The sequence below is a fragment of the Vulpes lagopus genome, chromosome 1 (genome assembly GCF_018345385.1).
Source record: "Vulpes lagopus strain Blue_001 chromosome 1, ASM1834538v1, whole genome shotgun sequence".
Lineage (NCBI taxonomy): Eukaryota > Metazoa > Chordata > Mammalia > Carnivora > Canidae > Vulpes > Vulpes lagopus.
In genome coordinates, this window is record NC_054824.1 from 81,346,524 (window position 1) to 81,586,463 (window position 239,940).

The following is a 239,940-nucleotide window of genomic DNA, read 5'->3' on the forward strand; positions in this document are numbered from 1 at the left end:
ACATGTAAGATGAATGACTTATACACCTCAAAGCAATAGTCACGTTGGAGAGGGACAGGTTGCTTTAGAGAGTCACATCCTACTGGTTCATATTGGACTGATAATCTCCTTAATGGCTTTATGCTAAACTCATTTATAAAATATGAGAAAGTTCTCATTTAAAATGAGATAAGTTTTAATTGTGTATTACTAAACAGTAGCTGTCCTTAGAATTTGATTGAGGTAATGAAAATAGCATTCCATAGGGTTTCCCTAGATTCCTCAAGTTGCTCTTCCTCCTTCGTATTTCTGATCCTTCTGACATCAGCAGAGAATTAAAAATAAAGAAGTGGCCAACTGCTGTTCCTATGTTACTTACTCATGATTCCTCTTTTTCTGAAGTTGTCTTCCATAACTCAGTGGACCTGGAGGTTGACCTGACTGGAGGAATCAGACTTTCAAATGAAAAATTCTGATTTCTGGAGGAAATCAGAATTTCAAATTCTCATTTGAAAATTTGACGTTGGACAGCAAGTTGGCCAAGTTTCTCACATGTAGCTGGGTTTACAATGTTTGATTTTGGCAGCTATCAAGGGACCAGATTATGCTTTATAGTCTAAGGAGCAGAAGTACAGTTTTAAATGGTTGCCCTCAGAACAAAATCACTGAAAGAAATAAAAGTTGGAGACTGACCTGAACTCAAAGCAAAGAAACAAAAAAAATGGGAACTGCTGCATTTAATTAAAATTAATAATCCTTAGACATGCTCAAAAGGAGACCTCAAGAAGTAATCACAAAATAGGACATATCTAGGAGACAGCTTATTTATACTTAAAATAAATTATATTACATTACTTATTACATTTGATAAATGTGTTGGTACTATTTTCCAAAGAATTATACTTTTATTGATATTTTTATGATATGAATAAAATTATTTTTAAAACCAATCATCTAGTTTTATAATTTCTAGTTGGAGAATTTAACCTATATGTGGATGTGAATAAAACAGTAACTAATTGCCGGTTGTCTGCAATTTATGAATGGGATAATTAAGAAAAACATGTTTTATGGAGTGTGGTGATAACGTGTAAATCATGGTAAAAATAGACTTGTGCAGAGATTCTTCTATCCTTATAATTACTGATATTTGTTGTTCTATCATCCCCTGTGCACCAGGGTATTGTGCTATGCTTTTCATTTCATATCCATCCTGAGGTAGATACCATCTCATTGGACAGAAGGGAAAACTGAGACTTAAAAGTAAAATGGCTTTGTTATATAGGTCACATGGCTGCAAAGCTACATGACTGGGATTTCAAGACAGTGATATCTTCAGAGCCCTTGGTTTCACAGCCACTATATCCCACAGCTACACAAACCTGGTTTCTGAAAATAGTTATTTTTAGAGCAGGAACTAAAAACAAAGAGGTCTAACACTGAAACAAAGTACTAGCAGTCTTTCCCCCTTAGTACACTAAAGCAGTACATCCCCACCCCCCTCACTTTATTTTACTTTTTAAAGATTTTATTTATTTATTTTATTTTTTTAAAGATTTATTCAGTCATTTATGATAGACACAGAGAGAGAGAGGCAGAGACACAGGCAGACGGAGAAGCAGGCTCACGCTGGGAGCCCAATGCGGGACCCATCCTGGGCTCCCAGGACCACGCCCCGGGACAAAGGCAGGCGCTAAACCGCTGAGCCACCCAGGGATCCCCAGATTTTATTTATTTATTCATGAGAGACAATAGAGAGAAGGGCAGAGACACAGGCAGAGGGAGAAGCAGGCTCCATGCAGTCTCCAGGATCATGCCCCAGGCTGAAGGCGGTGCTAACCGCTGAGCCACCTGGGCTGCCCCACCCCTCACTTCAGTAAAAGTTAAAATCTGCAGGACAGCTTCCTTCTTAAGGAGCAAGCTCCTAGAGTATAAAGACTGTGTAGCTATTCTAACTTTTGCATAGATACTTTGTCAGCAACACTAAGAGATGAAACAAAGTCTGGCTCTTTTTAAAAAATAGTGCTTATCTACTTCATGTTTGTTAAATTTATATTGTATTTCAAGTGGCATAGGAATTATCTTTTTATTTTATTTTTAAAAATTTTATTTATTTGAGAGAGTGCATGCTCTTGGGGGAAGGGGCGGAGGGGTAGGGAGGAAAGACAAGTAGACTCCATGCTGAGCATGGTGCCCCACACAGGGCTCAATCCCATGACTCTGAGATCACGGCCTGAGCCAAAATCAAGAGTCGGACACTCAATGGGGAGCCACCCAGGAGCCCCTACACACTTAGGCCCATGATGTTTCAAGGACCCAAAGGCACAAAGATTTCATCACAGACCATTTGCCTCACCTGGTTCTTTCCTCTCCTCTTCCTAGTGATGCCTAGAGTATCCTTTTAAAGGGCTGCAAGAGGGACGCCTGGGTAGCTCAGTGGTTGAGTGTCAGCCTTTGGCTCTGGTCATGATCCTGGGGTCCTGGGATTGAGTCCTGCATTGAGCTTCCCGAGAGGAGCCTGATTCTCCCTCTGTGTCTCTGCCTCTCTCCCTGTGCCTTCATGAATAAATAAATAGAATCTTTAAAAAAATAAAAAAATAAAGGGCCGCAAGAATAAACATACAACCCTCAGAAGTCAACTCCAATCTTGGGAAATTTTAAATTTTCTGTAGTAAAATCCAGGGAAAAGAATTATGTATTGTATTGTATTGATTGATCAGTACAGATATAATTTCAAATATATAGATCAATCAGGAAAGACTTAAGTGTGTATTTAAACTTAAGGATAAGTAAAGTGACCATACAATAGCCCAATTCTTGGTTAAAAAAAGGTAAGTGGCCATTGCCACTAGAGGTGCCTGCACTTACATTTGTCACCAGGCTGACCAAGGAGAAGCCTACTATTGGCATTCAATGACATAGATCACTTTGATTCACCAATGAATTTTAAGTTCAGAATATTTTTAATCTTTGTCTTGTTTATTTGTTGATGAAGGGTTTCTAGGAAGATTTAGCAGTGCTTCGATTTTCTTAACATCATCTTTGGATTGATTTTTCTGTAAGCTACTTTCAATTTCTTCAGGGAGGAGCTGAGTAAATTGTAGTCTGGCTTTACTGTAAAGAAAGAAAAGAATATATCATGTACTGCTCTGTTTCTTAGTTCTCAGATTTTTTTTTAAACAAAGTGTTTATCTATTCTCCCCGTGCCTTAAAAGCAAACACTGCTCCTTACACTTCAAGAACAATGACTTTCTTCATTCTCCTACTCTAGTTCCATTCATGTGCCAACTACACTTCTCATATCACCAAAATGGTGTGTGCTATGGCAGCAGCTCTGATCCTTAAGATATTCCAGAGTTCCTGTAGGGTGTCATGTTCAAGTGTGAGCCTTGCAAACTGGTTGTCCTCTTGCCCTCAGGGCTGGGGGTGAATATGAGCCCCCTGCCACTCCATTAACTCTCTGTTGCCAGACCTTGTAAGAACTGCACAAAGGCTAGAACTATGGTAAACTCAATATGGAAAAGTCAGATGGGACAACATTATAAATGTATTATTTACAAGGAGTTAAAATCCAATTTCCAAATAACAGATCAGTTTTTTTTCTAAATCTAGTATTAGTGTCCTCCCTTCTTTAAGTGATTAGCAAGGTCATCCATAACTTTTTTCTCGACTCTTCACACCAGGTTTGACCATTTCTTCTTCCATATCTCTATAGTTTTCCACATTTTTGGCTCACTAAGGCAATTATTTATACCCTCACTTTGTTTGACTTCTCTATATTTTCAAGCAGAGAAGGAGGCATAGAATAAGCTCTTAACTGTGATTTAAATTAGCTCCTCAGGAATATCACATATAGATCACAGACATTTAAGTGCCCCATAAATTTTTGGCCTTATTTCCTTCTAAAGTATCCTTCAGTACTCTAATTCAATTCAAGTTATTGTTTTTAGCCATCTTGGGTTTTCCATCTCTAAATAACCGATCGACCTCTCTAATTACTTTTCTGTTTTCCTTTTTTTATTGGGATACAATTATTATGTTCATATTTTTCCAAATGTAAATTCTCCTGTAACTTTCTGTATCAAATATACTTTCCTTACCTTTCCAATTTCTTTCTCAAAGCTTCCTTTTCTTAAGAAAAAAAAAAAAAGTTTCTTATGACACCTAAAGAACTAAAAGTAAGCTAATGCTTTCATGCTTTTAACTTTCTACATTACATTTTATCCTAGCATTTAGAATCTTAAGTGCTTTATCCTAGAACTTAGACAACTACATATCCCATCTACCCTCTTACTAAAGGAGTGAATGAAACAAACACATATTGAGCATTGTGGTGTGATTCTGCCCTCAGATTGGCTGAGAAAACAGAGGGCTTGAAGTAAAATATCTAAGTCACAAAATTAATTAATAGCCTAGTTGGGATTTAGGATTCATTTTCAAGATTTCACTGGCTACAAAATCAATGCTTTTTCTCCTATCGAACCTAAGTCCCTGAATAACTGATCTATGGATATTAAGAGTTTCCATGTGTGTATGTGTGCTTAGCATAAATGGAAGCTTCAAGTAAAAACATGAGGGAAAAAAAGACTATCCACTACTAAAACAGCAGAAGCTTTAGTTGTACACAGGAAGCTGAGCCATGAGAATCATTTGTACCAGGAGCGCTAACAGCAGCCTATTCTGGTGATCTTACAAAGAATCAGCACAAAATCCACTCTCAGTCTGATAACTGCACCCTAGGGAATGACTAGGTGGAACAGGTGAAAGTTTTTATCCTCCTCAGTGGCATCCAGTCTATGAGTAGCCACTATAACTACCTAATTCATGGGCATCCACAGCAAGAAGTAGAATCTTTGAATGTAGAGACCTAACATGCTCTGTATTGTTCACAGATGCATGTGTAACCGGGGATATCATCTTTTAAATAAAGCCAAGTTAAAACTCATTCATTACTGTCCATTTCCTTTAGGTAATTTCCTATGCAGTCAAGAACATAGAAAAAGAAAAAAAAATGCAATCAAATGAGTACAACATCTTAACTTTTAAATAAATGTATCTAAAGAATGAGCCTCATCAGATTAAAAATAAAATTAGTATTTTTCATTTTCTCATTCCTTCATTAAAAAGATTAAAAGACCAGGTAGGGTACAAGTTGAAGAAAAGGAAACTCTCCTTTGAGATTTTCTTTCTTTATTTAAGTAATCTCTACATGAGACCTAAACTCACAACCCCAAGATCAAGAGTGCTCCACCAACTGAGCCAGCCAGGTAACCTAGAAACTCATCTCTGAATTGAGGGGTGGTTTAGAAGACCTGGGTTAAGAGACCACCACAATGTTTAGGAAAATCAGTTACCCTCATCTTCACATGCTCCTTACCTCTCTTCCAGTTTTAGCTCATGGAGTGCTTTGCGATCCTTCTGTGTTCTCTCTTGGACAGTCTCCCCATAGAACTTCTGAAATGCCATCAAAAGACTTCCTACAGGAGCGCTGAGGTGAAAGCAAAAAGAGAGCTGAGGAAAATAGGAGCTATTAGAACACACACCATGTGAGTATCTGCTAAGGCATGAGCAACACCGACCGAGCCTCCTATTCCCTGACAGGTATAGGAATTCTGACAAAGTGTCCTTGTCGAATGAAGAAAAAATTATGGCAATTTCCTTCCTGGTCTTCTAAACCATAGAAAAAAAGCTATCACTGCAACTTCCTAAAATTAACTGGTATAAAAACAACAGGTCTATACCTTGGCTCTGGGTTTTATAAATGAGTGATAAACTGGGAAAATATATACTCATGACAAGTTCTGGCAAGTAGCTTTATACTGAAGATTTCTCAGAAACGAAATTAATACCAGAAATGATACCAAACCCTGCAGAAGGGAAGGAACTATGGAGGGCATTTTTGGTTGGAGGGAAGGATATTACTAGCCTCTGGAGGTGGAACCACCAAAACATCCTCAAATTCAAAAGTCTGGCACAACAGTCTCACTTACAATGTCAATAGTTACCCTTTGAGAAACTGATTTAGATGAACAATTATTACAGTAATGACGAGGGTATGGTTCCTGTGTTCTCAAAGAGAAAGAGTTTTTGACTCTGATATAACTTAAATTTCCCCTGACTACAAACTAAGTAGCTCATTCAAAAAATTATTTTTGCTAAGTGGAAATGTCCACTGACAACTGGTTAAAGAAAATGTGGTATATACAATGGAGCATTATGTTGCCTTTAAAAAGAGTCACATGCTACAACATGGATCAACCTTGAGGATGTTATGCTAAGTGAATAAGCCAGTGACAAAAGGACAAACATTATATGATTCCATTAATATGAAGTATCTAAAGTAGTCAAAATCCTAGAAACAAAGTAGGAAGGTGGGTACCAAAGGCTGGGGGGTAGGGGGAGGGGAGAATTAATGTTCAATGGGTATAGAGTTTTCAGTTTTGCAAGATAAAGTTCTAGAGATCTTTTGTGCAACAATGTGAATATACCTACCACCACTAAACTATACATTTAAAAATGGTTAAGATTATAAATTTTATGTTGTATTTTTAATGACAAAGAAAAGTAAATTATTTTTGCTAATTTCAACAATTTTTCCCTTCAGACTAAGCTGGTATATTAATATATATATAACAAGGGGCGCCTGGCTGGCTCAGTCAGTAGAGCGTGTCTCTTGATCTCGGGGTCCTGAGTTAAAGTCCCACAGTGGAGGTAGAGTTTGCTAAGAAACAAACAAAAAACCACAATATAATAAAAATAATGTCAGCAATGAATTATGACATGCGGAATTTTCAAGAATTTTTAAAAAGAATGCATAAATCTTCCCCCTAAAAAGGGGATAGAAAAATGGAGGGCATAGGTAGAGGGAAAGGGAGAACTCTTCTTATTCAGGTGAGTGCCAACTAATAAAAACAGAAAAAGAGACAGAACTAACAAATCATTTTGCAATCATTTTTGTAGTAAGTGATTATAGCAATAATTATAATAGATCATTAAAACCACCAGGAAAAAAGACAGGTGAACAGGCTGTTCAGTCTTATCCCACAGATTATTTATTCACAATGTGAAAAAGATACCTTTACAGTGGAGAAACTTAGTAGATGCTAAATGTGGTAGGCAGAGTTCTAAAATGGCCCCCCAAATTGTCCTGCCCTAATTTTTCAACTATGAATATATTATACCCATGATTATGCTACATGGCAAAATTTTACAGATGTATTGAAGGTCAGTAAGAAGTTGAATTTGAGTGAATCAAAAAATGATCTGGGTAAACTCTTTAAAAGCACAGAGTTTTCTCTGGCGGCAGTGTAGAAATCAGAGGGATTCAAAGTACAGGAAGGATTCAACATGCTGGTTGTGCTTTGAACATGGAGGGGGCACTAGGATAAGGAATCGGGACGTCTCTATGAACAGTGGTGCCTGGCTGACAACCAGCCAGGGAACAGTGACTTCAGCCCTGATAGCCGCAATGATCCTGTTCACAACCAGAATGGTTTGGGAACAGATTCTTCCCCAGAGCCTCCAATAAGAGCCTGCCTGACCAATACTTTTGATGTTGGCCTTATAAAACCCTGAACAGAGAGAGCCCATCTGAGCCTATTCAGACTTCTGATCTACAGAATTGTGATAAAATAAATGGGTAGTGTTTCAAGCAGAAGTTTGTGGTAATTTGTCACACAGCAATAGAAAGTACTGCACCAAGTAATTAAAATTAACATCTCTTACAATAGACGATACAATATATCTCTTGATGTGAAAAATGGACAAGGAAACAACTTCATCTATATTGTATTTACACCGAAAACATTTAACCTAAATCTAATCGTGAGGGAATAGTCAAAAGAAATTGAGAAATTTTCTGGGGGAAAAAAGGCAGTGGAACTGTTCTAGTTTAAAGGAATCAAGGAGCATCTAGGTGGCACAGTTGGTTAAGCACTGAACTCTGGGGTTTCAGCTCAGATCATGATTTCAAGGTCATGAGATCAGGCCCCCTATCAGGTCCAAGCTCAGGGCAGAGTCTGCTTCAGATTTGCTCTCCCTCTCAAATAAAGAAATAAATCTTTTTTTTAAAAAAATAAAAGAATCAAAACCATAAAAATGATATACAATCAGATCCTGGGTTTAAAAATATATGTATGTGTGTTACTATGTGTATATATATATGGTATTATAATAATCAAAAAATTTTGAATATGGACCCTACCTAAGACAGCTACATTGAATCAATGCTAAACTATTTGTTGTGATGATTACACTGTAATATCATTGGCGAATATTCTTCATTTCATCCTGGGAGATCCATGCTGATATATTCAGAGGTGAGGAATTATGAGGTCTCAAAAGGTTCAACCAAAAAGAAAAAAAAAAGAGAAAGAGAAAGAAAAATAACTGTACACACATACAGAGATATAAAATGAATTTGGCAAAATGTTAACAACTGGTGAATATAAGTGAAGGATATATGGGTGTTCAATGTACTAAGTCATTCAACTTTTCTGTAGGTTCAAAATGTTTCAAAGTAAAAAGCTGGAGAAGAAAAAATTTCAAACTTCTTAATAAACAAAACCCAAACTAAAAAAAGTTTTTAATGCAATGTACTTGTTAGTTGTTTTACTTTTCTTCCTGTTCCTTGTAAAAACCATTGTTCAAACTGCCAATATTGGGCAGCTTGGGTGGCTCAGCGGTTTAGCGCCACCTTCGGCTCGGGTTGTGATCCTGGAGTCCGAGGATCAAGTCCCATGTCGGGCTCCCTGCAAGGGAGGGACTTCTCCCTTCTCCCTCTGTCTCTGCCTCTCTCTCTCTCTGTCTTTCATGAATAAATAAATTAAATAAAAATCTTTAAAAAAGACAGCCCCGGTGGCGCAGCGGTTTAGCGCCACCTGCAGCCCAGGGTGTGATCCTGGAGACCCGGGATCGAGTCCCACATCGGGCTCCCTGCAAGGAGCCTGCTTCTCCTTCTGCCTGTGTCTCTGCCTCTCTCTCTCTGTGTCTCTCATGAATAAATAAATAAATATATTTTAAAAAATCTTTTAAAAAAAACTGCAAATATTTTCAGGTGTTAGAGATATTTAAACAGTTTTTACTCAGTGACAATTGGAAGTAAAGTCAACCATTGGGGTAGAATTAGAATTTGACAGTCAAAGCCACTGCCAATACAAGACTAAAGACCTTTTACAGGCTTTTAGATTTGAATTTGTTCTTTGGAAATGAATGAGATTTTTGACAGGTACGGCATTAATTAAAGTTGTGTTAACTTAGAATGAAACCATGTGAACACTTACCCTAGCAAGGCTCCAATTATGCCACCAGCCACCAGACCGTGCAGGCCTAAGTTTATTCTAAAAAGACCTCCTGTGACAGCTATTTTAAAACAAACAAAAAGCCAATATGAAATTATCTTTAAACACTAGAATCCATTTTAAAATTTCCCTTCTATAAAAAGGACATAAACAACTAAGTAAGTTTTCTGAACCCAACGTTAATATACCACCACAACCTAGATATCCTGAATCTAAAAGGCCACATGGCTAGCTTCTCTCTTCCACATGGGAGGTTCAAGGGAAGAAACATTCCTTTTATATAAACCTAATTTCTCCATCTGTTCTATTGGTCTAATCTCTTCTTATTCTGCTTCATTTTTCCCACGTCCTCTTAAAAATCTGTAATTTCTTCACTTCCACCTCTTCGTTTTCTTCTTTCTTCAAGAAAAGCTTTCCCCAAAACCCCCTGCAGTTTATACCTTTGCCCCCCAGCCTCACTCTTTCTGTAGGGCCACCCACACCTCAGGCAGACCCACAAGTGGACATTTGACCTACACTGCCACCTGGTGGCCAGTGCACAGGTCCTATTTCCTTCACACTGGGATGGTTTATTTATGAGGTCATTCATTTTCCTCCCTTACTAGGTATAACAATACTAATGCCATCTCAGAAATACTTTTTAAATAAATGAGATTTTTTTGTCTTATTTAAGTATTACTTATTCATTCTTTAATTTTCTAAGTTTTAAAATTAACAAGAACAAAAATCATCTTTAGTTCTATTACTCTTATTAAAAAATAAGATATTTTTTAAAAAAACCTATCAGAATAGGGACGCCTGGGTGGCTCAGTGGTTGAGCCTCTGCCTTTGGCTCAGGGCGTGATCCCAAAGTCCCGGGATCAAGTCCCGCATTAGGCTCCCTGCATAGAGCCTGCTTCTCCTACCTATGTCTCTGCCTCTTTCTCTGTGTCTCTCATGAATAAATAAAATCTTAAAAAAAAAAAAAAACAAACTATCAGAATAGCCAAAAATCTAGAAACTGATAACACTATATGCTGGCAAGGATGTGGAACAAGAGAAACTCTTGTTCATTGCTGGTTGGAATGCAAAATGGTATAGCTCCTTTTGAAGATAGTCTGATAGTTTCTTACAAAACCAAACATGTTCTTACCATATGATCCAGCAATCATGCTCCTTGGTATTTATCCAAAAGAGCTGAAAACTTATGTCCACACCAAAACCTGCACACAGACATTTATAGCAGCTTTGTTCATAATTGTCAATACTTGGAAACAACCAAGATGTCCTTCAGTAGATAATATAATAAACTGGTACATTCAGACAATGAAATATTACTTAGCACTAAAAAGAAATGAGCTATCAACTAATGAAAAGGCATTGGAGGAAACTTAAATGCATATTATTTAGTGAAAGTCAATCTGAAAAAGCTATGTAATATTATGTAACATCCTGGAAAAAGCAAAACTATGAAAACAGTAAAAAAAAAAAAAAAAGAAAGATCAGTGGTTATCAGGGGTTGGTGGGCAGGATGCATACGTAGAGCAGATTTTTTGGGCAATGATAATGCTCTTTATGGTACCACAATATCATACACATATGTTTGGATACAAACCACCGATGTACCAATCACAGAATGTGTACCAAGAGTGAACTGAACCCTAAAGGGACCATGGACTTGGGTGATAATGATGCATCAATGTAGGTTCTTCCATTGCAACTAATATCCCACTGTGATATGAAATGTTGATAGCTACGTGTAAGTGGGGGACAGAGTATATGGAAAATCTCTGTGTCTTCTGCCCAAATTTACTGCAAACCTAAAACTATATTAAAGATGGGGAGAGGGAGTAGTGAGGCTTATAAGCTGTCAACAGCCAAACACCAAAAACGGAGTTAGACTGTTTATTACATATAACCTTGTTTTCTATGAATAAAGACAATATACTTTTGGTTTTTTTTTTTCAATCTTGGTACTTTTTATTTCTTTTTCTTGCCTGAATGCTGTGGTTAAAGTCTCCAGTATAATATATATAACTGTATTCATCTCAAGTACTTGAATTACAAATATATACATCTTTGCCATGTTCTCAGTCTTAGGGAAAAATCATTCAGTCTTTCACCATTAAATATGACATCTGCTGCAGGTTTTGTCATAGATGACCTTCACTGGGTTAGAGGAGTTCCCTTTTATTCCTACTTCGTTGAGAGTTTTTATCATGAATGTTGGATTTTTATCAAATGCTTTTTCTAAGCTAACCTTAAATTCCTTGGATAAATTCCACTTGGTCATGATATAATAATCTTTGTTGCTGGTTTTCATTTACTAGTATTTTCTTATGTATTTTTGTGCAAATACTTTTTTTAAAAAAGTAATCTCTCCACCTTTCATGGGGCTTGAACCTACAACCTTGAGATCAAGAGTCAGATGCTCTGCCAAGAGAACCAGCCAGCCACCCCCGAGTATATACTCCAGTGATAGTGATCTGTAGTTCTCTTTGTTGTCTTTATCTGGCTTCGATATCAAGGTAATACTAGTCTAACGAAGTTTGAAAGTGTTCCCTCTTCCTCTATTTTCTGGAAAAGTTTGTGAAAGAAACTTTCCAGGGATCCCTGGGTGGCGCAGTGGTTTGGTGCCTGCCTTTGGCCCAGGGCGCGATTCTGGAGACCCGGGATCAAATCCCACGTCGGGCTCCCGGTGCATGAAGCCTGCTTCTCCCTCTGCCTATGTCTCTGCCTCTCTCTCTCTCTGTGTGTGACTATCATAAATAAATAAAAATTAAAAAAAAAAAAAAAAAGAAACTTTCCAAAAGCCATTGGAGCCATCTGGTCCTGTGCTTTTGTGGAAAAAAAATTAATAATTTAGTTTTTTAACATCTTATATGGCTATCCAGATTTTCTATTTGTTCTTGAGTAAATCTTGGTAATTTGTGTATTTTTTTCTTCTTGGTCAGTCTTGCTAAAGGTTTTCTATTTTGTTATCTTTTCAATTAGACTGTTCATTTGGGATGTTTCTTCTTTTATAATGTAGATGTTTGTAACTATAAATTTCCCACTAAATACTAATTTGGATACATCTTAGAAATTTTGGCATGTGCTTTCATTTTCATTCAACTCAAAATATTTCTAATTTACCTTGTGATTCCTGTGGTTTATTTATTCCTGTGGTTACTTATAAATATGTTGTTTAATTTCCAAATATTTATTGATCTGGGCTGCCCTGGCATTTTTATATTAAAGTCTATCTTGTCTGATACTAGAAGAGCCACCTGAGCTCTTTTCCTTACTGTTTGCATAGTTTATCTTTTTCCACCATTTTTACTTTCAACTTACTTGTTTCTTTGAACTAAAATTGTCTCCTGTAGACAGCATATAATTGGATCTTTCTTTTAAATAGTTGGACAATCTCTGCCTATTGATTGCAGTGTTTAATCCACTCATATTTAATGTTATTACTGATATAGCTGGATTTAGCTCTGCCATCTTACTGTTCTCTATGTATCTTATTTAATTCCTTGTTACTACTTTAAATTCCTTGTTACTACTTTAAAAAGTTACTTTCTTATTACTTAAGGGATTACCCAATGCATCTTAATTTATCATAATTTACTTCAGATCAGTACTAATTTTATTGCAGTAAGATGTACAGAATCTTCCAATACAGCTCCAATCCTCTTGTATCTTGGTGCTATTGTCACTTATGTTATATATGTATGTTAAAACATAGCAAGAGAATATTATTATTTTACACAATCATATGTATTTTAAAGAAGGGAAAAACAACAGTTAAGAAAATAAAGGAAAAACTATAGGTTTATGCAGTCTTTTATATTAACCTACATATTTACCATTTCTAGTACTTTTCATTTCTTCCTGCCAAGTTACTATTTGGTATCATCTCCTTGCTCCAACATACTTCCATTCCTTTCCTCTCATTTGCTATATTAATGCCATCGATAGCTTTAAACATGCTATATGTCTAATACTTCAATTTTATTATTTTGTGTATTGTCTTTTATTATTTGTGTTGTCTTTTAGTTCACTTGAGAAAATGTATATTTATATGGTCTTTAATAATTACTCATATAATTATCTTTACTATACTAATTATATAATTATCTTTATCAATGTTCTTTAATGCTTCATGTAGATTCAGGTATCTGAATCTACATCTGGTGTCTGGTATCACTTCCTTTTAGCCTGAAGAACCTCCTATATAGTATTTTCTAGATCTGGTAGCAACAAATTTTCTTTATCTGCCAATGTCTTTATTTTTGTCTTCAATTTTGGAGAATGGTTTACTAGATATAGAATTCTTGGTTGACAGCTTATTCTTTTCAGGTCTTTGAATGCCATTCTACTGCCTTCTGGCTTCCATCATTCTGATGAGTAATCAGCTATTACTTTCATTGGAATGGTTCCTTGTATGAGTTGTTTTTTTTCTTGCTGGTTTTAAGATTTTTCTTTCTCAATAGTGTAATTATTATACACCTAGGTGTGAATCTCTTCATGTTTATTCTTGAAGTTTGTTAAGCTTCTTCGATGTATGGATTAATGTTTTTCATCAAATTTGGGAAGTCTGTAGCCATTATTTCTTAAAATACTTTTTTATGCCCTTTTCTCTCTTTACTCTCCATTAAGCATTCTCATCACACATTTGTTGGTATTTCTGATGGTGTCCTATAGACTGCTGAGGGTCAGGTCACTTCTCTTCATTTAAAAAATTCTGTCCTGGGGCACCTGGGTGGCTCAGTGGTTGAGCGTATGCTTTTGGCTTGGGTCGTGGTCCCAGGGTCCTAGGATCAAGCACCGCATCAGGCTCACCATGGGGAGCCTGCTGCTCCCTCTGCCTATGTCTCTGCCTCTCTCTGTGTGTGTCTCTCATGAATAAATAAATAAAATCTTAAAAAAAAAAAAGAATAAAATCTTAAAAATAATAAGTAAATAAATAAGAATAAAAATTCTGTCCTTCATGGGCACCTGGGTGGCTAGTCAGTTAAGATCTGTCTTCAGTTGAGGTCATGTTCTTGGGATTGAGCCCCATGTTGGGCTCCCTGCTCAGTGGGGAGTCTGTCTCTCTCTCTCCCTCTGCTCCCTGCTCATGTGCTTGCTCTTTCTCTCAAAGTCTTTACAAAAAAAATTATTTCACAAGAGACAATCTATATTGATCCATCTTCAAGTTCACCAATTCTCTTCTATTTCAAATATGGTGTTGAGCTCCTCCTCTCCAGTGAACTTTTAATTTCTATTTTTGTATTTATCAACTCCAGAATTTTCATTTGATTTTTTTAATAATTTGTCTTTATTGACATTCTCTATTTGATAAGTCACTGTCATCATACTTTTATTTCTTTGAAAAAGGTATAAAGCGGGCAGCCCAGGTGGCTCAGCGGTTTAGCGCTGCCTTCAGCCCAGGGCGGGATCCTGGAAACCCGGGATCGAGTCCTGAGTTGGGCTCCCTGCATGGAGCCTGCTTCTCCCTTTGCCTGTGTCTCTGTCCCTCTCTTTCTCTCTCTCTCATGAATAAATAAATAAAATCTTAAAAAAAAAAAAAAAAAGGTATGAAGCCGTTTTGTCTGCTAGGTTCAACAGATGGGTTCTTTCAGAGACATTCCTAATGACGGTTTTTTTTAATCCCGTTTTGCACGTCTTGTGATTTTGTTGTTGTTGTTATTGAAAACTATACTTTTTAGATAATAAATTACACATCTCTGGAGTTATTAGTACATCCCAGGGGCATGGCTGTAATTCTCTGTTTATGTAGCAACATGACTGGACAAATTTTATGGAGTCTTTGTCTGCAGACTATAGCCACTAAAGTCTTTGCTCAATTTTTATCTTTATGCCTGGTTTCCTAGACATAACACTGGCTTAAGTAGTCAGCCAATGATTCATTAGAGGTTATGCTTAAACATCTCAAGCCAGTAAGGCTTCCATCCTCTGCCAATGTATCTGTGTTGAAGAATGCATTCAAAGTTTAGATAGTTTATAAGTCTTTTATAGCATTTTCTTTTGGTGTTCACAGTTAACCCTCACAACTAACCAAAGATAAGTAGCTTACAAGGGCCCTTACCAGTTTCTCTTGAATGTGCATGAATATTTACACACGTGTGCAACTTTCCAGGGTTCTAGGGATAAGCAGGATCTTATTAAAGCCCTCTCTGGCTGTCTTGTCCCCTAGATATCCCTGTTAAGATTCTGTCTCCTCTGCCAGTCTATTCCTTACCCCAAACAGTATCAAAACCTCAGGTTAGCTGTGTGACATTACCCTTCTCTGTCACAATTATTTTCAGCAACTCCCTTTGGCTTGGAATTTTTTATTCTCTGTTCCAAATAAAGCCAGCCACCTCAAGCAACAGAAAGTTGGTCCTCCAGCCTGTCTTTGTGAAACTTCTGCATCATGGAACTGTGGGTTAGGGGGCAGGAGCAACCCTAGGCTGAAACACCACAGACTCTCAATGTTCTTACTAAGACTCAGTAGAAACTCTTGGATAAATGCTTACTGATTTGTTGGGTGCTTGTGGTCAACTTCCAGCATCTTTAAATGGTTGCTGTTGATAATTTTGTCCAATTCTATTGTTGCTTTTTGTGGAAAGGATTTGCCAAGCTCCTCACTCAGCCATTCCAGATGCTAAACTTACATTTATAAATGTCCAGATGAATGCCAAATAATAATAATGAGAGGCCAATATCCTTGGCCTGATTCTGACTTCAGGGGAAATTACTTTTGTGTTACATCATTAAGTTCAATGTTGGTTGCTGATTTGAGGTAAAGAATTATATTGTATCAGATATATTTTTCTATTCTTATTATTTTTCCTTATTTTTACATTTAATTTACATTCAAGAAACATTTATTCTACTCTACTATGCATCAAAGAATAGTGATATAAAAGGCAAAGACTGTTCTGATACCAAGTAAGTCATCTAGTAGAGAAGCAAAACAAATTAACAGCTACAACATAGTGTTTTAAGTGCTATGTTTAAAGTATTTAGACTGAACTATAGGGGAAAAACACCTAAAAAGACCCAAAGATGAAACAAACAAGGGGTAATGGAAGGAGAGGGGGAGATGGGGTGACTGGGTGACAGGCACTTGAGGGGGGCACTTGATGGGATGGGCACTGGCTGTTATGCTGAATGTTGGCAAATCAAACTCTAATAAAAAATACACACAAAAAATAAAAAATAAATAAACTAAGAATGGCACAGTACACACACAGGTGTTTATAAATTGTCCATCAATAATTTGTAATTAGAATAGCCAAAGATTCCATTAAAATAACTGAAATAATGAAATATATTTTTTAATTAAAAGAAAAAAAGACGGGATCCCTGGGTGGCGCAGCGGTTTGGCGCCTGCCTTTGGCCCAGGGCGCGATCCTGGAGACCCGGGATCGAATCCCACGTTGGGCTCCCGGTGCATGGAGCCTGCTTCTCCCTCTGCCTGTGTCTCTGCCTCTCTCTCTCTCTCTCTGTGACTATCATAAATAAATAAAAATTTAAAAAACAATAAAATAAAAGAAAAGAAAAAAAGACCTGAAGATAAGAAAATAGGAGCTAGGAAGGATCTCTAGGAAAACTGAAGCTGACAGACGAGCTGAACCTTGAAAGACAGGTTTAGTAAGAGCTAAACAAAATTGTCCATGGTAGTGGGAAGGCAGGTTCAAGAAGAGGAACCCATATATGTGAAGCAAGATTATACTGGGTTTGGGAAATTAGAGCAGAGTCAGAAGGGTGGAGCAAGAGCAGATTATGGGGGCCAGATCAAGAATCAACATTAGAATGATGGGAAACCATGGAAGAACCTCAAGCAAAAAAGTGTTAAATCATATTTCTAGTTCAAAAAAGTACGAAGGCAACACTGGAAGTAGAGCAAACCAAGACTAGAACTGGAAAGACTGGATAGCAGCAGTGAGAGGAAAAAGGAGATGGGGGTCCATATATATTAAAAAAATATATTGGTAAGACTAGAACTTTGGAAAGGAGGAGATGAAGAGCAGGACCATATCCTTTCTTGGCTTTGTTGGTTTTTTAAATTTAAAAGGATAGATGACAGAGATCATAAGAGCAGGAACAAGCATGGAAGCTAGGGGAGGAAAACAGAATTTGGTTTGGATACAGTCATTGGAGTCTACAGAACACCAATGGAAAAATGGCTGCAAGTTTAAAAAAGAGCACGTTCCAACCGTTCCAATGCTATTAATACCTATTTCTAGTTTTATGTTAAAATGTTTTAAAATTTCTATATTTATTTTTAAATGTTTCCATTAAATTAAGTTCAAACTATATGTATATACTTTTACATGTGTGTATATGTACATAGAGAGCATGCGCCCAAAAAAGAGCACAAGTGATAAAGCAAATGGACTAAAATGTTTAACCACAGTTGAGTCTCAGGATATGAAGGCTATTCCTTGTACTACTTTTATTTTTAAAACTCTTTGTAAGCTTGAAATTATTTCCAAATTAAATATTTTTTAAATGTTATGTGCATTATATATATATGTTTTGTATGCAAGAGAATGTACAAGAGGTAGTGAATGCTTAAGTATATGCGGCACTTTATTTATAGTTCTGGAAATAATACTTCAATACTTTTTCTTAACATTCATTTTAAAGAGGTCACATTTACCAGAGGCATAGAGCTTTAAAATAAAATTCAAATTCTTACCATAAAAAATCTGGTCCCTTTCTACTTCATTTCGCCAATCTTATCTCAAGGCACTCTTACCTCTCGCTTGCTATGTTCCAGTCATATTACCCTATTTTTGAGGAACTTTTCTTGCCTTAGAGCCTTCACCCTCAAGGCTTACTTCTTCCCATTTTTCAGGCATCAGCTTCAATGTCATCTCTCCAGAAAAAACCTTCTCTGATCACCTTGACCATCCCACTGTCTCACTTATTTGTTACTTTCTATCACCGCAATCTTTTTTTCCCAATTACATTAGACAGTAAAACTCCATGAAAACAGATTTTTTTTCTGTTTTGTTCACCAAGTATACCAAGGGCCAAGCACAATGCTCTTTATACATGTTACGTGAATGTTGAATGAGATGTGATGAGAAGTCAACCAAAGAATTCGGTAGCTCTGATTTAGAAGTCCTTAAATATTTCCCAAATCATATTTGAGAAGACTGAAAAACATAAATAAGAACAAAAATGTCTTACCTCCTGCAATGACAAAATGGCTTAGAGCATTTTTATTTCGGTACACATTTAGACCAGTGTTGACTGTGCTAGGAAGAAGGGGGAAGGAAGAAAACAAAATTTAAAGCATATCTCACTTTCTTGACCATAATTTTCACTAAAGTAGTATTAGTTTAGAAGTGCCAACTATGTCAATTCCTAGTCTTACTCTAGGCCTCATCAATGTGTTCCAGACTACTAATATGCCTACGGGTTTTCTAGGTAGGCCTTCCTCTGCTGAAGAATGAACCAAAGAACAGTCAAATTTCTGGAAAAAATATTCACTTAGAAAAAGATATGTAAAGAAGAGTTCTGCAGAATTTCACTTACTTAGAAACCTTGCACTTATTTGGGTAATAGTTAATAGACTTCCATCCATGGATGCAAAACTCACACAGATAGATAAAAGTTCTTGAGGAAAAAGGTGTTATGAGTCACTTTCATGTGGGTATTTAGTTTTTAAAAATATCACTTGCTCAAAAGATATGCTCCTGAAATACCAAGACCCTTTGTCACAATTTAGAGAGAACTTACTTGAATATAGTCACAAACACTGTAGTTCTCCAACTCCAGCGCCAGCCGTACCGGATGAAGCCTCGTGTGGCAGCACGATGTGCAGATTGCTAAAGTTAATGAAAAGGCTGTGAGGTTCCAAGATACTTTGATACCTTCTTTATTCTGAGACTGGCAGAAGGATGTTGGCTATGGATTAGGTAGAGACATCTAAACAGAAACACCATACAACCTCTAGCAATATCATTGTTTAAGTAGTGATGATAAAGCCAAAGTCCTACAAACATCCTAATCTATCAGAGGATGGAAAAAGAGCGGCGCTCAACGGCCGTGATCCTGGGATCTTGGGACTGAATTCTGCATAATGCTTCCCAAAGGGAGCCTGCTTCTCCTTCTGCCTATATCTCTGCCTCTGTGTCTCTCATGAATAAATAAAAATTTTTTTAAAAAAAGAAGAAGATGGAAAAAGAACTAAGAATTGCCAGTGTCAACCAAGTAATCTATCAATGAGGCATAAACTGAGAATCTATAGAGCAAATGCCATGGCAAATATATAGTCAGTGTTAGGTATGCTTTTTATATTCAAGAAATCTTGGGAAAAAGAAACCATAAAATAAAAAGGAACAACCAACTAAACAGTAAATAAAAGGGAAAGGATGATAGTAACACAGACATGCAGGAAAGGAACAGAGAAAGAAAAGAGAACTGATATTTAGCGTCCACTTTCGATGTAAAAGTTGTGTTAACGTACTACCTCATTTAACCTATAATTTTTTTGAGACAGGTGCTTCAGTTTTTACTAGAGCTAGTTTACTAAAGGAAGTTTCTAACCAAGATCACTCAGCCAGTAAGGAATAAAGTCAGAATTGGAAAATAGGTTGTCTGTCTCCATAGCACATTTTCATATCACCACAGGGCAAGTCTGGTATAATATCCTAAGGATATAGTCTAGATTTTGAGAGAATTCCTATGTAGATCCTTAACTACTATATGATATTGGGCAAGTCGAAACCTCTAGAGTATCAGTATTGAGTGATGGCTTTTTGTTTGGTTTTGTTTTTTAAATGTTATTTTTTTAATTTTTATTTATTTTTTTAAAAGATTTTATTTATTTATTCATAAGAGACACACACACACACAGAGAGAGGTAAAGACACAGGCAGATGGAGAAGCAGGCTCCATGCAGGAAGCCCAATGTGGGACTCGATCCCGGGACTCTAGGATCACGCCCTGGGCTGAAGGCAGGCACTAAAGCGCTGAGCCACCCAGGAGTCCCAAATGTTATCTTTTTAAAATACAGAGCATGTGAGCAGGGAGAGGGGCACAGGAAGAGGGAGAGAGAATCTCCAAGCAGACTCCCTGCATAGCAGGAACCCCAACACAGGCCCCAATCCCATGACCCCAAGATCATGGCCTAAGCAAAAACCAAGAGCCAGATGCTCAACCAACTGAGCCACTCAGGCACCCCTGGACTCATGGCTTTTAATAAATAAGTCAGAATTTAGGTTAAAGGTATAAAAGAATTCTTTGTACTACTTTTGCAACTTGTTAAGTCTGACGTAATTTCAAAATACTCTAAAACAACTCTACGAGCTTTAACTTCCTCACTTTTACAACAAAACTTGTTGGGAAATGTTGGACCCTGGCTCAAGGGTGCCAACGAACTGATATACAGATCTAACAAATGTGTTAGCACTCTGTAAACTGTCAAGTTCTAAATGCTAATGATTGTTAGGTATGAACTATTGTCTTCCATGGAGGCTCTGCAAATGGGGTTAATATGCTTGATGATTTGGCTAGGGATTAGAAATATTATTTCAGAAAGTACAGCCTTGGTGATAATCCTTCTGAAGAAACCTGGTCTGACAAGCCATGTGTATGCATTTAGCATCAGTACTTCCACTGTTACTATTTCTTTAACCTAACATCCTAAACCCTCCCAGCCCTCCTACCTGAGTAAGTGTAAAGTGAATTGCTAAACTGGTGTGCCTTATACTTTTAGAATATCAGTACTCACCACAGCATCAAATCGGTTATGATAAACTTCTGCTTGGCTCTGTTCAACATAGCGCTGTTTAGCATGAATAAAAGCTGGTATGCCGCCATATGCCCAGCCGATGATGCCTGCTGAAACTGCTGCCTTATAAATATTCTCAAGTTCCTTTGAAGTTCTCTGTTGTTCACTAAGACATCAAAAAGACAATGTTTGGGATTAGACTGCTCCCTGACAGTATGTTCAAAATTATCCCAATACTAGTATCACCACATTTTTCATTATGGGCAGAATCTTCTGATACATTAAATAATGCAGTTATATTACAAGTACCTCAAAACTTGGCCAAAATTAATCTACACTGTTAGAAATTAGGCTATTTGTTGGAAAGGCAGTGACTAGGAGTGGCACAAGGAGAGCTTCTGAAATGCTGCTAACAGTCTCTTGGTGTTGGTTACACAGCTATGTTTGGTTTGTGAAAATATTTTTCTAGATGCAAATTATGTTCCAATAAAGTTTTTTTTTCCTCAGGTACTTTTATTTGAGGACTATTACAACTCAACCACATCTCTGGAAACAGGAATTTGTAAGCTGGATGCAAAGATCAGTTATTTCCCTTTTTGAACTTTTTTAACAAAGATTTTATTTATTTATTTACTTACTTACTTACTTAGAGAGAGTGTGTGTAAGTATGAGTAGAGGGAGAAGAGAAGAAAGGGGGGGGGGGAAACAACCTCAAGCAGATGCCCTGCTAGGTACAGACCCTGTGAGCATGGGGCTTGCTCCCACAACCCTGAGATCATGGCTTGAGCCAAAATCAGAGTTGGATACTTAACTGACTGAGCCACCTAAGTGCTCCGTCAAAAACCCCATTTCTGAAATCAGAATCAAGGAGTCTTTAACAGTTCCTGCATCTACAAGAGAAATCTAATTTCTTAGAAAACTGTAATTCTTATATTTATGTCAATAGGAAAAACTGCTATAATTTGAACCCTGTAGGGATCCCTGGGTGGCCCAGTGGTTGAGCGCCTGCCTTTGGCCCAGGGCGTGATCCCGGGGTTCTGGGATCGAGTCTCGCATAGGGCTCCCTGCAGGGAGCGTGCTTCTCCCTCTGCCTGTGTCTCTGCCTCTCTCTGGGTGTCTCTCATGAATAAATAAAACCAAATAAAATATTTTTAAAAAAAATTTGAACCCTGTATTTATTATTTACACTGAATAAGATAAAAAATATTTACCTAAAAACTGGTATGTGGCAGAACTCAGAAAAGAGAAAATGTAAAAAGCTTAACATTTAATAAGCCAGATGTATATGCTTTGCCTCTTTTTTTCTACAAAAAATTCCATGACATGGGGGATATATATATATATCCATTTTATTGATATGGAAATAGTGGTTCTCAGAAGTTCTGCAGTTGGCTCAAATACCCAATGAAAAGTGAGGAAATGGCACAGTGGTAGAAAGGACCTAAACTACAAATGGCAATAGGGCTGTGGTTCTGGTTCTGTCACCCACTGTTAAGTGACCTGCAGCCAGATCACAATCTCTAGAAGTCTTAGTTTCTTCATCTACAATGGAGGGGAGCACAGAAATTACACCAGATGACCTTCAAATTTCTTTCAGCTCCAACCTTCTGTGGTTTATAAAGCTGGTCAACATTAAACCTCTTCTGCTGGGATGCCTGGCTGGCTCAGCGGTTGAGCGCCTGCCTTGGGCCCAGGGTGTGATCCTGAAGTCCCGGGATCGAGTCCCACATCGCCGTCCCTGCATGGAGCCTCCTTCTCCCTCTGCCTGTGTCTCTGCCTGTCTCATGAGTAAGTAAATCATTTAAAAAAAAAAAAAAAGGACCTCTTCTGTTATATCCTAGTAGGCTCTTTCACAAGCATTTCAAGTAACTACTGGAAGGACCAATGAGAAGGGTGCCTCATTGACTTTAAAAAAAAGGCGAAGAGCACCTGGGTGGCTCAGTGGGTTAAGCGTCTTCCTTCAGCTCAGGTCATGGTCCTGGAATCAAGACCCCCGACAGGTTCCCTGCTCAGCAGAGTCTGTTTATCCTTCTCCTTCTGCCCCTGCCCCCCGCCCCCCACTTATGCCCACACTCTCTCTCTCCCTTGCTCTCAAGTAAATAAAATCTGGGAATCCCTGAGTGGATCAGCGGTTTAACGCCTGCCTTCAGCCCAGGGCCCGATCCTGGAGACATGGGATCGAGTCCCACATCAGGCTCCCTGCATGGTGCCTGCTTCTTCCTCTGCCTATGTCTCTGCCTCTCTCTCTCCTCTGTGTCTTTCATGAATAAATAAATAAAATCTTCAAAACAAACAAACAAAATCTTTCAAAAAAATCAATAAAATCTTAAAAAAATAAAATAAAAAAATATTTTTAAAAATCTTTAAAAAAATTTTAAAATTAGGGATCCCTGGGTGGCGCAGTGGTTTGGCGCTTGCCTTTGGCCCAGGGCGCGATCCTGGAGACCTGGGATCGAATCCCACATCAGGCTCCCGGTGCATGGAGCCTGCTTCTCCCTCTGCCTATGTCTCTGCCTCTCTCTCTCTCTCTCTCTGTGACTATCATAAATAAATAAAAATTAAAAAAAAAATTAAAAAAAATTTTAAAATTAAAAAAAAAAAAGATGAAATCTCAAAGCAATTAAAACACGATTCTGAAGCTCTCTTGCCCCAACAATCTCAGTGACATCACAAAGCTTCAGCTCATTTAACCACTTGACAACTGTAAGGGAACCTACTCCATGAAAGCGCAAATTTTTCACCAGTGATTGATAAACGAAAAAATGATGGAATGCCTGGACGAATGAAATATCCTGAGTCTTGGGGATCCCTGGGTGGCGCAGTGGTTTAGCGCCTGCCTTTGGCCCAGGGCGCGATCCTGGAGACCCGGGATCGAATCCCATGTCGGGCTCCCGGTGCATGGAGACTGCTTCTCCCTCTGCCTATGTCTCTGCCTCTCTCTCTCTTTTTCTCTCAATGTGTGACTATCATAAATAAGAAATATCCCGAGTCTTTCATTCAAGTCAATTCCATTTGAAGGGTTATCCTTTACTCTGAAATAATCTTATCCGCTAATCCAGCTAACATCTTGTTCCATGAATGGATGAAACAATTATTTGCTACTTTATATATGTGTATATATATATATATATATATATATATATATATATATATGTTTTTTTTTCCTTATTTGACAGAACGAATATTCCACGGGTCTCTCTGCCAATCTCTTCGACCTTCATGTTTGGAGAGGAGCAGGGGTCATGATCACAAAATACCAATTTTTTTTTTTACAAAATACCAATTTGTGATAAAGTGAGAAGAACACTGGAGCGGAGCCCTGCAGATGCGGGTTGCGGGGTGAGTTCTGACACGGACTGGCTCGGCCCAGTTCTTCCAACTTGCACAGCCGGGGGCTTACCCTGAAGGCTCTACTCCCTCAACAGCCCTCAGAGCTCCCACATGTAGTGCGTTTCTCCCTTCCCACTGGAAATCTTGTCCTGTCAACCAACACGACTACCAGATGGCGATGTCAGGGGATGCAAGCTGGGGATACAAATATTAAAATGCCAAATCTTATTTAAAAAAAAAAGAAAAAAGAAAAAAAAAAAGCTCTTCCCTGAGGGGCCCGGCAGCCCTTCACGGCCCCCCCCTCCCCCACAGACCCGAGGCGCGTTTACTCTTTGACAAACAGGTCCCGGAGGCGGTCCCATCCGGATTCCGCGTACTCGGGCAGCTCCTGGTCCCCCGCGAGGGCCCCCGCCTCGGCGGCCACAGCTCCAGCAGCGAAGACGCGGGGGAGAGGACCCAGCCGCCCGCAGAGGAAGCACTGAGGCGCCCGCGGCCGCACCGCCATGGCCCGCTCGGAACCTGAGGACAGACACACGCCTGGGTTCTCAGGGCTCCCAGGCCTCCCGGAGACGCCGGGGGAGGACACAGGAGAACTGCGGCAAGGAGGGGCTCAGCTCCCGCGCGCTACGGCCCCAGCCTGCCGGATGCCCGACCAGCCGCCTCAGCTCCTCACATCCCCGTCCTCCCAACGGGCCTTCACTTTGGGGGGACCTTGGATACACGAGACCGGAAGTCCCGTCCCCGCCGGGGGCAAAGGTCAATGGGCGGGGCGACGGCAGAGCCCTTGGAAAACACTTCCGGTTGCAGGCGGGCGACCCTCAGCGGTGCCAACGCCCGCCCCGCCCCCGGAAGTATGTGAGCGGCGGCGAGTGCGCCCCGCCTCCCGCCCGGCGTCCCCCGGTGTCTCCCGGCTTTCCGGGCCCCCGTTCGCCGGTTCCGGGTGGCCAGGTGTCGCAGGCTGACGTACTTTAGGTCCTTAAGACTCTGGGGATTCCGCACAGATGAAAAAGAAAGTGCAACAGTCGATACAAGTGGAGCGGGAAGACCATCTGCGCAAGCACCAGCCCGACCTACCTGTCGCCGACCTCCCGGGCTGCGGCATCGAGCATGGATGGGGCTTGGTGCCAGATGCACGGGGGTTCCCAGAACAATTTTTTGAAGAATCAGCTGCGGGTGCGTGGTTTGGGGGGGGTGTCCTTCACAGGATGGATTTTACCCCCCGTTAGTTCACAAGCCTGCTGTTTTCTCAAAAGGCAGGACAAGTGCTGGAACTGCTATCAGGTGTTTTTCTTGCATATTCTATCCATGATTTACCTTCAGTACAGACTCTGCTAACATAGCAGTCGAGGTATTAGTTTTTGTTAAAATGCACGCGTTAAATAAAAAAAATAAAATAAAAACGCTCGCGTTTAAGATATTCCCGAACTGGTTTGTGGGATTTCGTTTCGCTGGCCACCAGACCCAGTCCGATCCCCACCCCTCCTTTATTCCTTTCTAGAGGTAATCGAGAACTGCTACACTCTTTAGAAGGATACGGTAAAGGGAACTCTGGACTTTGATAAGGCCGGGAGGGGTGACTGACTACAGGGGCTACCTGAATTAGTGACCGCTATCTGGGAAACCGGGTTCCATCAGCTCCCATCGTTACCGCTTACTACATTGCATCACAACTGCCTAATTGCTGATGTGTCCCAGTAGACTAATTCTGAGCTCAGAGGCCGGGTATCTTCATCTCCGTATGTCCAGGACCTAGCATTGGGTCCGGCATATAGGTTGTTCCATAAAGAATTCAGATGCCCTGACTCCTGGCTTTCACTCCAGGTTGCTGCCTACCCCATATAGATAGAGGTGGGCACCAGGATGAAGCCCCACGGCTTGGAAGTCCAAGAAAATGGTGGTGAAGTCTGCAAGTCTACATGTATAAAAAATAAATGCTTGTGACGATTCCAGAGTCATTCTGGGATGAGGGAGGACTTGCAATTTGGAGCAGGGATGTTGGGCAGTTACTACTTCAGCCATTTGTATACAACTGAAATGTCCCCAGGGACACGCGTACCCTGCAGATACAAATGTCTTATTAACAGGCAAATTTCATGAATTCTATAGCTGCCTTCTTTGCTTCTTGGTTAACTTTGGGAGCCTCACTGTAAGGTTCCCTTTACCATCTCGTAGTACCTCGACAAGTCCCCAGAGCATTGGTGACTGCTCACACTGTTGCTGCGATTCCGTCTCAGCAACTCAGACTCTACCTTCTGTCATGTCACACTCCCACTTTTTCAGATCCCCAGGTCTTACTTTTTTCTAATCACTAGGGAAATACTCTCCTGTGTGATCTGGGGTCTTCTTGAGGGGACTTAGAACGATGCTAACCCAAAAGGTGTTTTGAGGTTGCTTGGACTGTTTAAATAGAGCTCTCTCCTTCCCAGAATGTGCCTTTGCTACTAGAGTAAAGGCATCAAGGAAGGATTTCGATATAGTCAAGTCACCACACTATCTGGAACCACCATTCTTCTATCCTCAGCCCTTGTTGCTGAGTTCCGCGCACAGAACTCAAACACTTCTTCCCCAAACATGAATTTTCTCTCAGGAGTCACAAGTTTCCCTTTCCCTGCTAGGTTCATCAGATACTGCCTTTGCTACATATATTACAGTTCGTTGTATTATATATGATCATAAACTGTTTTCATAGGTAGAAAAAAACGAATTTTGAGAACTCCTCAGGGCCACTTCGTTTACTCATCCTTCAAAGCACAACTCAGATTTTACCACCATGAAGATTCCCATCTGCACTAGATGGAAATTTCTTTCTTCTCTCAACTCCAAATTCACATTGTATGAATAACTGGCCTCCTGATTAAAGCCTCATGTCACCTTAATCGCCTTCTGCCTATGATGCCTCTCATACTGTTGTTTTTTTCAACTACAGAGCCCCTTGAGGTTAGGGAGCCTGTTGTAAATATTTTCTTATCTCCCACTCTGTGTACAGTAGATGCTCAAGAAGTATTTGAAAAATGTTAAATTTTGTAGTTGTAGCCCTCTGCCTCACCCACAGCACATTACCTCTGGATGCAGTAGGATTATCTTAAGTGATGGCATATTTAGATGCATGGGAAGATGGATTTTTATGTACTTCTGTGTGTTCTTGTTTGTAGTCAGTGTAGGGAACTATCCTCTTTGGAGCTGAACCAAAGGAGCCCATTAAATTTTTTTCTCTTGGGAATCTCAGGCTGAGAGAGCCTGACAGTCTCTGGAACTGTACACAGCAGCACTCTAGAGCATTCCAAAATTCTTGTCGAGGTTCCTGGAGTTGCCCTTATTTCTATCCCTCTAACTGCTAGGAAATGTGTCAAGGTTCTTTGAGATGCCCTCATATGCTTCTAATAAGTTCTTTTGAGTAAACTAGTTAGAAGTTTCTGTTCTTGGCAATTAGGAGAACCTGACTACCACAGTAGAATAAGGTTGGATACTGGTGACATCACACAGAGGATACTCTCCAGATAAAGAAAAGAAAGGCATTACTTGTCTTACCCATGTATCCTACTTCATTCAAATAAACTATTCTTTTTTTTTTCTAAGAAAAGTATGACCTTTAGTGCTCTAAGGAGGAAAGGTAAGTGTGGGACCTAGCTAATGTTTTTTTGTTTTTAAAGATTTTATTTATTTACTTACTTACTTACTTGGGGGGGAAGGGGTAGAGGGAGAGGGACAGGCAGAGAATCTCAAGCAGACTCGACACTGAGTGCAGAGCTCAATGATCATGACCCTGAGGTGGTGACCTGAGCTGAAACCAAGAATCAGATGCTCAGATGACTGAGTCACTCAGGCACCGCAGGACCTAGCCAGTGTTAACAACAAACAAAAACCTTCAAAAGTTACAGGGATAAAAATTATTTTCAAAAACATACATTTTTCATAGCTACACACCATCCTCATACCACCTACACTGAGGTAAACACATAAGTAGAAAATCCGAATAACATTTCCTGAATTTAAATACAAAGGTAGCCTTATTGACTATTCAAAGAGCAGGTAAGAATCTGCATTGATCCAACTCTTAGAGTCTTGTCCAGTCCCCCTTAGGAGCCAACGGCTAGGCTAGTCTATCTGTAAATAGGATCTAGTTAAGTCAACTGCCTCCATCCATCCATCCATCCATCCACCCATCCAACCACCCATCCACCCATCCATCTACCCACCCATTCTCCCAATAATTCTTTGTATCTACTCTGTGCGAGGCACTGTACTGGATAATAGAGACATCAAGATGAGTAAAACATGATTCCCACACGTCAAGAAGCCCACAGAACAGTACCAGAAATAGTCAAATACTTGCAGTGCAATGAGATGTTATGTAACTCAGGCATGAGCAAAGTTATTTATGATAGCTCCTACCTGCATAGAGGAATGAAAGAAAAGGTTCAGAGATGGGATACCTGAGCTGGAACTTGAAGCAAAATGGGAAATTCCCAGGGAAATGCAGCTTCAGCTCCTAATCCAAAGGACAGAAAATTCTGTTTCTAGTCTAGTGACAGGAAAATTAAAACACGGAGAGAAAGATAACATTGCTGGGGCCTCATACTGACAAGGCAAAACTACAGTACAACTCAGAAATCCAGATTGCTTATCGCTAGACTTCTAGCACCTGAAGACATGGTCCCCATGAATTTTTAATACATAGACACATCTAACTTTCAATGTCTGCCTTATTCTATGCAATGATCTTACCAAGGATATCCAACTCCTCTATGACTGTCCTTAAAATTTTGTGGAAGGAAGTTTAAAAAACCAAATACATTTCTCACTAATGGAATAAAATCCCTGATCTTATATGACTGAACCTCACTCACATTTACTAATTGTGAAACCAACTAATACTGAATGGTTCTTTAAGAAGCAAAGTAGAAGAGTTGATTTCAGTGTGGGAAAGTTGGGACTAAGGAATGAAGTTGGTTCTGAGTCCTCTGACTCTATGGGTTTTCATTTAATATTTTTTCTTTATTTTTGACTGTGTTAGGGGAGCATCCTGAGCAATTAAGCTACTATCCAAATGTTTTTTTCAAAAAATGGAAAGTGGAAAGAAGGTACTCCAACATGGATTTGCACTGAAGTATCTTCTCCATCCTCAAGCTGGATGTCTAAGCTCCCAATGTAACATTTCAGAGGTGAAGACTCCTTGAGGTCACCACACACTCTGGAAGCTATGGACTACTGCTAATTTAAAGAGGAAAAATATTAAGGGTATGCAAGGAGTAAGGAAGAACTGGTTGGTGTTTTATGCACAGTTCCTTTGAAGAGTGAAGACTACTTCCTAAATTTATTAAGAGGTTTTGTTTTTGTTTTTAAATAGAGACCATAAAAACAAGTGTGTGAAGGCACAAAAGGGGAACTTGAAATCCAGTTGCAATAATTATTCATGCAACTGGCCCCTTTCTATGTGGCATTATAGAAACCTCCTGAGTACCAAAAAGCTTATGCTTTTACAAAAGAGAACTGCCATATCACTGCATGGCACAACTACTGCTTCCTTAGACCTTTCAGGAAATGATCCCCAAGAATTTTTCACAAACCCTATAGGGCTTCCTACATTAAAATACAGTGACAGAGATAAAACCTAGAATAACTGCAGAATTGTGGTGATGAAAAAAAAAAAAAGAATTGTGGTGATGAGTTGTACTAGTTCCAAATGATCAATTTTCTGCTCCAAATAATGGGACAAAGTACCATCCCATAGACACAGTTAATTTCACAGTGATAGACATACATGTATGGATGGTCTGAGGCACAAGCTGTGATTGGTCTTAAGAAAATAAAAAGTAGAACTGGGTTCAAAACCCATATCTTATGATTTCTGGTCCTTATTCAGCCAAAGCTTTGAGCTGCCTCAGGTCTGTATTATACACATTTTGGATCGTACTAGAGAGTTGCTCTGGGTGCAGCATGATAAGGAAAACCAGGTATTTGGCTTGATAAAAGTATTCAAGGTATCGAAACCAGGTATTTGGCTTGATAAAAGTATTCAAGGTATCGTGCCACATTCATGGTAAGCTTCTCACCACAGGCTGAGAGCTGCTGCCAGAGAGCACTGTGGTCTGATGATGATTACTAGAGTTCAGTTTTCAAAATTTTCAGAATAATCTGATCATAGCCTTTCCTTCTTGTTACATTATAGGACAGGAATTTAGAATATTCTGTCAACAGGCTCTCCCAGTAACAGGTGACGTCTTCCATCTGCAAGTGGTTCCTAATAAACTGGCTTCCCCTAGAGACAAAATTAACAAGAACATTTAAAGCACAGCATTTTATAATACTAATAGCTTACATGGGATTGTAATAGCTTACTTTGTGCTAAGCACTGTACAGAATTCTTATGCTTTATATGAATTCTTTTGATTCTCAGAGCCAAGCTTATAGCCAGCCTATCCACATACATGCACTTAGCAATAAAACTTATAAACTTAATATCTTTTTTCTTAAAAACAAACGTATAAGGAGTGAATGCTCAGAAATTCTGTACTTGTTTAATTACCTCAAAAATTTCAGTCTATTTCTATAAAGGATGGGCTTGGGACATATGCGAATGTGTGTATGCGAATGTGTGTTTTCCTCCAGAACAGCTTTAATTCTGATTATTTCTGTATAGTGAGGATGTACTCTACCTATCACCATGATAACAATATTCATATACCTTCAGCTAGAGCGCAAATTGGGGATGCTAAAGTAAAATAAAAAAAGGAAAAATGAACAGAACTTACCTTTCAGCAATTTCTTGAGCCACATCATCATTTGCTTTTACAAAATGCAACAACTCCCTAAAATTGAAATAATTATTAGACTTTAAAATATAGACCAAGCTAAGAAAAAAAGACTGTGTGTGTGTGTGTGTGTGTGTGTGTGTGTGTGTATATATATACATATATATATATATATATATATATATATATATATATATATATATATATATATATATACTGGCACAAAAACAGACAAGTAGATCAATGGAGCAGAATAGAGAACCCAGAAATGAACCCACAACTATATGGTCAATTAATCCTCAACAAAGCAGGAAAGAATATCCAATGGAAAAAAGACAGTCTCTTTAACAAATGGTATTGGGAAAACTGGACAGCCACATCAGAAGAATGAAATTGGACCACTTCCTACACCACACACAAAAATAAATTCAAAATGGAGGAAAGACCTAAATGTGAGACAGAAAATCCTAGAGGAGAACACAGGCAATAACCTCTTTGACCTTGGTATTGACCTTGGTATTTTGACCTTGAAAACCAGGTATTTGGCTTGATAAAAGTATTCAAGGTATCGTGCCACATTCACGGTAAGCTTACTTATTAGACACATTGCTGGATACAAGGGAAACAAAAGCAAAAATGAACTACTGGGACGTTGTCATCAAGATAAAAAGCTTCTGCACAGCAAAGGAAACCATCAACAAACTAAAAGACAGTTTACAGAATGGGAAAAGATATTTGCAAATGATCTGATAAAGGGTTAGTATCCAAAAGAACTCCAAACTCAACATCCCCCCCTCAAATAATCCAATTAAGAAATGGGCAGAAGACATGAGCAGACACTTTTCCAAAGAATTCCAATGGCTAACAGAGACATGCAAAGATGTTTAACATCATTCATCATCAAGGAAATTCTATCAAAACCATGATGAGATACCATCTCACACTTGTAAGAATGGATAAATAACAACACAAGAAAAAACAGGTGTTGGTGAGGATGTGGAGACGGGAAACTTCTTGCACTATTGGTAGGAATGCAAACTGGTACAGCCACTCTAGAAAACACTATGGGGGTTCCTCAAAAAGCTAAAAATAGGGGACACCTGAGTGGCTCAGCAGTTGAGTGTCTGCCTTCAGCTTGGGGCATGATCCTGGGGTCTGGGATCGAGTGCCACATTGGGCTTCCTGTGGGAAGCCTGCTTCTCCCTCTGCCTATGTCTCTGCCTCTCTCTGTGTCTCTCATGAAGAAATAAATAAAATCTTAAAAAAAAAAAAAAAAAGCTAAAAATAGAACTACCCTATAATCCAACAATTGCACTACTAGATATTTACCCAAAGGATACAAAAATACAGATTTGAAGGGGTACATGCAACCTAATGTTAATAGCAGCATTATCAACAATAGCCAAACTATGGAGAGGGCCCAAATGTCCATCAAGTGACAAATGGATAAAGAAGATGTGCTGTGTATATACAATGAAATATTATTCAGCCATCAAAAAGAATTAAATCTTGCCATCTGTAACTATGTGGATGGAACTAGAGTGTATTATGCTAAAGTGAAATAAGTCAGAGAAAGACAAAAACCATACGATCTCACTCATTTGTGGAATTTAAGAAAGAAAACAGATGAACATATCAGAAGGGGGAAAAGTAAAAAAGGAGTGTGGGAAACAAGCCATAGGTGACTCTTAATGACAGAGAACAAACTGAGAGCTGATGGAGGGAAGTGGGTAGGAGATGGGCTAGATGGGTGATGGGTATTGAAGAGGGCCTTGTGATAAGCACTGGGTGTTATATGTAACTGCTGAATCACTGAATTCTACTCCAGAAACCAATATTGCACTGTATGGTAACTAACAAAATTTAAATAATTAAAAATAAAAATAGAAACAGTTCCCTAAATTTGGAAAGAAAAAAAGAAAGACTATAGACCAAGATCTATGGTTAATCTCTAGATAGGTAGATAATGGATTCCTTCTTTTTTATATTTTTTAAGATTTTATTTATTCATTCATGAAAGACACAGAGGGAGGCAGAGACACAGGCAGAGAGAGAAGCAGGCTTCCTTCAGGGAGCCTGATGCAGGACTTGATTTCAGGACCCAGGGATCATGACCTGAGTTGAAGGCAGACGCTCAACCACTGAGCCATGCAGGTGCCTCGGATTATTTCTTTTTTAAAGCAAAGATATTAAAGTCCTCACAGGGCCAAAACAACAACAATATCAATAACAAAAGCTCATACATAGTCTAAAGGCAATCTGTTTATAGATTTGGGACATACTTGAGAGAATAGAGAAATGTTCAATGATACACATAAAAAATCAATAGTGATGAAGTTTCCCTTCTGTCTCTTGCTCTTGCCCCCAGAAGAGGGCATGGGGCTCGCATTCCTGGCCCCTTGCCCTATTCCTGGCCCCTTACCCTATCTCTTCTTAGCTCCTCCCATTACGTGAGAAAATTAGTCTCAGCTTCAGTGGTGTCAGTTCTCACATTGTATCTGAAAGTCTCTTTGACAATATAACAGCATCTAACATCCCTATCTTTAGTCTTTGAGAGATAAGAGCTTTTCCACTGCGTACTGTCTGAATGTTACATTTCAAAGTAGCATTACAGCACTTTTTCAAATTAAATCTCGCGTATAGCCTAGTTGAATAGCGGCACTATATATGCAAACCAAGTAAGAAAAAAAAATCTTTCAAGAGAAAAAGTCACCAGTTGTAAATGTCCTACATGGTCGGGGCCTGGGAGGCAGATTGTGGGCATCATTAGGCACTCTGCTTGGGGGAGAGCCACTCACTGGACATTGGAGAGATCTGTTTTGACTGGGATATAGTGAACCCATGGCTTCAGTTGTGGATAGAAGAATTCCAACCACTCATCACCAACATGGAAAACAAGTGAACCACACAGGAAGAGGTGTTTGAACCGGAAGCTTGCAGCTACACCTCGAAAATTAAATAGATACCTGGGAAAGAAAGAGCAAAATACACTTGATACTATACGTCTGCCACAAATATGATCTTTTTTTCTTTTTATTCCCCCCTCCTCTTCTCTCTTTTTATTATTCCTCTCCCTCCCTTTCTATTTTCAGCTTTCTAGGACACATCCATATGTCCCTGCAAGTTTCCAGGGCCTATTGCCTGTTTTAGGTAATGTCAGGGTGAGGGGAGCAAGGAGGATTCTTTCTCCAGACAGACCCAGATAGGGCCATGAGCTGGGTGCTAGACAGACATGTTAAGACTCAGATGGAGACAGTATCTTAGGGCTTTTGTACAAGATTTCCTGGGCCTAATCTCTTTAATTAGAGTCATGGCTCCCCAAAACCTTGTTTTTCCCATAAGGTACCCCACTGAAAGCCTCCGCTGTTCCCTGTTCCCTCTTTTTCTCAAGTTGGAAGAAGAGAACCAGGTATACACATCATCAACCTTCAAAGAAATACTCTCTGGAAAAAAGCTATCTTAGAACATTTTCTTTTCAGCATTTCTCATGTACCCCCATCTCCAGCTAGAGTTGTTTCTACCCTATACTTCCCACTGTGCAGTGTAATCAGCATTCACCTGAATTCCCCCACTTCCTCCTGCTAACCTGGTTTTACCTGCTCACCTAATCCTTAGTCCTGACATTGAATTATAATATTTCAGTTACATATGCCTTATTCGTTTTGAAATGTAAACCCTTATTAACTTGATACATCATCTAACTTCACCTCTTGGCTGGATGGGGTGTTGGAGAGAGGGAGTCCCACCACTCTGCTTACTAGCAGCAAGGTGGGTCCTAGTATTGAAGTTCTCCCCCAAAGTGAAGCTACTCCAGATGCAACAGGGAGACCAAGAGTCAGGAGTCCTGGAAGTCTTACTTGTATTTGCAGTGATCCACAAGATGGACATCCTTAGCAGCTGGCTTCCCCAAGGTATCCTTCAAGCAAAAAGAATGTTATTAGTATTGAGAGTGGTCGTATTGATAGAAGACCACTCACTGCAGCAAGCATTGTTAAGCATTCCATCAACATGACCTCATCTCAGTGCCCTGAATAAACACATTCAGAGACATTATTATCTCATTTTATAGATGAAGGAGTCATGGCCTTAAAAAGCTGGAGGGCCCTTGCTCAAGGTCATGTGTGCCTAAGTAAAGGAGCAAGGGTTTTAACTCAGGGCCTGTCTGATTTTAGAGGTTAAAGCTCTCAGAGCCACATGGATCCTTCTCTGTACTTAGAGGTCCTAACTTACAGCATGTTTCACTCTGTGTAAGTTATACATACAAGACGTTATGTGGTGGCTGGTGGGCTTAGAGGTGTAACCCACACACGATTTTGTTGGGGGTGCAAAGTACTTAGAAATAAAAATTCAAACCTTTGCCAACACTCATAGGTGGTAAGATATTTCTTACAAAAATCCAGATTTCCAACTTTTCTCATAAAAAGAAAAAAGAAGATCTGGTAAACTGGACTCCCAGTCCCTTGGCAGCAATCACTGGACCTCTAGCATTCTCTCTTGCTCACTCCTGTGGCCCTCAGGGGCATTTGAGTTTGAGACACCACCCCGCCCCCCGGCCTCCATCTGTATTCCAGCTACCCTGGCAGATGGTAAACGTCTTAGTGAGGGAAACAAGTCTTACTTGCTTTCCCAGCTTCCCACAGTAGAGGCTGTGCTGAATGGATACATTTTTTTCATATTATTTTTTAACAAAATTTCTTAAAATTTCATTTGCTCCTGTTCGATTAAAAGTATCAAATAATACATCTCAGATATGCTTAGTTTTCCCACAAGTTTAAAATTTTTTTCCTTATTATCCCCATATAGTATATGGAAATTTCAAATGAGGACTTTTAAGGCTTAAAGTTCTTTGAATAAAGCAGGAAGTCACAGAGGTTAAGAGAACAGAGATGAACTCCAACCTGAAGGAGCCAGTCATTGCTGGCTTCACCTTACAATTCACCTCTCTGAATCCCAATTCCTCCTTCTGACCTGGTTCTACCTGTTCATCTAAACCTTAGTCCTGGCATTGAGTTATAATATTTCAGTTTCATGTGCCTTATTAGTTTTGAAATGTAAACCCCTATTTTTAAACAAATGAAGATGCCTGGACATCCCCAGAGACTCTGATTCATTTGATTGATGTTTTTAAGCTCTCGGATTAGATTGTATAGTCAGGGTTGAGAACTAATAGTTTAAACCAGGGGCTGGCAAATTACAGCCCAGAGGCCAAATGCTGTGGCCCACTACTTGCTTCTGTATACAACCTATAAGCTAAGAGTATTTTATGTTTCTAGTCCTTGAAAATACCTAAGGAAGAATATTTATGACATGTGAAAATTACATGAAATTCAAATTTCCGTGCCGTAGATAAAGATTTACTAGAATATATCCAGGTTCATTCATTTATATATATTCTGCAGCTGCTTTCACCCTGTGACAGCAGAGATAAATAACTACAATAAGACCATACAATCCACAAAGCCTAAAATATTTACCATCTGGCCCTTTCCATAAAAAGTTGGTTCCTCTGGCTTAAACCTTCAAAGTGGTTAAAAACTACTACTCATAATATGGCCCAGAAGAGCAACGTGAATTTGAAAAATAATAATTTACATATATGCTAATACTAGTTTGTGGAACTTTCTCTACATTCCTCTACTGCTGAGAGAGAACCTAATCTGGAATTCTACCCAGGTGGCAATTTCTTTGAGTAGGAATGTTCCCTGCTATGATTCTATTCAGACAATTGGTGATTACTTTCATAGATTTCCAGGCTTGGTTTTTGGTGTATTCTGCGTCAACAAGTTTTGGATTTTTCCGAGATAGAAGAATGAGAGGATCTCGTTCTGGACTTGTCCTATAAAAGAAACATGTGATATAAAACAAGGTATCCTACACCATAATACTGTTCCCAATCTCTGAAAGGTAAGCAGTAATCGGATCAATGCAATGACCATACACATAGACAGATAATTTATTGGTTATTTTAACAGCAGAGAAAGGGTGTACTGGGCTCTGCAGCATATAGGTGTTCCTGGCTGTTCCCTACTTTACCTTTCAGGGACGGAGAGTATTGGGCCCTTTTTTGCTTGCATCTAATCTTTAAGATTATGTTGTTCTGGGGGCACTACAGGCATATTCCAGGGAATGAGTTCCCTTTTAGCAGGGTTCATGTAGCCTCTATAATCACTAGTACTCATAGCTGTGTGACTAGGTAAGCACCATGCCTCACCAAAATAGCTACACGACCTTTGTTGTTTGTGTACCATACAGTCTAGTATAATATTTAAATTAAAAAAAAAAAAACTAGAAGGCTTAAAAACCTGAAGATTATATGTAGAAAAAGTCCTAGTTATGGTCCAAGTAGCAGATGGTCTTAACATTTGAGGGGCCCTGGACCCCCTGTGGACCACCCTCTAGAAAAGTGTCCATATCCCCACATATTTTACAGGAAATCCTAGAACTCTTCAAGTCCACACATGGGTCCCAGGTTAAGAAGCTGTGATCCCAAGATCTGAGAATCAGAGACATTGATAAGGACCAGTAAGCAGTGGCTGCTGGGCCCATCTGCATTCTCAAGTTCACTGCCCAAGTAGAGGGTGTGCAAGGACTGACTAGGAAAATGATAAAACCCTTCTCCCTGTTTTGTTCATCTGTACAGCAGATATTAGTCATGTATCTGCATGCTAAGTACTGTTCTTGGCACATGGGATGTGGGTCTAAGCAACATGGAGAGGGTTCTTGCCCAACATTTCCCTCTCCCTCTTCCTCCCTTTCTCCCCTTTCTGTTTCCAGCAGTCTCAGTCTCTGCTCTCCACCACTATTTGGCAGCCAAATGGCCTCATGAAAAAGGCAGTCAGAGGTGCCAGGTAAGGGTCTGCCTTCAGCTCAGGTTATGATCTTGGGGCTACCTGATCAGTGGAGAATCTGCTTCTCCTTCTCCCTCTGCCCTCCCCACCTCCCTCCACTTGTTTTCTCTCTCTCTCTCTCTCTCTCTCAAATAAATGAATAAAATCTTTAAGAAAGAGAGAGAAAGGAAGAAAGGAAGAAAGGAAGAAAGGAAGAGAAGGAAGAGAAGGAAGAGAAGGAAGGAAGGAAGGAAGGAAGGAAGGGCAATCAGGATATCTGGTGATGGTTCCTGCTCTGCCGTTAACTAGCGGAGTGACTAGCATAAGGCCAGGTCTGAAGCTCCCTGCAGAAAACTGCATCTTTAAGGCAAGAGGACAACTCAGCTGTTCTCTTCAACATATACTCAATGCCTAATACACTCATGGCACTCTGTAAATACCTGTTGAAGGACTAGATGAATGAACTTTACTTCTTTCAGTTCCAGCTCAATTAAGAGTGATTTGGGTAAAGGGCGCCTGGGTGGCTCAAACAGTTAAGTGTCCCACTCTCGATTTCAGCTCAGGTCATGATCTCAGGGTTTTAAGATCAAGCCCTGAGTCAGGCTCTGTGCTGGGTGTGGAGCCTTCTTAAGATTCGCTCTCTCTCTCCATCTGCACCCCCTCCCCTGCTCACATGCACATGCTCTCGCTCTCTTAAAAAAAAAAAAAAGAAAAAGAAAAAAGTGATTTGGGCAAATAATCTGAGTTCTTCTCTAGTTTAAAATTCTATGATTCCACATTTGCTTTACTTCTTCTAGCTTTCTCCTTGAACTACAGTTTGTCACACACTCAAAATTACTTATATCTTACAAATATCTTGTAAAATATCAGAAAATACAGTCACCTTGATCCTCGGAAATATGCTGTAGAATTTTTCTTTTTCCATGGCCACTGTGCTGCTGACCTAAAAACAGATTTCAATTAGTTTCTATATTTTTCTCTTAACTATATGAGGATGTGTTTTAACCATTTCTTTTTTTTTTTTTAAGACTTTGTTTATTCATGAGAGACACACAGAGAGAGAGGCAGAGACACGAGCAGAGGGAGAAGCAGGCTCCATGCAGGGAGCCCGACGTGGGACTCGATCCTGAGTCTCCAGGATTACACCCTGAGCCAAAGGCAGATGCTCAACCACTGAGCCACCCAGGCGTCCCGTGTTTTAACCATTTCTGAAGATTAGTTCGGAGCTTTACATTTTTAAATAAGTCTGCCCCAGGCTCTCAAAGAAAAAGCCCTCAAAGACATTATATTCCCTTTTGTTGTTACTTCACTCCGGAGATGCTAGCCAATAATCTACAATCCATAGCTCCATTAATAAGTTAATAATACTGAAAGAAAAGTTCCCAGGGCACTTATGTAGCTCAGTCAGTTGAGCATCTGACTCCTGATTTCAGCTCAGGTCATGATCTCAGGATCCTGAGACTCAGCCCCACATCAGGCTCCTTGCTCAGCAGGGAGTCTGCTTGAGATTCTCTCCCTCTCCCCCTGCTCAGGCACAAGCATGCACATGTGCACTCTCTAAATAAATAAATAAAATCTCTTAAAAAATTTCCCAAGCTCTAAATGACATGTTTAGAGCTGTTAAATGCAATACAATGAAGATTTCTTCTCTACTTTAAGTAGAGTGCTGCTACTGATAAATTTAACAGGCAAAGAGAACTGCAAAAAAAAAAAAAAAATCAGAAATTGATTTAAGGGGAAGAAAACAAATCACTCCTTGACTTCGTGTTTTGGATACACAGGCAGTATCACCAGAAATTTGTCTGATATTGCAAAGCACCCTGATATTCTTGAGACTGTACTAAGTGCTCCACCAAGTCCCTGAAACTGAGATCTCAGTACACATTTCCATGACCAGCTTTCCTTGCTGAAACTGCTAGCTGACAGATGCATCATTTTTAACTTCCTTTGTAGGAACCCTGCACAGAAGTTGCACAGTCTCTTCCTTTGAAAAAGGAGGGGAAGGGCTGAACTGGAGTTAATGAGAGATTGGTAGGCTATTTACCATAATGGAGTGACTTAGGATATAATAAAGTTTTTAGGTACAGATGACCATCACTCATTTTCTCTCAGCTGAGAGCACTGTTCATTTTCCTGGCCTGTCTTAGAACTCTTTTTTTTCATGGATCATCTTTATCAGACTCCCCAGTCCAAGACCAGAACTCTTTGTCATTGTGTCCTACACTCCCTTTGACCAAAATAGAAACACACCATAACCCCAGTTTATTTTTGTTTTATGGGGTTGTAATTTTTTTTAATATAAAGAATGATATATCCTCATTATAAAAAATTCTAAGGGAGAAGCATAAAGTAAAACTAGAAAAAAAAATCATCTGGAACTTTCCCAATCTGTAGATAACCACTTTTAGCAATTTAACGTTTCCATGAAGAATTTCCTTCCAATCATCTCTCCACATCTGTGGTTCTCAACTGGTGTTGATTTTGCCCCTTTCTCCTAGAAGACATTTGGCCATGACTGTAGACATTTTTCACTGTCACTGCTGGTGGATGGCTACTGGCATTTAGTGACATTAAGACCAAGGACAAGCCCTGTACAACAAAGAATGTCCCAGCCCAAAATGTCAAACCTTGCTCTATATAACAGGGATCATATACATATGATACAACCTCTTTAAGTGGGTTTTATTAACCCTACTTTACTGTTGAGTTTACAGAGAGGCTAAGCAGTTTGCCCAGAATACCTGTTTTTAAGCCTTATACTACCTGAACTTCACATTCATGTACAATATTGCATTTTGTAGCCATGTCATAATTTACTTCATTACTTATTCATTGGCTTTTAAAAAGTTTCCAACTTCCTGCTTTAAGAAACAACACAGTCATGAACATCTTCACGTACACATCTTAACATACTTGTCTAATTAACTGTTCAGGATAAATTCTAGAAGTGAAATGGCTAAGTCAAAGATATACACATTTTATATTTTGATATATATTGCCAAACTACCTAATAAAAAAAGTATAAATTTACAATTTTGAGTATCAATGTCCTTGGTCCCTGGGAAAGCTGTATTTAATATTCACAGACTTGTACCATCTCTGTTTTCCCTCTCCCTCATTCTTTCTATTTACTTGCCCCTCAAAAGACCTATGTTAGGACTTTTTTCCCTACGCAAGTGCTAAAAGTAACATGCTGGTGCTGACTCAGACCTCTTTTATCACCACCCTGTGACAGTAAAGACCAAAATCTTTAAATCAACAGAAACACTGAATTCTTCTACAGAGTAAAAAATAAGTCAGTGGGGACAAACTCCAAAAAGATTAGAAAAATAGAAGGCAGGTTTCAATGCAGATAAACAAGCAGATTATTAAAGTTTCAAATTATTTATTTTTTAAATTTTTATTTATTTATGATAGTCACAGAGAGAGAAAGAGAGAGAGGCAGAGACACAGGCAGAGGGAGAAATAGGCTCCATGCACCAGGAGCCCGATGTGGGATTCGATCCCGGGTCTCCAGGATCGCGCCCTGGGCCAAAGGCAGGCGCCAAACTGCTGCGCCACCCAGGGATCCCTAAAGTTTCAAATTAAATGAAATTACATGGCTAGAGCTTCTGAATGGAGGGCTCTAAACAATAAAATTGTAATTCTGTTATCATACTTTTTCTTTTTAAGATTTTATTTATTTGAGAAACAGAAAGAGACCACAAGCAGAGGAGGGGGCAGAGGGAGACGGAGAAACAGACTCTCCACTGAGCAAGGAGCTCGATTCCAGGACCCTGAGATCATGATCTGAGCTGAAGGTATATACTTAACCTACTGAGCTGCCCAGGCACCCCATTAAATAAATTCAACTGAAGAATAAGATGGGATGGTATCAAAAGAAAGATATGTTCTTATAAACTTAGATTTTAAAACATATCTATCTCCCTAAAAATTGCTTAGTAGTTTAGAAGGCAGAATGGGGGTGGTGGTGCAGAGAACAGTAACTACACAGTGGAGGAATGGTAACACTATGACCAGGTGATCAAAATTAACATCTCTAAGGAGGCATGGATGGACGCAAATCACTTAAGTATTCAGACCAAGGGTACATAAGCTGAATTTAATCATGAGGAAACAGACAAAACCAAACTGAAGAACATTCTATAAAATGAGCAGCCTATATTCTTCAAAATGTCAATGTTATAAAAGAGAAAGAGACTGAAGAGCTGTTCCAGATCACAGGAGATTAAACAGACATGACCACTAAATGCCACATATGACTGTATCCTGTACTGGAGGTAGAATGTGCCATATATGATATTATCAATATAATTAAATGTTGTACAAATATTGTTTCCTGAATTTGATCATTGTAGCATGGTTATAAAAGAGAATATCCTTGCTTTTAGGAAATACACACTAATATTTTAAGATGTACAGGGTCATAAGGTGTGTAACATACTTTCAAATAGTCCAGAAAACAAGAAATGGTTCATATATCACATATGCAGCCTAAAAGTCTGTCACAGAAAATAATGAGGTAAATTATTATCCACACAAAGTAATATCATGCAACTGATAAAAATAATCTTCCATATGCAAAGATTTCTAAGACACATTAGTAAGTTGGTGGGAAAGTTGCCAATGTTAAACATATATTTTTATGAGCATGTATAGGTGTCATAATCAGAAAAAAAAAAAAGCTTGTTTTTAAAGATTTAAGAGACAGAGTAGGGGGCACCTAGGTGGCTCAGTCAGTTGATGTCTAACTCTTGACTTCAGCTCAGGCCATGATTTCAGGATCATGAGGTTAAGATCCTTATTGGGCTCAGCGCTCAGCACAAAACTTGCTTAAGATTCTCTCCCTGACCTTCTGCCCCTCCCGCTGACCTACCCCATGCTCCTTCTAAAACAACAACAGGGATCCCTGGGTGGCTCAACGGTTTAGCGCTGCCTTTGGCCCAGGGCGTGATCCTGGGGTCCCGGGATTGAGTCCCGCGTCGGGCTCCCTGCATGGAGCCTGCTTCTCCCTCTGCCTGTGTCTCTGCCTCTCTCTGTGTGTCTCTCATGAATAAAATCTTAAAAAAAAAGACAAAACAACAACAACAAAGTAGATGGATAGCGGGTCAAAAAAGAGCTATAAAAAGGAAGAGTGTGAAAAGGGTATTTGCAAGGAAAAAAAGGATTAGATAATTAAGGCCAAGAATAACTTGAAGAAAGGCAGTTTAAAGACCTTTTGATTTTTCCCTTTCAAATGTTTAAAACCAAAAGCTACATAGAAAATGATGGTATCAATGACTAGAGAGCATGGGTGAGGTTAACTGGTAGTGTGGAGAGAGTAATGCACTTGGACACCTGGACTTTAGGCCTAGATTGGTTCCTGACCTTAACCAAGTCACTCAATTTCTCTGGGCCTTCATTTCCAGAGTTGAAAAGGACAATTTCCGGTTCTAGTTCTATGAAGTATGAAACAAAGTATCTTAAAAAATAATAATTTTGGGGGCTCCTGGGTGGCTCAGTTGGTTAAGCATCTGATTTTGGCTGAGGTCATGATCTTAGGGTCCTAGGACCAAGACCCCACACTGAGCTCCATGCTGAGTGGGAAGTCTGCTTCTGCCTCTCCCTCTGCTCCTTCCCTCAGCTCATGCTTGCACTCTCTCTCTTCTTCTCTCTTAAATTAGTAAAATATTTTAAAAAATAAATTTCAAAATACATCTACTGGATAATAGCCTCATTTTTTAACCCAGTAGCTCTAAATGCCATTGAGGACTGCACCCCTACATGTTTCTTCAGGAAAGGGATATTCTTTTTGTCCCCTTTGAATCTCCAGCCACATGTGGTACAGGTGATAGATATTTGTGGAAATAAAGCTGAATTAAATTTTTGCTTTCCCAATACCTGAGAGAAGACCTATAAAGGCTGTATTTTTTAGAAGTATGCTAATTAGGTACCAATGTTGATTGAATCATTAATGTAAAATGTAGCTACGTAAGAAATACCTCAGCTTGGATGTCCTGGACAATCTAAATTCTGAAATGATAACAGATAGAGTCAACAGGCCCAGGCAGGTCTCCGTTGTGAATCAGCTCGTACTAGAGATACCTGTAAGGATGTTTATGCCCTCCCCATCCCCACACCTCAAGGACTTAGCTCTAAATTTTAAAGTACATTTATGTTCCTCCAAGTAATTCTCTATTCTCCCTCACAACATGTTTTTTTTTTTCTAATTATGAAAGGAATTCATAAAAATACAGGAATCTTAAAATTACAGAAAAATTTAAAGAAGAAAAGAAAGGGTTCTCATAATCCTTTCAACAAAGGCATTGCTGATACTTTAGGGTAGGTTCTTCTGTTCTTTTCCCATGGATATGTAAATATGTAAATACACATTCAAAATTGCTTATGCTGTAAGTAGTTTTTCTTTTGTTTTTAACTTAAAAGTTAATCATTTTAAAGTAAGTAATTATGTGTGTCCTACTGTTTATTTGAAGAAGACTAACAAAGAAGGACAAATAAAACCTCTCTAAAGGACCTACCTTACCAGATCTTCTCTGAAGAGATCCCACCGTCCAAGTCCTGTAGGATAAATTGGCCAAACAGCGGGTCCCCCTTCCCAAAATGTCCAAGCAGGATACATGATATCATGGTACTCTGATGTCTTCAACAGAAACAGAAAGGTTATTCTAAATCAGTCTCAGGACAGAGAGGAGAGACAAACTACAGTCATACCATAAGATCTGGACAAAAGTGTTACATCTTCTTTGTGTTACATCTCCACAGACATATTTTCCTTAGTCTACAAAGTCTAGACTCCAGACATTAAAAGGCAAGTTAGACCATGGGTTAAAATTCACAGGCTCAGTGAATCCAGTTACTCAAAGTTCTTTTTTTCTAGAGGACAGTACACTGTTAGGGTACTTACTTTAAGGAAATAAAATATCTAACTCCGAATGATCACAGAGCTCTCTCATCTTTCAACTGCTGTTATACTTGGAGTGTATGCTGTCTTACCAGTTCCTGATTATTTCCTAGATGGGTCTTTTGAGAGCAAGAATCACAGTGCAATGGTTAAAAGCATGGCCTTTTTTTTTCTTTTTTAAGATTTTATTTATTTATTCATAAGAGACACACACACACACAGAGAGAAAGAGAGGCAGAGACACAGGCTGAGGGAGAAGCAGGCTCCATGCAGAGAGCCTGACATGGGACTCGATCCCGGGACTCCAGGATCATGCCCTGGGCTGAAGGCAGGCGCTAAACCACTGAGCTACCCAGGGATCCCCAAAAAGCGTGGCCTCTGAAACAGATCATCTGAGTTTGAATGATGATTCTACCTCCTTCTAACTCCAGGGAAGTTAATTTTTTCTATGCCTCAGTTTCCTTATCTTTATGATGGGAAAAATAACATCAATAATATTACTTACCTGATAGGCTTGTTTTGAGCATTAAATGAGTTAGTACATGTGAAAAGCTTAGATCAGTGTTTGGTACATAGTATTTAATAAGTATTAATTACGATAATGTAACATTGTAGTACTGTGGAGCTCACACTGGTTGCTCAATTGATTTTGGGTTATTTGTTGATTGAGGCCAGAAGTGCTGGTGGGCAGAACTGGAGAAAGGGATATTATCCCACATCTTTAAAAAAAAGTTTAAAACCATTTGTTCCCTTTTTATGGTTTCTTCTGCTAAAATTCTGGCCACTGGGGCAGCCCGCGTGGCTCAGTGGTTTAGTGCAGCCTGCAGCCCAGGGCCTGATCCTGGAGTCCCGGGATCAAGTCCCACATCCGGCTCCCTGCATGGAGCCTGCTTCTCCCTCTGCCTATGTCTCTGCCTCTCTGTCTCTCTCTGTATCTCTCATAAATAGATAAATAAAATCTTTAAAAAAAAATTCTGGCCACTGATAAACCTCTAACTCTTTGGTTTCTTCACTGGAATTACACATACAATATGCTGTTTGCCTTTTCTCAAATACTTTTAAAAAACGGTATGTGATTCATCAAGCAGCTCAGACATAACAGCTGCTCAACAGAAGCTGAACAATTCCTATAAAGTTGAAAGACTAAAATCCCTCTCTAGGGCCTGGGAGTCACTGATCAAAAAAAAAAAAGGAGAGAAGTAAAGATGAAAGGAAAGTTAGAATACTGAATAGTGATGGTCATACTTTGCCATCCACCAAAACAACAAATAAATAACAAACATAAAGTCCTTACTGACTTACATGGGAGCCTCTATCTGTTCTTCTGGGAGGGTTTTATGATAAACGAGACCAAGCACTTTTGAGAAATGAGGCTTAAACCATGGGAAATGCAACACCAATGTGGTCTCAGCCCACTTGCAACACAGGAAATAACCAAGTCTAGAGAGAAAGTAAACTGTGATAAAGAAAAAGTGCAGATAAAAGTTTCCTCTTTGGAGAAACCAAATCAGATGGTGTTCCTTTTCTCAAAGTCCATAGGGTTTTCCTAAACCCACACTTCCCCCATAGAATCTTCCATTCATTCTCTTTGAGCTCCCCCCGCCCCCAAATCCCGTCTAGTCTCTGGGGAACCAAGGCCCATCCCTGCCAATACCTGAACACTGAGAAGATATTAACTGTCCCAAGTTTTCCAAGTCCAGAAGTATGAGCTAGTACTCCTATTCCTCCACAACTAGACCCTCTCACATATCCTTCTTGGATATCCCAGACCTATCTCCTCAGTGCACTGCTCAGGCACAAACTGTACAGAGTTATCTACCACCTTCAGTTTTACAATTAGCCATGTGAAGCCCCTGGGATAGACTGACAGGACAGATAGGACTATGTATGTATGTGTGTGTGTGTGTGAACTCAACAAATATTTTTTGAACAAAGGTGTTCCCTAACTAAAAGCCCATGAGCTACTCTCCCACACTCCACAGGATCTCTGAACCTTGCCTTCAATGTCCTATAGGTTCTTCGGGCCTCCATCATTCTCTACCCTTCATCCCAAGCCCTATAGACACTTAAGCTATCTTACATTATCCATTTCCTCAGTCATTGCTCAGCCACTGTGAAACTAAGAGGGACACAGAACAATTCCTGGAACCCAGGTCTCATCCTTACCATTACCCATCAAACTCTGACACAGAACAGTTATCTCCTACTCATACTCTAGAGGATCACCCTCCATCTCCCCATACAATTCTCCCTATACTTACCTTACTGAAGGAGAAGACTGGAATGGCAGGCTCCATCCATTTAGGAATCTGAGGATAATCTCGTACATTGATCACCATCTCCATGTCAGGGAGGCGCCCAATAACTTCCAAAATAAAGTGTTCAACACCACTACACCTGTCAGCCAGAAATACCACAAAATTCACCAGACCAGTGCCTCCTATAGAACAAAATAGGGTCTCATTCCTATTTTGAAAGCTAGTGTTCAGATAGGTCGTCAGCCTACTGCAAAATTTCCTGAAAGCAACACTTCTAAAAGGACCTTTTTTACTCTTTTATAATGTACGAGTTATTTTCCTAGCTAACTGCTCCCTCTTACAATACTTAACGAAATTTTCCAATTAGATTGTAAGTTTGAAGGATGTATTAATACTACTCCTACCACCTCTTCTCTATCCATTCCTAGTTTTTTTTTAAGTTTCCCTTTTTGTTTAATTAGTAAGCAAGATACAAATTTTGACAGGAACTGGAAAAAGCTAATTCTCTAATTGTATCCCTTAGGCTTTGCTTCTAACAATGATATTCTTTTATTTCTACCATAATTAAGTCTCATAATTTAGGAAGAAAGATAAGAAAACTTTTATTGCCTTCAACTTAAGTACAGAACAGTATCAAAATCAGTTATGCAAGCCAGAAAAAGAGTGTACGTATACAATCATGGAAACCATAATACAGGCATGCTTCAGAGGTACTGCAGGTTTGGTTCCAGACCACCACAATCAAGTAACTATTGCAATAAAACAAGTCAAGTGAATTTTTTGGTTTCCAAGTTCATATATAAGTTATGCTTATACTATACTGGGGTCTATTAAATGTTCAGTAATAGCATTACATCTAAAAAAAAATGTGTACCTTATTTAAAGATACCTTATTGCTAAAAAATGCTAACAATCATCTGGACCTTCAATGAATTGTAATCACTAATCACACATCACCATAACAAATATAATAATAATAATAAAATTTGAAATACTGAAAGAATCAGTAAAATGTGACACAGAGACATGAAGTAAACAAATGCTGTTAGAAAAATGCCACCGATAGACTCGTCTGACACAGAGTTGCCACAAAACTTCAATTTGTCAAAAAAAAAAAAATGCAGTGTCTGCAAAACGTAATAAAGCAAAGCAACAATAGAACAAGGTATGCCCATATAGCTTTCTGGCTCAGAGCGTGATCCCAGGGTCCCAGGATCAAGTCCCACATTGGGCTCCCTGTGGGGAGTCTGCTTCGCCCTCTGCCTATGTCTCTGCCCTCCTCTCTCTCTCTCTGTGTCTTTCATGAATAAATAAATAAAATATTTTAAAAAATAATTTCATTTATATAAAACTCTAAAAAATAACCCATAATGACAGAAAATGCCCAACACTGGTTACGGGAGCAACAAGAAAAGGCTGGGGTAAAAGGATAGTACGGCAGGGAGGGGTAGGGAAGAGGGATTGCAAAAGAGGCCCAAGGAAACTTTTGGGAGTGACAGATATGTTCATTATCTTTGTGTATATATACATCAAACCTTATCAAATTGTAATTGCATCATAAGGAATAAAATACTCAGTAATAAATTTAACCAATAAGGTAGAAGACCTGTACTCTGAAAACTTTAAGATACTGATCGAAGAAATTTAAGATGATACAAATTAGTGGAAAGATATACCATGTTCATAGATTGGCATAATTAATATTGATAAAGTGTCCATGCTACCCAAAGTAATCTACATATTCAATGCCTCTATCAAAATACCAATAGCATTTTTCATAGAACTAGCACAAATAATCCTATAATTTTTATAGAACCACAAAAGACTGTGGATGCCAAAGCAATCTTGAGAAGGAAGAACAAAACTGGAGGTACCATAATCCCAGGTTGTTTTTTTTTAAAGATTTTATTTATTTATTCATGAAAGACACACAGAGCCAAGTTTTGAACTATACTACAAAGCAATGATAATCAAGAGAGTATGGCACTGGCACAAAAATAAATACAGAGAATACCAGAACAGAATAAGAAATAAACCCACACTTGCAAGGTCAATCAATTTATGACAGGAGGCAAGAATATACAATGGAGAAAAAATAGCCTCTTCAATAATTGGTGTTGGGAAAACTTGACCACTACATGCAAAAGAATGAAAATGAACCACTTTCTTACACCATATACCAAAAAAAAAAAAAAAAAACACCCAAAAATGGATTAAAGATCTAAGTGCAAGACCTGAAACTGTAAAACTCCTAAAAGAAAACAGGCAGTAAACTCTTGGACATTGGTCTTAACACTATTTTTTTTAGATGTGTCTCCTCAGGGGAGGGCATCAAGAGCAAAAATAAACTACTGGGACTATATTAAATGAAAAGCTTTTGTACAGTGAAGGAAACAACAAAACAAAAAGGCAACATACTAAATGGGAGAAGATACTTCCAAATGATATATCTGGTAAAGGGTAAATATCAAAAACAATAAAGAACTCATATAACTCAACACCAATAAAACAAATAATTCAGTAAAACAAATAATTCAGTAAAAAAAAATGGGCAGAGGACATGAATAAACATATTCCAAAGAAGATGTACAGATGGCCAACAAACACATGAAAAGATAGTCAACATCACTAAATCAAAACCACAATGAGATAGCATCATCTTACACCAATCACAATGCTTATTATGAAAAAGATAGGAAATAATAAATTTGGCAAGGATGTGAGGAGAAGAGAACCCTCGTGCACTGTTGGGGCAAATGAAAATTGGTGCAGCCACTGTAGAAAACAGTATGGGGGTTCCTCAAAAAAATTAAAAATAGAAATACCTTATGATTTGGTAATTCTGTTTTTAAGAGGTACTTATCCAAAGAAAAAAATACTAATTTGCAAAGATATATACACCCCTATGTTTACTGTAGCATTATTTACAATTGTGTATGTATGGAAGCAACCTAAGTGTCCATCAATAGATGAGTAAAGATGTGAAATACATACACACACACACACATACACACACACACACACACACACACACACACACGAATATTAGCCATAAAAAAGAACAGGATCTTGACATTTGTGACAACATGGATGGGCCCAGAGAGTATTATGTTAAGTAAGATAAGTCAGAGAAAAACAAATACCATACATAAAAAAATGTAATAAATAGATAAATCCATATGATTTCACTTACATGTGGAATCTAGAAAACAAATGAATAAAACAAAAAGCAAAATCAGACCCATAAGAACAGAGATACTTGCCAAAGCAAAAGGAGGTAAGAGGATAGACAAAAGATATGGGCTTTCAATTATGGAATGTATAGGTCATGAGGATAAAAACTACAGAACAGAGAATAGAGTCAATGGTATTGTAATAGTGTTGTATGGTTACAGACAATAACTACACTTGTAGTTAGCATAGCATAGCATATAATAGTAGTCCAGAATCACTAAGGTAACCTTGTGTGTCATCTATGCTTCAATAAAAAAAAAGTCAGTGTGATGAAAAGTATAACATAAGGAATATACTCAATAATACTGTAATCACTTTGTATGGTGACAGATGGTAACTACATGCATCATGGTAAACATTTTGTAATGCATATACATGTTGAATCACTATGTTGTATGCTTGAAACTAATATTATATGTCAACTATACTTCCATTAAAAATAAATTTTCAAAAAGATAATGAACATAAACTTATCAAGTTGTATACTTTAAGTATGTGCAGTTTATGTCAGCCATATTTCACTAAAGTCATTATTTTAAAAATATCATTTTCCATCTTTGAAATGACATGTTTCCAGTCATTTAATTAAATGGAGCTCTAGTTCCTAAGCAAAATTTCTCAGCTCATCCCTGAAATACTTAATTTATACTTTAGCTTGTTTAGAATAAAAATTTTTAAATGCCATGTAGTTTTCTCCAACTGGGTGAATTAAAAGGATCTAGACCTAGAAAGATACTAGGGGACCCCTGGGTGGCTCAGCAGTTGAGTGTCTGCCTTTGGTTCAGGGCGTGATCCTGGGGTCCCGGGATCAATTCCCACAATGGGCTCCCTGTATGGAGCCTGCTTCTCCTTCTGCCTGTGTCTCTGCCTCAATCTGTGTGTATCTCATGAATAAATAAATAAAATCTTTAAAAAAAGAAAGATACTATTTTTGGCTAGATGGGAATCTGAGATATTATTCAACTATATCCATTTCATTAGGGACACTGGTTCCGAATATTTCACTTTGTTTCTTTTTTGCTCAACTCTGTTTCCTTGGTTGTGCATGCAGTTCGGACAGGGAACTTTCCATGCATTTCATATATATATATACACACACTATTTTATTGTCAATAAAAGGTCTGTACTTCCTTACAAACATTTCTAAGAGCTCATGATTCTGACCAAAATGCTATAAGGTCTGGAACGAGAGGTATGTGCCCTTCAGAAACTTTGAATGTATTTAACTTCATCTGAAAATTGCTCAGCTAACTATTAAACATAAAGTAAGCTTTCAAAGTCTAACAATGTCTATACTTATATTTTCTTTCTCATTTGTAGAAATCAAAAATTCCTCTACACTCATAATTTGTAAAGCCTCTCTTACTGTCCCAAATAATGTAACAAATATTTGTTTAAGGGCAGCCTGGGTGGCTCAGTGGTTCAGTGCTGCCTTCAGCTCAGGGCGTGATCCTGGAGTCCCGGGATCGAGTCCCACATTGGGCTCCCTGCATGGAGCCTGCTTCTCCCTCTGCCTGTGTCTCTGCCTCTGTGTGTTTGTGTGTGTGTCTCTCTCTCATGAATAAATAAAATCTTTTAAAAAAAATATCTGTTTAAAATACCTATAAGAATGCCTGGGTGGCTCAATGGGTTGAGTGTCTGCCTTTGGCCCAGATCATGATCTCTGGGTCCTGGGATGGAGCCCCGAATTCAGCTTCCTGCTCAGCAGTGAGTCTGCCTCTCTCACTCTCTCCCTCTACCCCTCCCCACTGCTTGTTCTCTCTCTCTCTCTCTCAAGTAAATAAATAAAATCTTTAAAAAAAATAAGATAAAATACCTCAATAATCTTCCCCACGTACCACCTTATTTGCCCCTGACACTTGATAATAAAAGTATAATTGTGATTACTTCACAGTAGGACACTGTGATTTTTAATTTTTTTGTTGTTGTTTTTATATACTTTTGATAATGAAAATGTAGTAATTTGTAATAAAGTTATTAAGAATCATTCTTATGTTCATATGGATGGATGCTATTTGCAATACTGCTCATTTACTTTTTAAAAAAACATTTTATTTATTTAAGAGAGAGAGCGCATGCGTATGCAAGTGCACATGAGCAGAGGGGAGGGGCAGAGGAAGAAGAAGCAGACTCCCTGATGAGGGGGGAGCCTGACATGGGACTTGATCCCAGGGTTCTGGGATCATGACCTAAGCTGAAGGCAGATGCTTACCTGACTGAGCCACCCAGGTGCCCTTCATTCACTTTACTTTTAATGACAGAATAGAGATTAGAAAGAAGATCTTAGGCAGGAGAATAACTATGGCCTCCGAATTTTTGTACTTTGTAATTTTATAAAGATTTGAGTTAAAAAAAAAAAAAAGTCTTCTAAAAGGGATGTTTCTCATCTGTTGTATAAACATATAATGCTACCTAAATCCAATTTCCAGGCTCAGTCCATGACCTTTCCCCAATGGGCTCCAGCCCTCAGCCCACTAATGTTACCTCAGCTCCCACACCTTACTGGCTAGTGTAGCTTGCATAATCTTCAGCTTCAGTTACTCTTGACTTTCCGCCACCTCTCTTCAAATACCAAGAGCTAGAACGATACTTGGCCTGTGATGAACACTCAGTACCGCTCCTCGAGCCTAGCTCACTCCCTTCAGGTCTTATCAGCCTGTACCCTGCAGCTTCTATATCTGGGGAAAGATGAGTAGTGCAGAGCTACAGCCAGTACAACCAGCGATGTGCCCAAGCCTTAAGAAGGAGGACGAGATAGACGTTAATATGGGAGAAAGGGAGTTGGCAAAAAAAATCCCCAAGAAGAGCTTGTCACTATTTTGTATTCTCTTTGAAACGTGAAGAGAGACTCATTGATGGATCCCTTTAATTAATTTCTCTACAAGAACAGTATCAAGTAAGCCCATATATAAGAAGATAAGAAGAGGGCAGCCCGAGTGGCTCAGTGGTTTAGCGCCTGCCTTCAGCCCAGGGCATGATCCTAGAGTCCCAGGATCGAGTTCCACATCAGGCTCCCTGCATGGAGCCTGCCTCTCCCTCTGCCTGTACTTCTGCTTCTCTCTGTCTCTCGTGAATAAATAAATAAAATCTTTTTTTAAAAAGATTAAAAACAAAGATCAGAAGATATATCTATCTCATAACTCTTACCTTGAAGGGAACATGCAGTCATTTTCTCGGTATAGTCTGTTCTTAATGATCTGATAGTGGGTCCCTAGTTTCCGTCTGACTACCTCTGCCATCATCTTCCTGGAGATACCTCCTCGGAAAGGAGTCAGATCCTCTTCTATGACCCTGGGAAAGAAAGTGAATCATCAAGGAAAGCAGGTCAAGAAAGCGGTACCATTCCACCTACTACCTATCTATGGGTTTAGATTTAGTATTAGAAAACACCGTACCCCAGGGAAAGAATAGAGGGCAGGAATGAGCAACATTTCCCCCAGAAGCACATAGGTAATCTAAACTAAAACAATAAAGCCACAAAGAGGAAAAAGCAAGTCAATTTCTCTTCTTCCTCTCTCCATTTGGATTGTCTGCCCTCTGATTGATGCAATTTCTCCTTTGATACTCCCACAACACACCAATGTGCTCCTAGTCACCGCAGTCCCACTGATCTCCTCTTCTCTCAATTCCACAGAAGGTATGATTTATGACTTAGAGTCTGACACTGTCTGATGCCCTTGGTCTCAGACTGACACCCCTATTCTGGTCTGTCTGGCCCCCACTCACCTCACACAGAACCTGACAGTAGTCACCAGCAATTATACTATTTTGTATCCCTTTTAAAGTTCAGTGCGCAGTTAGTTTTCAATAAGTGTCATAAGCATTAGGTGAATTTTTTGAGGAATCCTAGAATGACACACGAGGAACTCAAGGGCCCAGCTATTTAGCTGATGAGGAATCTAGGACCCAGAGAACTTAAGTGACTTGCCACATGGATAATCAGTGGGAGATCTGCAACTAGACCCCAAGACTTTTTTTTTTTTTAAGATTTTATTTATTTATTCTTGAGAGGCAGAGAGAGAGAAGCAGAGACACAGGCAGAGGGAGGAGCAGGCTCCATGCAGGGAGCCTGATGCAGGACTCGATCCCAGGACCCCAGGATCATGCCCTAAGTTGAAGGTGGTGCTAAACCGCTGAGCCACTGGGGCTGCCCCCAAGGCTGCTTTCTTTTTTTATATATATATATTTTTTAATTTTTTATTTATTTATGATAGTCACGGGGGGGGGGGGCAGAGACATAGGCAGAAGGAGAAGCAGGCTCCATGCACCGGGAGCCCCACATGGGATTTGATCCCAGGTCTCCAGGATCGTGCCCTGGGCCAAAGGCAGGCGCCAAACCGCTGCGCCACCCAGGGATCCCCCAAGACTGCTTTCAAAGTCATGTCTCTACCACACTACCTTCTCAGCCATAACTCGCATACTTAAAAAATAACCAATAGGAAATTTATGATTGGGTCCATCTATAAATAGGCTCCTCCCTCTGACAATATTTACTGAGTACTTACTGAGGGCCAGCACCACCGATGCAACACTGATTAAAAGACCTAGGCCTTGGGATCCCTGGGTGGCGCAGCGGTTTGGCGCCTGCCTTTGGCCCAGGGCCCGATCCTGGAGACCCGGGATTGAATCCCGCGTCGGGCTCCCGGTGCATGGAGCCTGCTTCTCCCTCTGCCTGTGTCTCTGCCTCTCTCTCTCTCTCTGTGACTATCATAAATAAATAAAAATTAAAAAAAAAAAAAAAAAAAACCTAGGCCTTGACCTCAAGAAGCTTTCAGTCCAGTGTGGAACACCGACAAGGATGCACAGCTTCATTCCAAGCAGTGAGCAGCCTTGCTAAGACTACCTGGGCCTCTCCTATCCTACGGAAACCCACCACAGGAACTGTGCCTTTTATCAAGGCATGCTTGGTTCTCCCATCACTGTGACCCAGGTCTCCTGGGGTAATTTTAAGGGAATTCTTATGACAAGCACTAAACTCTCGAAAGACACTCATCGGAGACCAGAACTCACCCACGGTAGCAGCTGCAGTTTTGACTTGAACATGGTTCGTAATTCTCCAAAGACCTGTTAATTTGCTCAATGATCACTTTCCACCTTGAACCTTCAAGAAGCAAACGAGGGTTAACAGAATATCCTGAGCATTCTCCCTTGCTAGCAGCAGGAGGCATGCAGAGAGCCAAGAGAAGGCCAAAACCTGCAGACACCGAATCTTCCTATTCCACGGATGGGAAGGAAACGCCAGGAAGGATGCTTCCTGTAACTCGCCAGCTCTTGGGCCAAGTCGGCTTCTCTACTGAGCTAGTGGGTGTCCAACAAGTGGGGAAATGTCCCGGCCTGGCGTTCAGAGGACTGGGAATAAACCGGTGACATGCATTCTCCCCTTCTCCTAATCCAAGCGACCCCTATAAAGGGATCAATGAAAAGCCAGAGACGTGAGCTCTCCCTTCCCTCTCCGGTAATTCGCCGAGAACCCCGCACGCACGCGATTCAGGGGGGAGCGGTGTAGCCAGGCGCCGGCGACGCCCGCTGGGGTCCTCCCCTCCACCCAGATCCCTCAGGACGGGTGGGTCCCCGGGGTCCCTGCAGTACAAGCAGCGCCGCGCGGACGCGGTCGCTCAACGCTCCGAGGCGCCCGGTGCGCTCGGCCCAGCCCTGCGCCCAGCGGCCGCAGCATCAGCCGGCCGCACCGGGGACCCGGGGGGCGGGCCGGCGCCTCCAGACCGGACCGGACCCGGAGCCCACCTGACTCCTTCTGGCGGCCCGGCACTGGGGGCAGGAACAGCAGCAGCAGCCACAGCCCGAGCCGCGGGCGCGCCCACCGCTCCATCGCCCGCACGCCCCTGCGAGGCCCCGCGGCCGCGCGGGCGGAAAGGCAGCCCCGCACAAAGATGGCCCGGGCGGGGGGGCGGGGAGGCACGTCACGTGGGCGGGGGCCGCCCCGCACAAAGATGGATGGCCGTGGGCGCCGCATCACGTGGGCGGGGGCCGCCCCGCACAAAGATGGCGGCGGGCGCCGCAGCAGGTGGGTGGAGGACCGCCCGCACACGGATGACCAGGTGGGCGGAGGGCCGCCCCGCACGGAGATGACCAGGTGGGCGGAGGGCCGCCCTGCACACGGATGACCAGGTGGGTGGAGGACCGCCCGCACACGGATGACCAGGTGGGTGGAGGACCGCCCGCACACGGATGACCAGGTGGGTGGAGGACCGCCCGCACACGGATGACCAGGTGGGCGGAGGGCCGCCCCGCACGGAGATGACCAGGTGGGCGGAGGGCCGCCCTGCACACGGATGACCAGGTGGGCGGAGGGCCGTCCCGAATGCGGATGACCAGGTGGGCGGAGGGCCGTCCCGAATGCAGATGACCAGGTGGGCGGAGGGCCGCCCCGCACACGGATGACCAGGTGGGCGGAGGGCCGCCCCGCACGGAGATGACCAGGTGGGCGGAGGGCCGCCCTGCACACGGATGACCAGGTGGGCGGAGGGCCGTCCCGAATGCGGATGACCAGGTGGGCGGAGGGCCGCCCGCACTCGGATGGCGGTGCACCTCTCCGCCTCCCTGACCCCAGCCCGGCCGACGGCCCGATTTCTCCGCGAGGGCGGCCCCGGGATGTCCCCCGAGTGCTCGGCGGGCGACGCGCTGCTAGTCCCGCTTGTTTGGAGCCGAACTGTAGTGAGCAGCCTCGCGTCACCAGGTGTAATGAAATGTTCAAACTCCATCTCTCTCTCATACAATCGAAGACCAGGAGAGAATGAATAAAAGGCATCCCCTGGGATCCCTGGGTGGCGCAGCGGTTTGGCGCCTGCCTTTGGCCCAGGGCGCGATCCTGGCGACCCGGGATCGAATCCCACGTCGGGTTCCCGGTGCATGGAGCCTGCTTCTTCCTCCGCCTGTCTCTGCCTCTCTCTCTGTGACTATCATAAATAAATAAAAAAAAGTTAAAAAAAAAAAGAAAGGCATCCCCTGGGAAAATATGTCTAATAATGATAATTCCTTACATTCTGTGGCATATTTAAAGCACCTTATTTTCTGCAGCCTGAAAACTGACGATCAGAACGGATGTTTATTGCCCACAACTTCACAGTTAGTGGTACAACTAGGCTAGCAAGTTCTTTGCATGACATTAAACTGCTTCTTATAGTATAGATTTGTTGAATACCTGAATGATTACAACACTGTTAGAACCCACGGGTTGAAAAATAGCCTAGCACAAATCTCTTTGTAATAGGAATTTATAACAATTGGGGTGACTTAGACATGGGAAAAATCGGTAACATTATACTGGACAGTACAGGTTTATAGCTATATATGGGCATATATAGTAATCATACAAGTATTCAATATAAATTTACTCAATTTACTAAAATGTGCAAGGTAACATCCTAGGCTCTGTAGAAATACACGAAAGTACAAGATGAGATCTGTGCCGGGTTTAAAACTAGTGGAAAGACAAATATACTTCCCCAGAAATTATTTACAACATAAGGCAATATGTAATTGCTATTGGTTTCAGTGGAAAGATCAATATGAGATGGAAATTTGGAAAAGGGGTGTGAGGAGTATATTTAAATGAAAATAAAATATTGCAGTTAAGGAATATTATGTTGGAGACACTAAAAACAGGGAAGCCATAATTTGCAGAAGGTGGGGGTAGAACAGATTGATGGTCGTGGAGGTTTAGGATGTACACTGAGGAATGATGAAAGATACAGTAATGTTGATTAGTTAGGAATGGGTTATATCACTTACTTTGGGTGAGTAAGCAAGAAGAGAGCATGGATCTCCAACACTATATTATACAAGACTTCTTCAGGAATCCAAATGAAAACTTGAAATTCATTTCTTGTACTTCCAGGAGGTATGCAGTACTTCAAAATGAATGGTTCATCGAAGGCACATAACTAAAACAGTGTGTTACATAGCTGAACACGGAGTAAACTTTGCTTCAGAGTTAGTCTAAAATGAATATAGTGGAGAATAATTTTTAGAACTTCAATAAAAGAGTCTTTATTTTCTGTTATTTCAATTTTCTGTAATCAGGAGAAAAAGGAAATCACTTTGTGTTATGTCTTTGAAATAAGAATAAATCAGTATTTTCTACAACTTTACATTGTTTATCCATGTGGAAGAAGACATAGAAGAGATTGGGAGATAAGTGGGCCCCGTACAAAGGAGGAATGAGCTGCATGGAACAATAATTGTTTCATTTCCTTAACAGATGAGGTGGTTTATTCCAGTGGTTCCCATATGTAAGTTAAGTGCCAGAATCCTGGAGCTATTAACATCACAGATTTCTGGGTCCTACGTCATTCCCTAATTTAAAATGCAAAATTCTCCACATATAAGCTCTTCCTTCGTCTTCAGATTCATTTCATGCCACATTCTCCTTTGCTCACCACAACCTAGCTATACAGCTTTGTGTTCTCAAACATGCCAAGCTCTTGCCCACCTTACAATCTCTGCATTAAGTTTTGTTTTCTATCTCAACTGCTTTTCCCTCCCATCTTTGCCTCTCTGGTTCCTCCCCAACATTCAGGTTTCTGCTGAGATGCCATTCCCTCCCTCAAAATAGAACCTTCCTTATTTTCTACCTTAGCCTGTTTGTCTCCATAATTCTTATAATGTGTAATTATTTCATTAAATGCTTCCTGTTAGAATATAAGCTCCAGGAGGTCAGGGACGTATCTGTCTTGTTCACTAAGTACCTGGTACACAGTCGGCGCTAAATAAATAACTGCTGAATGAACGAAGGATGCTGGTGAGCCAACAGAAAAATGGCAAAGGTGTTTCAATGTAGCAAGCTAGGAAGCAGTTAGAGCAAATAGGAAAATAAATGTACAAAATTACAGAAATATGTAATGATCTGGGCTTTCTGTATTTGGGTTTGTATTCATTAATAAAAATTCTCTAGCACATAAGGACACTAAGAATATTTGGAATATGACTAAGCTTGGTAGTTTTGATATTGGTCCTTCTGGCTCTAAATACTGCTCTGCCACTTATTAGCTGGGTTATTTTCAACGAGTTATTTAACCTCTCTTAAAACTTGTTTCCTCTATAAAATAGGAAAAATGGGCAGTCCAGGTGGCTCAGTGGTTTAGCGTCGCCTTCAGCCCAGGGTGTGATCCTGGGGACCCTGGATCGAATCCCACATCGGGCTCCCTGCATGGAGCCTGCTTCTCCCTCTGCCTGTGTCTCTGCCTCTCTCTCTCTCTGTCTCTCTCATGAATTAAAAAAAAAAAAAAAATCTTAAAAAAAAAAAAAAACCAAAAGGAACAATGATAGTTTCAAAGCAACGTGAGATGTAGGTGAAATATGTAAAAATAATAATGTGCCAGGCACAGCAAAAACTCACAATAAAAGTCAACTAATCATATACCATATACACAAAGAGCTTTCTCTTGAAAAAGAGCTTAAAATCTCTGGAGCTGGAGATCTCAAACACACGCTCTTCTAGACACTTTTATTCTTCTAATACTAAACTATTGGCAGTTTTCTGAATTCCTCCCTTTTCCCACGGGTGGCTCAGCGGTGTAGCGCCGCCTTCAGCCCAGGGCCTGATCCTGGAGACCCGGGATCGAGTCCCACGTCGGGCTCCCTGCATGGAGCCTGCTTCTCTGCCTCTCTCTCTCTCTCCTGTGTATTCTCATGAATAAATAAATAAAATAAAAATCTTTAAAAAAAAAAAAAAAAAAGAAAAGAAAGCCATTCCTCCACGAGCAACCTCTTCATTCTTGAAGTCTCAGCTTCAACCCCCACGCTCACTGTGAAGTCTTCCTCGGTATCGCCACCACTACCATCCCGCAGAATTTATTACTGTGAATAAATCACGATGAATTGCACGCTACCATCTGGACCTGGGGGATACTTTTGTTGCATCTGCTCTGTTGCAATCACTGTGTTCTCCTGGTGCCCCGTGTCCGGTAGCCTGAGCAAGCTGTGGCATCCCCCTAACTCCGCACCCATCCAGTCCTTCACCTACAATAGGCGCACGACTGGATGCTGAAGCAAGACCTCACGACTTGGGGGTCCTTTGACCTGGCAGGAACGCGACCTCCGGTGACATCTCCCAACCTCCCCCATCTGTAAAACTGAGGTGACATTTTGTACTTGGTTGTTAAGGGGCGTCCAGGGGACAGCCCAGGTGCCCCAAAGCGGAGCCAGCGCATCGAAGGGGCCCAGGGAGGAAACGCGCCGGCCAGCGCCGCCGGGGCAGGCGAGGCCCACTGCGCAGGCGCACGCAGGAGGGGGTGGGGTGCTCGCTCCCGGGACCCAGTGCGGAGTTCCGGACGCCGGCTGGGCACCCGGCCGCCGCCAGTCGCGGAGCTGACGTCATCTCCGTGCGCTGCCACGTCTGCTGAGCTCCGCGGTAATGGAGGCCGGGGATGAGTGCTGACCCGGCCGGGTTCTGCCTCTAACTTTAGCTCTGGCTCTGACTCTGGTAGTGACCTGGGGCCGGGGCGCGGGCTGGCAGCCCGAAGCCTGGGCACCTCCTGTCGCCTTCCCGGGCGGGGACGGCCTGCGGACGAGCAGCTGGTTTGGAGCGCGTCAACGCGGGGAGGGAGTGCTCTCGCCTGGGGTCCAGCCTGTGCCGCCGCCCCGGGATCCCGCCCCGCCGGCCGGTCCTCCTCCATGCGTGAGTATGAGCGAGCCTCGGCGCCGCGGGGTCGTCTCGGCCTGCTGCGGCTCCCGGTTTGCGCAGGAAGAAGCGCTTTGTCGTGGTTCCCCGTGGAGGGGCCAGCCTGTGGAAGTGTGTGGTCCCTTGTCAGCCGCCCCCCTCCCCCCCCGCCTCTTCTATCCCAGTTTCACACTTCTCTTTCCCTCGTTAATGGAGCGCGGACCAGCAGTCCTGACGCCCAGCGGTTTGGCTGTTTCGTCTCCTCTGGCGTTTCTTAGTCCACAGCCAGAAGCTGTTAGGAATACGGAACACCGGATCGGTCTGCAGGAACATTTGAAAACCAGGGCTTTTCCATTTTTCAGTTTTTTTTTTCCCCCAGTATTATTTAGGAAGCAGATTTGGGGGCGTATACATAAACAGACCCTCTTTTTTCGGTGAGGGTCTTTGTTCCTTGTCTTTTAATCCCTACCGTGTAAGTGCTTTCTGAATGATTTTATACCAGTTTTTTCTGCAGTGGGCATCCTCCATAGCCCCTTCTGATATTTTCACTCTGACATATGGAGTTGCCATTTGAACAGTTTCCTTTTTTTTTTTCTTTTAAGATTTTATTTATTTATTAGGGATACACAGAGAGAGAGACAGAGACACAGGCAGAGGGAGAAGCAGGCTCCTTGCAGGGAGCCAGATGTGGGACTCGATCCCGGGTCTCCCTGGGCTGAAGGCGGCGCTAAACCGCTGAGCCATCCGGGCTGCCCTAAGATTTTATTTATTTATTCATGAGAGACACAGAGAGAGAGAGAGAGGCAGAGACAGGCAGAGGGAGAAGCAGGCTCTGTGCAGGGAGTCTGATGTGGGACTCGACCCCGGGTCTCCAGGATCATGCTCTGGGCCGAGCTGGCACTAAACCGCTGAGCCACCCGGGCTGCCCCTAAACAGTTTACTTTTAAAGAACTAGCAGGCCAACTGCTGTACTTTCTTCCATCTTGTCAGTCCTTGCGGCAATCCCTGTAGGACAAGGAACACTTTTGACTAAACAAACTCAGAGGTTAAATGCTTGAGCTACAGTCTCATAATATGTAGCAGATCCAATCCCCTGAAACCAGATCCCTTGATCACGAAACCCGACATTTTGGACAGTGCTGATTTTCTTGTATTTCCAGTGGTTTACTGTAAAGTATTACATATGAATTGAAAATGTGTATATGTTAGGCATTTCTTGTTAACTTTTACCTGAGTGTCGTATCATTCATACGACACAGGTCAACTCAGGAAAGACACAAACTGTGACTTACCTAAGGCTGAACAAAGCTTAGATCAGAACTTAGGCTTCTGACCCATTAAAGTCTGAATAGTCCTTTCTTTATTTTTATTCACTTTTTAAAAAAGATTTTATTTATCTATTCATGAGACACACACACACACAGAGGCAGAGACACAGGCAGAGGGAGAAGCAGGCTCCATGCAGGGAGCCTGACATGGGACTCGATCCCCGGTCTCCAGGATCAGGCCCTGGGCTGATGGCAGCACTAAACCACTGAGCCCCCCGGGCAGCCCTAGTCCTTTCCTTAGGATAAAGTAGGTAATAGACACTGGGGGAGCATTTATTTGAATATCTGGTTTTACAAGGCATGCTCACTCAGTTTTTCTGTTGTTTTGTTACATTGCTTAGTTTAAAAATAGTAAACTGATATTTAAATGTCTTTTCTTTTGTTCAGTTGAAACAGGTTGACAGCCATTAACCTAGGTTGCAACTACAGGTGGCGCTGGAAGCAGACTGGTTCCCGGACATGCCCGGTGGAAGGAGGGGCCCTAGTCGGCAGCAGCTAAGCCGTTCAGCTTTACCTTCTTTACAGACTTTGGTTGGTGGGGGCTGCGGCAATGGAACAGGCCTGAGAAACAGGTAAAGGAGAAATAAGACTATACATAATTTGTAATATACTATGATCAGTACGACTAACATAGCAGTCATGCTATTCAGATACTTGCTTATCAGGGTTATTTCTTGGCAGTGAAGTGGGAATCCTGCCCTGAAGATTGAAAGCTCAGTATTTCAGCATATTTTGGAGTGGAAAGCTGTGATATAGAGCCCACAAAGTGAAAGCAGTCCAGTTCTCACCTGTGGCTGATAATCGAAATTCTAATCATCTAATCATCATTAATAGCTTTTTAGCTATTAAAAGAAGGGAGAAGTGAATTAAAGTACAAGAGGAGGGGATCCCTGGGTGGCTCAGCGGTTTAGCGCTTGCCTTTGTCCCAGGGTGTGATCCAGGAGTTCTGGGATCGAGTCCCACATCAGGCTCCCTGCATGGAACCTGCTTCTCCCTCTGCCTGTGTCTCTGCCTCTCTCTCTCTTTCTCTTTCTCTCTGTGTGTGTGTGTGTGTGTGTGTCTCATGAATAAATAAATAAAATCTTTAAAAAAGAATAAATAAAGTACAAGAGGAGTGTTGTGGTTTAACTCTTTACTAGCGTTCTTTTGTTTTTTGTTTTTTTTTTTAGCAGAGGAGGACGAATTAAAAGTGATAGTTAACATGAAATTCTAAAATTATAAGTCATATTCTATTAAGAGTCTTAAAAATTATTTTGTTCAAAAAAATTGTTTGAAATGAATAAACTCAATTGTAACCCAAACATTGTAAGACTTGTGTATAAGAATAAAGAATTTGGTCTTTTTAATGGAAATTTATCTTTGTTCCTAATTTTTTTTTTTTATAATTTTTTTTAATTTATTTATTTATTTATGATAGTCACAGAGAGATAGAGAGAGAGGCAGAGACACAGGCAGAGGGAGAAGCAGGCTCCATGCACCGGGAGCCCGATGTGGGATTCGATCCCGGGTCTCCAGGATCGCGCCCTGGGCCAAAGGCAGGCGCCAAACCGCTGCGCCACCCAGGGATCCCTTAAAGTTAGGAGGAATTATTTCTAATCTTATCTAGGATAACTCATTTCATGAGGAGTTTCAGTCATGTAGCAGTGGAAAGAGGTGATTTTTACTTTATATCAAGTGTTTGAACAAGATAATTTTTGTCACTTATTTTCTGCTTCCTCTCTGAATAGTTTTCTCTTGCTTGGATTCTAGTTTTCAGTACTAGTAGTAATCAGTACTGTTGCCTTTTCAGGCTCTCCTGATGTTACTTGTCCACTTCTCTCTTCCTGGCCTGCCCTCTCTCTTTCTTTCTGACTTTCCAACCAAAGTTCTACTGAGTCCTCAAAATCAGTTCTGATCTTGTTTTAGTGGGGCTCTCCCTGAAATTCCAGTTTGAAGGGATTTTTCTAGTCTCTGATTCTTCTTATACTAATTTTCAATCCAAATTTTATATTTGTATATGTATACAGAGCACTTGTAATTTATTCTAGAGTATTATTTTTTATTGTTTTTTGGATTTCTTGATGTTAAAAACAGTGATACACTGCTCTGTAGTAAGATGTTGAAAATAAATGAAATAGTAAACTGCAGTACTTTTTGAAAGTTTAAATTTTCCAAAATTTCTACAATAACTTGTATTAGTTTACATTTTAAAAATAAGAAAAAAGAGTAAGTGAAAATGCTTTTGAAGAAAGGTACTATAAAACATAGATTTTGAGGTAAAGGATGTTTTGTATTTAAGTGCATGCCTTAATTTTACCGATATATACTATCAATTTAGTGATTTAGTTGTTTACAATTGCAATGGAAAATTGTAGTTGTGCCTAGCTTGGATTGTAGCTAGCTAAAAAATTCTAATTCTCTGTATTAACTCTGGCAGTTGTTTGTTCATTTTCTTCTACTTTGGTTTTGTGGATTCCCCTAAGTAATTCGTTCTCAGACTGCCCTGATGGAATCCCTCCTCACAGTTTTGGGGACTGTTTGAGGAGGAAGAGTTAGGCAGGCCTAGTAGTCCAGGCTTCAGGTTTCCCAGTCCTCTCTTAATCAGACTAACTCCTTCTCCTGTGTGTTTCAATATCAAGATACTGGAGCAGCCCGGTGGTTCAGCGGTTCAGCGCTACCTTTAGCCTAGGGCACAAGCCTGGAGACCTGGGATCGAGTCCCACGTCGGGCTCCCTGCATGGAGCCTGCTTCTCCCTCTGCCTGTGACTCTGCCTCTCTCTCTCTCTCTCTGTCTCTCATGAATAAATAAATAAAAATCTCTAAAAATAAATAAATAAATAAATATCAAGATACCATGTAAAATGCCCTTTGGAGGAGGGAAAATGAAGTGTTCTGCTAGTTAAAAAAAGCATTGAAAATCACATTTCTAGATGGTTCTTCCTTGGTTTAGTGAATATAGGAATCAAATGTGGACTAAAATCCTCCTTCAGGTTTGCAGATAGAATACTCGAAAGACCTAGGAACATTTGAAAAATACCTGTGCTCTGGAAAGGATGTAGCTATGATCATATGTTCTTTTTTCTGCCTTTTTTTAAAAAAAATATTTATTTATTCATGAGAGACGCAGAGAGAGAGGCAGAGAGAGAAGCAGGCTCCATGCAGGGAACCTGATGTGGGACTTGATCCTGGGTCTCCAGGATCACATCCTCAGCCGAAGGCGGCGCTAAACCGCTGAGCCACCCGGGTTGCCCTTTTTTCTGCCTTCTTTGTAGCTCTTCTGTCCTGACTCTCAGGGTTCCAGTCATGGTCACCTTGATCTACTTCTCCACTCCACAGTATTCAAACATATTTGAATGAAATGAAAGATCATAGTTGTTCATGGCTTTAAAAATCACTAAAACTATTATTGAGTGGTTATTTTGTGACACTTTTATCTAAAGAGGTTATTTTGGAAGAAGATGGTTCTATATTTGTTTTTTGATGGGAAAGAAAAAGCCTAAAATAGGTTATTATATAACACCTAGGAAGAGTTATAAGAAATATGGATAAAACCAGTGGTAAATGGCCTAGAAAATAATTTTAGGAAGGACGTATACAAAGAAAGATGAGGAAAACTCACTTTTGGAGTGTTTGTAGAGTACTAAGGAGAGAAATTGATAATTTCTTAAGCGTGATATAATTTAGATGATATGTTTGATTCTGTAAGACATAGGTCAGCTGGAGGAGAGAGCATTTGCCAATGGTTGTAGCATGATTGGTGAAGGTCAGCTTGGGAATGTCAGAGCTAGTTTGATGACACAATCAAGATTGAAATCCATAGTTTCATGTCCTCTTTTTTTTTTTCCCCTCTGGGGAGCAGGGATTTATTCATAGGGTAAAGTATTTACTTGATTGCCTTCTAAAGAAGGAGGATATGCTGTGAGTTTCTGAGTTTCCCAGAGATCGTTTAGTTGAGGGAGAATTTTATTTGAGAAGGACTAAGAGTGATTTTTTTTCTTTGTTTTGGCCTTGCATATACTTTGTTAATAATATGACCTGAGCATGTCAAAATGATCACTGCTTTCTCCATCCCTCCTAATTCTTTTTTATTCTTTTGGATCTTTCTTGCTTTATCCCTATGCTTAGACAAAACCTTGGTAAAAACGTTGGGTGCTGAACCTCTAATGAACCTTCCTGGTAGACAGCATTTTACATGTGTTTTCACAGGTAGTTGCTGAAGGATTTAAGTGAGTCCTATGTGACTCCACTGATAAGGACTCTTGGAATTTTGTACCTGATTTCCTCTGGACTTTGCCCCATGTACCTATTCCCTCTGCTAATTTTGATTTGTATCCTTTTGCTGTAATGAACACAACTATATGCCAAGTTCTTTGAATCTTCCTAATGAACCCTCAAGCCTGGGCATGATCTTGGGGACCTGTAGCACAGTTTGAAAGAATATTCTATGTTAACATTGGAAAGAATTCTTTTTTAAAAAATTTATTCATGAGAGACACGGAGAGAGAGGCAGAGACATAGGCAGAGAGAGAAGCAGGCTCCTCGCAGGGATCCCGATGCAGGACTCCATTCTGGGACCTGGGATCCCGCCCTGGGCTGAAGGCAGACCTCAAGTACTGAGCCACCCAGGTGTCCCTGAAAAGAATTCTTTAAAGAGAATATATTCCAACTCCTGTATTTTAAGTGAAGAAACTGAGGCTCAAGGATATAAAGTTACTTTCTCAAAGACTACAGCTGGTCTATCTAGACTAGGACTATCCCACATTGTGTCTCAAATATATTTCTGCCATTTTGCCTTTTTTGCATCTATTTTTATATCCTGTGAGAGAAATAATGTTTTCATTTTTCCTAAATAATATGTCTAACTAATTTTCTGAGATACACAGACCAAGACTGTTTATTTTAACTTTTTTTTTTTTTTTTGGTTTTAAGAACTTTGATCTTATCTCCTATTAAGCCTTCAAATTAGAAGAAAGCTTTCCTTTTTCCCTCAGATACTCTGCATCACTTTGACCTTTGTTCCCTTTTTTTTTTGGCTTGAAGTATAATAGCCAAAATCTTGTGTAAAATTTCACAAATATAGATCTTCTGCACTTTGTTTTTTATTTATTTATTTATTTTATTTATTTTTTTTTTTGCACTTTGTTTTGAATATTTCTTGAACCTCAGCATTTATTTGTTAACAGCAGAAGCATGTTAGTCTGCTTTACTTGGGAAAAATTCTGTAAGAATCTTTTTAACCTTTAAATAGTAACAAATAATTTAGCATGCTTTCTCCCTTCATTATTTTTGATGGAAAAGGAATAAGAATTTTCAATTTGTTCTAGAGTAAAGGCTCCTAACCCTATAACTTTTCATCAGAATTTTGTATTTCCTTATCTCATGATTAACTGGGGAGAGGCAATAGATTGACTCTTGGCATTAATCGCCTACATTCAGGTCCACCAACTTGTACAACTCCACAGAGCACCTTTCACATTGTATTCTATATGAATGAAAGCTGGAGTTGTGCAGTGGCCAATGTGTTAATAATAATGTGTTAATGATTGGTTTATAATTGAACAAGTGAGGTTGTGAGACCTGCTGGTACTTCACAACCTACTCTGTGGTAAGCTTGTTGTATTCGATTAGTATTTGGAAATGAGGGGAAGTAGTTTTTACAGTTTTTCCCACCCTCTCCCAGCCTATTCCTGTTCTTCCCTTCTAGCTCTTTTCAGATTCTACCATGGTATTCTTTTTTTTTTTTTTTTTTTTTTTATTAAAGTAGGCTCCATGGGGCTTGAACTCAACCTCTGAGATCAAACGTAAGCTGAGATCGAGAGTCGGATGCTCAACTGACTGAGCCACCCAGGTGCCCCTCTGCCATGATATTCTTAACTGGTCAGAATGAGCAGAGTTCATATTCCCATGAGTCACTTGAAGTACTAAAAATGTCACATATTAATGTTATTCTATATTTGGAAATCTTAGAGGGGAAGGTAACAGTATCATTGTTCCTCCTCTGGAATCTTCTTTGGAAATATCCGAAACAAGCTTCTTTTCCTTGTTCTGAAATAATAGTAGACCCTTAGATATCTGTAACTATTACCAGCTATGTAAACAATGGGAGAGCTTATTCCCTACCCACCTCCATCTTAGCGTTTTCGATAGCCCATCTATTTATGATTTATAAAAAAGCCTGGAAATTTAAAAATAAATAAAAATGCCTGGAAGAAAGAAAGAACAGCCAGAAGAGGGGGAGTAAAATCTCTATATTTTAATTTGTATATTAAGAGATCTCTCTTTTGTGACCACATTAGTCTGCTGCCTTCTCAACATGAAGGTATATATGTGACTTGAACTAGGAAAAGTACGGTCTCTGTCCTTAAGATTATGATCTGATAGACAAAACATAAAAGTATATAGGAAATTATGTAATAGTAATGAAAAGTACAATAGTAAAGGCATAATTTAGGTATAATGGTGGTACAGGAGTGAGATGAATTGGTTTAGATTGACTGAGTCATTAAGCTTCATGGAGGATATGCTCAATAATTTAAAAAGTCTTGAAGGATTTTGTCAGTAAATGTGTAGGTGAGGGGTTAAGGAAGGTGGTTTTGAGTGGTATTGCTGGTGAAAAGAATATACAAAAGAATAGCAAATAGCATATTTGCTATTTTGAATTTTTTTTGCTGTAGAATAGCAAGTCTATAGGTTGCATGTGGAGGAGTGACAAGAGATTGGGCTAATCTGTTAAGTAGAGAGCTGCATAGGACATACTAAAAATTTCTGGATGTTATCCTGTTGGCAGCAGAGCGCCATTAAAGGGTTTTAGGCAAGACGGGAGCATTGTCAGTTTCACTTAGATCTCTGAAGGTAGGTTGGAGAATTTGATGAAGTTAATTTTAGGGAGATTACTTCAATAGTTTAAATGAAAAATGGTAATTACTTGAACTAAGGCAATGGGTTTAAAGAGGAGGGTGCAGTGGGAAAAGTTTTACAAAGTGAAATATTTAAGATTTAGAGAGTGACTGAATATGGGGAGTCAGGAAAGTTCTTTTTTTTTTTTTTTAATTTTATTTATTTTTTCATGATAGTCACACAGAGAGAGAGAGAGGCAGAGACATAGGCAGAGGGAGAAGCAGGCTCCATATAGGGAGCCCGATGTGGGATTCGATCCCGGGTCTCCAGGATCGCGCCCTGGGCCAAAGGCAGGCGCCAAACCGCTGCGCCACCCAGGGATCCCAGGAAAGTTCTAATATAACTCCCAGGTTTCTAATTTAAGCAGTTACTGAGTGGGCCACAAACCAGGGTCAGGATTTTAGGAGGAAGAACACAGCAAAGTCCAGTACACAACTTGATAACATAGATCTGAAATTCAGCAGTGAACTCTACGGAGAGAAATTTTAGTTTTCAACATGTTAAAGAGAATGGAACCTGAGGCCACATTTTTGGGCACTAAGAGAATGTGTGTAGAGGGAGAAGACAAGAACAGGAGATTCTAGGGTAGAGTCCTGAGGGAAGGCCAACAGTTAAGCAGTAAGTGGAGAAGGAAGGAAGCAGGGGCCCTTATGCTGTTTAAGATTGAAAGGTACCACGATTTGAATTAATTGTGGTTTTCTCTTTCAGAAATGGTAGTGCTATTGGCCTTCCGGTCCCACCTATCACAGCCTTAATCACCCCAGGTCCTGTTCGTCATTGCCAAATTCCTGATTTGCCTGTAGATGGAAGCCTGCTCTTTGAATTTCTCTTTTTCATCTACCTGCTGGTTGCTCTCTTTATTCAATACATCAATATCTATAAAACAGTGTGGTGGTATCCTTATAATCATCCTGCGTCTTGTACTTCACTGGTAAGTCTTAATAGACTTTTAATTTCGTTATGTTACTTTTAATTTCATTATGTTACTTAACCAAGAAACTAGCTGGAAAGCCTCTGTGTACAAATTATACTTTTCTTAGTAACTTTTCTTCTAAAAAAATGTTTTCTGTTAAACCACAGATTACTTTCAGAACTGTAATCTCATAAGATTATTAAAATATAAGTATCTGGAAAGTTAAAATACAAATGAAAATGCAGAAAACATTTAAATAACTTATTATAATAATATCAAGAGTCTTGATGTTTAGCTTTCTTTGCACTATTTGTTGGACTTAAGGTGCCAATATGACTAAATTCCAGGAAATTTACCCTTTTTGTTTTTTAAAATTTTATTTGTTTGATAGAGAACGAGTGAGCATGAGAGAGAACAGATGGGGGGAGGCTCTCTGCTGAGCAGAGAGCCTGATGTGGGACTCAGTCCCAGGATCCTGGGATCATGACCTGAGCTTAAGGCAGATGCTTAACTGTCTGAGCCACCCAGGCACCCCGGAAGTTTACCCTTTTAATGACTACCGTAGGATGATGGTTGCTTCTGTAACAAACCCCAAATTGTGTAATACTTCACACACATAATGGTCTGAGGCAGTTGTTTGATTTGCAGGAGTAGCACTTCCATGTGGTCAGTCAGTGGACTCAGACTGATGCAGACTCTGCTGTCTTCCCGTATGTAGTCTCCAAGTTGACTGTGGGTCACTTCTTTCAGCTGGAAAGGGGAAAGGCATAGAGAATAATAAAGGAGAGGTTCTTAGTGGCCAGGCTCACATCATATTCCCGTATGTCCACTCCTAACTGCAAGGAGACTGGAAAGTATGATCCTTTCATAGGATTTGTTACCGTGAATAAAACTGGGCTGTTAAAAAATAAAATCGAGACAAGAACTAGCTGTCTTTGCTGAAGTTCCTCAAAATATATTGTAGGTCTCTTCTACCCTCTTTCCATTTATTTAGGAGAGGTTAGATAATCTTGACGCAGAGAATGTTCCCTATAGATGGGTATGTAAAATAACGAGTAAGGCTACCCCGGTTACTTGATAGGTAAATGGTTGGCAGTGGCAGATTCGGATGGAGATGACACTATAGGATAAAGAAGACTGTTGTGCTAGATAGTTTATGTATGTGTTTGGGGGCTTATCAATGGTTAGAAAACTTCTTGGCCTGGTGAACATAGGAATCAAATGTGGAGGGAGTTGGGCGGGGGGACGGGGTGACTGGGTGATGAGCACTAAGGGGGGCACTTGACAGGATGAGCACTGGGTGTTATACTAGATGTTGGCAAATCGAACTCCAATAAAAAAAAATATACAAAAAAAAGGAATCAAATGTGGACCAAAATGTTCAAAATAATATGGGAACGGAATAAACAGTTTTTTAAAAATGATCTTATCACTTGGTTGTTCCTGGAATTAAGTATTAAGAATTTTCTTTCCATATTAATGATATACCTACTTAATACCAAGTAAAGAGAATTTCAGTTTCTTTAAGAATTACAATGATTTGGCGCAGCTCTTTTTCTTGAGCTTACCTATTCTATCAAGAGTGTACTTTTTGGTTTAATAAACTTTCTCACTTGAAAAATAAGTAATAAACTTTCTCACTTGAGTTCCTTTAAAAAAAAAAAAAAGAAGAAGAAGAAGAACTGAGGTGATTCGGTGCCATATTGTGTGCTTTTTTTTTTTTTATAATCTTTTTTCCTGGATTATGAATTTATGAGTTTAGGACCTGTATTTCATCCTTCTTTGGTCATGGTATTGTAAAATGAAGAAGTTGGATTAGATGACTTTTAAGGCTTCTTCCAGCTGTGTGGCTCTATATGTAAATTTCTCATTATCTTAACAACGGCATTGGCAAACATTCATTAAAGGATTTACTATTCTTTGCAAGTATTATCTCATTTACTCCTAAAAACAGGTAGATACTACTGTTTGGTTCCAATATTATAAATGAGAAATAGGAGACCTAGAAATTCCAAAACTGGCTCAAAATCGCATAGTGATGAAGTGAGTACTCTCACTGCTATTTCTACTTCCTATATTTAGTCTATATTTACTCTATAAATACTTGTTGGGGAGTTCATTATTCAGTTTTCACTTTGAGATTCCATGGAAACTTCTCAGTTGTTGAATTTTCAGGCTAATCAAAGAGCTCTTCTCTCAGTCAACTATTTCTGACAGTTCTTTTAAAAGTCCCCTACAAATGCTGCGTTGCAACAAAGGGAGCCAGTGCTCCTGTTATAATCAGAAAGCTGCTGCTAGAGCTGCTGAGTCCAGAATTATGCTTCCTTTGCTCTGACTCATACCATCAAAAATGGGTGCCTTTTACCCTACCTTGCTCCCTACTTCACTCAGTTCTGAATTCAGGTTTTATGTAATGCTTACGGTTGGCAGAAACTAAGTCAAATCTAGAACTTCAGTTGCAAGAAAGTCTGGAAATGTAGTTTTTAGTTTTCCGGTCTGTGCAATAGAGGAAGTCACACTTGAAGCAGGTTATCCTGTGGACTGGGTCACTTATCTGCCACATGTGGTCTTAGCTCACACAAACCTTAGTGTTTAATTGTGGAACTAAGAGTAACATCTGTGGAATAGCAAATAAGATTTTAGCCCATCAGTCTGAAAGGGGCCTGAATCAGTGAGCTTTTCAAAGGTGAATGGGCTGCCAGATACCTAGTTCCTGTCATTGAAGGTGACATAGGAGATGGCTACCTGCTTGCGATGTCGTAGAAGGGACTTAAATCTCAACTAGTGGTCTGTCTTTTTTAAGTCTTCTACTATGTGTGTCTGTCTCAGAAATTTTTCAGATTTATATATTAGGTTTTTCTTTTCCCATTTCAAGATCTTAATAATTATCAAAAAGAAAATATGGACCCCTGAATATGTAAAGTATCATTGTAGCCATCAAGCAGTTAGCTGAATGAGTTTTTTTTTTTTTTTTTAATTTTTATTTATTTTTGATAGTCACACACACAGAGAGAAGGAGAGAGAGAGGCAGAGACACAGGCAGAGGGAGAAGCAGGCTCCATGCACCGGGAGCCTGAAGTGGGATTCAATCCCGGATCTCCAGGATCGCGCCCTGGGCCAAAGGCAGGCGCCAAACCGCTGCGCCACTCAGAGTCTTAATCCTCAGAAACATAAAAGCTGAAAGTAGGGTAGCAAATTATTCAGAATAGTCAGGAGTGTAGGGTGATTAATTAAATATTCTGGTTTATAGAGTAAATCATAAGCAGATTACCAGTTTTTAGTGATTTAGAATGTAACAAAATGTACTTAACCATAAGATACATGAGGCACTGAAATCTTTTGATACAAAAATGTCTTGGATAGACATTTGATACATAACTTAGTGATACATAACTAAGGCCCTCAAAGGTTACGTAGGGGATTTAGTGAATTCGCTTGGGTTATTTTGGAGGAGTGGGGTGAACAAAGAGTCTCAAAGCTGAGTGGGGATAAATATTGTTCAAAAGGAAATGATCTGAGGTAAGCCACTCTAACATTCTGGCTACTTGGCCTTTAAAATGTATCCCAAATCTGGCCACTCCATTGCCCTTGCTACTGACCCTGTTCAATCCATTCAGTCCGTCATCATCTCTTATCTGCATTAAAAGCAGTAATTCCTAACTGATCTTGCCCTGCTACAGTATATTTTCCACCCAGCAGTCATTGTGATTGTTTTAAAATGGAACCTGGCATCCTTTGCATGAAACACTTCCATGACTTTGCATTAGTAAAAAATATATACATAAACTAAATCTTTTATTGCTCATTACCTCATCCCAGCCCTCTTGGTGATGTTCAGACACACCAGGCATATATTTTCCTGCCCTGGGCCTTTGTGATTCATTTTGCCTCTACCTGGGGCTCTCTGCTCTCAGATCTTGTCATAAGTGGTACTTTGTTGTCATTCAGTTCTCAGCCCAAATGTCACAGTCTCAGAGGTGTCCTCCATAACCAGCAGTTTAAATTGGCTCTGCAACTCCCTTCCCAGTTATTATTTATCACTATTTTATTTCTTGACAGTGGTTGTAACAAGCTAAATGTTTTTTCTTGTTAGCTTGTCATTGGCCTTACACTCACATTTATTAAAGTATGGCTTTAGCTGCTGTAATAGGGTGACTAAAACAGAGTAGAACCTTATTTCCTTATTAAATAAGAATCAGGCAAGTGATACGCCAGCATGGAAACTCTGTGTTTCCATTGCTCTACTACTCCTAACATGATTCTTCCAAACCATGGTCTAAGATATAGCTGCCCCAACTACTTACTGTCAGCACATCTGGCCAGCAGGAAGGAGGAAAGGAGAAAGATAGCTCCTTCCTTTAAGGGCATGGCTTGAACGTTGTATATATCATCTCCCCTCACATGTCTTAGCTACAAGTAGTTTTTGCAAGGGAGGCAAGGAAATGAACCTTTGTTAAGGAGTTGGTGTCCAGTTAAATTCAACAATGATGGCAGAAGAAACAACCAGTAATCCTTGCTATCCCCTTTCCCTCTCACACCACAGTAAAAAATAAGATCCAGGAGAGCAGGAAGCTTGTCTGTCATTCTTCATCACTGTATCCTCAGTATCAAGAAGAAGATTGTGGCACACATTGTGGGTGTCCAGTACATATTTATTGATGAATTGAGAAATTCAGCTTTTGATTCTGAAAGAATGACACTGGAAAGTTAACAGACCTTTTGACCATCAAAATGAAAATAATCCCAATTATGTTTGTTGCTAATGACTTTTCATTGTACTTGTTATTTATATAGGCTTAGAACTAGAAGGAACCATACAGCATCTAGGTAATACTATCATTTCTTAGGAAGAAAAGGTCAAATATAAGACATGTTTTTTTTTTTTTTTTTAAGACATGTTTTTAAATCAAGTTAAGAAAGCAATTGACATGTCAGCCAGTTAGGTTAATAGATGTCCAATTAGATTAACGTAGCTTGCATAGAGAGACCAAAAATAAGAACTCCAGAACAGTGGGAGTTCCATCTGATCCACTGAATTTGACACTCATTATAAATGTTGCATTTAAATAAATTATTCTTTTTTAAATGTAATTTTATTTACTAGAGAGAGAGAGAGAGAGCGCATGAGCAGGGAGGGGGCAGAGGGAGAAACAGACTCCTCACTGAGCAGGGAGCCTGGTGCAGATTCCATCCTAGGACTTCAGGATCATGACCTGAGCTGAAGGCAGATGCTTAACTGACTGAGCCACCTAGGAACCCCTTAAATAAATTATTCTTGCCATAATTGTGCAGGTTATCACTTTTTACCCCAAAGCTATAGTCTTTTCCTTTCAATACAGTAAACTTTCAAGAAAAGGAGAGGAGTACATTCCAGATAGTTTAAAATTGTGTTTGAAAAGTTAAAGCAATTTTTCATGAAAGGGGAAGTAGAATTAGGTAGAAGTAGAAAGTAATCTCTCTACGACCTCAAATTATTGTGGTCTGTACATGTAAGGTGATGTAAGGAAGATCTTTTGAGGGCCAGACCTCTTGATGTAGTAGTTCTAGCTGAATACACATATTTCTTTCTGATGCAGTGATTTGTTTCTCTTACAGAATTTTCATCTCATTGATTACCACCTGGCAGCATTCATCACAGTGATGCTTGCAAGGAGGCTGGTATGGGCCCTCATCTCAGAGGTAACAGCTCATTCACTATTTTTTATCACTTGGAGCTGGAGTGAGTTACTAGTAGAATGGATTCAAGCTGAATATGTGAAGTGCGCAAATATAATTTGAAAACAATTACAAATTAAATTTTTTCTACTTCCGTGTGAGTTGTGCTGGTTCTTTTCTTTCTTTCTTTCTTTCTTTCTTTCTTTCTTTCTTTCTTTCTTTCTTTCTTTCTTTCTTTCTTTCTTTCTTTTTTTAAAGATTTTATTTATTTATTTGAAAGAGCACGAGCAGGGGGCAGGAGCACAGGGAGACTCCACCTTGAGTGGGGAGCTCTACTCTGGCAATCCCAGGACCCTGAGACCATGACCTGAGCCCACGGCAGCTGCTTAATCAACTGAGTCACCCATGTGCCCCATGTGTTAGATTTTTTAAAAAAGATTTTCCCACAAGGTACTTAAAATTCATTGTGCTAGAATTCAAGAGAACTGTTAGAAATTTCATTTAATAGGAGCTTATTTCTAGCTTCCAAGTTCTGTATAATTTTTCTAATTTTAGGGGATCCCTGGGTGGTGCAGCGGTTTGGCGCCTGCCTTTGGCCCAGGGCGCGATACTGGAGACCCGGGATCGAGTCCCACGTCAGGCTCCTGGTGCATGGAGCCTGCTTCTCTCTCTGCCTATGTCTCTGCCTCTCTCTCTCTCTCTCTCTCTCTCTCTCTCTCTCTGTGTGACTATCATAAATAAATAAAAATGAAAAAAAAATTTTTTTTCTAATTTTAATAAAGTAAAAATAGAATGAATTTTAAGTAACTATTGATATGAAGAGTTATATATAAATGAACAGTTGTATCTAAAGCTGTTTCAGGTAATATTTACTTGAAATTTATACCATTTGTGGGGTTGCTAGTGAGAGTCATTTGTTTGAGTTTATTAAAAGTTGGAATTTTAAAACGACAACATCAAATTTGCATAAGACTAATCTCGAAGATTAGAATCTTAGTGGGCAGTAAGGGAAGACTTGAGATGTTAATATGATCTTTTTAAAATTTAATGTTGTTGATAGAATTGTCCATTGGTAAGATTCTTTATTTGTAAACTCCATTGGAGGAGGTAAATGTGTTCTTTGACAATTTTATTATCTTACGCCCTATAAATGATAAAAACAAAAAAAAATCTTAACTTAGCTGAAGTGGCTAATAATTTTAATCTTGGATCTTATAATTCAGTGTATAATTTTAAATTAATAATTACTGTAATCACAGATAACTGAGAGTCAGCTTTTTTCCTTCTAAAACCTATATTGAAAGTTTTCGTGTCTGTAAGCCCTGATTTTCAGGAACCTTATTTCTTGTGAGCACAGAGTAATTGCAAACATTAAGTCATTACTTAAAAGCCATTTGAAGTTAACTGAAAAACACTGGTGGTAGGATTACCTGTTTTTCACAAAGGGAAAGCCTATCTAAAATCTTTTCTCCCAGGTTCGTTATTTAGGTCTGAAAATAGATGCTCAGAGGAACTCAGTGAGGAATTTTATGTTTTTATCTGTGAAAACAGGCAGGATTTTGTTTCATCTCTTCAATTACTTAGAAATAATACTTGTGTATATATATATATATATGTCAAATTAGTATATCCAGCTAATGTGTAAATCCTTCACAACTGAGGTTTCTACCTTGGAGCTCCAAGTGCTATAACTTGCTGTATTCCATTGTTTTCTTCTGTTTATGGCTTAATAGTAGCTTAACAAGTTTTGTATGACCTTACGTAGTATATTAGCTGTTTTCTAAAGAAACCTGTAATTCTTACCAAGAACAAAATACTTAAGCTAAGTTTAAATAGATTTTTGGGGATCCCTGGGTGGCGCAGTGGTTTGGCGCTTGCCTTTGGCCCAGGGCGCGATCCTGGAGACCCGGGATTGAATCCCACATCAGGCTCCCGCTGCATGGAGCCTGTTTCTCCCTGTGTCTCTGCCTCTCTCTCTGTCTCTCTGTGACTATCATAAATAAATAAAAATTAAAAAAAAAAATAAATAGATTTTTGGTCAAAGACTTATATCTGTGCCTTGAAGTCCATGAGAAAGAATTAAAGAATGTTTAAATAATTATGGGATCTCTACATAAGGGAATAACATGCAGCCATTAAAAAAATTAAATGTACTGACCAGTAAGATATTAAGTAAAAAAAAAGTATATAATGGCTTAAAAGAAGGTGGGTAGAAGGAACAAAATACATTTGCTTTTAGATGAATAAATTTATCTCTAGGTATATTCACAGTATTTTGGTGAATATATTACCCACTCAGAAATTAAAAATAGGAGCCGTATAGTGATTCTCTTCCTAAAAAAGCTAAATAGGTGGTAAGACCTATCATAAGTCATCTTTCGTTCCCTCCATTAAAATGTTTTGCTTTGGGGGGCAGGGGAGAGCTTATATATCACAGAAAGGATTCCTATGTGAGAATGGCCAATCATTTTTAAGGAGAGGCTGGAGGTAATTAATTCAGAAAGCTAAATAGTATTCTGTGCGGAATGCCTCCAACTAGGTAAGACTGTTCACCTCCAGGCCAATTCTACCTCTTGACTTGCTCCACAAGACCAAAAAATTATTCAGCTAGTCTTCTTCTACCCACCTGAGGCAGCTCCCTTTTTAAAAAACTTTTAGGGCAGCGGTTGGCTCAGCGGTTTAGCGCCGCCTTCAGCCCAGGACCTGATCCTGGAGACCCGGGATCGAGTCCCACATCAGGCTCCTGCATGGAGCCTGCTTCTCCCTCTGCCTGTATCTCTGCCTCTCTCTCTCCATCTCTGTGTCTCGAATGAATAAATAAATAAAAATCTTTTAAAAAAATAAAAATTAAAAAAATAAAAACCTTTTAAATAGGAAGGTAGTACATTTTATTGGAAAAAAATTGGAATGCACTAAAATAAAAAGCAGAAAAAATTTTTAATTACAATCTCATTATTGAAAGGACCGTATGCTGGTATATAAATTTTTATTTGCATATATACTGTACTTCTCAGTTAACATATTAGGAATATTTTTCTACTCCTTACCTACCTCATTTTTCCTTCTTTTTTAATCTCAGCTAAGATATCGCTTCCTCAGAAAGGCTTCCCTAGGTTGGGTTCTTGTTATTTGCTTTCCCTAACAGCCTTTTCCTGTAGCACTTACCACAATTGTAAAAATAATTATTTGTGTAAGTATAAGTTTAGTATTTATCTTTCTTGGGCAGCCTCATAAAGACAGAGTTCTAACTTGTCTTGATTATTACTGTATCCCTAGGACCTGATACAGTATCTGTCATACATAGCATAGTAATTAGGAGCTTGGGCTCTGGAATAAGACAGAAATGATAAATACATTCAGGTTCTGCTATCTGGTGACATTGGGCAGAAGCCCAGCCTTCTTAATTTTGAAAATGGAGGCAATAGAGTAATCCTAGCAGTTTAAATGCCTTCCTTAGGCTTTGACATGTAAGGTACATAGTCGTGAGACCATGTATCAGGGAGTGATACGCATTTTTGCCCTGCTGTTACTGAGAACAGTTAGTTTGAACCTTCTCTATGGTTTGAGGCTTAGGGTATTAATTCAACTGCTTTTTGCATTTCTAAGGAACCATAGCGCATATATGTTACAGATGCTGCGTTGTATATTGGGAAAACTAAGAAATGGATAGATGAAGATGAAGGACCTGAAAAGCTCCTTACCCCCTCCTGTTACTCTCGACCCCACATAATTTTTTCCCCTTTGTATTTGGACACTGCTGCTTTGAGGTTGTAGCATTCTGCCGTTTTCCCCTGCATTTTGCTCCTTCTCTTCCTAGTTCATTCTGAAAGAGAATAACATTGCAGAGCTTCACGTTTAGACAAGTATGCTTTCTTACTACATTTAATCTGTTTTTAAAATGTGTGGTTAAGGGAAAATATTTGAATAGCTGTGATATATAAAGAAGCGGAAGTGATTGTCCATTATTTCCATGTTTGCAAAAGTCAGAAAAGGAGCTTTTATTTATATAAGGATTTGTAAGAGAAGATCTGATTATTTTTTGAAGCTTCAGTAATTCATTAAACATTAATAGGGCAAATAGATTGGGGGGAGGATTCCAAGGAAAATGGAAACAGTGTTGCTACTATTGAAGCTATTACTGTTTAGTCTGAAGTCAGATAAATTAATGGTTCACTATCTTTACCACCTGGTGCATTATTAAAATATAGGTTCCCTGACTTACAGTTTTGTTCCCTATATCTGATAAGGACAGGCAGTAGGAATTTGCAAGTTCAGTAAGCAGCCCAAGTAATTCTGATGAATGTGGTTCATGGACCATACTTTGAGAAGCCCCAATGTAAAAAAATTAGACAATGTCCTAAGAACTTAAGTGAGGTCTCTATGAGACACTGTGGGAATGCAAGAAGGAACCGATGAATTGCCTGGAGAAGTCTGAATCTTTAAAAATGAGTAAGATAAGATGAAATGGGGCAGTTTTTCTTCTTTCCTCCCCCGTTGGGGCAGATTTCTACTAAATCTACTGATTCCTTGAGTCACATTGCTTTTGAATACAGCAGTTTCTAAAGTGTGTTCCTTTTGGTGCTTCCAAACTTTCAGGCCACTAAGGCGGGTGCAGCATCTATGATTCACTACATGGTTCTGATATCAGCTCGCTTGGTGCTACTCACTTTATGTGGATGGGTACTTTGTTGGACCCTCGTCAATCTCTTCCGAAGCCATTCAGTCCTCAATCTACTTTTCCTTGGCTACCCGTGAGTACTCAAGTTTTACCATTTTATTAGTAAGTTTTTAAGGAAATTATTTGGGTCAAGCAAACAATAGTATAAAAATGAGGAAGATGAAATTCTTCAAATATGAACCAAAAGCTCAGAAAATATGAAAAACCCATGGGTAGGGTAACCATATAATTATTTTTTATACTACGATACAATTGGGACAGTAGGCATGAACCAGGACTGTCCCAAGAAACTTGAGAGGTATGGCCATTCTACCAATGGAGAGCATTTAATTGGTGCTCTTTATCAAATAAAGCCTGCAAATACTGCCTATGTTGGCACAAATGGTGGGTAATTAGTTCAATGAACTGGCTCACCAGTCTTAGCTCTTGGTCAGATTACTTTGATCTTTGGGTTCATGTAACAGGAATAAGCCCTGTGCGCTTAAGTCCTTTTTTTTTCTTTTTTGACGAGCATTTTATGATGGAAATTATTTTATTTTATTTTATTTTACTTTATTTTATTTTATTTTATTTTTTTTATGATGGAAATTTTAAACATGAGATTGAAAGAATTTTTCAGCACACACCTGTGTTACCCCACCTAGATTCCATCCATTAATATTTTACTATAATTGCACAGCACATAACTGTCCAACTAGTCCTCTGTCCATCCATCAGTCCATCTTATTATTGGTACATTTCAAAGTTAAATTGCAGACCTCAACTTCCTCCAAAATAGGTCAGCATATGCATATCAATTACTAGAATTTGATACTTGTTTACAGTTTTTCTTTTGAGGTAAGATTCATACATACAATCAAATTCATAAATCTGGTGTATATTTGCTGAGTCTCGATAAATGCATATACCTGTAAGTCAAACCTCTATTCCAGTGTACAACATGACTATTATCCCAGAGGTCTATTATCCCAGAGGTTCCTTCATGCCTCTTTCCAATCAAACCCATCCTCCACTTCCCAGAGATAATTACTATCCTGATTTTTCCCACCATAGATTAGTTTGCCTGTTCTAGCATTTCATATAAATAGAACCCTACAGTATATACACTTTAGTTGTAAGGCTTCTCTCACACAGTGTGAGAATTCAGAATAGTCAGGAGTGTAGGGATCAAATATTCCAGTTTATAGAATAAATCATAAGCAGATAACCAGTTTTCAGTGATTCAGAATGTAACAAAATTTACTTAATAAGATATATGAGGCACTGAAGTCTTCTGATACAAAAATGTCTTAGATAGACTAATGATACATAAATAAGACCCTCAAAGGTCAGGTGATCTAGTGAATTCGCTTGGCTTATTTTGAAGGAGTGGGGTGAACAAGGAGTCTCAAAGCTAAGTGGGGATAAATATTGTTGCTTTTGAGAATCTTCCATGTGTCAGTAATGTTTCATTGTATGAATATATTAAAACTTATTTATTCTGTTGAATACCTGGGTTTCTAGTTTTGGGCTATTACTAAAAATAAAACTGTTAGGCACATTCTTATATGTCTTTTTTGTAAGAAATCTTTTCATTCTCTTGAAAGAAATACTTAGGAAAGGCCTTACTAAGCCATAAGGTAGAAGGATATATGTTCAGTTTTATAAAAATCTACCAGACTTTTTCCCGAAGAAGTTGTATCATTTTATCCTCTCATCAATTCTGTAAGCATTCTGGTTGCTCTACATTTTTATCAGCATTTGATCTTTTCTGTTTTTTAAATTTTAGCCGTGCTGATAAGCGAATAGTTGTATCTTGTTACTGGCTTTTAAACTATTCTGCATAGTTTAGTTTGTATACCTTGGGCTAATACTTTCTTCATTGGATATTAGTGGATAGCTACCATTTATTAAGCAACAAGTTCTGTGCCAGGTGCTGGGCTAGGTGTTTATAAGCATCACCTCATGAAATTATCACCATAACCCAGGAGGCTGTGTATTTAGTCTGACATAACAGATCCAAAGTACTAGTGGTTTAACTGAGAAGTTTATTCCTCTCTTCTGTACAGTATGTGTATAAATTGTCTTGGATAGCTGTGGCAGCTAGATCCGTGGTGTTGGGACCCAGGCTCCTGCTGTCTTTCTTGCTCCACCCTCTCTAGCAGGATAGATTATAAGGGAGGTTGGAAATTTGTGTCTAGTAGAACAGCTGTATCTCAACTAAAAATTCTTTTGCAGTGGAAGAACAGGAGAATGGTGGCTATTGGCAGACAATTAGTAGGCTTTGCCACAGGTAAAGACAGATAAAGAGATTAAAAAACTTTCTTATGGTTAGTTAGTGAGAAAGACTCAGGTCTTTTTGATTCCAGAGCTCTTATCAGCACCATTACTCTAATTAGTAGTTCTCAAAATGTGGTTCCCAGAACAGTGGCATCAGCATCACCTGGAAATTTTTTAGAAATAGAAATTCTCAGAATCTACCTCAAATCTACCGAAACAAAAACTCCAGAAGGTAGGACCCAGCAATTTGTCTTTTAACAGGCCCTCCATATGATTCTTGCTAGCTCAAGTTTGAGATTCATTGCTTTAGATAACCATTTATTTTTTTATTTTTTAAAATTTTTATTTATTTATGATAGAGAGAGAGAGAGGCAGAGACACAGGCAGAGGGAGAAGCAGGCTCCATGCACCGGGAGCACGATGTGGGATTCGATCCCGGGTCTCCAGGATCGCGCCCTGGGCCAAAGGCAGGCGCTAAACCTCTGCGCCACCCAGGGATCCCCTAGATAACCATTTAGAGTGCTGAAATGTAAGCACGGATTTAAATGGGTAGTTACATAGCATAAAATCAAGGTCTAATCAGAGATTATATGGGCAGAGATGGCAGGAAGAGTCTATTGGTTGTGCTACAATAGTTCTAATTATACTACTATTTGTTTTTCCAATTATACTGTTTAAGGCAGTCATCAACCTAGTTCATTAGTATTATCCTTTTTCCTACAAGATTAGCTCTATATTATAAGCATCATTTTTCATGATTCATATTTCTTATAAGGTGTATATATTTTACATCAGTTTCTATATTTCTAGATTAATGTTTTAACTGCTTTGATTTCAAATGATGTCATTATTCTGTTTCTCAACAACAGCTGGTTGAATCAGTTAGGTTTAACTGTATTTGATTTGAAGGGCTAATTATGGATACATCGAGGAATATTTTGGCCAGGTTTAAAAGGATTACCATATCAAAATGGCTAGTAAACTTTTCCATTTCGATTTAGGAATATAAAGAAACTTATTTTTGAAGGCTCTCCACACTCTTGTAAAACAATGAAATAAACATATAATTTAAACAGATTTAATGTTTAAATATATTTGCCTTCACTTTTTAAAAGTCTAATAACTTAAATTTTAAAAAGTGTGAGAAATTTAACATATTAGGCAATGGCAACTACATTTTTATTTTCTTGTTTGTTCATAGGTTAAAAAAGGGATTCTTTTCTGCCCCCCTTTTTTTTTTTTTTGGATTCTCAGCTAGCTTCTCAGTTTGGGGTAGTTTAGTCCAATGACTAATGGTTGTTGCTCTTAGGTTTATCTTGAATCTATCTACTGCTCTCTGTAACCTCTGCTATTATGTTCTAAACCTCTGTCTGGTTTTCTGGTGATCCATTCTTGCCCTCCTTTCCATTTTCCATTGTAACTGTAATGATTTTCAAAATGGAAGTTGGATCATGTTACTAACCCTTTTTAAAATTCTTTAATGAATCGTTTCCTTTACCCTCTTCATCTTACAGAGCCCTCCAAAGTCTAAGCCTTCGATACTATACTGCCTTTCTAGTTTCTCTCATTGTACCCTATATCAGTTGTCCATTGCCATATAATGCTGTAATAAACAACTGCAAAACCATGGTAGCATACCACAGTATGTACTTACTGGCATGCATTGGATTCAGTTGGAAGTCAGGAAGCTCTCCTGGTCTTAGCTGGGTTCAGTCATACTTGTGGGATTGACTGACTATCAGTTTAAGTAACTAGGACAAGTCAGCTCTGCTCTAGCAGGCTAGGCATGGACACATGAAATTGATCGAATGGCATGAAAGCAAGCCCCAGTGTGCAAGCCCATTTCAAGCTTCTGATCACATCATGTTTCATGGTGGGCCAAGAGGTCCATGGGCCAGAACAGGTCACACTGTTGAGCCCATTGTGGGGATAAGGCAAGGTCACTTCATACACAGAGTGAGGGCTGTGCAGTAAGACTACAGGAAGAGTTAAGAAATGGGACCATTATTGCAACCTGCCACACACCCTAGCACCCTAGCCTCTTGTCTCACCTCTACATGTGTAGTTTGTGTTTCAGCAACATTGACAGGTTTCTCTGGCCTTCACAGTTTTGCACATGTGTGAACTCTGCCTGTTGCCTCTGTATTTACTCCCTCCCACACTACTACTCCAGGGTACATTCACAGTGGGTCCCAGAGCTGCTCTCTTACTTTATAACAAGCTCATTCTTTCTCCCTCTATAGAAAACTGTGAACAGGTGAATTTGTTAATATTTTTATAAAATATATTACTAAATAGGATGGATATCTTTGTATTTGCTATTTTTCTTTAAAATTTTTTTAAAAGATTATTTATTTATTTATTCATAGAGACACAGAGAGAGAGAGGCAGAGACACAGGCAGAGGGAGAAGCAGGCACCATGCAGAGAGCCTGCCGTGGGACTTGATCCAGGGTCTCCAGGATCACACCCTAGGCTGCAGGCGGCGCTAAACCGCTGTGCCACCGGGGCTGCCCTGTATTTGCTATTTTTCATACCTGAATTCATGCCTGCAAAATGACTGTTTTATTTACAATATGTAAGTCACAATGTGGACATTACTTATGAGGACTGGGGAAAAGTATTTTAAAAGCTTTAAGGAACCGAGGTTGAAATAACTATCAGAAATTATGAAAAGTCTCAAAAATATTCAGTCCTTTAACCAAGTTATTCTACTTATAGAAATTTATTTAAGGTACTTCTAGAATTGTTTTCATTAATATATCAAATATTTACTTAGTACCGACTAGGTTTCAGCCACTATTCTAGACATCAAGGATATAGCAGTGAATTAAGCGGACCCAAATCTCTGGTACACTGAACCTACAATGTAGTAAGGGGAAGATAGACCAAAAAACAACCAAAAAAAAAACCCACCCAAATAAAAAACCTGATAGACATGTAAAATATATGAAGTGGTAAGATCTGTGAAGAAAAATAACTAGGCAGGGGGAAGGGAACTAGGAATGCCTGTAGAATTGAGGTGGGTGATGTAGTGGGGAGGCAGAGGAGCCCCTCATTAAGAAGGGGAAATTTGGGGATCCCTGGGTGGCGCAGTGGTTTGGCGCTTGCCTTTGGCCCAGGGCGTGATCCTGGAGACCCGGGATCGAATCCCACATCAGGCTCCCGGTGCATGGAGCCTGCTTCTCCCTCTGCCTATGTCTCTGCCTCTCTCTCTCTCTCTCTCTCTCTGTGACTATCATAAATAAATAAAAAAAAAAATTAAAAAAAAAATTTTTTAAAAAAATTAAAAAAAAAAAAAAAGAAGGGGAAATTTGAGGTGAAGGGCATGCCATTTGAAAATTACCAGATGACACAGAGATCATGTAGGAAAGTGCTTATCCATGCATTCATATGGTAATGCAAAGTAAGAAACTGCTGGTTTCCAACAAGAGAGAAACAGGTAAATTATGGTACATCTGTATGAGACTACTAGTATTTTTTAAAAATTGTTATAGAAAAAATGTTTAGTGACGTGAAAAAATGCTCAAAATAGGTACCCATACATAAAAACACACTCAAAGATACAAAACAGTTTATACTCTATGAGGCTAAATGTATACAAGCATGAAGTCTGTGCACCCAGTTGTAAAAATTCTAAAAGTGATCGTTTTTACATGTTTTCTGTTTTGTCATTGTGATTTTGTATAGTCTTCTGTTATTCTACAGTGAACGTGTATTGCCTTTGTGAGAAGAAATTAAAGAACTTCCCCAATAATGAATTTACCGTCAGCAGAGTCCCTGTTTATATTATGTTCATTCTGGTAAATGACTGTTTTACTAACATAGTTACCAGATTTGATCTATGGTGACGTCTGTGGTCTCATTATCATATTTACTGTTTTCTGCAGGTTTGGCGTTTATGTTCCTCTCTGCTGTTTTCACCAAGATAGTAGAGCTCATCTTCTTCTCACAGACTATAACTATATGGTTCAGCAGCAGGCTGTAGAAGAAAGTGCCTCAACTGTGGGTGGCTTGGCCAAATCCAAAGACTTTCTCTCCCTATTGCTGGAGTCTCTAAAAGAACAGTTTAATAATGCCACGCCCATCCCCACCCACAGCTGCCCCCTATCTCCAGACCTTATCCGCAATGAAGTTGAATGTCTGAAAGCAGATTTCAACCACAGAATCAAGGAAGTTCTCTTCAACTCCCTCTTCAGTGCCTACTATGTTGCATTTCTCCCCCTGTGTTTTGTGAAGGTAAGTGGTTACTTTTATGTGCTTCCTGGATTTGTGTGTGAATGACATAAACTGGGTATTTCTTATTTAATCCCCCTTTTTTCTGTCTCCCCTTTGGCAGCCTGGATGGTGGAGTTCGGCTGCATCCGGAGTGCACTAATACCGCTCCTGGTTGGCGGATAGGTATTTCCATATATGTGATGCACCCGTGGTGGTCCCCTCTTTTTTTCTTTTTTAAAGTTTTTTTTTTTTTTAATTTTTTTTCCAGTTTCCGGGGAAAATAAAATTTGTGTTTATGATAGAATCAGTATGTAGTAGCTTAAGAGGATTGAGATTTTAATAAAATTCAGCCTACCGTGGTTGGTCTTAACATGGTTAATCAGGAGTTTCCTTGAATTTAATCTAACCTTTATCTAAATTTCAATTTACTTCAGTAGAAGAGAGAAATGGTCTGGATGTCACTTGGGCCCAAAATCTTTTGGGACATTTTAGTGCCCTTTCTTCACCTATTGAGAAGCACATCTGCAGCCGGAGTGGTCATTTACAGAGGGCACTCACTTCTTCTAGAAAGGAAGCACTTAAAATACAATTGCCTCTCCCTCCCAACCTAATTCATACAGCCAGAAAGTCAGGTTGAAGGATTTTGGAGGACTCTGCTCTTGAACTTTCTGCACGGACAGCAGGACAACCCATGCATGTGTGACTCAGTGTGGCATTTGTCTGCAGGGCGTATGTACACGCACCCACCCCTACCTTCTTGCTTAACAGTGCATGGATCATTTCTCTCTCTTCTGATCTCTTCCAGAGTACCCAGTACTATGACATGCGCTGGTCATGTGAGCACCTCATTATGGTGTGGATCAATGCTTTTGTCATGCTCACCACACAACTGCTGCCGTCCAAATACTGTGATTTGCTACATAAATCAGCTGCTCACCTGGGCAAGTGGCAGAAGCTCGAACATGGGTCCTACAGCAATGCTCCACAGCACATGTGAGTAGCCTAAAGGGTAAAACCATATAACACCTTTCTACATGCTGCTGATCATGTTTATTTGCTTTGTATGTCATTCTTGTTCTTGGCTTTGAACATTAATTTTTTGTTTTTTGTCTACATGGATGCTTGTCATCACTCTAAACTGAACACAGGGGACATTAACTCATTCCCACCACCATCCCCAGTCCCTCCTTAAATGCCTCCTACCTTTCAGCTGCCCGGTTACCCTGGAGTGTATAATTTGTTTCCCAGGCTGTAATAATGGAGTTTTCTTTCAGTCTTAACCCTTTGCCCAGATTGACAGAGTCATGATATATTTTTAATTCTCTTTGGAAGATTGTAAAATTCATCTTTTCTTCATTGCCACAGCTTAATAGTTGCTAGCTAATCATCTCACACTCAGGCAGCTAAAATTTGCTTCTCTCATCTTTCCTTTCTAATACATGTAAATTTGTTCTAGTAATTTTCTTTGCTTGCATTTTTTATTATTTTTCCTAAACTTGCTAATGAATATTTCCCTGCTTTGCCCATATTTAATGAAAACTGTCCCTAATTGAGTTCTCTGTGAGTATTCCTCTCATTGTGTCCCCTTATCAGTCATTTCTGTGCATGGTCCCTATGATCCAAAGTGGTTAACTTTAGAACCCTTTTGTTCTCTCACTTCTGAGCCCTTTGCCATACCTTCCTCTCAGACCTGGACCATCTTCATCTTCCTCCCTTTTATAATTGGAACATTTCACAAATTTCATCACCTAGAAATTCTTTCCTAATGAAGTGGGACAGATTGAGGGGACTTTCCCCTTCCCCTCTCCCCCTCAGAGTCATCCCTTCAATTATCTGCCTTGATGTCTGATACAGATTAGCACAGGCCTTCAAGCCCAGGAACTGAAAGAGATTGGGCCAGGCTGAAAAGAAACCTGACTGTGGGCAAAGGACAAATTTCAATAAAAATTGAAAATACAATCCACAGTACTAGTACTGTACATCTTCAGGCTCCTGATGGCACATGGCCATGAGGTGTATCATCACTTTAATGCTGGTAAGTGTGAGCAAGGCCGACGGAACATTTTCTGAACTGGGAAAGCTTTAGGGTGCTAGACCTTTTTTTTTTGTTTTAATATATCTAAAATGTTATCCCAGTTCTTACCCTAGGAAACTAACCTTTCCAAAATCAGGAAGAGATGAATTAACTTAGATTTTTTTTTAAAAAGCTTAACCTGAAGATCCCCATCCCCACCCCAACTCCATCACATTGGTGCTGGAAACAATGAAGCTTCTTCCATAACTTCTTTTTGCTAAAGAAACTTCTATAAAACTAAACCAAGAAAGCGGTAAAAAGAAAAGTATGTGTGTCAGTACCTTGTGTGTCTCTGTGTTCTGTATAGCTTCACGTATGTATGAGGCATTTGAAGTATGTGACAAATAGACTGATTTTCTATACCTTTGGGTGATGTAATTCTGCGGTAAACGTCATGCGAATTTGACAGCGTGTTCATTTCTCCACTATTCTTACTACTATGCATTTTCTCTTGTTTGTTCTCTCTAGCATTTCCATCAATATTTTTGCTCATTTGGGATTGAGGTGGCAGTCCACTTGCTTGCACTCGATTTTCTAGCTCATAGGTGCTTTACACATTAATTTCCTAAGCCTCAGGTCCTGTGACACTGAGTTAACTATCACTTTGCAACCTCTCTACTATAGCAATGAAGTTATAAGAACAGATCCTTCCTAACTTTCCAGTTTGACTATGCAATTACTATATTCTCAGAATTCAGGCAGATGAAGCTTTGAATACTTAATTCCTTCCATAGAAATGTAATTGGCCTTGCCAGACACTGTCTTATCTGTAATTGCCAATATGCTAACGTTGCATTTTTTTCTCCCTTAGTTGGTCAGAAAATACAATATGGCCTCAAGGGGTGCTGGTGCGACACAGCAGATGCTTATATAGAGCCATGGGGCCTTACAACGTGGCAGTGCCTTCAGACGTATCCCATGCCCGCTTTTATGCAAGTACCACTTATTTCTTTTCAAACATAAACTTAGTGGTAAGTGTTAGGAGGCCACTATGTGTGTAAGCACCTCGCACAGTGTGTAGCTCATACTAGGAAATTAATACATGGAATTATTACTACTACTATAATGCCCCTTGTCTTTTGGAAATGTATTCTTCCCTTTTTAATCTTACAATTTTTATTTTTAATAGTTTAGTGGGATCCTTGTTATATTGTGTCTGTGTATTCTTAAGTCTTATTTAATATAATAATAATGGTTTTGTTTTGTTGGGTTTGAGTTTTTGTTTTATTTTGGGGGCTGTTTTGTTTTTGTTTTTGTTTTGAGTTTTTGTGGGGGGTGGTATTTGTCATAGCACCTCTTTAAACAACCTTGACTTCCCTTCTGAAAGTAATACAAATGCCATGATGTCTGGCCATTTACCTTTTCCTGGATTAAGAGAAAAAAGGCTTAAAAAATTTAAAGGAAGAAGCAATAGATGTCCACTAAACTCAGTTTCTGTTCCATTTGAATTTATGCCTTGGATTGTGTCCTATTTGATCTTTCAGTTTCTGGAAATTCTGACTCTAGGAGGCAGAAGTATTTATTTCTAGCTAGAAAGGCTAGCTGATCAGTGTCAGTGGGGGAAAGAAGGTGCATTCAGGGGACTGTTCATAGTATTGCCTTTGTCTAAAAAAGAATTGTAGATCTTTTTTGAGATACTTTTTTTTTTTTAAGATTTTTTATTTATTTATTCATGACAGAGAGAGAGAGAGAGAGAGAGAGAGGCAGAGAGACAGGAAGAGGAAGAAGCAGGCTCCACGCAGGGAGCCCAAAACGGGACTCGATCCCAGGTCTCCAGGATCACACCCCGGGCTGAAGGCGGCACTAAACTGCTGTGCCACCAGGGCTGCCCTTTTTTGAGATACTTAAATCTCATTCTCACTCATTCCCAGTTCCTTGTGAGGGTATATGGACTTTCTGTTCTGCAGATGTTTGCTGCTAAGGGCCTTTCAGTTAAATACCGGGAACTTCACAACGCTGGATACTTGTAAATACTATGGGGGGAGGGTGTGAGGCAGGGGCAGAGTGGGGGCTGGGAGGACCATGGGCCAGGTACAAAGTTGAATGAGGAAACTACCAGCAACTCCTTCTAGACTCCTTTGGAATTGCCTTAAGGCAGAGGAGTAGACTTAAGTCACAACTTGTAAGCATTTGGTTTCTAAGTGGTATATTTAACTCAATCAGCTGTATTCCATAGGCCATTAATGGCTTCTGTTGACCTTTGCAGTCCCCTTGAAACTTGTAATAAGCAGATATTCTACTGGAGTTTTCTGTTTGAAAAATAAGTATTTTTCTTGCTGGTGTATTGGACAGCTGGAGAATCAGGTGAAATCCAAAGAATAAGGATTAGGGAAGTTAGCTTATTACTGATTTTGTATGACCAAACAGGTAAATCAGTGCTTCTCAAAGTGTTCTTTGGGCCACTTGCATGTAAATCACCTGGCTCACTCTTTAAAGTGATTCAGAGACCCTACGCCAGACTTCTAAATCAGAACATCCAAAGGATTCCAGGAATTTGCAGCATTTACATATTTGGAAATGATTCTTAGGCACATTGAAATTTGAGAACACTCATTTAAAATGTGCCAGTTGGGACACCTGGGTGGCTCAGGGGTTGAGCGTGTGACTTTGGCTCAGGGTGTAATCCCAGGGTCCTGGGATTGAGTCCTTTATCGGGATCATGGCAGGGAGCCTGCTTCTCCTCCCTCTGCCTATGTCTCTGTGTGTGTCTCATGAATAAACAAATAAAAATCTTTAAAAAAATTTTTTTAATTGGCTTATAAAAAAATAAATGTGCCGACTACCTATAGCTGTTACAAGTTAAAACTCATCCTAGCCTTTCTACTCATTCAGTTTATAGCTTACTGGCACATTTAATTTTAATTGTTGTTATATTTGCCACAGAAACTCCCATTGCTTGAGTCCTTTTGGAATATTAATTCTGAGCCTTTCTTTCTTTTTTTTTTTTTTTAAGTCCATAGAACTTTATTCATTAGTAGCTAGAAAGAATGCCACTCAAGGCAGCTCACTATCCATTTATGGTGTAAGAAGTTTCAAGTAAAAGAAAACACACTCAGAGTGGCTTAAAATAATTAATTGTATTATCTCACAAACAGGGAAATCAGAGGAAGGGCAGTTGATTTAGAGTTTGAGGATATCACCAAGGACCCAGGGTCATCCCATTTCTCTGATTTTATATATATATATATATATATATATATATATATATATATATATATCAGACTCTGTGCAATGCATTCTCTAAAAGGAAGCAATTGACTTTAGCAGTTCTAAGCTGTGTATCCAGATATAACAACATCCAGGGGAGAAAGAGAGAACAGGTCTTAATAGTCCTGCATCTCTTTCTTAGAAAAGAGGGAACTTTTCTCCCAAAAAATCTCTGGTACTGGATATTTTCCACTTGCACCTCCAGACCCACTTGCCATCTTCTAGAGCTTGCCTTATGTGCAAGGAGGGTAATCTCTCTGATGGCATCAATGGGCTCCTTTGCCCATTTGTTGCCAGGTGATGTGACCAACAGGAATCATTGGCAAGAAACAGAAGGATGGAGGAGAGTGAAGTCAAGGTATTAAAATTCCTAGCTTCATTTCTTCTGGGTGAATTCTGTGCCAGTTTTATACATGATATTACTGGATATCATATGCTATAACCCAGGTTAAACATTTTCTTCCTCCCAAAGAAGGACCCAAAGAACCTGGCTGACTAGAAGAACCTGGCTGACTACCTTTCAGAGGTGTTAGGATGATGTGACTTTATTCTCAGATTTGAAGTTCAGGTCTAAATTAGTTTATTTAGATCTGATATACTACCATTGCCACAGTTTGCAACCAATGACCTCTATCTTTCTATTCATAATATGTTTTTATTAGTAAACCAGAATTTAGCCATTTAAAGTGAAGAGTGAAAACAGTGAGCAGCCATGTTTTTAGCCAAACTCTAATTCTGACTGATTTATCCTTCCTTCCTAATTGTCCTGTGTACTCTACTTCTCAATATCCAGGGGAAAAAAAACAAAAAAAAACAAAAAAAAAAAAAACCAGCAGAAATACATGGTGTAGAGGATTTGAGTCAGTGATGATGATGGATAAACAGTTTAAGGGAACATTAAGAAATTATTGTTTTGATATTTCAGTTTGTAATGCTTCCCGCGCCCCCACCTCCAGCCTTGTCTAGTGTGTTTATGTCTCAGACCAGCCTGTAAACTAACAATGATTTTTGCTTTTTTTAAATGGTTCATTTTACATACTGTAAGTATCTACTTATATAATGTCTTCACTTTTTTGCCTCTTGACTTGCAAAGTCTAAGATATTTTCCATTCAATTTTTTGTCCAGCTCCTGTCTTAGATTAGTGTACTTTTTGATCATCTCAAATAAGATATATACCCAAGATATAACTTAAGAAAATGTGTAGAGGCAGTTCTTTTGGGTATAATGCTCTTTCGTGTCTCAGGGCATTAAAATAAAATTTATTTCATTATTCCTTGAACAGAGAGGAAACAGTTTGGGTCTCTACAGCAAGAAATAGCCTGATTGATGTTCAGTAAGCAGATCCATGTGTTACTGATATAGGAACCTATAAATATGAAATTATTTTAGGAGAAAAATGTGAGAATAACTACTTCGCTTTTCTGTGAAATAATGTTTTGCTTTTTAACTTCCTTACAGTTTCTATTTCATCGCCCGTTAAGGCTGTTAAATCTGCTTATCCTTATTGAAGGCAGCGTCGTCTTCTACCAGCTTTATTCCTTGCTGCGGTCGGAGAAGTGGAACCACACGCTTTCCATGGCTCTCATCCTCTTCTGCAACTACTATGTTTTATTTAAACTTCTTCGGGACAGAATAGTATTAGGCAGGGCATACTCCTACCCACTCAACAGTTACGAACTCAAGGCAAACTAAGCTGCCTCTCAACAATGAGGGAGAACTCAGATAAAAATATTTTCATACGTTCTATTTTTTTCTTGCGATTTTTATAAATATTTAAGATATTTTATATTTTGTATACTATTATGTTTTGAATGGTGGGAAGGGTAAGGGATATTAAATGTATCCACAAACAAGGTGATGTGATCTTTCATGTGTTAGTACATTTGAATAATACACAGGACGAGAGGTGTTCCTCTCCAGTAAAGAGATTGATCTGTTTGTATGGCTGTGGAACAACTCATTCATTTATGAACACCTCTCATATATCACTTGATACCGTACCTTTAGTGTGTCTGCTTTCCTTCCAGTCCCTTGATTATCTTTAGTCCTCATTGGCCTTCCTGCTACAAAAAGGGAGATCAGTGGAGTTGCCTGACAGTTGCCATTCTCTTTCTTTTTGGCTGCCTAATAGTATTGGAATACATGGGGCACAGAGTGGGTTATAGTTCTGGGTGGGAGTCTTTGTTGCGTATCGGTAGCAAGCATTTCTGTGTAATGGGAATGCAGCATTTTGTTCTGCCCAATGACATTTAAAAATACTTAAGAATCAGCTGCTATCCTGAAACTCAGAGGATATAGCTGTCATTTTCCCCATTCTTTCACTTCTTTTGCCTCTTAAGATTTTTCTTTAGTTATTAGGTGTTTGAAATAATACTTTGTAAGACAAAGTCTTTAGAGTGCTTGCACTCACGAAGGAGGAGGTGTATGGCTGGACCAGTGGGAGAAGATGAGTGCAAATGCCATGTGGGCTGGAGTATGGGCAGGTTGAAGATCCTGATTGATTAAAAGAATGGGCAAGTCTTGGATGCAGTTTGGGCAGCAGTCCACCTACAGCGGCATGTTCGGAGTTACAAGCAGAAGTGAAATAGAAGAAGTTACCTCTTTGTCCTCTGATACTTTGTGCCTAAAATGTGTGTGTTTTTAATTTCAAATTCCAGAACCTCTATGTTTGTGAGCATTACTAACCATTTTAGTCCATGTCTGTGTTTTTGAGAGGTGATCTTAGTCCATTGATGTGACTGGTCATCTAAATTTCTGAGGCCTTGAGAGCCTGAAATATATTCTCATCTGTTTTCTGTGCTTGGTTTGGCTTTTTTACACTGTGAACTTTTTGATGAAACACAATATGACTTATGAAGTAAAAAGACCAATCGTAATTCATAAACTGGCTCTGAAAACAGTTCTTGCAGAAGAGTTCCCAATAGGTTTTCAACAAGGGCAGCATGATGAGGGGTAGGTGTGTGTGTGTGTATATATATATATATATATATATATATATATACCCAGGGTAACTGCTATGTTTAAATTAACCATGGTTTCCTTAAGTATTTTGATGTGTATACTTTTTTTTTAAGTTCTATTATTCAGCAATCAAGCTAAGTCTGTTCAGCTATTCAGCAAATATATGTTGACCACCAGGCACTATGTTAGGCACTGGGGATATAGATAGCAGTGAATAAGAGATACAAAGGCCCTACCCTCTACAGAACTTGCAATTTGGGGGTTGCAATATGTGCTGTAAATAAATTTACATCTAATGTCTCCTGGTAGTAATAATAAATGTAAAGAGAAAATTGGGGCAAGAGATAGAAAGTACTAAGAGTGGCATTGCTAGGAGGCATCTTTGAGAAGATAATTTCTGAGCAAAGAGCAGAGCAATGAAGCAGTACTGAGCCATATAAATAGTTCTGGGGAGCATTCAGTAGTAGCAAGGGCAGTGGCCTACAGTGGGAAAAATTTAGGTATATTGGAAAACTAGCAAGGTAACCACAGTGTATTTTGTTGTTTTTATAAATGGTTCAGCCTAAATATGGTGGTTCTTGGAGTGAAGGGGCGGCAGGAAAGTTGTCATTTCAGTATTCTTTCCTGAGGATCTTAAAGATAGGCTTTCTTTTGTCCTAACATCTTGATGATGGGATTGACAGTTAAAAGCAAAATGGGTGGTCTTAGCGCAAACGTGTCTCATCAAAATGGCTCCGAGTTGGTTCTGCCTCTGAAACACAGCCCTGATAACTGATTAGATAACAGACTACTTTTGTAAGCTAATGCCCCCACCCCATCTGGCTTGACCTGTCTTTGCCATATCCTAAACTAGCACAGGAGGACCAGATGCCAGGCTGGCTAAAAAAAAGGAAGTATACAAAATAAAAATTAGTTTTGGCTATAAGAATTGCAAAGTGCCTTCCTCTCTTTCCAGATATGACAGCTGGATGACAGATATTTCTCTCAGGGAGATAGCTTTCAGTTCAACATGCTCCTATACACTTCACCTGCCCTTTTTTGGTGCCACATTCAGATGGGGAAGAGAAAAATTACTAGTTACCTATGTATCCTATTATGCATCATGTGAGAGAAATGACATCTTTGCTTAGTGATAGGAGATGCATACTCAGTAAAGGGTGGCCTTTTGGTGATTGTTTATTTACTGGGATATTAAGTGGTGTGTGGAAAATGGTTTGGCAAAGATCATTTGGGTGAACTTTGGATACAAAGAAAGGAAGGTGCTTGGTCAGTTTGGGTGGCTTAAGGTAGGTAAGTAGAGGAAAGTAGTTGACAGGGATGGGCATGATGGGAATGTTCCCCAATATCCTGTGTACTCTGGTTCTATGTTCTATTCCATAAGCTGCTTTCCGTAACCTATCAATCGCCACCACCACCACCCCTCCCCCATTTCTCTTTACTGAGCAATTATTATGTACTGGACACTGCTGGGTGCCAGAAATAGTGATGTTTAGAGTTGATTAATAGAAGGCTGGTAAGTAAATCAATAATTGTAACACAAAGGTGTTCAGAAAGGAAGTATATATACAAGATACAGAGGTGATACAGGAAAGAGTTATCAATTTTGGAAGCTGCAGCAGTGTCAGAGGACTTCACTGCAGCAGTAACACATAAGCATTTTAAAGGAGGACTGGAAGTTTACCACATAAATGAGGGAGATGGTTCATGCAGTGCAAAAACCCAAGGCATGGACTTGCACTAGTTCTTAACTACTTCAATGATGCTAGAGAAGTAGGCAAAGAATAGGTTATAGGAGGACTTGGATTCCACATTAAAGGGGTTTAAACTTTTATTATAGGTCACAGGTTCTTAAAGGTGTGATCCCCAGACACGACATCAGATCTACTAAGTCAGAATCTTGAGAGTAAAACCCAAAACTCTGCCCCTTTCACAAGTACTTCAGGTAATTCTTAAGCGGACAGAAGTCTAGGAACTGAAGACCGCTAGTGAAAGATTTTAAATTTAGGACTTATGACCCAGAGAATTCTCAAATCAAGAGTTCTCAAAATATGATCTCTGATTCTGCAGCAGCAGCATCACCTAAATGGGAACTTGTTAGAAATGGAAAGTTTTAAGCTCCCCCCCCCCGCCCCCCAACCAAGTCACAAACTCTGGATAGAGCCCAGATGTCTGTTTTAACACACTCAAGGTGATTTTGATGAGATCCACTGTCCTATCCTAGACAACTTTGGCAGCAATATGTGCAATTGGTTTGGAGAACAGACAGATGTCAATGAGACAGTAGGGAAATTAGTTAGCCAACCATTTAAAAGGTCCATGTAAGAGAAGGTGAGATGGTGTGGGGTGGGGTGTCACCACTCTGGGTGATGGGAAAAGTGGAATGAAAAGAGAAGTAAGGACAATTCTGGTGAATAACATTTAAGAGCAGAGGAAGAGGAAGCTTTCAAATGAATAAGACTAAGGAAATGGACTTCTCAGAGATGAGGTGAACTAGTGTTTCAAGGAAGAAATGATCAGCAGTATCAAAGAAGGAAGTCAAGACAGAACTATTAAATTTTGTTACTAGATCATTGGTGATTGTATAAGAGAAATTTTAATGGAGCAATGGGGGCAGGGGGCAGCAGCTGGTCCAGAGTAGCGAATGAAGAAGCAGTGAATTAGAAAGTGTTCTTGGGAGCCCCTGGGAAGGAGGAATAGCAAGTTCTGTGAGCTAGAAGGGAGGCTTGATACATACATACATGGCTTAGGAGAAGTGCTGGTGGGGGAGTGGGGGTGGAAGAAACATCTGCCAGCAGAAGCTTGTGAAGTAAGAGGCAGTTTGGTGGCATTGATTTTAGGAAGAGGCTTAGAATAGTGGAATAGCTTTTGTGAGTTTTGGGAATGAAGGTATGGCTGAGGTGATAAACCATACATTTCCAAAGGTGCTCCTGCCACGGTTTTACAATTTTTCTCTGGTCTAACTCAGCAGGTAAGTAAAAGGGTGGAGACAGGTGGTATGAGACCTGGTCCTAGTTTGGAGGTTCACCAAGCAGGTTTAGCTGAAGTGGTCCAGGGAGTTAGTGGTGCCGGTGGGAATAGTTGAGATGCTGTACTTTGATGTCTGGAAAGGCTAGGGAAGGAAGAATGAAGTCCGGTGGGGGTACTGTCGGAAAGGTAGAGGTAGGCCAGGCATTAATAATCCTGAACAGGCAGAAGGAATAAAGGAGCAAGGATAGAAGTTCTCAGAATGGAATATAGGAGTTTAGGATCACAGAGTTCTGGGTTGTGAAACAGCATAATGTGTAATCCTGAAGGCAAATGGCCAAACTGAAGAGAGGTTAAAGCTGTAAGCAACTATGCCAAGAGTGTGGAGGGGGTTTTCCTTAGCATCACTGAACTCGTCCAGAACAATGGTGGAAACCATTGTGCCAAAGCTCAGTGCCAAAGACCGGGAGACAGTGAGACACTGACTACATCATGGCGACAAAGAATGGAAACAGTTAAAGTAGCTGGATTCCGTGAGTTTGGGTAATGAGAGATTTTTGTAGGAGTTGGGAAGAAGCAGTGGTGCGGACATAGAAGCTGGAAACCAGAACATCATCTCAGCAATTTGTAGTCTGTGTAACAAGGGAGAAATGTAGGAACAGGAGTGCCCTCAGGGGAGCGTCACCTTTTAAGGAAGCCCAGGAAGTGGAAGCAGCATTCAGGGAAGACCCCAGGGCTGTGAGGAGAGAAGACTCCAGAGGAACTGTAGGAGTGAGGGCAGCTGTGTGCTGCCAGCTGGGGGCAGTGGGCACAGATACAGGAAAGAGAAACAGCTGAGCGGGAGATCTGGGAGTACCGAGGAGGATAAGGCATTTGGGGCAGTAACTATGGATGACGGGAGCAGGCCGGGGTGGCATAAAGTTCTAAATAGAATGTTGTCGCCAAAATGCTAGTACTTTTATCCCCTTGGCAATGGTGTTTCTCACTGCAACTATCACTGTTTTTCCTGAGGACCTGTGATTTAGACCCATTGAGTGCCCCTCTCCCCCGTTTTTTGTGATAATATATGCCAGGATTCTGCTTCTTTTTCCCCAGAACATCATTAACATAATCATTCAAATGCAAGAGTAGTCCCCTTCGATTGATTCAAATAAGAGAAAAACTGAGTTCACATCGGTTCAGATGGATCCACATAACTCCAAAAGCTGTGGACTTTTGGGGAGCAGTAGCTTTTTTTCTTAGTTTTCATGACAATATCCATTGATTTATAGTGGGTATCTTAGGTAACATGTATGATTGTAACAGAGAAGTTGCAAATATTTGACAATTATTAAGAGGTAAAATAACAAAAACAAGAAAAATTTACTGAAGCAAATCATCAGGACTTTGGCTGTGAGACCCAACCACGAAGTAAAAACTAACATCGAACTAGAACAACGAGACTGATGCATATAATCTACTTTTCCTACTACTGACTCTGGTGACCCCAGGTCCTCCTCTAGTTCATAGTGCCATCATAAGCATTATCCTTTATATCATTTATTAGAATAAATTTTTAAAGCGTAACAATGTTTTAATTACACTTAAATGTCTCTATGGATAGGTTTAATATTTATACTTCTTTAATCAATAGAAAAAATTTGATTATATCTTTGGAAACATATTTGTCGAGCTCAACAAACAAGCTGAAACCATGTGGATTTCCAACAGACTCCTTTGAAAAAGTGCTTTACCTTGCAGAATTATAAGCCAGGAATTACTATGGCATTAAGTTATTGCAAAGCGTCGTGATGCATCCAGTAGACCACATGGCTGCATAGTTCGCGGATTTCTTAGACTTAGCTACATCCTCCTTCATCCTCACAGAGACGTGATTTTGCACTGCTCATGACCCTCAAGGCTGCTGAATGACTTACGGTGCGCCAGCCCATCCGTGGTGGCCCCCAGTTTTACACTCTCTGGACCAACACTGATCTCAGGCAGTCGTCCTTCTTCCATCTCCTATGCCTCTCCCTGCTTGGAAAGGTGCCCGCTCCTTCTTCTGGCCTGACTGCTAAAGAAGGTATTGACAAAGGAGGACACATTCTTTGTCATTCTACATTTTTAGCTGACCTTCTGCTGGAAGTGCCTAAAAAAATTATACTCCTGAAAACATTTAGCCCCAAGATTCATTTTTGTCATCAGATAGGACAAGCCATTGTAGAATGTGGTCCTACTCAATCCTGGTGGGAACTGGACCTGTCCTGAACCTCTCTCGCTCCATTCTAGACCAGTGAGTCTTATGTTCCCCACTACCTCTTCAGGCAGCAACACGAGACCTGTGTAGACAAATGACTGTACCACCCAATTTTGGTCAAATGTGATTAGCATGCGGTGAACATGTGACATGAAAGTAACATCTTATCTTGGACCTATGACTTCATCATCAACAGGAGTTAACCTATTTTGTGATGATGGACATCTCTAAAGCCCCCTCTCTAGGAGCCTGGAATGCTGACATGAAGTGGCTCATTAGCAGAGATCCAGCAGGACTTCACAACCAAACCAATTAAGACCACACATAACTTTAGAACTATTTGTTCTTAATTACCACTCTCACATTTTTTAAACAACCAAAGCAAAATTCTCAATGCCCGAGTGTCTCCCTAGTACCTTCTATTGGATTTGCCATTGTGTTTAATTAAAGCCAATAGGTAACTTAAACACTATTAACAATCCTATTAAAAGATGGTAGTTGCTACAGTTTTCCCTTTCAACTTTCATTTGGTAATGGTTCTAAGTCTTGCTCCCATTTGTTTATGGACCGTTTCACTTGTTACCACTTTTTTCACTTGCTCCCTTTTTTCATTAGACTCTTCAGGGATTTAAGAGTTCTAAGGTACCCAGTGCAATACTACTAAGCTCTTGATAAATATTGTTGAAGATGATGATGCTTACATTTTTAATTTCCCCAGAATCCAGAATTTTGGCCAATATTTTGAATTTTAGGGCTTTAGATTAGGCTGTCTTAGTGGGGTTCTTGGTGAAGTCTGTCCACATTCCATCTGAAGCAAAGAATAAAAACCAGATTCCCTCTATCTGGTCCATTTTGCCCCTCTCCCCCCAAAAAGGAAAAAAAATAGTTGGCCTGAGAGGGCCATTTTGCCAATAAATATAGCTTATTATCATTAGCAACCACTAAAACTGAAAGAAAACAGTAGGAGATGCATACATTTCATTTCCAATTCACCATTTAAAATCAACCACCCATTTTGAGGAATGGTAACTGATTCGAAGAAGCACTTTGAGAATCTGATTTTGCAGCCCTTTGTAGGGCACCATGCAGATCCTCCTAAAACCACCAGCCCTTGTTCTGTCCCTCCTCTGGATGGAAGCAGGCAATTTGATTTCCATCCAGCCATTCTCAGAGGGGTCACTTTTCAGTCCTAAATGAATGACCAAATAGGTAATCTCGGGGCATTTGAGGGAACAATTTCAGGGGGAAAAAAAAATGTGAGTTCTCTCTGCCATGAAATGGAATTTCCTCAGCGTCAGGTTAGCCCAGCCCACAGGAAGTTTATGAATGTGTTTGTGACAGTTGACAGGCTGGGCTATAGTGAAGAAGTCCACATTTAGGCCGCAGGGCACTAATCAAGAAGGTGAGTCAGCTTCCACAGCCTTCCAGATTGACTGGCTAGGAGAGCTCAGAGTAGAGAGTATCTCCAGACAGTTGTCATTGTGTCTCTTGATGGCATCCGCATACCCAAACTCCTGAAGATGACGCTATGAACAAGAGATGACAGAGTCGAAGGAGCAGGGCAGCCTTTGAAGAATCTGCCTGGGCGCCTCGAGCGGAACTCCCTATATGAACTTCATGGCTTCTCAGTCTATCCCCATATAAAATATATCCTCTAAGTGTTACAAACAAAAATTCAAAATCATCATAAAATAGTTTAAATATTTCGTTACTCGGTTCAGAGCTCTGATGGTGAAGCAAAGTCCAGTTCCTTTCTTCCTTTACATTCTAACTAGAACGTGGTCTTTATCAAAGTGTAGACACCATAGTGCACTGCGATGGGAGAAAGCCTATCTGCCCACATTTTCTGATAAGGCAGGAATGTACTTTCCAAATCTCTTGAACATGGCCTTTCTCATCTGTCACCACTATATTTCTTCACCTTGTTTGCCAAGGAGGAAAAATGCCATGCCCTAGGACGTCTTTTTATGGGTTGACTTCTCATTGGCTGCTGGTCCAGGGTCTCACTCACCTAATGAGAATGGAAGACACTGAACTGCCTCTTCACTGTTCCTCTTGCTCACACACCTCAGTGCCCCCTGAAAGTAGAGCTCATTAGCTGGCCTACCAGTTACCCTTGACACAGATACTGGCTTAAAAGGCATAGCACTAGATTTCAAAACTAAGGCTTATCAGGGAAAAAGGGAGAGAGGAATATATATCTGTTGTGGGATATCGGCTTTTAATTTCTTCCCAGATGAGGTAAAACTTCAGTTCGGCCTTGGTTGTGAGGTCTGCTGAGAGGTACTGCTAGTCCCTAGAGAAATTTCTGCAGTGACAGCTTGTGAACAGAGTTGAGCCGGACTTGAGCCTGAGAAGATGTGAATAGGGCTAGAAACAGGTCTCTCTTAATTTGTTCCTAAATAATAAGATTGTTGTCTTAGAAGGTTTGAAACTATTGATACCCTAATGGGTTTTGCTTTGAGAAGGGCTCTTGGGAAGCCCTTTTGAGGGGAGCACCAAAAATCTGCCAGCAGGTTATATTAGTTTTCCTTCCTCTCACCAGCTGAAAAAAAGAAAGAGTCATTGGAAGTTCTAAATAATTGATATAAAATCAGATTGGTTTATTGCTTCTGCTTGCATATAGACAGGAGAAAGGCAAGTAGGAGGGCCTGGGGTGGTTGGTGGATGAGGGGTATCAGGGGGGAGAAAGGTGCCTCAAATCTGCTCTGAGTAATGGAAGGAGAGGGAGAAAGGGAGGCACCCACAGGCTAAAATGAAATACATTTTCTGCAGGCAGCTCTCACCGAGTGGTAGTGATGGCCACCCTGCTAGGGCTCCCTCCTTATCCTCTCCCGTACTCCCAGCCTAGTGTGGGAGGACTGGGAAGCTGAGCCAGAAGTGTTTTCTACTACTGCCCCATCGATTGGAACACATTAGTGCAGTTCTTTAAACACATCGTGTGGTCCTACCTATGCATGGGGTTTTCCTCTATGATGATATCCTGCTCACGGACTGATTTGGAAAGCACACAGATCACTACTCCATACCTAAGTGAAAAGTCAGCACATTGCACTGAGGTAACCCTCAACTCAGCCCTCACCCTGCCCAGCTACTGGATTTATAAACCAGAAGTGAGGATAATGGTAGAGTCCCAAATTAACAAAAGCCACAGCCAGTACGAATTTGCCCTCGTGTATCGATTCTGATTTTCTACGCTGATTTATGGAACCATCTCCAACAGGTCTGCAGAGATTCCAGGGAAAGAGCATGGGTAACCTCACCCACTTGGATCTCCAAGTGTACATTAGCTTGCACCTCCAAACCTGCTTCTGTTTTGGAGTGTACACTTCTACAAAGTTTATCAGAAAACTGATCTAAAAGAAAACATGCTTTAAGGAGCATTAAAAAGCGCGAAGTAAAGAGGAGGCCTTCAAACCTCAACAGCAACATTTTCCAACACGGGCAAAGGATTTTTCTTTCTTTCAAAAGACGCGTTATTTTAGCCAACTCTCAACGATAATAGATAATGACAATGTGGGAGAAATGCAACTCAGAATCCCAAACTCAGTGGAAGCAAGCACTCCATCTTCTTCCCCTACCTGACCTTTTCCCACCTGCTGTTATGGATTTACGTAAATTTCATCCCTGGGTCCTTCCCTTGACCTCTCTTCTGGCAAATGGACTAATTAATAAATGGTCAGAAAGCTGAAGAAAGAAAAGAGGCCAAAATAAGCCCAAACTTGGATAACCTATTCCTGGAATAATGGCCACGCTGGCCCTGAAATAACTTCCAGAGGATGAATCATGCCACTTTTTTCCAGACACCAGCAGGTGAACTGATGTCATTCTATTTGCCTCCCACTTCTTCCATCCAGAATCACTGATCTCCGCTGGGGCTGGTAAAAACAGCTGGTTGAGGTCTCTAGTCTTTGGCCATTCTTAGGGATGGTCATTTTATTCCTAAGTGTAACCCCTTCTGGTGTGACCCATGCGTTTTCCGCCAAATCCCCACAAAGAAGGCCAGGGGAAACTGTCTGGGTGGGACTTCTGATAGGGGACAGGAGAACCTTGGAATCTGTCACTGTGGATGAAGGGGGAGGGTGGTCCATAATGGGGAAAGGAGGACTGAATAAGATTAGGCTCTGAGGTCTTCCTGGCCTTGACCTGTGGAAAGGTTTAGAACCCCCGGACGGTCGCTCTATTTTTGAAGAAAGAAGGTTGTCTCCGGATGGCTCTGTCTCTGATGTGCGCTTTCTGCATTGCACTGTTGCATCCTGGGTGGAGAGCAGGTTAGCCAAGACTGGTTCTGGAGGAAGGGTGGGTCCCTCACACATGTGGGATGTAGTGGTATCCATTGGCAAGGACTCAATGGCTCCTGTATCTTGCTTTGGCTTCTCTTCTTTTGGGCTTTCCAAGGAGACAGAATCCTCTCTGGCAGATCTCTGAGAGGTCCCACCAGTTGAGCTGGGTTCCTCTTGGCTCCTCTCCAGAGGCTGCCCTCCACTGTCCCCTGAGCTCTGAGAGGGCAGGGGCTGTGGGATCTGTGTGTATTGAATCTTGGGTGGGATGACTGGGACTGCCCTAGCCTGGCACATTTTGACCATGAAGGAGGTTCTCACAGCTGACACGCTCACAGGAGCTGAGTTACGGCGGCCTGTCAGGGCATGAACAACAATGTCCAGGTCCTGAGGGTCCTGGGAGCAAACACTCCACGGGTCTACTTTACAGTGAGATGAGGTCATCCATGTGACTTTTGTGTCTCCTGGCTCAGAGAGCTGCGTTCCAGGTGAACCGAATGAGGCCACATTGTCAAACCGGAAGAGGTCAGTGATGGGAACAGCGGAGTCCAAGTTGAGAGAAGAAGGCCTGTTTTTCCCTTTTGGAGGCCCACACTCAGTGCTCTGCGGCTGTAACTTTGGAGGACGCTCTCCAGGTGAGGAGCTGTCTTGCACATGAGGTGAACTCTCCTTGCTGCCGTCTGGCCCAGGAACCCCACCTCGCTCAAGCTGAGGGCTGCTCTGCTCATGGTGTGTCCCCGGGTCCTCTCCTGCTAGGCCGACAGGGATGATTTCGGCTGTTTGGGGCTGCAAACCACCCGGTCCCTTCTGGCTGGGAACAGCCTCTGTCCCTTTTGGGCCAGAGAACTCTCTGAAGGACCTCAGGGTTTTCTCGTCCCATCCAGTAATCTCTCTCCTGGGTGCCAGAGGCTGCAGAGGGTCGCAATTCCTCTCTGCTTCGAGGTTGGCACAGCTGCTGGAGGACGGAGCCTCAAGAGTCCACTGGCTCCTACCCGTGGTGGTTTTGCCATCTAGAGAGTGGCTCTGACGGAGGCCGGGCCTGTGGGGCAGCCTCTTCTCCAGTCGGCGGCCCTGGGCACCCTGCACCTGGGCCTCTTGCACATCCTTCAGGGTGGGAGAGTGAAGGGGACTCGTTACCCACTGGGGCTCCTCCCACGGCTCCACCATCTCCAGGCCATGCTGGCCCATGTCGGTCACAGCTTCGTCTTCGTCACAGTCTGAGGGCTCCTGCGCGGAATGGGCCACCTCCCCGACTGCTGGTGGGGAGCTCTCCGCCTCTCCTGTTGGGCTCCCCAAACCAGAGCCTTTTCCCTCAGGATCCGGAGCAGCATTCTTTGAATTTCGCTTTTCCCTTTGTCCTCGAGGGGCCTCCTGCCCCGGGCACCGGCGAGGGGCCCCCGGGCTGCCCCCGGGCTTCGGCAGGTCTGTGCAAGCCTGTGTCCTCGAGCTCCTGGACGGGTCTGCTTCCTCGGGGCTGCCCCTTGGTGGCTGGATTCGAGGCGCCTCCTCCAGAGGAGTTGGAGGGGGGGCAGCAGGCGGGAGAAGAGGAGACAGCTCCCCCGGGCCTTCCCGGTCCACCTGCGCTGGTGGAGAGGCTGCCCCAAGAGGAAGTATTTCCAGAGGAGCCAGGCCGGTGGGGTCCGGCCGCCGGCCCTTCTCGGGCTCGGGCCTCGGGAGGATGCTCGCACTCGGGCCCGGGCTCGGGCTCGGGCTCGGGCTTGGGCTCGGGCTCGGGCTTGGGCTCGGGCTCGGGCTTGGGCTCGGGCTCTCCGGCTTTTCCCTATTGGCTGCCGAGGAGGCCCCCTGTGCGCTCTGATTGGTCGGCTCCCTAGTCCCCGCCTCCGCGGGGGTGGGGCCTGCGGGGGGACCGCAGGCTAAGCTCACAGGGGGCTCCGGGGAAGCCAAAGGCCCCGGGCAGGACCCCACGGTGGGCTGGGCGGGGCCGATCTTCAGAGCAGGTGGTGGCAGTGACGGGAGCTCCTCCTCGGATTCAATGATCTTCAGCTCCTGTTGAATCTCGGGCCAGATCAGGGCATTGGCCAGGTCATCTTCATCCTGAAAGACATCAAGAAACGGATTATTTTAGAGCCCAGGGCTCGGGGCACGATTTCCCAGTGACAGTGAAGGGACTGGCGCGGTGGCAGGTGCACTGTCCCAGCAAATAAAGGACACGGCATTATTAGCAACCGTGGATGTTTATTTACTATTCATTCATTTTTTAAAAATATTTTATTTAGTGGATCCCTGGGTGGCACAGTGGTTTAGCTCCTGCCTTTGGCCCAGGGCGCGATCCTGGAGACCCGGGATCGAGTCCCATGTCGGGCTCCCGGTGCATGGAGCCTGATTCTCCCTCTGCCTGTGTCTCTGCCTCTCTCTCTCTCTCTCTCTCTCTCTCTCTGTGTGTGTGTGTGTGTGTGTGTGACTATCATAAATAAATAAATAAAAGTATTTTATTTATTTATTCATAGAGACACACAGAGAGAGGCAGAGGGAGAAGCAGGCTCCATGCAGGGAGCCCGAAGGGGGACTCGATCCTGGGTCCTCAGGATCACGCCCTGGGCTGAAGGCAGGCGCTCAACCGCTGAGCCACCCGGGCTGCCCTTAGTGCTTACCACGTGCCGTAACACATTTTAACTGCATTTTCTTGTTTAATTGTCCCAACAACTCTAAGGCATAAGGACTCCTGTCACGACTCCCATTTTAGAGGTGAGACCTATGTTCAAACAGGTTAAACAATTTGCCTAGGTCTCCCACAGCAGCAGCCTGGGACTGCGATCCAGGTATGTCTACACCAGAAAAGAAACGCTTAATCCCCGTGCACTGTTGATTTATAACACAAACCGACCCCTGGTCTCATTTAACCTCAGGTTTACCAGATGGCACACAAGAACGAGCTTCTCCCAGTGGAATTTAATGCTAACTCATACCCCGACATCTGCTTTCCAAATAAACAAATCCAGCTTCTCTTATTACCAAAGAAATACATATATTTCATGTGGAAAAAACACCCGAACATGTGTTAAAGGAGAATATAAAAACAGCAAATTCTTATAATCGTAGTACCCGCAGATAACGGCTGTTGGCCTAGAAGGGTGTCTCCTCCTCTATCCTGTTTGCTGCCCCTTATCTCTCCTCAAGCGTAGTTTCTCTTTGTCTGACTCCTCCCTTCCCCTACACAAAGCCCCAAAGTGCAGACAGGAAAGGGATTGGAGGGAGGCCCGGTCAAGGCCAGGGAAACACATTTCAGTGGCCTTCATTTCTTGTCTCAAGGCCTATCTGTCCCAAGGAGCAGTTCCAGGAGGCAGATCCATCCTGTGGGGGGTTCAGGCCTTTATGCGAAATCTGACCTGCTGCCAACTTGACATCACTTCCCACTTGGCTCTCATCACATGTTTCATATTACAATTAATTTGACGCTTTTCCCAATGGTCTACGAGCTCCTTAAGGTCAGGAGTTATGTCCATTCCTCTTTGATTCCTCAAGGCCAATGGTGCCAAGTACACTGTGAGTAGTTGCTCATTAAGAGTTTTTATTTTGTGTTATTTCTATTTGAGATATTTCCTTCAGAGAATTCTCTAGGAGTAGAACTCCTTGGTCAAAAGGCAGGGATGTTTTTGAGATCTGATTCCACTGTTTCACACTTACTTGTATCTATCTCTATTGCACCTTTAGGGCAGAGGGAGCCTTTTACCCATCTCTTTACTCTCCTCAGCAGCTACACTAATTGACCTCTTACTAAGAAATCAATAAATTTGAATAAATAAATAATCACATAAACTTCCCTTCCTCTCCCCCACCATCTAAGTGGACCATAGTGCATCTTTCTGCTTAGATCAGAAATCCATGAGGTGTCTTGTCTCTTCCTTCTTCCTTACTCACATCACTTCACCAAGTGCTGTTCATTCTAGCTTCTTATTTATGTGACAAATATTATTTTATTATTATTTATTATTTTAGACACTGCTATTTCATTTCATTTCATTTCATTTCATTTCATTTCATTTCATTTCATTTCAGTAGGCTCCATGCCCAATGTGGGGCTTGAACTCATGATGCTAAGATTGAGAGTCACATACCCTACCGACTGAGCCAGCCAGGAATTCCACCCCCCCCCCCAAATATGGAACACTCACAAATTTGTGTGTCATCCTTGCACAGGGGCCATGCTAATCTTCTCTGTATCATTCCAATTTTAGTATATGTGCTGCCAAAGCAAGCACCATTCTAGCTTCCAAATAGCTCTTGAAGCCTTCCATTTCTATCCTTGTGGCCCCCACTCTCATCCAAGACACTATTTTTTCTCACCTGGCCTGTCACATACTAGCCTTCTAACTGGCCTCCCTGACACCTCTCCTGCCTTTTCCAAGCCATTCTCACAAAATAGTGATCTTTAAAGTATAAAATTCTAGGAGCGCCCAAGTGGCACTATTTATACTTGATCCCCCCAGAATTCAATCCCTGTAGCAACCTCTGTCTCCTTCACCTTCTACAATTGCAAACACATCTCTCAAGAACCTTTTCCCAGCCTTCGTGAGGCCTCTACAACACTCCCACACTGCCCTAACTCCCAGAACCTGGTCCTTCTGGAAACCAAATCTGTAGAAACAAGCTAAAAGGCAAAGAGCTTCCTTTCCCCCTTTGGCACACACCTCCAGATCACAGAGCTGCCTTCCAAATGCAGGACTCCTCCCTGGACGTCCCTGACAACCTCCTCGCACCTTCATTATATTCAAGGACATCTCATAAAACTTTGGAAAAACTTCACCTCTAAAAAGTATAAGATGTGAGGCACCTGAGTGGCTCAGTCGTTTAAGCATCTAACTTCTGCTCAGGTCACGATCTCAGGGTCCTGGGATCAAGCCCCGCAGTGGGCCCTGCGCTCATTAGGGAGTCTGCTTGATTCTCTCTTTCCTTCTCTTTCTACCTCTCCCCCCACTTGTGCATGCTCTTGCTCTTGCTCTCTCTCTCTCTCTCCCAAATAAATAAAAAAATCTTTAAAAAAAAAAGTACAAGAGGTGTGGTAAGTTCTGGCATCATGTTTTAACTTCTCCAGAAGCCATAGGAAAAAGGCATGAATCCTGGAAATCTTTGAGAAGATTTCACAAACATACACAGACAACTGTCCATCCAGGATGTCTGGAAGGAAAGCTGGACCCCATAATGGTCATCAGAGTTGGGACTGGGATATGACAAACAGCTTTTGTGCTACTTCTGGGATTGAATGTCATTATATTTCAAGGACATGTCACTCATTTATGGTGACTTCAGATCAGAAATATTTAGAGTTGAGTCTGTCTTAGGGAATCTGAGCTGGAAGATGCCTTCCCATCACCACAGGCCCTCTGAAAAGTCTGCTGAAAAAAAAAAAAAATCCCAGACCTGGTTAGAATGTTGTCTCCTAAAGTTCCTTGGGCAGAAACTGGATCTTAAAATAAACAAACAACTCCCCCCCGCCCAATCCTTGTTTTCAACTATACCATGAACCCTTGGGACAAAGAGGATTCTACTGGCTGGGCCAGGCAATGGGTCCATCTTACCATCTCATGGAGAAACACCACTTCGGCTCTGGCCCTGGGGCTCTCCTGCAGAGTGCTGGACTCCACCTGGCCAGCCTCTCCACCCTCCTCCTGCTCCTCCTCCTCCTCCTCTTCCGCCTTCTCCAGGTCAAGCCTCTTCTCTAATTCACTTGAATGTTGAGAGCCCAGGGAAGTTTCTGAGGTCTTCTTTTCCTCCAGTTGGGAGCCTGGCTCCAGGGAGGGGCCCTTGTTGCATTCCACTGTCCTCACTGCTTCTGGTCCTTGCTTGGCATCCTCGAGAGCCACCTTCTTAGGTAGAGAAGCTGCAATGAGGATGAGAGGTACTTGTTGAAGACTTCGTTTGCAGAGAGGCCATTCCCGGCACAGTCTCTGTCCTGGACCAGCCCCACTTCACACGTATGGATGGAGCTCTCACAGCCTCATCCTTTCCTCCTAGCTGTGCCCTGCCTTTATACCCCAACTGTCAGAGATGGGAGAGGTCTTGAAGATCATCTAGTCCAAGTGCTTGCGACCAGACACCATTTGCTCTTCTCCTCCCCAGGAGACATTTGTGTGCAGAGGAGGTGGCTACTGGCATTTAATGGGAAGAGGCCAAGGATGCTGCTAAATATTCTACGAAGCATAAAATAGCACCCCCCTCCTAACAAAACTGCCCAGCCCACAATGTCAATAGTGCCAAGCTGAGAAAACCTGTTCTAATCCAATCTTTCACTTGACATATAAGTAAATTCAGATCCTGAGAAGTCAAGCTGTTGCCTAGGGCATAGAAATCTGTTATTTATGCCAAGTTACAAAGATGTATTACATTATGATTGACAGCTTCCTGTGTGACTCTCCCCAGAGGTTATCTACACATCAGTTTGGATGTACCTGAAGTGATTACGCCCTGGTCTTACGTCTACCAAGGCAGCGGAGAGGGCGGCAGACCCCAAGGTCAACCTCTACTACCTCCATGAAGAAGGTCCTATCTTGTTGTACAACACTGTTGTCACAGGGAAGAATAAGGACCAAACCCCTAGGACACTAACTGATCACATAGTTTCCTCAAAGGCCTCACTTGCTCCTCTAGCCCTCACTCTGCTCCACCTGGCCCAGCCCAGCACAGAGCATTCTTCAGACAGGGCTTGTTTTGACACCACTGAGTTTTTACTTGTCTTCTGCTCTCGTCCTGAAGAGAATGGGAGGAGAAAAGGACAATGACTTATTGCACATTGTCTGCGAGCCAGACTGTGAACGGGCATTTTATAGACCTTCTCCCATTCAGACTTTACCTCAGCCTTGGAGAGAGCGACCACCCCTGGCTCAGAGAGATATCAACCATGCTCCACTGTCACGCGGCCCCAAAGTGCTGAAGCTAGGGTTCAGATGGGCCCAGGTGCGGTCCAAAACCTACACACCTCCTGCAACATTCAGCTGCCTCTCAGCCCAGCATGCCTTCCCCCTTTTCTTTTTTTCTTTTTTTTAAAAAATATTTTATTTATTTATTCATGAGCGACAGAGAAAGAGAGAGAGAGAGGCAGAGACACAGGCAGAGGAAGAAGCAGGCTCCACACAGGGAGCCCGATGTGGGACTTGATCCTGGGTCTCCAGGCTCATGCCCTGGGCTGAAGGCGGCACTAAACCACTGAGCCACCCAGGCTGCCCAACTTCCCCATCTTTTCTGCATGGAGAAAGCCCAGCCATTCATGAAGGCCCAGCCAAATGTCACCTCCTCTGGGAAGCCATCCTGGAATCCTCCTGCAAGGACTGCCTCTCCTTGATGCCCTTGCAATCCTTTCTAAATACCTCTTTCATTATGTTTCAGGGACCGAAGCCCTCCCTCATTCAAAAAACCCAAGGAGCGGGGCACCTGGGAGGCATAGTCAGTTAAATGATCAGCTCATGTGATCTCAGGATCATGAGATCGAGTTCCACATTGGGCTTCGTGCTGAATGCAGAGTCTGCTTGACATTCTCTCTCCTTCTCCTTCTGCCCCTCCCCCTTATGCTCTTTCTCAAAAAAAAAAAAAAAAAAAAAAAAAAAAAAAAGCCCAAGTAGGGTCTTATGCTACTTCTACAGTCTGACCTTGTGCTACCGTTCAGTACGGTTTTAGTTTCTCTTCCTAGTTCATGAGCTTGCTGGGTGAAGAGATTGTGTTTTAACAATATCTGTAGCTCTACAGCTGATTGCAAACATGGGAAGGAGTATGCTAGAGTGTTTTAAAGCATGGGTTTTTAAATCTGTATTAAAATCCTGGTTCTTCCACTTCCTTGCTATGAGTCATTCGGCATTAGTTAGTGCATTTCCTCTCTAAGTTAGTGCATTTCCTCTCTAAGTTAGTGCATTTCCTCTCTAAGCAAATGGGGCTAATAGTAACTACCTATCCCTCACAGTGTTGTTGTGTGGAGAATGGAGATAACACATGTAGAACAGTTATGACAGTGCCTGATACCATAACGGTTGTTTCAAAAGAGTTAGCTAATATATAATGACAAAAATATTCTTAAAAAAAAAAAAAGATTGTATTTATTTATTTGCCAGAGAGAGAGCACAAGCAAGGGGAGCAGCAGGCAGAGGGAGAGGGAGAAGGAGGCTCCCTGCTCAGCAGGGATGGGGGCTCAATTCCAGGACCCTGGGATCATGACCTGAACTGAAGGCAAACATTTACCCAACTGAGCCACCAGGTGCCCCTAACGAAAATATTCTTAAACCACAATGAGCATTTGTTGGTTTGTCTGTCTGTTTTCCTTTCCTTTGAGGTTCTCCTTACTTCCATTTTATGTGGGTCACAGTTGGCTGTTGACCACAGAACCCCTTCCAACTCCAGAGATGGTTCAGAGACTCAGGCTTAGCCAGTCTTAGAACCCTCAGTGTCAGGCAACCACGATTGGTCCAAGGCTGGTCATGAGCCCCAAGCAGGCCAATCAGAGTCTTCCCTGCATTTGATATATAATCACTGGGAGCAAGATACCCTTTCTCTCTTTTTTTTTTTTAATTTTTATTTATTTATGATAGTCACAGAGAGAGAGAGAGAGAGAGGCAGAGACATAGGCAGAGGGAGAAGCAGGCTCCATGCACCGGGAGCCCGACGTGGGATTCGATCCGGGGTCTCCAGGATCACGCCCTGGGCCAAAGGCAGGCGCTAAACCGCTGCGCCACCCAGGGATCCCAAGATACCCTTTCTCATTGCTAGGGTTGCTAGCCACATTCTCTGCAGATATGAGGGATGGATGGATGGAGAGGGGTTGAGTCAAGACGAGTTGAATTCTTTGAGCTTTGCCTCCTGCCTTCTCACTATATGAGTGACTAAAATAATAGGCAACCTTACTGAGTACCTACTATGTATTACTCACTGTTCTGAGAGCTTCACTAATTTAGTATTCACAACAAACTTTTGAAGACGATATAAGTAGGAACATCGTTCCCATTTTATGGCTTAAGAAGTTGAGGCACACAGCTGCTAAAGATGGGACAGCAGGGGATCCCTGGGTGGCTCAGCGGTTTGGCACCTGCCTTCGGCCCAGGGCGTGATCCTGGGGTCCTGGGATCGGGTCCCACATCAGGCTTCCTGCATGGAGCCTGCTTCTCCCTCTGCCTGGGTCTCTGCCTCTCTCTCTCTCTCTCTCTCTCTATCGGTCTCTCATGAATAAATAAATAAAGTCTTTTTAAAAAATAAATAATAAAATAAATAAATAGAGATGGGACAGTGGAATGGCTGAGACTGGACTCAGACTCAGGCGATCTGGCTCCAGAGCCCACAGTCTTCACCACTTCACTACAATGTCTTGCAAACTCTGTTTAAACAAGTTTAAGTCTGTTTTTTTAATCCCTTGCAATGAAAAGAAACCCTCCCGGGGTGTCTGGGTGTCTCAGTCCGTGAATTATCTGCTTTTGGCTCAGGTCACGATCCTAGAGCCCTGGGATCAAGCCCTGTATCGGGCTCCCTGATCAGTGGGGAGTCTGCTGCTCTCTTGCCCCTCACCCCACTAGTGCTTTCTCTCTTTCTCTCACTCTCTCTCTCAAATAAATAGAATAAGAAAGAAAGAAAGAAAGAAAAAAGAAAGAAAGAAAGAAAGAAAGAAAGAAAGAAAGAGGAAGGAAGCAAGGAAGGAAGCAAGGAAGGAAGGAAGAGAAAGAAGCCTTCCCTCCCGGGCTTCACCTGCAGAAGTCTCGGCTCCCAGTGGCTTGTCGTCTTCAGGCCAACCTCCACTCTCTGACCCCTGGAATGAAAACTCTTCCAGGCTGGAGAGCGACTGGAGCTCCTTCGGGGGTGTTCTGCACGGGGTGCTGTTGGTGCTGATGACAGCTGACACTCGCAGCGGCACGGACACAGCAAAGGGCTCAGAGATGTTCAGGGCTTTGCGCTGGTGCCGAGGAGAGGGCTCCATCTGGAAGAGGCTGCTGCTGAAGACAGATTTGCTGGGGCTGTCGCTGGACGTGTAGAACATACCCAGCATCTTGGGGGCTGTCTGCTCGCTCTCGGGGTCCTCGATGGGCCGGAACACCTTGAGCTGCTCGGGCGGGGGCCGGGCCTGAGCGCCCTGCAGCTGGCTTCGGTCACCGCCCATGTCGAAGCCCCCCTCTGCCCCCGCTGGCATCCCCTCCTGGCCCCACTCGCTCTCCTGCTTGCTGAGATCGCATGAGCTGCCGGGGTTGGTCGAATGCAATTTTGCCGCTGGAATGAAGAATCCACCGGTGGTGACCGTTCGATTAAAATTTCCTTTGTTTTCTTTCCCTAGTGAAAGAGCAAACAAACACGGGGTCAGCAGCCGGGGCGTGCACACACGCACTCACACGCACCCCCACACCCCACTACACAGCCTCCGGGAAGGGAGGTGCACAGCACTGCAGAGGCAGAGCATTCTGATGAGAGCGGGGCCCCTCTTGGAAAGACAACAGACAGCACGTGGTTGACGCGAGCGCAAGCACAGAATGCGGGCACGAGGCCCTGGGAGGACCACCTGAGGCTGCGTCGCATGCACCTGTTCTAAACTCTGCAGGTACAGCGGTTTCCTGAAGGCGGCCACTGCTAAGGTCGCCAGAGCAGTCCTCCACCACCCAGTGACCGTAGATCATGAAAAAATAAAACAGACAGCTGGGAAATGGCGGCACGACGTTTGCTCAAAATGAAGGAGAAGACAAAAAAGGGCAAAATAACAGAATTTTGTTTTACTTTAAAACTTTAAAAATGTATTGTTTTAAGCCTCCTCTGGCAGATGGACTCCAACAGGGGTTTGATTTCCCAGCAAGGAAACAAATGCTGTTCTCAGGGAGACCTTCTTCCTCCCTTTTCCCAGGCTTCTTCCTGCTGCTTCAGGGGATGAGAAACTAGAAATGTAAATTAACTAAAAGTTAGAAAGCCCAATTGTGAGGAGCAATTTCCCAACTGGCTTAAAAGTGAAAGCAAAGAAGAGAAAAATCTGTACGGGAAATAAAGAGGCTGCGAGATAACACATGAGTCGCCTGGGATCGGGACAGTAACTCCCCACGAGGTCCTAAGGGCCCCGCTGCACGGTCTATGCAGCATGGGGTTTACGGTTCTCACGACCGCTTACGTAGGACAAGTGTCATGACCTTTAACACGCGAGGAAACCAAGTCCCTGGGAGGCCGACAAGCTGCCCGGTGCCCATCGAAGTGAGGACCTCGATCTCAAAATCCTAAATTCTGTAGAACTGCCTCAAGAGGCTCTGGAACCAAAGCAAATGGCTGAATACGAAGGTGAGGAAAATGCTAGAAGCATCCAGCCAGCTCAAAAAGAGTTCCCTGAGTATTTTACAGTTATTTTTAAAAGGTTGTTCTACAGGTTTTCAGCATTGTTTCAGGATGCCTCACGTATCAGAGAGCAAAATATTTTGTATTAAAGGAGCTGGAGGGGATCCTTCGGTGGCTCAGCGGTTTAACGCCTGGCTGTGGCCCAAGGTGTGATCCTGGAGACCCAGGATCGAGTCCCACGTCAGGCTCCCTGCATGGAGCCTGCTTCTCCCTCTGCCTGTGTCTCTGCCTCTGTTTCTCTCTGCGTGTGTCTCTCATGAATAAATAAATAAAATTTAAAAAATAATAAAGGAGCTGGAATGTCATGGGATAAACGTGGGGAGTTTAAACAGTCTGCTGCCAGGGCAGCCCTGTGCCTCACGACTCGAAGCAGTGCCCGTTGGCTGCTTAACAAAAACAGAGGCGAGAGGGACAGGCAAGTCAGCCCTTAAGACCAACATGGTGTCGCTTTGTCGACGTGTCACCTCGTGGGCAGCACTACACACAGCCACCCCGCCACAGGATGACCAGCTGCATGCCAGGCTGGTGCCCATCGCCGTCCACTGGTAAATGAATGAATCACTCAACAACTCGAAATCATGAGCCAACAGGTACGAGGGAGCTAGAGCCTATGGGAGCGTGTAAATTCAAGACTTCTCTATCGAGGCACTGAACTGTGAGGTAAAAACCGATGTTGGGCTCTTCTTTACACCCAAGGGGAAAGCCTCGCCTGCCCTGGTTCATAGGAATTGCCCTTTCACCTGGTTCGGGCTTGCCATCTCCGGCTGCGGCTAGAGGAAGGCGGGAGGAGGAGCATGGCCCTTTAGGCCAAGGCCTGTGGTGTGACGTGGGGAAGCGGCAGAGGGGGAGCTGTGTGAAGCCACTGGGCTCGGGCAGGGTCAGGGGGGATTTGGGACCAGGCCACGTGCTTGACTGTGTCGACACCAGCAGGCAGGTAGCTTGTGAAGGCAGGTCTGGTACGGGAGCTCCTGTCTCCCAGTGACAATCCCCAGTTCTGGAAGCAGCTGTGAGAGCTCACCTTCCACAGGCACTGAGCACAGCGAGTCCATGCTTTTAGCTGGGCGGATGGTAGCCTTTTCCACTAAAGACAAAAAGAGAAAAATAGCCCTGATGAGTGCATGTTGAGAGGAAGTGATCAGGACAGAAGCCAGGCTGCAAGGACACAAGAGAACTTTCTTCAGGAAAGTTTTTCAAGTATTTATCATTTTCCCTTTTGGAAGACGTTCCCCCATTCCACCCTGGATGCTCTTATTTTCATCATGGGACTGAGCTTATAAAAACAGGGCATTTGCAGATCAAGGTTTTTGGGGACACTTGACAGGTAAAGGTAAACTACAATTTTGTCCGATGGCTGTTGGCCAATGAGAGGCGCTGAACCAAATCGTCCTGGGGGAACCAAATCCTCCACGAGGCTCCAAGCAACACCTCCTGCCGTCTGGCAGGCTGGAGGGCAGGATTCGTGACTACAGCACGCAGGAATTTGGTGCAGCAGGTGAGGGGGACCCAAGGGACCGTGCAGCTCTGCCCCTGAGAGCTGCAGGCTGGTTGCTCCTCCAAATGATCTCACCGTGGAGCAGATCCAAACCAAGCCTTTCCTGAGCACCCACTATGTGCCTGGTGTCCTCTGTGCATCTCGGTAAGCCACCCAGGCAGATCTGGGGACAGGTGTGACTTCACCAATAAACACAGATTCCAGGCACTGGACTCAGCCCTTCTTTTTTTTTTTTTTTAAATTTATTTATGATACACACACACACACACACAGAGAGAGAGAGAGAGAGAGGCAGAGACACAGGCAGAGGGAGAAGCAGGCTCCATGCACCGGGAGCCCAACATGGGATTCGATCCTGGATCTCCAGGATCGCGCCCTGGGCCAAAGGCAGGCGCCAAACCGCTGTGCCACCCAGGGATCCCTGGACTTAGCCCTTCGAAATGCGGTTTCTTCGCATGTTGCTGAGCTGGCTGGAAGGTAACTCCTCCCAGGCAGCTTGCCAGGAGGGGCAAGAGGACAGCCTGGGAGCCGAGTGGGAGCCCCACGGCTGGTGGTTGTCAGGTCACTCTGGCTTCGAATCCCAACCCTGCCACTCTGGGCAGCGTGACCTCAGACACACAGCTGACCTTCCCGAAACTTCAGTTTCCTCATGCGGGAAATGAGGAAAAATAGAGTTGTTGTGTCAATCAGGTGGCACTAACCCAGGGCAGAGGAAATGCTCAGCAAGGAGGAACCCTTGCTGGTCTTGCTCTTCAGGATGGCCCAGGGCTCAGCAGCCGGGGGGACTCAGGAGATGGCCTGCAGGGAGCCCTCGGAGTTGGCCCTACCCCAAACTGAGCTGGGCATCCCTCTTGTAAATCTCCCCCGTTTTCTTCCTCGCCCCAAGCCCTGCTGCTCTGGGAGCTCTGAATTAGCCCTTTGGTCCCCCTGGCTCGGGGCTTCTCTCTGCCTGCACCCAACCCTGCAGAGCCAGCTGCCTCCGACCTCTGTGCTTCTACTTGTACTCGAGAACTCCTGTCCTTTGAGATCTGCTACTTCCACAAGCTTCCAAACTGACTTTTTATCCTACAGCTGCCTGGCTAGTGCCCCTTCATTTGGAGACAAGCTTCCGCCTTGGTTTTCCAGAGGCTGCACTTCTGGACTTCCTCTCAATTTCACATGTCACCCTTGAGCGGCGCCAGTGACCTGATGACACAAAGTGTCACAGCGGATGGGCAGCAGTTCTCTCTGCACGGCCACCAGTGTTCACCTTCCATGTTGGACCCCCCCCCCTTTTTTTTTTTAAGATTTTATTTATTTATTCATGAGAGACACACAGAGAGAGGCAGAGACACAGGCAGAGGGAGAAGCAGGCTCCATGCAGGGAGCCCGATGTGGGACTCGATCCCAGGACCCTGGGATCAGGTCCTGAGCTGAAAGCAGATGCACAACCACTGAGCCACCCAGGCGTCCTAGACCCCCCTTCTGATGGCCTCTTGTGGCCTCAGTGGCTGCAGCAGCTGCTTTAGGGAATAGTCCCAAGGATTCCCTGGCTCCGTTTCTGGATGGTGACTAAGCGCTCAGGGCTCCTTGGCCCATGACTATATTCAGATTATAATTTTCTGTCTGAGACCTTGTCCTGACCTCATGGAGGCTCATCTACCAGTTTCCTGGCAGCTTTGGGTCCTCAAGCCCCCTCTTTTGGATTATCTCTATGGCTTTGGGTCTTCCCTGCTTAAAGGTGTTCACTTGGAGACCTCCCTGGACTCTTCTTCTTGGATAATACATAAATTCCAGTACGTTAGTGTCCAGGACACCGCAAAGTTTATGCATCTCCATTTGGTCAATACCCCAGGTTTTCAGGGCACCTGGGTGGCTCAGTGGTTAAGAATCTGCCTTTGGCTCAGGTTGTGATCCCTGGGTCATGGGATCGAGTCCCGCATCGGGCTCCACTGAGGAGCCTGCTTCTCTCTCCATCTATCCCTCTGCCCCTCTCTCTGTGTCTCTTATGAGTGAATAAATAAAACCTTAAAAAGAAATACCCCAGTTTTTCTTCTTTATTTCTTATTTCTGTTCAGCTTTCTAAATATGGGTAAAGACCCTTTCATCTGCCCCCCTCCAAAAAAGTCCCCAGTGCTCTACATGGTGAATCAATTTTGAAAATTCCCTTAGTTACGGAGTTTAGAAAAGATTGTTAAAATTATTTACATATGTTAATCTACCGACTTTTTTCACATGCATATTTCAACAAATAGTGAGTTCATGCATCACTTACAGAGACCACGTGGGTGGATGCGACCAGAAGCTGCCCGCACCCCTGGTCTTCAGTTTTGAGGGTCTGAGCAACATTCATTCCTCTGGTGAAGAGTGGGCACTTCGGCAGTAGGTAGGGTCAGAGAGCCACCTGTACTGGCACTCATGGGTCCTGCATTTCAGCCCTGCATCCCCTCAGAGTTCAGCCATTCCAGGATCTGTCTCTGATTAGTTTGTTCACGGGGTCTTAGACCCGTGGCTTCTTCCAATCCTGGCTGTGTTTCAGAATCACCTGGGCAATTTTCTAAAAATGGCCAATACTCTGGTTCCCCCACAGACCTCCTAGGGCAGATCTGCTATGGGAGTGAACCCCTGGGGTGCAGTTGGGCTGGGACCCCCTGGCCAGGGACATCCTGTGCATTCTGTGAGTTGGCTACCATTTGAGCCGGCACCTTGGACTTCTTCCTTTTGAAAACCACATGGAGGGAGGGGGTGTCGGGAGGGGGTGGAAATCTTCCTAAGGCAAGATCAAAGCGAATCACTGATTTCATTTTTTGCTGTTTGTTTTGCTCTATTGTTTTTGACTTTTTGTTACTTGGTAAACTTCTTGCATTGTATCACCAATTCTGTACCCGGAATTCTCTTTGATGTACTTAAGCAAATCTCTTTATTATTAGATCAGGCGTTTCTTGCCAAGAACTCCTCCCCTCAAATTCTCCTTTGCGAATCCTAATTTCTGATGTGTATCTATCTGATCTACGATAATTGTGGCCACCTGCCCTCTTCGCCTGAGATATCTTTCCATTTGGAAAGGCATATTCCTCATATGGCGAATGTTGTAGATGCCTACCCAGAGTCAGTTTCTCTTCCTCCGTCTCACAAAGCCCTTGTACTTCTTGGGTGCATCTCACTGTAATCCCATTCCTCCTGCCAGTGATTGGTTTAGGAAGCCTAAGCCAGTCAGCACAGGGCACTCCCTTGGCCCTAGGGGTTGATCCATATGACTCAGTGAAGGCAACGGAGATGGTGGTGAGGTGGGGGGTGTTTCTAATGGGGGCTGCTGGGAAAGAAGAGTCCCTGCTCTTAGGAGCACGCTACCAAAAATGATGTTCTTTCTCCTTCTGGACATAGTGACAGAGGGAAAGCCTAAAGTACTATAGCCATTTCGTCACAGCAAAGAAACCAGTCTGGGGATGAAGCTGACCCACAGGGGAGGCCTTAGCTGAGGAAAAGAGGGGAATGGAGACAGAGCCACTGTGTTAAACCCTGAAACCTTCCCCACATCTGGTGTCCAGTTATAGAGCCCAGTGAGTTCCCTCACTGCATAAGCCAATTGAGTTGGATGTTCTATTATTTCCAGCCTGAATCATTGTAACCACTATACCCGGTGACATCCCTCATTACCCTAGTAGGCAAATTGTGAAGCCTTCTAACGTCTGTACTTGGCGTACAGTTATCACTGGGCTCAAGGAAAGTCCTTAAAAATATTTTCTCTTATTTTTCCTATAAGCATTTATTTTCCTCCAAAAAATCTTTATCGTTAAAAACTTCAGGGGCGCCTGGGTGGCACAGTGGGTTAAGTGTCCGACTCTTAGTTTCGGTTTAGGTCATGATCTCTGAGTCCTGGGATCAAGCTCCACATCAGGCTCTGCACTCACTGTGGAGTCTGCTAAAGTTTCTCTCTCCCTCTGTCCCTCATCACCTTCCCTGCCCCGCCCCTGTGTGCTCTTTCTCTAAAATAAATAAATAAATCCTAAAAAAAAAAAAAGGCACTTTGGGGGCACCTGGGTGGCTCAATTGTTTGAACCTCTGACTCTTGGTTTCCACTCAGGTCATGGTCTTGAGGTGATCGTGCCCCACACTGGGCTCCCCGCTCAGCATGAGTCTGCTTGAGATCCTCTTCCTCCTCCTCTCCTTCTCCCTCTCCCCTGATCTCTCTCTCAAATAAATAAAATCTTCAAAAAAAACCACAGCACCTTCAAACATTCACAAAATTTGAAGATCTCTAAACCTACCACTCAGGTTTGCCTTCACCATTTATTTGCTTTCTCTACTTTTGCATCTGTATGCACCTATTCACTTAAATTTTGCTGAATCATATGAAAGTCAGTTTCAGTATTTTGACACTTCATCTTTAAATACTTCAACTTTAGCATATGCCTCCTAAGAACCATCAGCACTCTATGAAAATTCACGATTCCTTAATATCATCTAGTAACTACCAACTAATAACTTATCTGTCCCCCAAATTATCATTTGTAGCCCCCTCTTCCCCCCAAAGGTTCCAATCAAGTTTTGCTCATTGCATTTGTACATTTACCTTTTACAACTTGTTTCCATAAGTATTGCTCCCCATCATTTTTTTAAAAATCAGACTTTCAAAGGTCACTGTGGCTAATTTCTTTGTACTTCCCTTTATGACAGTATTCAGCTGGATTGGTTATATTCCCCATTGTACTGTGATCCCCTCAGTTCCTTCCTGCACCAATTCCCATTGATTATTCAGTTATCATTCTCACAAGGCAGCACTCCTATTTAAAAATGAAATATAACCCGGGCATGAGTCATGGGACACGAGAAGGGACAGATCCTACTTATAATGCAGTTCAATTGATCAATGTAAAAGGAATGATGGAAACAGAAAATGACCATTTGGTAAACACCACAGTAATAACTGTTGTAATTACAGTAATAACTTTTGGGGCACCCGGGTGGCTCAGCCGGTTAAGCATCTGTCTTTGGCTTCGGCCGTAATCCCACAACCACTCCCTGCCCCACGTGTCTGTCTCCCTGCTCAGCGAGGAGTTTGCGTCTCCCACTCTCTCTGCTGCTCTCCCTGCTTGTGCTCTCTAAATAAATAAATAAATAAATAAATAAATAAATAAATAAAATCTTTTTAAAAAATGACAGTAATAACGTTTGCAGAAAAGAACAATTGATAGGGTGGCTCAGAGGGTTGAGCATCTGCCTTCAGCTCAGGTCATGAGGTCCAGGTCCTGGGATGGAGCCCCAGGTCCTGGGATGGAGCCCCATGTCAGGCTCCCAGCTTAGCGGGGAGCCTGCTTCTCCCTCTCCCTCTCCCCCTGCTTGTGCTCTCTCTGTCTCTGTCTCTCTTTCTCTCAAATGAATAAATTAAAAATCTTTAAAAAAATGCCACTGATGGATGCTAAAATTCAGGGATAAAAGTATAATTAGAAACAGGATATTTTCATAGTCTCAACATATTTCCCACAATATACTCGTTAATCAGAAAGGGAAAAAAATGTAACTTTACATGGACAAAAGCTTGTAGACAGCACATTAACCAAGTGATCAAAGTTAACATCACCAGCAATAAAATATCGACACCATGTGCCTCCTGATAGGACACGCTAAGATGGCACAACACTCATAACCTCAATCGAATCATGAAAAACCTTAGACAAACCCAGGCTGAAGTATAGTCTACAAAATAAATGGCCGTACTCTTCCAGAGTGTCATGGTCAGAAACACTGAGAAAATGTCCTAGACTGGAGGAGATTCAGGAGGCAGGAAAACTGAACGCAATATGCATTCCTGGACCAGAAAAAGGATATCAGTTGGACAATTGGTCAATTATGAATAAGGTCTGTAAATTATTTAATAGTATTGTATTGATGTTAATTTTTTGGCTTGGCTCACTGTATTACGGTTAACGTCAAAAGCAGCCGCGTGAAGGTACAGGGTTCTCTGTATACTAGTTCTGCAACTTTTTCTGTAAATCTAAAATTATTAAAAAAAAAAAAAAAGACTCCTTAGTTAATCTTTAAGTTTATGTTTCAGGTCTAGTGAGTTTGACATGATCAAACCAAAGACCTAAGAAACAGAGCTAGGAAAAAAACACAGATATAGATATAGATATAGATATAGATATAGATATAGATATAGATATAGATATAGATTAGATATAGATATAGATATAGATTAGATATAGATATAGATTAGATATAGATATAGATTAGATATAGATATAGATCTCCTTTTATATATATGATAAATAAATACGTATAAAATAGAACATCTATATTGGCTCTGTCCCTGGTTTAGGAGTACAGGGTGATAAGAACGTCTTTAGTTCTAACGAGGCCACTGTGGGTGGGTTCCTGGATGGGGGCTGCTCCCCAGAAAGACCAAGCCATGATTGGAAGCTTGGAATTTTCAGCCCCGTGCCCTATACTCTTGAGAGGAGAGAAGGGCTGAAAATGGAGTTAGTGAGTGATTATGCCTGTGGGATAACCTTCCATAAATTCCTAATAGTATGGGGTTCAGAGAGTCTCCAGATAGGCGAACACGTCTACACCTGGAGGGTGGGTTCTTCCCTACACGGGAGGTAGATTGAACTGAGTTTTTCTAATACAATATATATCTCGTAAAACATAACTGCTAGTGATTCTTACCTGAGAGCCTCTGTCCTCTCACAAATACACTCCCATTTCTACTCAGCTTTGATTTGGAGTCTGATCCAGAACGTCCCAGGTTAAATATTGATTTCCACTTCTTCGATTTACTGGAGAGCTTTCTTCTAAAAGAGCCAAGCCATAATAAAGGGTTAGTTTGGTAACTGGTCATTTCCCTGGGATCTTTATTTTTTTTTTTTAATATTTTTTTTAAATTTTTTTATTTATTTATGATAGTCACAGAGAGAGAGAGAGAGGCAGAGACATAGAGAGAGAAGCAGGCTCCATGCACCGGGATCCCGACTTGGGATTCGATTCCGAGTCTCCAGGATGGCACCCTGGGCCAAAGGCAGGCGCCAAACCGCTGCGCCACCCAGGGATCCCTCCCTGGGATCTTTAAATTGAGAATGTATGCCCTAATCATGCTCTTGGTTACAAATGGCTCTGACATTTCAGGAAATTCCTCTCTAAAATTCAGGGCAGCCCAGGTGGCTCAGGGGTTTAGCGCCACCTTCAGCCCAGGGTGTGATCCTGGAGACCCAGGATCGAGGCCCACGTCGGGCTCCCTGCATGGAGCCTGCTTCTCCCTCTGCCTCTCTCTCTCTCTCTCTCTCCTCTCTGTATCTCTCATGAATAAACAAATAAAATCTTTAAAAATTAATAAAATAAAGCACCTCTTTAAAAATAAAATAAAATAAAATTCAGTTTGAGCCTGAGTCTGGCCCTGTCTGGGGATGTCCTGGATGACAGGGCAGGCTTTCATATTCCCCAGGGGAAGGAGCAAAGGTGTGCTAATGAAGGCAGGTGTGAGGGCAGACAGAAGCAGGGATGGCTGGGAGACTTGGAGGTCACAAGTGAGCACACACAGTTCTGGGAATTCTGGTAGGAATTCTGGTAAGCACCGCAGTCCTAGGTTTTCAAAGACACTTATTTTTGGCAGAAGTAAATACTAAAGACCAAAGAGCTCAGTGCTGTTATGCCCTGTGCACTTTGGCCATACTGCTAGGTCACCCACAGGTGAGGACAGGGCTAGCAGAGATTTCCATGGGCTGAATAGGGGGCAGATGAGAAAGTGACCTGGAAAGGAGTCCAGCCTGGGAGAGCCGGAAGCCACTGGGTGTGGTCAAAGATCACTGCAGAGAAAGCAGAGGGCTGACCAGTGCGTCTGTGGTTTCCTTCTCATTTCCCTGATGTCTCCCACCAGGCTGCCTCAGTAGGAGGCAAGAAAAGGAGAGTGCTAGACTAGGTGCGGGGAGCCTGGTGCCACCAGAGGTCACCATAGAGGCCTTGCCCTGCTCTGGCCCCTGCAGCTATCAGACTTCATAAAGTACTCAATGAAACCCTACAACCTGTGGCTTCCACAAAGGACCTTTTCTCCACAGGGTTCTAACAGAACATCCAGATCGCAAGCCCGACATGTTTTTATAATCAATCAGAGCTAGATCTGCAGTGCTTAGTGGTTTCTTTTGAATTGGGCTTGTTTTTTTTTTTTTTTTTTTTTTTCAAGCACTTGGCCTGGGAGGTTACTTTATAGGGTAGCATGCCTTGGGGTATGGTGTGCCCCATCTGTGGTTAAGGCACAGAGAAAATGCACTGATCCCTGGGTGGAAGTCTCATTCTCCAGGGATTTAGGGAGCAAAGTAATGGGGCTCAGTCTAATAAAAGCATGATCCACATACTCCAGGTAATGGAGGGGTTTCTCGCCAGGTGAGTTCTAGGCATGCCATCCCCATGATGCACATGCACTGTGACAGGCACCCCTACTGTTGTGTAATGTGGAGCCCCTTTTTCCTTCCCTCCCTGGATGGAAACAGCCCCACCATCTTGGGGGTCATGCTGACAAGAAGTCCAAGGTGTCTATTTTCAAACCTCTTTGAGGTTGACAGTCTCCAATGAAAATTTTGCCTTTCAGCCCCTCCACCTTCTGTCTGCCTAGAGTTTAGGGGTCCTGCTTCAATCACTGCCTACTTTTTACAGGGGTGTGAAGGTGAGAAGGGAAGAAGGATGTGTGGAGACCAGGGTTACAAGAGAGGAAGCAATGAAGAAAGTATCCTATGAATAAAATTGATGTTCAGGTTGGTTTTGGAGGGGAAGGAGGGCTCTGACAGGTATGGAAGGAAGAACGGAAGCCAGGCATACATGTCCCCAAGTGCTGCATGCCCAGAGCTCTCTAGCGTGGCACTACCTGTCAGCTTATCCTCCATTCATCTCTATGGATTTTATAATGTCACTTAGAGGTGGAAGATGGTGGGAGGGGGTCAAGTTTTTTTATCTTAGCAGATGTCCTTCTGAGAATGTCAAGACTGTTTTGTCTAAACTAAGGAGTAAGGGATTTTAGTCATGACTCTTGACCCCTATGAGCCCCACCCCCATCATTAGGGATCTCTGGGGGGAGAGTTGGTCTTCATGACTTGAGAGCAGTGAGGGAAGACATCAATCCCGGTGATAGAGAGTTGTGAGGCAGCTCCCTTCTCTTCTGGAATGTTCCCTCACATCTTGATCCAGCCTGTCCCCCCAACCCGTGCTGCCATTGTTGGTTCTGAGACTATATAACTATGTACTCTGTCTGCCTCCACCCAAACGTTCCCCAGAATTTAAGAGAATGCTGCTTACTTGTTGTCTGGTAACTCAAGAACAGTGTGGAAGAGGGTGCCCATGGGAGGGACAATTTCAGGCAAGCTATTCTCCCTCCTTTCCTTCCGAGCAGGATGGTTAGTAGCCAGACTCCGGGCCTGAGCTTCCTCCAGGCTCACCAGCTTCATGGGCAAGGAGAGGGCTGGCAAGGTCAGGCTCTTCATGATGGGCGGGTTTTCTATACAAAAAAGAAAAGAGCTCAGTGGTGGAAGGAGGCCTGTGCATCCAGTGTAGCCAGATTCCCCACCCACAGCGCCTCCATTCCAGACCCCCTGGCTTCTGGGGTTTGGGGGCCGAGGCTGCACCTAAGGAACTGACAACTCCATGGCCAGACAGCCAGCAGGCACACAGGGCTTCAGGAGAGGTAGCCTGTACTTCTTGTACTTTTCAGAGAGGGATCATTCATTCATTCATTCATTCGTTCATAGGACAAACATTTACTGAGCATTTACTGCCTAGTACTTTGGCCAGGGAGGAATGTATGTCCAGCCATAGACATGGCCTCGCTCAGCTAGAACAAGGCAGGAGACTGTTCCTGCTCTCTGCAGCCGCAGCACACACACTCCAAGGCAATTTAATGTGGGAGCCTATACTTTCCCTTGATCACTAATGTTTATATCTCTGCACTGAAAAGACATTTTATAACCTGTACTATTCCTTAAAACACAGATGGCTTTTTACTCATGACTCAGTGGCATTAAGTGTATGCAAGCTAATCTTTTCTTCCTATGGTTTTATTTTTGCTTGTTTTTAGTTTTTGTTTTTATTTTTTTATTTTAAGAAATGGAAGTGATGATGAGAGACCAATGGTGTCCAGGGTCATCTCCTTTCTTAAGTTATTGGTTCTCAACTTGAGGCAATTTTGCAGCCCCATGCTGCTTCCCCAGGGACATCTGACGATGTCTGGAGCACTTCTGGTTGTCATAAGCATGTGTGGGAGCACTCCTGGCATCTAGTGGGTAGAGGCCAAGGATGCTGCTAACCATCCTACAGTGCACAGCACAGCCCCCCAACAAGAACTACCCAGCACTAGCACATGGGGTGCACTGATGGTGGGCCCTTCTCTGGGACCCTCATGGTATACCTGTGCCAGAGGAGCAAGAAGCCCCACGCCATTTCCCAACCTCCTTACCAGTGGGCTGTGAGCACTGAAGGGGGCTATCTAGTGTGGAAAAATAAGAAAGGAAAAAAAAAAAAACCAATGACACATACAAACAAAAAACCAAACCCCCCCCCTCAAAACAAAAAAAGAACTATGCAGCACAAAATGTCAGCAGTGCCAAGATTGAGAAAACTTGATCTAAGTAAACGAAGAAGAGGTCTAAGTTGGCCTCTGCGTGGTCTTTGGCAACCTTGCCAGCTTCCTGTAATACCTTCAGAAGGTGTAAAGAGACTCAAAGATAACTTGGACCAACCGAGACTCAGCAACCATTTTGGGTATTGGACTCACCTAATTTTCAGAGAGCACCCTGATGGCACTATTTTGCTTTGCAGAGCGTGTGACCCTCTCTGGGAGGAGGAAAATAAAACCACTGAAAAAGGGCCTTGAAGAAAACAGAGACGGTGCGGAACACTGGGTTCTTCCAGGCAGGACAGCATGACGGTCATTCCTCAGGACTGCAATGAACTAAATGAACTAAATCCGCAATCCTAAAAACTTCTCAGTAGTTTCTAACTTGAACCTAGTTTTTCAACTTAATCCCAAGGAGGTTAAAATATTTAAATTTTCTATACTCTTACTATTTGCATTTTGATTATTTGTGATTTGTTAACTATTTATTTACTTAAACAATTCAATCACTCTGGGAACAACTGGATCGATGCAAGAACCTACACTTCAGGGTCAAGAGACCTCTCAGCTGGTTTAGCACCCACCTCTCCCCCTACTTTCAGGCTGCAGGGTCCTAAGGTCTGCTCATTGTCTCTGCTTAGATGTTTAACAAGCATCCCTAACTTCACATTTCATAACAGAGCCTGGGGTTGTTGCTCCTCCCTCTAAACTGGTACCCTTCTCATTTTCGTCAAGTTAGTAAATGGCACCATGCACCACCCAGCTGTAAGTGGAAACCTGGAGTACTTTTTTTCATTCATTCCTTTCTTTGGCATGCCACCCATTCCCACATCTAGCCTAATAAGCAAGTCATATAACTTTTTTTTTTTTAAGATTTTATTTATTTATTCATGAGAGAGTCAGAGACATAGGCAGAGGGAGAGGCAGGCTCCCTGCGGGGAGCCCAATGCTGTTCTTGATCTCAGGATCCCGGGATCCACCCCAAACCAAAGGCAGACGCTCAACCTCTGAGCCACCCAGGGGTCCCAAGTCCTACAACCCTTACCTCCAAAATGCATCCTGAATCCAGCCACCTTCCTCATGTCCACTGCTAACATGCTAGTCCAGCCCACCAGGACGGCCCACCTGACTTCTGCCATAGCTCCTTAACTGGTCTTCCTGCTTCTAGACTTGCTGCCTTTCCATCTCTCCTTCACACAGCAGTCAGAATGCCCAGGCCCTACACTCCCTGCTCAAAATCCTCAAATACTTTCCCATGGCACAGAGAACAAACCAAACTCCTAGCTTGACCTAAAAGGACTCTCCATCTGTTTTCCCTCTCCTCTTTGCCCACTGACCCAGTGCTCTACAAAAATATATGGTAAAAATTTTTGACTGTATATTCCCATTATAAATTATACACATATACCACTGTGTTAGTGTCATATATAACAGAAAACATACAAAATCATAGAAATGACAAAATATACAATAGAAAGAAATGAAGAAGAAATCCTAATAGTGTCTTCCAACACCCATAGTTCGGTATTCTGGTTTTTGGTGCCCGTAGGGAAGGGCACCCCACCTTGGGCACCCCATTGGCTCTAGCCACACTGGCCTACTTTCTGTACCACTCTGAGCCCCTTGCCACTTCAGAGCTTTAATAATCTCTGTTCTTACTGTTTCGAACATTCTTCCCCCAGATCCTCATGTGGTTGCTTCCTTTTGTCATAAGGTCTCAGTTCAAAGATCACTTCCTCAGAGACCATGGCCACTCTGTACCAAAATAACACCCCCAAATCATTGACCATTACATCAACCTGCTGTGTTTTATTCATGGTATTTACTGTCTTTGAAGTGATCATGTATTTATTTGTAACCTTGTATATTGTCTGTCTTCTCAACTAGACTAGAGTTTTCTGCAGGGCAGCATCTTTGCCATTTTGGGCACTGATGTGTCCATAGTGTGCAGAGTAGTGCCTGGCACCTAGAAGGTGCTCAATGCATATTTATGTTTTAATGAATCTTGGGTACATCACAATCTCTTGGACCTCATTGCTCTCATTTATTAAACAAAGGTATTGGATTCTGTGACTTCTAAAATCTTTCCAATTTGAAATAGAACCTGGGCAGCCCTGGTGGCGCAGTGGTTTAGCGCTGCCTGCAGCCTGGGGTGTGATCCTGGGGACCCAGGATCGAGTCCCACATCGGGCTTCCTGCATGGAGCCTACTTCTCCCTCTGCCTGTGTCTCTGCCTCTCTCTTCGCTCTCTCTGAATGAATAAATAAATAAATCTTTAAAAAAAATGAAATAGAACCCTATTTCCAGTGGACCTAGGTGGCTCAGTAGACTGAGCATCTGCCTTCGGCTCAGGTCACTATCCCAGGGTCCTGGGATGGAGCTTTGCATCAGGCTCCCTGCTCAGCAGGGAACATGCTTCCTCCTCTCCCGCTCCTTCTACACGTGCTTGCTCTCTCTCCCTCTCTCCCTCTCTCCCTCTCTGTCAAATAATAAAATCTTAAAAAAAAAAAAAAACCCACCCTATTTACAAATCTAAAATTCCAGAGGGTATGGCTTCTTCCATCTTGTGTAAACACTAGCTATGTTATCTTACCAGAGTCAAAATGAATTCATAACAAGAACATTTAAATGAAATGCATTGAATAATAAGTATTAGAGGCTCAAGAATAAACTGGATTTCAATATACAGTACAAAAGATGATTATGGCAATGGTCGCAAGGAGAACAGGCATTTCCAGGTTGGAATTAGGAACAGCTTTAACACTAACAGTAACAGATAGGATTTGCTATCTAGAACATTTCCCAGAAGCCACTAATTCTCCACAATTCCTATTTTTTCTCTTCAGAGAGGCAGCATAGAGTTAAGGAAAGAGCAATGGGCTGAAAAATTAGGTTCAACATTCAGTCTCAAAGTCACCTGTTGTATGGCTTTGGGCAGGTACTAAGCTTTTCCCATGCTCTGCCTCTTCATATATAACATAAGGTCAATAACACTTTCTGTTTGTTGTGATAAGTCAATGAGATGATGTACAGAGACCACCTGCAATCGTTCCTGGCATAGAGTAAGTCCCCAATAATTTACTAGTTGATTCAAAAGGATGAATGAATGCATATTCTCTCCTACCTTCAAAAAGGCTTTTTATAGCTTATGATAAAAGATACATCTAGGGATCCTTGGGTGGCGCAGCGGTTTGGTGCCTGCCTTTGGCCCAGGGCGCGATCCTGGAGAACCGGGATCGAATCCCACGTCAGGCTCCCGGTGCATGGAGCCTGCTTCTCCCTCTGCCTGTGTCTCTGCCTCTCTCTCTCTCTCTGTGTGTGACTATCATAAATAAATAAAAAAAAAAATTAAAAAAAAAAAAAAAAAGATACATCTATAGGGAAGCCTGGGTGGCTCAGTTGGTTAAGCATCTGCCTTCAGGTCAGGTCATGATCCCAGGAACTGGGATCAAGCCTCCATATCGGGCTCCCTGCTCAGCCAGAGGTCTGCTTCTCCCTCTGCCCCTTCTCCCATTTGTGTTTTTTCTCTCTGTCTCAAAGAAATAAATAAAATCTTCATAAAAATATATCTATACTGGGAGAATTAAAACAAAAATAAAAGAAACATTAGCCACTCCTAAGTATACAACCAAGAGAATCAAAAACATGTGTTCACACAAGAACTTGGATTCACAGCAGATTATTCATAATAACCAAAAAGTGGAAACAACCCAAATGGCCATCAACTGAAGAATGGATAAACAGAGTGTAGTATATGCATACAACAGAATATGTATATTATTCATGCATAAAAAGGGAGGAAACACTGAGACATGTAACAATATGGGTGAGCCTCAGAGAACATGTGCTAAGTGAAAGAAGTCAGTCACAAAAGACCACATGTTGTATGATTCCATTTATGTAAAATGTCCAGAAGAGGCAAATCCCTAGAAATAGAAAGTAGCTTCGTGGTTGCCAGGGTCTCGGGGGAGGGCAAAATGTGCAGAGACTGCTTCATGTGTATGGGGTTTCTTTCTGGAGTGATGCAATGTTCTGAAATTAGATGGTGATGGTTGCACAATTCTGTGAATACACTAAAAGCCACTGAATTGTATACTTTAAAATGATTAAAATGGTTAATTTTATGCTATGTGAATTTTATTTCAATAAAAATTTTTTTTCAAAGAAAGGTTACAAGCCGCATAGAGGATAGGAATTATGCCAGGAATCAAAATTTGATGTTAACTACAATTGATTATTCTGATGTTTATACTTGTTTTTTCCAAACACATTAGCTAAACTTGAAAAAAATGCTTTAATCAGCTAACACAAATATTTTGCAGATAGGATTCTCATATACCACTGGTTCTCCAAGCGTGGACCCCAACCAGCAGCAGCAACATTGCCTGAAAATTCATTAGAAATACAAATTCTCTCGTCTTACAGCCATACCACCCTAAGCGCGCCCAATCTCTTCTGATCTCGGAAGCTAAGCAGGGTCGGGCCTGGTTAGTACTTAAATGGGAGAAATACAGATTCTTAGCAGCATTCCAGACCCCCGAATCAGAAGTTCTGGGGATTAGGTCCAGTAATCTGTATTTGAACAGCCCTCTGGGTGATTGTGATGTATGCTAATGATGGAAAATTCACACAAGTGGTAGTTACAAGGCTTCTTGATCAACTAGATTTTTGATTTTTACAAATTAAGCTCACAGGAATTCAAGCAACATAAACCAATTCATGCCTAGGGTTCATTGTATCATTATGAGAGCTATAGGAAATCGTATTCTCACATCTCATCACATCCAGCCTACAATCGCTAGATCTTTCTCAAGAACATGGCTATAGAGGGTTTCAGTGCTAACTAGTCTTTGCAAGGGCATGCCCACAAACCCACACTCATTTTTGTATGCCTAGTGCCTGCTGGGCGGTAGAACAAAGTAAGCACTCAAGAAATGCTTGTGAAGAGAATGCATTCCAAGCATACATGTGCATATGACCATGCTGCGTCTTAACTCATTCATGTAAAACTCCCAGACGTAGGCAAAAGGGTCTTCCAAAATACCATAATGAAAGGAAAGGTGAAATCTAATAGTTAAAAGGAAGGAATGTTACCTGTAGATAATAACCCGGAGAGTTTGATGGCTCACTACAACCAATAGATTATTCCAGCACAGAACTCTGTGTTCAAGGGACAGGCCATGTATGAAACTGATCAGAAACATGCTACAGCCACCCACGAACACGTCTTGCTGCACACAGATCGATGTACATATATGCACGATCCCCAGACGCTGACGTACAAAGGAGTCAGCACACAAGCACAGCCAACACTCAGAACTAGAACCAAGCCCGCCTTAACTTATTCTTGAGCCCCATGACTAAGGCAAGGAAGAAGGATGGCCTAGTAGGGAGTATGCCAGAAGAAGCCATTACCATTGTTCTCCAAAGACCCAGGTGTGCCATTGTTAAAGATTTGATCCACATGATTCAATATGAACTCAATCACCACCTGCTGGACCCGAACTGCAAGGAAAGCTGCGTCTCCATTGCAACCAGTGGCTTCGATTTCTTTGGACCTAAATCATGGATGAAACGCACTTAGTGAGTGAGTCTGGCCCACAACAGAAAGCAGTAAGGGGAAGCCAATGTGCCTTCTGCACAAGCCCCATTTCCTAAATGTATACATTTTGTTAATCTCTAGAATATTTTTTAACTAAGACCTATTAAAAGGACTCTCTGAAGGCTGTGAAGCCCAACACACTGAACAAATTTAAAAACAATTACCAGGTATCATACTTTGCTAGACTAGAAACATTGTATTTGTAAATATCCAGGAACTGATTTTTTCCCCCCACAGGATCTCTTCCCCACCCCCCCTGCCATTGTTCTGTGGGTCAGGTCATCATTTATGAAGTCAAATGAAGCAGTGATCCCACCAAGACCAACAAAAGCCAGTAAGTCCTACAGACAAGAAAGGCCTTTTCAAAAAATTATGACCTACAGACCCAAAACTTTAGCCATATGCTAGTTGTAGCCAGAAAACGCCTGTGGAACACAGTTTCCAGGTTAACAAAGAGCTCATGCTAAACCCCCCCAAAACAAACAAACAAACAAACAAACAAACAAACAAAAAACCACAAAGAGCTCATGCTATTAAAATTATCTTAATTTATGTGTGACAAATGACCACTTAGCTATAGGTTTGTCTTCAAGAGGCTTCCGTTTTGAAGAATCCAATCTTTGTTTCAGTTGGGGGGCTGCTCTGAGCCCATGGGGATGGTGAGACGGTGAGCACGTGGTGGTTACCTGAGCAGGTTTGGCGCCCACACCAGGGCCAGGTTCCTGGCATGCATGTTGGTCTTGCTGCTGAAGGAGGCGATGTGGGCCAGGTGTCGAATCAGGTATTCCAAGGTCCTGTAATGGTTCATTTTTTTTTTTTTTTAACAAAGAAACTTCAGTGCCTGTGTAAAGCCTGACATCTGGAGATAATTTCTGAGTTTGGATTTAAGAGATTCTAAATATTTCTATCTCATGAATTTTGGAGGGATATCAGGAAGGTATCAAGATTGATGGAGATAATCTTCTTGGCCCTAGGCATGCTGGCCCAGGCTGGAGAAGGGGTATGGTTTTGTCAGAAGTCAGCTGAGGCCCTTGGAGAGCCAGAGACAGCTCCCCAGGCCTCCCTTGACCCAGGCCACCATTGCCGGCCCACAATCTTGAAACTGGCTCTTATCTCTCTGCTCTTTCAGTAATTCTTCCAGCTAGGGGTAACTTGGTCCCTTGTTAGTTAGAGAGCTCATCTCATGGATGAATGGCATCTGTTACTGTAGCCAGTTCTTTTTCATACCGTATCAAAATCTGCCCCCTTGTAAAAGAGGCTTAGAGAACTGGGAAAGGTGGAAAGATAAGGGGCTAACCTGTAAGAACAAAATGGAAGGATGGGATGATGTGAGAGATGGCATTGATGAGCAAACAGAGAGATCAGTCAACCACAAGCTCAAGGGCTACAGCCAAACCCTCCTTAAAAATCAACCTGGATTCCAGAGATATGTTTATGCTATGAATCTGGGTAAGAACCTAGGATATCATAGCCAGTGATGCTGGCTTGTGTGACCAGAATGACTTCCTGTGAGACTCTGAGGGGTGCCCCACAAGGAAATAGGACATGGGCTGTCCCTTCCTGCCAATGTCTCTGGGCAGGCACCAACTCACTCTGAGGAAAGTTGACCAGTTCACCCACCTCAAAATGCCACAGGAAAGTCACTATCCACTGAACTTGTTCCCTTTTACGATACTAGCCTGCATCTTTGGTGTTCAACCACCTTGAGAGGCTGTGGACTTCTTTTACCAAGGGTTCTTACCTATAATGGGATGGGGGAAGCTCCTGGATAACATTTTGGATTCGGGCCAGTTGGCCTTCTTCCGGGCAATGTGACACTGCTTCCTGTGGAGAAGAACATGAAGCAGCCCAGTGAGTGCTTCAGAAGGTGGACACCCACCTGTGTCTCCTGGTTTTATTTAGGTTTCGGGTACCCCAGCCTTCCAACCAGGCCTAGAGGTCATCCTGCCAAGAGGCATGCTTTCCTAGTAAACACAAACAACCAAATCTGAGTGTTCATGTTGTTCAAGCGTCTAACGGCTGAGTGCACACGGGGACATGTGGATTGCTTGGGTCTCTGTGTGTCCTCAGAAGGTTATTGGGTATCTGGTAAAGGTGGAGAATCTTGGGTGTATGGTGTGGCAGGGAGAGTGACAGAGATTCCCACTGGGACATAAACAGACAGAGATGGAGATGACAGCGTGGCTCCGTGTTTACTTAGCCAGCTGTCTTCTTGGGTGCAAATAGCTTCTCCCCACCTGGCCTGACACTGTTCCATGACCTCAGTACTCAGTAGCTCATCTACTGTCGTAGGTGCTGATATGAGGAAGCCAGGAAGATGAGCCTTCTCAGCAGGGTAAGAACTTTGTCCCTGAGACCTAATGGTCTCACCTGGACTTGTTCTCTGGTTATTTCCTACATGGGTATTTGTTCTCCCGAGATGGAAACTGAAGGGACCCCAAGAGAAAAGCTGGGCTTTTTTTCTCTGCTCCTTTTCCTGCTTCTGTTCTTGCTAGGACCTATACCTCTCACCTTACGCAGGCCTTACAGAACAGATAACATATGTCCTCCTTGCAAAGGAAGAAAAGTTAATGATCTCTTTGGAGTCTTCCAGCACAACAGATGACACCTAAGGTTGTCATCCTGACGGTGGGGTTGTCAGGATCTGTTTCCAACACCACTGACTCATCAAAATCCCCCGGCTCCAGGGCATAAGTGACTTACGGAGAACACCTAAACACTCGTCTATGTTCCTGGGTTACTGACACAACACATGCACACCACCGTCCTCAATAAAGACCCCAGGCTCCAAGTAAAGATGAGACTCATTCTTCTTTCCTTTCTGAGTCTTCCGGAAAATTCTCTGTCCATATCTACTCTCTCTCTGTCTTTGATACATTCTACTCTCACTTCTTCTCAGCTTGTATTTGATTTCCATCCTGCGAGAAGCCAAGGACCCTGGTGGCTGGGCCTGTGGGACTCTGCTCTGGGTCCTTGGACTCAGCCAGCCTGTATCACTCCCCTCTGCCCAGCACCTTCAAGGGCAGGCAAGGGCATCAGCAAAGGCAGTGTGATCACAGGCTTGCCCAGAGCTTCTGCACAATGCAGATATCCCGGGCAGGTGCCCCTGTGCCCTGTCCTGAGAAGCTGTCCTGCCCGGGCCCCGGGCTCCAGGGCCCCTTCCAGTGCAGGGCCTGGGTGCTCAAGAACTTAGCCGTACCTAAGCGTTCGGTCAATGATCATCACCTTTCTTTTTTCACTGAGGTATACTTTACATACATTAAAAATCTACCAATCTTGGGCAGCCCGAGTGGCTCAGCGGTTTAGTGCTGCCTTCGGCCTGGGGCATGATCCTGGAGACCTGGGATCGAGTCCCATGTCAGGCTCCCTGCATGGCGCCTGCTTCTCCTTCTGCCTGTGTCTCTGCCTCTCTCTCTCCCTCTCTGTGTCTCTCATGAATAAATAAATAAAAATCTTAAAAAAAAAAAAAAAAACAACTACCAATCTTAAGCTAGAGCCCCATGAATTCTTTCACATGCACATACCTGGGTAACCCCACCGAGGTCAAGATGTGCTTTAAAGACAGCGCTTGAGCTCATGTCAATCCTTACGGCCCTGAATTCACAGGCATATGTGACTTACACAGCCTTGTATTTCCTGCCAGTGCTAGAAACTTGCTCCACATTTGTATATAAGGAAAAGTAAAATCAGGAAATACAGTCCTTAATTTGATAAATACCTCCCCCTGCAATACAACCAGAAACAGGATCCTAAGTGTCGTATAGTTTTCTTATATCTCTTACTTCTGCTCAGGCTTCAGCTGCCATTTTTCACTTGTGTGTGAAGGCTGAAGCTCATACTCTCAGTGATGAGTATTTTCAAGCATGGAAAAGTAGAAGGAAATTTATTGGGCACTTTCTGTTATGCAAGGCCCTATTCTAGGGCCTATTCTAGGCCACACCTGCTGTGTCTGCTCTGTTCTAACTTAGAGAAGCCCTAAGCGCTGCCCGAGCCTGGACTTCTCAGCCCCCTTACCTGTCTCCACTGTTTCCCACAGCCCTCCCACCATCACTGCTGCTGCATCACATACTCATTTATTCCATCCATTGCTTATTGCCGGTCTCCCACGCTAGACGTAAGCTCTGCAAGAGCAGGATGTGATGAGTCCTAGTGCCTAGCGCAGGGCCTGGCACCCAGGAGGCACTCCGTCCGTGTTTGTTGAGTTTGTTATACTCCGTCTAAGGGGGACATCATGCCAGGGCTTTGTCCATCAATTTTCAATTTTCTTTTTCCTTTCCTTTTCTCCCTTCTCATCTCCCCTTTCAATTTAATTGCAGCAAGACATACACAGACATCAGCTGTTTTAAAAGGCTGTCAAAACTCTCTACATGGGAGCACTTGAGATTTTGCTTCCTAAGCACTGGTGGGAGAAAGGAGGAACCAGGGGGGTGACAGTCACAGGTGTTCCAATCCTCCCGCGGGGGTGCAAGCCTGAGAATTGAGCCAGCATAAGCATGATCTCTGTCGAAATCCTCAATTTTCGAGATATGGAGGAGGTGGTGGAGGGTGGGAACAAGAATGGGACCTGGAGTAGGAACCCTGACACCTGTGGTCTTCCTGAGGGCCTCAGGAGGGGAGCCAGGGAGGGGAAAGAAGCTCTGAGGAAAGAGAGGCTGTGGAATGCGGTGTAGACCCTCCCACATTCTATCCTGCAAAGAGGGAAGGGTGGGAAGCCTCTCTTCCTCTCAGCAAACTTTTTCTAAAAATGTATCTGGGGAATAAAGGTGCAGGTCAATTTAATAGTCCTCATGGAAAGTTTCTTTGATATTTTAGGAAGCTGTTAGTCATCTTTGTTCTGCGAGGCTGGGCGGGCCCTCCCCCTAATGCCTGCGGGTCCCATTTGGGATTCTTGTTTATTTCATTGTTCACAGCCTCTCCCCATCCTCTTCAGAAGCCCTCTGGATCCTGTAGTTTCTCCTAGAGGGGTCCAGTCCTACAAACCTATTCTTCATTTCGTGTTCTCCCATTAGGTTGGCTGAACCCAGCACCAGGGAATTGGGGAAGGGGAGTTGAAACTTTGCCTACCCCCATTTTTTGCCAGAGAGAGAATTTCACTCAATTTTTGCCAAGCTCATCTGGCTAACAGTTAAATTTTAAAAGACCAAGGATGAATCTGTGACTACTTGCTCTCTTCCAATCAATATCAGTAACACTGGCTTCCTTGCCCTTTGTGGACTTGGTCCAAGATTGGACTCTTGCTCCTTCTGGTGGGCCCCTTGCTCTTGCTTTATCTGTTTGCCTGAATTCTACTGTTGCCCTTATAGTTCAGGTCCTGCTGCCTGGGCAGCTCTGTCACCAGGGTGGATAACCAACCCATGCCTCTCCTTTCCAACTGCACCCCAGCTACAACTACAGTAAATTATTTTAAGTTATTAGACTAAAAAGTAATTCATGCACACAATTTAAAGAATGAAAGCAACCAAAGGAACACCCAGAAGAAAGTCTTCCTGCCTACTGCAGACCTTCAGAGGTGGTCTCCAGAGGTAACTACCTCTGTGTGTCCTTCCAGACAATCCTTATACCTTTATGTCTTTGTCCCACAAGCTTGATTATGAAAGAGAATTTTTGCTATCTCCATTTGACCTCAAACTTTCAACTGATTAAGTTCTTCTTTCCAGCTTATCTGTTCCCCCAGGCAAAAGACCCTGTGGGCAAAGCATCCCTGAGGGAATCAAAGCTATCCCTCAAGCCCGAAGGACTGCTCTTGAGCCAGCAAGACCCCGTGACTGACCCCAAGACAAAGACCTGTTTGACCTTCACCACCCACCTGCACGTACCCACCCACCTTTTCCCTACATTTTCCTTATATAAACCTGCAAAGTATTTTTGGGTCTTTGGAGACAGTCTTGGAGATGCTAGACCGCGGTTCCCCTGGTGTTGGCCTCCCTGAAATGAATTGCTTCCTTGTTTTGCCACCACTCGCTTCTCTGCCTTTGGATTTTGACAGTGGTAGGCACCCCTGTGCCCCAGCTAGAATTAACGTGATCTTGTCCACCTGCAGTTTCCCGTTATCCTGGTTTGCCTGAGATTAAGGTTTCCCTGGGACATAGGACTTTCAGTGTTAAAACTGGGAAAGTCCTAGGCAAACCAGAGGCAGCTGGTCACTGCCCACTTCCACCCCCTACCCCCACCCCCTCGCCCAGGGGCAGCTCTCTTGAGCTCCCAGCCAGTCCGCTTTTGCCTCCTGCCACACACTCATCACCCACCCCAAGTGACAGTTTAAATGATGTGTGTGGGTTCACAAACCTGTCAGCAAAGGCTTACTAGGTAAACAGTCCCAACATTTTCCAGTAGCTGGAGAGCAGAGAAAGGAAAAACAAGAATGAGCAAAATGAACACTGTTTCTGCCCTCAGGAAGCTGGCAGTTGAATGAGGGAGACTGATCCACTAAGAAGTTAGTTCAACATAAATGTAACACAAAATTAAACACCCCTCTAGACTGCCTTCTCTAAAAATCCCAAATCAGCAACTTTTCTTTTGGGTATAATGATTCCAGCTGAATCAATCTGACCAAAGTTGAATTATTCCTAAAATGAACTTTCTTTTTTTTACTTGATAAAAATAAAAGGTAATATAGTAGGTTGAACAACTGCTCCCAAAGGTATCAGGTCCTAATCTCTGGAACCTGTAGGTGTTACTTTATTTGGGAAAGGAGTCTTTGCAGATGGAATTCAATTAAAGATTTTGAGTTGAGATGATCCTGATTAATCCGATGGGCCCTAAATGCAATCACAACTATCCTTGTAAGAGGGAGGCAGAGGGAAATCTGACACAGGATAGAAGAGGAGAGGACAATGCCATCACGGAAGCAGAGGTGGGAGTGATGTGGCCACAAGCCATGAGTGCTGGCAGCCACCAGAAGCTGGAAGAGGTGAGGAACAACCCCCCTCCCGAGAGTCTCTGGAAGGAGCACTGCCCTGCTCACACCTTGATTTCAGCCCAGGGAAACTGATTTCAGACTTCTGGGCTCTTGAACTGAGAAAGAACAAATTTCTGTTGTTTAAGCCACTAAGTTCGTGCTGACTTGTTACAGCAGCTACAGGAAACTAATACGTGTACTTAAAATTAAAATATGAAGTATGAAGGAATTAAAAATCACTTGTTAGCCTACCATCCAGACATTATTATTAACCTATTCATGTGTGAAGCATAAAAGAAGCAATCTGCCCGACTTCCCAGCACCAAATATGAACGCTGGCATCACTTCCTATTCAGTTGCACATATTGCTTTCTTCCATTTAATTTTACATTGTGGCCAATAAATATCCTTCAGAAATGTGACTTTTCATGGCTATCCAGGATCAAAAATAATATATTTATCATAATTTATTTAACCTATTCCTTTCCTTATTGTTAGACATACAATCCCCAAATTTTGGTATTATACTACTGCAATAAAGTATTTAGGAGTCAGTTATGTGTGTATACATCTTCTTATTATCTTAGAATGTAGTCCTAAAAATAGAGGTACTGTATTTAAAACATAGGAGCACTTTAGGATACTCAATAGTATTCCTAATGACTTTCTGAGGTGTCCAGTCAATTCACATTTATTTATTTAATTAATAAATTCATTATTATTATTCCATTAATATTTCTCTAATTCGATTTTTCCATTGAGATAGTATTCTACTTTAGCTGTGCCAGTGTGTTTAAATAAATCATTTTAAGAATGTGTGACAATGTTAACAGTTATTTCCACATTCCTGAAGAAGTTTTGCTTATATTATCTTAATTTGTTATTGTGATCAAAGAAATCAATTAAATTTTATCATTGATGTCACTAGATTCTACCTATGTAGAAGTCAGTTGCACAGCAAAAAATTTTTATTTTATTTTATTTTATTTTATTTTATTTTATTTTATTTTATTTTTTTAGTGTCAATACCTTGTTAGGTTCCTGGAAATCTGATGACAAATGGAAAATAATGTTGCTTTGGTATTACCATGTTGCTGTGGGAGAACAGAAAGATTAGCAATATAGGGAACAAAAGTGGGAAGTGATAAATATGGGTTTTGTTCTGAGCCTATAAGCACGATTTAAGAAAAAACTGTATTTTTGAAGTTTCCAGACAAGAATTCTTATCTACTTCCAACTATCATAAAGTGAAATATAGTTAATATAAATTAGACTCATTCTGTTCTTTAACATGATGATATTCTATCATCATATGATCATATGATCATCATATGATATTCTATCATATTCTAAGATGTACTATTATACTGATCAGATGATTAAAACTATGTAGAAAAAGACAAAGTCTTATGCACAAATTAAAACAAAAATAAGATATATTTTTAGTTAACTCAGATTGGCAGATAATTTAACAAATACCCAGTATTAGTGAGGTTGCAGAAAAAATACTATTCTTATCTCTCTGGAGAACAGTTTGGTAATACATAACAAAATTTTATTTTTTTTAAAATTTTATTTATTTATTTATTTATGATAGTCACAGAGATAGAGAGAGAGAGAGAGAGGCAGAGACATAGGCAGAGGGAGAAGCAGGCTCCATGCACCGGGAGCCCGACGTGGGATTCGATCCCGGGTCTCCAGGATCGCGCCCTGGGCCAAAGGCAGGCGCCAAACCGCTGTGCCACCCAGGGATCCCCATAACAAAATTTTAAATAAGAGCTTTTCACTCAATGAATCTAAATCTATTTTTTTTCTAAAGATATAAACAGAGAAATGGACAAAGATATGTGTACAAAAAATATTTATTATCATATTATTATTTTTTTAAAGATTTATTTATTTATTCAGAGAGAGAGAAAGGAAGCAGAGACACAGGCAGAGGGAGAAGCAGGTTCCATGCAGGAAGCCTGACGTGGGACTCGATCCCGGGTCTCCAGGATCAAGTCCTGGGCTGAAGGCAGCGCTAAACCGCTGTGCCACTGGGGCTGCCCTCATACTATTTTTTTAAAAGCAAAGTGTTGAGAAACAAAAAGTCTAAATGCCCATCAGTAGGAAACTGGCTTCAGAAATTCATTACACATATGAGAAACTTCTCTGTAAAAATAGGGTTTCTCTATTGGTGAGCACAAAAAGATGGTTGCACTGTTGAGTTAATGTATCAAAGCAGTGATAGACAGTATTGAAAAGGGCAAGTGGGAAGAAAGAGACAGATTGAGAGAGATTGAGAGACAGGGAGAGATCTGTAATGATGTCTCCTGAAATGTCATCAGCAGATATGCCTGGGGTGTTGGATTTCCAGGGATTAATACTTTCTCCCTTACGCTTTTTTGTATTGCTTTCATTTTTACAATAAAATTCTATTTCAATTTGGGAAAACAAAACACAACAAAAACACTATGCAAGCAATAAGAGTGAAAGAAGTACCCAAACATTAACTATAGTTATCTTTGGTGTTTAAGAGAGGAGACAAAAGTTTCCTTTCTACTTTCCTCTATTTTCCAAACTATCTTTTACCAAATATGATTACTTCTAAAATGAGGAAATAATCACATATGGTGATGGTGATTATAATCTGGCAGATTCACATGAGACCCATGACTTTTCCTCCTGGTTCCTGGGAAAGACTCCTCTGTGGTTTCAATGGTTAGAAGCTGCCAATATTTTTGACTTCCACTCAGAGCATGGGGCTCATTTGTCTTCAGCCTTAGATCTTGAGGTCCCCTTAGATCTCTTAAGGTCCACAAACCCTGACACTTCACATCACCTGGTATATATTGGCTTCTCCAGTAGCCAACCTCTAGGCCCAAGTTTTTTGTGTTTGGGCCTAAATTTTTTTCATTAAAAAAATTAACGTACTTTTAGTAGATGAGATTTTGAAAGTTAAAGTCTAAAGAAGCAGGGAAAACAACAATCTCATCATTGAAATAAATGGCTATTAATTCTTGGAACATCTTTCCCTTTAATTACGTTTTAATATACAATTAGGCATCTGTTCTTTTCCAGTTATGATTATGAGTGTTTCCCTCTATTATTGGAAACTCTTAAATATATTTTAATGGTCCAAATATATATTTGAAATATATATTAAAAAATGTATCCATTTATTCCTATATTATTTGGAATTGAGGAACTTTTTATATGCTCAAAATAAGTTTATTACAGGAGTTATGAGAAAGATTGCTTTCCATGTTAGAGTCTAGATCTGGTCCTTACCAATAATTGCAACTCCTCCATAATCTTAATTTCAAATATCCCCTTTGACCATCCCACTGTAACAGTCTATTGACCTCTTTGGAATGAATAATCAATGGCGATAGTACTTTTTAACTGTTACTCACTGCCTTACAGTCTCACTTCCCTTCTTATTCAGACAAAATTCCATGGTCAACTCTTAATCACTCTCTTGCATACACCCTCATGTTTCTCACCCCCCCTTTTTTAGCTGAGCCTCAATCTTGGTTAAACCCATTTCTCCTCCTACTCTACACCTTCACCCCAGCAGCCAAATGTTCGAGTCTGATATTTAATGCTATCTCTACAGACATTCTGTAAGAATTTATTCTTTCTACTTTTTCTACAGATGCCCCTATTTGGTAACCACAGAGCTGCTAGTAAGGTGTCCTGCCCATCCACCCTTCACCAACCCAACTCATGGGCCCAGCCTACACTTTCTCTTGGATGCATTTCCTGGATTCTTTTCTCTTTTCAGCTTTTTTAAATTTATTTTTTATTATTTTTATTTTTTTTTCTTTTCAGCTTTCTGATCTCTCCCTTGACTTGGGTTTGTCCTCTCTCCCACCTCTACTTGCCCACCTCATTCCCCAACCTCCAAAAGAAATACAGAAGGAGAAGCTTGATAAAAATAAACTAGCAGTAGATGTATATCTGGAGTCTCACATTCCTGTCCTGCTGTGTGACATCAGTCCAGTCATTTCACATCTCTCGTTCTTAGTTTCCCCTCTACAGTGAGGCACATTTGGTTAAGTAAACACAGGGATCATTCTAATTCACCTCTTGAAACAAATAAACATGATTCTGAAACTCTAAAAAAGTTAAAATGTAGCCAATGGACCCACTACCTTACCTTCCTCACTATGGCATCTTACTTCCATTACCTGGCTAAGATAATGTCAACCATCTGGTGAGTTTTATTATTGTTATTTTAGTGCTGAAACTCTCCTTGGCCAGTCCATGAGTCCCACCCAGTAACCATAATGGAAATCCAAACACTCACCGTGAATTTCTCATAGAGCTCATAAGTCAGGAGAGGGTTGGGCAGCTCCCTAAAGTAGAGCTTGCAGAGTGAGCCCACACAGTGAATGTCCTGGAGGTACACTTCCCTTGTCAGATCTGGACATTGATCTGAGCCAAACTCTTGCCTGAAACAACACAGACAGAGACATAACAATCCCAGGAGCATGTGTTCCATGTCAGCAGCTGCTTGGCTGCTAAGGGGTAAAAAGACCCTAAACTGCTGATCTGACTCTATTTTTGACCTTGATCAAAATGACCTTCTATTCTTGGCATAGGGAAAGCACGGGAAGACTTCCACTTCAGGTCTGGATCTTCCCTGTAAAAGCTGCCTTCATTAGAAAAACATAATGCCCATGTACAAATGGATTTCTCAGGCCATTATGTCTCAGTTTCAGTTATGAACAGTAGGGGAAATATGAAAACGATTTGCCAGAAAAGCCTGTTGAGATTTCAGTTCTCCAAAATATTGTTCTAAATGAACTTCTCTGTCTTGGAGGAGAGACCAAAATCAGGGTGAGTCAGATTGTTATCATTCATCTCCATATACTCACGTCAACAAACTTGTTTTATCTGGAGACTCAAACCCTTCTAAGCTGCCTGATACTGACTCTCACGGGATAGATGAGAGTATAAGTATCTTGTGAACAATGTACAGGGGGGTGTTTGGGAACAACATTGGGAACAGCCTTGTTTCTAATTAAAAAAGGATTTCTTTACTAAGGTGATGTGAACAGACTGCCTCAAATAATATATGCTTCCAAGTTAAAAATCTGTTCAAAAAATGACAAATTTGAGCTTTCATACAGAGGAGAAGTTAGGTTTCTCGAGAGGATTCATTTGGTGGCCAATTGGTGGCAAACTCAATGGGGACTCTCAGAGCCAGCACTTCAAAACAGCTCGCTGCCCCTTTTCCTGTCACCTGGTTCGGATGTCTAACAAAGGGTGGGGAAATCCCAGATGCTGTTGGAACCTGAAAGGAGAGGGGTGGGGCTCCGAAAAGAAAACCCTGTAGCAGCCTTATAAATTCATGGGTGTGTGTTTGTTTTGTTTTTTAAAAGAGAGCAGAGGAGCAGAACAAGAATAATTCGGAGTTTATTCATTGATTTAGCCAGAATGTCCCTGTTGAGGCTAAGGTCGGTCCTTTAATGAAAAAGAATTGGCTATTGCCCAAGTGTTCTCCCACCATACCAGCTATGGTGCGGCAAATTTCAGAGCTAAGAGTAAAACATTAAAAAGTATTTGTTGTTGAAACTCTAAAAAATATCACGCGAGTAAATTCGTGAAATTATGTAAGCACATAGATCTGTTAAAATCTACGATTGCAACAAACCAATTAGTTTTTAACAGCCACCAGTTCTCCAGGAGTAAAAAGGATGTCTTATTCCTTTGGTATAATGTCATTACAATTGTGAAATGAGGGGGAGGGGCAGAAAATCAAATCAGAGGAAGAAGAAGATGAATTAACTGTACCAACTATTAAATTTAATGGATTAATCTGGTAACACGAATGTTTTTATTGTTTTATTTATGTATTTTTATTTATCATTTATTATTTTTAAATTTTTAATTGATTATTTCTTTGTTTTTATTGTTTTAAAAGTCTACACTTATAACTAAGTGTATAATAAATACACAAAAATAACACCTGATAAAACACTCTATATATACTATATATCTACTTCTTTTATTGTATATATATATATATATATGTAATACATATAAAACATGCACATACATATCTGTGTTTTGTGTGAAGGCTATTGTACTCTTAATTCAATGTGATAGAAATTTCTTCCAAAAAGCTCTAGGATATATTTTAGAATTGTTTAGGATAAACCTATAGAATTGGAAATAGTTCAACTATCCCTAATTTTTCAGATCTCGGCCTCAACGAGAGAAATGCACAATCATGCAGATTTTTGATTTCCCGACCAACTGAAAAACCAAATGTTGAGTGTGTGCCAACAGAAAAACTAATATCGTCTTCAAGTTCTGAACACCGTGTAACCAGAATCTAACTGAGCTCTGGGTAGGCAAGTGAATGATAACAAATGATGTTATCCTAACTTGCGATTTAAATCATTTGAGTTCAACCGAATCCACCTAAGAAGGATAAACCTGGCACAAGACAAAAAAGCAGATTAAAAACCCTCTCAGGAGCTTTTGTTGGAAAGAATTACATCAGACTAGAGGATTTCCTGATTAGATTAAGAACAGCTCGACATCTGAAAACATCACACTTGATCTTCTGCTCTGCTACCCTTCCCACAACCGATTCGGGTTTTTGGTACTCCCAACCTTGGCAGACAGAGGTATGCACAGAAGAAGGATCATGGGAGAATTCTTTGGGGAGCTATTATCTTCTAGCTTACCTTAGCCTTTGTATATTTGAGGTGACTCCCGAAAGCCGATAAATTCCATCCACGATGCCGTGAGTCTCTATAAATTCAGCACAGCTCTTCAATACGTATGGAACTATGTAAAGAAAAAAAATAAAGTATTAGATAGAAGTCTAATTGTCCTTTAAAGATATCCTTTTAAAAATCCAGGTAACTTCAAGGAGAAGCAAGTATGGAATGCGTACGAGTTGCAAGTGGAAGCAATTACTTTTAAAAGGTAGACGATCTTCTTTTGTATTTAAAAAAAATCATGAGGTTTTGTTAGAGTTTAGAAAAGTCATGTGTTTTAAGAGTTGGTTGAGTTTTCTTAAAGAATTTGAAAAATATGCAAACACTTAGATTTTGAAACCAGCAGTGACCTTGGAAATCCCACAACTCAATCTCCTCATTTCACTGGTTCTGCAAGTGTGGTCTTCTGACTGGCAGCATCAGCATCTGCAGCGAACTTGTTGGGTGTGCAAATTCCCAGGCCCCACTCCAGACCCACTGAAGCAGAAATTCTGGAGGTGGTGCCCAGCAATCTGTGTTTTAAAAAACTTCCAGGTGGCTGTTGCACCATACAATTGCCTATTGTACACATGAAGAAACCAAGTGTGCAGATAAATTTACTTACCTCACTCAAGATTATTTGTTGCTTATGAAAAGTAATTAAAACATGGGAAAATGCTTATAAGTAAGTACAAGAAAAACAAGGCACAAATTCAAATATACATTGTGAAGGAAAAGAGACTGAAAATGTCTACCAGGATGTTAAAGGTGATTAAAAGGTCAAAGAGTTTTTAAATTTTTTTAATTTTTATTTTATTTTATTTTTTAAGATTTTGTTTATTTATTCATGAGAGACACACAGAGAGAGGCAGAGACATAGGCAGAGGGAGAAGCAGGCTCCCTACAAGGAGCCCAACGCGGGGGACCCAGGGATCACACCCTGAGCCAAAGGTAGATGCTCAACAGCTGAGCCATCCAGGCGTCCCTAAAGGGTTTTTTTTTTAAACGTGAGAACCATCCTCCACCAAGATCACTAAAGGGGTCCAACCAGTCATTGATTGACCAGACCACATAAAAGGGACCAATATGGCCTTTTGAATTCCTGCTACTCCAGAAGCTCAATGCCCAAGTAGAAAAGTCTGGATATGCTAGCCTCTCCTCAAGACTGACCCTGATTGGCCCAGCCAGCTGAGTGACACAGAATGGCAGCTACAGGCCTTTTGGGATGGTATGGAGAAAGCAGCAAGTCACTTGCCACTTTGGTCCCTGGAGAGATCCACCTGAGGTCCCTTCATGAGAGTGCTGTGGATGGTGGTTTTTTGATGGAGTTGCCCAAGCCTCGGGCACTGAAGTCTTCAGTTGTGGAGGGGGTGGGGTGTAGGAACTCCGTGAACTAGTGCTTGGGTTAGCACTGTGCTCCCTCCCCCCAAAATATATCCAATCCATTAAGGACTTGGGTTTAGAGTAACACCAATCCATTAACACTTAATGTATACAATCATGCCTGCACACAATTGCAAGTTGGGCTGGATTTTTACATAAGTAGACACCAGGTACTCAGACTCAACACTCTTCCTGGAGTCCCTATTACAATATTTTCTAAACATTTCCCACCATTTCTTTCAACCACTAACTATAATTTTGAATGCTCAGTAAAATTTGTCCTACTTAAAGTATTCCATCCATCTTTCAAAGGCCGTGCACCCCCAGGACCATTCCTCTCCAGGACACATCCATATTTTGCCCTGATCTTTCATGACTGGAAATGGGGAAGGACTTCTTAGTTATCCCAGGTGGGAAGAGGGCCGGGAATGGACTCGGGACTGGAAATATTGAGACCAGCGACTAACAAGGTGGAACCACTCACTATGAGTGAATACAGGGTGGGAGCAGAGTGTGGTGGAGAAGGGGCTGTAAGGGTGGGATGGGGTCCAGGGCCCCTGCCTGGCTTTCACCAGAAGAGCTATCCTTTGATCAGTCTTATGAAATAGTGTTCTTCGTGAGATTTTTGTCTCTCACCCCATGCCTCTAAGTAATAAATGAATAAATAAATAAATAAGGAGGAAAGGAGAGTTCCAGTGCTTTTTTTTTTTAATTTTTATTTATTTATGATAGTTACACACACACACAGAGGAGAGAGAGAGAGAGAGAGAGAGAGAGAGAGTCAGAGACACAGGCAGAGGGAGAAGCAGGCTCCATGCACCGGGAGCCCGACGTGGGATTCAATCCTGGGTCTCCAGGATTGTGCCCCGGGCCAAAGACAGGCGCCAAACCGCTGTGCCACCCAGGGATCCCGAGAGTTCCAGTGCTTAAAAAAATTCTTTTGTTTTTTTTTTTTGTCTTTGTTTTCTTTAACCCCTATCATGCACAATAATGGCTCAACTCTTTCCCTACCGCACCGAGCTGTTGTTCTGTTGTTTTTGTAACCTGCCTGCCACATTTGGTCTATGATTGAGAAACACAGGTTTAGATATCAAACTGCCTTCATAACTTCAGGCAAAATACAGATGTAATAATTCTGTTTTTCAGTTTCTACATCTATAAAATGAGGATAATAGTGATATTAACCTCATATTTTGGATTGAATTAATACCTGTAAACATTTAGCACAGATCCTGATATATAATAAGCATTCTAAAATGACAGTTATTATTTCTATTTGAAACCTATTTGTGATATAAGTTCATAATTTGTGAGATGTAATCTTAGTTAAAATAACCTGCCTCCTCTCACCCAATGGGTGATTAGGGTAGAGCGAATCAATCTTTTACAAGTTGACACTCATCTCTACTATTTGGGATGGCTTTTGTGTCCTTCTTTGGTTAAATTTTATTTTATTTTATTTTATTTTATTTATTTTATTTTATTAGATTTTATTTATTTGACACACACACACACACACAGAGAGAGAGAGAGAGAGAGAGAGAAATAGCAAGAGCGAGCACGAATGGGGAAGAGAGGGAGAAGCAGGCTCCCATAGAGCAGGGAGCCCAACATGGGGCTCAATCCCAGGACCCTGGGATCATGACTTGAGCTGAAGGCAGACGCTTAACTGACTGAGCCACCCAGGTGCCCCTAGTTAAGTATTTCTGTTTGAAGATAATTTTGCTTGTCTAAAGTCCCTTTTCTATGCATTTAGGTATGTCTTCATAACACAAAGGCAGCAGGATTCAACAGTGTACAGATTTTGAGTTAGAGTCCCGGGGCTATGGTTGGCCTTGGTGTGTTCCACAGCGTGCACTCGTACAGAGGTGTATGGCTATCGTGCCAGGCAGGGCGCAAGTGGACTCAAGAGCTCTGAGCATTCCCAAGAAGGATTCACAACAAAAGCCCTAGACTTGAAAGGCTTTTATAAAACACTCTACATAAGGGGTGGTGCAGGGTCACCCACCCATCCTATCCCATTCTCAGGTAGGGCCCTCCCAGCACCATAGCTCTTAGCTGTAACTCCTCAGGTCTGTTTGGTTTAAAGGTGGAGAAAACACATTCCTGGATGGGGCCTCTGCCGTAAATTTATTCTGGCTTTGATACAGAGGCCCTAGAACCTTTTGTCCACGACTCTGTTTAAACAAGAGGCAATATTTAAACAACTCAGGGGAGGAGGCCATGGTCCTAGTCCCTGAGGAATGTTAGCTTTCCTGGATTCTGGTCGTAGGCTGAGTTGGAAGATGTAGGGATTCTCCATCAAACTCAGCAAATGGGAAAGGATCCACTTAATCTCTGTAATCATCCAGTTCTAGAGCCAGAGCAGTGGTTTTCCGACTGTGGCCCTCAGGTCAGGTATTCAAGCAGCAGCTGCCTCCAGGAAATTCTGAGGCGTGCTGAGGTTGAAGAACCATTAGACTAGACACGGGCTTCTCCTACTTTAATGTGACACAAATTGCTGGGATCTTGTTAACATGTGCGTTCTAACGGGGGAGGAGTGTCAAGAATTTGCATTTTTAAGAAATTCCCAAATGATAGGAACATTGCCCTCCTGCTTCCCACACTCAGGGTAGCAAGGGTCTAATGGTAATACTGGTGCATGAGTGATGCTGCTCGGGCTACTAGGAGTTTAGTCTCAAAGTCTCACATTTCTTTAGACTGTTGTACCTGAGGTCCAATCAAACTGGGGACAACCTAGGATTCTGGGCAGGGTAGAAGTTTGACACAAAACAGCTAAACAGTGATAGATGGAAAGAAAGCTTTCACTGTCAACTCGGGCATGGGTGATGTTAGAGGTCAGTCACAGAGCTGGTTCTGCAGATTTATCATGGACTCAAAGCACCTGAAGTCCCCTCCTACAGAGGTACACACCGTTGCTGATTGTGATATAATGTTCTAAGTTCTTTGAACTGTTGCGCTGAAGGTTCTCAATGACCCTTTTTTGTTTTATTTTTCCCGGATCGACAATCTTGAATGTTAAATTTTAATCTTGAGCACAAAATAAATCTTGAAGTATTCTGATGGAAAAGAAATACTCTGCCTTGGATTTATGCTTTCCAGTTGACACATTTTAAAGTCCTGTGGCTCGTTTGATCCAAACTGGTGCAACTAAAAGACATTTTATTACTTATAAAATAATGTGGGGGCACTTCTTCCCTCAATTCCTCACCTCTCCAAGGGTTTAGTGTGATCATTTCTCTGTTGATTCATTTCTCTGAGTGCCCCCAGAAGGAATGTCTGCTAAACTGCCCCACTTCCCTTTGTAGCCAGGACCTGATCAGATATGGACATAGAGATTGGAACAAGCACAGTTTTACTTGGTTACTTATGTGGTTGTGGCAGCCATGTGATTTCATAGTGCAAATTGTATTTGGGTTTTAGGAAAACATGATCCTCTTTCCTCCCTGTTCTGGATTTTTGTTAAGGTCTTCTACTAATCAGATATCATCCCTCTCTGAGTCCTGCATTCCTAATCTTTAAAGTGAAGTCTAGAGGCACCTTGGTGGCTCAGTAGGTTAAGCGTCTGCCTTTGGCTCAGGTCATGATCTTGGGGTCCTGGGATGGAGCCTCAGGTCATTGGGCTCCCTGCTCAGTGGGGAGTCTGCTGCTTCTCCCTCTGCCCCTCCCCTTGCTCTGCTTTCTCTCTCTCTCTCTCTCTCAAATAAATTAAAATATATATTTTTTTAAAAAAATAGGGGCCCCTGGGTAGCTCAGTGGTTAAGCATCTGCCTTCCGCTCAGGTCATGATCCTGGCATCCTGGGATCAAGTCCCATACTGGACTCCTTGCAGGGACCTGCTTCTCCCTCTGCCTGTGTCTCTGCCCCTCTCTGTGTGTCTCTCACGAATGAATAAATAAAATCTTAAAAATAAATAAAAAAATAAAGTCTAATGTTGTATACACACAATGAAATCCTACTCAGCCATAATAAAGAATAATATAGCTAGCATATGGGCGAGACGTCAGACTATAAAAGAGTACATGCTGTACACTCCCGTTTATGTTAGAAAATGCCACTAATTTATAGTAGGAGAAAGCAGGGGAGAGGCAGGAGGTAGGAATTGGGAAGTGGTCAGGGAAATTTTCTGGAATGAAGGATATATTCATCATCTTGACTGAGGTGCCAGAAAGGACTAAGGACCATGGGTGAGTGAAGAAGAATTGATGCTTGCAGGAGGAAGGTCAGAGAGTAAGGGAGATAAGCCCCTGCACAGAGAAGAAAGTCTCTGAGAATGTGCCACTGTGCATAGGGCAGAGAGTGAGGTCTTTTTTTTATTATTATTATTCATGGGAGACACAGAGAGAGAGAGGCAGAGACACAGGCAGAGGGAGAAGCAGGCTCCCTGCAGGGAGCCCAACGTGGGACTCGATCCTAGGACCCCAGGATCATGACCTGAGCCAAAGGCAGCCGCTCAACCACTGAGCCACCCAGGTGCCCCGAGAGTGAGGTCTTTAAGCAGCATTGCTATCTATGCTCTGACTGAGGTGGCCCTATGGCACTTTTTTCTTGAGATGGAATAAAGATTCAATTACTTTTCCATTACTCCTGGCTGTCAGCTGAGAACTTCCCAGCTCCCCTCCAACCCCGGTGAATCTAAGAGCTGTCACAGTGGCTCCTGGAAACTTCTCTCTCTGCTAGCTCCTGCTCTTTATTTCTGTTCCACCCTTTCTGTCCTGCATCTCCGGCTTTTTTGTCCCAGGTCCCCTCTACCCTCTTTGAGTCTCAGCTTGCCTAGAGGTCACTGTCCTCCGCGATTTCCCCTCTGGTTCTTCTTCCTCCTCTTATTGTAACTTCTTTCTACTCTCTTCCTTCTGGCCTAGTGTGCAGTTAAAGAAAAGTTTGAAAATGTGTGGTATTGATTTTTTTTTAATTTTTAAAAAATACTTTATTTATTTATTTGAGAGAGAGAGAGAGAGAGAAAGAGAGCACAGGGGCAGGAGGGACAGAGGGACAGAACCTCAAGCAGACTCTGTCCTGACTATGGAGCTGACCAGGGATTGATCTCATGACCCTGAGACCACAACCTGAGCCAAAACAAAGAGTAGGATGTTCAATGAAGTCACTCAGGCACACCTGCATGGTATTGATTTAAAAAAGTATAATGTTCCCTGTTCTTTAAAAAGGCAAATTAACTGCTTTTTAATTTTCTAAGGAAAAATAGTTAAATATATTTTCTAAGGAAAAATAGTTAAATATATTCAGGCTTTGGCATGTTTCCCTAGGAAGAAAGTTTTTTTTTTTTAATTTGAATCCTTAAAAAATTCAGATATAATTCAAATGCTGTGAAATTCACCCTTTCAAAGCATATAGTTAAGTGGTTTTGAGTATATTACAGAGTTAAGCAACCATCATATTTCAGAACATTTTCATTACCTCAATTCCAGGATATTTCCATATATGTAAGCTTACTTCATTGCAACAATTTTTGTAATAGCACAAGATTGTCCATCAATAGAAGGCCGCTTTATAAATATAGAACATCCATATAATGAAATACTATATAATTATTAAAAGGAATGAGAAAACTTTCACGTACAGATACAGAGTGGTCTCCAAGGTATATTGTCAAGCAAAAAGAACAAGATGGAGACAAGCATGACAGTATGCTAGCAACTGTTTTTTAAAAGGAGAGAATAGAAGAATAGACATGCAATTCATTTGTATATGCATTAAATATTTATGCAAGGACACATAAGGAAGTCATTAGTTTAGCTGCCTACAGGACAAGGAATGAGGGGATGGGCTAGGGCTGTAAGAGGGAGACTTTGCATCATATATTTGCATCATATTGTTTTATACTTTCGAATTTTGCCTACAGGACAAGGAATGAGGGGGTGGGCTAGGGCTGTAAGAGGGAGACTTTGCATCATATATTTGCATCATATTGTTTTATACTTTTGAATTTTGCACTATAAGAAAAGATTTTCATGAAAAATGAAATTTAACAACAACAAAAAATGAAATTTAACAAATACTGACTGCAAGCCTGATCTTATCCAGCACTGAGTTGTGAGCTCCTTGGGGCACTGAAGACAATATTGTGTCTCATTCATCCAGAAAGCATTGAAAACAAGGTACCTAGGGCACCTTGGTGGCTCAGTGGTTGAGCATCTGCCTTCAGCTCAGGTCATGATCCCAGGATCCTGGGATTGAGTCCCACATCAGGCTCCCCACAGGGAGCCCGCTTCTCCCTCTGCCTATGTCTCTGCCACTCTCTCTCTTTCTTTGTCTTTCATGAATAAATAAATAAAATATCTTAAAAAAAATACACACAAAAAAACCCCCCACAGGCACTCAAGATGTTTTGCTGAATAGGTGATTGGTCATTTTTCTCCAGATGGGGTTTTCCATGCTCCATGGATATCTAGATCCCATACTCATTGTGTATCAGGCATTGCATTAGAAGTTTAAAAAAAAACCCAGCATTCTCCATTCTATAATCATAGCCAATTGACGAAATAGGTGGAATTCTCACTTTTAACAATGTGACACTTGATTCTGATTGGTTAGGTAAGCTGCCCAACATCACACAGCTAGTAAATATCAGAGTTGAGCTCCAAAGCCAGGTGTGACTGACTCCAAAGTCCATGTTTTTTTTCATAGTATTACAGTGTGTGTGTGTGGGGGGGGGGGCGGGTTGCTGGAAAAGCCTTGCCACCATGAGTTGGTGGCCAAGTATGGAGATAGCATTTGAGAAGAGCTGATCAGTTATTGCCCTTTATCACCCAAATGCCTGAAAATCTACCACTGCAGGGCTTAGGCATTTAGTACCTAGTGGTTAATATCTATTTCAAAATTCTTCTTGAAAAAGTTCCAAAGGCAATATATGTTGATTTTTAAAAAATGAAAAACACGTCCTGATTTTAAGCTATACTATAAAGCTATAGTAACCAAAACTGGCATAGAAACAGATGAATAGATCATGGAACAAAATCAAGAGCCTAGAATAAACCCAAGTATATACAATCAACTAATATTTGACAAGGGAGCCAAGGACACTTAATAGAGAAAAGACAGTTTCTTCAATAAATGGTGCTGGTAAAATCATATATTTACCTGTGAAAGGATGAAACCAGACTCGTATCTTATACTGCTTACAAAAATTAACTTGAAATGAATAAAGTTTAAATATAAGATCTGAAACTCTTAGAAGAAAACATAAGGAAAAAGCTCCTTGACATGGGTCTTGGCAATGAGCTTTTGGAGAGGATACATGAAGCACAAACAACATAAATAAAAAATAAACAAGTAGAACTACATAAAGCTAAAAAGCTTCTGCACCTGGGAGGCTCAGTGGATTAAATATCTGCCTTTAGCTCAGATCACGATCCCAGGATCCTGGGATCAAGCCCCGTATTGGGCTGAGGAACTGAGCGCTGAGCAGGGAGCCTCCTTCTCCCTCTTCCTCTGCCACTCCACCACCCCACATGTGTGCTCTCTCTAATAAACAAAATATTTTAAAAAAAATTTTTTTTAAAAAGCTTCTGCACAGCAAAAGAAATAATCAACAAGTGAAAAGACAACTTAGAGAATGGGAAAAAATATGTGCAAAGCATATATCTGATTGGGGTTAATATCCAAAGTATGCAAAGAACTCAATAACTCAAAAGACAAAATAAAACAAAAACAAAAATAAACTAAAAAACAAAACACCAAAAAATTCATTTAAAAAATGGAAAAAAGACCTGAAAAGACATTTCTCCAAAGAAACTATATGAAAGGCCAACAGCCATATGAAAATATATGCAATATCACTAATCATTAGGGAACTGTAAATCAAAACCACGATGAGGTATCACCTCATGCCTGTTAGAATGGCCATCGTGAAAAAGAGAAGAGATAAATTCTAGTGTGAATGCAGAGAAAAAAGAAACTTGTGAACTGTTGATGGGATTGTAAATTGGAATAGCCTCTATGGAAAACAGTATGGAGGGTGAAAAAAAATAGAACTACCATATGATCCAGCCAGTCCACTTCTGGGAATATTTCCAAGGGAAAGGAAAATACTAACTCAAAAAGATATCTGCACCTGCCTGTTCAGAGCAGCATTATTTACAATAGCCAAGACATGAAGACAATCCAAGTGTCCATCAATGACTTGTACACACACACACACACACACACACACACGGGAATATTACTCAGCCATAAGAAAGAAGGAAATCCTGCCATTTGCAACAACACAGGTAGACCTAGAGAGCATGATGCTAAGTGAAATAAGTTAGAGGACGGTATTTACTGTATGATCCACTTACCCGTGGAACCTTAAAAACAAAACAAAACTCATAGAGAAAGAGATCAGAATTGAAGTTAACAGAGGTAGGAGGTAGGGGGAGAAGAACTATAAGAAAGGTAGTCAAAAGACTTCCAGTTGCAAGACAAATAACTACTAGGCATATAACCTTCAGCATGATGACCCTCATTAACACAGCTATAGGACATTGTAGGAAAGTTGGTAAGAGAGGAAATTCTGAGAGTTCTCATCACAGAGAAAAAAATCTTTCTTTCTTTGCTTTCTGTTTTTATCCTAGCTACAGGAGATGATGGATGCTAACTAAACGCTGTTACCATTTCACAATACATGTAAGCCAAACCGTTATTCTGCACACTTTAAACTCACACAGTGATGCCAATTATATCTCAATAAAACTAGAAAAAATGTGTAAAGAATAAAAAAAAAATCCTGGTAGTATAAACAATCAAGAAACAAATATGAAGACTACACAGTGATGGTCTCTGTTTCATACGACCCTTCCCTAAATCTTATATGATAAAAACAAATAATACACACTAAAATGTTAATAGTAGTTACCTTTGGTTGCTAGAAACCTATTTTTTCTTTGCTATATTTTAAATTTTGCTTTTCTGAATTTTCTGTAATGAAGATCTGGTACAAATAAATTTTTTTTAAAGAAAGACACAGGTTTTTGGAAAACAAGTTTCATTAAAGAAGCCAGAGGGCCTTCTGAAGTCAGTGAGGCAATTTCTAGATGTTGAAATGACCCCACTGAGATAATCACTCCTTGTTAAATAGAAGTATTTGCCTAACCTGCTGGCCTGGCGTGGCCAAGGACCAGGTCTGTTCTACAGTTGGGCCCATGATGGCGGACTGCATCCTGGAGTCCCCTCCCCTTCGCACGTTCACCATCTCAGATACCAAGTCAAGTCAGCTGTTTCTTGTGGAAATGGGATCCTCCCTCTGGTGCCATACACTGACTTGCCCCAGCTGCCATCAATGCACCCCCTCCTTCCCAGTGGCAAGGATTCTCCTTAGTATAGAGAAGCCGTCTAGCCCAAAGGACACAAAGGTTGAGTAAGACTCTTGTCCTCAGGAAGACAAGAAAGGAATGGAAATGACTGTGCACCTACTTTGTGCGGATCCCTGAGCTCTACACTTCCAACCATTATTTGTACCCGACGCACAAGCACCGTATGAGGAAGGTATTTATTATCCCTGCTTTATAAATGAGGAAGCTAAAGCTCAGAGGTATTAGGGAACTTGGCCAGTACAAAAATATCAAGCCGGCTATGTCAAGGGCTCTAGAGAAGCCCAAAAAATGTGACCAAAGTCCTCCTAAAGAGACTACGCGTGGTGCAGGAGGTCAGGCAGGGCTTTGAGGTGTTGAACAAAAAGAGGTTGTGGGCATTTATAGGTGCTGACGGTACAGAGGGATCACACTAGAGGATGCTGGGACAGGACCCTCACCCCGAAGGGCTCACATGTTGTGACGTAAGTGGATAAAGAAGGACCAATCTAGGCTATGCGGTACAAACTCTCCACACTGGTTTGAGGGGTGATGGGAGATGCTATGACGTGACCTGACGCAACATGATGTTATGTATCTAATATATACCACTACACACACAGGACGCTTCCTTAAATGCCTGGCATATAACAAGCACTTAATAAATGCCTCCCACCTTCCCACCTGGTATAAACAAGGTGGGAAAGCAAGAAACAATGTGGTGAATTCCAGGAATGCTGACTAGACCAGTCTGGCGAAGAAGCGTTCAGGTTAACTGGGGGAGTTTTTAATGACAGCCCAGGAAGATTTTGTTCTGTCTTGATCTTCACTGCCAGACAAATCTTTCTAAAACACTAACTTGATGATAAAGCTAGCCTACTCTGGAACATTCGGTGGCTCCCTGTTGCCAGTAGGATGATGTCCAAGCCTGGCAGCCCTGGGACCAGACTCTCAGCTGCCTCATCAGGGCTTACCCTCAAATTCTTCCTGGCAAGGGAACAGTCCTTTGAGAAAGTTGGGCGGGGAGAGGAGATACTGTGAGGGAAAAGACCTACCCCAAGCCTGCTGCTCCAAAAAGAAAAAAAATGAAGGTTAAATGTAGAGGACCTCTGATACTTTGCTGAGAATGAAAGAGAAGGGGAGAAGGCTCACTGTTTTCTAGCTCATTCCTGAAATTTCTCTAAGAAAGGAAAGTGCCTTTCTGACTCACAGGTAATAGGCTGGGGGGCCCCTGAGTGGCTCAGCGGTTGAGCATCTGCCTTCATGACCCCAGGTCATGATCCCAGAGTCCTAGGATCGAGTCCCACGTCTGGCTCCCTGCATGGAGCCTGCCTCTCCCTCTGCCTGTGTCTCTGCCTCTCTCTGTGTGTCTCATGAATACATTTAAAAAAAAAAAAAAGAAAAGAAAGGCTGGTTGAGGACAGTTAAATATCTGGGGCCACACATCCTCAGCGAGTTAGTGGGCAAGTGGAAACAGCCTCGGAGGGGCTGGCCAGCGGGGTAGAGGACGGAGGCTTCTGTGGCCCCGAGGAAGGATGGTGCTGAGGAGAGAACAGGGGGGGACGGGATGGGGTCGCTCACAGGGACAGCAAACCTCCCAGGAGCTCCTCGGCGGCTGGGGCTTAGCAGGCCCGGTTCACCCTGTACACGGAAACAGCACAGAAGGACCTGGTCCTGTGGCTGGCAATGGAGGCCTCTGGGCTCTGTGTCATTTGTAGACCTTTTTCTTTTCTTTTTTTTTAAAGATTTTATTTATTCATGAGAGACCCAGAGAGAGAGGCAGAGACAGAAGCAGGCTCCCTGCGGGGAGGCCGACATGGGACTCGATCCCAGGGCCCCAGGGTCACAACCTGAGCAGAAGGCAGACGCTCAACCACTGAGCCACCAGGTGTCCCAGACTTTTTATATGCTCATCCTTCTTACTGTCTGACTTTGTTCTCAGGGTACCCGTGGGGCAGGCATCACTCACTCCACAGGGCTGACCTTCCAGTCACGCCCCAGCATACACCCAGGCCCAGCTTGTGAGCATCCATTTCCTTTTCATTGCCAATAAATCACTTAAATCCTCAATTTAACTGCATGAAGACCACAGCCAGCTTTGGTCACCTGTTCAAGGTTTTATTTCCTGGACCAGCAGCCCCACCCTTTCTTGCCTTTCTTGCCTCTCAGGATGCTGTGGATAGAGGCTCGGCCTTGATAACACGGACTGACCGCATCTGCCTCCAGGAAGAGTCCCAGGAGGGGAGTTGAGCAGGGATGGGAGCTGAGCAGGTTAACTAGAGATAAACAGGGAAAATAAACCTGCTTCTTGAATAGTATGCTTCACTAACACCAATCATCTTAAGAATGAGGACAATGTCACTTTTTTTCTCAGCTGAGTGTGTCTGGGCCACATTTTTTTTTTTTTTTGCATGCCTAGTGGATGGTCATGGGAGGCACTGATCAAATGCTCTGTGGGGTGTCATGCTTAATGATCATTATTCATTTAACTCTCACAACTCTGAGGTGTCGGCATTCCTATTCCTATTTCATAGTTGGGCAGCAAAGGTGCAGTGGAGTTGGATGATTAGTCCACGGTCCCACAGTTAGTGGCAAAGCTGGGACACAATTACAAGCCTCTTCGAGTCCAAAGTCCATGCACTTTCCAGGACACTTTACAAGCATAACCTCCAAGCTAGGGAAACTGAGGCACAGCCCAGGCATGGGGAAGACTAGAGAGCAGCAGGAAGCAGAGATGTTTTCCTGTCCAAGAGCAACTGATGATGGACAAGGATGTAAAACAATGAGGTAAAGAAAGCTGAGTTTTCGCCCTGACCCCAAGTACCAGATTGCAGAATTCCGAGGAGAGCAACTGTTCCCCTTTTGAATTTTCCCACGGGTACTAGGTGCTGCGTACTTAGCAGTTAAAGCCACACGAATCAGCTGTATGGCTTCCAGGAAAAAGAAAAAAAGCCATTCCCAGCCTCAGACTTTCATCTGTCCCAGGAGCAAGTTTTGGATCTAGATGACTGCTAATGTTCCCCCCAGGTTGGACATCCCGCGACACATGAACTTCCTGGTGGAAGCTGGGCTAGAGACCTAGAAGGTGGACTTGACTCCTACTGGAGGCTTGTATCTAGGTCTTCAGGGCAGACCGTTAGTTTGTGTAAGTTTTGTGTTGGCTTCTTACTTGTGTGAATGACTCCTGACCTTGCCCTTCCCGTATGAATGGAAATTTGTGTTAAATAAATATAAACTTTAATCTCCAAAGGTTTACATGTATCTCCTTTGGTATAACTGGACTCCCATGAGCTCAATGATATTTTTGTTATTAGATGCCAGAGTCCCCCAAGGACTCAACTTTAAATGGTGGGTGGGAGTCCATCTGAAGATCCCTACCCCCACCCCACCCCCAGCCCCACCTGAGGTGACCCTGCCCTGAGGGTGAGAAATACCTTCTCTTGCTTATTGTACCTTCTGGTTTCCCCGGGAGGCTCAGCTTCCTAATGGTTTCCAGACCTATGGCACCATGGGTTCTTTTCATTTCTGTGTTTTTCTAAAATCAAATTTGCTGATGAAAGATGAGGAGCATTTAGAAAAAAACAACTTCATCGCCGGCCCTCTAGGTCCATGCGAAGAACAGCCAGGTAGTGCTTATCAGCTCCTCGCTGTACCCCCTGTCCCAGCATCCTTTCATTTCCTGCCCAATATTCCCGAACTGCAGGCAGCCATTGTTTCCAGAACAGCTCTGCTTGGAAGCCTGGGTTCCTCGGCCTCCCAGCGCTTCCTGTTGTTACAAGGCCTCTCTTTCCTGCTGAAAACAAGGGCACTTCCCTGCAGTATGTAACCCTTTTGGGGCAACTCATTTCTTACATGAGCTTGTTCTGTGCTTGCAAATACTAGGTGCTCAGTAAACTTATTTCATTTAACTGTTAAAAAATTATTATTATACCAATACTGCACATATAAAGATATAGATGAGCAAAAGAAAAAAAAATCACCAAATCTCACCCATTCTGTTAGCACTTAAAATCTCTATGGCGTTCATAATCTAAGTCTCTGCATCAGGCATCTACATACACAGAACTTACCATAGGACCTGGGCTTGAAGACATGCTCATTCCCAATGGGTGAGACAGGCAGGGAGGCCTGCCTGGAAACCAGCCTCTGGAGGGTCTCAGATCCTAGCCTGCAAAAGCCCTTGGCAGCTTAAGGAAAGTATAAGAGATTCCCCTGCAAAGTCTCAAGACTACTCTTACAGAAAGAGAGAGCTCTTTAAGAATTTTGTTAAAAGAATTCGGGAGGAGCTCCCAGGGCAATTGAACATGAAGGGATTGGGGAGGTGGCAGAGGGATGACATTGTTGGGGTTTTTAGGAATCAGAGTCTACTCAAGCCATCCCACCACCAGCTGCCAGAAAGAGATTTTGAAAATGCAGATCTGATTGTGTTTCTCCTTTGCAAAGACCAAGGTCCATAGCAGGGCTAGCTGGGTCTCTCTGGTCCCTCCCCCAGCACTTTCTCTAGTCCCATCAAAGTTCCACAAAGACCACTGCTCACACCTTTGCCTTCTCCTTCCTCCTACTGAAATGCATCATCCCACAACTCTCCTGTAATCTCAAATGGAATAAATTGCCTCAAAGAAGACACAAATCTCTGCTGTATTGCCTAGAACCCTGGACATGACCCTATGATGCAAATCAAGGTATCCTGATTTCTGGAGTTTCTGTTTTGTGGTCCCAAGGAACACAGTTGAGGCATAGGATGTAGAATATTTCAGAGACTAACACGTTCCCCTTCTCCAACTTTTTCTATGAATCAGGAGGATCCCAACAAAAGATATGCTCCTGCAGAGAGACTTCACCTTCACTTTGTAGGTAATGTATTACCCTTCACATAAAATCAGGCAAAAATTAGGAGCTACCTGTGGTTTATTAAAACAGCAAGGCATGCTGATATTCAAGCTTTTGATCTTAAGTCTCTGCTGCTCAAAAATGACCTCCTATTCTCTGAACGTCTTCTATAAGGAACCAGCATTCCTTCAGAGAGGATACTGCAACGACCAGAACGTGCTCACTCCTCTCCCCACTCACAACGGTTATACCTCTGTCTTTACAAGTGATCTTCAGCGGGTATACCTAAGATTAAGGCTCTGTAACGAAGATGGCACAAATGACTACTGTCAGATTTCTAGATACCTTTTGAGAGGAGGAGGCCGTCATAATATATAAAGGATGCAGACAACTAGTGAAGAAAATGCTAGTTTACCGCTTAGATACCTTCATTTCTTGAGTTCGAGGAGCTAGATATCAAACAGATCTCTTTTGCTTTAAATTTCTAACTTTTGTTCTGCTTTTTCCTTAACAGCTTCAGAACTGGAATTTTCTGCAGTTTGCTATTTGCAATAGAAAATGTAAGTGCTGGATCTGATCCAAGGGGAGCCCAGGGACGGGCAGCTTTTCAATGCTAAGGGTTTCTCGGGTACTTGGAGTCAAGGAGGCCTCTGGGGCACTCTGGGCACCAGCAGGCGGCAGCTCAGCCCGGGTGTAACAGCCTAGAAGAGGCTCCAAAGGGAGACTAAGTCTCTACTCACATTTGCATACAAGGAAGCCACTGTAAAGCTTCCGTCAAGGAAACAATGGCAAGAAATTGCTATTTTAAAAGACGAATCAGGATCAATCATAGGGAGGAAGAGAATCAAGAGGTGGAGAGAGCTTCTGGGAAAAATCCAGGCACTGAGAGACTCACCTCCAGGTCACTTCCTCTGGGAAGCCACCTCTGATCCCAAAAGGAGGGAGTACTTATTACACAGTTTTAGAGTAGCTGATGTCCACTTGATACTTAATTGAGTGGTTCTGTTTTTGTGTTTTTAAACAACTGCTTTTTATCTATTCTGTAAACTCCATGAGGAGCCATTCCATCTTACTCAACTTACATGACCCTGCTCATGACCTCATCTGACAGTCCAGGAATTGACCCATTCCCGAGGAGCACCTGGAAGAGGGCAGTGAGCGCTCCTGGATGAACGAGTGGAAGGAAAGGTTGGCCCACGGGTGCAGGCGTCAACTGGACGTCATGGGGAACACGGCACGATGCTAAAGACCAAAGTAGAGGCAGAGTGCACCTCTGTCTCAGGTGCTTTTTTTCTTCCGAGCTCCGTATTTATTTTCTCCTTTCTGGCCACCCCATCCCCACCCCCGAGCATTTACTCCATACTTTACTTCCACTCTCCACCTCTCAGGCACCCAGCATCCTGGAATTTGGGAATGTCAGAGTCGCAAGGGACCGTACGATCTTCTTGTTGAACCAGCTTGACTTGGTGCCAGGTAAACAAGGCTCAAGAAAGTCTGGAGACCTATTCACTCAGCTCTAGAGTGGTAGAGAGATCTAGAATTGAAGAGAGCCTGAGGAAAGGGGGCAGGAGTACGGAAAAGTGAGTAGGATTTCCTCTTTTCAGTTTTGAGGATTAGGGTTTAAATACCTGGTAGGCCTCTCTCTGGCCTGGACTAACTAACACTTTACTGCCAGAAGCAATTTATGATATTTAAGCTTAGGCACACCCTTCGCAGTCAAACCAAATTAAGTGTCTCTGGAATCCCCACACGTAAAATGCTGTGCCAAGCTCTGGGGATTCAAAGAAGTATCTTATACTTATGAGACCCTGCCCATGACCTCAGCTTAGAGTCTAGTTAGTTCAATTACATGCAGTTAAATTGTGGGTGGAACAAAAATGTCAGGAAGAGCCCTTTCAGCTGTCAGGCAGGAGTCGGTCGGGTGTAATGATATCTTTCTGGAGAGAGAGGAAAGGGAGTCAGCTGCCAGAGGCTGTCTCTCCTCTTCTTCAAATGTGCTCAATCTTCTTAAAAAGTGAGTAGCTGATCCTCAGCAAGGAGGAGGGGTTTATTTATTGTTTTAAAGACCTCCGATTCCCGGTTAAAGAGGATGTAGGCTTGCATTGAATTGTCTCTAAGTTCCCTGAAGAGAGATGGGAGTAGGAGGCTGTCAAGGCCCTCTCAGAGCAGCCTGTGGCCGGAGTGTGGGTGTGGGAGGGTAGCCTCAGGGCAGGGGCTCTGGTGGGAACACAGAGGAAGGCAGGCCTGAGCTCGTCGGGGAGACTCTGGGGACTCACTGAGAAGATCAGCTCTACATGGAGGACAGAGCAGCCCTGGTGCCACAGGACCCAGGCGATGGGACCAGCTCTCAATCCATGGGATCCAAGAGAGGCAGTGTGCACCTGGGTGACCACGTGAAAGGGGTGGGTAAAGCCTGACGGAGCCCTTCGTGACTTAGTCTCAAGCACAGGCTTCAACTTGGTCATGTCCAAACATCTTGGGTTGGAATCATTCACTTAGCTTATGTAATAGCCATCTCTCATTTATCTGGGAAGAGGGACAGATCAAGGAAGAGAAAGGAGTCCCTGCCCTAATCTTCTCCATTATTCAAGCTATGCCCATGTCCCACCCTCTCCATGAAGGTTTCCCAGATTCATCTGTCAATTAAGTATTTTTTTGGCACCCACTCCATGCTTGGGTGGTAGGTGCTAGTGTCAAGGACAGGACGGGAGGCAACACAAGAGGCCCCATCTACAGGGATTTGAGTCTAGTGGGAAAGAATTCATTGAAATGAATCTCCTTTACTGTTCCTGGTTAAGGGGATAAGTTCTGAAGCCACTCTACTGGGGTTCAAGTCCTCCCACTGCACCTTACTACCAGTGAGACGTGGGCATGTCTCCAATAAGTCGATGCCATAATCCTGGTGTCCTTGTCTGGTTCCAGTTTATGCTTATTGTTCTGTATGATTACAAATAGTAATCCCTTTCACTTAAAAATGTTTCCCAACTTGGGTAAAAAAATTATATGGTTACCTCACTTTTTTTTTTTAAGGGGGGAAAGGGCAGAAGGAGAGAGAGAGAATCTTAAGTAGGCGCCACACCCAGCACATAGCCCCATGTGGGGCTCGATATCACAATCCTGAGATCATGACCTGAGCCGGAATCCAGAGTTGGATGCCTAACCGACCAAGCCATCCAGACATCCTTGGTCAGTTATAAACTGGAATCAATAATAAAATCTACCTCCTAGGGTAGTTGTGAGGTTTAAATAAAATAATCTGCAAAGTGCTTGAATGGCATCTCAGTAAGCTCCCAATAAATATTAACAATTGCCATTGTTGCTTTCATTGTGATTATTGTCCCTTTGGACTTTGGTCCTCTAGGGTGAGTGGGACCTTCTCAGAGACTCCTCCCTGAATTCCCTGCACCCAGCACCGTGCCCTACACAGAGATTCTGACTCAAAATCTACTCAAAGGCGCCAGGCCACCGGCCTTAGCCACAGCAGAGTGAACCTGCCGAATAGCAAGTTGGTGGTTTGTCCAGAGAGGCTGCTTCCCATCTGGTCTCAGACAGAAGCACAAGAACATGGCAGATGTTGTCCTAATTCCCTTTCCGAGTAGGGCTGCCAGAGAAACTGCAGAACACCCAGTTAAATCTGAATTTCAGATAAACAACAGATAATTCTTTAGTGTAAGTACGTCTCCAATATTGCATGAGACCTATATTAAAAACACGATTTATTGTTTACCTGAAATTCAAATTCAGTTGAGTGTGTTGTATTTTTATTTGCTAACTATGGTAACCTTATGGCTGAGTCCATCTCCCACTTTTGGCTGCTGCCCGCCCCGCAGCAGTGTTCCCATCAAGCCTCACAGTCACAGAGCCACTGCCACCATCTCCTATGTGACTATTGGCCAACGCTGGGCCAATCTGAGACACCGCTCACAGGTGAGCTCACTCCCACAGGAGGAGGACGTGAGAAAGGGGTGGGAGGCAGCAGGCGAGGATGTACTGGGGAGCCAGAAATCACACTGGTCAGAGGACTCTGGATGTCTGCAAGTGCCCATGGGCTCTCCTCCCTGTAGAGTAAGGGAAAGCTATTTCCCCAGCTGGTCTCTGGGAGAAAGGGGACAGCAAGGATAAAGGCGGTCTTGGTATCTAATCAGGGTTTCTCTTCCCAAGTCTTCTAAGCTGTCTCTGCATGTTCCTACCTCCTGGGGGCCCTTCTTCTGGGTTCCCAAGCATATTTTTGATTGCATGAACACGTGGGTGGGTGGGGGTATCTTGGCAGCATTCTTTCAAAAAAGGAGGGAACAAGAAACCAGGGTATCTCTGAGTTTAGGAAGTATAAATGTTTGGAGTATCATCTCCCCCTCTCCTCCTTTCCCCTAAAACCTTTACTGTGTGCCAGGGGCTGGGTTAAGTATCTCATATGTATTACTTCATTCAGTCCATACCAGCAAGGCAAATATAAGTCTCGTCATTTTACAGGTGAGAAATCAGAGGCTAAGAATTTACTCCCTTGCTGAACACCACTCGGTTTGCAAGTGGTAGAGCCAGGATCTAAGCTGAGTCTCTCCGACTCCAAATCCCACTCTTTAACCTCCTACTCTGCTCCTCTTTCAGAATTCACCCGAGTACCTACTAGGTGCTCAATGAGCAACACTATTTGCTGAATGAGTGCACGACTGAATATTTAAATCAATGTATCTAGCCCTGAGGAGCCACAGTTGCCTCTATAGACTCCTGAGATGACGCTCAGCAGAGCGATTTGTCATGATGTATTTAACATATTTTTGATTTTGGAAACTCATCAAAGTATAATTTGTGATCAAATATTTCATGGCTGTTTGTTAATATCATTGCAATCTTTTGTGTATTTGTTTTTAAATGAAAATATTTTGGTTATAGGTCCTGGGTTCTATGGATTTTGACACTGCTAGTTATATTTTACATTTATTATAGTGTTTTGGGGGAACATATTCCCTGTGTAATTCAGGATTCAGCTGGCTTTTGGGGAAATCATCCTTGTGGGATACTCAAATCATAGCCTCTGGCTGGTCCCCGCCTTTTAAAGAACTTTACTAAAACATGCTCTGACCTTCAATTTTATGTGAACCAGCAGTAACCAATGGTCTCTGCAAAGCTCTGAGTATTCCATTGAGAAATTTATTTTTTCTTTTGATCTTGATGTACATTTGGTATTAATTTTTTTCTTGGTGTGTTTCCATTTACACATGAATGACCTCAGTCTGTTTTTAGCAGAGCACTGCTAGAGTTGGATGAGGATGCAGGGCTTATTAACAGAAAAGTCCTTGAAGCTGCTGGCCTAGGATAGAATTGCTTTTTCAAAGCACATACATTTATAGCACACGTTCTGTTACACGCACACACACACACACACACGCACACACACACTGGGTCATAGGACATCAGGCTGTGAAACACAGAGGGACCTTACTTTGAGGAATATGACAATGAATATGAAAAAGTAAAACAATCACTATCTTAAGAAAAAAGCGGTGGGGACCTGGTTGGGTACAAGCTGTGATATGCAGTCTGGAATGGTTTAGATCAACATTCCAGGAGTGCCCAGAACTCCTAAGTCTGTGTCAGAAAGTGAGAAGACATCTGGAAGACCCCTGAGAGGTAGCAGGAATGTCTTGCACACAGATTTCTGGTGGTTATATAATATCAGCGATGGGTTTTTTAATCAAGATATGTGCTTGGACAAACATAAGAATACTTAAGAGAGGAACAGGGCGGAATAATAAATATGGAACTGTCTCAGATATTCTTGGCCATATGGTCAACAAAATTAAACTGCTCCAGAAAGTCACATAAACTCCTCCTGGAGACTGTGGCCTTGGCCATGTGTAGAAACAATATCCACATCCACACTGAGAACTAGGCTGAGTACCTCAAATCCTTGGGTTTCAATCTGATCCTCTGATGTAAGAATTATCATTCTCATTTCCAGAGGAGACAAGTGAATCTCAAAGAAAGGGGTCCCCTGTCACATCACACAGCTAGAGTGGCCTAGGTGCTGTCCACCTCACTTAAGCGCTGCTCTTCAGCTGCTGATAGGGCTAACTGGTGCCAATTTTTTCTTTTTTTTTTTTTGTCTTAATTTTATTTATTTATTCATGAGAGAGAGAGAGAGAGAGAGAGAGAGAGAGAGAGAGAGGCAGAGACACAGACAGAAGGAGAAGCAGGCTCCATGCAGGGAACCTGACGTGGGACTCGATCCCGGCTCTCCAGGATCACGCCCTGGGCTGAAGGTGGCGCTAAACCGCTGAGCCACCCAGCCTGCCCATGGTGCCAATTTTCATAGACACTAGAGCTACTCCTATATCTACTTAGTCACTAAATCCTACTGGAATTATATACGGCATTTGGGAGATACCTCCGGAGACCTCTGTGGATCTACCAATTTGGGGATGCCACTAGAGTATTTAACTTATATGATAAAGTGAGAAGAGAACGAATTACCTTAGGAGATGGCTACTGGGGACAGCTAAGCTCTTTCGCTGGCTGACTTATTAATTTCTCTATGCCAGACCCTCAGTGTATGCCATACATGTGTGGCTCAGCAAAATTAGAAATGACTGCATGACGAGTATCTCACTGTGGTTTTAATTTGCATTTCTCCAGTGGCTGATGATGATGAACATCTTTTCATGTGTTTATCCATCTGTATATCCTCTTCAGTAAAATGCCTGCTCATGTCTTTGGCCCATTTTCTAATTGGATTGTCTGTTGTTGGTGTTTTTGGTTTTTGGAGTTTTTTTTTTACTGCTAAAGTTCGAAAGTCCTTTGTCAAATGTGGTTTGCAAATTTTTTCTCCTCTTCTGTAGCTTATTTACCTTGTAACCAGAGTCTTTTGCTGAGCAAAAGTTTTAGATTTTGATGAGGTCTAGTTAATCAATTTTTCCTTTTATGGATCATGTTTTTGTTGTCATGTCTAAGGACTCTTTCCTAGTCCCAGGTCCCACAGATTTTATTTATTTTCTGGAAGTTTTACAGTTTTGCATTTTACGTTTAAGTCCATGATCCATTTTGAGTTAACTTTTTAAAAATTAATTAATTTGTTTATTGATTTGAGGGGGTCAGAGGCAGAGGGAAAGGCAGAGGGCAGAAAGTCTTAAGCAGACTCTGTGCTGAGTGCAGAGGCCATGAGGGGCTCAACCTCATGACCTTGAGATCACGAGCTAAGCTGAAACCAAGAGTTGGACATTTAATCGACTGTGCCACCCAGGAGCCCCTTGAGTTAACTTTTGTATAAAGTTTGGGTCTAGGTTCATTTTTTGGCCTGTGGATATCTAGTTGCTCCAGTACCATTTTTTTTTTTAAGGCTATCCTGTCTAAAGGATTGTTGCATTGCTTTTGCACCTTGGTCAAAAATCAGTTGGGGTGTACTTGCATGGGGCCACTACTGGGTTTTCTATTCTGTCCCGTTGCTCTACGTATCCATCTCTCTGCCAATGCTACACTGCCTTCACATTGTAGCTATGTGTTAGGCTTTAATATTGGGTAGAGTGATTCTTCCCATTTTCTTCTTCCTTTTCAAGTTTGTTCTAGCTATTTTAAGGCCTGTGCTTTCCATCTAAGCTTTAATATAAGCTTGCCTAGGTCAAAAAACCTTGTGGGGATTTTGAGAAGAACTGCATTAAGCCTGTAGAACAATATAGTGGGAAATTCACATCTTTCCTATGTTGAGTTTATAAGATCTTTTTGATTTGTTCCTTCTCCATTCCTGTAACTACCACCCAAAGGAGAATGTCATTAGCTCATGTCACAATTACTTGACCAACCTTGAACTCGACTTTGAATCGTGGTCTTCTGCTGTGCCCATTCATCTTGCATATTGCTGCCGAAATAATGAACCCCAAACCCTCTTCCACAAAGTTTTTGTTTGGGAGTTTCAAATGGCTTTCTACTCTAGACCCAAACCCAAGTCTACCCTCTTTTTCAAACTCTCCAAACTTCCACTTTTCATTCATTCTTGACATACCCACGTAATTCATGACTGTACCTTTTCCTATTCCTATAACTTAGCCAGGAATTCCTTCCACACTGCCAGACTAATCTGTTTCCATTTTTTCCTGCCAACTCAGGCTTACTCTATGCAAGAAACATTCCCTAAATAACCTGGTCATCTTGCATATATGCTCGTATATAGTACCGTGGCTAGTGTCAGATCAATAAAAATAATCTGACATCCACAGCAGATCATTTTTAATACCATCTTCCTTTTATAATGAAATTATTTTTTAATAATTAGCATATAATAAGTAGTAGTATAATAATAGTCATTATTTCATTTTGTTCTTTAGTTTTAAATCAATCTACTTAACAAGGAAAAATAAAATTATATATATTTTTAAGATTTTATTTATTTATTTGACAGAGGGAGAGCGAGAGCCAGAGAGCACATATTGGGGGGTGGAGAACAACAGAGGGAGCGAGAGAAGCAGACTCCCTGCTGAGTAGGGAGCCCAATGTGGGGACCGATCCTGGGACTCTGGGATCATGACCTGAGCTAAAGGCAGACACTTAACCGGCTGAGCCACCCAGATGCTCCATAAAATTGTATCTTAAAGATAATAAAATTCAGTAAAATATTTCATGTATGAACTAAAATTTGGATTTATAAAAAAAAATTATACCTTGCAGTTTATACTGTTTCACTCTTGAGAGTCTTAACCACAAATAAAAAACTCCAGTGGTCATATAATGACTTATGTTCTGTTTCTCCCTGTTTGTAAGCATTGTGTTATGATTATTTATATCATATCCATTGTAAAATGCAAGGATATGTAGCACCACAGGGGTTGAAGACACAAACTGTACCTGAAATGAGTTCAAACTATTCAAGCCAGTATGAATGGTTGTTAAATTGAGTACCTATAGTTGAGTCCACATGGGTTGGGATGGCACATGGGTATAGATGGGAGGTTACTAAGTCAACATCCAGGTAGAATACAATGTTTATGAAAGGGTAAGTAGGGGATCCCTGGGTGGCTCAGTGGTTTAGTGCCTGGCTTTGGCCTAGGGCTTGATCCTGGGATCCCAGGATCGAGTCCCACATTGGACTCCCTGCATGGAGCCTGCTTCTCCCTCTGCCTGTGTCTCTGCGTCTCTCTCTCTCTCTCTCTCTCTCTCTCTCTGCCTCTCATTAATAAATGAGTAAAATCTTTAAAAAAATAGAAAGGATAAGTAATAAAAATGTACTAACACACTAAATATATTTGCATATACGTTATTCCAACTCACAGTCCCTCAAAATGCTAAAATGAGTTACCCTGGGATCCAGCAATTCCACTTCTAGGTATATATACCCAAAAGAAATGAACTCATACATCTTCACAAAAGCTTGTACATAAATGTGCATAGCAGCATTATTCATAATAGCCAAAAAGAAGAAACAACCCAAATGTCTATTAGCCATTGAATAAATAAATAAACTCTCTGCACCCATACAATGGAATATTATTCAGCAACAAAAAGGAAAGAAGTACTGATGCATGCTATGACATGGACGGACCTTGAAAACATCTTGTGAAGTGCAAGAAGCCAGAAACAAGAAGCCATATGTTGTATAATTTCACTCACATTAAGTGTGCAGAAGAATGGCAAATCTGTAAAGATAGCAAATTGGTGGTTGCCTAGCATGGGAGGAATAAGTAGAGGTGAGGGAATGGGGAGTGACAGCTAGTGGGCACAGAGTTTCTTTTTAGGGTGATGAAAATGTTCTAAAATTCATTATGGTGATGATGATTGCCCAACTCTGAATATACTACAGACCATCAAGTTGTCTTTAATGAGTGAATTGTATGATGTGTCAATTCTATCCCAACACAACTTTTTCTCAAAAAACAACAATAAACATAGGAATTGTTTAGAACTAAGACCAACAAAAGACTTTTGTGGTAAAGGATATTTTATCATTGTCATTGTTAGAACTACCAGGACATGGTGATTAAGAAAAGCAATCCTGGGCAGCCCGGGTGGCTCAGCGGTTTAGTGCCAACTTCAGCCCAGGGCCTGATCCTGGAGACCCGGGATCGAGTCCCGCATCGGGCTTCCTGCGTGGGGTCTGCTTCTCCCTCTGCCTGTGTCTCTGCCTCTCTTTTTCTCTGTCTCTCATGAATAAATAAATAAAATCTTTAAAAAAATCTTTAAAATAAATAAAATTGCTTTAAGAAAAGCAATCCCACTCTTAGTTGGTTTTATTGTCATTAACTTCTCTGCAGATGGCCTCATTTGGGGCACACACGGTGGACCTCTCCCACCACTGCACCTTGTTGATATGCTCAATGTATAGCTACACCAGGGCCCACCTGGTGATTGGCTGATATAAATTGCTTATGTAAAGAAAAAAGTATAATTTGGGACTTAAATTTTAAATAAAAAAACTGAGGTAACACTCTTGTTTTGGGGGGGGATTGAGAGCCACTAAAAGTGAAATAAAACCTTTTATATAGTTAAGCGAGTCTTCTGTAGACTTTTCAGAAATCACTGTTTTTAAATGCAATTAACCCAAGGGTCTAGATTCCCTGTACACTTGACCAACACAGAGCACTCTATACTGATGAGTATGACTGATTCCCCCAAAGCACTAAGAGCCCCTATTCCCACAGTGGTGGAGACACTGTCCTTGAGGTTACCTCGCCCTTTAGTCAGGGCCCAACGCCCCTGCTCTTCAGAGTCCAGATCTTCTCCGTAGTGTAGCTGCCATGTACCTCCCTTCTCCTGACTGAGCTCCAAATCCCTGTAGGAGCCTATGTGTTCTCTGCCCTCCATGTACTTCTGTATCCCTCTTCCCCCACCACACCCCACCTCACAGTGCCACCAGCTCCATCTAAGGACGACATGTTTCCTCAGAGGCCCCCAGGCCCCACCTATCTTCCCACTACCTTACCTGGCTGGAGGGAGTTCTTGTCTCCACTTTCAAGGAGGGTCAGGGAAACCTAACTTCCCTCCTGGCAATGTCACAAGTGGTGGTCCATTCCTATAGTACTACAAGTGTTTTTTTAAAAGATTATTTATTTATTTATTCACAAGAGACACACAGAGAGAGACAGAGACAGAGGCAGAGGGAGAAGCAGGCTCCATGCAGGGAGCCCGATGTGGGACTCAACCCTGGGTCCCCAGGATCACGCCCTGGGCCAAAGATGGCCCAAAACTGCTGAGCCACCCGGGCTGTCCCAAGTGCTATTTTTAAAAGAATTTTATGCACATTATCTTCTGTGATACTTGTAATTTTTAGAAACTGAACATTTTCTAGATATTATCTCGATTTTTAAAAAAAGATGTATTTAGTTATTTTAGAGAGAAAGAGAGAGAGTATAAGTGGGAGGAGCAGCAGAGGGAGAGGGAAAATCTCAAGCAGACTCCCCACAGAGCGTGGAACCTGATGCAGGGCTGGATCTCATGACCCTGAGACCATGACCTGAGCTGAAATGAAGAGTCAGATGCCTAACTGACTGAGTCACCCACAGGTGCCCCTATTTTCTCGGTTTTGGTAATAAAACAGAGGCTCAGAGGGGTTAGGTAAGTTGCCTGAAGTCACACAGCCAATAAATGAAAGAACTACGATCGAGGCCTATGGTTTCCGCTTCCTATTCCAGTTCAGTATTACATAGAGAAGTAAACCACAATGAAATTATAGCCTGCATAGACCTTTATTGGTTGGTTGGTCTTGGAACCTAACCACCATTTTAGACTTTCTTTTCCATGGGAAAAATGCATTTTGAATTTCAAGTGATCAATGTACAAGTGTCTCTCTGGAGCATAACTCATTTTTAATTTGGGAGCTGTCTCTATCATCTCTCCACCTAAAGTTTTATTTTTATTGATTCTATTATTAAACTGATTAAGACCCAAAGGATTGAAGAGGCTTAGGAGTCAGGCCTGGGTCTACCAGTGACTAGTTGTGACCTCAAGCAAATCATTTAACCTTTTGTTTTTGTTTTTGTTTTTGTTTTCATTTAACCTTTTGAACTTCAGTTTCCTTCTCCATAAAAGAGGGGCAACTTTATATATAAGAATTAAGTGAATAAGGAAGGCATATCAAGTGCTCAGTGCAATGCTTGGCATATAGTCTATCCACAGTAGACATGCGGTGTTGTTTTTACAGAGGAGCCAGGTTGATTACAACCCAGAATGTAACCTCTTGGCCAGGGATGGCCCTTGTTTATCCTCTTGTACGGGGGAAATTATTAATAGCACCCCTTCCACTCTTAGGGTGCTTCAACATGGAAGGTAACTGATAAATTACCTCCCTGCAGATGGCTGACTGGCAGGGCCCAGGAATCATGACTTTAGGGGACTTCACAGCCCTAATGCTGGAGCTCCCAATCATAGAAAAATGTGGCCTTTGTCAAGAATGTACCGCCATGGAGCTGAGAGCTACCATTTGGTAGTTTCCAGAAGTTGAGTCCGGGTTCTGCTGAGGGTCTGAAACAAAGAAGAGAGCTTGCAGGGATTAAGGGAGTCCAGCCAAAGGAATCAACAGCCATGCAAGTGTCTGGTCAGCCAGGAGCTCTGCCAAGGAATCAGGCCACAAGGGCAGGGCGGGGGCTGGAGAGGGGGCCAGTATGACAAACCACATAGGAGGTGAGGGTGAGCTAGGAGACAAGGGACACCAGCAAGGGAGGCCAGCAAAGTGACAGAAGGGTGATGGGATTCACTGTGTGTGGGATGGGATGCTGGGCAGTCCCCCACAGTACCTGTCTCCACCCTTCCTCGTCTTTAAAGGGGTTGAGGCACTGTCCAGGGCACATATGGGTGGCCCCCTCCATGATTCCACATACGTGCCAGGGTTAATCAGTGACTCTGAGAAGATTGCTGGTGATAACAAGGACCAAACATAATGTGGGCAGGGTCACTCAAACCTCCTGACACAAATGTTTCCTCCACCTGCCTGTGTCAATTTTCCACATTGAAGAAACAGAACTGACAGCTTATTGCAATTTTACCTGAGTACTTCTCATAAATAAGGTGTAATGATTGAAAGCCCTACCAATCAAAAAATTAGTCAGCAAAAATAAATAATAGGGTAGGAGTCAGAACATGGTTCTATCCTGGTTCTGCTTCCTTCTGATTCTGAATTTTGAGCTAAATGACCTCACCTCCCTGAGCTCATTTTTCTCAACTGTCAATGACAAACAGTTGTGAAGACAGAAAATATGGGTATGCAAACATTACAAAGGCCGTGGAGTGCTCACAAATATACAAATATATATAAGCTGGACATTATACAGCTAGATAAAATATATGGCTCCAATATAATAATAAAGCAGCAGTATTTTTAAAAAGATTTTATTTATTTATTCATGAGAGACACACAGAGAGAGGCAGAGACATAGCCAGGGGGGAAATATGCTCTGTAGATAGCCCGATGTGGGACTCAGTCCGAGGACCCCGGGGATCACAAACTGAGCCAAAGGCAGATGCTCAACCACTGTGCCACCCAGGCACCCCTAAAGTAGCAAGTATTTTATAAAACAAACATTTATCATTGGTATTACAAAAAAGCCCAGCAGTGCCTGGCTGGCTCTTGATCTCAGGGTTGTCTGTTCAAGCCCTACATCGGGATATAATTTTAAAAAAATTATAAAATAAAGAAAAAAGACAAACGCTCAGAAAAATAACATCATATTTAAAAGAAAAACGCAGCTGGGGAACCTGGGTGGCTCAGTCAGTTAAGCATCTGACTCTTAATCTAGCTCAGGTCTTGATCTAAGGATTGTGAGTTCAAGCCACTGATGTGGGGCTTGAACCCAGTGTGGGGCCTACTTAAAAAAAATGTAGCTGGGGTGAATGTAATAAATAACTTCTAGTATATTAGAATCACAACAATTTCAAACACTAAAGACACGCTCCTTTTCCATGCTCAGTGGGAGTTGCTAGTCTCACCTCCCTCTGGAAACATACAACAGTTGGAAAAAATAAATATCCTCCCAAAAGGTTGGGATAGATACAGGGATGATAGGCCCACGTTGGAATATTAATATTCATGGAAATCCAGAGTCCCCACCTGAAGAAGGAAGGACAATCTTTTCTTTCTAATGAACACTCCTGGTCTGAACCAGAATGCTGAGTTGGACTCTTTAGACCAGTATTTCCAACAGATGGAACAAACGGCACCTTTGATCAAGGCAGCATAGTGTTATAGAAAAAAGTGTGGGCTCTGGAATCTGGCAAGCCTGGGCTCCCTTCCAGGCCAGCCCTTCCTGGGTCTCTGCCACTTTACACCAGGTCTTTATTCTCTCTTGAGCCTCAGTGCTCTCAGTTGGAGAATGAAGATGGAGGTTGCGGAAGAATTAAATCACACCCGCCACATTGTCACTATGAAAGCACCTCGACCTCTGCCTTGCACTGCCAAGAGGTCAGGGGCCAAGACCATGGCAGTGGCTGCAGCTAGTCAGTATGCCTGAGCTAGACATGGCAGAGACAAGGCTGCCAAGAAAGTTAACCCAACCCAGGCCTCATGCATGGGAGCGGAGGGTCTGCAACTTGGGTGTGGGTTTGATCCCTGTGCATTCTGCTCCAGTTAGACCACATTTGGAGCTCCAGGTGCAGCTCCAGAAGAGGGAAGAGGAAGCCAGAGGGCCTGAACACTATCTCATTTGGGAGATTTGTTGAAGAAGCTGGGGTGTTTAACCTGGAAAAGAGAAGTCTTAGGGCACAGTTAAAACTCTTCTCAAATAGTTGAAGGGTTTCATGTGGACATAGGTGAAGACTTCTTTGTGGCTCCAGAAAGCAAATCAAGACCCAGAGATAGAAATGACAGAAGCACTATTTGACTCCATGGCAGAAAAGACTCTCCATCACGAGGAGCTCTTCCCCTAAGGGAATGTCAAGGCAGGCAACTCCTTGGGTCCAGGATTCCTGCACTGGGCTGGACTGGGCTTAGCTGCCCTGTGAGGTCCCTCCTCAGTCAACAGAAGCCCTGTTTTGACATAGCCCTGTTTTCAAAAATCTGTTATAATTTTCTGTTCGTCTTTTATATTATTAAATCAAATTTTATAAATCTCAAGTTCTTCAAAATGGTTCCTCAAGGTGATTCTCCTGAGACATATTCAGAGCCAGAGGGAATAGTGACTATGTTTTATCATTACATCAGAATGCTTTTGATGATTGTCATCCCAGTCTAGAATTAATGCTTTGTTACTAAAGTTCCCAGGCACTATATATGTACCTTCCTTGCTCCTCCTCCCACCATCAAAATCCAGTCTGAAATCTAAGGGTCCTATTTATTAGTGCTCTGCCCAAAAGCTAAAGTACTTTTTTAATTGAAAGACCAAAAAGGTTGGGGCACCTGGGTGGCTCAGTGGTTGAGTGTCTGCCTTTGGCTCAGGTCATGATCTCGGGGTTGTGAGATCAAGTCCCTCATGGGGCTCCCTGCTTCTCCCTCTGCCTATGTCTCTGCCTCTCTCTCTGTGTGTGTCTCTTATGAATAAATAAATTTTTAAAAATCTAAAAAAAAGTCTTAAAAGGTTAGTACCGCTTTCCTGAACCCCCTTCATTGTTTTCTTTTCTTGAAAGTTATTCTAAAGTTTGTAATGAATTTGTGTAAAAATACCAGAGACACACATAGAAAGAAACAAGAAAAGGGCTGATTTGATCCTCTTTTGCCTCTGAAGAATATGTATATGCCGTATATGTTGCATTATTTACCTCGTCTCAAGCATGGAACACCAGAGAAATGTGATTCAGTGCTCAAACAAATGTTCAATTATTCAGCATGAGGACCCTGGGGCTAAAGGAGTTTTGGGGACTCTAAGGTCCTAGCCAAGCACCCCTTGAACTCATTAGACCAAGGGCAAGACCATGAGAAGTGGACATTTGAAGCATGTCAGCAGTTTCAGAGGAGCACCCAATGACATTTTAATCTGAAAAATTATAAACAACCTCACTCCCACCAGCAGCCCTGCCACCTCCTGAGGAATGTGCAGTGTGGCAGATCTGAAGAAGCTATTGATAAGCAGAGCAGCTTTCAAGTGCCCTGGTGAGGAGAGAGTTTGACAGCGAAGATTATGTCTGATGCTTTCAAAGGCACACACTTTATAAATACATTGCACATATAGAGCATAGGTCTGTTGCCACACATGGCATGTATACACCACAGCCTATTTAAAAGCATTTCAAAGCCCACTTGGTAATGGCTTCTCCTAAGTGCTGTGGGGTGAAGGATAAAGAGATAAAGGAGGCACAGCCTCTCCCCACAGGACCGTGGAATGCCCTATCTGACGGACACTTCCAGCCCACCTCCATCTTCCTCATTTGACAGATGAAGAAACTGGGATTCCAAGAAGAGAGGTGACTTGCTTGAGGGTTGTCAGAAAGTCAGAGCCTAGGTTTCTGGATTCTAAAACTGGAGTTTATTATGCGATGGTAGAAAGAAAATACCCACGCTGTAAATCACAAAAACAATTCTAAAAAAAAAAAAAAAATAGGCAAAGCCACTGGGGGCCAGGAGCCCTGGATTTTATCCCAGTAAAAGAAGGCACACTGTGTCCCATTTTTTTGGCCACTGTAAAAAAAAAAAAAGGGGGGGGGGGCCCTCACACTGGGTCATAGAACAGTCATGCCTTGGACGCGGAATGCAAGGTGGCTGGTCAGGCCTATGAATGAGCTGCTGGCCCCAGCCCCTTGCAGAGCGTAGAGGCGGCCACGCCACGCTGCCTCTCTTGTGCGGCCCTAGGTTCTCCGTCATTGCTGTTTGATCCATTAAGTACATGAAGAGTCAAGAGGGAAGCTACAGAAACCTCATCTCCTACATTTCCCCAGCGTGTAGCTCCTCTTGCCTCTCAGCCTGGATTGCTCCTCTCCAGAAGGCTCGGCCTACAGGGCTAACTGGGGTGATTAGATGAGCCCCAACAATCAGTCAATTCAATGGAAAGATCTACCACAGTGGTAGGTTTGAGGAAGCAACTGGCCCAGGGGCTGAAGATAGTGGAAGAGCCGCCTCACTTAGACACAGCCCCATTCTCTCCTCCATGTGACCTCATCAGTGCCTCCGTTTGTTTACCCAGACAGGGTCTTCATTTACCCGTTTCTCGGCACAGAGAAGACCCACACAATGAGGCTTGGCTAACACTGCGGTGGGGACGCTGCGGATGCGGGCTCTCCGTGTGCCCAGGGTTTAGTCACAGAACAGTCCGTCCTTTCACTGGCCACTGTGGAATGAGCGCGAGCTCTGTGAGCGGGCACGCAGGGCATCCTCTGTCTGAGGGCCAAGTCCTGCTTCCAAGTTCCCCACTGTAACCTTGGAGACGCTGCATGGGGTGGGAAGGCTCTGTGAGGGGCCTTTGTTCGTCCCTGGAGACTCTCTAGAAGGAGGGTGTGGGTAGCTGGGTTCTGGGCCTAGCAAAGGAGGAGGGAAAAGAACTGGAAATAGGGAGCAGAACTGCAGGCCCACAAACAAAGAGCCCAGGCCGGGACAGATCCACCTTAATAAGCTCTCCGGGTTTTCTAGCACCCTTCAACACCTCTTGAATGTTTCCTTTCAGCTGCTCCCACTCATGCAGGCTGCAAGGGTTTTTGCCCAGGAGGACCTGAGCCCGTGGTGTTGATGTGACACGTGCACGTCCGTGTGCATGACTATGCAATGGCACCATCAGGCAGCACTAGGTGACTGGATATGGGCAGTGTTGATGTGTGGTGGAGATAAGCCGTAAGGAAAGATGGGTTTGGTGACCAGATGCCACCATGACCAAAAAGGCAGTGAAATGACAGGATCCTCCAGAGTCTCTAGCTCAGGGTAGACTCTGTATGCTGGACTCACTTATAGCCTCAGACAGACTTCCTTGCCATAGGATTTCTAGGCTCCTTCTAAGGTATGTGAGGTGGCTATATGATCACCTCATGAAGTCCCATCATGGGTGATCTAATTATCCAAAAGATATTTCTTAGAAAAATAATAATGATTATTTTTCTAGTAGCTATCACTTAAAGCATCTATGAGGGGCTCAGTCTGTTAAGCGTCCAACTTTTGATCTCAGCTCAGGCCTTGACCTCAGGGTTGTGAATTCAAGGCCTGTGTTGGGCTCCATGCTTTAAAAAAAGCCATCTAAGGGGCAGCCCCAGTGGCTCAGCGGTTTAGCACCGCCTTTAGCCCAGGGCGTTATTCTGGAGACCCGGGATCGAGTCCCGCATTGGGCTCCCTGCGTGGAGCCTGCTTCTCCCTCTGCCTGTGTCTCTGCCTCTCTCTCTCTCTGTCTCTCATGAATAAATAAAATCTTTTTTAAAAAAAAGAGAGAAAGTAGTAAAGAAACATTGCATTCAATTTTTTTAATGTTTATGATTTCTTAGTTGCCATATAACATGTATTCAATTTTGAGTATCATTTTCCTTGCCAGGGGCACAAGTCATCGTTCTGCTGATTATACCTGACAGGAAGCACGCTATGGCTGAAGTGTGACATGGCTGACAAGGACACTGGACTATCGCAGGCTGCATGACCAGAAGTATAGTGTCTAGAAAGAGGAGGGAGAACACCACTCTGCACTCCTTAGTCAACACCTGGAACAATATATTCCATTCTTGGAAATGCAGTTCTTTTTTTTTTTTTAAGGTTTTATTTATTTATTTATTCATGAGAGACAGACTGAGAGTGAGGGAGGCAGAAGCAGAGGGAGAGGCAGACTCCTGAGGAGCAGGGAGCCTGACGCAGGTCCGCAGATCACAATCTGAGCCAAAGGCCGACGCTTAGCCGACTGAGCCATCCAGGTGCCCAGAAACACAGTTTAAAAGGGGCCTAGGCAAACTGAACCACATTTAGAAGAGTCTGATCTTGAAAGCAAGTGGATTTAAACAATGTCCTTTGCAGAAAAGCTGAGAAGCAGAGGTTATTTGGCTTGGAGAAGAGTTGGAGTTAGTGGTGACATTGTGGGAGCTGGGGTTTGTGGGGAGAAGAAGGGAGATAGTGGGTATTTTCAAAGTTTGAAATGCCATCTAAAGGAAGAATGCAGTTCTCCGGTGTAATGTGAATGAATAGCTCTCTACACTTATAAAACTAGCATAGGACGTTGCACCATCAACAGAAAGAAAAGCTTTCCTTTTTTTTTTTTTTAAATTTATTTATGATAGTCATACAGAGAGAGAGAGAAAGGCAGAGACACAGGCAGAGGGAGAAGCAGGCTCCATGCACCGGGAGCCCGACGTGGGACTCGATCCCGGGTCTCCAGGATCACGCCCTGGGCCAAAGGCAGGCGCCAAACCACTGCGCCACCCAGGGATCCCAAGAAAAGCTTTCCATTTCATGGAAACTGTTCATGAATAGAAGTCTGCTTTGTGAGGTAATGAGTTTCCCGTCACTGGGAGTGATCTACATAGAGACAGGACTTGAGTGTTCATGGGAGAGAGGGCAGTCAAGTATGAGGTCTCCATGACCTTAAAAGTCCCTTCCAACCCCCCCCCCCATTCTGTAGTTCTTCCTTCTAATATCCCATTTGCATATAACCTGTTATGCTTGGTAAACTTTACTTTTTCCCTTCATTGGAATCAATTGTACCTTAGAATAGTTCAATATTAAGTTAATTATTGACGGTTTTATGAGATTTCCTTGAAGAAAATTTCAAAGACACTTGATCTTTCTGATCAGCCAAACATTTGGTCCTAGATTTTCTAACATGGGATATTTATGCAAACCTCTTGTCCGTCAGGGAGGAAAATTTATTTTTATAAACACATTATTCTAAATTTTCCTACCTGGTGACCAAATACTGTCATCATTTCCTCTTTCAAATGGAACACTAGCAAGCTGAAATCCTCTGGTTTCTCCTACCCCTGAATGATGAGTCTACTTGGCATTAGCAATAGTACTGTGTATGCATTCAATTCAGTTCATTAATTCACTTATTCAGTAAATATTTATGGAGCGTCCAATATTGTTCTAGGCACTGCGGAAACAGCAGCAAATAACACAAACAACATTCTCTGCTCCTGTGGAGCTGCCTTTTAGTGGAGGAGACAGTAAGCAAGATAAGAAAGCAAATATATACAAGATAAACAAAATATATACTAGATGGTGACACTTACTAAAGAGAAGAATAAAGCAGGGAGAAATGTGGGGGAGGGTGGGGAAAAGAAAGAGGGTGTTTCCATTTAAATAGGGTGGTCAAGTCTCTCTACATTTTATTTAAATGATGGGAGTCCCACTAAGAAGGTAACAGTTAAATTTAAAGTCTCAAAGGAAGTCAGTGAACAAAATAAGTTCTCTATCAGAAGAGCGTTCCAGGCAGAGGGGGTATCAAGGGCAAATGCAAAACCTCACTCAAAGGTGCAAAACCAGCTGAGTGTTTCTCATCATGCACAACAAAAAGAAGTAAAATCCGGATCTGTGCACATAGGATCTTAAGGGAAAAAGAACATCAAAACAAGAAGTGGTCAACTGCCACCTGCCGAATCGCATAGATCAGATCATCGCACATTTTCTCCTTAGTTATACTGGACCAGCCATTGCCCCCAAACACACCTTGCAGGGTCCCACCTCCAGGCCTATGACTGGCCACAGAGGCCAGAACGTACTACCCATACTTCTACATTAGATTGATTTTTTTAAAAAAAATATTTGATTGATTGATTGGAGTGTGCAGCAAGCTCAAGCTGGGGAAAGGGCAGAGAGAGAGAGGGAAGGAGGGAAGGGGAAAGTCTCAAGCCAGCTTCAGAGTCAAGGGCAGAGCCCACCTGGGGCTTGATCCCCGGACCCTGAGATCAGGACCTGAGATGACATCTGGTCAGACACTCAAACGACTGAGCCAGGCGCCCCTGCATTAGATCTCACGCCACCTTCCAAGCCCAGGCCAAACGTGTCCTCCTCGTGGGGCTCTTCCTGACTACCCAGGGCCTATTCGCCTGAATTCAAACACTAGCACGCCTACCTCTCAACCTACTGAGTCAGAACTCGCATCTTCACAAGACCCACAGGCGACCCAGGGACACACTAAACTTTAAGGAGCCCTAAGCCCCTCATCTTCCCATGTGGCTTCACACTGTAAAAAGCCTGGGAGCTTTTAAAAACCACCAATGCTTAGTTCCACCTACAGAGAATCTGATGTAATCAGTATGGCATGAGTGCTGGCTCTTGAGAGTTTTGAAAACTTTCTGGGTGATTCTCAGATGGAACAAAGTTTGAGAATCACTGCTTGCTTCTCTTTCATTTCTAATTCCTCTCTCTACTGTCTTCCCCTAACTGGCAAACAGCCTGCCCTCAGGTCTGGTCACTTTTTTCTAGAGTTGGATTCTTAGGTCAGAACCAGGAAAAGACGTTTCCTTCCACCTTTGTCTCCTGACTCCAGGGCCCTGGGCTTGGCCTCCCCAAGTCCTTAATAGGTATGGAGACTGGAAGTAGGAAGGAGTTAGTAGGGCAGTGGGAGAAAAAGTGGACCCCCACCCAGCAGTGTGGCCTTATTGTACGCGCCTTGGGTGAGACTCATTAATACCTTCTCTGTAAAGGGGGCACAACAGTATCTCTCCAGTGTGCCTCGTGGAGTCACAGGGGCTTGGGGAAGACCAACAGAAGTTATCTGTGAAAGTATTTATGAGTTTATGAGAGAACTATGCGCTTCCTGTCCAGTAATCTTAGGATACTCATTTCAAATTTAAAAATCTGCCTTTCCCCTATTTCTCAAATCTAAGCAAGAATTTTAAGTGATATTTTATCTTAGCATCCAAAAGGGATGACCATGCCTGTGTAGTATCTGTACTAGTGCGGATCGGTGATTCAAATTATATTTCGTGGGGTGCCTGGGTGGCTCAGTGGGTTAAGTGTCTATCTTCAGTTCATGTCATGATCATGAGGTCCTGGGATCAAGCCCTGTGTTGGGCTCCCTGCTCAGCAGAGAGCCTGCTTGTCCTTCTGCCTCTCCCGCTCTCACTGCTTGTGCTGTCTCTCTATCAAATAATTAAATAAAGCCTTTAAAAAAACAACAGGAAACAAGTCATACTTCACTGCACCATTGGTTATCAGAAGGAATGATCCTGTGACTTGTGGATATGTCGATTAGTACCAAATATCTTGTGAGTATTCAATAAATATTAACCAGTGAGGCCTAACTTAAGATGGTACCATGGTAAGATCACTTACCACTACCATGGTAAGATCACCATGCCACTACCGAAGTAAGGAGTGCTACTTCTGTCTTGCCCACATGAGCTAATATTCACCTTTTAAGGAAAGCATAGCACCTTCAGTTAGCCATTCTGCTGACTGCAAACTGAAAAGACCAAGAGAACCTGGCTTATTCAAAATAGATTGTTTTACCAAAAGGAATAGTTCCCTAAGAGTCATGGTGAAAGCTAAATGCTAGAAGTTAAAACTAGATACAACTGTTCTACCTTTATCCAGAGCAAGTGCAAGATGGTGAGTGAGCACAGAAAGGCCCTTCTGCCCAAACATATTTTTCCCACATCTCTCTTTGGAAATTCTTTAAGGTTCTCATTGTGGGAGTTTCTTTGAATGGATGCAAGCGCCCTTGGGGAGGGGAAGGTCCTAGCACTCTGGTGCGAACCAGATGCTGAATAGAGCAATGGCACCCGGGATTTCTGGATTTTCTAAATCAAATTTTTTCACAATTTCTTTTAATTTCTTTTTAAAATATTTTATTTATTTATTCATGAGAGACACAGGCAGAGGGAGAAGCAGGCTCCATGCAGGGAGCCTGACATGGGACTCGATCCTGGGTCTCCAGGATCACGTCCTGGGTGGAAGGCGGTGCTAAACCGCTGAGCCACCCAGGCTGCACATATTTTTTTTTTTTAAGTATCTCCACACCCAACATGGGGCTCAAACTCATGACCCTGAGATCAAGAGTTGCATACTCTACTGACTGAATGGGCCAGGTGGCCCTGTAATTTAGTTTTAAAAGATTTTGGGGGACTCACAGGGGATTACTACTTTTTTTATTTTTCTGAGAGCGGACATCAACTAACAACTAAACTATCATCATTTCATAATAGAATGGACAGTTCAAAATAAAATCATGAAGAACATAATCTCAAGGTAAAGTACTCCTTTTTTTTCCAAAGGGAGAGGGAGAATTTTTGTTTTTTTTTTTAGATTTTATTTATTTATGTTAGAGAGAGGGAGAGAGCTATGAACGGGGGTAGTGGCCTAGGAGAGAAAGAATCTCAAGCCGACTCAGCACTGAGCGTGGAGCCTGACGTCGGGCTCTATCTCACTACTCCAAGATCATGACCTGAGCCACCCAGGGGCCTCAGCACTATTCTTCTCAAGACAGGGCAGCTGTAATCTTAAAACTGTGACGATTCTGTACCAATAAATATGTTACATGATCCCTCCCACTTTTTCCATGGCTCCCCATTTGCCAGCGACCCTCCTAGACAGTAGGAGGATGAGAAGTGAACTGAGAATGCTTAGTGTCCTGGAGATGGGAGGGGACTAAGGAAGATGGTTTGTTCTAAGAAGGGGGAAAGAGGGAAGAGAGCTCGATGGCAGTCATCTGACCTAGGATTATGTCCAGCTGGATGGACAGCAGAACCTACCACGTCGGCCCTGAAGGGAACGCAGGAGCCCCACTTTTTAACCTAAAGAAAGCAAGCGCACAGCGGCAGAGGGCCCCTGGGGCCTAACTTTTCTGTTTCATTCATGAGTGTGCCCTGTATGTCTCCCTGGGGATGCACCCGCCCATTCCCTGCAGGAAGGAGCAAGGACGAAGGCGGGAGAAACGTGGGAACAGTCTCAACAACCGGAAGCATAAGCTAGAATATAACTGAGATGCAAGGAAGGGAGAAGAAAAGGAACGGAGAACTTTCATAAGGAAACGAGTCCCTCCCTTTGAAAGTAAGGATATGAGCCACAAGAGTGAGGTAGCCGTTTTCTGGTCAAGATGAGCTCATCTTGGGCAGCCCCTATGGCCCAGCGGTTTGGTGCCGCCTTCAGCCTGGGGTATGATCCTGGGGTCCCGGGATCGAGTCCCACATCGCGCTCCCTGCATGGAGCCTGCTTCTCCCTCCTCCTGTGTCTCTGCCTCTCTCTCTGGGCATGATCCTGGGTCTCCCCAGGATCATGAATAAATAATCTCATGAATAAATAAATAAAATCTTAAAAAAAAAAAAGAGCTCATCTGGCCTGAGAACCCGAAGGCCCAGGCTCTGCCCAGGCTCTGCCCAGGGCGGCGCAGCCCAGGCGGCCAAGCCAAGCTCGCAGCAGGAGGCAAGGAGGCAAGGAGGCCCTTTCCTAAAGTCTGGACGCATCCTCCCTTCTCCCATCAATCCCATCGATCCGGTTTCCCTTCCTCCTGGAAGCCGTCACCCCCCCCCCCCCCCGTGTGGGCGGCGCGGGCTGGGCGGGCCCCTTGGCGGCGGGGGCGAGGATGCCGCGCTGCCCCGCCCTGCACGGGGGCTCCCCCAGCCGCCGAGGGGGCGCCGCGGGGCTCGGGGGCTCGGGCCCAGCTTCCCGGACGCGGCGGGGGGCGCGCGGGGTGCAGATGGGGACCCGACCCCGGGGCGGAGCGGCCCGGGAGGAAGCCAGCGTCCCCGTTCCCTTGGGGACGGATGGGAGGGAGCGGGCCTTGACCCCACGGGAGCCCAAGTCGGGCACCCCCGGGCCGGGTGTGGGGGGTGTGGGGGTGCGGGGCCTTGACCTCCCGGGAGCCCAGGTCGCCCTGCCTGGGGGGGTGGGTGGGGTAAAAAGCCCACGGGGGACCCCCGGGCGGGGTGGGGGGCGGGGCCTTGACCCCACCGGAGTCCAGGCCGCCCCGCCTCCCAGGAGGGGGAGCCCACGGTGGGGACCCCCGGGCCGGGTGTGGGGGCGGGGCCTTGACCCCACAGGAGCCCAGGCCGCCCCCTCCCGGGGGGGAAGAGCCGACGGGGGACCCCGGGCCGGGGGTGCGGGGTGGGGGGCGGGGCCTCGACCCCACCGGAGTCCAGGCCGCCCCGCCTCCCAGGAGGGGGAGCCCACGGTGGGGACCCCCGGGCCGGGTGTGGGGGCGGGGCCTTGACCCCACAGGAGCCCAGGTCGCCCCCTCCGGGGGGGAAGAGCCGACGGGGGACCCCGGGCCGGGTGTGGGGGGTGCGGGGTGGGGGCGGGGCCTTGACCCCACAGGAGCCCAGGTCGCCCCGCCTCCCAGGAGGGGGAGCCCACGGTGGGGGCACCCCCGGGCCGGGTGTGGGGGGTGTGGGTGGGGGCGGGGCCTTGACCCCACGGGAGCCCAGGTCGCCCCCTCCCGGGGGGGAAGAGCCGTCGGGGGACCCCGGGCCGGGGGTGCGGGGTGGGGGGCGGGGCCTTGACCCCACCGGAGCCCAGGTCGCCCCCTCCCGGGGGGGAAGAGCCGACCGGGGACCCCGGGCGGGGTGTCGCGGGACCCGGGCGCCTGGGCCCCCCTGTCCTCCCGGTCGCCCCACGCGGAGCCAGGCGCAGGGTCCGACCCAGACCCGGTCAGCACGTCAGGGACGCGGGGCAGGCCCGGGGCGGCGGGGCCGGAGCCCGCAGGCCTGTGCGGGGCGCAGCGGGGAGGCCCCGGGCCCGCCCCCGCGGCCGGTTCTCCGTCCGACGTTCCTTTGTTTTCCGCGTGGGCCTCGCAGCCCTACGGCGGGAGGAGCACGGGGGGCGCCGGGGCTACAGGGGAAACCAGCGGGGCTGCGGGGAGCCCCTGGACACCAGCCCTCGGGAAGCACGCGGGCGAGGAGGAGAAACGGTGCCTCGAGGGCCACGGAGTGAAGGGCCCGACCCCGCGGCAGCACAGGCTCAGAAACAAAACCTTGGCTCTGACGAAAGATGCAAGGCGGTGCCAGGCTGCCTCTGAGTTAGGCACTCAAAATGCACGACCTTTGTTCTCCTCTATCTTTATAAGATAAATGCTATTTATTCCATTCCAGAGACAAGGGAAAAGTCAGAAAGTTAAAGGTTCGCTCTCAGGTCCTAGCTCACTGAACCCTCCCCCTCCCCCTCCCCCTCCCGCTCCCCTCCCCCTCCCCCTCCCGCTCCCCTCCCCCTCCCCCTCCCGCTCCCCTCCCCCTCCCCCTCCCCCTCCCCAGCTTATACTAGGAGTCAAGCACCACTACTTCCCTTTCATTCTTACATAGTTTGAGTTCCTTCACTACCAAACAGAAAGTCCTAATAATACACCTTTTACCCAGTCATTTACTTCTGGGAAATTTTTAAAAGATTTATTTATTAATTTTAGGGATTGAGCAGGGAGGAAGGGCAGAAGGACAGAATCTTCAAGCGAAGTCCCTGTTGAGCGGGGGACCCAAGGCTTGATCCTAAGACCCTGAGATCATGACCTCAGCTGAAACCAAGAGTCAGAGGCTTAACCGGCTGAGCTACCCAGGCACCCCTCTGGGGATCTATTCTAAAGAAATATAACAGAAGAGGCATATGCCTCGAAATATTCCACTGTGGCCTTCTTGTTAAACGTAGGGTTTGATAACTAGAATAAAGACCAAAGGTATAATGTTAAGCGAGAGCAAGATACACACACACACACACACACACACACACACAACGTAATCACAACCATATGGAAAATATACATAGAAAAAAAACAGAAATAAATTACATCTTTTTTCCTAAAATGTTTATATATTTTCCAACTTCTCTACGATATGGATAAATATGTATTATTAGTAAATGTATTATTGTATTATTATTATGTATTATCACATATCATTTAATTAAAATACTAAAATATTTATTTCAGAAACTTTCCATAATCTTACACACACACACACACACACATATAAAACATGAAATCACTAATGAACAGGAAGTTACTAGGCTTGGGTGAAAGAAGATAAAATGTACTTGAGTGATTTTTCCACCAATTGAAAGATTTTCCATAATTTAAAAGATATGTGGAAGCTAGAGGGTATGGGACAATTTTTATACATCTAAGATATTAATGAAAGGGAAGACCATGTCTCATTGGGCCAAAGGAGAGGCAAATATCTGAACTTTAGAATACACAGAAAAGAAATGATGAGATCGAGCTGATTCCTGATTGACAAGGACATACTGATTCATGGGGAGAAGGGACCACGTTGGAATGGAACTCTTAATGGCAAAGGAAAGAATATATTCATAAATATGATTACTTAGGAAAGGAGGTAAAGCAGTAACAGGTAAGGTAATGTCGTCATGAAAGTTTATTTTACAGCAAATGTATTTATCAAGAGAATACTTTCTAATCATGAAGATTAGATATGCAAAAACACAAACAATATGTTTATGTTTGGCCTGAGACTGTTGATACCAGTAGAGTATTTTGTATCTCAACCCAAGCAGATGATAATTATGCTCATTTGGGGTTAGAAAATGCCTAACAATGAAATGGCCCCTTATCTGGAGCTCATAACTTTTCTATGAGGAGGGAAGGGGAGAAAATCAAGAAAGCCACATGTCTACATGCTGTGTGTTCCTGGAGATCCTTATGCAGCAGCAGGAAAATACAAACTAATTCATAAAAGCAGGTTTCTTTGGTTTGACAACTTCCAGTCTTGTGTAAGGACCTGGTAGAATGAAGAATACAGCAGTATCCCTCAAATAATCTAACACTAGATAATGGTATGAAAATCACCGATGGAGCATAAAGTGTGTTGAGAACCTATGTTATGGTAGAAAGCAAAATTCTTATTCTGGGATTGAAATCTAGGATTCTCCGGGCGGTTAACAAACCACATACAAAAAGTTCCCTCTTGGGGCTTAAGGATGTCTTGGGTATTTCTAATTCCCCTCCCTTGACTCTTCCCGACAAGGGAGATGCCTTACTGATGTCACCTCTGTTGCTGATCTCACTTTTTCTCCCCCAACTATTGAAAGCTGTGCACTCTATACAGGGAATGAGGTGGAAGGACATATTAGATTCAGGGCCTTGTGGATAGCATCTCCCCAACACTATCACCCTCCAGTCTTCCCAATTTCATCACTCTGTTCTCCAATCACTCAAGTAGGTTACAGGGGGGCAGGAGGAACCACTTTTTTAAAATTAAAGGTTACTAGAGCCAGGAAATAGGATGTTTCAGCACTAAGACAAGGTTAGGATTTCTATAAATACTTAGCAGTTAAATGAAGAGATAGAGCACAATGTGTTGTTTGGATATAACTTTGCGTCCATGCCTAGATGGAAGGCGGGAGCCCATCCTGCTTGGTATCCTGTAACTCATGGAATGCAGTGAAATGTTATCTTCTTAAAATTTCTTATGCTACAGTGTGCAGTGAATTCTTAATACCTCCTGTCAAAATCAAAGAAGGTAGCAAAGAAATCATGTTATTTGAAAATTATAATAGAGGAACAGAAAGCATTTTGGTTTACTGCCTAAAACAGCAAACACCGAATATACAGCATTTGGATGACAGTTGGGTCACAAAAAATAAAGAATTTTCTGACCCTGCTCTAAAATACAAAAAAAAAAAAAAAAAAAAACCCCAAATCCCACAACCCTCTAGAGGGTGTTTTATAAAAATATGTGATGAAATCCAGAAGGTGCTTTTATCTCATAGCACCCATACCAGAAAGATTAATCTCTGTGGTCAGTGTCTTGTTCTGGTTGGGGATGCTTTTGAGCCCAGCTTTGGAATCTTCTCTAGTTAGAACATCTGTTCCACAGTTGTTAATGTTTGTTTGGTATTGCCCAGAAGAAGACAGCAGAAGGGAAGAATTTTTAACAATGAGTCCCAAGATAGACTAGATCAGCGGCACTGCTTATTTTGAAAAGGCTTTTTTTTTTTTTTTTGAGTAATGTGACCTGTATGTAAAAAAAAAAAGGAGGGAGCAGGTCAATGGACCAAGAGATGGATGTCCATCCAATACTGGAATGCAGTTCAGCTTGTTTTCACCACTTCTCAAATTTTCTTCCCAGAAATATTTGTTCATTGAGTTATTACTACATTCCACACTAGGCTTAGTTTTTTTTAAAAAGATTTTTAGACAGAAATTTGAATGTTCGATTTAAAATAATCATAAGTGAGAGATTGATTCTATAGTATTCAATTAAGAGTAGGCAAGAATAAATAAAATCTAGTTGTTTTAGGAAATCTAAAATATGTAAATAATCTATATCATTTGGTAATTTGCTCCCTTAGCCAAGAAAAGAAGGAAATATTATTTCTTGAGCTCAGTGAAACCAGATTACATTAGTTGATCAGGAAGTAAAATATCTTTTTATTTTTCTAAATAATGTGAGGTTCAAGATAAATCAAGCAGGCCTGCATTTGCAGAGTGAAGAAGTTACATTTAAGGCAAAATTCAAATTATTAGATGACATTTTTTTTTTAATTAGACTGTAACTTCTCTGTCATTACTATCTTTAAACTATACAACATTATTCGAGACTTCCAGTGGAGATCATTTATAAAGATGCTGAGTTTTACCCAGTAAAAAACTACTGAGACCTAGCATTTGAAAACTTTGTAGAAACAGCTGGGTTCAGTTTCAGAGCTCCAAAATCAAATTGAAAGAGGGAAAGATCCTAATCACTCAAACCATCTGTTCAAAGAACAGTGAAAAAAATGACGACAGTTTTCAGTTTGGGGAACAATGACCTCTTAAGTGAGATCTGAAAGTCCCTTTCCTACTCAACATTTCAGCTGATCGTCACAACATCCCTGTGAGTGTATAAGGTAAATATTTGTACCCTCTTAGTGCAGATAAGGAAACTGAGGCTGCTCACTCCCGCCACACAAAACATCATTAGCAAAAGCTAGTCTTCCACCTAGGTTGGCCACTTCAAAAATTCTGAAGTTACTCTTCTGTACCACCTTCCAATTCCATTCTTCCTTCAGATCTCTCTTCCTTTCTTCTTTCCTCTTGTTTCTTCTTTCTTCCCCTTCCTTCCACATTAATGGAGATTCCTCTCTAACGCCAGAAATTATTCTACGTCGCTAGTGTTCACATAAGAAACTATACCCACTATGGCAAGAAGGCTAAGAATTATTCATAGAAATCTAGAGAAGAGGCGTGAATGCCAGCCCTGTTTCTCTGCCTTATTTCTTTTTTTTTTTTAAGATTTTATTTATTTATTTGGGGGGGGGGGCGAGAAAATAAGAGCAAGGGGAGGGGTGAGAGAGGCAGACTCTCTGCTGAGCAGGGAGCCAGACACGGGGCTTGATTCCAGCACCCCAGTATCAGGACCTGAGCTGAAGTCAGACACTCAACCGACTGAGCTACCCAGGCCCCCCCCCCCTGCCTTATTTCTATACTCTTCCCATTGAAAACGGAAACTTCGCTATCCTAGAAAACAGAAAACAGCACATTACATACGGGTGCTGAACATTTTTTGCCAACGAACTGAATTTGCGTGGGTGTTCTGCAGGCCCTTTGTGAAATGTCATCTAACCAAACAAAACACACAGGACACCTGGACTGTCCAGAGGAAAGGTTCCAGGGCAGACCTCAGGGTAACAGGATCTCAGAAAAGAGGTTTTAGTGAGGTCAGGAGTGGGCACGTGAGATCAATGGTTGGCTGGGTGGGTGACCCTCAGACAAAAAAGAAAAAGGAGTTTTGCTGATTTGCAGATTTAAGCAGCAGTGGTTTTCAAACTTATTTTTTTTAAAACATGAAGTGTTTTGTTCAGATACACTTTACCCCAAAGCATAAAACAAATAGGACTGAAGAAAGCAAAAATGCTCTGCTTAAGCAGGGTGGGGGAATCCCAGAGCCCTCACTCTAGGCCTCTGTGATGGTCCCTCCTATGGGAAAAGCATAGCACAAATTTAAGCTTGCTGATTGATTGATTGATTGATTGATTGGGGAGTTGGGGGTGGTGGTGGCAGACTTCATGTCCAGTGCAGAGCCTGGTGCGAGGGTCAATCCCATAACCCTGAAATCATGACCCAAGAGTTGGATGCTTAATGACCTAAGCCACCTGGGCGCCCCACAAATCTAAGTTCATTTGTATTTAAATACCCCTCAAAATATGTAAGCAAGCCCAATTTTTTAGGATTAAAATATAGGCTCCCAAGCAAGTATTTGAGGAAGAAATCCCTAACTCAAGCCCAGTCCAATCCTCGTGGGTTTCAGAGAAAAGAGGCAGCTGGTCAGGGATGCTTCTTTTTCCAGGAAACCTGATTACTTATCTTCAAAGCTGAAAATCTACCTGAAGCAGGATAGGAGGCATGAAAATAGATGGTTTGGCTTCCTAGGGAACTCGTTGGGGGTTACTGGATTGTTGGGGGCTGCAGTAAGTTTATCCAGTTCTAAAATAACAGTTTTGTTTAGAGAAAGTTATTCTCAAACACATATCCCTCAGTCCTGCCCTGGGAAATTATACTTTTTTATTCCTTTAGCAATTCACTATGTTCGAAGTATACTATTTTGGTGTTCATTTTCTTGTCAGATCCCCACTCCATGAAGCAAGCTGGACAAGTATTATTATCCCCATCCTACAGATGAGGAAGCTAAGGCTCAGAAAGATGAAGGGACTCCCAACAAGCTCACATGACAAATACGTAGGTCTTCTGATTCCTAATTCAGAGCTTTAACCATACCTGGTATCTACACAAATCTTGTGTCCTACTACGCACAAAGTAAAGGCCACAGATTTGGTGTTACCAGTTCTGAGTCCTTGGGGATCATCAGTGCCCTCTTTACACAGCAGATGTAATAATAACCTGTGTCATCTCACTCACAGGATTATGAAGGACAAATGAGACAATCTGGTAAAAGCACTTGGTAAATGCACCATCTAAGGGTTAGTTACCCCTCCCCTAACCCCTGCCATCTTGGCAGGTTCCCTGTCCTTCTATTAACTTAGGACTTCACTTTTACAAACTCAAAAATATTTGTCTCATAGCCTCTGATGGCATCATGCAAGTCTCTTGCAGAATTCAGCAGGTGGCCAGAGCAGTCAGCTAGCCATACTTTTGCACAACCTCAAACCAAAGTTCTCTCTCCCTATGTTGGAGATTCAAGGATGTGCTGCCAAAAGCTCCCCAGAGTGCTTTACCCTGAGCCCCAAGCAGTGACCATAGGACTGAGTCCAGCTGATGTGTTTAGGGGGGCTTTGCGGGGTGTGTGCATGGGGGAAGCTGGGCCTTCACAGTCATCACAGACCAGGCTCTTTGTCTTCTCCTTGGCAGAATCAGAACCTGAATTTGGCAAGTCCATCTGAGAGTGATCCATTCTCTGCAACCAAGTTCTGTCGGGATGACTCTGTGGTATCTAATGGCAATTTCATCTTTTTTTTTTAAAATAGGAATTCACATTTGCGTCTAGCCTCTATATAGGTGGGGGCCTCCGTCAGGAGGGCAAGTTGCAGTTGATAAAAGTTGTTGATAAAAGCAAAATCAGAGTAAAGAAAGTTGGAATAATTTAGGGAATATGTACGCTTTTACAAAATGAAAATGCCTTATTGTTTTTCCAAAGTATAAACATTATACATATACATTATTAAAAAAACCCCAAAGCATTAAAAAAAAAAAAAAACCAGCAACGTGGCAAAGTATGCAAAAGAAAGAAAAAGCTGTATTGTTAATGTTTTGAGTATATCCCCCCAGACTTTTTCTTATAAAAATAGTGGCTCACAGTTTAGCGCCGCCTTCAACCCAGGGTGGGATCCTGGAGACCCGGGATCGAGTCCCACATAGGGCTCCCTGCATGGAGCCTGCTTCTCCCTCTGCCCGTGTCTCTGCCTCTCTCTCTCTCTCTCTCTCTCTCTCTCTCTATATATATATATATATATATATATATATACACACACACATATATATATATCATGTATAAATAAATAAAAATAGTTACCAAAATAGAATTATACTGTATATCTATTTTGTGAGCTTTTTCACTTAGATATTGTTGGACATCTTTCTATGCCAGTAAATATATATCATCCTTTTAACCAGCCTTATAATAAAGGATATTTTTCTCAGCTGTGAGGTAGTCTTATGAACCCTCCTTCTCTGTTAAAGGCAGTATCATCTGGGCCTCTTCTCCTCTTTCAGGGATTCCTGATGCTGGGTGGTTCTGAGAAATGCACTGACCCGTTATTTCTGGCTAACACCAACTGGCAGCCAGAAAACACCACTGGCCAGCTGCACTTTCTCAGGCAAATTACTGTACTGTCCAGGGCCTCGGGCTTCTCTGTGTGTTAAACAAGAAGTTTGGATAACAATTTTCTGCGATTCTGTCAGCTCTGAAGTGACACATTAGCTTCTAGTTCATTTATCTCTGTGTTTGCCTTGGCACGGGATGATCCCAGCACACTGAATGAAAGGGGAGCCCTAGCTGTGCACCTGCACGACATACTTAAAGACCCCGAGGATGGGGGTCTTGAAGCTGGCAGGGCTGGGGAGGCACCAGGGTGGAGGGGCGGTTATGTCAGGGAAACAACTCTCCTGGTTTCCTTCCAACATGGAAGTGGGTGATGTCTACAAGAAGGCATGAAATTCACAGCATTGCAGTAAACACAGCCTCTGGGGCCTGTTAGTCCTTTCTGAGCACAAGTGTCTAAACTGCCAGATAACTGTGGTATTCATAAATACCGGAATTCATTTCCCATTTTAAAAGCTCTTTGGTCTATATTTCTTTTTTTAAAGATTTTTATTTCTTTATTTGAGGGAGAATGCATGAGTGGGGGGAGGGGTAGGGAGAGAGGGAGCAGCAGACTCCCCACAGAGCAGGGAGCCCAATGCAGGCCTCAATCCCAGGACCCTGGGGTCATGACCTGAGCCAAAGGCAAACTCTTAACTGATTGAGCCACCTATGTACCCTAGCCTGTATTTTCTCATCTAAGTCTCATTTCTGCCTTTTGGATGAGGAAATTGAGATTCAGCGAGTGTGATTTGCTGAAGACCAGTGGACAATTATTTGCAGAATGAAGATCCCACCCCACACTCAACCAGTGGATTGAGTCTCCACAGTCTCCACATTGGGTACACAGTCACATGATAGGTGCATGCCTCTGTGTAAGATACTCACGAAGACACACTCCTCCGTACCCACTCCACCACCACTAGGATCCAGGACAGCAAGCATTGCCCTTCCCTGGCTCCATCTACTCTTTTAACACATAGTTATGAGCATTATGCTAGGCACCAGTGGTAAAGTGGTGAACCAAGAGACATGGATCCCCATCTCAGAGTTGACTCAGGGTCATGGAGAGTCTACTATGAGGCAGGGATAGGGTGGATGTGAGGATGGTATATACAGTGTGATAAGAGCAGCACTGGACAGTACAGGGTAGGATGGAACACATAGGACAGGCACCCCACCCTTCCTCAGAGGGGTCAGGTAAGGCATCCTGGAGGATCCACTCTGTGACCCAAATGATGGAGTTAGCAAGACCCTTGGTAGCACTAAAGAGAGACAGGAGGTAGGATGACTATTCTATACCAAGAGAGGAGCATATACAAACACTTGGGGGCATGAGGAGCTCGGTACTTTTGAGAAACTATGAAAAGTATCGTGTGGCCAGGGGTAATGCTCGGGTGGGATGCTGGTGTTTATTAAGGCTACAGAGAAGGCAGGTCTCTGAGTATGACAGCTGGTCAACCTTATTGGTGTTTATGGAACTGATGTTTGTCTTGAGGGCACTGGGAAGTCACTCAAAGATGTAGGGAGTGATACTGACGACAGGCTCTTAGCAGACTTTCTCTTTATCAATCCTACTAGAAGATATACTGTGTCTATAATTTTTGCCAAATTATGGATGCTCAACTTCAGGATATGTTTCCTTTTTTTAGGCTGCCACCTGTTTCATTGTTGTTCACCCACTTCTTGGGTCTCTGTGGCCTGTGCTAGGATGGCTCAGATGACCAGAGCTCTGTGTTCAAGATGCCATGGATATGGGGCATGGGGCAAAGAGCTTCTAACTATTCCCTATCCTCAGCCTCAGCCTTAACCCAGGGCCTGGACTCCAGCTGACAGATATGGATTGACCAGCCAACATCCCTAAGGAATATTGGAACACAAGTTTAAAGCATAACTAGAAGTATGTGGACTAAGCAAATTCAACCCTCATTATAAGCAAAGGGAAGCAGTATTAATATTCAATAAGTTAAGAGATAATAACAATTATCATTGAGATGATGCATGACTCCTACAACACATTCAATAAATACTAAATCAATTGATCAGTATTTAGATCATAAGAGAAATCTTATAGGAACATGTAAAAAGGAAAGAAACGGTTAAATAAATCAAGATATTTTATAAAAAGTATGTACATCATGCACAGAATATCTAGAGAAAGATTTCTAAGAAAATTAACACTAGTTACTTCTGGGATGAGAAACAGGGAGGATGAGGGCAGGGAAGGGAGGGAGATCTGTTTACTATGCCTTTCAGAGTCTTTTACATTTGGAAGCACAGAAATATGATACATGATTTAAGAAATAAAATTAACCTTAAAAACCCATCCATTCAGCAGAATCCCATGCAGTGATTAAAAAGAGTGAGATTGAGCTATAATTACAAAAATGGATAGTTCTCCAAGATCTACTTTTATTTAAAGCTGCATATTTCAAAACATATATATGTTGTCACTTCGTGGGACAGAAAACAAACTCATTCGATGTGTACATTTTTTTAGCACATACAGAGAAAGTTCTCTGTGCTGTTCAATTCAATAACCATTGGCCACATGTGGCTAGGTACATTTAAATAAATTAAAATGTAAAGTTCAGTTCCTCAGTAGGGCTAGCCACATTCAGGTGCTAACAGCCGCGTGTGGCTAGTAGTTGCCAAATTGGACGGAGTGGACAGAGCACGCTTCCCTCAGAAAGTTCTGCTGTACAGAACTGGTCCAGTTGATCCAGCCCAGACTGACACATGGGACTACAAGCATGTGAGAAGAGACCTTGTGCTTTATAAATCTCCATGTTGTCTTTTTTCTTTCTTTCTTTCTTTCTTTCTTTCTTTCTTTCTTTCTTTCTTTCTTTCTTTCTTTCTTCCTTCCTTCCTTCCTTCCTTCCTTCCTTCCTTCCTTCCTTCCTTCTTTCTTCTTTCTTTCTTTCTTTCTTTCTTTCTTTCTTTCTTTCTTTTTCTTTCTTTCTTTCTTTCTTTCTTTCTTTCTTTCTTTCTTTCTTTTCTTCTCTTTCTCTCTCTCTCTCTTCTTTCTTTCTTTCTTTTTTTTTTTACAATTACTTTTATAATTTTATAAGAGAAGAGGATGGCTTGCACCTGTGGCAGGTGTTTATTCCTCATTAAAATCACATCCTGTATTTTTTTCATGACTCCACCAATTCCAATTAGGGGTCAAGGGATGGCACAGCATTGCCAGGGGAGCTATTCTCGAGGGAGGAAAGGCGACAACCGCTGTCCCGAATCGGAGCAAATGCACCTCCGGGAGGAGCACCTCAGGGCGGTGGCTGACCATCCAGCTAGTCTTGCTTCTTTCTGCTCCTCTGCTTTTCAGTCACAAGGGACAGGATCAGTTTGAGCGTCTGCCAGAGGGAAAAGCAGAGGCTGAAGTATTTTTAGTTCTTGGAGCTGTGGAATCTGGCAGAGGTCAGGCGGGCACTGGCCAGGGAGGCCCACCTCCAAGGGACCCCGAGGTCTCCTTGGAGATGGAGAGCTAGCAGAGTGGGAAGGACCCTGCTCTGAGATGGGGATGGCCATCCAATAGTGGAGTAGGACCGCGCTGGGCCAAGCTCAAAATGCCGCCTGGGAGTAGAACTGACAAGAATGATGGATGTGATAACTGCTCCATGGTTTCTTAAACTGGAGGAATGACAAAGGTGAAGAGAAACTTGGAAGGAAAAGACGTGGGATGGAGGAGAAGTCTGGCCAGGAGGTAGGTGGGAAGGAACGTTATAAAATTTTTCAACTCAAATAAAACTTGGATTTGAAATATTAAACATCGCTCTGGTTATCATCCACCAGACAGAGAAAAGCAAAATTTCCCAAGATTATAAATAGATGGAATAAACTGAAACTCTGGGTTATAACTGCCTGGGGCATTTCATTTTTCCTCCACCTGGAGGAAGTTTATTCCTAGACCAGGGTCCAATGTTTTTCTTACTAGCAACAGGAGAAACAGCAAAAAGGACACAGAAGCTTTAAAGGTGGCTCAAGAGTCTTCCTTTATCAAACTGGAATTTAAACTGGTACATTTGTGTTCATCGCTCTTTTTTTCCTTTGGAAGATGTATAATGGTCATTTAATAATCCATTTGCTCTTATAAACCTATCCAAGCAGGTGGGTGCCTCATGCTTTACCCTTGTTCTCTTTGTTCTTCTTTTGAGAATGTTGATCCTGCCATATTGTTTTACACCCAATGCTTTTGCTTAGCTTCTCCCCTCTGTCTGGAATATCTTCCTTGCAGGAAGAGACCTCTCAGATTCCACTCATCCTAGAAGATCCAGCTTCTCTGAGTCAGAATTAATGTCATTCATCTCCCATTGTGGTTTGTGTGAGAATCAGTTGAGAATGCGCCCATCTCCTGCATGAGACTTGAGCTCCCACAGGGACAGACAATGCACATTCATTCCTGTGTCCCAGCTAACCCAGAGCTTGGTTTATGGTAAGTGCTTAACATGCTGATGTCCATCTCTTTCTCCCCTCCCATCATCGCCTCCCTTCCCATTCCCTTCGTTCACTTTATTAATATCTATTAAGCCAATGTGCTGTGGGGAAAACAGATTGTGGTGGGTTGAGTAATGGCACTTCAAAGAAGTCCACATCCTTATTCTGGAACCTGTGAATGTTGCTCATATGTCTAGAAGGATTTTTGCAGATGTGATCAAGCTAAGGATCTCAGAACGAGGAGACTATCTTGAATTATCTGATGTAATCACAGGGTCTTTACAAGAAAAAGACCTTCTGATTTCTTAATCAGAAGATATGATGAGGGGCCGTGAACCAAGGAAGGAGGACAGCCTCTAGAAGCTGGAAAAGGCAAGAAAATGGATTCTCCCTGAGAGCCTCCAGAAAGGAACCAGTCCTGCAGACATCTAACACACAAGTAAATAGGGAACGACCCCAGTCTTCAAGGAGCAGATTTTTTTTTTGTTGTTTTTTGTTTGCAAATTTTCTATCTACACAGGGAGGAGACAATTTAGGAAACTATGATGGGTGGCAGTAGAAGTAGAGAAGTAAAGGTCTACACTTCCCCACCCTGTTCACCTTCCTAGATAGGCTTCTGTGTACAAGCTTCCATCTTCAAATAAAGCACTGAGACATGAATACAGACTCCATATTTGATTCAACCCATGAAGTGTGTAGTATGGATCCCTAAGCTCTACAGCATAAGACTCTGTCCATACAGCCTAAGATTGAGTCAGATCTATTGCATTCAGTCAACTGTCAAAATGCATTTGTGAAGCAAAGAAATAGGCAGATGTGAAATAACCTATGGGCCAGCTAAAACTCAGACCTCACGATGTTCCATCACTGATGAAAACAGGCTCATTTTCCAGGTGTACAGCCCTCCTGAAATACAAATGGAAACTAGAAGACTGGATGGCTGTCCCTATGATTATAGCCTTTTACCATTAACTCTCCTTTTTTTTCCTTTCGATTTTGTTTTTAGGTTATTTTTTCTGATTACGAAAGAAATGTAAAATTTAGAAAGTTCGCCACAGTCCCACCCCCGAAATATTTATCAACAAATAAGTCTTAAGACTAGCATTTTTATGCATCCAACCAAAGAAGATAAATAATCGGATGTATATTAAAGATTTTTTTTTTTAAAGAGGAAGACCCTAAGGATATACGGGAGCCTCGGAATAGTGTGTGTTCTCAGCTCCCTTAACTTCCATATCTGTAGCATTACTCAGGAACCACATTCTGAGTAATGAGGCTGAAACAGGGTAAGATTTCCAATCACCAAGGAAATAATAACCAGAGTCAACACTTAACGGAAGGTTTGCTTAATTTTTGCTTAATTTGGTCCTCATAATAACCCTGAGCAATAATATCATATAATCCCCACTTCACAGATGATGAAACAGAGAGATCTGGTAAGCTTGTCCAGGGTCACAAAGCTAGTTTGTGGGAGAGCTGAAATTTGAACCAAGGCAGATTATCAGCGAAAAAAGCCACATGCTAACCAACCACCTTGTCACACTGCTTCTCAGAGAAGAAGTTCATTGATATCACTAATCTGCACCTAGTAAAGCAGGAAAGCAAACAGAAGTTTTAAAATAAGGATTAAAACAAAAAGGCTTTATGAATGAAGACATCCCATTCCCATTAAAATTTTAAAAGATTTTTTCCAATTCAAATAGTAAAAATACATGTTTACTGTTGAAAATTTGAGCAATGTATAAAGTATAATGAAGAAAAATAAAAATCATATGGTTTCACTCAGCTGCTTCTTTCTGTGGGCTCAGGCAACGTTTCTGAAAGCGAGATCTGTAGACCAAAGATATCAGAAGCACCTGGGGTTCATCTTTAAACATGTGGATTCTGAGACCCCATCTGAGACCTACAAAAGCAGAATCTCTGAGGGACCGACCTCAGATGCTGCTATGCAGTGGCACTTGACAGCTCGCAGCCCCATAAACGATAGAACTCATTCAGTGAAGCCCCATGCTCTCCGGAGACCCGGATGCTACAGGACCTCGGCAAATGCCTACTGGAAATTCTTATTAGATGAACATTTGGTTTCAAGGAACCTGAAATGGAATTTAAGGAGTATTTCTAATACTCCTTATAGTGTACTCACAGTGAGCTAAATTTAATTAATATTTTTTGACTTTTGAAATTCAATTTTAAAAGTAAAAATTGCAGTTTTAGTCATTCTTATGCCCAGTAGAGTTTGAGTATCACTGCCCAAAGCTGAGAAAGAGAGGTCTAGAATCCTTTGAGACCCAAAATTCGAAACCCATTCCTCCCACTCCCCACCCTCCAAGGCCTACCCACTCCCCCCTTGCCTTTCTGAAACCAAATCGTCATTAGGGGCAGTAGAGGAAGGGGAAAACCATGTCCCATTTGAAAGTCAGACTTGGGGGGAGAAAAAACAGGTTACTCCATGAGTATATTTTCCCGACCTTCAGCTACAGGCTCTGTGCCCAGGGTCCAAACACCCCCGAAGGGCCCCCAAGCAGCGTTTGCATCCTCAATTCTGATTCCCATTCGGGAGCCCCGCCTCTAGCTTTGCTTTTCCATCAGGCAAAATGGCTCCTCTCCATTAACATCAGGCCCATGTTCTAGCTATTAGCCAAACAAAAGATTTTCCAAATATGGACCCAAAAAACCATGTGCACTTTAAAGGCCACAATAAGCTTAAATAGCTAAAACATATTAAAAAAAAAAAGAAAGCCAACAATTGACGCCAAAAGCATGAGTCCTTAAGGAGCAGAACAGCAAGACAAAAGCCAGAAAGAGGAACAAAAATATGCATTGTAGGGGAGGGGCAAGCAGGGAGGTGTAGATTTATATGGAAGAGCTGACATCATTGTTTCCCAATAATACTCTGCATGCAGGAAACAGATGGGAAAGAAGTGGTGGAAGGGACTACTTATGGTAACAGGGCACGCTCTCTGTTTAGAAGCCTGCCATTTGGAACCTAAACGTTTTACTTTGAAAAACTGGGATGAGAACTCCATTGCCAGAAGTTTTATTAAAGCCTGGCTAACTGCTGCTGAACTTATCACCTTGGCGACGCATGGTAAAATGGAGCTCTGCGTATCAGACCCGGATTGACTGCCAGCTGACCCGTTTTGAGTCCAGAGGACACGGAGCTGTGGGATGGGGATTGCGTGTGGGACAGTCCCACTTTCAAACCCTGGTTCTTCTACTTCCCGGCTGGGTGACATTAGGCAAGCTACTTAACCTCTCTGAGTCAGTCTTCATCTAAAAAATGGGTGACAAAACAGAACTTTCCACACCATGGGGCGAGGCCGCGGTTGCACATTGATGCCCTCCTGCTAGATTTAATCATAATTAGAATGGTCAGCTAACATCACGAAAAAGAGTTTTCTTTTTTAACAGACTCCCTCACTGAACCAGTTGCCACTCTTGTAATGATCAGCTACCCTGCTTCCTCCTGAGGGTCCCTTCAGATCTCCTGCCACTGAAGACAGCTTCTGTCTCCCCAACCACGGCCCAAGCCTGGCCACCCTAAGTCTCAACTCCCTTTCCCAGAACTTAATGTCTCCTCCCTCAGGGTGCCAGAAGTCATGACCAATACAAGTCTCAGGCAAAACCATGTCATTTCCTGTCTGTAGACACCAAGCATCCCATCTCCCCTCTATCATTTTTATTGATTTTCCCCCCTGACAGACAACCCACTCCAAGGGCTCTCTTTCACTCAGCCGCCTCGCATGTAGACATCCTCTGGAGCCCTCATTTCGTTCTCTGTACTTCTATTAGCTACCTTCCCCTCCGGCGACCCCACCAGGCTGAGAGCAACTTGAGAGCATCTTTGTAAATCCAAGAGTGTCTTGCACAGTTCAGCCCCCTTAAATACTTGTTGCATTGAATTGAAAACCCCATATGAGATGGTTTCTGAATAAAAACATGAAAAAAAGCCAGGGAAAGAAATATGCATAATTACACAAATTAGCTCAGATGCCTGTCACGAAAGCTATAGATTTATTTATAGTTTGCCAGATTCCTACTTTATATATCAAATGTGGTGTCTGTAACAGTAAGGGATGGTATATGTTGCTGGGGGGGGGGGTGACATTCATCCCTCTCTCCCTGGGGGAGGTGGGGAGGGGGCCCCAAAGGCATTCTGGGGCAGCATCAGGCCATGGGCGTGGTACCAGGGCCTGGTATGCATCAGCCAAGCTTGAACTAGAACAAAGAGTGCCTGAGACTCTATCCCAGAAACTCAGTTGGTTCTGGGGCCCCGCCAAGAATGTGGTTCATACCAAGGAGTAACTGGTGAGGCACTAGGAAAAGGCAGTGTTTCTGGGGCATCCTGTGCGAAGTCTGGGTCAGCTTCTATCTTGGAGGAGCCATAAGCCCCCCTGGGGAACCTTAAACAATCTTGGATCCCTGATGCTGCAGCCCACCGGCAGTCTCCTGTCCTGAGCTTCCTAGAAGGGCTCTAGCACTGACTTCCCGAGGAGGAAACAGGGTCAATCAATCAAGTGCTCTGTGTTGGCCACAGGGCTCACCCTGAGAGGCCCGGTGCGCTTCCAAATCTGCGAGAGCTGCTGTATGCGTCGGCCTCCAGCAGAGCCCACCGCTGACCTGCCAGTTAGAAAATAGAATAATGAGGGGAATGGAGATCAAACTGGGTGGCTCTTGACGCTAAGGCAAAGGGCGTTCCACAGGGAAAGGAGGACTGTGGCTGCAGTGGGCAGGGAGGGGCCTGGAAGGAAAAGGTGGGGTCTGGTTGGTCTTGAAAGCTGGTAGGTCTAGAATAGATGTGTGTGCAAAGCACCTTGCAGAGGGTAAAGTGCCATGCAGATGTCCAGATGTAATGGCTGTAGATGTCCATAATAATATTATTATTATTAATGATGTAATGGCTGGGGGAAGAGCTAAGCAAAGAGAGAAAAAGCTATTTTTTTTTGTAGGGTTATGGGTTTTGTTTGACAAAAGTGTGTGTAAATGCCAAATTATAAAATGTGCTATTCTGGGGCATTGTGTTTGTGCCTAGAATGGTGGCCTTGGGAATCAGGTAGATCTGGATTTAAATCCTGACTTTTGGGCACCTGGGTGGCTCAGTGGTTGAGCATCTGCCTCTGGCTCAGGTTGCGATCCCTGATCCCAGGGTCCTGGGAACGAGTCCCACATTGGGCTCCCTGCAAGGAGCCTGCTTCTCCCTCTGCCTATGTCTCTGCCTCTCTCTGTGTGTCTCTCGTGAATAAATAAATAAAATATTTAAAAAATAAATAAAAATAAATCCTGCCTTTCCTATCTCTATAATCGTTGTAAGATAATTATCCTCTTTCATCTAGTTTCTTCCTCTATAAAATGGGGATTTAAAAAAACCCTGATTCTGGGATCCCTGGGTGGCGCAGCGGTTTGGCGCCTGCCTTTGGCTCAGGGCGCGATCCTGGAGACCCGGGATCGAATCCCACGTCAGGCTCCCGGTGCATGGAGCCTGCTTCTCCCTCCGCCTGTGTCTCTGCCTCTCTCTCTCTCTCTGTGACTATCATAAATAAATAAAAAAAAAATTAAAAAAAAAACCCTGATTCTTATAGATGTCAAAAAATATTATGTTGTATGTATAAAGTGACGGGCACAGTGTAAGCAATCAATGCATGCAGTAACTCTAACTACTAACAAAAATAACAAGCAGGTCTGATTTGTGGTTTGGCCTTCTCTTCTGGGTCCTTTCTCTCTTTCCAAGAGGACTTCTTTTTCTCCTTCATCCTTTAGCCATCTAGCAGCATCGTGTTCTCATCTTTCTCCATCAAAAGTTACTCTCAGAAAAAAACCTAATACCAGTATCTGCTCTTCTCTGAATTGCAGTGAGCATCTTTCCTCTGGGTGCTCTTTATTTTAAGCCTTAGCTAAAACTGCACCCTGGGGGGAGGGTTAGAAGGACAGGCCCTAGACTCCTGAAGCTTTCTCAGGCTGTGGTCCCACCTCAATAAAGACTTGAGGCCAGCCTTTTGAGGGAGGAACATCAAGACCAATTAAACTCAAGCGTGGCATTGGTACCACGCTTCGAAATAGCTCAGAAAATAGGGTGGGACATGCACCCATAAGCAAAAAGAAAAGTCATTTGAAGGGAGGGATGAGTGGGAAAAAGCTACAACTCAAGGCAAGTCATGAGTGAAAAACAAAACCATAAAAAAAACAAGTAGCTCCAAGTTCCCGGGCCCCAAGACCGGTGTGAAGGAACCACAGAGAGGACAGTGGAGTTCTGAGACCCAGAGGCCAGTGGGGGTGGACAGCTCAGCTTGATCAGTCTGTTCTGGAGGAAATGAGCACCAGGTCGCCCCAATTAGAAGGGTCTGTTACTACTTCGTTCCAAAAATATTTAGTTCCAACATCTAATGGAAAAAGAGCGAAGTGGGGGGGGGGGGGCGTGCATTTCTTATCCTCAGATTAAGTCCTGGACCTTTCAGCCCACCTGCTCCTCCCACCCACTGCTGCCCAGCCACTCTCACAGCCACCAAATCCCAGTGAGGTGATTCCCGGGAACAAACACTCCCCAGCAAGTGTTCCAGAGCAGCCTAGGTCAATCAGCTTCTGGAATTCAGAAACTGTTCTCCCCTCCTCCCCACTCCCACAGAAAAGTTTTCCAGCTAGCCTACAGATGCCTGCTGGATGGGGGGTGGGGGTGGGGTGGGGTAAAGAGGATGCAGCAAAAGCTACAGCTCCAATGACACTGGAGAGCTTCTCCAGTCTATGGAAAAATGTCTTCCTGCTTTCATCGTGTTTCCCTCTGCCCCAGCATTAGGCCAGGCCTGCTCCCTCCTCCTCCAGCAGATGGTTCACTTGACTCCAGGGAATGTCTGGGGTGACAGGTCTGCAGTGCCAACGCCTGAGCCTCCTGAGGCTGGAAGGCATCTGGGTGGCCTCTAGTGGGGGTGGGCAGGGGAAGTGGAAGGGCGAGGCCAGGCCTGCGGTCAAGGGGCTGTTGCCATAGGTCTGGACAGGGGCAGGAGGGAGGGGTGCGGGGAGATGAAGTAGCTGTTTCTATTCTCTGTGTGGGTTTTTGGCCACATCCAGACTATACAGATTAAGATTCAGGCAGGCTTTGTGTTATCAGTCGGTTAAACCTTAAGGTTTAAGGCCTTAATTCTCCTCTTTTGGTTCTTTCTGTTCAATTCTGGGACCCAGCGATGGGGATGCCCCTCTAAACCCAAGCCGATGAGGTTGCTGTCCTGTCCACACAAGCTCTGCTTCCTGGATCTGATTTCTCTTTCAGTTCCCTTTGGGTTTAGGAGTAGCTGGGGCTCTTTCCCAGATCTTTCTGAGGGCCCTTTTGACTCAAATTGACATTTTGCTCTTGCACTCCCGGGTGGCTCTGGGAAATCCCTGCATAAATGGCCTCTTCATTCAGTGGGGCAATCAATCTGCTTCCCATCCCCCTTCACGACTGATTAACCCATCCGACCATATCATTTACTTATTTCATTGTAGCCCTCGCTCATTCAGTCATGGATGGTAGGTGGTTATACTAGGACAAGTCTAGGGTTTTATAATAGCTACATTTGTGGCTTTCCATATGCATGTCCTCTGCCAAGTGCTTTGCCTGTATGAACTCATTTATCTTCCTGTCAGTCTTCTTACTGCCATTTCACAGATGAGGAAACTGAGGCTCAGAAGAGGTAAGTCACTTACACCAGGGTTGGGAACAGGCAAAGCTGGCATTCAATGCCAGACAGTAAGCTTCCAGAACTGTCAATGGGAGTCCCCAGCAGGGGCACCCGACCTGGGAGGTCAGGGAAGGTTTCCAGAAGCAGCTGAGACCTAAAGAATAAAGAATGAGGTAGGGAGGGTGTGATAAGGATGTGCCAGGCAAGATGCTAGGGAGGAAAAAAAGGAAGCCAAAGCGAGTACCTGCCCTGGTTCTCCACGCAGTGTTAAATCCTGCTTTGGACAGAAAAATACTCACCTTCCTTGCTAAGACTTTGTTCCTATTTCTGTTTATCTTATCTGTTTAATTGTAGATAGTAGCATTTACATGTTCTCTTCAGTTATGACAGCTAGTTTCAAAGCTTTGTTGAGGCCTCGGTTTCTGAAAGTTTGTTCACATCCCTTAGACTATACATTTCTCGAGTCTGGGGTGCATGTGTCTTTCTCTCCCACTGTACCTCAATACTTACTTGTTATTAAAAAAAAACAATAAACAAACTGAGAGAATGACTTAGCCTCAGAAATTATACTTTTAATTTCTACCTTTCTACCTTTCAATCTGATAAGAACTAGAAAAAAATAATCAGTAATAAAAGGCTCACAGTTCTTTTCAGACATTCAGAGGATGCATTGTGAATCATTAAGTTTCCTTATCCAGGGGGAAAATGTTCTGTAAAACCCTACAGTGCAAGTGGTGGTTCCCAAATCTGCCTACATATCGGAATCATCTAGGAAGCTTTTAGAACATACCCATGCCTGCCTGGGCACCAAGAGATTCTGATTGAATTGTTTAATTGAGATGGGATCTGGGCAGCACCTTGCATCATCCCCCCCCCCCTTTTTTTAAAGCTCCTCAGGTGATTCTAACATGCCACCATCATGGCAAACCCCTGGGTCAGACAATATCCCCTTTTCTCAGGGATCAAATAAAACGACAGATTGTTTGGCAGGGTGAGAAAGTCCTCTCAGCCTTCGTTGTGAAGACAGATGACACAAATGGAGGCAGGAGACAGCTTTTCCCACAACATCCTCCTACTGGTCCCTTGACTCCTGGCCCCAGCATTTCCAAACCCTGTGGGAAGACCCTGGGCACTTGGTTGAGAATGGAGAGGTTAAAAAAAAATGCTTATGGATGCACTCTGACCTCACAGGGCTTCACCTGCAGCCTTCCAAGCACAAGTGACAAAACGATGGGATTTTCATTACCTAGCTGCAAGCAATGACCTTCGTATTCAGTGGTCAAAAAGAAGACCACAGAACTGTACTATTTTCCGCATATCAGCAAGGAAGAGATGCTCTTTTCCCTCTACTCCAGGCAGGAAGATAAAGTCATCTGGTTCCCGGGAGAGATTGAGGGTTGGGGTGGCAGTCATGGTGCTGGCCAAGTTGGCCAGGAGCAACTTTGTGCCATTCTTGAGTGTTCTTACCGGGCTGGAGGCAAAAAGGTGGAAACTGGCCCTTTATGTCAGGCCTGTGTAAAGCTGGAGATGATCAACAGCAGGATCTGAACTTGGCATCTGTGTGGATGCCATAGAAACTGTATACGTGTGTGTGTGCTCACACCTGTGCATGCATACGTTTCTGTGAGAAGCGGTTTCTGGTTTTCATCAGCTTCCTAAAGATTAAGGATGGTACTTGGCCCTGAGCAGCTCCCGCTCTGAGCTGGACACATATTTGTCCCCCACACACCCCTGTCCTGGCAGATTTATCCAGCTGAAGGTAGCAGGGCTGGCCATAGCAAATTACCGAAGTGGACGGCATTCACTCTTTACAAGAGGCCTCAGGGGTGTAGCTTCCCCATTTTCAGATGGCCTGAGCACAGCTAATGGTCACCAGCTTTGTCTTCCTCCCCAGCTTGGGGCTTTCCCTCCCTGTCTGAGCAAAAGGGCTCTCTTGGCTTCCTTATATCTCTGTCTTCTTCTACCCTTGTGCTCCCAGACCCGAACCCATTTTTCTCTGTCTGCAGGATCATCACCTTACCCTTGACCCCAAAGTTCAGTAATCACCGTGTCAGTCTTGTGGGCCCTCTCCAGGCTTCTGGTTTCTAGTTACTATGCTGACTTGTCACCATCAGGACTCTGGGTTGAACTTCCAAGGTGATGGGCAAAGGGGCAGTGCCCAGGTCAGCCTTTCCCCCCCCCCCAGGGAGCAGAGTTCCAGGCCTTGTCTACTAACCAATACATGTATCAGAAAGTCAGTGAGGAAAACACATAGTTTTAAAGAAAAACATTAGCACTTAGCTTACTGATGCTACACTACAGGAAAAATAAGACGCAACTATATAACTAGTTATAGATGCGGCAAAAAAAATCCTAATTACTCTCATTTATATAAGCTGTTTATTATGCATGCCCAATTCTCATGTGGCACAAGAATGGTGTCTAGATCATTAAGTGGGTCAGTTTCCTTTTGTTTCAAAGCTAAACTGTATTCAGGTATGTCAGACTTGAAAGCTTGCCGATCCTGTGACAGGGCTGTCTGCTTTCAATTTAGGAAAAAAAAAAAATCATTAGAGGAGAATGTTGGCCTAGATGAGGAAGCTAGGGAGGGGAGAGGAGCCTTGTAGGTCAGGTCCCTCCGCATCCTCCATGATTTACTGTATGAACTTGGGCAGGTCAATTTACCTGCCTGGGCTTCCTTGCCTTCCCTGCGCCCTTTCCGCCCCCCTCACTCCAACACCAAGTCTGGGAGCACCAGGTACTGGTTTTCAATTTTTTTTCTTTAAGCAGGAGGCCCCTTCCTTTTTTTTTTTTTTTCAAATAAAACCTGTATAGAAACCCAAAATATAAAGCAGGTGAAAGAAGAGCTGCCGAAGGCTGCCTTTGAGGTGTCTTCACCAAATGCTGAGATTCCTCGCTCATCCTATGATTCTGACATTGCAAGAATGGGGCAGGACTGGCAAGCAACCCCATGCAACTCTCACGCTTGAAGGGGAGCCCAGAATAACACCCACATGGTGGACGGGGGCATCCCAGGAGCATTTGTAGTGAACCTGGACTTAAACCTGGAATTCCGCACAGAAACAGGTGGAGGGAAGCATGTCATGCTGAACTTCTGAGGGTAGTGGGTAAGACGCACACTCGGAGTTCTAACACCTTCAAAAAAGTTCACGCCGCTTTCATTTGAAATTGCCCTCTCTCAGGTTATTGGAGAGGATGAAATGAGTTGACTGTTATGCCTTGGTTTCAAAAGAGGCAGTTTTGAAAACTGTGGTCCCCCAAGCTCTAAGATACTAAACCATTTGTCCTAATGACACAGCAGATGCTGAAGTCTGGAATACCGCAGGAATATCACACCACTGCAAATTACTAGGTGGTGCTGAGTCTTTAAAAAACAAAGCAAAACACAGAATTGAAACAAAACCATGGCACTGTTTTTTGAGATGCATGCTTGATATGAGCTAATCAAATGGTTTTTGAGAGGGTTTTCCTGGAGGCAGAATTATCCTGCACAGTTAAACAGTCCTCCAGTTTCCTCCTTTGTTATAGCTATGGGTAAATACAAGGCCTATATAGTGGACTATTTTCTCTCTCACTTATGTTCCTGAAGACAAGGCCTTTTTGTCACGGGTATTCTCAAGACCAGTCAACCTTACAAAAGGAGTCATTTTCTGCTCAATTTCCCCAACCTTCCTATGATGAAAAACTTGTAACTTCAAATGCTGTTCTTGTATTCTAGATTGTTTTCTTTCCCTCTCCCCCAACAAATGTTTAAATTGTCTCTACTCTGCAGGATCACCCCCTGCCCGGCTTTTTTTTTTTTTTTTTCTTTTTCCTGAATCCAATCTGACCTTGCAAGCAGAGAGAGGTGGCTCTCCTCTTCTTTTCCACACCCTAAACTATTTTAAAATCCAGGCCCTCTGACCTTTTTACAACACTCTTCTTGTCTGACACACCAAATGCTAATCCGAGAGCCCAGAGGGGGTAAAGGGTCTTGGGGGGGGGGGGGCGGTTGGGGAGGGGAGGGAGGGAGGTACCATATATCTGGCATCAGTTCAGAAATTCAGAAAATGTTTGTGCAACCACTCCCCCGGCCAGGATCCACCGCACCCCCTGCCTTCCAGCGCATTAATAAAAAAAGATGTGAGCGGATGAAACCGGAGAGCCCAGGAAGGACACCCAAGGCGGTCAGACTGTGCGCCCGGGCGGCGGGGGTGGGGGAGCCCTCCGATCACCACCGTCCCTCACGTCCAGCCCGCATCCCTCCCCTCCCGACTTCCAAACTTGGAGATGAGGACCTCGGGCGCTTCCAGCCCCAGCCCGCGGACGGCCGGTGGGAGCGGGAGCAGCAGCGCCCGTAACGGCCGGTGTGGACCCGCGGAGGGGCCGCGCCGGGCACCTCGGCCATCCCGCATGTCCTTTAAACAGAGAGGGAAGAAAGTGCACGGAGCCCCAGGCCTCGCAGGCGTGAACTTGCGGAGTGAGCCTCACACGCCCCGCAAGGGTCCGCGTCTCCCCCAAACGAAAAGCAAAGCCGGTCTGGGCAGTGGGGAGCGGGTGGGGGGTGCGCAAGGCACCGGGGCGCCTCACCATCCTGTCCTGAGCTCTCCAGATGCTCGGTCAGGTCGCAGCCAAAGGCTCCGGCGGCGGCTCCCTTCCGTTTCAGCTTCTGCTTGGCACCCTTGTTCTTCATGAGTTAGTCCCGCCGAGTGGCCTCCGGCTCCCCTCCCGAGGGCTCGGCGCCGCGCCCAGGCCGGTGTCCGGGGTCGGGGGCGGGGGCGGGGCGGGGCGGGGGCGCACCTGGCCGCGGCAGCCCCGGGGGGCGGGCGGGGGTCTCCTCCGCGCGGCTCCCGGGCGGCGGCCGCGCCCTCACACGGCTCGGGGCGCGCGCGGAGCCAGCATCCCGGCCCCTCGGCCGCCCGCCCTCGCGCCGTCCCCTTTTCCTGTCTTGCAAGCCCGAGGCTCATCCAGCTCAGGAAACGCTGGAAGGAAGTCAGCCGGGGAGGGGGCGGGGGTGGAAAGTTTTGGCAGCTCGGCGCTGCGCGTGTAGGGGCCGGAGGAAGTAGGTGGGTGGGTGCAGGAGTCGGGGCGGGCGCGGGCGCGGGCGCGGGGCGGGGGGCCCGGGGCTCCGGCCCGCAGCCCGGCCGCCGCTCCCTGCCCCGCCACCCGCACCGCGACCCGCACCCCGACCCGCACCCGACCCGCACCGCGACCCGGCCTCCTGGACCCGGGCTGCCAGGTGGGCCCCTGGCCGCCCCGCCCGGGCTGCCCCCGCCGCCGGCCCCCCACGCCCTGCGCGTCGGTGCCCGCTCCGCCCGCACCCACACCTGACGGCGGAGACAAAGGCAGGGCCCCCGCCCGGCGACCTGCTGGCCCGCGAGCTTCCGCCGGCGCCCGCAGCCGCCCCCCCTGCGCCCAGGTGCCCCCCACCCAGGTAGCCCCCGGCCGCTCCCAGCGGCCTCCCCTGCGCCCAGGTGCCCCCCACCCAGGTCGCCCCCCACTCCCAGCGGCCTCCCCTGCGCCCAGGTGCCCCCCATCCAGGTAGTACCCCCACTCCCAGTGGCCTCCCCTGCGCCCAGGTACCCCCCACTCAGGTAGCCCCCCCACAACCACTCCCAGCGGCCTCCCCTGCGCCCAGGTACCCCCCACCCAGGTAACCCCCCCACAACCCTCCCACTCCAAGCGGCCTCCCCTGCGCCCAGGTGCCCCCCACCCGGGTAGACCCCCCACAACGCCCCCACTCCCAGCGGCCTCCCCTGCGCCCAGGTGCCCCCCACCCAGGTAGTCCCCCCTCCCAGCGGCCTCCCCTGCGCCCAGGTGCCCCCCACCCAGGTAGCCCCCCCGCAACACCCCCATTCCCAGCGGCCTCTCCAGCGCCCAGGTGCCCCCCACCCAGGTAGGTCTCCCCATGCGAGGTTAAGGGAACACTGGGGGGTGCCGCCTTCTAGCCACTGCCCCGGGAAATCAGATTTCTGGTTAGGGATTCACACACACACACACACACACACACACACACTTTTGGAAGTTTGCTAAATGGAAGTGACCGGCCGGGCTCCAAGACTTAAGGTGACTGATATTCTAGCATAACGTGGAGAAAGGAGGCTCCCAGCCTGTCTCATAATTTGTCTCAAGTTTTCAGGAGGGCACGATTTTTTTTTTCTTCTCGTTAGATCCGAAATTCCTTGACTTCTGTGTACTCAGCACACACAGTAAGCACTCAAATTCTTGTGATTTAACCATTTGGAGATTAGATTAAACTTCCTGCATAAATTCAAATCCATATATAGACTTGAAGGGTGGGGACCTCCATGCAGCTCAGATTGCTGACTGAAGCTTTAAGGACAGTATTTTAGTTACTGAATCCCTTTCCAGCCACTTAACTCCCCACGTATCAGGGGGACAGTGCACCTTGACCCTTAGCCTTCTGTCCTTGTCAGAGGTCACAAGGGACAGCCTGCCTCCCGAAGCTGGGCCGCAGATGTGTTTGGTTTGGCACCCACCGTGCTTTAACGTTTTTAAAGATTGATTGCCAACCTTAAAGGGTTAAGAGATTTCACTTCCGAGATCTGAGTTTCTAGCTTCTCTTGCAAAAATGGAAGGTCTGGTCACACGGAAGGTGCAATCCCACGTGGCAAGGACTGCTGATGCCCAGCTGTGACAGCCCCCTTTCAGGTTTGCAGCCCCCACCGCCCGTCTTTCCCCGCCTTTGCACCTGCCTGGCTTCTGGAGCCACTTGAGTTCCCACCCCAAGCTCTGTGCATGGTTGTCTGCTTCCATTTTCCATCTGTCTCTCAGTGACACTAGCATTGCCCCGGTCATCTTGGCTAGACATCTTCAACTAACCACTGACTCATTTCTTTCCTTCCACTCCCACCTCCAGACTAGTCCTGCCTGGACCGATGAGTCCTTCAAAATGCCTCCCTTCTGGGTTTCTTCTTTTCCACGCCCATTCAGCAAGGATTATTCACTCCTCAGTTATTAGAATAAGTCATAATGGGATTCGCTGAGTCCGACCTCTGCCCGCTTCATCCATCCAATGTACTAAATAAGGCTTGATGAGCCCTCCTGAAATATGGTGGTTATATGCCTGTTTTGTTCAAAACCTGTCAATGGTTCCCTGTTCCCTAGTGCCAGGAGGGCAATTTCTAAGCATTTTGTAGGATTCTTAGAGAATATTTGGTAGGGGATTCAGTGTGATGGCTTGTTCCTCCCTTTATTTATAGAGAAGCATTTCCATATGAGACTGTAATTATTACCATTAACATTTGTTAAGGCGTTTACTCTAGCGAAGACTTTCGTATTCATTTATTTCATCTGCCACACAGCAGATTTCATCAGTTGGGCAACAAAGGAGAGAGGCCAAAGGGGTGCTTTTTTTCCTGGGTCCGGGCCCCCAGGGCACAAAATATGGATAAATTATCTAGTCCTTGAATTACCTCTTTAAATCTTTAAAAACATTCTTTTAGCTTTTCATTTTGAAGTAATTTCAGCTTACAAAAAACTTGCAAAGAATAGTCAAAGAATTCCCATCTACCCTTCATCCTGCTTTCCCAAATATTAATATCTGCTATAATCAGAGCACAGTTATTAAAATTAGGAAGTGTATATTGATACAGCCCTTATTCAAATATCAATTAATTTTCAATTACATGCAATTTTTGTTAAATATAATCTTCCTCACAATAAAGCCCACCAGTAATTTATAAATCTCATACACTTGGCCGTGTAGCATTAGCCATGTACCAGATCCCCTTAATCACCAAATGCAGAAGTGTAGGTTGCCACAAAACAGAGCTGCCTAGGTGAACCAGGAAAACTAGTGACCCTGACACAGCCCTAAGATTCTTCTGTGCTTTACTGAGGATTCCCAGAGGGACTCTGCAATCCTAGAAGCTTCATCCTAGAACAGCCTGAAACCTTTTGGTCCTTGCTTCCTGATAAGTCGTGGTAAGTTGGGTTCGAGGTATTTAGAGTTCAGACTTGAGGTAATACTGAGCACTGGGCAAGGCATCCATTATGCCTGGGCTGATATCAAATATTTGATATATGTTCACGGTGGGGTTTTTGTCTTTATTTGATAACTCTCAATTACCTACACTTTATGGTTGGAAGAACTCACAATTTATCAAGCCAGATAATGAAGCTACATAGTGACGGCGAGCCCCAGAAAGCTGGAAAACTGTCCCCTTCCCCATTTGTCCCTGTCCCCTTTCATTGCTGAGTATGCCCTGTGACAGATGCCAAACTTGAATCTGGCCCTTGTTCTAGACACTCTATTTTTCTTTCTCTTTCCTTTCTCTGCTTATCTTTTCCTCTCCTTTTTTTTCTCCTTGCTTATCCTAAGATGTGTAGCTTTGTCTGGGTCTGTTGAAGAAAATCAGATTTAGGTTTCAAAGGGTTTATCTGTTGAGCTTGGGATTTCCTAGAAAGCAAGATTATATGGAGCTTGCCTAAGAATGTTAATAGGAGGATGAATTAAGCTGTTTGATAATAATATAAATGATCCCTTCAGCAGATTATCACAGGACAAAAAGCATTTCACTTATGTGGAGCTCTCATCATAGAGTTTTGTTGTTGCCTATGATTTACCTTGTCTGTGACTAAGACTAATGCCTATCAAAGTGTGCCATCTGCTTCCTTCACTCACCAGTGATGGTAGTAATCTCTCCTATAAATAAATAAGATACAGAAGACAGAAGGTGGGTATTGGGTGATTTTAGCATAACCTGTGAGCTAGCCTTTTCTTTTACTTGGCCATAAGCTAGAATTGGCAATCAGCGGCTTTATTTTATTTTTTTAAAATGTATTGAGAGTGAGGAAGGGATAGAGACAGAGCATGAGCACGAGCTGGGGTAGGGGCAAAGGGACAGGGTGAGAAATCCTCAAGCAGACTTCCTGTGGAGCCTGATGAGGACCCACGGCTAGATCCCGTGGGTCCCTGAGATCATGACCTGAGCTGACATTGAGAGTTGGACACTTAACCGACTGAGCCACCAAGGTGCCCCAGCAATCAGCAGTTTTAGAGTATTCTGAATTCTTTGTTCTGCAATAGAGAATGCCAGCTCATTCCTCCTGCTGGGTACATTTTCTCTTCTTTTCCTCTTCCCTGTTCCCAGCTTAAAAATGCTGGTCTTATCGCCAGTTATTACGTTTTATGAGCTGAATAGTGCCTCCCTTGCCAAATTCATATATGAAAGCCCTAACTCCAGCACTTCAGAATTTGACTGTATTTGGAGAAAAGGCCTTTAAAGAAGTAATGCAGTTAAAATGAGGCTTTTAGATCCTAATCTAAAAGTAGGATCCTAATCCAATCTGACTAGTGTCCTTGTGAGAAAGGGAGATGAAGACAGAGACACTGGGGATGTGAACCACAGAGAAAAGACCATGGGAGGACACCGTGAGAGGATGGTCATCTACAAGGATAGGAGAGAAGCTTCAGGAGAAACCAAACCTGGAACACCTTGGTCTTGGACTTCCAGCCTCCAAAACTGTGAAAACTAAATGTCCGCTGTTTAAGCCCCCTAGTCTATGGTATTCTATCATGGCAGCTCTAGCAGACTAGTTGAGAGGGTGAGGCTCCTATGAGAGAGGCCTTGTGCTCACCCTTCCGCCAGTGCCCTAAAGGTCTGAAGCTAGTAGAAGATGAGGATGGCCAAAGCAAAAGGACTTCTAGAAAGTTATATATCCCAACTTCCATTACTGCATTTCTCTGTGCCGTGAGTTCCCAGTTCCCAGATTTATGTCACAAATTGTTGCTTCGAAGTGTTCAAAAGAGGTGAATAAGCATCTGTAGTAGGGTTGGAGGAGGTCCACATTACCAATCTCAAATCAAACAGAAAAGAGTGAAAGAAAGATCCACCTGATGGGAGAGAAGGAACAAGAGCCAGAATCAGTCTTTCAGTCCTAGAGGCAGGGATAGCCTGCTAGCAGTACTTCCAGAAACATGCCAACTGAGCTAGATAGGCTTGCTGTAGCACTTCTATGCCCAGGAAAGTCAGTTTTGCTTCTAAGTGAGCTTCCAAGAGCAAGCCATTGCAGTGATAAGAACAGAGAAGGAGGCCTTAAATGGTCTTACTCCCAGCTCAAAAGTTGAAGAGCAGACATAGTTATTATAACCCATGATACTTTCTCTTTCTCTGAAGCATTGTATATTTTAGTTCCCTTTCAGTTCCTAGAATTGCAAAACTGCATTACTCAGGGGGAGAAAAAAAGCATTGGGAAACCCAGCTCTATAGCCATAGTTCCCTAGCTGAGAACGCAGTTCAGTGGCTTCACCACCAACTAGGCATTTTTGGGATAGAAAGGGCAGAAGGTAAGGAAATAGTGAAAAAGAAAAAGATTCAGTTATAAAAAATGAAGTCTTACCAAAATTGCATCAATCAGCACGCCTATCTACTAATTAAGAACCTCAGGTTTTTATTTAAAAGAGTAAATGTAGGAAAGTAGAGTCTAAGATGACTCCAAGTTTATAAAATTGGGGGCTGGTGGGGTGCCTGGGTGACTCAGTCCATTGAGTAAACGACTCTTGGGGTCATGATCTCGAGATTGTGAGATCAAGCCCCCCATTGGGCTCCATGTTCAGTGAGGAGTCTGCCTGGAATCCTGTCTCTCGCTCTGCCCTTCCCCCAGCTTGCAAGCTCTCTAAACAAACAAACAAACAAACAAACAAATAAATAAAACCTTTTTTAAAAATTGGGAACTGGTAGTGTAAAAATTTTTTTTTGTAGAAAGAAAAAACTTCTCTATATGACAAGGGCCCTACTGTAACCGAACTAATGTGAGTTCACTCCATGGTGAGTCACAGTTGGAAACTACACCAGGGCCGCCTGGGTGGCTCTGTGGGTTAAGCATCAGACTCTGGATTTCAGCTCAGGTCATGATCTCAGGGTCCTGGGATTGCCCCTTGTGGGCTCCATGACCCATGTGAAGCTGCTTAAGATTCTTTCTGTCTCTCCATCTGCCCTTTCCCCCACCTTGCTTGTGTGTGTGCATGCACTCTCTCTCTCTCTCTCTAAAAATAAGAAAAAGAAAGAGCCCTAAAAAGGGGCTACCCCAGGTGAGTTGTCACACAAAGGAAACTTTATTTGCAAGACGTAAGGAGATCATGGAGAATGACATCCAAAGCCTTGACTCCCCAGCAAGGGTGAACAGATTCCTTTTATTTAGGGTTAGGATGAATAGTTAGATGGGGGAGCCTCATCATCAGATGCGGAAGTGGGCATAAGGTGGTGCATGTGCCTTAAGGAATCAAGCTTATACATAAATTGTATGTTATGTAAACGATGCTTGGGCTCCTCCTTGGGTGGAGATTTTACTATTATAAGGAGGTAACAGCAACTGTCTGACACTCCATGGGTCACTCAGTCCATTTGGGCAGGTGTGAGTCGCGGTGGGGGGGGGGGTGTTATATTCATACTGGTCTGGGTAGTCTGGGCCAGCAGGAGCTCTTTGTCTGAGCAGTCTTTACCGCTTGAGGAATAGTTTCGGTTTCCATCACAGGATGTTATGCCCATTGGGTCTTTTGCCTGAGTTAAAAGATAAACTGGACAGAATTGCTTAAGAAGAAATATGGGTCAATGGTCAGTGAGTACAAGCAGGTAAGCAGTAAAGGTTAGGTCTTGGAGTCCAGCTGGTGACATTCTCAGAGCTTTTAGGAGGAAATGCCCTTTGTATGAAATGCAGGACTGGGTAGGAGTGAAGAGGTTAGGACTAGAAATTAGATGAGACATCTGCACACTCTGTTTGAAATTGAGAACTAAGTCTTTTCCTACCAGTATTATAGTTATACTCCAGTTTCTTTGCATTGAATGTCATTCAAAAACAGGAGGTTGGGAAATCTTTTGTGTTCTGCGGTGTTTGGAAAACTGTAATGACATTTGACCCGTGGTGCACAGCGCGGCAGTAAATGAGTCTTTAGTATTTCAGAAAGGATGAGCAAACCGGGCAGCACAAGACTGCCTTGTCCTGCTCCAGCAGGGGCACGGGACACTGCCAAACAGCAGCAGGAAGCATCCTTCCTCGTCTCCTGTGGAGAGACTTCACAAGGCCAGGGGGAGAGCCAAGTGCCGTGGGCTGAATCACTAGCACAGACATTCGAGTCTGCCCAGGGCCTGGCCTCAACCTCGGTATGAATGTGGATCCCTTTGGCTGGAGGCCTGGGTCTGGCGGCCCAGAGGGAAGGATGTGAGAGGCTGTTCCTGTAAGCAGCAGCCCCCACCAGCCTGCCTGCTCCGTCCTGAGGGTCTAACCGTAGTAGGATCTGGGGTCCCTCTCAGCAGCGGGGTTTGGGATCACTTCTCTCACTCCATACTCCTGTGTCTCTGGAGCCTGAAAGCTAAACAGAGACTTGGATGGAAAAGCCTGGACTCCTCCTAGAATTCGGGACTTCCTCTGGATGGGGCATGACTTGGCTACTTGACTGACTTCAGTTATGTTGGTGTTTATTTGTTTTGTTTTGTTGCCTCTCATTCTGCATCTGCTTCCTAATTTTGCTCTGTTCCGCACCTCTTTGGGTGGGTTGCCTCCTTGGCTCAGAGAAAGGCAATAAAAGGAGCAGAGACCCACTTCAGAGTCCAGCTGTCCCCCCCCCCCCCCCAGGGTCTCCGAATACTGGAGCTGGTGATGTTCTTAGGTGGGTGGGGATCTGTCCCCGCCCCGTTCATTGTGTTCCAGAGTTTCCTGTGCATTGCCTGTAACCCTCTACCAATCTGCCAGGCGCCTTTTAACACAAAAGGGAGGAGATGGGGGAAGGGAGTGCTGAGGAAAAACATCCCTATAAATAGCCCTCTTGAACAAAATTGTTTTCCCAACACACAGTTGTTGTGAAGCCTTGATGCCCCTTAATCTACCTCCTCACACTCCTCCCAGTCCTTTCCAACCTTCCTCCACAGGCCTGGTGGTGCTCCTCCATTCTCTCAAGGGGGGAGGTGTTGTGGAGGCACATCATGCAAGCCTCTGCCGCCCACAGCCACTCACCAGCTCTGGGCACATGGGCTGTGGGTTCAGGCTGACGTGGATTCCAGGCCTGCTTCTGCCATGTATTCACCCCATGGCCTTGGTTGGACAAATCACTCTGAGGTTCAGTTGCCCCATTTGTTAAATGGAGGTGATGAGAGCTACGTGGTAGGGGTGTTGGGAGGATTAAATTAGATAAGGAAACAGCCTACCGCTTTGCCTGGACCTAGGTCAGTGCTCACACATAAAGAGTGATGATGATTCTCTTAGTGAGCGGTTTTTCCATTTCCTTCACCATTATCCAACTTCTTGGGGTCTTTTCCTATTTCCTATTACAAGGATGTCCCATGTAAAACATATTTATAAGACTTTTTAAATTTTTACTTTATTTTAATTAATTTATCTTTCCTAGTTCCAACATGATTTGAGAGGATTTACACTTAAGTGTTGGAAAAGTGGAAAAATTCTCAGAGTTTTCTTGTTAAAGAGCTTCTCTAACACGGAAGGTATATTGCAGTTTGTGGGCTATTGGGGAAGCAGTTCCGATTGTAGCTCACACTTGTTAAGTAACAAAAATTCAAACAATTGAATTTTAAAGATCTAACTGGCTGCCCCCGCCCGATTTAGCACCGGCTTCAGCCCAGGGCCTGATCCTGGAGTCCCACGTAGGGCTCTCCGCTTGGAGCCTTCTCCTCCCTCTGCCTGTGTCTCTGCCTCTCTCTCTGTGTCTCTCATAAATAAATAAATAAAATCTCAATAAAATAAAATAAGATAAAATAAAATAAAATAAAATAAAATAAAATAAAATAAAATAACATAAAATGATTCCTGACTCGGACAGCCTCCCGTCTTGCAAATAGAAAGGAACTCCACCAAGCTGCCAAAAAGGAAAGGTTTTTAAAGGTAGAGAGGGAGCTGAAAAAAAGGAAGTTATTAGCACAGAATCCATTGTTTTAGGCAAGGTTGCCCTCCTAAGGGGAATTGAAGGGGTCTCTCAGTACATTTCCTAGTGCTGACCAGGAAATTCTCAGGCTAACTGGTTAAAGGTTGCATTCCTGGGGAGCTGAAACTGCAGTTACTTTTAGGTATTAAGTCTTGGTTTACTGACCTGGGGCCTTAACATAAGTAGCACCGTTATGGCCCTGTGGTTTTCTTTTTAATGATTCCTCCTTTTTGATCAGGCTCTCAGCTTAGCTGAAATGTGATCAAAATTTAAGCATTAACACCACTCTCAGCTACTGCTCCAGTGTTCTCCCAGCTTTTGTTGTTTTTTTTTGTGTGTGTGCACTATTCACAGGTCATGACATTTTTGCTTCATCTCCGTGATATTCATAGGTTATGACTTCAAGCTCTCAATTTTTAAGTCCAGCATCCTCTCCATTCCTTTTCTGATGTTCCGGGAGATCATTTGCTTGGATGTTAGCAGCTGTGAACACGCATTTAAAGCTCTTAAGAGAATACAATGCACCGGGGAGATTATTACGATAACTGAAAGCAGGATAATTCCCTATGTCTGGGTACATTTTGAAGCCATGGTCTCCAAGACCCAAGCCAATCAGAACCAAAGAAGTAAAACAAAGACCCTGCAGAGTCTCCTTTTCAAGCGCAGTGACTTGCTCAGTGACCTTATGGAATTGTGTTTTAACTTCCCCAGAAGTGTTAATGCAGCTGCAACAGGTGGTACTGCTCGTAGCACAGACACCTCCTTGCTCAGCTCAAAGATAATCAGGTGCTATCCCATATCAAGCACAACTTTGGCCAGAACAATCTAAGGATCTTTGCTGCTGTTGTCTTAGCAATGGATCCTGCAATATCTTTATGTGTTGAGGAGAAGTTCCTGATCATATTCTCATTTATGTTTACTCCTTATCAGGGAAAGAAGGCAGGTCTTTTTTTTTTTAAAGAATTTATTTATTTATTCATGAAAGACACAGAGAGAGGCAGAGACATAGGCAGAGGGAGAAGCAGGCTCCCTGCGGGGAGCCCTATGCGGGACTCCATCCCAGGACCCAGGATCATGACCTGAGCCAAAGGCAGATGCTCAACCACTGAGCCACCCAGGTGCCCTAGGTCTTTTTTTTTTTTTTTCTTTTTTTTTAACAGGACAATGTGATTCCAGGGGAGTCCACCAAGGAGATGTCTTAGTTTGCTTGTGAAAAGTTAGGGGCACAATGGAGGAGTCATTGCTCACCCCTGGACCAGCAACCTAGCATTTGTAGTAGGGGAATGATAACCACCAAGGATGCAGATAAAACCCTGCCAGGGCACAAACCCCCTTCACTAAGGTGGCATTGTTGGTGGACAGATAGAAGTTTTTGATAACAAACCCAGCAGTCTGAAAGGCAAAGCTTACCCCCTTTAGCAAGAGCCTGGAAAGTACAGATGATGACATTATCTTTCCAGGCCAGGGTCAGAGTAAAGGAAAGAAGGGGAAGGAAGGGTTTCATGTTTAGTTAGAACGAAGTCGATTCAGCATCTTGGGCAGAAGCAATCTAAGTTGAGGTCGGCTACTTCTCTTCTGAGTCAATTTGATTTGGAGGTTTTCAACTCGTGTATAGTAGCAGATGTCAGGCGGAGGCTTCTTAGCTGTGCGGTGTATGTTCAAGATGTAAGGCCCTGAAGTTTGGCTGCCGTGTGTTAGTGAAGAGGACCTAATACAGACCCTTCCAAGCAGATTCCAGGGCCGTCTTTGTTTTTTTTTTTTTTTTAATTTTTTTTTTTCAGGGCCGTCTTTGAGAGTTTCTAACTTCCAGTTCTGTGGTATAAGCTGAAGGTTATTGAAAGTTTGTATTTCTAGTGTGCTTGTCAGATCCCTTCCATGAATTTCACTGACAAAACACATTTGCAAAAGCATCAGAATAAAATAATACCTGCGAATGACATGGGACTTAGTTAAAAGTGGCCATGGCTAAAGGTCTGATAGGAGATCATGATGATAAAATTGACAAGGAAATTTGGTTATTTCTATGACACACTTGAAGTTAGTAACGTATTAGGAAATATCAGATTTCTGGGGGTTTCATAAATTTCTAGAACACTTATTTTAATGACATATGCCTACACAAATATAATCAAAGGTTTAGCATCACTTATTTGGCAATGTTTCCCATGTGATTTAACATTGTGCATAAGCCTATTTACCTTACTCTCATTTATGATGAAAACAAAACCTTGAAATGTTCTAGGGGCCCCCTGGATCTCCTCAGTTAGATTGTGGTCAAAAGACTTCATTTTACAATTTGATTTTTGGAAGTATGTCAAAAATAGCAAAAGATTTGAACGTTTGATTAAATAGGATCACAAACCATTATGAAATAGTACCTAACTATCCATTTAATCTAAGTGACAAAGATTTTAAAGGCAAATACAGAAGGTTATATATTTGTGAACAAAGTTTAACTCTTTTAATATTAAGACATAATTTTCTTAATCAAAGACCCAATAAACATAAGAAATTATTTTGGCAAAACACAGAATCCTTCTTTTCTAAGCAGATAATCTTACAGGTAAAGAAAAACTTCTGTTTACAATTTCTTCTTAAGGGTAAGCAGACCAGTGGTTCAAGAAAACTTTGTCCTTTTACCAAAAAGAAAACTACATTTTAATTTTGCAAAATATCACTTTTGATATTAAAACTCATTTACTTAATTAAATTGAGTTTAACCTTAGCCAATACTGACCATACCTAAAATTTCTTTCCAAAGATGTCTTTTTCATAAATCTTCTACAAATTTCTTTTTACATCCAGATTTGGTCCTAAGTTTTCCCTCTTTAAACAACTAGCCTCGCTTTTGGACAAAATTACTTTCTTTCCCCTCAACAAAAATGCATTTCGATTTCTCATACCTTCTTTTACTGAAAACACACATTCTACTTTTCTTGCACAAAGATATGTTTCTCTTATTTCTTTTTTTAAAAATTTTTGTTTCTCTTATTTATAATAGCTTTAATCACGTATATTAATTAGAATTCTTAACCCTTGGAGCTAAGTTCTAGTGGAAGCTAAGAAGTAAGAAATTATGAACTGTTACACTAGTATTCTTTAGATAAATTTATGAATACATTTTGTAATTTGTAGAAACAAGTTTCTTCTTTGTATAATCTCTGAATAAAGCACAAAACATGTTTATTAAGAGATCCAGATTTATCTTAATTTCTCTGTAATAAGGAAACCAAAAGAAAATAAACCAATGTTCAATAATTAATGTTTCACTGGCACCTGGGTGGCTCAGTCAGTTCAGCGTCTGCCTTGGGCTCAGGTCATGATCCCAGGGTCCTGGGATTGAGCCTCACATCAGGCTCCCGGCTTAGCAGAGTCTGCTTCTCCCTCTGCCTCTCCCTCCTTTCTCCCCACTGCTTGTGCTTGTTCTCTTGCTCTCTCTCTTTCTCTCCCAAATAAATAAGTAAAATCTTTTAAAAAAAGATTAATGTTTCACTCTATTGCCTTCTTTGGAAATGGTTTTGATGTGTAATGAACTTAACACATCCCTTAACAAAACTTTTAAATTTCAAGTTACCAAAAAGATTTGGGGGAAGCTATTTAGAAAGTTTATCTAAAACCTTTTAATCTTATTTGCATCTATTTAATTTACTTGTTCTTATGTTTAGGTTACTTACAAAAACTTTATGACCCATTAGACAAACCATTACTTAAGTAATTTTTTTCTGGCAAATTTTGTGACATAAATAATATGAACTTAATTGACTTTCAGTAAATCCAGGCAGAATAAAAGTTTTATATTTAATGCTGATAACTCTAAAGTCATATCTATTGTACTCAAACTAATAACCTTAAATTTGCCTTAATATGGAATATTTTTCAGGTCATGTGAACCTGAAAAACATTTGAATTAGTTTAGATCTTTCTGCAATTTTTATTTTATTTTATTTTTTATTTTTATTTTTTTTTAAGATTTTGTTTATTCATGAGAGACACACAGAGAGAGGCAGAGACACAGGCAGAGAGAGAAGCAGGCTCCATGCAGGGAGCCCGATGCAGGACTCGATCTGGTGACTCCAGGATCATGCCCTGAGCCAAAGGCAGACGCCCAACCACTGAGCCACCCAGGTGTCCCATTTCTGCAACTTTTAGAATGCACAAAGCTAAATGTACTTGCCTTCAAACCAACTACATAGGGCTGTTTTATAAATTAATTTTATCAGTACCACCCAGAGGTAGAAAAATACCTCACATTTATAACATATATACATCGTAACACGTCTACACTCACATACACACACACAGACCTCATAGTTACTAATATTTGTGGAGATCTTTAAGATCTGTATTTGTCCCTGGAATTAATGTTAAGGCTGTAGCAGAGTTCAGACACAAGAGCCCTTTTAGCAGTTTGTATTTTAAAAAGATCTCTTTTCCGGGAGTCTGGGTGGCTTAGACAGTTAGGTGTCTGCCTTGGGCTCAGGTCATGATTCCAGGGTCCTGGGATGGAGGCCCATGTCAGGCTCCTTGTTCAGTGGGGGAGTCTGCTTCTCCCCCTGCTGCGCCCCCTGCCTGTGTGCTTTCTCTCTCTGTCAAATGAATAAGTAAAGAGGAAAGAATACAAGTTTCTCCAAGAAGGTTTTTGGTTTCCTAAAGCCAATAATTTACAAGATGTTTGAGATAAATAGGGGAAATTTGAGGATAGGTGGATTTTGAATTGCCTTTATGATCGTGTAAAGTGAATTCAGTCAGAGGACAATTTAGGATGAGTATCCAAATAAAGGAGGAAAAGAAAAGGAAAGCATTAAGAATTACATCAGTCTAAAAAAAAAAAAAGAATTACATCAGTCTTATAGCTTTCTACATTTGGTACCTCTTAGGTCTTTTAAATTTTTCTGTCAGCTTTTTGCAGCAAAACTTTTAATAAAGCTATTTTGGATTTTTGAAACCTTCTGGAAGCTTCTGCTTGCTGATTAAAACGGGTATTTCATACTGTCTTCTTTGAGAACCCTTGCTTTTAAGTGCCTTTCTTTTTTTTTTTTTTAAGTGCCTTTCTTAATTGTTCCTATCTTTTTTTTTTTTTTTAAGATTTTGTTTATTTGAAAGAGAGCAAGAGAGCGAGAGCACAAGCAGGTGAAGCTGCAGGCAGAGGGAGAGGGAGAAGCAGGCTCCCTGCTGTGCAGGGAGCCAAATGCAGAACTCGATCCCAGGACCCTGAGATCACCAACTGAGCCAGCCAGACACTCCTTAAATATTCTTATCCAACTGGAACATTCTCCATAATGGCCACTGTAATTTTAGGTTGCTTTTAGTAGGATTTTGCCATTTTACTGGATAATCTGTAACTTCTGGACTATATATAGTTCTTGGACAAAAAATAAGCAGGTGTGCTGGAAAGTGGCAGGCTCAGTGCTTTGGATTTAAAGGACCCCATTTCTTTTACCTAGACTTTGGATTTCTCAGAACCAAACTGAAACCCAACAGAGGGACAAGCTGTGGTTTGGGAATTGTGGGATGCTCTCTAGAGTACCTCATTGCATGAGGTTTTCTTGAAGTTGGTGCGTCAACCACATCTGTTAAGTTAACAACAATTCAAACAAGTAAAATGTAAAGATCTAACTGGCTTTATTAAATGATTCCTATATCGGGCAACCTCCCATCTCGCAAAAAGAAAGGAGTTCCACCAAGCTGCCAGAAAGGAAAGGTTTTTAAAGGTAGAGAGGGAGCAGAAAAAAGCAAATTATTAGCAAAGAATCCATTGTTTTAGGCAAGGTTGCCCTCCTAAGGGGAATGGAAGGGGTCTCTCAATACATTTCCTAGTGCTAAGAAGTTCCCGTGTCACTGGTTAAAGGTTGCATTTCTGGGCGGGGGCGGTGAAGTTGCAGTTGGGTTAAGCATTAAGGCCTGGTTTACTGGCTCCATTGTGGCCCTGTGAGGTTTTTCTTTAATACACTTGTTCTTGCATCTCTGGTGTCCCCAGACTTGTTTCTATCTTGGGAACATCGTATGCAAAAATTAGTTTGAGGACAGGAGTTGTAATAGGTTACAGATATAAGGTAACCTCAGTATATAATTGTACCCCTAATATTGTGAACATTTGGAAATTGGATAATATATTTCTGTTGCTTTTTTATTATACCTTTTAGATATATATTTACAAAGTTGTGGGGGTTGTTGTTGGTGGGGAAATGAGAGCAGTTTGTAATAAAAATCACATTTGAAAAATCTTACCTCTATTTCAGGGAACATTCTGCTTTTTTCAATTCTCAATACACAAGTAGTTAATTCTCCATACTGACCCCAAAAGAAGCTAGTAGAATGTACACAGATCTCATTTGCTTGTGCACTTTTTCAAAGTAACATGTGTCTATGTGTGGGTGTATGTGTGTCTATCCATTTTATAGTGATTTGATTCATGGGAAGTCCTCTCTGATTTCATGGGACCTGATTATTTACAGCAGTCATAGGTGTCTGCTCTAATTCTAGGTATTTAGCAGAGTTTCTTCAATTGGATATCTACTTAGGGGTGTTTAAAAAAATTTTTTTTAAGCTTTTTATTTATTTATTTATTCATGGCAGCAGAGAGAGAGAGCCAGAGACAGAGACAGAGACACAGGCAGAGAGAGAAGCAGGCTCCATGCAGGGAGCCCGATGCGGGACACGATCCCGGGTCAGGGGTGTTTTAAAACCCTTCAGATTAACACCCACATGCTTAGATTTACTTTTAAAAATGATGCTACCTAAATCCCCACATTTCCCAGACAATCTTGACTTCATTTTTTTTTTTTTTTTTTTACAATCTTGACTTCAAACATTCTGTCCCAATGTCACACCAGATGCTGAACAAGGGGCCTTAATTTTTGCTTCAGAAAATATGGCCAATGTTCTGAGTTGAATAGTGTCCCCTCAAAAATCGTATGTTGAGGGGTACCTGGTGGCTCAGTCAGTAAAGCGTCTGCCTTCAGCTCAGTTCAGAATCCCTGGGGTCCTGGGATCAAGCCCCCCGTCAGGCTCCCCGCTCGGCAGTGAGCCTGCTTCTCCCTCTCCCTTTGCCACTCCCCTCTTGCTTGTTTTCTCTCTCTCAACTAAATAAATAAAAATATTTTTAACAAATCATATGTTGGGCTTCTAACTTCTAGTACCTCAAAATGTAAACTGTGTTTGGAAATAGGGTGGTTGTGAGGTAACTAAGTTAAGATGTGACAGACTGGAGGCAGATGGGTCTCTGATCCAGTATGACTGGTGTCTCCTGTATAAAAGGTGGAAATTTGGTCACAGACGTGCACACAGGGAGAATGCCATGTGAGGACAAAAGGCAGCAATTGGAACGAGGCTTCTACAAGCCAAGGAATGCCAAGGATTGCCAGGGAACCACCAGAAACTAGGGGAGAGGCATAGAACAAATTCTGCCTCACATCCCTTCAAAAGAACCAACCCTGCCAAAACCTTGATCTTGACGTCTAGACTCCAGGACTGCGAGATAATAAATTTCTGTTGTTTAACCCACCTAGTTTGTGGTACTTTGTCATGGCCGCCCTAGCAGACTAACGTAGCCCACATAGTTAATGAGCAGAGCTAGCCCCCAAGACCCACATTGAAACCTTTTACTCTAATGGCCAAGTTGGTCTAAGTAACCTCAGAAGATGTCTTTTGGTGGAGCCCCCAGAAGGTGTTTGAATCTCTAGCTGGAATTGATATATTAAGTGATGAATGCTCATTGCAAAGAAGGTCAAGGAGAATAGTTACAAAAAGAGCCAGGATTCATCTGATTGTAAAGGACGTTGAGATATAGAAGGTTGTGAGGGGCCTCCTTGCCATGTATTTTGATGTTTTGAAGAACTGTTCTTGGGACACCAGAGAAAGGAAGCTGTGTGGTCCCACTGTAATAGCCCTACAACCTCCTTGAGTCAGCCTCTCTGGTTCTGGCCCCTTGTTCCTCCAACCCCATCCACACCTATGCAAGCAACTCATTGTGGGAGTTATCTCCCTCCTACATCCCATGACCTGAAGGCTGAAATTTTTAAGAGAATCAGTGGTCTGACGATTTACTGAACTCAGCCTTTTTTCATTTATTCAATCAGTCAAATTTACTGAATGTCCTCTCTATGCCAGACACAAAGTTTGGTGCTGAGGACACAAAGTTGGAAAGACACCATCCATGCAATGCTCACTCTAATGGCAGGAGGCATACTGGCAACAGCCAAATCATGAGATAAATGGCATGATGGGAGCATGGAAATGGGAGTGCCTGATTCCTGGCAAAGTCGGAGTGAGCACCTTAGATGAGGTGACCATGGTAGAGATCTGAAGAGTGACTACTTGTTCCTGCAGAAAAAAGGGATGAGGATTTACAGGACAGCAAGGATAGTGGTTCTAGAAATTTAGAGGTGAGCCCAGAACTTGTTTAGGGAATAGAAAGCAAATCAATGTGGTTGGGCGTGGGAGAGATTGGTGGCATATCTAGCTTATGCTAGCTCAGAGTCGATCCTGTAAGGGGTAGCCACTGGAGAATTTTGAGCAGGGCAGTGTCAGCCAAGGCTGGCAATGATGTGGGGGTCAAGGGAGGAACCGAAGGAGGTGGTAAAACTAACGGGGAAAGGGACTCCTATTCCTCTTTGGCTTCTTCCCTTTCATCCTAGAGAGGGATGGAGGTACATCCTAGTTAGTGCCTACCTGCTGGAGTTAAACTATTGGGAGTCAAATCCTGGCCTCATCATTTGCTTTAGTCCCCAATTAATTCATATTGAAGCCTAAATATTAAACCGGATGATCTAGTAAGGAAATTTAATTTACCTGCATTAATACTGTATTTTGGCCGGAAAACAAGTCAGTAGATTTTAGAAACCGTGGAGCTATAAATTCAGCTTCTATTTCTAGAAATTATTTGTAAGACCATCACCGCAAAGTTAACTTGTATACTTCTTTTTTTTTAAACTTGTATATTTCTTAAACTGTATGTAATATTTTGGCTTTATAGGAATTTGGTTTGAGTTATTAAAATGCCCAGAAGGGGCATCACAGTAATTGTTGACATTTGAAATGTGGGTTTGCCACCTAGTGGGCATCTTTGAGGGTGTATGCATTATATACACACATCCAACATATAGACACAAACAGTTTCCATCCCTGGTTCTTCTTCTTACTCCCCTCGCCCCAACACTTACGGCCAAACAGTATTTTGGACACATTACTGTTTGTAAAAGTGTCTGAGTTTATATCTGTCGGGGTATGGGAATGTTTTATGATGTGTGTGCTTATACACACAGTCAAGAATGATAGCATCCCATGGAGAGTTCTTTCAAGCTACACCCACTCTTCCATATCTCATTTTCTTGCTCCAACTTGAGAATTACTGATCCAGAAAAGAGGCAGAAAGTTATAACATCACCATAAAGTCATCGCACCTGCTCCATAGTAGATACTCAGTGCACATGGGCTTCCTTCCTCTTCTTCCCCGCTCTCTCCCATAAAAGCTCAATTCCAAATTATACTTTTTTTTAAATTAATTTATTTATTTATGATAGGCACAGAGAGAGAGAGAGGCAGAGACACAGGCAGAGGGAGAAGCAGGCTCCATGCACCGGGAGCCCGACGTGGGATTCGATCCCGGGTCTCCAGGATCGCGCCCTGGGCCAAAGGCAGGCGCCAAACCGCTGCGCCACCCAGGGATCCCCCCAAATTATACTTTGATGGTAAAATGTGCGTTCGGTGTGTGAAGTGTTACTACGTGTGACGCATGTCATTGTCTACCCAAATAGAAAAATGAGTAAGACCCTATCTTTAAGAGCTCCTATCTTAAAGCTCCTATCTTTAAGAGGCCTGCAGGAGAGAAACGTACAGCTTTATAACTAAATTCTAGCAGAACAGGTCTCAAATGTTTGTTCGGGGAAGATCTTTTGGAAGTTAGCATTTGATTTTCTTTTAGGAACAACAGTACAATAATGTTAGTTTCCCCAGACTCAGAAGAAAGACCCTTGTGATACGGTGTGAATTGGATATAGGGGAAGCTTGATTTGCATTTGAATGGGTAGATATTTAGAAGATACAGACCCACAAAGGAAAGGAAGAGAAGTGGTGAGTAAAGGAGCCCAGGAGCAGCTACCATATGGTGTGAGATACTGAGAGAGGGTCAGAGAAAGAAGATTTTAAGAGTTTTTGTTATGTATTATGAGTGGAATCCTCTTTTGATGTTTTCATGACAGTGCTGTAAAGATTTAAATTGCTTTACTGTTATTTTTGGATGCGGGTTCGTGTTTCTTTGGAAAATACCACCAGGTGGAGACGGGCTGTGAAGTGGCTTAGCTTTATCTGGAAAACATAAATGGTTGGACCATAAAACTTTAAATAGATACATTATATTTTCCTCATGTTCCTCAAACCTAAAATTAAACAAAACTAAAACGATAACATTGTATAAGGAATATTTATTGTACTAACAGTAATAACATGCACTTGGTTAAAAAATTCAAAAGGTAGAGAATGATATTAAATGGAAAAAAGATAAAAGTTTCCTGTTTCATTTCCCAAACCTCTTCTTCACACCCATGTCTTATCATCTTCCAGAGTTTGTTTTTAATTCTTTTGGTAGTTAGTGTTATAATTGTGAACTCTATGCTTTCTTGATTTATTTCTACACTTTCTTGATTTATTTACTTTATTCAGTGTCTGCTAACCCCATGTTGTGGATGAGAAATATATCTCATTGAGACTCTCCATTGCTTTCTCCCTTCATGTGCTTTCTTAATTATATTATTTCCCATTTTCTGTTATTATAATTTTTTTAAGTTGACTGTATGCCCAATGTGGGGCTTGAACTCATGACTCTGAGATCAAGGGTTGCATGCCCTACCAACTGAGCCAGCCAGGTGCTCCTACTCTTGTAAACTTAAATACCATGCTTAACCTTTGAATTCTTGTTCTATCAGTACAGATAGTAGCTCTTGATCCACTACCGGGTAGTATGAGAAAAATAACACCCTCAAATTAGTCTTCACCTCTTCTTGTCCCCTCACTGCTACCCTATGTCCCTACCTACCACCTACTTTCTCTCTTCTCTACCTTTACACAATATTAGGGTTTATAGCATTTGCATTTTTCCTTAGTATCATTAATTTTTCTGCATTTTATCTATTGATTGATTCTAAGAATTGAGATCAATGAATTAGTTTATGATGTATAGTTTATGCTTACGCAAATATTATTTCTTACAGAATAGAGTCATTTGCTCAGAAGATAAACTACTTTCATATCTCTAAACCTGAGCTATTCAAAGGAGGATGAAACAAGGCCAAGTGGATTCTTCTTTCCTATACTGCATAACTTGTTCAAATCGTATCACATAGTTTGCCTCACATCTCGTGCTGTAGTTTTTTTTTTAACTTATTTTGTTTTACTTAGAGTCTGCAACTGACTTTCCTTTTCCTTTTCTTAAACTTTTTAAAAAAAGATTTTATTTATTTATTCATGAGAGACACACAGAGAGAGGCAGAGACATAGGCAGAGGGAGAAGCAGGTTCCCTGCAGGGAGCCCGATGTGGGACTCAATCCCAGGATCCTGGGATCCACCCCAAACCAAAGGCAGACGCTCAACCTCTGAGCCACGCAGGCACGCTTTGACTTTCTTTTTAAATTGTAAATTATAGACCACATCTTCTTTATCCAAATTTGTCTGTCGATGGACACTGAGGCTCCGTCCACAGTTTAGCTATTGTGGACATTGCTGCTATAAACATTGGGGTGCAGGTGTCCTGGCGTTTCACTGCATCTGCATCTTTGAGGTGTATACACACACACACACACACACACACACACACACACTATTGAATATTACTCAGACATTAGAAACGACGAATACCCACTATTTGCTTTGAAGTGTATGGAACTGGAGGGTATTATGCTGAGTGAAGTAAGTCAATCGAAGGACAATCATCATATAGTTTCACTCATATGGGGAATATAAAAAATAGCGAAAGGGATTATAGGGGAAAGGAGAGAAAATTAGTGGGAAAAATTAGAGAGGGTGACAAAACATGAGAGACTCCTAACTCTGGGAAACGAACAAGGGGTAATGGAAAGGGGGTGGGCGGGTGGATGGGGTGACTGAGTGATGGGTACTGAGGAGGGCACTTGATGGCATGAGCACTGGGTGTTATACTATATGTTGGCAAATCGAACTTCAATAAAATGTATATTAAAAAAATCTAAAATATTTTTAAGGGACGCCTGGGTGGCTCAGTGGTTGAGTGTCTGCCTTTGGCTCAGGTCGTGATCCGGGCGTCCTGGGATCAAGTCCCACATCAGGCTCCCCTCAAGAAGCCTGCTTCTCCTTCTACCTGTGTCTCTGCCTCTCTCTCTCTCTGTCTCTCATGAATAAATAAATAAAATCTTTAAATATATATTTTTAAATGTTAATTCTTTTTAGATATGCTTTTCTCATTAACATTGCTAAGAATGTCCAGATTATAATTATGCCTTTTATTTTGTTTGTGAAGAGATAATAAATGTACATGCTACATAATTTAAAAGGAAATAATAGATATATAGCGAAAAGTTAGTCTTCCTTTCACACTTGTCCCTCAGCCATTCAGTTCTTTCCAGAAGTAACTACTCTGTTAGTTTTTATATATTATCTTTGAGATATTTTATGCATTTGCAAGCATACAAGTATATTTGGTCCTATTGATGGCAATTAATTTCTGATTTGGTTATAATAAATGATACTTTATTGAATATCTTTATAGACACACATGCTTGAATATCTGTAGAATAAATCTTATGGAAGAATAGTTAGGTCAGAGCAATGTGCATTTCTTAAAGGTTTGATAATACTACCAAATTGTCCTCAATGGAAGTCATACTAATTTACGCTCTTACTAGCTGGTAAAAGATTGCTTGTCATTCATCCTGAGCTCACACCAATGCAATTATTAGAAGTCTATGCCACTAATTCTCTCAGTGTAGTTTTAATTGGCATTTGAATTTCATTTATTTTATTAGGAAGAATGAGCATATTTTCATAAAATAAAGATATCCTTACTTACAAGTTGTTACTTCATTTTAAAAAAATTTTTAAAAAAGATTTTATTTACTTATTAATAGAGACACAGAGAGAGAGAGGCAGAGACACAGGCAGAGGGAGAAGCAGGCTCCATGCAGGGAGCCCCACGTGGGGCTCAATCCCGGGACCCCAGGATCATACCCTGGGCTGCAGGCAGTGCTAAACTGCTGCGCCACCAGGGCTGCCCACAAGTTGTTACTTCATCTATTTTTCTCATTTTACTATTACTTTGTTGAACTTTCTCATTGATTTGTGAAAGTTTTTTACATTAAGGAATTTAAACTTTTACCTGTAATATTACTAATATTTTCCCCAAATTTGACTTTTGACTTTTTTATGCTTTTGCCATGCAATTAAAATTTTTTTTAAATGTATACATATATTCTTTTGTAATTTATTTATTTTTTGAAAGTATTTATTCATGAGACACAGAAAGAGAGGCAGAGACATAGACATTATTGAGTTCTCTTTTTTAAAAAATATTTTTTTTATTCATGTGAGAGACACAGAAAGAGAGGCAGAGACACAAGCAGACGGAGAAGCAGGCTCCCTGAAGGGAGCCCGATGTGGGACTCGATCCCAGGACCCCAGAGTCAGGACCTGAGCCAAAGGCAGATGCTCAACCACTGATCGACTCAGGTGCCCTTGCATACAAGTCTTTTTCAGACATATTCATTGCAAAATTTTCCCCCTAGTCTGGAGCCTGCTTTTCCATTTTTTCTTTTTTTAAATTTATTTTCTCTTTTTTTTTTTTTTTTTTAAATTTTATTTGTATTTATTTATGATAGGCACACAGTGAGAGAGAGAGAGAGAAGCAGAGACACAAGCAGGCTCCATGCACCGGGAGCCTGATGTGGGATTCGATCCCGAGTCTCCAGGATCGCGCCCTGGGCCAAAGGCAGGCGCCAAACCGCTGCGCCACCCAGGGATCCCTATTTTCTCTTTTTAAAAAAAAGATTTTATTTATTTATTCATGAGAGACACACAGAGAGGCAGAGACATAGGCAGAGGGAGAAGCAGGCTCCCTGTAAAGAGCCTGATGTGGAACTCAATCCCAGATCCTGGGATCACACCCAGAGCCGAAGGCAGACGCTCAGCCTCTGAGCCACCAGGCATCCCACATTTTTTCTTGATTAAAAAAAATATTTTTTCATCATGATAAGTGTACTCTTTAATCCCCATCCCCTATATCCCTCATCCCCTCGTCCACCTCCCCTCTGGTAACCATCAATTTGTTTTCTCTAGTTAAGAGTCTTTTTCTTGGTTTGTCTCTCTCTTTTCCCTTTGCTTGTTTGTTTTGTTTCTTAAATTCCCTGTCTTTCTCTAACTTATTTTGCTTAGCATAATACTCTCTAGCTCCAACCATGTTGTTGCAAATGGCAAAATTTCATTTTCTTATGGTAGAAAAATATTCATATATATATATACATGAATATATCACATCCTCTTTATCCATTCCTCTATCAGTGGACATTTGGGCTGCTTCCACAGTTTGGCCATTGTGAATAATGCTGCAATAAACATAAGGGTGCATACATCCCTTTGGTGTTTTTGTATTTTTGGGGTAAATACCCAGTACTGTAATTACTGGGTTGTAGGACAGTTCTATTTTCAATTTTTTGAGAAACCTCCATACTGTTTTCCACAGTGGCTACACCAGTTTGCATTCCCGCCAACAGTGTGTGAAAGTTCCTTTTTCTCTACATCCTTACCAATACTTGCTATTTCTTGAATTTTTTATTTTAGCCATTCTGATAAGTAGCTGGAGTGCTTCATCAACAGCTATGTGCTCAAGTTCCAGGTGCAGGGGCTGCTGGCCAACAAGACGAGGAGAGATGCTGAGAGCCAGCAGACGCAGTCCCACATCTCCCCTGCGAGCACCGGTGGGGCCTGGGCAGGTGAAAGGGCCTCAGCAATCCCGTGTGAGGTGTGAGGTGATATCTCATTGTGGTTTTGATTTGCATCTCCCCAATGATGAGTGATGCTGAACGTCTTTTCATGTGTCTGTTGGCCAGCTGTATATCTTCTTTGGAGAGATGTCTATTCATATCTTCTGCCCATTTTTTAATAGGATTGTTTTTTGGGTATTGAGTTGTATAACTAATTTGTATATTTTGGATACTAATCCTTTATTGGACATGTCATTTGCAAATATCTTCTCCCATCCTGTAGGCTCCCTTTTAGTTTTGATGATTATTTCCTTCACTGTGTAGAAGCTTTTAATTTTGTTGTAGTTCCAAAGTCTATTTTTGCTTCTGGTTCTCTTGCCTCAGGAGACATAGCTAGAAAAAAGTTGCTATAGCCAGTGACAGAGAGATTACTGCCTGTGCTCTCTTCAAGGACTTTTGTGGTTTCAAGTCTCACATTTAAGTCTTTAATCCATTTTGAATTTATTTTTGCATATGGTGACAAAAGTGGTTCGGTTTCATTCTTTTGCATATAGCTGACCAGTTTTCCCAACACTATTTGTTGAAGAGACTGTCTTCTTCCTATTGTATGTTCGTTCTTCCTTTGTTGAAAAGTAATTTATTATATAATTGTGGGCTTATTTCTAGTTTTTTTTGTTCTATCCCATTGACCTGTGTGTCTATTTTTATACCAGTACCATACTATTTTAATTACTACTTTGCAATATAACTAATATAACTTGAAATCTAGAATTGTGACACTTGAGTTTTGTTTTTCTTTTTCCAGATTGCTTTGGCTACTCAAGGTCTTTTTTAGTTCCATACACATTTTAGGATTATTTATTCTACTCTTTTTTTTTTTTTTTAAAGTAATCTCTACAGGCAATGTGGGGCTTAAACTCACAACCCTGAGATCAAGAGTCACTTGCTCTACAAACTGAGCCAGCCAGGCATCCCTTCTATTTACTAGAATAAACAATCCTGTTTATTTGTGAAGAATGGTTTTCTTATTTTGATAGGAATTGCATTAAATTTGTAGACTGTGAGGATCCCTGGGTGGCTCAGCAGTTTAGCGCCTGCCTTTGGCCCAGGGCATGATCCTGGAGTCCCGGGATCCAGTCTCTGTGTCTCTCATGAATAAATAAATAAAACCTTTTAAAAAAAATTGTAGATTGCTTTGGGTAGTATAGACTTTTCTTTTTTTTAGATTTTATTTATTCATGAGACAGAGAGAGACAAAGAGAGAGAGAGAGAGAGAGAGAGACAGGCAGAGGGAGAAGCAGGCTCCATGCAGGGAACACAATGTGGGACTCGATCCCTGTACTCCAGGATCAGGCCTTGAGCCAAAGGCAGATGGGCTCAACCGCTGAGCCACCCAGGCGTCCTGGTAGTATAGATATTTTATTTTTTATTTTTAATTAATTAGTTAATTTATTTTTTGACATTTTAATAATATTTGTTCCTCCAATATATGAACATGGAATGTCTTGCCATTTCTTTGTTTCATCTTTAAATTCTTTCATCAGTATTTTATAGTTTTCAGAGTACAGGTCTTTCCCCTCTTTGGTTAAGTTTATTCCTAGGTATCTTATTGCTTTTGGTGTAATTATAAACAGGATTGTTTTCTTAATTTCACTTTTTGCTGCTGTTTCATTAGTAGTGTATAGGAATGCAACTGATTTCTGTACTTTGATTTTGTACCCTGTGACTTTACTGAGTTCATTTATCAGTTCTAGTAGTTTTTTGATGGAGGCTTTAGGGTTTTCTATATATAGTATCATGTCATCTGCAAATCATGAGAGTTTTGCTTCTTCCTTCCAATTTAGATGCCTTTTACTTCTTTATGTTTTATAATTGCTGTGGATAGGACTTTCAGTACTATGTTGAATAAATGTGGTTAGAGTGGACATCCCTGTTTTGTTACTGACCATAGAGGAAAAGCTCTCTGTTGCTCCCCATTGAGTATGATTTTGGCTGCGGTTCTTTTTCATACAAAGGTTTTATTATGTTGCAGTATGTTCCCTCTAGACCTACTTTGCAGAGGGTTTTATCATGAATGGATGTTGTAGTCTGTCAAATGCTGTTTCTGTACCTCTTGAAATGATATGTTTTTTAATCCTTTCTCTTATTGATGTGATGTATCATGTTGATTGTTCTGTGGATATTGAACCACACTTGTATCCCGGGAATAGATCCCGCTTTATCATGATTTATGATTTTTTAAAAATGTGTTGTTGGATTTGGTTTGCTAGTATTTTGTTGAAGATTTTTGTATGTATATTCATGAGAGATATTGGCCTGTAATTCACATCTTTCATGGTGTCTTTTATCTGGTTTTAGTGCTTCTTCATTTTCTAAATATAGTGTTCTTTGAAGAGCAGTTTTAATATTTGAAGTTCAGTTTAAACGATCTTCTGCTACGTTTTCTTTTAGACATTTTATAGATTTAGGTTTTACATTTAGGTCTGTCATTCATTTTGCGGTGATTTTTGTACATGTTAAGGTGAGGTTTTTGTTTTTTGAAGGAATATCTCATTGTTCAAGCACTATTTATTGAAAAGACTATCCTTTCTTTACTTGATTGCATTTGTGCCTTTGTCAAAAGTCATATTTACATGACTTTTTACATCTTATTTTTAGAATTTAAAAAAACATTTTTTTTTTTAAATTAAGTAAACTGTACCACCAACGTGGGGCTTGAAATCATGACCCTGAGATCAAGAGTCACATACTCTACTCACTGAGCCAGCCAGGTGCTCCTATTTTTGGAATCTTGATTATATTCCACTAACCTGTTCATTTTTATGCTTATGTTACACTGTTTTAATTATAATTTATTGATAATAATTCTCAAAATCCTATAATATTCTTTTCCAAAGTCATTTTTAGGAATTGTAGTTCCTTTGCATTTCATTATGATTTTCAGCTTGTCAATTTCTGAGGAAAATAAAACTTGTTGGGATTTTTTTTTATTATAAATGCATTCAACACAGAGATCAGTTTGGGAAGAGCTGATAACTTGACAATATTGAGTCTTTGGTTCCACGAACAAGGCTTACAACTCTATTCATTTAGGTTTCTTGAATTTCTCTCAGCAATGCTTTGTCATTTTCAGTTTAAGACCTTTCACATCTTTTGTCACATTTATCCTTAAGTCTTTCATATTTTTTGATGCTATCTTAAAATTTCAATTTCTAATTATTCATTACCAATAGATAGAAATTCAACTCATTTTTGTATATTGATGTTGTATCTTGTACCTACCTAAACTCATTAGTTTTGTAGCACTTTTTAATATATTGCATTGTAACTTCTACAGAGACAATCATGTTATTTATGAAAAAGACAGTTTTTCTTCCTTCTTTCCAATCTGGACTCCTTTCATTTCTTTTTTAGAAATATGATTTCAGGGATCCCTGGGTGGCGCAGCGGTTTGGCGCC

The 239,940-nt window shown here is 42.5% G+C and overlaps 4 protein-coding genes and 1 non-coding gene across 6 annotated transcripts; 1 reads left to right on the forward strand and 4 right to left on the reverse strand.

Annotated features, from left to right (window-relative positions):
• Positions 1 to 2,937: 2,937 nt before the first annotated feature.
• Positions 2,938 to 25,134, reverse strand: TIMMDC1 (translocase of inner mitochondrial membrane domain containing 1). The gene is made up of 7 exons (XM_041761291.1): positions 24,636 to 25,134; positions 20,977 to 21,142; positions 18,981 to 19,069; positions 18,429 to 18,496; positions 9,261 to 9,339; positions 5,357 to 5,467; positions 2,938 to 3,093 (listed from the first exon to the last, which is right to left on the reverse strand). Exons 1-7 carry the CDS (start codon positions 24,809 to 24,811, stop codon positions 2,943 to 2,945), a joined length of 840 nt encoding a protein of 279 aa, XP_041617225.1. The 5' UTR covers positions 24,812 to 25,134; the 3' UTR covers positions 2,938 to 2,942.
• A 4,146-nt stretch (positions 25,135 to 29,280) lies between these two features.
• Positions 29,281 to 56,180, reverse strand: POGLUT1 (protein O-glucosyltransferase 1). The gene is made up of 11 exons (XM_041721702.1): positions 56,021 to 56,180; positions 55,289 to 55,379; positions 53,426 to 53,569; positions 47,048 to 47,183; positions 44,404 to 44,525; positions 38,769 to 38,828; positions 36,795 to 36,894; positions 34,916 to 34,974; positions 33,857 to 34,024; positions 31,059 to 31,115; positions 29,281 to 30,565 (listed from the first exon to the last, which is right to left on the reverse strand). The coding sequence occupies exons 1-11, from the start codon at positions 56,103 to 56,105 to the stop codon at positions 30,409 to 30,411; spliced, it is 1,179 nt and encodes a 392-aa protein (XP_041577636.1). The 5' UTR covers positions 56,106 to 56,180; the 3' UTR covers positions 29,281 to 30,408.
• A 4,428-nt stretch (positions 56,181 to 60,608) lies between these two features.
• On the forward strand, positions 60,609 to 94,984 carry TMEM39A (transmembrane protein 39A). Of its 2 annotated transcripts, none has more exons than XM_041766254.1 (9): positions 60,609 to 60,914; positions 62,654 to 62,796; positions 69,809 to 70,031; positions 75,609 to 75,692; positions 80,265 to 80,419; positions 86,495 to 86,843; positions 87,628 to 87,815; positions 89,708 to 89,828; positions 93,563 to 94,984. In XM_041766254.1, exons 2-9 carry the CDS (start codon positions 62,684 to 62,686, stop codon positions 93,794 to 93,796), a joined length of 1,467 nt encoding a protein of 488 aa, XP_041622188.1. In that variant the 5' UTR covers positions 60,609 to 60,914; positions 62,654 to 62,683; the 3' UTR covers positions 93,797 to 94,984. The 2 variants fall into 2 exon arrangements, with proteins under 2 accessions (XP_041622188.1, XP_041622180.1); XM_041766246.1 differs by having other exon boundaries at positions 60,610 to 60,914; positions 62,612 to 62,796.
• Positions 94,985 to 96,868: 1,884 nt separating this feature from the next.
• On the reverse strand, positions 96,869 to 212,510 carry ARHGAP31 (Rho GTPase activating protein 31). Its single transcript, XM_041766232.1, has 12 exons — positions 212,232 to 212,510; positions 147,086 to 147,188; positions 144,694 to 144,838; positions 135,243 to 135,325; positions 134,188 to 134,295; positions 133,315 to 133,457; positions 126,588 to 126,786; positions 123,975 to 124,099; positions 116,853 to 116,915; positions 114,221 to 114,796; positions 110,083 to 110,384; positions 96,869 to 106,600 (listed from the first exon to the last, which is right to left on the reverse strand). The coding sequence occupies exons 1-12, from the start codon at positions 212,332 to 212,334 to the stop codon at positions 104,090 to 104,092; spliced, it is 4,461 nt and encodes a 1,486-aa protein (XP_041622166.1). The 5' UTR covers positions 212,335 to 212,510; the 3' UTR covers positions 96,869 to 104,089.
• LOC121474753 lies at positions 108,660 to 108,765 on the reverse strand. The gene has a single exon (XR_005983509.1). It is a non-coding gene; the product is annotated as a U6 spliceosomal RNA (small nuclear RNA).
• Positions 212,511 to 239,940: the final 27,430 nt, after the last annotated feature.

Bases quoted from the DNA above. Each gene is read 5' to 3' on its own strand.
- POGLUT1 (XM_041721702.1), bottom strand. From the start codon at position 56,105: ATGGAGCGGTGGGCGCGCCCGCGGCTCGGGCTGTGGCTGCTGCTGCTG. The intron at 47,184-53,425 runs GTAAGAGTTATG...TCTGGCTGACAG, and splicing joins GACTGCATGTTCCCTTCAAG to GTGTAGTGGTGTTGAACACT. The intron at 34,025-34,915 runs GTAAGACTTCCA...TTTCTTTCCCAG, and splicing joins GTGGATCACTGCAAATACAA to GTATCTATTTAATTTTCGAG.
- ARHGAP31 (XM_041766232.1), bottom strand. From the start codon at position 212,334: ATGAAGAACAAGGGTGCCAAGCAGAAGCTGAAACGGAAGGGAGCCGCC. The intron at 147,189-212,231 runs GTGAGGCGCCCC...TTCTTTACATAG, and splicing joins GGAGAGCTCAGGACAGGATG to TTCCATACGTATTGAAGAGC. The intron at 114,797-116,852 runs GTGAGCTCTCAC...CTCTTTCACTAG, and splicing joins GTGCTCAGTGCCTGTGGAAG to GGAAAGAAAACAAAGGAAAT.
- TIMMDC1 (XM_041761291.1), bottom strand. From the start codon at position 24,811: ATGGCGGTGCGGCCGCGGGCGCCTCAGTGCTTCCTCTGCGGGCGGCTG. The intron at 9,340-18,428 runs GTAAGACATTTT...GTTTTAAAATAG, and splicing joins CCATTTTGTCATTGCAGGAG to CTGTCACAGGAGGTCTTTTT. The intron at 3,094-5,356 runs GTAAGGAGCATG...CTTTCTTTACAG, and splicing joins GAGCTAAAACTGGAAGAGAG to TAAAGCCAGACTACAATTTA.
- TMEM39A (XM_041766254.1), top strand. From the start codon at position 62,684: ATGCCCGGTGGAAGGAGGGGCCCTAGTCGGCAGCAGCTAAGCCGTTCA. The intron at 86,844-87,627 runs GTAAGTGGTTAC...GATCTCTTCCAG, and splicing joins TCCCCCTGTGTTTTGTGAAG to AGTACCCAGTACTATGACAT. The intron at 87,816-89,707 runs GTGAGTAGCCTA...TTTCTCCCTTAG, and splicing joins AGCAATGCTCCACAGCACAT to TTGGTCAGAAAATACAATAT.